The sequence below is a fragment of the Drosophila montana genome, unplaced genomic scaffold (assembly GCF_035044405.1).
Source record: "Drosophila montana isolate Dmon_TW-CO22-7 unplaced genomic scaffold, ASM3504440v1 contig_3543_1, whole genome shotgun sequence".
Lineage (NCBI taxonomy): Eukaryota > Metazoa > Arthropoda > Insecta > Diptera > Drosophilidae > Drosophila > Drosophila montana.
This window is the reverse complement of record NW_026998424.1, coordinates 1-262,253: the sequence shown is the minus strand read 5'-3', so window position 1 is coordinate 262,253 and position 262,253 is coordinate 1. Positions and strand designations below refer to the sequence as shown.

Below are 262,253 nucleotides of genomic sequence, written 5' to 3'. Positions count from 1 at the left end.
CTGTCTCTGGCTTTGGCTTTGGAGTCGGAGGCGAACGCGAACGCGGACTTGTGTATGGGATCTGTCGTATCTTTGGCGCATCTCATTCACATTCATAAATTTGAATTCGCCTGCTTTTCATTGGGTTCGTTAGCGTCTTGTTGAAAATATTTGATGTCGCTTTGGCCTTTGCTTCTGTATATTACCCGACCACCCGAGTTAGTGGAATAGTTTTTGACTGTTTGGTGGGCACGTTTCGGGTATTCGTGGCTGAATTTCTTAAAAACAATAAAATAAAATTAAGCAAAACGGCATTTTAATAATGCTGCTGCTGGCCTGTGCTGCTGCTGCTGCTGCTGCTGTCCACTCTTCCCTTAGATGGCGATGGCCAGCTCAGGTGTAGGCTGTTGGCTGTTGGCTGGTGTTCGTAATGGGCTATAATGGATCTTCCTAACAATTTGATGATTTATGTTGTGTGGCTAGCGGTTGTTGTTGTTGTTGTTTCGTTTTGGCTTCTTTATAGCTGTTTTATAATGTTTATAGCGCTTATAGCGTTTCTGTCTGTGTCTTTATCGCCAAACCCAAACTTGCCTGGCGCTCGTGAATAACGCTAGTCTCGGGGTCCCACTATGAGAGAGACAGAGAGATAGACAGACAAAGCGAGAGAGAGAGTGAAAGAGGGAGTGAGAAAGACGTGCGCCGACGGTGGCTCTTTGTTACCCCGTACGGTTGCGGCTGGCCGGCGCGCATGAGCCGTCCGTTCGCATGTGCGCTCAAATTTGGCCTCGCGTTTGTTTTTGTCATAATAAACCACTAAAAGGGAGCATATAAAAACGTAATTTTCCGCACCTGCCTACCAAACGTGGCCAACGCCAGCGGTACTTCAAGGGATCTCTCTCGCTCTCTCTCTCCGATGATTTACGAGTTGCGTTTATCAAACGAGCCAACAGTGTTGCCATTTCGCCTTTCGACTCGACTCGACTCGACTTAATTGAATACTTGTCAGATGGGGCACATTGTTAGGCGTCCACACACAGTAAAGGATGCAATGGGAAAGTACTTAACGTTCCATTTCCATTTGCATGTCAGCGTTTGGAGACCGGTCAACGTAAATGCCCGTACTTAGCAGGGCACATTAAACACGCCGCTCATCCGATTAAAGTGTTAGACATTATATATAGTAACTCTTTAAATGACTTGTCACAGTTATATTTTATTGCTTGATACCATTTAAGCTCCAATTAAGCACGCATACACTTATATGCATTAGTATATATGGTTAATCTTAAACAACAAACATACAATCATAGCATGAAAGCCTGCAAGTCTTGCTTAAACTCATGAGAATCGCATAGTAAGGCGTTATTTAAAAATACGGTTGGTTGATGTTGGAAAAAGAACATATAAAGACACTTGCTATACATAGATTCATTCTGTTTAAAATCTGAGAAGCCCCAATTCAATATTTTATAAAAGGTTACAGAGTGAGTTTGAGTTTGAGAAAAAATAATTTAGAAACTCTTACAAAACTTTGAGGCACGTCTGCAATTAGTTTTCGATAAGAACTTAGAAAAAGAGCTTGAAACTAACTGGATATTTAACCAAAAATTTCATACAATATCATTTATCCCGAATTCTTCTACTTTTACGACCGGAATTTTCTGTCTTGTCGTGCACTTATAGTTACTACTGTAATAAGCTTCATAGCTTTCTAGCTCTTTCCGCTTGGCTTGCGCCTTGATCCCCAATCAATCAATCAGTGAGGACAAATAGTTTTATATATATAGATATAAGCACAGCTTCTGTTTGGCTATATCCATTTGCATTGCTCCATGCTTTTTGTTTTATAGGTAAATACATATGTAGACCTTTCATTGTTCAGGTTCATGCTTGGCATATTGCATAGATTGATCGAACCACCGAATTTGGTTGTCGTCGCAGCCGGTTGACAATCGCATTACAAACACAGCAAATGTGTCAGAAATATTGTTATTGTGAGTCTCTTTCATTTGTTTCTGGTACAATGGTCGTAATTTGGGACTTTAAGAGCTTTCAATGTGTCGTTTCGGTGCGCGTTGCGGGAATTTTAAATTAATTATTTTTTTGACCCCACACAATGTTCGGGAGCTCTGAAAACTGCTTGGGAGCACACGGCCAATGTCTACAAAGCTGCCGTCGTCGTCGCCAACACTTTGCATACATAACTGAATCGATAGTTTTGGTTTTCAACGCGGACCGGTTAGCAGTTGGTGTTGGAGCCGCAGCTGGGTCTGGTGCGGGGGCTGGGACTGAGGCCGGGGTATTGTACGTGTACATGTACATCAGTCCGTCCCGGGCCGAATTACTGACATAATATTATTGTAATGTGCCTATGAGAGACTCTCTTTTTTCGATTCAATCGGCCCGGCCTGGTAGCCACACATTTTTTTTGTCTACTCACGAAGACATGAGCATATTTTGTTTGTAATTTATTATACGCAGTTGGTGAGCTGCCTACTAAATGAATATTGGGTTAAGCGTCAACTCATGCTTTCTGTGTTCGGATGTCGTTGTCGGTTGTCCGTGGAACACGAGGAGTTATTTGTACCAGCACAGTTTGCCAAAATGTTGGATATATTATTCGTTGGCATGGCCAGGGCAGGGAGGGGGCTGTGGGGGCAGGCAGTCCCACTTAATTCGTAAGAAACAATTTGCATATGTATGTATGCCTCTTGTCGTTCAACAATGGATTGGCAAGGTGTGAATTAATTTGCTCCGCACGCCAAGAGTCAAATGTTGAGAAGAAAAGCCACACACAGCAATCCTGTAGAGCCGTTCTTTTCCCTTGTCGCAGCCACCCTTCTGCCGGCCGACGACATTCTGGACGCAATTCTACGAAAAGTTGCCTGCATTTAGCCTCCCTTTGGGCTCCGGCTCCGGCTGTGACTTGTGCTTGGGCCTGGGCATGGGCTTCGTCGGTTTTGGCACTGTGGCCGACTTATCAATGACAAATCTCCAAAATCGTTTCTGTTTTGCCATTGCCAATGCCTGTCAATTTGGCTTGTTGACACTTCGGCGTCTTGTGCACAACCGGGCTCTAACACCAGACAAAAAGGTTGGGATCGCACACACAAACACACACACATACCGCATTTTTTTGTGTGTGTGTGGCTGGGCTGCTTATTTTCCCGGTGGGATTTGGAGCTTTCATGAATGAAATTGGCTAAAGCCCAGGCGGTACATTCCAAGACGCGACTGACAAGCGGAAGTTGCCCGTTACTGGCGGACGGATTGAACCATTGCGATTGCTTCAATTGAGACAATAACCGGACCAGCTGTAAGGCCGCGTCCGAGTCCGAGTCTGTTTCTTGGGCTTATTGATGCACGGACATTATCAACGAATAGATTAGGATTTGCTTGACGGAGTGAACTGTATATGTATTGGGCATGGTAAGCTCTTGGGCGAATGAAACCAAATGTATTTTAATTAAGCACTGCTGAGACTGAATTTGTCAACGGCTGAACATAAACATATACCAAGCGCAGCCCGTTGATGGTGTTAAATTCGATTAGATCTACGACTCAGGCCTGGTTTGAGGCTTCATTGTGACTGTGGCTCCATCAGCACCGGCAGCAGCAGCAGCAGCAGCATCAGTGCCATCAACAGCAACAGCAACAGCACGAACAACACCAACAACAACAACGAAGAGCTTTAATGCAGTCGCAGTCGCGACACATTTATTTAATCCGCAAGCTGCTCAAATTGCAAGCGCTGATGTTGGCGTTGCCTTTGGTGGTGCTCTCTGGTGGTGCTTGCCGGAGACAAAAGGCACAAAAAGGCAAACAACGACACAGACACGCTGACAATCGAAATCCGAAAATACTGAATGAAGGCGCAAAGTAAAACAATATCTGATTTGAAGCATCCGGTCGCGATTGTCATTGCCACCTATGTCACCTATGCCATCGCCACCGCCACCGCCCGACCGCCCGACAGACAGACCGACCGTCCGACCTGGCGACACGCGAGGATAGTACCATAGCATCGGCATAAAGGGGCTCCATATATATCCAGGCCCCCAAACTCACTTCCTGCGACTGTTTTTGGCTGTCCGCTCTCTGTCCCAATCTCTGTCCTGCGACTGTGGCTCTGGTTGCTGTTGCTATTGTCATTCCTGCTGTTGTTTGGGGTTGCTCCAACACTGCTCCACCCGACCCCGACCCACTCCATATATATATATACGTATATATATATATATAGTGTGAGATCAATCGTATTCGATTGCAGAATGCGCGGTAGGTAAGCGTTAACGACGTTTTTGAAGTTTCTCTGCTCCGCTCCGCTCAGCCACGGCTCGACTCGACTCGACTCGAGTCAACTCTTCTGTTTTTGGTGGCAAGCAGCAAAAAAAATTGCGACACGTTATTTCAATTTAAAATGTTTATAATTCAGAGTGTTCTCTGCTCTTTATTTTTTTTTTTATTTTGCTGTGGCTGCTGCTGCTGCTGCTGCTACCAGCCCGCATGGAACATCCAACTTTAACCAACCAACGACGACAGCGAGCTGTCGTCACTTTGGCCAGAACGAAAACAAAAACCAAATCCGAACGAGCAGAACTCCAAGCCGAACAATACGCGTACGTAACCCATTATTGTAGTGTATACAAGCACTGAGACGCTCGACACGCACTTCGATATACCGCAATTCATAAGTTTAGCTCGTGACTTGAAGCCTGGTTAGTTTTTGTCTTATAGATATAGCCGGCCATATGGGATTATCAGTCAGTTTTATGGTTAATGCCGCCAATAAATGCAAATTAAAATGCATTCTGGGCGCAGGCCCGGCTCGATTTCACTGGCGCATTCCCTCACATTCGTCAGCTTTGGCACTTTGTAGTGGATATGTTGTGTTGTGTGGCAATTGGCGGGGGGGCAGGGAAAAGTGTGTGCGCCCAAGTCGAGAAGCGACCGCCGCCTGGGTGGCCTTGGGGCGCTTCTCCTCCTCGTAGAGGCTGTGTGACCATTAACTGGCAAATACATTTATGGCCTTAATTACGCCCTAAAATTCAAATTATATCAACAAACCAAAACCGCACTGTGTGACCACTGACTGCATGACTCAATCTGAAGAGAGTTGCTGGCGCTTCTTGGCCTTGCGGTTGGCCCTGTCCTTGCCTTGATGTTTTTTGGGGCCCAGACAGTCGGCAGCAGGCCAAGCTATAGACTGGCAACGGCACAGGCACTGGAGCTGGAGCTGGCACACCGGCGAGAGGCCTTAGGTCCGCATTTATTTTTACAAGCTTGTAGCACAATAGTCGTAGGCTTTTGTCGGCACGCCCACGCCCAAGCGCCCCTGCCCCTGCCACTGACTGTGCAGCTCTGCTACTGCCTTGCTATTGTTGTTGTTGGCTTAGAGCGGACCAGGCCGGATTATCCAGCAGTGCTAAAAACTTTTTAGAAGTCATTAAAACCTTGTAGTGGTAAAATTAATTACTTGTAGTTGCAAACAATGTAGCCACGCCGCAAGCAACATTTCCATTCTGCCTTCCCTCTTCATCTGCTGCCCATTTCTTTGCCAGCCCGACTTCAGCCGTCGTCCAACGTCCAACGTCCGACGTCCATCGTCCACCGTCCGACGGGCATGAGCCAAGCTGCCGTTCGGGCGGACTAAGTGCATGTTGGTGAAAACATATTCACTTTGAAATTTATTAACTTTGCGTGTTCTGTTGAATTAAGAATCCAGACGCAAAAGTTTCCACAATGTTTGCCTGAGAGTCGTAGACCTATTCAAAAGTCATACATATTTACAGTTTGGCACTCGAAAGCCAAAACGAAACTTGGCCTGTTTATTCAAATATTTGATTTCAAGCTTTTTTCAGCGATTAGCTATGTAGTTCGTATAGTTGATTTATGTATTGCATTAAAAACACTTCATTTAACAAAACTATTTCGCAACTTTTTGTTTCTTGTCAATTTAAATACATCTATCTCTTTATCTATTTATTTAGTAAGGATATTCCTAAACCGAAATTTAAATTGTTGATTTATCAGAAACTGAACTTTAATCCCAAGTAGTTATTACAAATTGCTATATTTGAAAATATGCTTACCACATTTTCCATTTTTGAAAATAAAAATATTTACAAATATTATAAATTTAATTACTCTATTTAAAAGCTGAAAAGTTGTATGGAAAGCCAAGTTCTCCAAACGCACCTTGAGGAGAGCGATTGGCTCGACGCATCAAAATTTGTTGGACTTGATACAGAGGCTTTGAAAAGTAAACAGCATTTTTATTTGTGGTAAATAAAAGACATTAAATAGAGGAAATTGTTTGTGCTACTAATGGATCATAAATGCTTTGATATGTGTGTGTTTTCGGGCTTGTTTATTTGGTCGACCGAGTCAAATCTTTATGGGAATCGACATAGAGCTCAGTTAAAGTACTCAAAGATTTTGACATATTCCAAAAATGTTATCTATTTAGTGAATATGATGAAACATAAAAGTTAAATACTAATCATTTGTAAATTTAATGGGCGACACTTAAAACGATACGACACGTGGGTTTACTCCATGGACTATCAATTGGTCTTGACTGCAATTGTGGCTGCGTTTCGCTGGCATTGAAATGTTCATTATTTTCAATTAAAAGCCCAATAATTAAACATGACGTATTTATGAGTTTGACAACAACAGCAGCTCCGGACAACGCGTGCGGCTGTTGCTGGTGCTGCGCGGGCATATTTAGCTGTTAATTGCGTGAAAATCTCCTGGATTTTGGGGACACAACGAGGCAAGCGGCAAACATACGTATATCGTAATTGTATATACTAATTATTGTGTGGCAATATAAAGCGTACATACACCAAAAAAAAAGTAAAAAAAAAAGCATTGGCAGCACACGCGATACTGCGGAACTGCGGAATCGGTTACAAAAGTCCATTAGGCGATTGTTCACAAAATCGACAAAAAAAGAAAAGAAAAAAAAGCGCAGTTGCTGCAACTGCAGCGAAAGTGCAAAACGCCATGAATCACATTTTTGCCAATTAAGCATGATCCGTTGTAAACGGCATACTCGTAAGCAAAATCATAATTTTATTCATGCATACGAGTAAGCAAAAGCAAAGGCCGAGCCAGAGCCAGGGGCAGGGGCAAAGGCGGAGGCAGAGGCAGAGGCAGGCGGCAAAGGCAGAGCCATCGCGACATTCTTACACCACACCGGAATCTGAATGTAGGCAGCAGTTGTGACTGGGGCGTCGACAACAGTCCGTCCGTCCGTCTGTCCGTCGGCCAGTCCGTCCGCCTCTTTTGGACCGGATGGGCTATTGAGACCACCAAAGCAGCAACAAAAACTCGACTGCACTGCGGCCCGGACAAGAACTGCAAGCGCTGCACTATGTACGTTCGCGATTACATTTGTGTTTGTAAATGCGATCGCCGATCATATTTCAGTCGCGGTTGCTGCCGTTGGCCAAGGGGGAGCAGCGGCCAAGAGAGGGACGGGGAGGGGGCCCGGCACAGCTTGCTGTGTGGGGTCCGACCGCCCAGCTTGTGTGTGAGAGTGCAAATCACATAATTTTCATTTAATTACGAGCGCAATGTATTTGCATTTGATTTGTAAACAAATGCATTTTGTAATTGCAGCCCACTGTAAAAGAGCAGGCTCCTAAATAGCCGCAAGACCCTACCAAACTAATTACTCAACAGCTCAACTATGCTGTCCAGCTGAATATGTTCGCTGTGAACGTTTGTTGAACTTGCAAATCGACTGATCAACAAGCACATTTTGTAGTACGGAAGTGTAGTCGGAAGTGTTCGACTAGCAGATACCCTAAGGCCAACGCTAAGCTGCTTTTACAAACATTCTAGCTTCCTCCTTTTCATACGCACGATCGCACAAACGGCTCACTTTGCGCAGCGGCTGTTCTTTTTCCTTCCCTTTCTACTACACACATTATTTATAGGAAATGCACTCTTGATTAACTTTGTGTGTATAAACCAATGCACAAGGCTGTACCTTTGAATGGGACGAGGTAACAAAAAAGTGGCATATTTGTAATATGTATATACCATACGAGAACCTTATATATATAGCTCTCACAATATCAAGTTATGCGTAAAAAACCAAGTTCCTTAATCAATATTCATCGATAAATAGAGCATGGGTGGAGGTGATGGTGGAGATAATTGAAAGGCTTTGTCCTCATAAAATAAATTTTGTAGTTTCAAATTTGTCGAACTTGGCTAGATCGACCGAGTCGATTGACCTGTTTAGGAATATATACGCTATGGCATTGGATATGCTTCCTACTACCTGTTACATACATTTGCAACGAAAACCTCATACCCATTTTACCCATTTTCAATGGGTTAAGTGTATAATAAAAGAAATAAGAAAAGTGCAGGTCTTTTCTTTCTGAATGAATTCACAGCTTTGCGCTTTTAATATGGCCACTCCCCTCGCCAGCCCCTCGCCAGCCCTCTTTTTGACAAGCGACAAGCCTCTGGGCGTCATTGTCAGCACAGTTAATTGACCAAGCCAACGGCCATTGAGTACGAACGCACACATATGTACACGTGTGTATGTGCATATCTATATATATATATATATATATATATATATAGGTAGGCATATGTGTGTACACAAGCACAAAATACGTATTGACAGCAAAGTTGTTGCGTTCAGCTGCGGCGCTTTGCTTGGCAAAACACCAAAGGTGATAAACACAGAGCTAAACTTACAATGGCAGGGCCCAAGAATATGCACACAGACACATATATTCGACTTTACAGAGTCAGCAATTATGATATATTGGCCCCTTTCTTCGAGTACTCGTATAGATATTAAGTGCAGAATAAGTATTACAATTTGATTTTATTAACTTTCACTGTTGAGAAGTTTTCTTGGTAGAAAGCCAAAGAAAGCCCATTCGAATACCAGGCTCTTATATATATGTGTAATTTAGTAATAATAATAGAAATAATAATAATAATAAAAGCAATAGGAATAATAATAATTAGTATTATAATAATATTAATCGTAATAACAAAAAAATAATAATAATTACAATAATAATAATAATTATAATAATAATAATAATAATAATAATAATAATAATAATAATAATAATAATAATAATAATAATATAAATAAAAGTAATAATGATAATAATAATAATATTAATAATAATAATAATAATAATCGTAACAATAATAATAGTATTAATAATAATAATAATAATAATAACATTACAAGAAAACTGAAGAATAAATGTTTATCATTTAATTGGGTTTATTTATGAAGATAATTCAGCTTATTATTTAACCTATATTGCCCAATAGATATAAGCACAATAATCTTTTTCCTTGTACTTTAGCATTTCCTGCAAAAAAAACCGTAGTCTTACCTAATCGAGATAAACAATGTTTTATCTAAATATTATCTACATTGAGCGAATTATTTATATTATTTTTTTAACGGAAGCCATTTGAACTTTGTTAGAATCATCATTGAGTTATTCTAATGTATATAAATATTATATAAAGAACCCAACTTCCGAGTGAGCTGTGAGTAAGATACGCTTAAATTATAAGGCCTTGCAATGTTTTGGATATTTCAGAGCGCTAATTGGTAGATGTTGTCTAGCTGTTGGTTATTTTTTATTAAATTAATTAAATTAAAACTATATCAAATCAGTCGGGGTAGAGGAAATTAAATTTATCTGCACATTGTCAACTTTTCAACCCATCAAAAAACATATTGAAGCCAACATAAGATATATATGGGGCGAGTTAATGGTGGCAGGGCGCCAGCTTATCGTTTGTCGGCAAATCAAACGATGTGGCGGTTTGTTGCGGGGTGGTTCAAAGTGCAGAAAGTTTTCACGCAAAGCGGAGGCAGTTGCACAGGAACTGATTCAAATGTGAACAATGTGAACTTGTGCTGATACCAACTGGGCTGTGCGTGTGTGTGTGTGTGTGGCACGGCAATCGAAGTCGTCGTCAGGTGAAAATTAATTGCTAACCATATAGACATGACACGAAAGATCACGAGACGGAATGAAATCGAACTGGAAGCTTTTAATCGGCGCACAAGAGTGACAAACATCTATTAGGCATTTAATTAAAAGTTTCGCATTTGCCGTGGCGGAGTGGGCGACGGGCTGGCCAAGTGACCGGCACGGGCTATTGTTGTCATTGATAACATTTGAATAACCAGCATTCTGGTTGTCCGATACTCGGACAAAGTGTCGAACTCATGCATTTCAAGTTTCCGCCTCCAGATAGCGGCAAAGTGCAAACACAAACACAAACATTTGCCGACAATTACTTACCAGCTTCGACAGATAAGCCAGCGACAGGGACAACTGTGCTCCAGTTCTTCTATCTACAACCAGACCATAACTATATTGATTTCATATTTACATTATTCGGCTATCATCCCAGCTATCATCCATTCGAATGCCGATCGGCTGGCTCAAGTGGTGCTGGCGACAGGCTGACCACTAAACCCGCCATCTCCTAGCTGCTTATCGTGCCACCAGAAGTGGGTGGCACCTTGTTAGGCCAACCGAAAATGTGTTGAAAGCATGTGTTCGCTGACAGCTCCAGCACCAGCTCCTGGTTCAGCGGGTTCAGGTCTCTCATCTCGCTGCACACCTGTCTCTTTGGTGCCGATGCCCGAAAGTCAATGAGTATGTAAAACACTGTGTTTTGGTCAGCCTAACCACGCAGACTACACTCATCCGATTAAACTTTTAAATAGATGTCAAACAAACTACATTCAGCTAACTACAAGGACTCACTCCGCCTTGTCAACGTTGAGCCTGATGTCCTGATGTCCTCGCTGGCTGATGTCCTCGCTGTCTTAGGCCTGCACATTCACACACGTCAGTCAGTCTCTCGGGTCTGGCAGTCGTTGCACACACACACACACACACACACACACACACACACGCACATGCACACATAGACATATATATTTATACATATGTATACCTTTGCCCGTCCATGCTCAGGTCGAGGCATTTAACTTCAACCCTGCCCTGACGCTTCGTCGCCTGCGCATCGTTTAACCGGGCCGTGACGGACAAATGTCCGAAATTTAAAACTTTAGATAGTGTTGCCCGGCTTCAGAACGGGCTTAGGACAGTGTCTGGGTGTTGGATAGGCCAAAAGGTATGTGGGTTCCCTTACGGGACATTCGTACCGTTGCACGGCAGCGGTTGGGCGGAGCTTTGTTGTGCCGGAGCTCAGAAAATAGTTATGATCCAACATTGTTTTCACGCCCAGACATGAAATTAGCAACTGGGGTTTTGGCTCGGTTTGCCTCTTCGGTTATTATCTTGTGGCTTGTGGTCTAAAACCTAATTAGGCTGAAAACTATTTACACACTCAAATTAAACGTTGCAATTATTTTCTGACATCATCCTCGATGTCAAACTTAGTGCTTAGGTCTATATCACATTTGCCAGGGGACTGTCAAGATGTTGGCTGTGTCAGGTAATCTGAAGATTATGTTTTCATCAAAACACTTCCTTCAATAGCATCTGGCACCACCCTGCGAAAGCCAAGAGGCTTTTCCAGCCATGACAAATCAAATAATTGCGTCTGTCAATCAACAAATGCGGATTTGCTTAAATTAAATTATAAATTGTAATAAACCTTGAGAAATATGCAAGTAGAGCATGTTTATATGAAAAGTATTTCAAGCACAAGAATTTTTATCATAGTTTCTCATAGTTTTGCGATATAATAAAATGTAAACCAAAATAGAAAACATTTCCACATTTTCTACATTCCGGATGCGTACACAAAATCATAAAATACGCAATAAAATAAAACCACTTTTTGTGCAGATATACTAAGTATATAGGCTTGGGATGCTTCTAGAATAATTATTAGTTCAAGGCATATAAAAATTAGAATATTATTTAAGCTATGCGATCTAGTTAAAGCTAAGGGCTACCTACTCCAAATGTATTTTTTTAACGTATTTTTATATTTATTTAGTAGAGCTTTGACCCCTAGAAGAGTATTCATATCCAAATTTTATTCCTAAGACGTTTTTCTTTGAGATTTACTGTCATATAAAGTGTATTTATGAAAAACATCAACTTTTCGGTCTGGTGCAGATAAAGTGAGAATAATTTTGCAGTACAAATCTGGTGATACTTAATATAGATACTAAGCCTGTTATAGAGCATTCTGAGCCCTGATTGGCACTTACAAAAAAACAAAAAATAAATAAATAACAATAATAATTTTGTGATATCTCTTAAGCAGGTTTTTTACAGATGATGTTGTCAAGCAAAACTTATCTATTAGCTACAGGTTGTAAATTAGAGATCAACTTTGCTTGCCGTTTATTTAACTAATCGATAGTCAAACATAAAAAGTTGACTAACAAAATGTTCATGAATCTGCATTTTAATTTACTTCATCCTAACTTTAAGTGTTCAATATATATTTATATTGATAAACATAATAAATGCAATCTACTAATTTTATGTATACTAATCGCAGCTGATAAACTTACAAGCCTTCATTTTATAAATGAAAGTAACTCAATACTTAATAAATTATGTCATGATTATCTAATATCTTCTTATTAAGAACATACAACACAAAAAATATATATTGGGACAAATTAAGCTTTATGTACCTCATATATGCAGAAAACATAACTTGCGTTTTCAGTATGATTTCTATAAAATTTAAGCTTTCTTTAAATAAGTATATTAATGAGTATATTCACAGATAAGGGTGAGCAACTTTATTTTAAGAACAAATAATACTCAAGCTAGGTATGAAATATACTTGTTTATACAATGTTTTTGATTTCTGTACGCAATCAAATTCCGATTTAGTTAAGAGGTATATCTATATAGAAATAAAGTAAATACAGACGAAATATAAATGTATTAAATGTACATTTAGGGTGTTTATTTTTTCATCAATTTGTGCGTCAACAAAGGGATTTGTGTGTATTTCTTTGTTATACATTGATTTAAATACTCGTGCGAGGGCTGGGATTATGCACGGCGCACATTAGAATTGTAAAACGTCGATTAAAGTTTTGTATTGCTTATTATTGTGGCCAAAGAAAAAGAAAAGGCAAAAGGAAATCAACACACACGAAGCTGGAGGGGAAATGTGCGACAGAGCGCGCGAGAGAGAGAGATAGCACGTGAGCATGAGGGTTATGTCACAATAGCTGCACGCTTCACACCAATGCCGCGAGTGCTGCAGATAAATGCGCAGCCATTTTTTAACGGGCGGCGCTTGCCGCAGCGACAGAGAGCCAAGCATAGGGGAAATAGTGGGAAATTTACAACAAGTTTTTCTCGCTAATGCATAAGAGGACTTTAAATGGAAAATAGAGTGAGAAAATCTGGTTTTTGCTGTCTGCCAGAAATTTCCCAACAAGCCTGCAACCTTAACATTCGAAGTTCAGCTTTCGTTTTGAGCACTATCTAACGGTGGCTTGTGCACTTGCGAAGAGCTTTCCACACAAAGCTTTGGCTCGGAAAAGCTGTGCTGCAGCCGTAGCTGTTGCACCTACAAAAGCCAGCGGAGACTCGCCGCATCCAATGTCCATAGTGCCAAAATGGCGTCGACGGCACGGTCATCGGAATGTCGATAAATCAAAGCTGCTCCTCTGCTTCCTCTTGTTTGGAGGCAGCGTAGCAAGTGGCTGCGGCATTCATCACAGAGAATTAATCAGAGCAGATGAAGCGACAACCGAAAAATAACGACGCGGCATCTCTTAAAGGCTCCGCGTTATCGCTTTAATCGACATGGCCGGCTCTCAGTTTCAGTCGCAGTCGCAGTGCGTGACCATAGCCACGACCCGGCCACGGGTTCTGGCCACAACACTCAAACACACACACACACACACACGTCAGTATGTAAAAAAAAAGGCAAGTAAAATGTTTGGAAAAAGGCGCTTCGCATCGATATCAAAATGTATTGACATTGACGTAAATTCTCAACCTCTGCTGCTGCTGCTGCTGCTGCTTTTGTCTTCGAGCCCTGCCCAGGCCCTTTCGTCTGCCCCTGCCCGGACTCTGCCCCTGGCATTGACGCTTGCATCCATCAAGTGCGCGCCCAGCGTATGTCAAATTATAAATTCCGAAAAAATTTAAATCTAATTTTCTTGCTCGGCGTTTGGCGATATTCAAAATACGTAATGGATTTTGCATTTGGGTTGACAAGTACAAGCCCATTTAATCAATAATTAAGCATAATCCATCAAGTACAAAGTGTCAAATGCACTCGCGAACACTTTTGTTTTGTCGCCTGGGTGCGCGAGGCGCGTCAAGCTTAAAAAAGGGATTTCCATTACGCCCCAAAAAAGCGCATCGCTCAAACAAAAAATCAAGTTGTCCTTGTCAAAAGCGAACAGCCAAAAAAATAAGAGAAGATACAACACGAAACAAATCCGCGCTCGTCACATCTGCATGTCAAACCAGCAGCCGCCGAACAACCCCCGAACCAACCTCATCCTCAGACTAAACTGAGCTGCCGTCTGTTACAGTCAAGATACGATAGCAGCGACAGAAGCAGCAGCAGCGGCCGCAAGGCCAACAGCCGGCTTATCTAAGCCGAAAAGCCAAAGCCGACCCACCACTTGGCAGTGCGTTCCCCGCGGGGCTGTGACTGGAGCTGGGTCTGTCCAAAAGAATATATATAGAGATACACACGGCGAAGCGGGCACAAATGTTGTTACTGACATTCGTAAATGAGTCAATGGATCTGTAACAACAAATGTCCATTTTTCAATTTACCTGCCAGCCCTTGCCTATGCTTTCCCTGCCCTGCCTTGCCCTGCCTTGCTCTGGCCTGCCCCGCAGCCTGCATAAATTGAATCTCACAGTACTCGTGAATAAATAAACAAACACCCACCGAATCGCTCTATAAATTAGACCCTGACCAGTGGCCGGTGACCAGTTGTTTGGCCAGCGGCCAAATAGCCGTGAAATTTTCCCAATATGCTCTGTTTCATTATTGCGGTACTCGGTTGCCCTTGCACTCGCCCTCGCCCTCGCAGTCGCTCTCAGCCCCTCATTCAGTCGTGTCTCCAACCCTGATAACATTCGTTTAGCATTACGACCATGTCGTTTCGGCTAACATATATGTATATAGATGCCTGCACTTAGCTGGACTCTATCTGGACTCTACGAGGCACACATAAATTATGCCGTGCACCCCGCTCGGTCAACTGCATAAATTTGATCGCTTTGGGATCGCTTCTTCCGCTAGTTAACATATTTTTCAAAAAGAAGCAGCAACTGCTCCAGTTTGTTGCTCACATTTAGCCATGACATTTGGCATGAGTAGTTGACATTTGTCGGGTCCAGCGGGGAATATTAATAGGGCACAATTTGTCAGTTATTTGCAATGCTTAAAGACATCGTCTTTAAAAAGGCGATCGGAGTAGTTTCGGATGAGTTATTAATTATCTTCATATATGCATATACAGTTCTTGGAAGGGATGAACGATTGGTATAGTCACTAGCTGTTATCAAACGGATGTTATTCCACATTTGCTAAGAAGTCTAGTTTAATCTGAAATGAATCCGAATGTGTAATGATGAATATTCATATGTCATACTGCTCGACACTGACAGAGGATAGAACAAGACTTCGCTACTTAAAAGCAAGTAAAAATAAACCTAAATCAATCTTCATTCCAAGACTTAAGAGCATGTTGTCATGCTTTGGACCTGATGCGAATGTCAAATAAATCAGCACAATAAGTAAAATTTTATATTTATGTCTTGCCATTCGTTCGAAGCATAAACTGTAACACGTTCAATGTCAAAATATATGCAATTTGTTAGGGTTAGAAATAAAAATTCTAGTTTCTATTATTTTATGTTACTACAAGGAGGAAAGCCCTGCTCAGGTTTTAACAGCCTTAATATATGTTAAATTATTATTTGTATATGAAAACATGTGTGTACTTACCAAATATTCACTAATACACTCAGGATTAGCAGACTTTATATATATATATACCAAACACATCACTAAAAATACAAAAGAAGCAGAGATAGGATTAGAGTACGCACAGGACAAAGAAAGCGAAGTCAAATAAAAGCGGTAAGAAGGAGAGAGAAAGCGAAATTAATATAATGTTTATCAACTATTCGAAATCTATATCTATAATCGACTGCAATGCTTAATTGGATTAATAAGAAATGCATAGTAATATCAAACAATATGGCTCAGATTCCAGGAGTCAACAATAATATGACAACAATAGACAGCGAATAGAAATTCCCCATAAAGAATTATTATGTATTTTGCTAGAGGAGGTCCTGCAATATCCTGTCGCGACAAAGATTTCCGATATTATTTATTTAGACAACTACTCGCACGTCGTGTGCTGGCTAGAGGAAGTACTTGGGCGTATAAATGTTATTTATATAGTTCGACAACCGTAGAAGATTAGTTAATTTGTTATATGGAATATTCGTCTGGCTGTTCGTCTGTTAAACTGTCTCTTTTCTTGACATTTTTGACAATAAAGACATAAAATTCAATACAAAAGCTCGGGTCGAAGCATAAAATCGTAAGAAATCTATATCCTTGGATTAAAGATAACGTCGTTTAAAATTCAAAAGGAATGTCATATAGTCAAAAGTCTGGTATTAAAGTAAATGACACCATTATAAGGAAACATTTTTTCCATATTTTTTTTAGCCAATATGAAAAGAGTATTGGGTAGTCGGTTTGGCAATCAGTTTAAGTGCAACGTTTTTGCACATCTCTAAATAAAAACAGGGTCTCTTTGGTCTATTTATAATTTCCAGTTTATAAAGTCGCAGAACAAAGTCCAAAGACAATAGTCATAAGTTTTAAGACCGATTATAATAAATGAATACTTTTGAAAAATTTGATTTATCCCTATAAAAAATGTTGCCTACTCAGGCTATCGTCTGATGTCATCACGATCATAAAATGATGTATACATATTAACATTTTATATCAACAATTCATTTCAATGCAGTTCATGTCATTTATTTTCAGACGAAATACTCATTAAGGCTTTTACCAGCTAATGTAAACAGCCTGTCATGTGTGTGTGTGTGTGTGTGAGGTAAAATGAAATACAACACACAGATACACATGCGCACACACACACACACTCTCCTGTGAATGGATTGAAATTTATGAAAGGCCATCGCAGCATCAAAGCCAATTAAGATACTGGCACTGAATACATACAAGCTTTAAAGGAATACACGACTAATTTCTGCGACAAAGCCGACAAAAGATCGCCTCCAAAGGGACTGGGGAGGGGTTGGGGTTGGGGCTGGGGCTGGGTTGGATACCACTTTTGTCGCAGCGGCACTTTTGTCGCAAACACAGGCCGTAAAATTAAGAACTCTGATTGGTAACAAATGTTTTTGTTCATTCGAGTGATAAAAACGTAGCGAACTGAAAAGATATAAAATTCTCTTTAGTGTCTCCTCGGCGCATCAATGATAAAATATTTAAATGAGCGGCCAATGCGAAGGCAATCGGACATTCAGGAAACCAAAAACCAACAACCAGAGACCAGAGAGACCACAAAACCCTAATGGCCCCTGGGCACGCACCGGAGCTATGTAAGTATCTAAACGGCGGGCATAGACATGGAGCAACATGGGCCAAGGGCAGAGTGTGAAACACATCGAAGGAGCATTTCCCCGATATGCAAGTTGTTTCAGCTGGGTTTTTGATAAAATAAAACCAATATGAATACGGTCCCCGGCCAGGATATTAAATTACAGTCCGAACGACTTTGCGATTGACAAGTGGGCAACGATGAAGGCACTCGTGTGCTGATTGAGGCAGCCAAGTGCCACAGAAATGTCGGCAGGACAAAGTCAATCGGCTCACATACATTCAACATTCGCTGGGCTCGAGATTTGAGTCGGGGCCGGGACCGGGGCCGGGTCTTAGCCTGGCCAAGACAATGCAAACGGCCGCGACCGAATCATAAAAGGCATAAACAGTTGTAAAGAGCAAAACCACAAAAGGGCGTAGAGTTAAAAATTGAGCACTAAAATGTTATCGAAAGCGGGACAGATTAACTAGGCCCGCAGTCAGTCAGACGCTGACTCGGGCTGCGGACAGGTAGGCAGCAGGTAGTTTATTTTAATATATCGTATGCATCTTAAAGATACTTGTACAACATTATGATCATTACCCGCTGTAAGCGATACGCAACTACTCACATAGATACACACGCTCACAGACATGGACACTCGGCTGACCTGGCTGACACTGCGTGTGATCGATCTGACGTGCAATTAAAATAAGATCTGCCCAGTTGGCGACGGTGCCATTCCGACCATCCGACCCACAGCGGCGCTATTGTCCTGCACGTTGTCCATTCACAAGTGTCGCGTCTGAAATAGTGAGTCGTAGATAAAAAAGGACTCGCTGCATTGATGGGAATGGGACTGGACCAGTGCCTGGCGCCAGTGTCGCATAGATCCGATTGCGTCGCTCGCCGAGGGGACACTTTTCACAAAACCTTCTTCATTCATCGGTCAGTCAAATTTTTGGGTCACAGTTACGCACTACGCGCTGATCTTATGTTTTTTTTAATGCCTACTCTGTACCTAATAAAATAGATAAAAGAAGAGAGAGAAGAGCAGCGAGAAGAAGAGAGAATGTCCGGCTAAGAAATACCCTGCATGTTTATTAATAACGTACATGCATATAAATATACGCGTGTCCAAATAATTAACAAGAAATATGTGCAGTGGATGGTATCCAAGAAAAAGCAATAAGAGAGCCTAAATGCCGATTAAAATATATGTACATACATATGCTAACATACATACACATGCATGGGTGTAAACAGTAACACCTACATACATACATATGTATGTATGCACATACACATGTAGCTAAAAGAAATATACCTCTTAAAATACGATTTGTTTAATTTTGGCAGAGAGCGGCGGATGGTATCGAAGAAGAAACACTGAGAGAGCCCAAATGGCGATAAAATATACATACATACATTATGCAAACATACATACAAATGCATGGATGCAAAGAGCAATTCAAAGCACAATTAAGCACACTTACATAGTACATATGTATGTATGTATATTTGTACATAAATACGCCACCGACACGTCTTTTTCCCACCTCTTCTCTTTTCTTGCTTCTTACAACAAGAACAAGTGCGCAAAAGAGAATCGAAAATTTGCATAAGGAGCAAAGAAACATTTATTGTCTTGAAAAAACACACGTGAACCAAAGACAAAACAATATTTATGGATCGTCATATATGTACATATGTATGTATGTATATAGTATTTGTATTGTCTTTGCTAGAACTTTCTTTGTGCAATTTTATAGCTGTCACTGCATTGCATCAGACTTGGTACATATGTACATATATGTACATATACATATTTAATTTAATTAGATGAATTCAAAAACTTACCTCACACAAAAACAATTAAGTTTCTTAAAAGCAGCGCACTTAAAACAAAATAAACACAATTGGCTCATAGGACCACACTTTCTTGGCAAGCCAAATAAGTATTATTAAAACAAAACTCACACAAAAAAAAAAGAATAAAAAAAAAAACACCCACACGATCACTTTTCAGCGCGTGGTCAACGTCAAGACGCGTCATTTAGAACTAAAGTGAGTAAATGCGGAATTTTTAAGCTGCTCTCGCGACGACATAAATCGAATAGGCAAAAGGACACTTGGCGATTACAGTTATGCGTGCGCCAGTTTCTTAGTTTTGCATTGCACACTGGTGTAAATATGCATGCAATTGGTTTTACTAGTAGCATGAAATAATATATATATGTATTTACATACATATATGCATACCACTATTATGAGCATATGTAACAAAACAACGAGAATATGCACGTAGCTGTATTGAAACGAGTAATTTAGTAATCATTTTTTCTTTATATTAACAGATAACTAAAATAAAATATGGCTGCATCCACTGTGCGTTGAATTTTGCTAAGCGACAAAGCAAAGCAACGTTGGAGAGAACTGAGTTGATGGCGCAAAACAAAATGCAATTTTTCGGCAAAGTGATGAGAGTGAAGCATGTTGTAGATGTGCAGGGGGGTTGGTGGGGAATGGAGGAAGAGTAAAATGTAGAACATAAAAGAAAATAATTCATAGGCAGTTTACAATAATGGCTGTTTGTTACATACATACATGTACACATGTTCATTATACATACTCTACGCATTTAATGGCCGCAGGGTATAATAACTGTTACTGTAATATATGATATTCTCTTAAATGAACAAATGTGACGAGCATAATCGATGTTTAGGGTTTCTTCAAGTCTTACTTTTAAAAGTATTTCGCTTGTTAATTACTTGATAATTATCAGATACACTTTGTTATGTAAAATTAAATCTCAAACACCTACACGTGTTTGCCTTTTGGCTCTTCAACATTTAACGACAATGGTCGCCACGTTCTGCATTTCTGGAAGGCTTATCTTAACATTTCCCTCTACCCTTAATTGAATTTCGTGAAACATTTCGGGCTTTTGGCATTGATTCTGGAGGGTTGAAAGCAAGTTGCTTGGGGCACATAAATTACATCACGTGTTGCAGATTACATATTTATTTCGTGTACTCAGAAGGCCATATATATTCTTGATCCGAAACGAAGCCATTTAATATATAGCCCCGTTTATACTGATGTTCGCTTATCTATGCGAGCTCAAGGATTCGATAGACTAAACAAAGAAGATTAGGAAATTACATTAGTTCTTTGCCTCAATTACAATAGTCAGCCTATTCAATTAAAAAAATATAGATAGTATTTCTATTGGACTGGGAAGGCTTACGAGGAGTTGCGTTTTAAATGGAGTTTTTAATAAAAATTGCTTAGAATTTGCTTTTAGCAAATATCTTGGCTTAAATGAATGTTCACGTGAAATTATTTCATAACATTTACCTATCATTAATTTAAGTAACAGTGCAATGCGTGATCGTCTAGGAGTTACTTGAGCAGCTCTACTAACTTCTATTAAACACTTATACTAAAACAGTATTTACTTCTAATAGTTCTGATTAAACATAATAGTTCGATTTCAAATCACAAATGGCACACAGAATATAAAATATATTTCAATAATATGAATATTATTTAACTATAGTTATCAGAGTAGTTATTGAAATTGAGTTTTTTTTGAAGATATGATAGAGTTAAACATATTAGGGCGAATTGGAAAGGAAGAGATTCTCAAAATGGGCGGTAGGCGAAATATGTTTGGGATTCTCTCAAATCGTTGTTAATATTGATAAGAAAATTGTTCTTATCATTATACGATTAATAAAAACAATTTCTAAATTTTAATAATATTTATTTAAGATTTTTAGCCGCCTCTAGTTCCCGGATTTAATTGGCTTTATATAAAGTACAATTTATTTTTTCATTAACATGTTCGCTTTTCCGCAATAATCTTCATCAGGGAGGAATTTAGGAGAAACTAGAGCCGAGCAAGATTCAAAAATATTAATTTTAATATTAAATATATTTTTTAAATTTGAAAAGTGTTTTCGAAAGAGAATACCGGACAGGAACTAGAAGATATTGATTTAGAGGATAGGGTAGGGATAATTAGAGCTACTTCCATTGTTTCAATTTAGATAGATGCTATAAGTTAAAAGCAAGGGAGGATAACAATGGACTATTTTTAAAGTTATATAGATATTTTCGTTGTTTAAGACTGTAGATATTGGATTAAAAGATATATTTACTAAGACAGTCATGTTATTAGAGATATTTCCATTGTTTCAATTGAGAAAGAAGAAATTAGATAATTAAACAGGAAGGATTAAAAAAGGTGCGATTTCCATTGTTTCAATTGAGATAGAAGATATGAAATTAAAAGAGGGGGTTAAAAATATTGGTAATAAATTTCATGTTATTGGAGCTATTTACCGTGATTCAATTTAGGTTGAAGATGTTGGTTATGAAGACAGGTACGATTACAATGGAAATAGGGCTCTTTCCCTTGTTTCAATTGAGTTAGTTACATATATTGATGCTGTATATAAAAAATGGTCACATTATTAGAGTTATTTCCATTGTTTCAGCTTCGTTTGAATTAAGTTTTTCACATTTCAACTTTGAGGTGCATTTTTGAACATCCTCAAGATAATCATTCGCTGTACTCATATTTAAATTGGCGCCGGCGCCACCTGTCAGACCGTCGCTGTATTTTTGCACGATCCGGCTGTAACAATCGTGTATTTCCCGGCACACCCGGACACTGCGCTCCCGCTGGAGCCCACCGAGCATGGCGATCGCCAACGACGCAATTGCAGTGTGGCCCAGCCTAAAGACTGCGAGAACAATGTTCTCGTTACACAAAAATCATGTTTTCTGCGCTTGCCCTTTGGAGGTCGGTCGTGGCCAGCATTGGATTCAATTGCGCAGGCGGACCGAGCCGGGCCGGGTCGGGTCGGGCCGGGCTGGGCCACACAGCGGCAGCTGTACCCCAGGCAGACCAGACCAGGGCAACAATGAGCATTGGCAATAGGAGCGCTTGTTGAGAGGAGGGACGCGTTCATTCTACAAAATGCTCAGTTCAAGTTTCATTTGTTGATATTTGTGGCGTCTATTCAGTGACTGCAAATCCGACCCAAACCACAACGACCCCGATCGTCGCAGCAGTATTTTTGTTGTTGCTGTTGTTGTTGTTGTCTGGCTGACCAGTCTAGTGTCCTCCATTGAGCAACTGCTCAAATCAGCAGACGAAGATGTAGAAAAGTGGCTAATGCGCCGACACCCCGCTGCGACGGTGTGCGTGAGGGCAGAATCGTCTTTAATTGAGTTATACGAATGACCCTTGGATGTTGTTAGTACCTGGTCCTGGTCCTGGTCCTGGTTCGAGGGTTGCCAGCGGCTTAATGTAGCATGTTTTGACATAAATAAATGCCTGAATACTTTTAAGTGATCGTATTCTGTTTGACTCTCCTATGCCCAAAACAGTTTGGCATGATTTATGAGATGCTCCATTTGGCAACTGCCATAATATATAGATCTCTGCGCATGGCAGATGAGGATGTGACCGATATTACCCACATCCAGGCAGCAGCGAAATAACAATAGTTTATTAATTCCGTTAGACAATTAACGAACAGGGTGGGTTTGGCTTTATCAGTCTATGCCAATTGCTTGACTCTAGTTCTGCATTCAACATTTCGAATGTCACTTGGTGTCTCTATACAAATATCTTAATTATTAACATCTACTTTTTTTTGAATAGCACATATAATAATGCTTAAAAATATTTATAGATTAACTATAATTAATGAAAAGTTAAAGCTAAACTAAATAACGATTAGTTAGATATAATTGTTAGTTAGAATTATATTATAAGGTATATAATTATTATAAAGATCACTCTACCTATGTTTGTTAATCTTTCAAAAACTTATTTATGCATATATATTTGATAAATAGAATACCCTTTAATCTTTGCAGCAGTCCCTGGTTTTTAGGTATACAGATACTCAAATATATACCGATTCTTTCGATTGGATAAATTGAATAACTTATAGATCATAGTTTCTGAGTTAAGCTTAGATATGTAAGAAACATAAAATTAAACAGGAAATCATACATTTTAGACTCATAGTTCCTATAAGATAATTATGATATATCTTTATACATTTTAAGGATACATTTAAAGGATAAATCTAAAGGATTTATCTAAAGGATAAACTTAGTCTCATTTTTTCCAGCTAGATTTGGATCTTCGTTCAACCCAATTGGACCAATTCAAAAGTATACTACAATTTTGGAATTAATCAAAATGTTGCATACTTTTAGGCTCTTCGAAATATTTGATTTGGGTGCGTTGCCTTAATATTGCTGCTCACACGTATTGTGCTCCGTATTGGGGCACATCAGATGTTTATTTATTTTTGTAGATTAACAACTTTAGATCGATTAGATCTGTTAACATGTTTGGACTCTCGGACAGCCGCCGGCTGGGACATACCCTTTTTACCAGCAAATTTTTATTGCATAAGGGATGCATGTTCTCATTTAGGTTGGCAAGCAAAGGCAATGTGCCATGATATCCAAATCTTAACATGCATGTTTAAGCTAAACTGATTTTGAATCCTAATCGTATAAGATGATGATAATAATTTATACATCACTATCGCTTTTTGCTCTTTTGAAATTATTCCTTTTTACTATTAACTCATTTTTGGTAAATAAGAATCTTGAAATTCAATCCGTAACGATTACCGATTCCTACATCAGGCTTGAGAGTAATTTTAAGCAGACAAGAATGCTCGGGCGGCTTCACTTGGTTTCGCATTATGTTTAATAGTTTTTTGGAGTCACTTTCGTGCACCCTTCCCAAACGAAATAAAGATATAAAATATAGGAATATGCCAAATCACATACCAAATCTACTCTAAAAATGACAATTATAAACTGGAGAGAAACTTCGGCATTTAAGTAAATGTGTACTCTTCATGATATCCTGATATAATAGATTATATATTCAAAGCTTAGCCAGAACAATGAAAAGATAATTATGTAAGGGAAATCCTAATTCCACCCTCTATAAATTAAAATAAACTGGATTTTGGTATAGTATTTGAGAATCTACATTCGAAGCTTCCCTAAAGGCTGAGACAAGAACGGATAAACGTGTTTATATTTCGTATATTGATTACTTAGGATGAAGATTTCAATGTGGATATTACGACTCTTATATACCCTGTTCTTTTTACTCATTTGTACTGGGTATAATTTAAAATATTTAATATATCCATATTAAATGGCCTTTATAATCTTTTAACTTTCATAACTCTTCTAGCTTATTTCAATTGTTTTTCTATTTTGTTTTTCCTCAAAACATGAAAATATCTTATTAAAAGTAGTCACATATTCGATTTTTTTAAATATGCATCAATTTTCATAATCGATTTCAAAAAAGATATCAAGTTTTAAAAAATTATGATCTACGGGCGATAAATCGTTTTGGATTTGTAAGGCTGACTGAATATAGATTCCTTCTTTTATATAGATTCCTTCAATCTATTATCCAATATAATAGTTATATCTTATTAACTGAAGAAAATGTTTTGCTTATTATTTAAGTTATTCTTTCATTTTCATCGAGCACATTGAGTCATACTTAATTTGAAATTAATGTATTACTTAACTTAATTACACTATTTTTTATTCTTATAACCAATTGCTTACAATAATTTTTTATTCTTCATAAAAATAACTTATATTTTCTAATAAACTACAATTGTAAAGACGCCTCTTTGTAATATTTTTAATAATAATAATAAATTTAGCTGGTTTATGATTAGTGGTTGCCAATTTTTGGTAGTTCTGGTTTCTCAAGATCTTTCCAGTAAGATCTGAAAATGGAAAACACAAAAGTTAGTTAAGCTGCGCAATATATGATTAATTAAATATTATATGCAAACCAGCTGAGAACGTCCAAAAGTAGGTCGGGCAAGGTAAGAAGCTGCAAATATAGTAATAAGCAATTTAAATTAGTCTTTTGTAGTAATGTAAAGGCATATAAATAAGTAAATACGATTATACATTTGAGATAAAGCTTAATATTGGCTACAAGCAGACAATCCTAAAGACTATACTGGCGGGATGCGAGCTAGTATATAATAGAGCTAGGCTTTATTTAGTATATAGTACATATAGCATATAGTATAGTCATTTCGGATTGTCTGGCAATTTAAAAAGCAAGGTTTGATAACTATTTTCAATACTTATAATAATAACAATCAAAAGATCAAGAATATAACTCAGTACACCTTATGCTTTTATACCTCATGAGTTGCAGTTCATAATCAAATTATGATACCCTCTGCAAGAGCATAAACGGGGTGTGTTTGGAGTTCAGCCAAGTGTGCAGCATGCGGCAGACTGTTTGTCTGGTATGTTACCTATACGAACACATATCTGGCCTGGCCCAATGGAATGCTGAATGAATGAGTCAAATGTGTGTTCCGTAAATTTACGTTTGTCTTAAGGTCAGAATTAAAAGCACATCGTCATTTGTGCCTCGCCAGATCTGAGACATCAATAAGATTAGCCACAAGATAACAAGTTTCCGGTCAAACCAAAATAAATGAAAGAATATCTTCACTACACTGATGGCAGGCAATAAAAGTTACACCGTTTAGTCAACAAATTAACAATTTCCAAAAGTTTTGAGCGCCTGTGATGCTGAAAGTATAAAGTTTTGTGCAGTGTATGTAACAGGCAATTGAAAGAATCTCCCAACTCTTGTTTACAAATATATTTATTCGTGATCAGGTCAAGAAGCTAAGTATTGTCCGTCTGTCTTATAGATTTTTAAATATATACATATAATTAATATAATTTCTTAGAATTTTGTATCGATAAATGTACCCATTTTCATAATATCGATAATTACAGATTGCGAGGCTTGAAGCATAACTCGAGGACTATAAAAGTTAGATAAACCAAAATTAGTATGCAGGCTCTCGTATAACATACTTATAGAAAGATTGTTTTACTTTTTGAATATCTTTCCCCATTCCCGGGTTCCTCCAACTAGATCACTCTTACTTTTTTCCCTATATTATTTTTTTTTTAGATACCTTCTGCTGTCAACTATATTGGCCATGTCTGTGCATTGCGGCAAGAGACTAAAGGCAAACACTAAAAGAGCTCGTAAATGAGGCTCCCAATACATATGCGATGTTTGACGACGAAGACGGCGACGACGACGACGACGATGATGACAGTAGAAACCAAATAAACACGTCGACTGCCATCCCCGTTACCCACACTTCAAAAAACCGGCTAATTAATGACGTTTCCCTGTTTGGTTCCCGGGCCCCGATCTGTTCAGGCCTTAAGGTCGCAGACTCAGTGAGTCCCCCCAGCCTGTTGGCCGGAGCGGTGCCATTTTTGTATTTTATTTTTATTTTATTTTCATTTTTTTTGTTTTGGACTTTGGTGACGGTGTCGTAAGTGAAGTGCCAATAAACACGTGATTTACTTCGGCTCTGGCCACGGTCAAAGAGCCGAGCGGTACGGCAACGCCGCACTTAGTCGAGTGTGTGTGTGTGTGTGCGTGTGTGTGACAGCCAAAATCATGAGGCTTATCGCTTCCATCGGCCATCAAGATTCCGCTCATTAATTTTGAAATTAGGCGGGTTTTCAAGAAGAGCAAAGAATTGATGTCCAGCTAAAGCCCGAATAAACTGGCCGCCGTCGTTCGCGCTGCATTTCCCTGCGACCAGGCCAGTGAGTGCATAAATTAATTAAGTCGGTCGGAATGTGGACGTGTATGTGCGGTGCCGACCTTTTGTCTGGCACTGTAGCACTATAGCCGAGGCAGCAACCGTCCGACTGTCCGACCGTCCGACTGTCCGCCCAGTTCGCCGTCTGCCGCGCAATGGCGGCTGTTGCGCAGACAGCGACTCGTATGGGCTGGGCGCATATTCAGATTCAGATACAGATTCAGATGCATGTGCTGGTGCTGATGCTGATGCTGGTGCCCAACTGGCTCGTAGGATGTTGTAAATTAAAAGCCGCGGCTGGTCCTTTGTGCCGTGCAGGCTGAGTCATTTGCATTTTGCCTACTGCCTGGCCTGATTATGAAAGATGCTGCGCTGCGTGGGTGATAAATGACCATGCCAGAAGGGGCTGTGGCTGGAGCACAGCTCCGCCTCCCCCACAACACCCTCCTTTGCTCCAGCAGGCGATTGTTGCATTTTGGAAAATGTTAAAATTTTCAACCCCAGCAGAGCTGCCAGCCCGTTAACCCCTTGCTGAGACGTCGCTGGGAGATTAGCTGATGGCCTTCCAAATTTATTTATCTTCAACCCTCTCTAACTGCCTCAACTTCTCTCTTCCACTCCACCTCCCCATTCCCTTTCTCTCTCTCCGTCTGTGTTGCTCTGCGGCAATTGCAACGAGCACTGACAAGGGTTGTGAACTCGGAACCCACAACCCAAACGACGGGCCTCAACGCCAATCTAATAGATTCCGATTGAGATTTAATTATTTCACTTAATTTTCCAGCTGACTTCATGCGGCTGACTTTTAGCTTAACTTTCATGTCCACGTCCTTTAACCAGTTAATGAAGCGAATAAATTTCTTGGCAATTATTTTGCGGATTGTTTTAATTGACCTCAAGATGCCCAGCGCCTCGGGGTCCGCCAGTCCAAGAATGTGCAAGCAGACAAATGGAGGACGTCCAAAGGCGATGGCGATAACTAATTAGCAGTAGATTAAATCATTATGCTGCCAAAGAGGAATTGATTTTGGTTAAAGGATGCCAATCTGTGTGGCCCAAGGGCTAAACACCACACTAAACAGCATCCACTATTTGTGGTAAGTCAATCATTATTTGTGTATTTTTAATAGATCAAAGCTTCTATGCAGACTTCTTTATACACTCGAAAATGGGGTATTATAAATATATGGCGAAATGTGTTACGCTTAAAACGAAACTTCTCCTATTCCAATAAGGATTGGATTGATTTTAAAAAATAAATTTTCCGTCCTGAAAATCAAGAATTCGCATTTTTTGTGTCGTCGAGGCCTTTCTTATTGAAACAACATTTCTAAAAAATAAACATAGTTTTTATTTCTAAAATCCAGCCCACATAAATTTTTTTAAATCCAGAGTTATTATTATTTTTTTTTCATTTTTATTTATTTTTCAAAATAAGAAAATAACCTCTTATTTCCTCTTTCTAATAAGGAGAAAATTCTTATTTGAAATTAAACGAGAACGTAAGGAACGCCGCAGACTTAATGCCCTACTATTAAAGCTCGTAAATGTTCAGTTAGATTAAAATATTTTGGATAACTGAATAATTGCCATATAAGAACGTACTTTCGACCGATCTTTCCTTTTATGTCTATGCTATGTCATATAGCGGGCCGATGATGATAAGATTTTGCACATATATAAGAATCATAGTGGAACTAATATATCCCCAGTGTGGTCAAGGTATCTTTATAAAAAAAAGGTTTCCATCGGAGATGCCTTCTTCTATGCGTTAAATATTTCATAAAAAAATTATTATAACCTCTACAAGCGTATATAAAGTAAGGTTAATTCGAACTACATCAACAGCTGAGTAGATATAATCCATCTGTCAGTTTCTATAGACATGAAATTATGCAAAGATCCGTCCGTCTTTTAATTGCAGATAGTACATATATCAGGTAGTACATATGGCCGGATTATTGTATTGCGAATTATTATAATTTTTCAAGATATATTGACATATTTCCAGGCTCGGGTCAAATCGGACGACTACATTCATTATATGGCTGCTATAGTATTATATTTGTAAGCCGTATCTCTTTGAGTGTATTTTATATTCGGTGTGATGTAAACTATAGCTCACCTATGTATATGCATATGCAGATGTATGTAACAGTCGTGGCACCCTGCAACCGAGCCATGGCATTGTCCTGCCACTGTGTCGAGCTGCCAACTTGAGGCCGGACGCTTTGTTTATGATGAGTGATTGTTATGAGTTGTCAAAAAGGCATGCGGACCCAACGATGTGTGATGCGAGTGTGTGTGTGTGTGTGTGTGTGTGTGTGTGTGTGTGTGTGTGTATCTAGTGTCTGTTGAGCAGGAAATCCAGCAGGATTTGTTAAAATATGCCGCCAACATATGCAAATATGTTTGTCTACACAAACGAAAGCAGAGGCTGCACTCGCACTCGCAACCGACCGAATGGGTAAGTAGACGAGGTAGACGAGCGCCACGTGACGCCAATGTTTCCACCCTCACGTAAGTGGAAACCTATCAAAGTAAGCCGCTGTCGCCGCCGCCCCTTGGTGACAATCAACCCTGGCTGGATGCTTCAGAGTTTGCTTTAATGTTTTGACAGTAAAATAAACATATCCAAGTACGACTCTTACCAAATGAGTGCTGGTGTGCTTATATGTGTGTGTGTAGGGTGTGTGTGTCATAGTTGGACAAGCAGAGGCTCAAGTGTGAGCGAAAAGCACATAGATGTCAAATATAATTCATCATCTATAGAGCATCAAAGTCTGACAGTTTGCTGGGAATGTATGTAATTCCCTGACGTTGACCCTGGTCTCTAGCAAGGCCAAGGCCAATCGAGCCGCTGGCATCAGCCAACAATAAGTCGACATCATTATCAGTCCGACTTGCAACATCGAGTACAAGTGCGAGCGCCCCCAACCTCCGGCAGGGGTTGGATTCCTGCGCTCAATAGCTGTGATTTATCCGGGCGAACGTGGACTTGTTTTTGTTTTGTATTGCTCGACTTTATTGCCAAACACCTGGTAGGTGTCGGTGCATAGTCTTTTATTTAATGGCCCAACAGGTACAACTTTTCCGAGCTCTGTCAATTATTTTTTGCCCGATGACATTTTCTGGTGGTGGACACAAAAACACTTTAGTCGAGCAAGTAGCGCTCGAAATCCTTTTAAATAATTAATGTCAATTAGAGATAAAGTTAATTTTGGCCCATCCGTCTGATGATTGTGGGCAAAGGTTTCGCTACCTTCGCCTGCTGCTATTCCCATGGCCAACGGCAGGTAACTTCAAGGCAGGGGGCGTGGCACGGCTGTTGGCATCTGTCATAAATATTTTATAACATCAATTACAAAGCACTTAACTTTCATGAATTTAATACGAAAGATGCCACTGCCACTGCTGCTGCTGCTGCTGCTGCTGGCACATCCATCTCTCCCGACGCCGATGCCTCATTTATCTCTCATATGCCAAACAATCAGCACTCGACAGGAAGAGCAATCATTTTTTTTTCGCCTGCCTGGGACAAGTGTAAGCCGCTGAAAACACGTATGTGTGTGTGTGTGTAAGCCTCGAGCATAAGTCCATCAGGATCAGCCGGGGGCAATCTAAAGTGACTCTCGATATAAAAGTAGTCGAAACGCGAAGCAACCCCGACAATGTCCGGCAGAGTCCGCAATCCGGTGAATGTCTTTTGCTGCCATTGTCCTTGTTCGATACGGCCGGGTATTGAAAGTGCGGCGGTGATTTACTTCCCTCAGTTTCTGATTCGGATCCGGATTCCGACTCAGTTTCGGCAGCAAAACAAAATCCCCAAAAAAAAAAATAAAATAAAATAAAATTAAAATCTCATCAAGGGGCACAAGTGCCCGGCCCGGACCCGGCTCCACAGCTTTGCACACGTTCATGTTGATAAAAACAATATCAATATAAAAAGGCATTTATATATAGATATTTGTATGTATGTATTCGAGTGCCCAAGGCTAGCCGACTTGGACTTTGCCTGCTGCCTCTGCCTGCTGCCCCTGCCTCTGCCACTGCCTCTGCCAGCTGAGGGCTCACGGAGCACTCAGTTCGCTTTGGACTTGGGCGCGTGCCGTTGCGCCAAGCCGCAATCCCCCCATTGATATTCATAGCCGATTTTCGCGTCGCACAAGGCAAACACGGCGGCACGTTGGGCATGTTCCCATACATAAATAAATCAAATTTATGGCGACTAGATTCGATGTGTCAACATCTTTTCGATTGTAGTCGAACTGCACTACTGGGATTTCGGATTGAAGACGTCAGATAAATGTTGCCTCTGCTTCTATCAGGTCTGACTCTTTTTCTTCTTCTTCTTCAGTCAGCTAAGGTAAACATATCTAATCTGACAGTGTAAATTGTTTGGCTGCAAACGACTGTGCAATATGCTGTTCACAGTGGAATAATAGCGAAGAACAGGTGAGCGTGCTTTTAAGTTGAGAGAACCTTAAGGCTGCAAGCCGGTTCAACCTTGAAACAATTAGGAGGTTCTAGTCGGGAGCGATAGGTATAAAATGAAGGATACTTGATATATATATAATATTCTAGAAGCTATATGTCAAGTTTGGTAACTCTAGCTCATATTATTGGCCGAAATTGCTAAAAAAAAAGCAGGATTTCGATATCGATTTTTAGTGATTACTTGGAAACGGGGAAAGTTATCGAATATCGGAAACAAACTCGATCTGCGCGAGGACTAGGAGGACCTACAGCTAAATTTTCTTTAGCTCTTATAGGTTCTGAGATCCTTACGTTCATACGTACGGACAGACGGACCGACGGACGGACGGACAGACGGACAGACAGACAGACAGACAGTCGAAGATGCCTGCATCTGCCCGTTACATACATTTGCATAAATCCATTAAACCATTTTCAGTGGGTTCAGCTAATAAAAATGGTCTGTGCAAACATGGATTAAATAATTTGTAAAGATAATGTGAAAACTTAGACCGCTTTGCAGGGTATCTATTAGTCAAACATTCTCAAGTAGAGCGTGCTTGAAATTGTAATTAGTTTGCAGAGCTACTCAAAACCTCGATAAAATAGCTTAATGTTGGCTTTTGCCTTGGTACAACATATAAATTCTTCTTTATCTCAAAAAGCAAAAACTTCCTGACCTTCTTAAAGTAGAAGAAATAAATTAAAAATATGTCATATATTATTTAAAGTAGCTTTAAAACTACCTGACAGCCCGAAAAATAAATAATTAGCTTTCGGTCATATAACTCTAAGAGTCGAATCCCTGCCTAGTAAATGAACCTGTGCCAGGCTTCATGTGTTCATTTAAATGCCGCATTGTGTTTCTAAAATGTCCCAAGAGATTTTGTTGAGGCGTTAAAGCGTGCCACCCCTTGTTTTGGACCAACAAAATGCAGTGGTTTCCGGTTCGGCAACGCCCCGGCAAGGCGGGCCCACATTCCGGCTAGTGGGAGTTAATTCGGTAAAGTCAGTAACCTCATCAAAAAGAAGCGCTGGTCGTCTGCAATGCCGGGGCGTAGTGGGGGTTGCCGTCTAGCACTAGCTGGCGCATTAGATTTACGCCAAACGACGTGAGGCGCATATGTTTATGAGTCTCGTTGAGATTGAGCACTCACAGCGTCGGGCAGACAGCAGGGGCATGCCCCATGGTTAACCAAAAACGAAAGCAGGACGCGTTGCGCATAAAAGCCTCATGCCGCTGGCCGTCGCCGATGCCGTTCGCCGTTCGCCCTTCGCCGCACGCTGCCTGCTAATGGATTTCAGAGTTACCGCCACAGTCGTTGGCGCAGCCTCTCTGTCAGTTGAAGGGTTGCCGAACGCTTTGGTCGCCCGTCCGCCCCGGCAGCCTGCCTTTCAATTTACTTCCACTTCCTTCAACAAACGCCCTTCTCTGTGTTATTGTTGTTGCCGCTCCTGCTCCTGCTCCTGCTGCTGCCCCTGCTCCTGTTCCTGCTCCTGCTGCTGTGACTTACGCACCGTGAATGAATGCGTTGTTAGCAAGAGCTGGCCCAAGCCCAAGCCCAAGCCGAGCACTGCCGGAGGGGCGGCCCGCAGTCGGTCGCATTGTTGCTGCTGGCGTATTCTTTTTTTTTTGGCGCACGCGACTTTCACACTAACGTAATAAAGAGCTCAACGACACTCAAATTGAATACGTCTCATGGTGCGAATGGCGTAATGATTTTCTATGTGGAACTCGATGCAGATAATGCGGCGATACCCCGTGGAAGTGCTGCTAATTTAGCTATTTTTGAGGCTACATTTGGCTATTTTCAGAGGTCATCAACAAGCAGCTCTTTGAATTTGCATGTGTCTGCTGTTCTAGCTACTTTTACAACAAGTCAGTTACTTTTCAGCTATTTTAAAGCTACATTTGGCTGTTTTACCGTTCACCGATAGACAGCTCTTATAGTTCGCCATAATTCGGCTATTTTCAGAGGTTACCAGCTGGCAGCTATTACAATTTGTCTGTCCCTGCAATCCTGGCTATTTGTATCTCTGGAATTTAATTTACTTTTAAACTATTATCTAGCTGTTTTCTAGCATAATTTGGCTATATAGATATATATCAGATATAACAACCCTGTTTATCGGCTATCGATTAATTCAAGTGTTTGTCATCTCTAACTTAACGTAGACGTATTTTGCTAAAATGATTTCGTCTGCAGGAATAGTAGAGCCAAATGAGTATAAGCAGAAGATAAGGAAAGTTTTAATGAATGTTCCAGACTCCATTGCATTGAAAAGAGAATTACTGAACCTACAACAGCAAGTCCATTAGTATACACACAAAGTTATTGGACTTACGGTTCCACAAAGAAACTTAATGAAACTCTTGAATGCATTCCATAAAGAGCAAGTGCAGCTTGTCAGCTACTTCAAGGAAAACCGCACAAAAGGTGGCAACTCTTTGCCTTTTAGTGCTGGCACTAACTACTATGGAGCACCTGTTCAAATTAAATTTTAGCTATTTTTAGCTATAAATTACATTGCAGCACTGATACCCAGATCCACAGGCACAGCCACTGCCACAGCCGGAGACCAACACCCATTCCCGCATCCGCAGCCACCCCTCGTGAAGGCTGCTGCTGCTGCTGCTTGGGCGGTTTTGTTTTTGTTTGCGTGGTGATAGAAATTAACCCCTCAATTGAGGTTGAATTTAATTTGGCGCAAAATGGCAAAGAGGGTGTGCGTATGCGTGTGCGTGTGCCCTGCCCTGCCTGGCTCGGCTCGGCCTCGTCCCGGCTCGGTCTGGCTGCTGTTCATTTGGCTGCCGGAGTTTGTACAGTTGAAAATGATATCGCTGTTAACGCTAAAGGGCCATTGTCAAATTGTCTCTTATTAATTATGATGATGCGTGTGCCGGCGCTATCGAATGAAGGGTTTTAGGGGGAGGATGCTTGCAGTGCATGCAAATTTGCCTGAATTTGGCGTCTTTAACGTAATTTATTGCACACACCGCCTGCCGGGCTTAGAGTGAAAAGTTAATACCGTAAGAGACTGGCTATATGAGAAATTTAAATCCTCTACTTAACCCAACCCAACCACACGCACACACACTCACACACACGCAACGGAGTTCAGTCTTGAGGTTCAATTGATTTGCACAGCCAACTATGCAAAGGTACTCATACAAAATTCGCTTAATTAACATCAGACAATAGCGGCAAAACGAACAATAGCACACAGAGCAAAGGATTGAAGGAGTCAAGGCTTGGGTTGGCATCCCGATTTCAACTTTAAACCGAGCAGCTGACCTGCAACCCGCTTAAATCATTTGGTATTAACCTGCAGCCCATTGTCTACTGGAAAATTGAGCATTATTATAAATTAACTTAATCGAGCGGAACTCGTTGAAGGCTGCCTAGTTGATCATAGTAATTCATTATGAAAGGGATAGTCTCTCGTTAACATAATCTGGTTAAATGTACCCAAGCGAATGGCTATAGCATATTACCAGCATATCTTGCAAATTGAAATTGTAAACAATTCGATTTTGAATAGGAAATTAAGTAATGTTTTCTTAAAAGAATAGTGTATAAAATTATTTGAATACTTGTTAAGATATTTAAATGCAATATGTAAATGTGTACTTACCCAAAAGTTTACATGTACACGCAGAACTTTTTTATTGCTCATCAATTAATAGAAATGGGGAAGACCTAAATATATCCATAACACTGAAAAAATAAGTTAAGATTTGGTAAGATGAGTAGGCGGAAAAAGACAGAGATGTAAAATGAGAGAAAGTGAGAGAGAGATAGGGGAAAGATATATCGCATGAGAGTTAATCGGAGTGAGTCTATGAAAGTTAAGTAAACTTGTTAAGTTAGGTAAACCAATCTTAGAATCAATCTTAGCGAATCAATGGTAAGGAGGATTTCTACAGGAAATGAGCCACATACCGTGAAGGATTTGGTTCCTTTAATGGTGACTTTTTCCGGGGCCTCGAGAGGATTCATCGCTTGACGCGCGCCCAACCTCATGAGCTTTATATACATATGGATTTGATGGTGACATCAAATTCAAAAGATACGAAGAATTTGCCATTTCTGGGGAGGAGGACCAATACACCTTGATCACCTTGGGTAAAGCTGAGGGCAGTGCAACACATGATTACTTGTTACCCCACGAAGATAGGAAATTCAGCACATACGATCGTGACAATGACTTATGGGAATTGGGCAACTGCGCAAGCCGAAGCGAATATGGTGGTGGCTGGTGGTACCATATTTGTGCAGCCAGGTATAGATCGCCACAGCTTTGTCAAAATAACTTAAATGCAATTATTTTTTATATATTTCCTTTCTTTTGGTAACTTAAATGGCAAATACTTTAATTATAAGGAGTCCAGCAAAGATGCAATATTTTGGGATGGCTTCCTCTCCTTGAAGACAGTCAAAATGCTTATACGCCCCAAAAGCAATGGAAAATAAAATAAATAGCATTTATTGTGAAAAAGTTTAAATTGTCTTACAATTGATTTATTAATAAATTCAGATGCTGTAATGTCTGTATAGGGTATTTGAGGGTACCATTTTCACATGAATTTTGACCCAGAATAACTTTGCCAGATTAAGATCCAAAATTGATCTAGAGGCCAAACCATGAACGTAGAGCCAAACATCGTGCAAATCGGATAAGATTTGACCAAGTAATGGGAGTAGGGAAATTTTGAGCAATGTCTATATAGGATATTTGAGGTTACCATTTTAGCATGAATTTTGAGTAAAAATAATGTTGCCAGATTTAGATGCCAAATTGATCTAGATGCTGATCCATGAATAAAGAGCCAAACATCGTGAAAATTAGATGAGATTTGACCGAGCTATGGGGGTGGAAAATTCCCAAATATATGTATATATATGCTTCCACATCAAATTAAAAGTTATTGCAGTTAATACATAATACTTATAGTCAAAGACAAAGACATAAAATATATTCTTAGTGCGTAAAACGTCTCTAAGGAGTTTGTAAACTTAAGGAAATTAAAATCTTTCCACAATTAAGGTGATATACTAACTACTGTCAAAAACGCAGCTGCCTTTCAATCAGTCAATCAATCAGTCGTGACAAACTGTTTTATGTATGAAGTCTAATAAATATGTTGATAAAAATGTTGCATTTTAATTTCTTGCGATCTTTCCATTTATTATAATTGGATGGAACTTAAGGTATGGCATTGTTAATTGCATCCGAGTTTCCACTTGAGCAAATGCTGACCGCAACGACAAGATCAATGGGCCGGCCAGTGGATTCCCCTCGAAGGGGGGGGGGGGGGGGGGGTACCCGAGTCGGGCATTGGAGCCGAGAGTGCCACAATTTGCGAAATCGCAGCATGGCAACTAGCGCCAGGCTGCCTTGGAGGCAGCTCCTTGGCGCGTCTGCGAGTGGGTTACCATTCGGTCGCGATATTTCATTTCTTTATTAAGTCAATGTCATATTTTGCGACTGTGGGCGCCGGTGTCCTGCTTGGATGCAGAGCACAGCACAGCAGAGCACAGCACAGCACAGCGCTTGCACTGAATGAGTCTGGGCGGGTATATGGTATATGGTATATGGTACATGGTATATGTGGCCAGCGGTTGCTGTGGTGCACAGCTGGAGCTTGTTACTTTGATGTATTTGAGACGGTTTGTGGCGCGCGCGTTTATTTGTGGACGCGTCTGTTGCAGCAGCGGGACACCATTTGATGTGTGATCCGAGCGGCACATTTGGGCATTCCGGCAACCAGTTGTGTGCGCTCATAAATAAATAACGCCAAGCTGTTTACACATCCCGAGAGTGGAGCACTCTCTAAGCCTAGACAAACTAATAATTGAGTTTCGATTACCTCTATTAACTCACACAGAGCTAAGCACAAACAAAAAGCAAAGCCGAAACATTTGTCAAACGCTTGTCAAAGGCTGAAAAGCTTGTGGCATTTCAATGTGACAATACGCTGGAGGGGGTTCGAACCCCACATTTCAATGTGACAATGCACGGGTTCGAATCCCACATAGTCATAGGCGCGCTGGGAGGGGGAGGGGGCCAGTAACGTAACCGCCCATTAGCCACATGCGCGCCTGCGTGACACATTGGCATCAATCAAAGTTTCACCCGTTTAGTGTGCGAGTGAGTGTGTGTGCGCGAGTGTGTGCTGGGAGTGTGTGAGCTGGGCTTGGGCGCTTTTGTATTTCATTTTTTGTTGTGTTGTGCGCCGCCTGCGTCGCAAGCGCGTAAAAACACATTTTGACAAATTCAAGTAGCGCCATCTACGCTCGGCTTTAATAGCTTTTATACTGCCTGTCACGATATTTCATCAGTCAAACGACCACGACCACGACCCCGACCCGGACTACGACCACGACCAGCGTCAACAGCGCGGGGCACAAATATACTGACACACATGGCAGTCAAGGCCGGAAAATGTTTTGGATAGCGGGAGCGCGCCGGGCAATACAGTAGCGCGAATTTTATTTGATGTTATTTCCATTTGAAAATGAGTTATTGGCGCTGCTAACAACCCCTAAAATCACCCCCTTCCGCACTGAGCCCCTGGCCACACACACACACACACAGGCAGCTCAGACAGCAGCCAGGCTTGCCTATAAACACGCAGACCAGAGTTCGAGCGGGGAGGGAGGGAGGTAGGGAGGAGGAGGAGAGAGTAACAGTGGCGCGTGGGCGCGGCTGTGCACAGAAAGCGCATAAATTTTGGGGTTCCAAGCAGAGCTCCCCTTTGTTCTCGAAGCGCCCCAACCCACCCTATCCCCTTCTGCTATAACACACATGCGTTCCATTCGAATTGCGATTTCCTTTCATTCGTTTCTCCGATTTGATTTATTTTATTTGTTTTGTATGACACCCGCAAGTGTTTCCCCCTGAACGATATATTAATTTTGTAGGCGTAGCTGGCAGCCAGAAGCGTTTAGGCTATATGGAGAACGCCAAGCTTGAGAGATAATATTGATATTCCCACCTCACGGACAACGGGGAGTGGTTAATCAAATGCTCGTAATAACACACAAGTATGGGAAAATTACGGTTTATTTTTTCTTTTTTTTTTTTGCTGGCCACCACAAGTGGCTATTAAGTGTGTGTTAACTGCAGGATTTGATATAATCACTGCGATTAGCAGATAACTTTCATCACACAAAATTGATAAGATATAGATGGAGTTAATCTGCACATTCGGCTGAGCTTGAGACCAGTGTTTTTTGCACCTGAAAAGTCTACTTCTAATCAATCCAGTAAAACTTGCTAATGGGATTGCGACAATTGGGATTTGGAATAGTTTTAATTATCATGTGCTTATCTTTATCATATACAAGTTATACATATGTCTTGTATACATTATATACACTTCTCTTATATGCATATACCTAGAAAGCATGTCGGAAGCATGTGGGCCCGTGGGCGTAAAGTTCCCAATTGGATGACTGATTGATGACGTGAATGGACGCAGAAGGTGTGATGAAGCAAGTGCGTGCGAGTGTGTGCCACATTAGATATTCATGCGAATATTTGAATTGAGCAGCCCCACAATGCAGGTTTGCTGGGTGGTTTGCTGGGTGGTTTGGTTTGGCAATGCCTCGGGGCCGCCCACTCGCTGTTGCTGTCTGATAAATCACATATTTTCGCTGATCAAATCAATCTAATTGACATCACTCAAAATGATGGCAGAAAACTTTTCACATTCGTTTTCGCAGCAACAACAACAACAAAAAATGCGAATAAATGAGTTCAAAATGGGACTACGCCCACGTCCACGCCCCGTGCCACAGGCGCCTTTTTGGCTTAATGGTGGCTACGCTATGTTGCGAGCTGAGGCGGTGCGTTCCCGGCCACCAGCCAACAGCCAACAGCCAACAGTCAGCAGCCACCAGCCGCCATTACGGCAGGACGCCGGGACGGCAGTACGCAACGTGATTTATTTTCATTTGGATGCCACCGCCACCCAAATTCGACGCTCCGTCATCCTGACATTCGAATTGAAATGCAAATTCTGACGAATGTGCGCACATTGTGCGCCTAGGGTCGGTTCGCTGCAGTAGGAGTTGGAGGAGTAGGATGAGGAGTAGGAGGTGGAGCAGGAGAATATCGGCGAAGCGTCACCTCGACCGACTGACGAACGTTGGCGGCGGCGACAATCAACGACTTTCGATGGTAAATGAGCCATCTATCTACCCATACGCTTTACAATCGGAAATACACACATGTGCAGACGCCCCAAATCGCATATATATCCAATCCGTTTACATATCTGTACATACATACATATGTTTATATACACGTGTAAATAAGTGTGTGTACATAAGAGAATATTTACTTTAACCCTTTGATGCTATGACATCACATTTATTTATGCTACCTATTTTTATGCCCTTTCCTTTTATATATGATATGTTTTATGTTAAAGAATTAATTGACAATAAATAGTATGTAATATTATTATTATCATTAACAGCTCAGGCAATCTAGCTAGGCACGTCAAACTACTTTGTATACCCTTGAAAAGGGTTTTATAACTTTATCAGGTAATCTATGTATCCCATATATATGTAGTATATATTCTTAATGAGTCTTAACAGGTCAGGTCATGTCGCCGTGCCTGTCTTTTTGCTTGTCCAGGTCCGTCTAGTCCTCCTCAATGCTATATTATATAGCTCTTAAAGAAACAATTGAGCGGATATAAAGCTTTAGTATAAAATCATTTCCGATTCACATATCTACAAAGGTATTTAATAGGTTGCCGATTTTCTTCTTATCTAAATTTAGCTGTATTCTCAAGATTAAGTGCTGAGGAGTTATATATATCGACAATAATCAAATTAAATATTAATATATAAATATTGTTTCTATATATCGCGATTAAATTCACAATATGACACTTGAAAAAGAACTAGGAGAGAGATAACGACGTAGAAATACCCTATGCATGCTTACATCAAACATACATAAAATATTTAGCATATAGAAAAATCTATTGTGATTAGAGATTGTTAGTTAATTATTTAAGGATATTTAAAGGATTAGTCCAGCAGGCTTAATTTATATAGCCCAGTTCATATTTTAAATTTAAGATGGGTGGAATGATTTCCTTAGAGGTATTAGATAATAAATATTTGGTAAGTGAAATGGAATGCTTATATTTAATTAAGATTTTAAAGATACTTATTAAACTTTTTACTATTTAAAGATACTTACATGACGTTGAATTCGAGTGGAAATTGGGAAGCGTCCGCTTGCTTCATAATGTTAAACAACAGATTTATAGGGTGCTTCCATTGTCTGTGTGTTGATGGGTGTGGGAATAAATACCTATGTACAGGCATAAGTATATGCATGTGTGTACATACACACAGTAATCACATTTGCTGAAGTGTGTCCATTCGAAGCCTTGTGGCTGGCTATTCTCTTAAGAGCAAAAGGCCCGTGAACTGCTTTTTCAGCCAGGACATCGTAGTTACACATTCACATATATAAATATGTATGTATGTATGTACAAACATTTTTATGTGTACATGTGGGGTCAACTTGTATGTAAATGCTGCTTATAGACAGCATTAACAAGTTCACTTCATGCGCACGTCTGTCTGCCTGTCTCTGTTTGTGTGTGTGCCTATGTGTGTGGGTGTGTGCACATTCCTTTATTGTACATAAAATGGTGGACGATAGACGTCTCTCTCCTGGCAGCGCTGCGGCCAGACTGTCGTGTGTCGCGTTCACGACACTCAGCTGCCATGTTCCCGGTTTTCGGTCCTCTCCAATGTGCGGCAAACGCTTCCAGCTATACACGGTAACAACTGTATCCCTTTTGAGCATGTCGTGCCCACCCAACCCCATGCCCCACACCCCACACCCCAACCCCTGGCGCAAAGTGAAGTGGAAGTCGACGACATTCGTTCATTTGGTCCTCTGCATGCCCGTTAGGAAATGTGCGTTGACTCCTGCAGTCAGCCTAAAAGTAGACTAGAATATTTGAAATTTGTTAATTGAATTGAAAATTCAGCTACAAAAAATTTTTGCATGCTTGAAAATTGTAGTTTAGTGCAATAATTTAATAAGAAATGATTTTAATTTGAATAGTTTATATTTAAATAGTTAATTTTAGCTTAAACTTAAAATTTAACGATTTTTTCAGGGCGCATTTCTGTCAACAGGGTTGTTTCGTTGTGAGCTTTTTTGTTGGTCTTTGGTCTGTACTCACACATGCCACACACACACACTCACACACTCACACACACACACATATACATACTCACAGAGTATGGCGTTCCACAGGACAGGCGTTGGTGTTGCCTTCCTTGGTGAATTACTGTCGGTCTCGGCGGTCCAGTCGCTTGGTGCAGGCAAAATAAGTTGTTCAAGTGGCAGCTTAATTCGCATAAAATGAAAACACGCTGTCTACATTGTTCCTACAACTTTTCCGAGTTTTTTATGGCACTTAAAATGGCTGCCTAGACAAAGGGTTACCACCAAGCGCTTGCTGTAAAATCTATTGCAATTGCGCTTTGCCATTTACCACGCATAGACTGAAGTCGTGTTTTGCGGGTTACACAAAATAATTACAAACTATTCATTAACCATATAAGGGCTAAATGTTTTACATATATATTCCTATACTCTGCTATACAAGTGAAAGAGAGTATATTTATTAACTGTATGTCTGTCTAAAAGAACGAACCCATTGCGGAAATAAATTGCAAACTTAATGTTGTGAAAACTAATTTATCCCTTAGTGAAACACACATTTAGCAGGTTTTTTACAGAGTATGTCTTTTACAGATTGAGTCAAAATGATTGCCGTTAAAATTCATATTAAGTACCGTTACAGTTTGAGAGTTACTGCCTTGGGGTTACAGTCTTAGAGTCCCCAATCGCGTAAACAACGAGAGGAATAGCATTTAAAACAAGATAATTTTTACTAGTTAAGATATGCCAAGATATAACTATTTTTTATTCTATCTTTAATTTAGATATCTTAAATTCTCATGTCTTACCTTTAAACACTTTAAATCACATATTTGACCAGTCTTGAGCTGTGAAAGCGTAATTAAAATGAAACATATCCGAGTTTGAAGAGTAAACGCAAATTAAACTATCCATCTGACTGTTCGACTGACTGTATAGGCTCTTTGATCTTTGAGACTTTAAGACCCAGAGACATTAAATTTAGTATGGAATATCACGTGTTGCATATAGGTTATGTTCATATATTTTAGATAATTTAAGGTTAGTTCAATTTAACTCGAAATATTCCAGTCGAACGCTGTAGTTTTCTGAAATGCTTACTCTCTTGCAATAACTGCACTAAGCAATGCATAATGCTCTCCGATCTCAGAGACTATAAAACGATGGAGGAACCATTGAGCAGACCAACTCTTTCTGCTATTTGGGTGTCCACCTCGATCGAAGGCTCATATGGGGGCCTCACATCGCAGCAACGAGAGCAAAATGCCTGAGAAGACTACAAAAGCTCGATTGGCTACTAAAGCCTCAAAGCAAGCTGCACATATCCACGAAGACACTGCTTATCAAAACGATGGTAACGCCTATCTGGACATATGCGATCCAAGTCTGGGGCACGGCATCAGCACACCAGCTCCGTCGCATAAGAGTGGTCCAAGCCAAGGCAGCACGCAAGGTTGCTGGCCTGCCATGGTACGTAACAACAGACGCCATCGAACGCGATCTCCGCCTAACAAAAGGTCGGAGATCAGCTCAACTTCTTCAGCAGCCGATACTCCGACAAATTGGTGCAGCATCCGAACGCGGCCGCAAGGGCCCTGGCTGAGCCCATCAGTGAGAGGCGCCTCCGAAGGCTACACCCCGACGACCTACCAACGAGGCGCATCACTTAAACATCCCTTTCCCATTATTGTTATATATTTTTAAGTCTGTAATTATCATTTAAGTTATTAAATAATAACTATACAATATACCCTTAACTCCGCTTGGTAGAGATCAGAAGGCACTGATCGATTCCAGCGCAAAATAAACCAAAATAAAATAAATAAAAAAAAAAAAAGAGACTATAAGACCTAGAAACACTATACTTTGTATGTATTATCGCTTATAAAATATAGAATAATATTTATTTATGTACCTATGGCAGCTCGCCAAGCTCTTCAGTAAATAGATAAGTCCCATTTATTTTGCAATTTCATTGAGTATAGTATTCTTTAATGTTTACTAAGTGACCAAATAGATCCATTAAAGTCGAAATTCCCTAGATAAACAGCTGTAGAGTAGAGTATTCTTGACTTTACGCTCCTGCAATACCTGCCCTTAGCAATGCATAGCCCTTGATTAAACCTTGGTCCAAGTTCTGCCAACTTACAACGAGCTATATCCTAGCAAGGATAAGTGTCGGCACATAAAATACCCAGCCTGCAGCGTGTTTTCAAGTGTAAATGTATAAATTTATGGTAATTTGTGTAAGGCAATTAAACTTGAAATAATCGTGTATACCCGCAAACAAATGGAGAGCAGAAATTAAGATATTATAAAGGAATTTAATAATAATAACAAAAATAATAAAAAAAACAATTTACTTGCATACTTGCGGTATTTTATAATAATGCTAATTGCGACTGAACTTCTGCAACGGGCGTGCCAAATGACTGACCAACTTAATGGCCTAAACGTAGCGGGTTCAGGGCCTTAAGCACGAAAGCCTGCCACAATGCTGTAGAAATCGACGCCAAGGAGAAGAAGATGCAGCTATTGCAATAATAACAAACAGCATTGAGGCAGGCGGCATTCATGGATTCATTTTTCTAATTGGGGACAGTGACAAGACGTGGGCTTAAATCAAGTCAACATAGTCTCATGAAATAATTAGCAACAAATTGTAATCAGTTGTATTTAAGCACTCACAAATGCCTTTGCTAATTAAACAATATGTTATTCCCAGCACAGAGTACGGCATACAAAAATACTTCTTTTATAAACTCTCTTTGGAATGCGGCTAGGTTAAACACACACAAAATGGACTCTGGTTTTGCTCGCTTTGCTTTAGTTGCTTGAGGCTTGCAATTCTCAACAAGTTAAAGCTTTGACAAGGGGATAAGACGTTTGAGTCAATAGCAAAGCCTGCTGATGATAAAAAACTTTTAATTATGGTTCGGGTTTATCAAAATAGTTGGAATAATGTTTCATTATAATACTCTAACATTTTTGAGAAGTTCTCAGGCAGATAATATAAAAATTATTAATACTTAGATCTTCTCCAAATGTTTGCTGCCTGCTGATATAAATTAACAGCTGTTAAAAAATAAATAATGATATTATATTTAAGCCAAGAAAAGTGGAAGTATGAAAGTGGAATATTTGAATAATACAATATAGGGGCCTGGCAAACAAATGAATGAAATTACAGTAACTCATGTTTTCAAAGAGTAACAAGAGTGGCGAAATAGCAGGAAATATTTCGCCCATTAATAATGCCGCAGATTAAAGAAAGATTGTAATAAAACAATCTATGTATAAATATATATTTCTTTTCATAATTATTTGCACATTTAATAAGTTGGTAGACGAAATGTGCGTGTAGTCTGTAGTCTAGTTGGATGCAAAAATTAATTGAAGAATTTCACAGCAAATAACGCTACCCTGTCCAAAGCAGGCTACAAAGTAACCGAACACAATGTCAGCTAATCACGAAACGGAGTTGCATGTTGCCAATGTGCACTCAGTACTAACATATTCAGATATGCACATGAATATTCAATGAGTGCGTTTTTGCGAGAGAGCATACGAAAATCATTTTCAAATTCACTGGATTGAATAAGTGCAGAAAGTACAAAATATATATATACATATATATGAATAAGCTGAGTGGCGAGGCGTATTTCAAAATAAATGTGAGATCAGAGATACTATATCATAATTAAATCAGCATGATTATCAATCGCCTAGTCTTAGGTGGTCTATTTTAGAAAACTGGGTACGAAATGAGTAATAGAGTTCAGCTTATTTATCTAACAGGAGATGAGACAAGCTTTGAATGAATAGTTCAAAATTTCAAGCTATAAATTCATATAATAAATGCACGTCGCTTTCTGCTGCTCTTTAAACTATTGAATATGTTAAATAAGCTGTATTTTACTTTCAATATCAAATTATAAATAGTAATATATTAAAAACAATTATGCTTAAAGACCCTTCAGTGAGCGTGTATTATAGAAGTAGGGCCATCGTTACGTTTCGTTGATTTCCTAGCATTAAACCCACAAGATGTCGACAATGTACGCTGTAAGAATTTAGCGGTTAAATTATGCATAAATGAATAATTAAATTTGTAATGGTGCAAATTGCGAATTGAATTGTTTCAGCCAACGAACGACCGACCGACAATATTTCATAGCCACAAACACTTTGTAGACTTCTTTATGAGACACCTAAGTTCCAAGCCAATTCCTGGCTTAACTTTGTTTTTATATGTATTTTACTTCTCTTTAACCAAAGCCAAAGTGCAAACAAAAATCGAATTTCTACCCTGTTTGCAGATTGGGCATAAATGTGTCTACTTGATATACCCTCTAGCTATTTTAGTTTTAATGAGAATATGAACAGAAAAGAGACTGAGCGATCGGCATGTGCTTAACACATATTTAGCTTTTAGTTTTATTACCAGCTGAATATAGATATTCATAAAGAGTTATGCAAATAGGGGCAGGACATGGAGCCAACTGGTTTGAGAGGCCTTTCTGTGGCTACCTCCAGTTACCCCCGGGTTCAACACCACAGTCGAGTGTATCAAGATGCAAGCATATTTCCGCTGAGTAGTCGCACGTCTACGGCTAAGTTGGCCTAATTAAAAATTCCTATATAGAGGGGGCAATTGCAAAATTGGTTTCTTATCTTTGTTTTATTATCGGCGCCACGAAACGCCTAAACATGATGCGCTGATGGATAGCTGCCGCTGCCGCTGCCACTGCCGAGGGGCTGAGGGGCGGGTGTTGCAACGTTTGACCGCATGCTCGTGGTGTGGCACAAAGAGAGGATCTTAGTATATGTAAAAAGCTGCATTTATGAATAATATTAAATTTTGTGTGCATGATAATTTTCTGTACTCGGCTTTGAGCTCCTTGCGTTAGCCACTTGCCATACGCTGTGTTAATGCCTGCCAAAGCGACGAAGCCGTTTTGTGAACTATTTTCGTATTTTCTGTTTATGGCCCCAGTCACGCGATATATGTAGTACCCTGCGTGTGCTCTTTCATCGAGTTGAAAAAAATATTACTCTTACACTCGTTCTATACTCGCCTTTAATGCAACACAAAATATTGCGAGGTGACATCTACCTAAATAGCTCATATACATATATATATATACATTTAAGTGGGTTCTATGACTTTACCTAAATCAAGAATTGGCTTTTAATAAAAATACTGCCACGATAAAAAGCTTTGTTTTTTGTAAACAAGAAATATTTATATGTGGACTTGGACTTGGTACGTGATTCAGGAATGAAGAACATATGGAACATCTGATGTTAAGCTACCCCCTTCCTTCTTTGATATAGCAAATAGAGGCGAGAATCTGTTGTATATAAATATGTAGTTTTAAATGTAAAAATATGTAGTTGTTATGTCTACTATATATTTATTAGGTTTTTAGCGGTGTCTTTCTTTAATTATTGTTATTTTGCTACTAGAAATACATAAAAATTGAAAATGTTGTCAATGCAATTTTGTTTGTCACGCCGAAGATTATATACCCTCATAGACATTTAGCATTGGAATGTTTTAATATGAGAGCCTAATTTCTGGCCTTCCTTCCTTCCTATTTCAGCTATATAATATAGTAGTACATAAACTTATAATCGCCGAATTAGTTTAAGTAATATTATCTTGAAAAACAACAAAATGTGCCTAACATAAACACAGCTTTCGACCGATTCCTCCTTTAGAGCTATAGGATATAGTAGTCCGATGTTGTTAAGCTTTTGCTCATATGTACTGCCAGCAACAAAGTCAAATTAATAGCTTAATATTGATTGTCTAGTTTGTCTAAAAACAGACAAAACTGGGCGATATAGACTCGGCTATAAAACCTCTACTTTTATGCGTAACACATTTCGTGACAATAATATACATCAAGGTCATACAAATATAACCAACAACTATATATACCCTCTACAATAAAAAGTGCTTTAGGATGTAGTTGAAGATAGAGATAGCATCAGGCAAGTCTCATTAACTAAATCTATCTATATCTCAGAGATTATAACAGCCAAAGCCATAAAGAATGCAGGATATAATGCAGATACAAAGTATATATATTTGGAAACTGTCTTGAGACTTGTCTATATGCAAAACTTAAGTACGCAAGCATAATTGAGAAATGATATATGTGGTAACATAAATGTATGTATGTGCACTAGCGTCTTGTCAATTTTGACCTGAATACAGGGTATCGCTTGGGCGACTACACGCACATTAAGCTTGAATACATGAATACGTTTTTTTCAATAAATTTTAGAACAAGGGCTTAAACCGTTAGTTTGTGTAATCTTTTAAAACAAAATCTGGTCAAAATTCGCATATATAAGATGTGAAAATATTCAAGTGTATATTCGGCCTTGTGCGCCTTCACTGTGCCGCGAAGTTTAAAATTTGTGTCGCACTTTTGCTGGCACTTGTTTTCTTCAAGGGCGAACACACATTCTGTAGCCCAAAAGTAGCAAACTTTTTGAAAGTCAATCGTTGTTTTGCACATGCCTCAGCGCGTGAGTTGCGACGCACTTTTGTTGATTTACTTACCCGGAGATCACTTTTGTTGCAGCCGACGTTGACGACGTTGACCCTCCAAGCCAACCGGGGCACCGGGCACTCTGCCCTGCCGTGCCGTGCCGTGCCGTGCACTCCGAGCCGTGCCGCGCCGTGGTGAATATGAAAGTAGTTCGTTTTGCGCGCCCACTCTCGCCCATGATGTGCGCAATGCCGTGTTCGAGCGCATACTAGTTGCGTTCCAAGTTGTGCTTAACGTCGCGGCGGTCGGCGCTCCCAGTCGGGCCGGGCGCAGGGGTTGTGCATGCGGCGCATGCGCATTGCGAGGCGCCGGACACTCGCTGGCAATCGAGAACTGGTTTCGCTCACCAAGTGTGAGCGAGACAGCACTCGGCTTGCGATAAAATGATGATGGCTGGTACTGCTCTTTCCAGCTCACTGTTTGCCCCGTCTTGCATGTGGGGGATGTGGGCAGGTGGGGCTGGGGCCCGATTGGAACAGGCGCGTGGAGGGGAAATTGCTCCGCCCATTGAAAAGCTGCCAATTTTCGTAGTTTTCAGTTTTCCACTTTGGCATATGTAGTTGTAGGATTTTAATTAGTACAACCAAATAACGCCAATGAAAAGAATAAGCCCTGAAAGACTCTACACATATCTTAAACTGGGCATATATAGTGCGTGTACTTTTAGTACATATGCAGCTGATAGTGGAGCAGGTGTGCATTACCTGAATGTTGCTAAGGATCAGCTTATTACATTTAAAGATTATTGCAAATATATGTCTACGATTCTTGACAAGGTTTTTAGAGCATACGGAGAGCCCGAAAAAATTTAAAAAATTTTAATAATATAATTAGAGAACAGTCCATTTGCTTTATATTTATTATATTCTTACGATATTTACTATCCTTTTAAATTCAAGATAAGCCCAGAATTTACAATAGAATAAATGCATTATATGAATATAACTTAGAATCAGTTAGTTCAATTTACTATTATGGCAAATATATATTCATGATTTTGCGATATATATTTCTGGAGCTAACATAAAGCCTGACAAATTCATAATAATTATATTAGTTTTATTATAATACGCCAAAAATATTTTTATGATTGCGATCAATTTTTTTGATGATTTAGGCCTGCAAAATCCGATCAATTAATTTATTGTTCTATTATGACAACATATATTTGTTGTTTTATTATTTAGTATAATGGTAAATATATTTTATTAATTTCGATCAATTATTTTTTAACCTAAAATGAAGCCCTAAATATACGAAATTATTAGTATTATAATGTTAAGGGATTAATTGATTTATTTTTCTATTGTAACATATTTATTTGTTATAGATATTATTCTTTTTTTTTGTATCTAACGTCAGCCAAAAATCTATGAATATGAATATAGCATAACATTAGTCGATTTTATTATGGCAAATATATTATGGTACTTTTTCCTATTGCATCTAATATAAATATATTTAAATTTAGAAATATCATGTATGCAACATATGAATATATATTTGATATTCGACTTAACATCCGTCGATTTACTATTTATTTTATGCTATATATTTTCACGATCCTTTTACAAACTCTTTTGGATCAGAAAAATTTCTAAAAAATGGTGTGCATTCTAAAATAAAATACCAGGTTTGTATTATACTTACATAGAAGAAACATAAAAAAAAAATTGTGGAATTCATAGAAATATCAGATAAAACTAATTTTAAAGTGAAGGAAATTTTCGATATGGGTAAATTGTGCACATTATCGCTCCAATGTGCACACACTCGAAATCATGTGCACATGTACATACATATGTACTTGTGTGTGTCTGTATGTGTTTGTGTGTTGTGTGTATGTATAAGCATCTAGCGACCCAGAGGTCTGCACACATGAGCCTATGTCTGTCTACGTCTATAGACTCTGAACATGAGCTAATCAGCAGAACTCAAACTGGCTGCCTGCCTGCCCGTTACCCACCACCCCCTTCTGGCCGCCAGCCCGCCCGCCGGCCTCTCTGGGCTGTCGAAAATTGCGTCCATGTCATGCATTCGCATCCATTCATTACCCACTAGTAGCTGAGTGGCTGGACAACAGCGTTTGGCGTTTTGGATCCCTGCAAATATGCCGTGTTCGCATGTTATCCCAAATGTTCTGAGTGCCCAAATGCACCCGCTGCACATTAGCCAGCCAAAAGAGAGAGAGAGAGAGAGAGAGAGGGAGAGAAAGAGATGGGGGCACTCTGTACTTTATTTTGCCGAACGAGCAAACATCTTGTCCGACTAGGAAACAAATGGCTTTGCTGGTTTAAACATTCAGCTGCTCCTTTTTTTTTTTTGTTTTTTTGGTTTTTTGTTTTGCATGCTCGTGTTTTTTATTTTCTGCGTTGTTACGGACTGACTTTGCTGACAAAATACACACAACTTTACAAATCCTTATATACAGGCATGTTAACACAGCTATCCCTTAAAGTATTTCAAAAATTTACTCGTGTGCTCAAAAGCTGTTTTGCAAAAAAAAAAAACTTCTGCGTGTTAGCAATTTTGAGCTTAAGTAAGTTCCAATGCAAGTAAATTGTTGTTAAAATATATTATTTATAGACAAAAAAAAAAAAATTTTGTAAATGTTATTTATCAAAATTGTAAATTTTACAAATGTTAGATATAAAAATGCAATCAGGGTATAAAGAAGTGCAGGGTATAAAAAAGTGGTAAGAAAATTACATTACATATTCGTATTGTAATAATACAAATAAAAATTTACATGTGGGATGGTTAAGTTGAAAGCTTAGTTTAGTAAGCTAACCCAAAAAAATGAGGCCTTCGGCTATGCACAGGATCTAAGGGCATTTTGGGTGGATATCAATAATAATATAATAATATTATTTATATTTTTAAACACTCTAAAACGACTCTGCCGAAAATGTAGTAGAATTGAATAAAATAAAAAACAATAGAATAAAATTGAGTGCTAAATCTTAGCTCACATAAAGTTGCTCATAAAGTAAACCTAAGTAAAGTACTTAAAGTACAATAGACTGCGACAAAGTATCGCAACATCCATACCACATACAGGATTATCGAATCGATTCCCATTTACTATGAATTGTCGGATTCATTTAGTCATTTAATTGAGCTAATATAATGAAATCTATATAGGCTGAAACAGCTAAGAATCTATAAGGGCTAGAGATGTGAGAGGTGGATCCGCCTTGTGCCCGCGCAGTACGAGTTTGTTTTCGATAGTCGATAACTTGCTCCGTTTCCAAACAATCGATAAAAATCAATATCTAAATCCTGTTTTTGTGTTAATCTCTTAAGTCTTAAGAGCTTAAGTTACCAAATATGACAATTAGCATATAGAATATTATAACTATGCAAATAAAATAGCTTTTATTTTATTCATGGTATTGATAGAAGAAGGTTCAGGGTATCCGCTAGGGCTCTCCAACTTGGTATTATCATTATTGTTATTATTATCATTATTATTATTTGGATGATCAAGTATTTATATACTTTAAAATGTTAAAGTGTCTTCTATAAAAACATAGCTTATAATTTTGAATGGAAAAATTAAAAATCCCTCCGCAAAACAAAGTTTTTTGATCATGGTGGTTTGTTTCCTGTAAATAAATAGATGTGCTCGATATGTTTCTACTCGGTGAAAATGATAAACAACAAATTTGTAGATTAGATTCCTTTTATTCAACTTCAGTGAAATGAATCCCCAACGCTTCCCTAGTCAACTGCGTTCTAACTATTCAGAGAGTTGGAATTCTTCATTCGAGCGTGCTTGGCAGCCAGCAGCGAATATTTAGATATTGTTATTGGTATATTACTCCCCAGTTGCAGTAAGGCGATAACAATTGCATATTTTACAGACATTTCCTGGCACATTGTACATAAATTGCCTATCATAGTCATTCAAGTTACATAATCAGCATTCGGTCGTGAAACGATCGAGAAGAATAAGCCCAAAGAATAAACAAAAATAAATACGAAAAGGCAAGAAACATGAGCCAAATAAAAATCCCATTTGCACACAAATTTACTCTCAAAATGGCCAAGGGGCGCATCATTCAAGTTGAACTGTGGCAGCAAACGAAGCGCTGTTGGTAACTGGACACCGGATGCAGATAAATCTTTGGTTTGCCGCCAACAAAAACAAGCTGAAAGCTTTGGCAACAAGTGCGTTTGCATGCGCACAAGGACTGCGACCGGGCCAAGAAGTTAAAGCTCGATCGGAATCATGCGATAAGCACACATCCAGTCGCCATTCTGGGGCCGGTGACAAACTTAATTGCGCCTATTCCTGCATTAATTGTACACACACGCGCGAGACGACGACTCTGGCGATTGGTGGCACGATTTGCATGGCGTCTGCGCCAGCGGCGTCCATCTGCTGCTCCCGACAACGAGACCGGCGCGAGAGAGATGCGCGTTTCATAACGGCGGGAACGGCGGAATGTGTTAATTAAATATTTAAATTATTCCCTTCATTACTCGAGGATCGCCACTCGACACTCGCCACAAAATAAAGTATAAAGCTCGGCTCTGACTAGTGGCCGCTGCCACATGGACGCTGCTCCTGCTTCCAGTGCGTCTAGACCATTTGCGGCTGTGGCAGCAACCAGAACAACAAGTACGAGCGCTCTTGTTGGGAGTGCTCGACTTGCAGATACCCTTAACCTGGCGTCGAGCTGCCGTTCCAAGCATTCGAACTTCCATCTAGACTGTGCTTCTTATTCTTCCCTTCTTCCCATAATATGTATGGGAAATGCTTACCTAATTAACTTGGGTGTTTATAAACCGATCTTAATGAGATTTTCAAGGCTTAAATGGGGCATACAAAAGTGTGTATATACTAAAGATCAAAACTCTACCTTTACAATAAAAGAAGTATCAAAAAAGTTAAATAGATCTTTAAGTTAGTATACTTAGAACTTTCATACCAAAGTTGACGTACTTAGCTCTTATAATTTAAAAAGTCTCAAAATTGATACTTATAGGTATTATGAAAAATAAATAGGTGATATTGACAGAAACTAATTAATACATTCTGCATATATTATTGCTTACATACGAGATTAAACATTTTAAATTGACAAATGCAGCTTTTGTAGCTTTTGGGCAGACAAACAGGCGGACATGGCTAAATCGATTCAGACTAGGATTTAGCTCGTCTTAGAGAAGAATATATATACAATATATGTTACGTGCATTCTCAGAAAACAAGTATACCCTCTTCTCTCATTTTCAGGGCATACAAATAACAACAACAGCCGCAGCCGCAGCTACAATGCTTTAAGCCCGGCCATGTCAAGACGAGTACGGGCCGCCTTGTTCGATCTGCGTTTGTATATTCGTTGTTTTTTTTTTTTTGGTTTTTTGCAGTTTTTGCATTTGTTGTTGAAAATGAAAAATGGCGACACGCGTCCTTTGGGCAAAAACCACAAAACAATTTTATTTTATTTCCACACACAGCAGCAGCAGCAGCAGCAGCGGCGACAATAATTTAACGGCCTGCGCCGTGTCCTTGCGGCAGGACAATGAATTTAAATAAAATTAATTAAATTTGTTTTTCGATGGGAATTGCTCGCGCGAGTCGCATTGACAGCCACGAGGCATATATATATATATATATATATATATATACACATGGACATATGTATATGCGGGCAAATTGGCAACTGTGCGACCATTGGCCAATTGGCGTTTTATTTATATTTTTTTTTGTGCCCACAGCGAAGGGCTACTGCACCGTGCAAACAACAACAATTCCCACCGCAAGGATAACAACGACAACAGAGCCATAAACTTGTACGCTATCAATGTACATTTCAGCATAGATAAATTAGAAAACGCTTGCGCCTACAGACATTTGAGATACAAATTAGAGCCGCGTACCAATATTGCGGCGCTATCAGCGCGGATGACCAATCACACACACACACACACACACACTCACACACACACACACCCACACACACGCACACACAGATCTAGGCATATTGAAGTGCGGGGCACAACCGCGGATATACGCAAAACATACCCATGCCCGGACCACAATCACTTCCACGTCCACGTCCACGTCGACGTCCCGTCCACCGTGTAACTTGCGCCGGGGGCAGCTTCTGCTGCTGCTGCAGCAGTCGGAGGCATTGCGGGCACCGCTCGTCGAATGAGTTATAGCGCTTGTTGGCGATTTTATTGCCACAGCGCAGCCATAAAATATGGTAAATTATAGCGGTTTGTTGTTTTGGCCATTTTGTAGCCGAATAATGTACCACGTGTGCGTCCGGACCCTGTGGACCTGTTTCGGGGCTCCGGATTGCCAAAGCCAACGCCCGCTACCCGAACTGCGGTTGTGTTATATTTCTATAAAACCCACTACAAATGTTTGAAAACTATTCGTAGTCGTTTTTTAAACTAACTATTTTTAATTATTTCTGCAATCTAGAATTGCGAACGGCTTCGCACTAAAATTAAAGAAATACAAAAACCAACATAATATTTAAACTGTTTGGCCACAAACATCTGAGTTATACATGAAAAATTTAGGACCTCAGCTTATTTTATTTATTTCTAGGCTTCAGACTCTAAATACTCTTCAGAAATTGGAATAGTTTCTAAGCGAACTGTCTTTTTAATAAGGATTTAGTATCTAAATTTGTATTATTTGAGATAGATCAAATGTTTTTAAACCTTTAAAAGGAAAATAAATACAGACATTAAATTGGCACAATTCTCGATTTTGCAGCTTATTTTGCTGCCAGATATACATATCTACTTCCTGTTCCCATTAGCATACTAAATAGAAAGAGAAACCATTCTAATATTTCTTTATATCTATATCCACACTCTGATTATTTATAAATGTATTATTTATGGTAGAAGCTATCCTACCAAACAAAACAATTTCCCTAATAATATACAAAATAAAATATTTAAAAAATAAAAATATTTATAAATATTATTAAATAAAGCACTTAAAGCTAATCATACAAATACGCAGAGGCGGAGTTCTGTCTGCAACAGACTTTTGGCAACATTGCGGCGCATATAGTACGACAAAAGGGGCGTCAGGTGCTGCAAGCATTCGCAGAGCCCATTATGCCACATGGTTACGCCAGCAGCGATGAGGCAATTGTGCGGAAAACCCCTAAACATGTTTTGGGTTAATTTAAAATGTGGCCATGCCCGATTCGCACAAATAAAAGACAAAATTAATGTTGACATTTTCCACTCGTTGGATAAAATTGCAAAAGCCAAAAGCTCCGACAAACAGACAAAAGCCAATGCAAAAGCGTAGCTTTTAGCTACGCGCTTATATGTGGGGTTGATCCGGGGCATGGTCAGTGCATATAGTAATGCATATGCACATGCATGCATACATACATGCAGTTGCACACACATATGCAGTTGCATACACAGACTGCGTGCACTCGGCAAAAGTGTGCAATTGAATGCAGATGCTACCATAATTCAGACAGCTAATTTGAAAATTTCGAAATTTATCTAACGATTCTCGCACGCACCATGGCACAGCTGAACTCCAAATGGCTCTGCTTTACAGCACATGAGTCACCAATAAATTTCATTAATTAAATATAATATAAATTTATTTTATTAACTATAGTTAAAGCTGCTAGCATGTTGTGCACCAAGCTGGCTTAAGCCTGGCACTTCAATTTATATTTGTACACTGATCCGATTCTTAAAGCATATAAATATTTATATATATCTCTATTACTTGTATATTTATTTTTTTTGTATGTAAATAAGAAAGCACCAAAGCATACTATAACTTTGCCCCCAAAGATTGCATCTATCTTAGTTATCAAAATTAGAGATCAATTTTAGCCCGCATTTTGTATATGAAAACAAGTACGACTTGCCATATTTTCAATACAACGGCCAATTACAAACTTTAAATTAAATTGTTTTACTAAAAGCTTAATACAAGTTTAATATATATGTTTAAAATATGACAAACTAAGGCTTGAACCAAATCCTAAGTTCAAAGATGCGGCTAACATGTTTTACGTATCGAACTTAATTTTGGTTAATTTGCAATTCTGACTTTCTCTATATATATATATATACAAAACTGTTTCTCCTGACTTACGGTCTGACTGACTGACTGCCTGACTGACTGACTGACTGGTGATCAACGCACAGCCCAAGTAAGAGCTAAGAAGCTGCAACTTTTACTATAGTTACCCAATGTATTGAAGGAGCAGGCTAAGACGGGGTTCTGGGAAATACGAAACGTAAATGTGAAAAAATCGAGTAAAACGTTTGAATGAAGCCTTTGGGTTACCATCGAATCGGTCTTAAACGTATGTGCAAAGATCTTTGTTCAAATTCATTTGAGAGTTGGCTCGCATTCTCCATTTCCCTTCGTTCCTCCTTGGTGGAAAAGGGGCTTAAATTCATTCGCAAGTATCTTTATGAAAGTTAATGTTTGACGTGTTTCGCTGAAACCAAGACTATGTAAGAAATGCCATTTAATGATGTTTGTAATTAAGGTACTTCATTTATCAATATATTGACCTAACTGTGGCACACATAAATCTAATCTGATGCCTTTACAGTCTTGGAGATCGCCGCGGCTGGCAACATAGTTCAAACATATTTCAAACATTTCAAACATTGCGACAGAAAACCCTTCCTTTTTAGATTTGTTTCTACTTTTCTGTGAGTGCTTCAAATGAATTAAATTTGTTTATGCTTCTTAAGATGGGATCACAATTTCTATCATTGTCGATTCTGGGTTATAGTGTTCAAATTGATTGCTGTACATTTGGGAGTGGCCACATTAAACTCATATCGCATTCCTATTTAGGTACCAAAGTAAATAAAAATAAAACAACACTCTGTCATGAGCATGTGTGACGCGTGTCAAAAAAATTGAGAGAGCCCATAAATCGTTGACGACAAAATGGAATTATCAGCGTTCCACCAAAATTCGTAGTTAGATACCAATCATAACAATACGTATATGTATATAATCCGCTTTGACAGTTTAGCCCCTCGAAAGTATTATAAAGAGTTTCGAAAGAGTAGCCAAACTTTTTATTGCAGGTTAAACAATGTCGATTGTGATCTATAACAGTCATTGATTACTTTTAAATGCTCCAATTGCCCATTGATACTTCGTATGTAGCAGATATTTATATGTTACCGTGTCCCAGTTTGAAAGGGCTTAAATATATATTCTTATTTATATAACTTAACGAACTTACCCAAAAATTCTCTTAGGAAAACAGGATTATTTTACATACCTGTTATTTGCATTAGCGAGTTCGACTTTTATATGCACACATCACTAAAAAAAAACAAAGAAACACACTTTGTTAATAAAATACTTATAATCAAAACTGTAGCCTGTAAAGGCTTATTTGAATTCATAAAAATCTCTCGTATGTAATAACATTTTATTCTATTTTTTTAATTTGCAGTGCAACGAGAAATAAATTTAGCTTACGTTACCTTATACGACATACATTCATACATTCAAGCATACATGCATTCATACATACATGCAAGCATACATACATGTACACCTACACACGTACCTTTATACTTGCACACCTATATTTCTACGCACATATGCACATACATATATACACAAATGCATACTTAAACACATACTGATATATATACAGTCATACATGAATACATACCTTACATACATACTTATTCACACTACTTTTAAGCAACACTTAGGACCACAACAGAAAATGAAATTTGCACAGCCTACTTAAATTCATGAGAATCGCGTAGTAAGGCATTGCATTAATATATATTTTTTTAATTCGCGGCCTAGCTGAGTTCAATATGGGGAGAGTCAAGCAAGCTTGATGTGCATATGGTAATCTGACTACCATTAAAATTCAGTCAGCTTTATAACTCTTTTTGGTTAGCATGTGCTTTGATAAGCCAGTCATATCAGTCAGAGCAAATAGTTGAATATTTCAGACGACTATATCAGACGAGTTTTAATAACATTACTTTAAATATATTTCCGTACCAAATAAATACTACAAGAGAAGGACTATGATTTGCCGGACTTAGTGAGGGGGCCCACATGTATAGTTTTTTCTTCTATGAAAAATCTTTTTTTAGTTCGAATTCTCGAGCAGTGATAAGTCCCGAAAAATCTCTTTAATACGTTACACATTGAGCGACAAAATCCTTACACGCCATTCTCAAGCATGTCTTACCAAATTTGTGCTCCACCCAATAAAACCTAGAAATCAATTAAGAATTTTTTCAAAGGAATGATCTTAATATGATATCTCTTTATTTTATTTTTATTTAAATTTATTTTATTTAATTTTATTTTTATTGTGTATAGTGCAAGTTTACAAACTTAATTTTATTTTAAAAATTGTATTACATTTTCAGACCTACATATATATGTACATACCTAAAATGAAGGTAAATTAAGGAAATTAGCTAGCGATCCGTTAAGAAGTGATATTACACAAATATGAAAGTGGCTCTAGCAGTACATAACTATACATATGTACAATCATATGTGCTTACATCATCATGTACATATAGTATGGATGTACATTTTTACATATATCATTTTTAAAGTCTAAGTTTAACTGCAAATTACGAACAAGTTTTATCGATTTTTTATTATTATTCAATAGGTGCATCGAAGTGTTCAAGTTGTATATGGATATATCACAGAAAACACTGGCTATCAAGTTTTTTTTGTTTGTTGTTTTTGAATTTATAAAAATTACATTTTACAAATAATTCAACTCCATATAATTATACCAAGCACACTTTTATCCATATTACAACTTATTTCGATTTATAGTGTTTTCGTTAGTGTTAATAAATGGGAAACTACGCATTTTCAAAGATGAATGTTAACAGTTAAGGTTCTTCAAGATACAAATGCATGTATGAATGCATGTATGTGTGCACACTTGTCGTAAGGTAATTAAATAACTTTGTACAGAGAGCGAGCGAGAGAGAGAGAGAGCAGCACTCAAAATTTATATGAATGAGCTGAGAAGTGTTGCAAGTTTTTGTTTAGCATGCTTGAAGCTGTATAGTGCCATGTTCGAGTCATTAAACCCAAATGGGGAATGACTCAAATCCCACCGCATGACAAACTGTTGTGTCGTGTGAGTCTGAGATGTCTGGGTCGCTGTTTAAATTGATGGGTGTGAATATGCTAATTAAAGTTATAAAGTGAAATAATTTACGATATGTTATGGGAAATAAAGTTTTATTGCCATGCTTAAGCTACATTTATTGCGAAATAATTAGTGTGGTATCGTTATCGTTATCGCTATCGCTATCGTGGGCATCCCTCAACGATTGCCGGCGATATTTGCACTTGTCCACTTGGGCCTGGCTATTCAAATATTTGGTATCGGCATTAACACTCAACAAAATATGCTTGCCTATATTTTCGAAAATCGCCATTAAATGAAACATTTTCTTCAATTCTGAAAATTCTTTAAATATTATCTCTTTAATATCTTTTCTAGAATATTTTTTCTTTTCTTAGAATATCTTTTCTAGAAATTATTAAATTTTTTTAATAAAAGCAAATTTTTTATTAAAAAAAAAGAAAATTCGTATTTTAGAACGATTATTTTTTTTGACGATTTTACTAAAATTTGGGTAAGAAAATTTTGTTGAGTGTACTATATAGGCCACCCCCATGGGCCTTAGGAGTTGGAGCGACTGCTCGTTAGATAGCTACTGCTACTATTGCTACTGTGATATATGTTGTTGTTACTGTAAAGCATTGAACCCATGGATGTTACCGGCACTGTTCCGGGCCCGGAATGCAGCGTAGAGCTGCTGCTGCTGCTGTTGCTGCTGTTGTTGTTGTTGTTGTTGTTGTTGGTGTTGCTGCTGTTGTTGTTGTGGCTGATCAGCTTCATATTTGGCGGCGTCTGTGGCGGTGTATCGGGCTGGATCTCGGTAAACCCCATCCTCTGCTGATGGGACTGGGGCAGGTAGGGTGCTTGGCTCAAACTGGAATGCACCTGGAGCTGGGATAGATCGCGATGCATATTGATAGGCGTCTTGGTATGCATGCCCATGGCCTCGGTGTACGCCGTAGGTATCCGCGAATATGGCGATGCGGCGGCGTAGCTGCTCATCATACTCAGCGGCGAACCGAGCTCGACTTGCGGCCCCATAGTCGGGTGTGCGCCGTGCGCTGAGTGCTGCTCCGGATGCAGCTGGGTCGTTGTCGGTGTATCGGGCACCAGCGCCACTTGTGCCTGCTGCTGCTGCTGCTGCTGCTGATGTGGATAGAAATTCTGGCCGAGATATGCCGTAGGCGGTGGTGTCTTGCAGGCGACTGTGTCGGCCACACTCCAGATTTTGGGCTTGCTCGCCGGCACCGGTATGCCACAGTCTCTGCTCAGCTGGTTTTTTTGAAGGGCGTATTCACTGCCACCAACATCTTGGCCATGACCCTGCACGTAGCCGGGATTGTAATAAACGGCTGCCGTCTGCTGCTGCTGCTGCTGTTGCTGCTGCTGCTGTTGCTCCTGCTGCTGCTGCTGATGCTGCTGCTGCTGGTGTGCATGGGCGTGGGCGTGGGCGTGGGCATGTGCGTAGGGATTGTAGGAGTGGGCCGGATGCGGATTGAAATTTGGTGTACCATACGGTGGCAGACCACGGATGGCCAGCAAATTCTGCGGCTCACGCTCCAGCTTCTCCTCAATGTCCAGCTCCGTTTTGTCCGTCTTAGCCAGCTCGGACTTGATGCGTTGTTGGCCGGGATCTGGTGATTAAAGTTTTTCGTTTGGCAGAACGGAGACAAAATTAAATTAAATTAATTTCAAGTCGAGTGCGGAAGTAGACAAGTTCTAAGAAGACTGCAAACTTGGCACTTGGCATTTGCCACTTGCCACTTGCCACTTGCCGCTAACAGCTGGCAGCTGGCAACTGGCAACTGGGCGTTTGCCAGGCGCAGGCAAAAACCCTTGAAATTGTTGGTGGGCGTTGATGCGTGCAACCCTCGCGCAGTGCCCTCGCAGAAAGCTTTCAGCAACAAAATGCTCCGGCTTCCGCTCCAACTCCCGTTGTCCATGCCCATGCCCCGGTCGCCCCGGCCGCCTCTCGCAAGCAATATTCAGAGCAAGCCGGTCGCCAAGTCGAGCAAGGCCGCCGCTATGCATATGGAGAGCCAAGTGCGGGCGCAAGGCCACTTTGCCAACAATGTGCTGTCAACTTCCGGGGAGGATGTCGCCTAAGCAGTCAGACAAATAAACGGACGGCAGCGGCGGCGGCGGCGGCGGCGACGGCCGGAGAAGACAAAGATTGCATAACATTCGTTTCGCCACATAAATTGTACTTAAAAGGCCGCTGCCACAAAATCTGCACTAGTTGGGGTCTGGGCGGGGCGGGTCGGGGGCACGAAGGGTCAGCAAGCGACAGCCATTGAAATTGATGGAATGGGAAAAACAATACAAATACGACCTTAAAATGATATAAGCCCCCGCGCATACTATGGATAAAAACATTTCGATTTAGACACTTGCTTGGGTCAATGACATCGGGGGGAGGAGGAGCTGAAGGAGGTTTGGTTTGGAGCACAGCAAATTAAGTGACAGCTTACCAAATGTGTCGCTGGCCTGCAGCTTGGAGCCCTCGTTGGACTCCTTCTCCTTATCCTCATCCGACAAGAGTCCGTCGTCATCGTCTTCCGTCTTGTTTTTTGGTTCCCACGTCATTTTATTCTCCTTTTTCAGACGGCGTCGTGCATTCGCAAACCATGTAGAGACCTGGGTGAGCGTCATCTTTGTGATGATGGCCAGCATAATTTTCTCGCCCTTGGTCGGATATGGATTCTTCTTGTGCTCGCTCAGCCACGCCTTCAGCGTGGCCGTTGACTCGCGCGTGGCATTCTTGCGGCGGGAGGCGAGATCGTAGTTGGGCCCATAGCTGTAATATGGACAACATTGAGAGAGTTTTTCTCATTATGGATTATAGCCAAGCTCAGCTGACATCGAACACAACTGTAAGCAGAAAACGCAGCTCAAACGCGACAACGCCCTGTTATTGTATAAATATCAAGTGCTTGGGTCTTCCGGTCAATCAGACGGGTCCAGACCCTGCGCTTATCAGTGCCCCGGCAATTAACAGTGTTGGTTTGCCACACCTACCAGTCAAACAATTACATTTCAAGTTCCCCTCAACACACACTTAAAAACAAAAGCCAAAGGCCGCACGGCGCACAATGGGACAAAGTTATTAAAAAGTATTTAAAAATAAGAGTGGGGCCAGTTATGCCAGATTTAATAAAAGAAAAACAATTATTACAACAACAAAGCCAAGTACTAACAGCTCAAGCTGTGTGAAGAACCTTCTTGTTTGAGTTTTGGGTCGATTTTTGGAGGAGCTCATGAGAAGATAAATATAGATTGTCGCCTACTTCAAGTAAGATTAATATATAATTATAGATAGCCGGTCCGTGCCGCAAGACAGATATTGTAACAAGCCAATATACCCATTTTTAAAATGTAAGCAGGGTATAAACAGCATAGGCTGAGTTAGACATTTGCTTCTGACATTCAAGCCAAAGTCTTGATGTGAACCTGAGCCTCGTTGGCTAAATTTCTACTATAACTCCCGAGGAACTAATTATTATTCTTTTGGTTGTTATTCATTTATTATTTTAATAGAGTAGCAGTTGCTATAAGCAAGCCCTGGCTAACTTAGACCCTTCGCAACATTAACTCATCTGGGATTTGAACTATGATTTGTTAACTGATAACTTCTCTGAATGACTCACTTAGAAAACTCATTTAACGAGAACAGCTTTTAACTGATTACAATTAGTACAGTAACTAGATTAATATGTCTATACAATAAATCATTAATTTAATTAAATATAATAACAGATACCTGCCTAATTAAACTATTTCCGCGCACCCCTTTACTCTCCTAATCGGTTGCCAGCCCCATAAGATTTTAAAATTCAAACATTCATTATGGCATCAAACTTTAACACAATTTTAATTTGTACGTTACAGTATTTAGCCTTAATTTGCATAACTTTAAGAGTTATTTTAATGGCGGGTTAAACGCAACAATGTGGCTAGCAAAATGGTTTATGATTCAGTTTTCCTCGTTTATTCTCCTCGAATTTTTTTTCGGTTCTAGTACGTGTTGCACTTTCGATTCACAAAATTGCGCTTCATGACGCACAATAAAAACGACGACAGGAGAAACGCCCTGGGAATTTTAATCTGTGCATTTGTAACTTCCTTCCGCCCAGCTCACCATACAACCAACAGAGCGTCCCTTCCAGCCATAAACTTATTGAGTTTAGTATATTTTTTAAAAGCATCGCGGCGCGCCGCCGCTTTGCTTAGGGTTAGGGCAAATTTGACGGGGTACGAGAAGTTCGGGGGCGTTAAGCAGTACAAGCACGATATCCCGGCCGATTGTCTACGCTCGCTGCGACAGTTTAAGCCCGGACCGTGGGCCCGAGCATGCTAACTTGCCTGCTTGGGCCACTTGCCACTTGCCAGTTGGCAGTTGCCACTTGGGCCGCGCTAAACCTTTTGTGGTGATAAAAACTCAGCAGACGCTGCACGGAAACTTTTGGTCGCCGGCCCATGAAAACATTTTAAACTCGCTTAACTTTCTTAGTGGCGCAATTGTTGTTGTTTGTTTTTATACCCTGAACCCATTGAAGACGGGTGCAAATGGTCTAATAGTTTTGTGCATATATAAGCGATAGGCAGCAGGGCACAACTCCGACTCTATACACTAAGTTTTTCCTCAGAATGAGCAGCTAGAGAGTCCGTCAGAGAGTCCGTCTACATATCTGTCCGTCTAAGCACGCGGATCTCGAAAAATACAAGAGCTACAGCCTTGTACTTTAGTATGCACACATATTTAAATGACATATTCCTGCCTTGAAAATTTAATAATTATCGGACAATAAATAACCAAGTTAATAAAGAGTGCAATTTCCAACATAGTGTGTGAAAAAGAGAATAAGAAGCACATTCGATTAGGTATGCATTTACATAAGTAAAAGCAGGCTATGTACGGGTAGTTCGGTCCTGGGTCCAGGGTATCATCTAGTCGGACACTCCCAACTGGAACAGTTTTGACTTGTCATTCGCGTTGATAAACTCACCCATAAGCAGCCAGTGTGGGATCATAGGAATAATACCCACTAGTTGATTGCAGGCCCGATGAGGTCCAAGCGTTCATATCGGAGCTGGAGGTGGTATCCTTCATGCCATAGGGATTGCTCTGAAAGTGAAACCAATTACACATATTAAAATAGTTGTGCATCTGTCGAGGCAGCGCCTCATTGACTCGGCTAAGCCGATAACATGCTTGTAAGCTTTCAGCAATTGGCCTACTGGAGTAGCCAGAACGACAGGTGGACAGATCGACAGATCAAGCGAATCGTGATGGCCTCCAGCAGATCAACAGTTCGAAAACCGGATGGCAAGCCGCGCGTAACCTGTCGGCTTACATTCCGCGTGGACTTATGCCTGCTGCACTAATCCAATTAGCGACATAATATTATCATCAACATCGGAGACAGCATCACTTACCAGCGGCGAATAGAAGGCCGAGTTGTCCACACCGATGCTGGGGTAGGGATTCTGCTCGTTCGAGGGATACGGGCCGCCGTAGACGCCTACGCCAGCTGTGGGTATCGCCATGCGTGAGTATCCGCCGAGCGTCAAACGCGCCGAATCATACTGGCACGAGCAGACTGTCTGCCCCGAGACGGGGTCCGTGATGATGGGTCGTCCGTTTTCGCAGCAGGACATGCTATTCGCAACACGGACATGAGCCTCTAGAGCGCTGCCGCCGCTGCCGACGCCGCTGCCAGCGGCATCTGTTTCTGTAGCGCCGGTCACTTCGCTGCCAACTGCATCTGCATCCGTCGGCGATGTGGCTGCCGCGGCTGTCGGGCCCGCATTGTTAGACGATTGAGAAATTGCACCTGGACTGACGGGGCCAGTGATGCCTGTCGCTGTCGAGCCGCCCGAGGGACTGAGGGAGGCCTCATTTGTGCCGGACAGCGGCGAGGGCACCGAGCCCCCACCATGTCCGCTTTGGCTGTCGCCAGTAGTTGCCGCCGCACCGCCAAGTAACTAAAATTTAAAACAACAAAAAAGAAACAGAGCCGGGCTAAAATTTATTTCACGAAAAGGTTATATATATATATGTATATGTATCTAAAGGCGAAAAAAGGTTTTTGCAATGGTACGATTCTTCCTAAAACAGGTGATGCGATCAAGGACGAGAACGCAACGACATTCTGTCCAGGGGCCAGAGAGAGATAGAGAGAGAGAGAGAGAGAGAGAGAGAGAGAGAGAGTGCCGAACCCGAACCCGGGCCCGAACCTTCTTCTCAGGTCGAAAATCAAGAAAACAGATTAAGACGATAACTCCAAATGTCAAAATATTTTATTGGCTTGGCGCATTTTGCGATCCGTTCCATCTATTTTCACTTCATTAATTTTCAATTTATCACAGTCAGATTTCAGATACTGCTGAGGTTCGTACTCGGGCCTGGGCTCGAACTCGGTTGCCTCCGTCTCCGTCTCCGTCTCGATCTCGGCACGGGCATGTCTTTGAAAAGGGTACAACCCGAAGTATCAGCGGACCGATCGACCGTTCGATTGAGTGTGGGCATTGCGCAGCAAAAAGGGCAAGAAATTGAATGAGGCACTCAGGTATGCGCTTGCACGATAACCGCAACGAATCGCCGATTCCGATTGAAAGACTGTAAGACCTTCCACTCAAAACAAACACCACCAACAACAACAACAACAACAACAACAGCAGCAATAGCATTGGCCTTTAAGGCAAGTGCTAGACCCATATCCAGAGAGTCTGGGCTACCAACAAACCCAATCGAAACAGACTTTAAAGATCAATGAGCGTAAAAATCACATTTCTCAAAAGCGCTTGACGCCTAGGCTATCCGTGTGAGATTATGCGATTCATGTGAATTCCCTCGTCACGACTGTCAATATTCTAATTACCTCAGGAATATGTACAACTCTTTTTTTACAGTTATTCATGGTGGATAATTTAATCTATATTTCAAATATGTTTATACTCCAGATAATCATAGTATGGTTATGCTGATGCATGCAACCTGTTACCAAAATATAAACATCGGCTAACAGTTATTACTCATTCCGCCTGCTGCTGCTACTGTTGGCCCATTCGCGGGCTTCTCAATCGGAGAGCGAGAGAGCTACTGTACAGTCAAAATTATGCTTTAAATAATAATGGTAATTCACGGTTTGAACAAGCTGATTTTCAACACCTCCTGCAGGCTATCTAATCGCAAAGCAATTTCGTGCGGACACCGGGCCGCAGTCCTGGCTCCGGTCCGGGCCCCGGCCACGGGATCTGCCGCACAACTCGAAATTATTGCATAATGAAGGCGTTTTCATGAATGAAATCTAATGAATTCTGAATGAATGACCACTGGCCCGATGGCCGATGGCCAGCAGAGCCGGCTGGGCCTGGCCTGACCAGGCGACCAACTGTAACGACGACAGGCAGCAAATCCAAAAAACCCACAACAAGTGGCTGGCCCCCTCTCGCTCCCTCTCTCCCCATTAGCCACTCTCTCTCTCACTCTCTTACACTGTGCAGCTAATGTACAAAACGCTGCGCGCGCTCATTTCTTATTATTCTTTATTTTTATATGCGATTCGAACATCAATTTCAGTTTTTGTGGTCGTCCATAAAAAACACATATCAGCGACGACAACGACACTGAGGACCCGGACCCGAATGGCCAGCATGCCGGCCGGCCGGCCGACCGACCGACCGGCCCGTCCAGCCGTCCGTCTGTCTGTCCGGCTGTCCGGCTGACTGCGGTCCGGCAAAGCAGCCACCGACCAGCGCTTATTATCGGCACGCAAGTCAGTTTATTTTTAATGATTCTCACTCACCCACTCTGGGATGCATTGTGGACTGAATGGACTGGATGGACTGGAGGAGCGGAACGCAGCGAGCGGGCAGCGGGCAGCGCGGAGTTTATCGTGAGGTGGACACACAGACAGGATTGGATGGTCCCGAGAGGGGTTCTCCTTCGCTGGCTTAAAGACGGCTTTAGTTACCACAATGCGGAAATGTTGCAAATGTTGCCAAGTGTTGGCAACTACTATTAAATATTGCTTTATAGTGCGCTCTTTTATGACTCGAATATTACGATAAACGGTGTGAACTGCATGTCTGCTTTGCAATTTCGCGTGGCATGTCGATGTGAAAGGATATTCACACACCAAAGATATTTCTCTACGACATCAAGCATTTCAAATTTCAAATTTACTAAATACTGCTGTTTAATATAAAGGCTAGAAATATGTACTGTATTAAATACATTTTTGTTTTGTCTTCTTTACTTGGAATCCTTTTTAAAATGGTCATGGTAAAACTAAGAGACGAGAGGTCGTCGGCTCAAATCTAGCAACAATGTTCAATTGTAAATTTAATCAATTTTTTGTAAGCTGATTGTTGTTGAATTTAAGTTTGATATGTCTACTCGAGTTAAAAGGAGTATTACAAATATCTAAAATTGAAGCATGCTTTACATAAATTAAATATATGTTACAAAACTTACCAAATAAAATAAACATGAAATGGTAAATTTGGACAAAAGGAGCATTTTTATATAGTTAAAGTAATATTTACCCAGCTTTTTAGGTAGCACTATCTTCTATTGTTAACATAACATACATAACATATACAACATACATAACATACATATCATACATAACATACATAACATGCACAACATTCATAACATACACAACATACATAGCATACATATCATACACAACATACATAACATATATAACATATATAGCATACATAACATATATAACATACATAACATATATAACATATATAACATATATAACATATATATAACATATATAACATATCTAACATATCTAACATATATAACATATATAACATATATAACATACATAACATATATAACATTTATAGCATACATAACATATATAACATACATAACATGCATACCGTACATGAACAAACTAGCCTGGGAGTCTAACCCAGATATTCCCTGCTCAGTGATAATGATAAATTTGTATTGTTTTTAGTGGAAAACAAGTTGAAAGTAAATTCTTAATTACCCAACTGCATGGTTTGAACTCAAGTATTTTCGAATGGCAAAATGTATTGCATGAATAATAGCTGAATGGTTGCATGAGCCAAGTTCAAAGAATCGATGAATGCCATGCTGGCAGCGAAGCTTGCAACATCCCATTTGTTCGACACGTTGCAAGTAAATGCGAAAACTTTTTAAGTAGGCAAATCGACAACAAACGAAAAGTGAAAAGCAATACTCATTGACCGTAATTGCCACAACTGAACACATTCTACATATTTAGTGCCTTTGAAGTGTGTGCAGACACACACACGCACAGACAATCGAATGTGCCACCCCCCCAACCCCCTCCACTCCTTCCCGGCCACCATGTGGCATCCTCTTCCTGGCCACCCGCTCTGACCAAGATGCTGGCGAAAACAAAAGAAACAAAAAAACTGGTGCCGTCACTTTATGGTTATTAATTTTATGATTTATGTTAAAGCTCACGAAACGCCCGACCGTTCGGTACGCTTCAGTCCAGTCCCCAGTTCCGAGTTCCCAGTGCCGAGTGCCGAGTGCCGAGTCCCACCTTGCCAATTTCAATTCCAATTGCCAATTGCTCAGTGCGTGCAACAAAAGGAGGTTGGGCTGTGAAGTTCTGCTTGTTATGCTCCGGCACCTGTGTGCGTGCGTGTGCGCGTGTGTGTTGTTGTGGGTTGTTGTGGCTGCTGCCGTTTCGCTCTTGTTGCTGCTACTGCTGAAGATGCGTTTATGGATTTTTGTTTTTGCACTCCAAACAACAGCAGCAGCAACATCTAAACAAAGAGTCTGCAGCAAAAAGTGATAGCTGCTCCGCAATAGGTTGCTCCTGACGCCAGTCGACTTGGTATTGCAGCACCAACCGGCAACGGCGCCGACAGCACTAACGGGCAACAGCAGCAACAGCAATGACAAACAATAAGCGAAATTAAAAGGAGCAGGAGCTGAGCTTGTGACTGCCAACATTTGGTTTTGGTTTTGGCTCTGGGCGGCGGCAGACAGAGACTCGAGGCGGCAGCGGCGGCGGCAGTGCGTCGTGGCATTTGGCATATTCTCACATTCATCCGCAGCAGCAACATACAGCCGGGCGTAGCAATACCCATACCCAAACCCAAACCCATTCCCTGCCAATACCAATACCAATCCGAATACCCATAGCTCTGATGCGTGTTTTTGCTAATGCGAATAAGTTGCTGCTGCTGCTGCTGCTGCTGCTGTTGTTGTTGTGCGCTCCTTTTATTGAATTAACTTCAGTTTCAGTAGTTGCTGTTGTCGTTGTCGTCCCAGTTCCTGGGCCGCTGCTCCTCTTTGTTTTGTGGCTTTCAATGTTTGCATTAAAAATTCATAAATCAATTATGGAATGCACACTGCAAAATATTAGTTTTTTCTCGCACGGTTCGGGCCAGGCCAGTGCCAGTGCCAGTGCCAGGGCCAGGCAGGACACTGCCAGCCGCTCTGCAGCCTGGGAATTTCAGTTATTCTGGTATGAAATGCGTGAACTGCTGCTCCACGCATGGCAAGTTGACAATTCTGTTCATGATTAAATTCATACACACATACATATTTATATATATATATATTATATTGAATTCGTCAGCGATTTTGGTGTGTGTCATATTTGGGATGCCGAATTGGCGTTGAAATTAAAATTAAATTAAATTAATGAATACGACTTTTGAGCACATAAATATATAATGTATGCTTGTGTGTGTATATAATTTTTTATGGCCTGAGTTTTCTTGGTGAACCCAAATTCCAGGCTACATATGCATGCTGTAATGCCTGAGCCGAAGGTCAGAGCAGCCTTATAAGGTGCTCTTTGCAATCTGTACCCATTGAAAATTCATCAAAAAGGGTATATTGTTTGACATGTCTATTTGTCTATCTCAGAAACTAAACTTTGCCTATAACACACGCAGAAGTAGCTTAGAATTCGTTAATAGATTTTTGATAATGTCGATAAAAATCTATTTTTAGACATGGTTTTTTATCCATAACTTTAACTTCACAAGATTTAACATTAAAAAGATGTAGACTCCTGTGCTTTGGTATGCACACACTTTTGTATGCTGCATTTAAGCCCGCAAAATCGGACTATAAATACCGAAGTTTATTACGATTACATAGCCCATATCTGGCAATGGGAAGAAGAAGCACAGCCGTTGCATTAGATTCGCGTTTATGTGTATGTTTAGAAAAATAAATTAAGCTAAATAAATAAATATTGAAATAAGATATAAGCTTAGCATCGAGATGATCGTTAAATATTTTGATGGATAGTTATGACGTAAGCCGAAAAATAACAAAGCGAAATCTAACATAATTAAAAAAATGGTTCAGTCATTAAAGATTATCAAAACTATCTAATAAGTGAAATAAAAACATAATGAAATATCATTTATTTGGCGTAGAATAAACGAAAACTTAATAAACTATAAATATTTTCTTGTATTGCAATCAAACCAATTAGTGTACTAAGCTGTTCGCTATTTATTTGAATGTAAAATCATAAAAAAAAACTTTAGCGCGTTCACTAAGGAACTCAGGCACAACAAATGGCATAGCTTGAATAGAATATCGCCTGGAGATGTAGCAACAACAAAATAACGATGGGATGGCATTTGTAGACCGCACTTTGCACATCCGCAGACATAATTACAGACGATAATCTGATTCATTATTTTAATTATTGCCATTTACCGAGCTTTGCATATTATAATAAATGGCGCTCCATTCGATGCGTTTAAACATGAATTTATATATATGGAGAGCAGACATATAGAAGCTCTCTAAACTATAAGAGGGTAACATATTTACGACAGTCAGTGTATGGGCGTTGGTGTCCTATGGCATTGGCTGCCTTCGGTCCCGGCTCACACAGCAAAAACCTCAGCTAACTAATTTGAATTACTGAACTTCACATTACGCCGCCTGTCCAGCTCCTGCCCCTCGTCCCGCAGCCGTGCCCATTCCAGTTGGCCAAGTAATTATGGTCCGAAGTCGAACGATGCAACGCAGCGCCGCTGGCCAGGATGGCGGTTGGAGCAAGCAGGACGCTGGCAACGGCTGCACAATGTCCTAAATTGTGCAACATTTGCTTGGGGCGTCTATTACCTCAACATAGAGTCTGGAGTCCAGAAGCTGGCCACATAGCCTGCATATTCATGCCACATTGCCTGTGCTTAGCATTTTAGGACGGCATAAAATTTAAATTTATGTTTATTTCAAATACATCGCCGTCGTCATTTGCCATTTACATATATATTGGACTAAACATAACTAAACACTGCACGGCACACACGAACGCACACGCACTTATCCCACAGGCGAACTATATAAATTGCATTGAGTAAGACTTGAAGAAACTCTTTAATACTGATAATACGATAGGCTGAATTTCGATTTTGATGTTCGTAATTATAATATTATTTTGAGTTTTAATAGTTCCTTATGTCGTTGTACATATACTAAATAAATAGTTTCATAAATATATAGACTAATATATACACTAGCGAATATTAACCAGATTTAGCACGGGCCAAGGTACACTCATTTTTCGCCCTTGGAAATTAGAAAATTATTCATTACTACCCTGAACAGCCCTTTCGGTGGATATTCCGCAATCGGTGAATTACATTTCAAATAAAAACTTAAGAAAAACTATTTGAATATTAGTTTGAGTTCAGTCGGAAGAGCAACAAAGAAAATATAAATCTGTAAGATGGGCAACCAATCGAATTCGAATTTGAATGTAATCAATGTAACCACATGGCATAATGATAAGATAATATCTCTGAAGTATCGATATCATACCGATATTGTCCCCGATATCGAGCATTCAGCAAAAAAAATCAATTCAATTCTTGGATCGTAGCCGTTCGGAACAGACATGGATTATCAAATAAAGCCAACAGCCGTTGATATTTTACTGACCTAAACATTTTTCGCAAAATTTTCCACAACTGCGGATGAAATTATGCCAAAAATTCCGTCTTGGCGTGCACTTAAATAACAACACAGGATGAATTTTAACTTCAATCAGTCTGTCAATCAGGGAAAATATAATTATATATATACATTAATATATTTATATGTATACAGATATAGGGTCTAAACAACTTGCAAATTTTACATTGATTGCGATGCTGTTTCAAGTAAACTGCATAGAAAAGCTGGCTGGATAGAATTTGGTGATAAAAATATATTGTTATAGATATATAGATTTCAGATGCACCCAAATCGGGAATACTAGATAAACACACTCCTACAGATATTCCATTTGGCGACTAATTTTGCTTACCTGATTTGCCGACGGGTAACCATATCCAAACTGCGCATATGCAGCCATTGTCGCGTTCGTCTTTGTCGCTGAACTGGTGACGGTAACTGGCGACGGCAACGGCTACGGCAAAAGGCAGGTCGCGAGTATGAGAGCTCACTGTGGGGCGCCCGCGCCCTGCAAGGATACTGTTGGGCGGGGGCGTTGAAGGGGTCGGAGGCGAAGGCCGATGCCGATGCTGGCGGGATGCTGTTGAGCACTTGACAAGGGGTTTTGGGTGCTGGGTGTTGGGTGGCTGCAGCTCGTTGGCCAGGAGTGGGTGGAGCTGAAGATGGATGCGGATGTGGATGTGGATATGGAGATGATGGTGTTGTTGTTGTTGTTATTGTTGTTGGTGGCGTGCGTGCTTGGCGCGAGCGCGGCTAAGCACTCTGGGCACTTTTGTTGTTTGTTGGTTTGTTGGCTGCTCCGCTATTGTTGTTGTTGTTGCTGTTGTTGGCCTTGTTGAAAATTGATAAAACAAATTGTCGATGTCGAGCAGTTCTGTTAATGTCGCCGGAGCCGGAAAATGTTTTGTTTGTTCTGTTGTGACTTTGCGTTTTATTCTTGTACTTTGTTTTTTTTCTGCTGTTTGTTTTTTATTGACTTTGGCTGTTTGCCGACAAATCGTCCTCTGATGCTGGACACTATTTATTTACTTATTTGTAGCGAGTCCGAGTTCCGGTTGCGGGTCACTGCGACACGTCTGTCACTCAGCACCGGGGCCAAAGGGTCGTGTTAGTTGCTCGCAAATACATGTGTTTATGCTTTAATTTATTTACTCATTTTGCTATAATATATTTTATGGTATATTTAACATTTAGTTAATACTTTTTCTTATATGTTTTCAATAGGCATATTTATGGTAGATATAACGTTTACGTCTATTGCACATACACACACACACAGACACACACGCGCGCGCACTTTGTTTTTTTTTTTGTTATTTGCACCGATCGACAGATGAAACGAGTTCCACAACCTGTCAGTGGCCTCTCGCTTGGGCTTGAAATCGTCGACAGGCACAGCCAGCAGCTGGGAGATGTGCGCCTATGCCTATTCGCGTTTAAACACAAACTGGTCTGCCGTTTGCCAGCGACTGCCAGCCTGCTGCCAGCCAGCCTGGCCAGGGCACAAGGCCGAGAGCGCGAGAGCGAGAGCGCTAGCTGGCCCATAGCAGGGGTGAGCGAGCAAATGAGATGTTCTGGTTAGCTGCCAGCAATTCCAACCAGAGAGAGCGCAACGCATTTGCCATCTCAATCGACACGGGCCGGTTGTGCGTGTGCGCAAGCGAGACGGAGCACGACTGTTGCTGCTGTCGTCGTCGACAAGGCCCACCTCCGACTGGAACGCAAAGCAGCTGCTGCTGCTGCTGCTGCCAGCGCAGCCCAACGAATTCCAGTTCCAGTATTCCCCTTCTTTGTAATGTTGGAAACATTTTTATGGCGGACTACGATCGAAAGGCTTCGCACACTTTTGAGTTTCTTCCGCAGCTCCTGGATGATTTTGTGGTTGTTGTTGTTGGTACCTTGAGCATACATACACTTATATATGCATGCATACTGTTTGCATGAGTGTGTGTAGACACTTATGGCTCAGTCTATTGCATTTATTAATTAAGAATCAAAATATTGGGCATGTTGTGTGTTATATAAATACATACATATGTTATTATCTATGGGCTTGCAGTTGAAAAAATAATTGCATTTAATTTCAAAATAAATTTAATCAAATCACGAATATTGCTGAAGAACAAACCAAATAATTTGATTCCATTTCGATTATATGCAAAAACTATAGCCATTTTATACCCTAGCAGAGGTAATGTATATATTTTTTTGATCAATATATATAGGCAGTCGATATTACCATGTCCGTCTGTCTGTTTCTATGTGAGCCAGTCTCTAGCTTCAGGAAATATCGATGAAATAGTAGTTTTTTATATTGCAAAATATTCTATTTTCAAAGATATTTCAACAAACTCAGCATTTTCGAGCGGCACTTTTCTCACTTATCTGCAAAAGGGCAATGTCTGCAAGAGTATTATATTACAATTATCATATTCCCCCGATATAATAAATACTTATATTTATTCCGCCGGTTTCGGTTCCGGTTCACATACGGCAAACGTTGCAAAAATATATACAATTAAGTAAATGCATCCAGTTTTCATACTTCCAAAACCAGTTTGTATAAAATTTATAATTAGCTGCGGCTTAAATTCTACATTCAAACAAAATCATTTTTTGTTTAAAAATAACGTATAAAACGTTTATAGTTAATATTTAACCAACTGTCATCAGATTTTAAATTATTTTCTTTAAAATGCAAATTAAAAATTCTGAATGCATCAAATATATAAATTAGTCTTGATAATCTATTAATTTAACTGAATTAATTAAGCAAATAAAAAATTCTGAATAAATCAAATTTATAAATTTGGCATGAAGATCTTTGAAATTAACAGAATTTATTGATATATATTTTGATTTACTTCAATGTCTAATTCAGCATATTTGCATATGCAATTGAGTTGCAAAATTCCAGTTTGAATTTGTTATCAAAACTCGTTTGTTTTTCTAAAATTGGTTTTGAGTTAAGATGTTTGCCATTGCAACATCTAAATAAAGTGAAACTCTGAAAAGGTTAGCTCTTTGGAAGTGATCCTTTCTTCAAATACGACAAACCTTTCGTAGAACCAGGCCAGATCCAAGTTAATTGGGCTCTTTCTGATCGTTATACGAAACCCGATGTGTGCTTGGAGTTTTACAAAAAAAAAACAAACAATTCAATTTGAACTGAAATCGAATGCCAAGACACTTGAAATTCCACAACCACTCGATTGCATTCTAATTTATGAAAAATCGGCGCTCGACAGCACAAAAAAAAAATTTGTGTTTTGTTGGAATTCTTGTAAGACGACGCCTCACAGTTTTTTTTGGGGGGTGTTAACGCGCTGTCATTTATAATGTATGTCCAGTAAGTGCATATGGGCTCAGGCAAAGGCACATGTTTTGGCGAAGCATTCTCCTTGGCTCGAGCAAGGGACATACGAGTCAGAGCTCTTGAGTCTGAGTGAGCAGATCGCTGGTAATAATAGTTCTGAATGGACATTGGCTGCACTTGGTGGCGCCACAAAATTGTGATGGAAATTCAAGGCAGAGTTCGAATCGTCAACGACTCAGCTGCGACTTTAACTTTGCTCAGAAGTTGCTAATGTGTTAGCTTCGGATTTGTTGATGGGAACTTTTGCAGATGTTGCATTTCATTTGAGAAACACACAGGAGCATGACTACACACACACACACACGCGCACACACACGCACATAAGAAACATCAGCTTGGGAGTCGAAGTCTGTTTTCATTTTGTGTCAAACAATAACTCGTCCATTTTTGTGCCACTGGACATAACATGCAGATTATATTGAAAACAATTTAAATGTAGATTGTAGAGTTACCAGATAATAGTGCTCAGGTAGGACCACACACACACGTCCGTCTATACATATATATGTGTGTGGGTAGCTGAATTCGGTGGGTTGTGAACGCATGACATTGGCACCAGCTGCACGAACGGGAGTTTAAACCATGCTCATCCTCCCATTTTGCTGCTGCGGCAGCTCCTGCTGCCGCCTCCCACTCCGCTGGCTGTGCCATGCTTCCTCTTACTTAAGTGTTGTTTCATGTCACCTGGAAAGCAATTGGACATGAAATTGTCGCTTTTCAGTATGTGGCACACACACACAAACACACACAAACACACACACACACAGACACAGACAGACACTGGCTTTGTGTATGCGTAAATTTGATGTGCTTCACAAAATCTTCTTAAATTGAAGTCTCCGCATTTTGTGCATCAATGCATACATGAAAGTAATAAAATAAAATCCTATCCCAAACCAACGAGCACTGTAACACGCACAAAAAGGACGACTCTATGCAAATTGCATACAATAAATTTGTTTACGCTTGAGCCATGGACTCCGGGCAGAGATTTTGTGGCAAATTGCAGCAATCCTTTTGTGCACACAGAACTTCGGAGCTCGGGCAGCTCTTAGCACTTATGGCCATTTTAATTGTTTGCTGTGCCAGCCCCGACCAACTCCTCCGCATTGGCGTGCAAGGCAGACACCTTGGAGTCTTCGCAGCTTGAGGCCAGCAGAGACCGCCGCCAATCAACGGTGTGCCTGGTGTTATCAGGCCGCACTCTGATATCGTATCAGCAACAGCAACTGGCATCTTATCGGGCACTTGAAAATGGGATTGCTGCTTAAACAAAACGAAGCGCACACACAACATTTTCCAAACATTCATAAATGGAAACATATTTACTCACTTTTCAAAACAAATCAACAAATCGGTGCTCTTTGTGGTTCAAGTGCCGTTGACGGGCCGTTCAAACCCGAACCCCAAACCCGGAGCTGACTCTGGCAACGGCACTGTCCCGGTTGGGTCTAGGAACCATCCATAGCCGGTGTCAAAGTCAGAATTGTGGCCCATACCCTTACCAATAGTTACTTATACCCCGCGCGTGCGTTTCACCTTTGTCGGCATTTCGACAACAACTGTCACGATTGATTGCCGCACCGATTGACGCTGATTTCTAATTTCCAATTGGTTTTTCTATTTTTTTTTTTTATTTGAAACACACAAACATTCATATTATCGCGCGGCGCGTGATAAGTGGCCCACGTTTCGACCGGGAGTAAGGCAATTATATGACTAAGTAGCTGTAGATGCTTAATATGGACAGCTGCCCCTGGCATGCCCCACGACAAACGCAACTGCATGCATTCACATCAACGAAAATCAGTTCAATTTCGCACGACAATCGAAGTATATTCGAACATTCCCTTCTATTTGAAGTTTGACCACGTATGCCCGACTATCCAGAAATTAGAAAGAAATAAAAAACGTGGCGGTTCACTTTCGAACATTTTAGCTACCCATCTTTAATTATATGCTGTCTAATTAAATTCATTGAATTTATTATCATAACCCATTAAAATTTGAACACGAAATGTGTAACAAATAGAAGGAAGCATTTCCGACTCCGTAAACTATATATTCCTGATCACAGGCCGAATCGACACATATTCAAGTCCGTTTTTCTGTTTCTACTATCATAAAACTGTGCTCTGGGTTCGATATTTTGTTGCAAGCAGTATCTATGTCGTGATCGTCCAGATCGGAGCACTATATCATGTCGCACCGGTCGAAAATTAAGTTCTTATATGAATAACGTTCTTCTACTTTAAGATTTTACATGAGCAAAATCTCATCAACATCAGACTACAATATTATATATAGAAAAATGTTCTGATTTCATTATTTCTTCTTACCTAACTGAAAACCCGTAAGCCTTATAGATAAAGTAGATATTAGGGTATTTAATCTTCGGCGTGCTGAAGACAGCTGTTCTTTTCGGTCTTACTCCAAGTTATATACATATGTATATTCAGATTTACCTATTTACACGCACATTCACAAATATAAAATTTCACAATTTAACAACAGCAAAGTTAGGGCTCTCTAGAGAGTGAATGCTCTCCTTTATTGGGATTAATTGGGAGTAACTACGCACGAGACACACATATTTCGAATGCCATTTGCCTTTCCATGACCATAATCTAACCATTCCGCTTGATCCATACAAACTCCAACAAAGTTTAAGGCATATTCCTTAGTGTAAAAGTTTTACATTTAGCATAAATTGAGCTTTGCTTACTTTAACTTCAACTGTTCCATAAATGTACATTTTACAAATCAAACTTTAATTAAATATTTGTCTAAACTTGCAGCAGCTACTCTTCGAAATAAAACAAGTTTTTCATATTAAGAACAATGAAACCACATAAAAGGAACTTGACTTATGTCGATGGAAAAAAAATTAAAAAAAAGTTTTTATACAAAACTCACTGTTCAGCTTTATGACCTAATGTTCTAAGCCAGCGGCTGCTTTCGTCATTTAAGTTTTTAAGAACTTTCTAGGAATTTGAGCAAGCTGCAAAAATTAATTAATTTTTGAATAAATAATCAATTAGCTCTCAAATTGTTTAAATTGTGGCTCGAATTGTCCGTGAATGAATGATGACTGCGGTTATCAGACGCGAGATCTTTCCTTTAGCAGATTCATAGCTAGATACTTTAATACTTACACAATGTGCATATAGAGATATACTCAGCATTGAATAGAATCACAAAACACCAAGCAATTTCTGTGGGAAATCGGTGAAGGTATCCAAAAAGCAGTCGATAAATAATATAAATGCTTCTTAGGGTCTGTTTTCCTGCAGAAAACTCCTCTTAGAAATCTACCCATTTTGAATCTGTTCAGGCTATATAAATAAGACCCTAAATGGAGACTATGATGATCTAATTACAAGTACAGCTTCTTTGGCCCCCAAGAAATCAAAATAAAATTGTAGACGTTGTCACATTGCGAGCTCGTGGTGTACGGAAGGCGAGATTCATGTTTGCCACCCAGCTAGTTTAGCAATTGCGAATTTCAAAATTAAATTCCATGTCATTCCGTGTAAATCATTTGCAAAATTAAGCGAAACCCCAACGCGGAGACCGTGGCAATTTATCAAAAATAAATCATTTTAAAAAGTACCCTCCGGCTGATCTGGCAGCCAAATGCAAGTGCAAGTGCGAATCCGTATCCGCAAGTCCGTAGCCCCCGCCATGTCGAGTCGAGCGTCATTCAAGTACATACCTGTCGCCAGGGCCGCGGCTGGCAGGCCCGTGATAAATGGCAGATTAGTTTGCAAATTTTAGAGCGCGAAGTGCGACACCAAAATGTCCATGTCAAGCACCCCAGAGCAGCGCGGAAAGTGGGCATATATTTATTTATGCGTAACACAGTAATTAGTGATTAAGTTGATGTAATGCGCGCGTGAGTTGTACAACTTAAAATGAACAAAAAAGAATAGATGTACACAAATACACAAATATAGAAATATGCCTCGCATTTCAATCTCTGTCTTTATTTAGCTCTCGCTCCCCAAATGTCTTCCAGGTGATTAGTCTCCACTCTTCCACGAAGCTGTCTCAATATATTATAATCTAAGAATATATTACAATTTATAAACATCCCATCAAGCGGACATTTTACATTGGAATAATAGTTGTAATCATAATAATATAATATAATAATATATTACTTGAATTCATGAGAATCGCATAGCAGGGCGTGTTACGACATAAATTCTTTATAGAAGCTGAAGGAGTTATCTAAAGTAAACTAGGTACATATTCATATATACACACATGCAATCATACATATGTGCATACTACTTTAATTTATCTCATGAGAATCGCATAGTAGGGCGATATAGAACATAAATTCTTTTAGATTTGCAGAACAGTTGGAGGAGTTATCCAAAAAAGGAAGCAAACTTGGTACATACGTACATCCATACATATACACACAGCATACATATACGCATAGCAGATCTTCCCAAAATAAAACGTCCGCCCATACAGTTTTGGTCCTTATCTTTGAGAAGGAACTTTCAACTGATTTAATTGTAGACCAAAAAGTTGTATACAACCAATTTTCCACAATTTATCGTCCAAATTGTCCTAGGAGCCCTGCGTATTGATCAACAATCAGTCAATCAGTCAGTCAGTCAATCAATCAGCTTGGACATTATATATAAAAATCTAACCCTATCCCTAACTAGCCCATTAAAAGTCACGATTTGCGTATTTTCAATTTAGCGCAAATAAAATATAAGCAAAACAAGTTAAAATTAATTCAAATCGATTAAAACAAATTGATGCCATTCACAGAGGAGCTGACATCGTTAACTAATTACGAGCAAGTGCAAATGTTTATAAAGTAAAAAATCATTTTTCTCCGCTGACAACAGACGTCTGTTGCCTCAATTTAAAAGCAATCATTAATTATGTAGACCTGCATTTTAGGCAACCGACTGTGCGCAACGGTCTTGTCGACAATGACGACATTGACACAAGGCACTCATGTCATTTGCTCAATATACACACACACACACACACACATATAACTATAAACATACATACTACATGTTTGAACTAATGTCGAATTCATAGTATTTGTTTTCCTAATGTCCTAATAGCTGACATTATGCTTACAAATCTATGAACACTTACGAGGCTTCTATTTTTAAATAAACACCTGAATATAGGATTGCTAGTTTTGATAGGACCTATAGGACCAAGTTTTTGCTGTTGATTTGACAACAGTAAATTTCCATCTGTTCCCCGACCATTAAAAATTTAATATAATTTGCAAGTGAGTTTAAAACCGATCGGTTGGTAAACAAAAACATTTTATACAAATGTTTTCCACGAATTTTCCACACTTGAACGTGAAATTTGTAGAAAATAATCTCCATCTTTTCGTGAATCAAATCAAAAAGAGAGATTTTGATATATCAGATAAACTTTCATAATTTGAAATTGAAAACAAGAGATAAACATTTAATAAATGGAATTTATTTATGCAGATTCAGCTTTAAGCAATACTTTGTTGCACGCCTATCTTTGGTAGATATCAGATGTTTGTTCAGGCCCTCATTTGGCAAATTTCAAATGCCAGATAAACGGCAATTACAAGGCAACATCATTTCAGCTCGGGCCCATAATTCACGGCGCGGCTATCGCACGGCGAACACGGATCCATTACGGTATCTGGTGTTGGACAACGCTTAAGTCCGCGTTATAAAATGAAGCGAACGTTTCATAAATTCAATAAATAATTATTGCTGCGCCTGGGCCTGGACCTGGACCTGAACCAGGACTTGGCCCATGACAGTGCACGGCGATGGTATCTGTAAGTGGGTGCATGTACCGTTACCGCATCTGGGTCTGGCCAGCCGCAAAGTGTGGGTGTGTGTGTGTAGGTATGTGGGTGTGTCCACACGGATATACCTCGCATACGCTGGCCTGCAGTTAATGTTCCTATTTATACCCTGAACCTACTGAAAATGGGTAAATTGGGTATAATATGTATGTGCATATAAAAAAGGCAGATGGAAGCATCTCCGATAACAATAAGTATATATATTCTTTATGAGGACGACGAGCTGAGTCAATCTAATCATTCCCATCTGTCTGTCCGTCTGTTGATATCAAAAATGTATTCTTCTATGCTTCTAAGTTTTTCGATATTCCCCCTTTTTCATCTTATCGATAAATATCGATTTTAAGACATAGTTTTAGGGCATAGCTCGAAGATTATAAGAGACACCAACCTGGGTATGTAGACTCTCGGATAGTATGTACAGATTAAGAATGTTTGACTGTCTGGATAAAACCCCTCATTCCCTTCAAAATTGTGGGAATGCCCATGCATAATGGTAGAGCCCTGAGTTTTGGTATGTACAAATTTTTACGTGCCTTATTAAGACTCTGAAAGATCGAAGCATAAAGACAAAATTATTCAAGAACAACATCAAGAATTCATTGCACATACAAAGTGTAAGGAAAGAGGAAGCACAGCCACAGCATAGCTTGCGACGTGCGTGTATCTGTCGAGTAGGAAGCTAGAATGTTTCTAATGGGTATCTCCTAGTCGGGCACTCCTGACTAGAACAGCCTTGTTTCAGTATTGCCGCATTGCATGCCAACAAAGTGAACGGCCCACCGGGCGTATGCGCATTTATTAAATGAAAATCGGTGGATGCCATTGCCTTTCTTGGCCTGGCCGTCCGTCCGTCCGTTCGGCCGGTACAGTTCCAATTTGCAGCTGAATGCAAATTGTATTGTAGTCGAGTTATTGTATAATTGGTGCAATGTCGACTGGACCGGCATCGCAGGCCGTGCAAGGGCGACTGTGTGTTTGTGTCAATAAATTAAAATGAGAATTGATTCGCTTACGCCCGATTTAAGCAACAACAGGCCATTTTATGGGCAGATATGCACTGGGCCCGCCATGTAAACAGTCGCAACCAGACACGGATAGGGGATACGGTCGATATTGCCGGCAAAATAGCCCAGCATGTGCAGACGCGTGTCGAGCCTCGCTCGCATTTCGAAACTATTAACAAACAAATTATATGTTGAATCCGCACTTTAAAATCCAATTTCAGCACGCATTACAAGAAAATTCCATTAAACAATGGAGTCCACTGTTTCGATTACCCAAACATATATATGTATTTATATATATAATACAATTCCAGCGACCTGCTCGGCCCAGACACAGTGTCTCCACAACAGACACAAGCGAGCGCATTAAGATAAGAGAAATCGTCTAACAAAACGCATAATCTACAGCTGAATTACAAAAAATAAATCGGTAACACAATTTAAATTTATATCAAAGACAGTGCCTACAAACATATGTGTACGAACACTAAAACAAACGATGGGATAGCCTAACGGACTCGGAACAAGATAAGCGACTTGCGATGCGGCGACTGCGGGTCCAAGCCGTCTGGTTATTGGCCCGGCTTGGTTGTTGGCCCCGTCCTGATCCAAGTGGAGAAACCTGTGGATGCTAAATGTCAGCGGAATAATAAAATTAGCTGTTTTAACGACAATGAAATTGTCCTAGCGCTGTCATTTGGGATCTCTTGGGTTGTTGTTGCTGTTGCATCTTCTTGGACCGCCTGAAATATGTATCGATTGGAAGACCAATCAAACGGCATCGTAAATATTATCTTTGGCCATCTGCAACTTTGCAGCCTGGCACCAAACCAAACCAAGCCAACAAACCAATGTGCCGTACCATAAATTTAACAAAGTGACATTTCTTTGTCATGTTAATTAGACCGCCAAGTGGATAACGAAATTTGATAGGGCATCTAAGATACCTGCTCTCAGAATCGAAAACACACTCACTCACTCACGCTCATAAAATGCTGGCCACAAAGGGTCATTCCAATGAAAACTATCTTTCCACGCAGTTGCATACTACGGCCCAGTCAATACCATCATCTTCGTAGACTTTGTGGCGACGACAACATGAGCATGGATATTTCACTCATTAATATTTATTAGCCCTGCGTTTATTAACATAATACAAAAGACATAAAAAAAAATCTCAAAAACATCAACACTGCTTAAAAATGTTTCTATCTAACGTTCTTTTAATTGAAAAACTCCACTAACAGCCAAGAAAATCTGTACAGAATCCAAACAAGGCTTGGTCTATATCAATTCTATGCAGTTTCCTCTTCAATAATAATAATTTTCAAGCTTCCTTTATTACCAAAATCAAAATATTCAATTCTGTTTAAATTGAAGGCATTTCCTTAGTGTAAGCAGGAGAACAACTTACTAATCAAATCAAGGCAAGTTGAATTCGTGAGAATTGCGTAGTAAGGCGATGTTTGCAGCGCAGAAGGGGAAGTTTTCAAAGAAGAAGAGGTCTACTAGGTCTACACTTTGGATAAGAGACTATTCAAACGTAAATCCGAGTATCGAGTATTATATATTATTATCAGTAAGAATGATACTATAATCATTTAATTGTCTACCCATACAAAATCTCTCTATTCTACAATATGTAGCAAAATTCGAACTTCAAAACCCATAGTAATATCCGAATCTTAATAACCCTCCCATGAGTATATCAAGCAATCCAATAATGTCGTATTTACTTGCTAGTTGTAAACGGATAAAAATATAAACTGGCTATTGTGAGGCTGGGGAAATCAATCGATGTTAATGGCGCTTCACTGGAATTGCTGGCACAACGATCTCGGAGGGCAGACGTCAAGACAACCTCCATTGCCTGGTCGCCTAATGGCCATAATTATTTTTACTCATCTTATCAACCCGAGTTGTCTGAATTGTGTGCATGTATTTGTGTGTGTGTGTGTGTCCGTGTCGATGTCAAAAAGCGCACCACCCGGTTCCGCAAAGGTGGCCATCGGTCCCACATTTTGTAGGCGTCTGACATCGTTGTAAATGAGTATTTTTAGTCGCTCGCTTGGCGTTTAATTCCGTATTTCTTCAATTTCTCTAAGGTAGACACCGCACAGTGCACGTGTGGTCATGATTTATGGCCAACAATGTACGTCCATTAGAGAAGGCTTTAAGCCGAGGCGTCCGCAAGCAAATACGGTCAAGAAGAAATATCCATGTTCAGATTTAATTAATGAATCGCTTCAAACAACGATCCACAACTTAGGCACATGACGCCAAGTACTGTTATATGATTATTTAATGTGACAGTAATTTCTATTATTATTATTGTTATATAATAAAAGTTGAAATATTTGATTATATTTATACATCAATATAAACTCATAAAAAATGTTATTCACTTTTTATTACCTAAAATAAAAAATAATTAAAATGAAATAAAAATGTAACCTTGAAGATTGAATCTCTGTGCCAAATATCCTTGAATAAATGTGGAAATTCTTAAAATTATGTAATACATAATTTTTTAATAACTAATGAATGTCAAGAATGTAAGTAGTACTTAAATTATTTTATCGTTTAAATTTCCACCACGCATTAGCATAAAAACATGTGCAATGTAAAAAGAAATAAATATACATATATAAAAGTAAAAGTTGCCAAGTCAATGCATTGGCTTAACATACATACATATGCATGTAGATATGTTTATATTCTTACTTATAAGTACATACATGTAAATGTGCACTTACCCAAAAATTCACATACACACGCATGATTATTTGATTTTCCATCAATTAAAAGGAGGATGATCGAATCTTACACATCACTAAAAAAAATGTAAATTGCTTAGTAAGATCAGAAGAACGAAATGAGAAAAAAATAATATGTACATACATACATACAAACATGCATACATACGTGTACGTGTATACATACATATGCACATGTATACTTACATACATGCATGTATACTTACATAAATGTGAACATGTAAATATACATACACACTTACGTTTACAACTAGCTTTGCTGCCATGGACGCGTCTTTGTTCAACCTGTACTATTCTTCTTTCAATGCACAAAAATAACAATATGCATTTGTATGCACGGAAGCGAGCAAAAGAGAATGACGAATTTGCATAAGAAGCAATGCAATATTTTTTTTGCGCGCCATTAGAAACAAACGAAAACGGGAACACAAAACTCAAAAACACACTAGAACTTTCTAAGCAAGCGATGTACTTATATATGTGTGTATATATTTAATGTACTATATTAATTTAATAGCTTATGTGTGTATTTATGTGTGTACATACATAAATACTTTAAATGTAATAGATCAATTTAATAACTTACCTTATACAAAAAAATTTATTTTTATTACATACACACATATGTATGTATGTATGTACATATGTAAGCACTTTAGACACAAAACACAAATGGAGCATAAGACAAGGGGGCCTTTGCAAGCTATAACATAAAAAAACACAAAAAATACACTAATACACTATATACATATAACACACAAAAAAACAAAAATTAAAAAAAATCACTATTAGCTCACAAATAATTAACTTTTTCACTTGTAACCAACGCGTGGTCAACGTCAAGACGCGTCACTTTGAACTAAAGAGAAAACAAAAGACGAAAGCAAAGGACTAAAACGCGCCGCAAAGAGAGCATGATCGCTTTGTAGTTGTCCGTATGTCTTTTTATACCCCTCCCCGCAACCAACTAGCGACTCCACTCTCTACCCTTTGGCGCAGACAAAATTGAATTTTGCTTTGCGCCATGGGCTCAATTCTCTCCAACTTTGTTTTGTCATTCTCGCTTGACACAATTGAAAGCACTGTGGATCGAAACATTTACTTTCATCAACACATAAATAAAGAAAATATTAATTTAACAATATTACTAAACACATACATTATGAGATGAGTGTTACATGTTTATATATCTGTGTATATATATATATCTGCTGAATTTAAAAGTTGGTGCGTGCATACTTATACCACTGTGCAATGCAAAATTAAGAAATTGCCGCACACATAACTGTAATCTGCGGGTGTCCTTTTGCCATTCCTTTTATGTCGTCGTGAGAGCAGCTTAAAAATGCCGCGATTTTTTCAATTTAGTTCTAATTGAGGCGTCTTGACGTTGACCACGCGTTGGATACGTATAAATTAATAGTTTATGAAACAAAAAGTGATTTACATACATATGTTTTTTTCATTTTTTTTTTTTGTTTATTGGCTTGTAAGGACACTTTTGTCTTATGCGCCATTAGTGTTTTTTTTTGTTTATGTTAATAGTGCAGTGCAGTGTTAAACAACTTAAATGATTTTGTGCGAGGTAAGTTTTTGGAATTTTCTAATTAATGTTATAAATTGTACATATGTATGTATGTATGTACATATGTAGATCCATACATGCACATGTAGATTTGTATGTATGTATGTACATACATATGTGGCTTATTACGACTGATGCAATGAAGTGCCAGTTTTAAAACGGACAAGCATTAAGAAAGTTCTAGTGACTTTTTGATTTTCGCTTGTTCATTTTTTTTTTTGTTCCTAACGGCACGCAGCCTAAAAACGTTTCATTGCTCCTTATTCGTTCGTCATTCTCTTTTGCGCGCTTCCGTGTGCACAAATGCATGTTGTTGTTTATATGCAGTGAAAGACGCTGAACAAATACATATGTATGTATGTACGTGTCTGTGGCGTTAAATTTAGTCTCATATGTATGTATATGTATGTATACATACATATGTATATATGATTGAATATAAATATGTACGTATGTATGTATATATCTCTTTTAATTCCGCTTTCTTTTCTCTGATCGTTCTCTACTATTTTACTTTTTTCAGTGATGTGATAAAAAGAGTTTCTTCCTCCCACTAATTGACGGATAATATAATGATCGTGCGCGTGTTTGTCCATTTTTTAGTGAGTACGTTTTTATTGTTATTATGATGTTTAATACTATTATTATTTCTACTTTGATATTTATTTGCATACACATTATTTTTATTTATAATAATCACTTTTTCTTTTTGCTCAGAACATGTCTTATATTTGTGAAAAATTTCTAAACGTCAAATGAAGTGGAAGCAATTAAAACGGTTTTCACACATCCATATTTTGCACAAGCGAATATTAATGTATATGTCCACAAAACATAAGTTCATGAATGTGGATAAAAAGTAACATTCGGTCGCAATGGGCAATGAATCGTGTTTGGCATGATTCTTAATCAGCTTAAGTTCTTCCCCCCTTATTGTAAATGTATTTCGAGCTCGAAATGAGAAGTTTATTTATTTAATTAGCGCTTATTTGGTTATATTGAGGAAGGATTGTGATATACTCGGATTGCTTGTAAGCATAGTTAGCTAATAACTCAAACACAGTCGTGTCTATTGCAGTGCCGGGGGGATGGGGGAATGGGTGAATTAGCATACAGCATCACGCATACGCCCCGATGTGCGCAAACGCAGGCCAAAGACGACACGAGCTGCATGCCCATGCCTTGCGCCAGTTGCCAGTTACCAGGATATTAATTGTTATAGTTGCGAGATGTGTCTGCTTGAATTGTTTCTGGGGCTTTGTGCGTTGCAACCAAATTCTAATCTTGTTGAAAACGTATCGCCGTGCCCGACTCTGTCAAAGCCAGAGCCCGGCATTTCGGCTACACTGACACAAGGATTTCCGTACATGACAAGCAGCAGCAATAATTTATAGAGCCTGCGTAAGCAAGCTGCGTGGCTAAGGATGCTGCTGCTGCAGCTAAAGACATGAGCACACCACACACACACGCACACACACACACACATACGCACACCCGAACACACTTGAATACTTGCTCTTCGGTAAGGGTTGGGATAGGCCTCTTTGGAACCCAACCCGAGCATCGGGTTGTCTCCAAATCTGCCAGTGTCTGCTCGACGGCTGTATATTTGTTCTCGTCTTGTTTCACTTAAATGACACTTTGCATTCTTGTAGCATCTTGAATCTTATAGGCAAGTGGGTTAGCTCGACGTCTCCTTATTTTGGGGGGTTCCTGACAGCATCGACGCCCACGCGCTGGGGTTTGAGTGCGTTACGGTGGCAATTCCTGCAAACAGACAGGACGGACTTACGCAAACGCATCTTCTTGGAATTCTCCCTTTAATTATTTTCGAGCAAATTTGTGTTCTTTGGTATGTTATAATTGAGTGTGAATAGTCTCGATGAATATGAAAATTTGTGAAAATTAAATAAAACTTCTTGTGGACTTACTCGAAGCAGCTGTGACTAATTGTTTTAATAGGCACAAGTATTTAAGCAATTTGCTGTCAAAATAGCTGCCCAGCAAGACATTTTTGGGCATGCACAAGATTGTTTGTGTTTGGGCTGAATTTGCATTCGAAAGGTTCTTCATATTAAAATAAATATTTTTCAGCAAAGTTAAGGCATTGCAAATTAAATTTTGAAAACTGTTTTTGCAGCCGCTCAATCCTATTTGCGAGCACAATTCCAGATGGGCTCCTCCTTTTTGCTTAGCTTTACTTAACTATGATTATATTCTACACGCGTTTCAGACTAATCAGAATCAGATTTTCTAGCCCTTATCATATTATATACACAATTAAAAGTCAATTAATTAATATAATTTGCCTTGACTGACTAAGAATAATAGTTTATTTATATAACAATTCAACAGTATTTTCTTGATCAATATAAATTTAACTCTATCAATTTGTTGCTGGCTTTGCATTGATTAACTAATTCTGCGATACTAGTTACTTGATCTAGGCTTCTTATTTTATATAACTGATAACCCAGGCAGATCCACGCTTGGGCAGAAAACACTTTTAACCCTTTTAATAGAGAGTCGAATACCACAAATAGTGCCTAAAACTGTCAATCATAAATTACCTGAGTTTTCACATGATGTTGAAGGATTGCCCACACACGTTTTTGATCGCGAACTGGTTTTATACATATTTAGAAACGGGTTGCATGCAGCTGGGAAGTTAATGCGACAAGTTTCCAAATGGGTAACAATTTTCAAAGTGATTAATTCGCCTTCTGGCTGCCAACGTGATTTTGACCATAGGATTGATTTATTGCCACGAGACGTTAAGTGGATGCAAGATAAGTTAACTGTCGTATATCCTCACCGCTGGTGACCGATCACAAACAATACTCAAATCCGATTGCCGACTGTCGACTGCCAGCGCGCGCTCAGCGGTTGCAACAGCATCTCCAGCAACAACTACAACAACAGCAGCAGCAGCAAGTCGCGATGGCTCTGGAGAGGCAGCCACTATGGTTTATGGCCCATAAATGAGATCGCTTTACAAACGCAGCAAAGGATCTGGACTGGCCGCCACTTGGTCGTTGGCGACGACGACTCTGGCGCTGGCGATGGCATGTGATGCGATTAATTTACCCGGCTTACTGATTGGCCGCATTTGTAATGGGAAATTTTATGCCCACTGCAAGTCGTTTAGCATTGTAAAACAACTCGTAAAGCGCATAAGGCTGCATTATGGGAACTATGGGAACGGAACTAATACCCCGCTGATAGGGAGCGAGGATTACAGATACAAGTCGTTTCAAGAAATTTGTTACTAAATATGTATTGTATTTATGCATTTAGCCAAGTGGACTGCACGTCGCTTTTCTACCCAGATGCATCTAAAGTGTGTCAAACTAAAACCAAATTAATCACAGGCACTTACAAGCATCGTCATCATCATCGTCGTCGTCGTCATCGTCATCGACCAATTCGACCAAATTTATCGTAACTTATTGCCTTTAGCGGCTGTCAATTTCAATTCAAATGACAATTTGTTGCATAATCGAGAAACTGCTGAATGTTAATTTATCAAACGCCGATAGTCGTTACAAATTGTTTTACCCACGAACACCAACCTCCCCGCACACACACACACACACACATACACACACTCGCACATAGAGTTTGTCTCGTTTGCTGGCTCCAAGTTGGAGACTTTGACAGAAACGTTTTCTCTGTCGCGTAATTTATCGTGGATGTGGGCCAAACCTGGGTCGTACTTTTATTGGGCTTGTAGGTCTTGCCAACTCATTCCGTTTAAAGCCTAAAAAATATGTTTTCACGCTCAACAGCTGTTATGATATTGATGATGCTGCAGAGTTTTTGCAGAGTCAATTCCGTAACTATACGGAATGTGCACTCAAAGAAAAACCTTGAATGCATCCTTTTATTATGTTTATTTATTTTTTATTATTTAAATGATTATTTGATCGAATCATATAAGGCGCAAGTGTCATTATATGTCCACTTCAGTGCAAACTGATTTAATACAATTTCTTTTTGTCTCCGAGAGGGTTTGAACTCTTAATTTCGCGCTCCTTGTCCGAGGCCAAGGAAAAACGCTTTTGATCCATGAATTATTATAAATTAAATGGGGTGTAGCTTCTATGATAGAAAGCAGAACTGTAAGAAATATGTCTGCAAGGACATTAAATCCTACCTCCTAAACTAGTTGCTTATTATTAATATTGTGTTATCTGTTATTATAAAATACGTTACTATTTAAAAGCTGTTACCCTGCTAAAGAGAAATTGGTATATCCAGACAAAAAGCAACGCAACATTGCATATTAAATTGCATTTAAGAAGATTTTTTGCCAGCTTTTTTATTTGCAATCAGTTGACCCCTCTCGTTTGCATTAATTCGATTTTTTATGTACATGTATCTGCTTTTAGTTCAGCTACAAATGACAACTGGGTACATGTGTGGCTGTAATGAATTATAATATGTAATTTATGTTAATTTCACTTTGTACTCAGAAAAAAATGTTATGTTAAAAGGGTAATTAGCGTTGGTTTAAATCGAAAAACTTTCGAAAGGCACGACTCTGCTCTACGGTAAGAACATCTGGCTTTATTTGTACCTATTTAAGGTACAAATTGGCAAATATTTGATATGTGTCTATATCTGCAAATCAGCACAGTATTTATGCAGATATGTATCTTGAGTTTTTACTTGTATTCTGTGCATTTTTATCATCATAAGTAAGTTCTTATTTCCAGTTCGGGAGCGCTCCAGCAGAAAAGTAAAGCAAAGGTACTTTGCAAGAAACGGCAACTAAGCGCTATCCGCAGACTAATTTTACAGAAAAGTTTCTTGAGTTCCGTGCTCATCAGCGAACTATTAAAATTAGCAAATTTTAGTGCAGCTTTATTTATATTGTACCTAAAGTTAGCAGGTGCATGGCATATTAACCCGTACCCTTCATATTGTAAACGCAATATGACCCCAAAGAAAATGTACCCAAATATAAAAAGATAATATTTGTTTGGATTACAAAGATTTATTTGTATTGAACGAATTTAAATTATTTATTATTATGAATTTATAGAGACGATGTGTTGTTTTATTTGAAGTCTGTTAAACAATGTAAAATTTATCACAGTTTATAATCTTAAGTTCTAAGTTTAAATGTGCCTGTTTATAAAAGAAGCTGTCCCTAATAATGCTTACTTCAGATATAGTTTAAGACAATGCACGGCTTTTATTAAGTTGTAATTGTAGTTTGTATGGTACATCTGTACCAATGTGGTATATATTATCATTAATTAATTGTTAAATATTACACAATCCATTACGTTGTTGTTGCACGAGCCCAGAAAAATGATAATCTGCGTATGTACATAGATTCAATGGATATCAGTTTTTATAGATATTGCAAATGGGAAAGGGTCTTACCTAAATTATAATATGTACATATGTTTACACATACATATGTATATTGCAAATACATAAGGTCTTTGTCCAGCTCTCTCTCTAGACAGGCGTCAGGCTAAACGAAATTTGTTTACATGTATCTTTGTTGTACTTGTGCATAGATTATTTTGAGTAAGTGTACCTCTTGAATAGCGGCTTGAACATGTTCTCTGCCCGCTGCAAATGTGGCGAGGAGGAGCTGCTGCTGCTGCTGCCGCTGCTGCTGAACTCATCTCTGTTGTGGTTCGACGGGTAGTCGTATTCGTTGAGGCGAGTGGAAAAGTTCATGGGGTAATTGCAGCCGGGATTGTAGCTATTACTGCTGCGACAGGTAGCGGTCATAGGGATTTGCGAAGCGGTAGGCAGCAGACTCAAAGCTCCGCTCAAGACCTTCATATTCGGCGGAGTTTGGGGTGGAGTATCGGGTTGGGCTTCGGGAAACCCCATCGCCATCGCCCGCTGACTCGCTGTGGATTGAGACAGCTGCTGCTGTGGATGTGACTGACGAATTACTGGGAATTGCGGCTGGGCCGACGACTCGGCCAGACCCAGGCCCAGGCCCAAGCCCAATCTCATTGCCTCGCTCGGATTTGGGTTTACCGTAGTAGGGATGGTAGGCGTATGCGTGCCGTTGGAGCTGCTGCTGCTGCTGTGCAGCAGCGGATTGGACTGGCCACTGTTGTATTGGGCACTGTTCGTGCTCGTAGTATGGAGCTGCTGCGTCGTAGCCCCTAGAAAACCCCCGTAGGCCGTGGTATGCGCCCTTACATAGGGCGCTCCGTTGAACAGGTGGCTGCCCATCGCCAGCGGTTGTTGCTCTTGCTGCTGCTGCTGCTGCTGCTGCTGCTGGTGCACCTGGGACGTGCCCATCCCCAAGCCTGTCTCCTGTTGGGACTGCGGATGCAGATGACGCTGCGCCTGCAGCTGCTGTTGCTGCATTAATTGCCCTTGGCCCATGCATGCTGGGGGTGGGGTCTTGCAGGCAACTGTGTCGGCCAAGCTCCAGATTTTGGGCTTCGTAGCTGGAATCGGCACACCACAGTCCCGGCCTAGCTGGTTTTTTGAATCGCTGTGTTCACCATGCTTGCTGCTGGCCATGGCCAGGCCGCTGTCGCCCGCATGAAAGGCTGCCGGCAGCACCGTCTGTTGCGGTTGGTAATAGGCGGGATGCTGATGATGGTGATGATGGTACGGATTGTAGGCAGCCGGATGGCCACTGCCGCTGCCGCCGTGGTATCCGCCCGAAGGATAGCCAAAGCCGGCACGCAGTATATTCGCCTGGCCCAGGCTCTTCTGATCCTCGTCGATCAGCTCCTCATCGTCTTTGGCAACATCTGCGAATGAAATGGAAGAGCAAAGCTCAGCTATTAGAACTGCCTTGAATACCTGCGCCTCGGTTTGGTGAGGGACTACCTTTTGCCAAGCTGCCGCCATGCGAGTCCTTGCTGGACTCCACATCATCCTTGTCCTTATCATCGTCCGATACCAACGCATCGTCATCGTCATCGGTGCGATTCTTTGGCTCCCAGGTCATCTTGTTCTCTTTCTTAAGGCGCCGACGCGCGTTCGCAAACCAAGTCGAGACCTGGGTGAGCGTCATCTTTGTGATAATCGCCAGCATGATCTTCTCACCTTTGGTGGGATACGGATTCTTCTTGTGCTCATTCAGCCACGCCTTCAGCGTGGCCGTGGATTCGCGCGTGGCGTTCTTTCGACGCGCCGCCAAATCGTAGCTGGCCCCATAACTGTGAATGCGAGACAAACTGGTTAGACTAATGGTCAAGGCATGTCATTTTTTTATTAGAAATACAACTACACTGCGCTACAAGGAAACATGAAAATTCATTAAAAATGCGAACAATTTAAATTGATGCTTTCATATTGCCACCCACAACGGCCACACCTCCAGTGTAGTACAACGTCAAAATATTGTAAAACATAGTTGTGAAACAGCGCACAGCAACAACAGCAACAACAACAACAACAACAACAACAAAAACAAAACTCAACAATAACGAGGACGAGGACGACAACGCCATAAGCGTATAGTCAGCTGTGGGTTTGGGCTTGCAACTGAGAGCCAGAGCAGGAGTCGGAGCAGGAGCAGGAGCAGGAGCAGGAGTCGGAGCCCTAGTCCGAGCCCAGGCGGCGTTATTGCGTTTGCATTTTTATCCTGCTGTCCGGCGCAAACCCCTTCGCACTAAAGCTCTACTAGCTAAATTAAGCCCTCCCCGTCCATGCGTATATCCTGTTGCAACTCATCTCTGTGCAGCAGCTCGTCGCACATTTCACTTTCGTGCTGCTGCTAGACCCATCTTCAACGTTCCCTTTTTGTTACCCCCGCTCAACAGCAATTTCTTTTTTTTATTTTTTTAAGTTTTTCATGGGATTTTTATGGTGCCGCAGAATCAACAGTTTGTGCGGTGAATTTTACAACAAGATAAAGAACGAAACGAAACTGTGCGCTGCGCCCGGCTCGGAAGTTGCGGACTCGTTGGTGTCGTTGCTCCTGCCCCATTTGCTATTCCTTTTCTGTTTGTTTTTTTTTTATGGAGCTTTCGCAATGTTGCTTCGACTCTAAAAAGCGCCTGATTTTTATGCAGCGTTGAAGTTGATGTTTGAGTTTTTGCTATTATTGTCTGGCACAAGGACGTTGGGCATTCACAAAATTTGTTCTCTCTTCCAAACCATTGTACTTATAAGTAGCCTGCAAGGATAGCACAAGCTGAAGACTGAATAAAGTTCTAAAGAAAAAAAAACAATGTTGCGCTTAAAGCTATCGATTTGTTGCACTTGGTTGAGATACAAATGCAATCCAATTAAATTCCTATTCAAAGTTTCCAACTCACAAACTTTGTGAAAACGTAAAGAATATTTACGGCGAATGTTTATTGATTTTGCTATAGTTTTTCGTGTCTTATGCCTAAAGCTCACTTAGACCTTTTTGCCTTGCTTTTCCTCGAGCGATTAAAATCCATATCCTGATTTTACAAAATCATGACAAGTTCCTAACTCCTTAGTAAATGGTTATCAAAAGACTTAAAGCTCACAAAACTTGGTCGAAATCGATTTTTAACAAAAATATGATTTTTTCTGATAAAGTTTAAGTTGCCTCTATGAATTTTACAATTATTACACGTTTAAGGTGTTGCATTAATTCAGTTTCTTAAAGCAAGAAAGAAGCATTTGAGTTTAAGGATATATGACAATATTCAGCAAATATGTATATTGGCAGCATATAAAAATTATGGAAGCACAGCGAAGCTTCAAATGTGAAGTTTGGGTGCATTGAAAAATAGTTTTTCTTGTAGAAAACCGATTCCTTACTGATTGTTCCAAAACAAGCTATACATATGCTACATAGGCTTGATGTTGATAATGTTTCGACTATAAACATGAAAATTATTGACGACTCGAACCTTGATACAGATCAGTAATATATGTATACATACATACATAGGCAAGTGCAAAAACTTCAAAAGCAAGCTATTTAACATTCGGTTTTTGTTGTTGCTCATGTTGTTGTTTTATTGCCTTTACAATTTGCTTAAGCATCTTATGAACGTTAAAACAAATGTTACGATTTCAGTAATTTGGTGCACGAAACATCAGAGCGCACATCAGAGCCGGCGATTAAATCCCGCCGTATTATTATCGCGTAGGCTGACCGCTATTGTTGCCAATGCGGCGGATGCAGCCACAACTACATATGTACAGGTGTGTACATGTGTGCATGCATGCATGCGCATGTATGGATGTATGCGTTTGTTTAGTGCGCTTTTGTTCTCTAATGTTTTACAATTTGGCGAGCACAACCGTTCATTTGTTGCTAATTGCCACGCATTCTATTTTTACAGTGTACAAACGTTCTATACATGTAAGCGTATGTGTGTTAGTGTGTGTGCCTTTAAGCCTGACTGTGAGTCTGCGAACTGCGGCTGGCCATATAATCTTGTTAACAAATCGAATTCTTGTTCACACAAAAACAATAACTGCCTGAACTGAGGCGCCCGTGTCCGAGTCCCGGCCACGTCGGCGACGATTATAAATTTTTATATACAGATATGTGCGCACATATGTGCATATATATAGTATATGTTAAGTCAGCATATGACTGAACATGCAATTTAGTTTTAGTTCGCAATTATAATTACATACTCATGTTTGTTGTTGCTGTTGTCGTTGTTGTTGTTATTATCTGTTAGTAGCAATTTACAGCAGTGAACACACATTTTAAACAAATAATGCCTAGCACGACAAGTGACATTGGCTCCAGTTGAGCGAGAAGCAGGCATGAACATGCCAACGTCACGTTGACAAACCCAACAATTGTGCCGGCCATCAGCAACCACTTTATGCCAACCTCGAAACCAACCCCCTCCATCCAGCCACCCACATACCGTCTGCCCACTTTCGTGGCTCGAACTCCCGGTCTGGCACTCTCTCACACTCTCTGGCCAATCTGTGACAAAGCGCAACGGTCCGTTCTTCTTTTAAATGTCTCTGTCAACGTGTGTACTCTCGCTCAATATGGCGGCCAACATGGCGTTCATTTACTCACACCTTTATACTCTTGCCACTACCTAGCTGTTGCACTCCCAGTCTCAGTCTCAGTCCCAGTCTCGGTCCCAGTCAAAGTGCCAGTGCCAGTGCCAGTGCCAGTTCCAGTCTCAGTTCCACTGCCCAGTCCCGCAGCTAGCTCGATTTCATGGGCTTTCTGCACGCAATGCACACTCAACTGGGGCTCCCCCCTCACACACTTAGACCATGCACGTCCAGCGCCCGTCCTCCAACGTCCGTCGTCCAACGGGGAAGCCGCAGCCGTCGCGACGGCAGTTGCAGTTGCATGTCCGACGACTGTCCGCTTCTCGTATCCGTGTCAATTCTGCTGCTGGTGCGTGTGCATTATGTGTATGTGTGTATCCAACGATACATATATAAGAATATAATGCATGCATACAAACACCTACACACACACACACACACACACATAATTATATGTACGCATGTGTGTGTAGAGCTCACTGTGGCGTGCAATTAACTGCGATTATTTTCGCCGCAATCATAAATAAATAATTTCGCGCGCTCCAGCAAATTTTCACAATTCAAATTTTATTATCGCCTCTGTCTGGATGCCTGTCCCTGTCCCTGTCCTCGTCCCAGAGGGCAGCGCAATTAAATTCAAATCAATTTTAAGTACTCACAAATATTCTACAATTAATTATGGGCGCACAATTGCTTTTGATTGGCCCCCCCCCAATTTCTTCTTTCTTTTTTTATTAAAAATCACGAAAATGAATGGCTGAACATTAAATACTTAGAAATGCTTTTAAACAAAATCTCCTTATTCAAACGATTGTTTTTTATGATTTGATACAGTTTTGGGGATAAGTAAGGAAAATTGAGAGGCTTGGCCAAGATATCTTGAAACAAAACATATTTTACACACCTTTCTTTCTTTCTGTACAGCTTTATAGTTGTCTGATCTGGCCCATTTCGATATATTAGCAGACCTATGCATGGTTTCATAACAATAGCTTTAAAAACGATTTGGCTTTATCAACTTGGCTGTCCATAAAAATCAGGAATTCATAAATATATATATTTCATGGGGTCGGAGACATCTCCTTCTGAGCCTTACACAAATCGTGACAAAATTAGAATATCCTCTACAAGGAAAAAGCGACATATACCCTGTCAGGGTATACTACCACGGTACACTCTATATACATAAGCGACAAAATGAATATGGTACAAAGTTGAGCAGTGTGTTGCCACGAAGTTTAAGGATCGAATCCTTAAGAGTATACAATAGAACTTACCCATAAGCAGACATTGGATCATAGGAGTAATAGCCAGTTGTGGGCTGAAGTCCTGCTGAGGTCCAGGCGCCCATTTCAGTGCCAGTCGCCGAGTCCTTCAAGCCGTACGGATTACTCTGAAATGATTAAAAACAAAAACAAAACTATGTAAAATCAAAGCTTGACTAAAACTTATTTATAGAAAAGCAGCTAAAACTATAATAATTTACAAAATCAATTCTGTTTTTGTTTTTTGTTGGTTTTTTTTCTGGTCGACCTTAATGTGATGCCAGATTCATAAGCGCTAAGCAAAATGATTTTCCCACAGTATCCAAAAGTTGACGATTTTGTTAACATGGAATTTATAATTTGGCAACATATTTTGCCATGAAACAAGCGAACGCTGACGTTGACCATATTTTATAGTCAGACAGAATGATGTGTATCCAAAAACATAATTTAGACCAACAACTCAAACAACTGTTCACAAAACAAACAAACAAGCAAATATACAAAAAAAAATATACAAAAATCAAAAATTAAATAAGCAGGAACGCCGATTATTGTCGTTATGAATGCGACACTCTTAATTTTAATATCGGATGGCCGCCGCATGACCTTAGCTGGATTTTGGGCGACTGCGATTTATGCCCTCCCCAAAAAAAGAAGAGAGAAAAAAAAAAGAAACGACAGCCGGATTTATGAGCGACAACTATTGGCCAGGTTGCCGGCGGCTTGGGCAGTCTAGCGGCCAATCTGGTTGGCCGACTCGAGTCGCGAGTTTAGCTTTTGTGTGCGGCTCTTGATTTATGAAACGGCATTAACATTTTTAATTGCTTAACATCATGTATGCCATTGTTTATTAATTTTTTAACTCGCCTTTGCCGCCGCCGCCGATCGCGAGTGACAAATATATTTATCAAAATGCCATTTGATCGACGGAAAAGAAGGAAAACAGGGAAACAGGTATCGGACATGATATCGCCGAACTCCATCTCAACATGTTTCATATCAAACGAAGGCCGACCCAAACATGAACTCTGATTTACGTGATTGTGCCGGGTGCAGCAATTGAACAAAAGTCAGCATAGATCTTCAGCTATTTAACTAGAAGACCTCAATATTTAGCACCCCCAGCAGCTGACTATCTCACTCTCTCTTCCTATAGCCGTCTCCCTCTCACTATCTCCCGCTCACCCACCTGGGCATGGAGCGTACAAAATGACGAGCAGCGACTTCTTATCGCACCGAATGTGCGAACGCGAGCGAACAGCCCATGATATTTTCTTAATTAAAAGCAGACTCGGATAAGAGCGAACCGCGCTCAGGTGCATGCGACAACAACGCCAGCGAGTAGATCGGGAGCATGAGCATGAGGAACGTGAACGATTCACTTTGAATTTCCTGTTCTTGTAAATAACAATTTAACATGACACATTGCTGGCTGCTGTCGCCGTTCCATGCTATTAATTCCCTGCCCCTTTTTTGGACTTTCTCAGTTTCTCTCGTCGCTTGCGATACCCAAACTTTCCGAACCTCAAAGTTAGGTATTATTTACTTATCAATTATGGCAAGGAATTACGTTTGTCTTAAGTATAAACACAAAACTAAGAGAGAGAATTTTCTGCTTTAATACTTTTTCTTGATATTTTTTCTCAGTGCGCGGCATTGAAATAAATTTAAAGAAATAAAGAATTAAACCCTTGAGACAAATTCATAAGGAATTTATTATGCACGTGAATATATACAGATGCACATATATGCATGTACTTTTAGACCATTAATTTCATTTGGAATTAAAACAGATTTTTTATACTTATTTATGAAAATAACACCTAAGAAAAATATGGACTTTCTCCTAAAATATATATTTATATATACATACATTCATAAAATACATATACATATTTGCTAAAGCCAATTAAATTCTCCTCACTTATCTATGCGCTTTCACGCTGCGCCGACCTGCCCCCTTATGCGCATATTACTTTCCTTCATATACATATATTGTCTCGCCTCTATTGCACAAAAGAATAACTCATGTTTTTAGTTGTCTTTTTATATATATATATATATATAGTCTTCACGGGCTTCGATTCCTAACCTTAGCGCTCAGCGTCTGACGCCTCGCCTGCCAAAAAAAATACATATGACAACATTCTAGTTGACAAACGAAAAGAAAAAGCGAACCTGAACATGTCCAAAAAACCGACTACTGCTCTGAACATATTACTTCCTGTGTTAAATGAAAAGCGCTTTTCAATTTTCGTACATTTTGTGAATAGATTTCTAATAAAATAGCTTATATTAAAATGTAGTGTTTTATGCAAAAACTATTTAGAGACATGAACTAACTGATTGGCCTATTAATTGGCAGCATGTAGTTCGCTTCAAAGGGCAAATATTTATGTTGTTTGTTTGTGCTACCTTCAACTAAACGTGTATGCCTCGTATTGCCTGTCACCCCATGCCCATGCCCGTCCAGCTCAAGCTCCTATATGTCATCTAGTATGTCATTTAAAACTGTGTGCATGTTGGCCGTGTACATTTCTGTGGTCACTTAGAAAATACAAAGGGCACAGCCACACAAATGAGTGTGTGTTGCTGTGTTCGTGTGTGTTCGTGTGAATGAGATGCATACAAAAGCATAAGCTCGATTAGCCCACACATACAAATACACGGCAAGCTTCATCTGGGAGTGTAATTGAGGCCATGGGGCAATATGTTTTGTTTCCAATGATTTTGCCTTTCGTTGTGCAAAGTATCGAATATCACAATGGTAGTCAGCACCAGAGAGAGAGATGGACAGGGTGTGTGAGAAAGAGAGAGAGCGGCAGAGAAAAAGAGAGAGAGGGAGATAGAGAGAGAGGAATAAACTCTGATACAACTACAAGCTTGAGCTGGAGCTGGAGCTGGAGCTGGAGAGCTGCTTTGGCAACGACTAAATGAGGTTTGACTGAGCTTCAGTCAGCCATAATGATAATTCGATTTAGTCGACTACATTGACAAGCCGTTGTTGTCCACGTTCCCTGCTCCTGCCCTCCAGACCCTGATCCCTGCCCGAGCCCGTGCTGTCCAACTTGTTGTCTATGTCTTTGGCCATGTCTGCGCTGGGACAAAATGCCGCTGACTACACAATTAAAGTCATATGTGGAGATAATCCATTTAGCCGTCTTGGCTTTCACTTACCAGCGGCGAGTAGAAGGCGGAGCTGTCTACGCCGATGCTCTGGTAGGGGTTCTGATCCGTCGATGGATATGGGGAGCCGTAGACACCAACACTGGCCGCCGGCAGGCGCGAGTAGCTGGATAGCGCCAGACGTGCCGAGTCATATTGACAGGAGCAGACCGTCTGGCCAGAGACTGGATCGGTCATAATAGGACGACCGTTCTCGCAGCATGAGCTGCCCGTTGTAGGCGTCGTGCCCACGGCGCTGCTGTCCAGGGAGCCACCGGGCATCGCATCAGGGCCAGAGACAGCGCCAGCCGCCACAGTTGACCCCGTGGCCGCGTTTGAGTTCTGTGAAAGCGCGTCTGGACTAAGAGCGCCCGTTGAGGCATCACCGGCAACGCCGGCCCCGGCGCCCGCCACCACCGAAACGCCAACTCCGCCAGGCTGTTGACTCGCCTGACAGTCGGCACCACCCGTGGGGCTCAGTGCCGGCGCGTTTGTCATCACCAATGAAGACGCGTTCACGTTCGCGGCTGCGTCTTCAGGTGTCTGCGTCACATTCGGTGGTAAGAGCTGCAAAATACCAAAAAGATTGAGAAGCTTGAGATTGAGCAGACGAGCATATTAAAACCCAGGCACAACATGCGCATACGCAATATACTAAATATGTGTGTCCCATTCCCATTATCTTTGCACCACTTCATTTCGTAGCGAGCCGCACCACGGAAGCAGTCCTAAAGACTTGATTTAAAGTGGAAAAATTGTCACCCTCTTCAGATTCAGATTCAGATTCGGATTTCTCAGCTGAATGAATGGCTGACTGGCCCGATAATATAATCAACAGATTCAAATGAATATACCTTTTTATCAATTACTTATGGCTTGTATTCGAATATAAGTCCAGCTATCGCCACTGGTTTACATAATTAATGAATGTTGTATCTAAATCGAATCGCATCGAATCGATTCGAATTTAATTTTCAATTTCCAAACACAAACACAAAAAAATGCATCGTGATAAGCAGCCGAGTCTACTAAATGACAGTCGAATGACCGCTTATTCTGTGCACTTCAAATGATTTCTGAGAGGCTTGATAACTTTTTATTACTTGCCAGATATCAATTATCATAATTAAAAATATTAATTTGAAAAATATACTTTTACGCATATACAACATGTTTAACAAGCTGATAAGCGGGAAGAGCTTGTTAAATAAATATTGAAAAATTAAAAAATATTTATGTATTCAACTTGCATTGACAGCCAAAAATGTTATATATTTACTTAGCTTTAGTTTTAAGCAAGGGAACATTTTTAACTTGAACTGAACTCGAATAAAAATTTTTAAAATATTTTAAATTTCTAATTTCGCAGATAGATAGACGAAGGTATTTTAAGTATTATTTAAGCAATAGGAACATATTTATTTTTAACTTGGATCAGGTTCATTCAGTTCAAAAACTAACTAACTAATAACCCGTACTAAAAGCCAAATCCTTTCTTTAAAATTCTTTTTCTATATAATTTTCATATAATATATACGAGAGCAAAACAAGATTCGGTTTTAACATGTGTTCTTAGAACGCTCGATGAATACGCATGATATGTGTGTTTTCCAGCGGATTTCTTGTACTATTTTGCAATTGGCGCTAGGTTCCAGTTCATCGAACGACCGTCAGAGAGTTCATAAATATTGATGCACGTGTAATGGACCGGTCGTAGCTATGTATATTCAGTCAGAGAGAGACGTGGTTGTCATAGCTTCTTGAGTGCAATGGAGGAACTGGTCGTCGTAGGCTTAATTTGAAAAATCGACAGACAGGGCCCATTACACGATGGCAACGATAACATGTAAGCGAATATGGTGTTAACACACACAATCAGCGCCAGAGGCAATTGGAGTACAGAAGCTGTGCGCGGCTTCGTAATCCTGCAACCGATTAATCGCGGTACGCCATATTTGCAACATCGCTGGCAACCCATTGACGAACTGCTGTAATGTCGGCTACATCAATTACCCGGCAAATCGATTTAAAGTGCAGCAGCAGCCGCAGCAGCTAAATTTAAGAGTTGATGTTCTCCATCTTGAAGCGTTTCGCCAATGGCATGCGCCAGCCGCTTGGCCGTTTGGCGGCCACGGCAATTAATATGCAAAATGCGCCAAGCCCAGGACCAGACCCAGTATCAGTCCCAGAGCCAGAGCCAGACCCAAGCCCGGACCCATGCTCTGTGCAGACAGCCCAAGATGCCAGAAATCAATGAGGGTGTGGCAGGCAACGCTTACAGGCTAAAGAAGAAGAGCAGCTTCGCCTCTACATGCAATCCGAATGCTTCTGAAAATTGCCGCGGGACAATCTGCGAAACGAGCCCGAAACGTTGGTCTGCTTCAATTTTTCAAGAGTGTTTCTCTCTGTCCGGCTGCCTTTTTGCGAAAAATAATTCGATAAACCTATAATTAAGTTGAATACTTTGCTGATGGACAGCTACAAATTGATCGAATGCCGTCCATCGTCGTTGTTGTTGTTGTTGTTGTTGTTGTTGCTGTTGTTGACTTCAACTTGGCTATCAGACTGCAGACTGCAGACACTAGCCCAAAGGTCATATATACGCCTCTTGGTTACAGCTCCCGTTGAAGGCTACCCTCGGTCTGTGCCCAGCTCAAACTCATAATTATCTGGGAATCATTAACATAATCTGTCGATTGTTGCTGCACCCCAAAATGTCTGACTGCATGTTTCTTAATTTGCACACATATCAAAGTTTTTAAATACCCATTCAGCACCAGAAATAACTTTAAGATATATATGCTAAACTTTAAAAATTCACCATAAAATAAACATATTTTCATAAATTCAGAAAAGTTTCTTGTTTGACACAAGTAGAGTGCTCTAGCCGGGAGTAACAGACTTGAAGATACCCTTAGCCTAGCTCCATGCTGCATACGTTCACGCATAAATACACGCATGCTGTATTTATTTGCTTCTTCTTTCCTCTACCCCACACCTTATATGGGAAATGCATTCCCTGCTAACTTCGGAGCCTATAGTCCGATCTTTTTGAAGTTTTTGTGACTTAAATAAAGCATTGAAAAGTGCGTATATACCAAATCCCAAGGTTCTGTTTTTTTATTATTTTTTTTTTGGGGTGATTTTCAAATTTGGGGTGATTGGTTGTGCATACCTTAAATTGTTTTATTCTCTATATACATATTTATCTATATATCCAGGAGAAATTGTTTCCTACCTGTTCAAAGAATTACGAATAATTTGTATAGGTATTAAGACGAATTAACTTGGACCCCTTTTAAATGCGAATTTTCTAATTTTAAGTCAATTTGAGGTAGTATTTTTCCGATTATGATATAAACTCTTGTGACACAAGCTGTACAACAAAGAAGAACACACACTCAAAGCTGATAATAATCCAAAATCAAGCAATATTTTTTTTTTTATACATTAGAAATTTCGATGGAAGCTATGAGAAATATATAAAAATATGACTCATGCCCCGCCGCGCAGCAATCATAACTGAATTTCGAGGTCGACATCGTCTGACTGTATATCAAAGAACAACCATTAATCAAATTTCAACAAATGATTGATTCAACTTTTTTTGTCGCGCTTTTTAATTAGTGAAAAATAAATATATGTGTACACGAGTAAAAAAAAAAACAAAAAAGAAAAAACATAAAAAAATGTGAATTAAAAAAGGTGGAAACCCATAAAGGACCTCAACCAGCCAGCCAATCTGCACTCTGCGTTCCCATGAAGCGTCAGAGGGCTCTCTCACACAAACAGAATATGAGAATTATGACAACTGATCTGATAGGCGACACCATATAGGGAGTTCTATGCGAATGGCAGATTCCGCCGCACCGTGCCCGAATGCATTATTCATGATGAGCGCATCCAATGGTCAAGAGTGCTGCGTAAAAAGGAAGCTGAAGCTGAGAAGGAAGCGCCAGCCTGGCCATGTGAACAGCACGCTCATGGACAACGTCGACTCGGTCAGGACAGGCAGCCACGCAGCCAGGCAGTCAGCCAGTCAGGCAGGCAGTCGGGCATATACAAGGCAGACCCTGGCTCTGATAAGATCGCAGCGGCGGCCTTGCTGGCCATGTGTGCACTACTACCAATTTCTTTGAATCGCAAAAGCGCAGAGAGCTCAATGATCTAATCTCCGACTTGCATCTGCGTCTACGGCGAGGCTCCAGTGCAAAACGGGAATGGCCCAGCTCCTCCGCCTCCTGCTCCACTTCCGCTGCTGCGGCAGATAACCAGGCTGATAGTGGGAACTGCAAGCGCCACATGAGCGTTGCTCACCGGGACCAGTAGCAGACCAGTGGAATGGGAATGCAGTCCCAATGTAAAGTAGATCACATCGTGGGGCCGCCTTGTCGCCGAGTTCTACATTTTTGCTCAGCCTTTAAGTCATCGCTGCGATCTGTCTGTTGGATCTGTGCACCGATCGTTTGGCTTGAACGTCTGATGTTGGACCTCCGGTAGCCGCTGCCACTGCCGCCACTGATTCCGCTATCGGTGTGGCAGCATCTGGGCCCGGCGAGCTGCTGGGCCTGCGCAGGCTTTCATTGACTGCCTGCTCACGTACGTCGTGAGCGCATGCGCAGGCGCATTCCCAGAGCCTGCTCTGAGCTGTCACTTTACGGTTATAAATTTTATGATTTACGATCGTAGCAATTGAATTTTATTGACTTTTCAACAGTTTCACATGCTCAACTGCTTGTCCAGCCAGAGTGTGTGTGTGCGTGAGTGTGTGCGTGTGTGTGCGCGTGTACGTGTGCTTGCCACCTCCCACTCTCACCTGGCCCCCTTCTTTCCAGTTAATTCTGCAGCATCTTCAGCTTGCCACTTGTCTTGTGAGCTTTGGTTAAGCCAATTGGTCGGGGAAGGGTAAGGCATGGGAATGAAAAAGCCTTTCAATTCGAAAACTTAACTAATAGCTAATCATTTATCTGCTCATTTTCAGGGAATGTGTAAAACTAGTGAGAGAGAAAGAATTTATCCTAAGAATAATAATTTAAGCTAGATCTAGGAATTTCTTGTACTTATTTTCAGAACAATATTTCCCAAACTCTTTACTATACGCTGAAAACTTATCATTATAATATTTTATTTATCTTATTTGTCTGCAGTTTATAAGGATTTATATATGTTTTTTGTTTTGGTTTTCGGAAATTTAATGACCCACCTGTGATGCCGACGGAAAACCGCCATATCCAAATTGTGTATAGGCGGCCATTGCCAATTAAACTTCGGCTTAATTGAGCTGTATTTCTTGTTTTTTTTTTAGTTTCAATTAACAGTTATTATGTACTATAATTGTATGTATTGGAGCACCAGAGTTGTTGCTCGAATCAAATGTGATTCGACAAGGGAGTTCAGTTCGATTCGATGGGCGATCTCTTTAAGTTTCTGCCCAATAGCTTTTAGTACGTTGCACGGTGACAATTTTACCGTTGGGGAATCACGCATAAACAAAATTGAAAACACGAGCTCAGTTCACAATCACCGACCGAGCGACAGACCAGAATCAACATTGGGATTATTGAGCGTAGCGGCGACTGACGACAACAATACCGACATAAACATAACCATAACAATTGCAACGCTTATCCGCACACAGACAGACGCACAAATACAGATACAGATACAGATACACAACTACAGCAACAGCTACAGATACAGATACAAATTTTAGATGCACGCAAACGCAAAAGCATACGCAAAACGAAACGTAGACCGGAGTCAGCGACGGCGACGACGACGGCGACGGTTGCGCGCTCCAGATGTTCACCAATGTACGTTCGAACACGAACTGGTTGCGGATGGTTACTCACAACCGGCACGAGAGCTGCTAATACGAATGCCGTTGCTCAGCGCACTCGCATTCCGTTGCAATCGGGCCCGTGCAGTGCGAGAGCGAGACAACGCTATGCGCTCTCTCTCGGACGCACTCCAACTAGAATGGAAATGGACTTGTTTAGAGGCAGGCTGGAAGTGTGCGACGGCGACGGGCGACGGTCGACGCTCGACAGTCCACGTTCGACGTTCGACGGCAACGCCCTCCGAGCCGTGCTACTGGCGGTGGTGGTGTCGACTATATCGTTCCAATGCACACACACGCACACGCACCAACACACAGGCACACACACACGAGCGCTCGCCCGCTTCTCCGCCCAAGCCAGGAGAGAAAACAAACACGGCAACGGCTGCCTGGAAGTGCGACACCTCACCACCAATCAGAGCGTTCCATGACGTCAGGCAGTTCTCTGTTGTTCAATCGCTTCCTCCATTGACAGGTGCGACTTTTATTAGCAGCAGCTACTATTTGAGCCAAACAAAAGAAAGCAAAAACGAAATGGAAATACGACCATTAATTACTTCTTATTTGGACGTTTTCCCGTGGGCTGGGGTAGTGTTTCCATATTGGGCACGCCCATTTGTTTTGTTTGGCTAGTCGCTGATGTTTGTTTACCTTTCGGCCGAGCGACTTTCTGCCGAATCTCATTCAACATGAATGATCGTGACGTAGCAACAACAAAATAATATAAAAAAAAAAGACAACAAAACAAAAAAAAATAGGTTGGCCTATATTTTTAGATAAGTGCTGTTAAAAGAGATAAGCAGCAGTTGTACAGTGCACTACCTTTTGCTTTATTGCTAAACTAAGTGAAAAGTTAATATATCAAACAGAAATTGACTTTTATAAAAGTTTTTTAATATGATGAGTTATTTGCCCATAAATTATTTATGTGTAGTTAGTATTTAATAAAAAACTTACAATTTAGGTATACGTTAGTCTAAATTAGTTAAGAATATCGAATAAAATACTACAAAATTCCATTTAAAATTTGATGTTCTGCTAAAATTATTAATATGTTCAAATATTTAGAAAATGTTCCTACGTATTTCGCATGGCCTACATTACCCTTTGCTCCCAAAGATAATCTGTTTAACTTTCCGCTTTATATAAATTCCAGCTAAATTAATCCTCTTAAATACTTAACCTGAATCGCATAATATCGGATTTATACATATATTTATATATATATATATATGTATATAATTGCATAACTAACATATAATACATTTCAATTCACGTTTTTGTTTATTTTATCTAAGCTCACGCGCAGTTAACCATGGTGAAATACATTAAATTAAATTATATTTTAGTCTCTAATCTAAAAATATTTTCAAAAATATTGAAAGCCATTGTGCCATATTTTTATTCAAATTCGCCATTAATTTTCTTTTGACATATTTAAACGAAATAATAAATTTTCGTTTTAATTGCATTGAGGAAACAGAAATGTATTTTTTACCTTGGCTCATACAGACTGTTTTTCATGAAAATATATATATTTATATCATATATATATCATATATCGAAGAATGGCAGCTTTTTCTGCTCTTATTTAATAAGATATTTACAAATAGTAGAAAAGTAAGTACAATTAATAAAACAGTGTTTTCAACGCAAATATATGTTTAACACCGTTTCTTAATATAAGATTCAAGTTAGGCTTTAATATTATTATTTCGGTATATTATTGCATAAATATTAGTGTACTTTATTAACACATTAACATTGTATTATTACATATTTTAATCTACATACTTTTTGCTAAATGGATCAGTTTATATGCTCTCGAAAATCATGGTATTTAAGCTGCATTCGAAGTACCTAATTAGACATAATATCTAATCTATTAACATAGTTTAAATAGTGTTTATCTTATCTACGAGAATGTAACATACATACAATTCTCCTACACGTTATTTTGGGTCTCGTTTCGTCGCAGACTTTAAACCAGAGCCAATTAGCTAATAGGAACCACTTTTACCTTGCAAATGTACTTTAAAGTTTCATGCCAAAGTGCCAAAAGTTTTTGATCTCTTGCTATATTGAATTCTCTAAGGAACTTAGTGAGTTTTATATTCGAAATCAGATGCATCTGAGATTTAATGAAATTTTGAAAAATGTTGCACTTAAACGAACTTACCGCAGAGCAGCATATAGCATATTCGAAATATATATTTTTACGAGCTGCTTTTTATAGGGCGACAGCAAGAAAGCGAACTAAAACACATACACAGCGGACGCATGAAGAGCGTATTCACTGTATTTGTGTGATGTGGTGTGGTCGAGTCCACTGCGAGGTGAGGTGAAGCTCGTGTTGTTTTGTTTACTTTTTATGATAATGTAATAAAAGCGAATTAACCTATAAAACCAAAAAGTGTGCCTGACATGATGGAATTGCGCCATAAGGTATGGGCGTGTCCTTGCCAAGCGCAAGATATATGGTTGTAACAAATACATACAAGGCGCAAGCACCACCCAAAGCCAACGAGACACAAAGCAAGAAGTACAACTGACTACGACACGCCGAACGTTAAATACGCTTAGAAATGCTTTTACACCGAGGCTGATGATAAAGTAGTTTGATTTGATGTGGGGTTTGCAGTTATGTGAGAGGATAAGTCGGGCAATTGGAGAGTCTACACTAGATATCATAAAAAAGTGAATGTTTGCCATATTACTATTCTTGATAAGATTTTCCTCATATTGAAGAAACGTAGTAAACCTCTTAAGTGTCAAGTTTAGTCCAGATATCTTGAGAAACATAAAAGTTTGTCATACAAAAACTGAATTTTCGATCGATCATGTCCATGGCAGATATATGATAAAGAGGTCTGTTGAAAGACGGATCTATGCACAGTTTTACTGTGAACCAAGTTTGTATAGAAACAGACACGTATATATATGTATATATCTTGTGTGATTCGGTAAATTATAATACCTTTTTTAAGGGCATAAAAAGCGCGCAACAGTATGTTGGCTTAAAGCAGCAAATGACCAAAAACAATTCGCGTAAACAAATTTAAAGGGATGCGAAGGAAAAATCGCGAAGTGGAACGAGATGGAGGTGAGCGCCAGCAAAAGCCACTTCAAAGTGTCCCTCTGGGTGTTAAGTACAATATTTGCTCTGTTGCGCGTTTTACGAGCTGCACTTTTTGCCAACAACGGGCAGCGGGCGGCGGACGGACGGGCGCTGAGTCAAATGCAATCAATCAATGGGTCAGCATGACGGTACGACGACGAGTGCCAGCCACATGGGGCGTTTCCATTTGCGGCCGCCACATTGACCACCCTTGGTGCGCCATGGGTAAAGGGATGGTGGGGAGGGGGGGGGGGGGTGGGGGAGGCAGGGCACAAAACTCCTGACTACCAGGCTGGCTCAATCAAGAGGCATCTCGGTAACGCCAAGAGTTGTTGCCGTTTGTAGTTCCACTTTACAAATCAGTTTGCCGCCACTTAAACCTATTTTGACAATTGAGCTGTCCGACCGACTGTCACGCTGACAGCGTTCACTTTTCGCGCCACTCGAGTTGCATAAATGTCATCCAGATGCACGCGGTGGTGGCCTGCCACGCCACTCTCTCCCCTAGCCGCACCCCTCTCAGCCATTAGCCGGCTGAGGGACGCGCATTTTATGCCGTTTTAATTGCAACATCTGTCACTGCGGTTTATGCATATATCAATTTCAAAATAGCTGCCAAATGGTTACGGCAATGATTCGAGAGCCCGTAGCCAAAAACCCAAACCCAAACCCAAATCCAGATTCAAACTCGAACCCGAACCCAAGCCCTAAAAATTGTAGCAAAAAGTACCACCATGCAAAATGAATTATTTTTATTTTCATTTTTATTATTCTCGCTTGCAAACTCAGGCGACAAAACTGTCACAACACTCGCTGCTGACACGACTGCCAGATGAAGACGAGGGCAGTGGCAGTAGCTGTGGCAGTGGCAGTAGCTGTGGCAGTAACAGTCGCAGTAGCTGTGGATGGGGCACGCACTATGCGACCATTGTTTTTGGCATTGTTGCAGTTGATGTTGCTGTTGTTGTTGCTTTTGTTTTTGTTGTCATTGTCAGCAGGCCCGACTTTAATGGATGTCAGAATACATAAAAATTGTCAAAGGGAAATATCGCAATGTTACATAATTGATTTCCATTACACAATGCCAAATGTTTATATTGAAGTACTTAACTGGTATCCATAAAATTGCACACTATTAAATAAACATTCAAATCGATCATGTTGCCCTAAAAACACTTTTTAGATCAACCAACGATTTTTGGAGCTTAAAATGAATCCTCAAAAGCAATTTGGTAATTGCTTGGCCCTTTAGAACTTTATCTCAATTAGGGTAAGGGTTTATTTACATTAGAGTCCTGAAATATGTTACTTTCTTTGAGTACGACTTGTGTCCTTCGCTTCTGAAGCTGACTTCACAAGATACTTTAAAAATTGTAAACACTTTTTTTCGGGACACTGAAAATTCCATTCAATTAACACATTTGTTATATATGTTTTCGTTGACACACACAGAGTCACTTTAAAAGACCTGTGTAAAAATTAATAAGAGACATGATTCACACATTTAGTAAAATCCACCACCTTAGGTGAAATTTAATTTAATTCATAAGATATTAAAGCTTATTGTGAATAGAAAATCCACATTGAGATCGGAAAGTGCACAGAAAGGTGTTATATGCAGGTTTTTGCGTCTTAGCCCTTTTTGAAGATATTTATGAGAATGCATTTGAAAAGTTTTTCACGCCTTTCGCAATACCCGCTGATTTAAAACGCAAATTCATGCTAGAGCGGGAAAAGTGCCATTTTCAAAATTTCACGGTCGGAATATGCTGTAAAGTTCTTAGTACAATTTTATAGAATATTATAACTTGGCCCGTGCCAAGCCAGGATATGTACATACATACAATAAATCAAAGTTTAAATCTGTTGCGCCTAATATAAAACATATTTAACATTTGGGAATAAATAAAAACGATGCTAAAGGCAAAACACATCAGAGTCATGAATGTTTGGGTAGAAGGTGGTTTTATTATCCATTTTAAAATTCTATATAAGATATACATATAACTAACCCCACATCATTTTCATACAAACATACCTTTCCGATTAAAAGTTGACCTGCTAAAATAGATATTTTTAATTGACAATCTAATAGCCGCATCATAAGGCCCATTTTCGCATTCGACTGCAATTCAAAACACGAAATGATAATCGGCTGCAAGTGCAAAGGACATACAAACATTTAATGTATTTGCCGGGCTCGTGTTTAGATGTAATTGGGAAATTCTTTTAAGCGCTTTGCCAAACAATGCCTTCTGCCGGGTTCGGGGTGGGGGCAGGACGAGACCGAATAATGCTGAGCCGCTTCGGCTGTGGATTGCTAAATGAGTTTGTCAATCAAAATGCAAATGTCAGTAGGAAAGTGACATAATCCCACTTGGGAGCTGAGCTAAGCCGAGCGAAACGAGCCGAAATCCCGGTGCGAGTTAAACCGTTTGACCGCAGCCGCCGAAGGCAGCCGTTCCACAGGCATCTGAGTGAGTTCCCGGTCTCGATTTTGGATGTGGGCCGCTACGGAAATAACAGCATATGACGAGGCCGGCGACGACACTTTGACGTGTGAGTGCCGCCAAAGCGAGAGAGTGAGAGAGGTAGATAGAGTGAGTGCGACGGGGATGACAGCGACTACTGCAAGTGCGACAGTGCGGAGCGGCGGGGGTGTTAAATTGCAATAATCGGCTCTTGAGCTCAGCGGACGCAGCGACAACGTTTATGTTTTATGTGCTCATTTATAATGCGCACTGCTCATTTGGTAATGGTTCGATAATGAGATGGCAGGAGAGTACTTAAAAGGCTGCCAAGGACTGGCACAATCCCAGGCCCTGGATGGAAAACCGGACATCTGTTTGATGCTTGTGTGTGCAAACACACACAGGCCGCGGCATACTCAGTCCAACTCCCAACACTTGTCCAGGTTGAGCCACAATAAATCTCAAACACTTTTCAAAAACCTTGTGACAGCTGTGGCCGATCTTAACGTACGATCCGTTTGGCTGGGAGGGCGGTGGCTGAGGAAAGACTTGGCCAGCAACTTCGATAAGCTCGCATGTAACTTTAGGCGCCACTCGCCGGGGGTCAACAGGGACCCATTGGAGACAGGCAACAAAATCAAAAAAAAAAAAAACAATTAAGAGTACTCCAGACAAAAATGCCCGACAAGGAGATACCCTCGAATCGAGAGCTAAACTGCTGTACCCCTAAAAGTGGAAGTGGGAGGTATCTTAAAGGAAAATATTCTGGATCTGTGCATGCTTTATAATTTGTGTCTCTTATAAGTTCCGAGATATGATAACAATCGTATCGTATCGATATCGTAGAAGCGGGACGAGATATCGATTATTGAAAAGGAACTCAACATTTGTATGTACTAGGAAGACGAACGTTCCACATTTTAAAGCCGTAGCTTATATAAACTCTGAGTCAGATAGACAGACTTGACTAGATCGAGTCAAGCTGTTGTTCCTGATCAAGAATATATACACTTTATGGACACAAAAAGGCCTCCTTCTCTCTGTTATATTGATCTGCACACAACCATTATACCCTTTTTGCCCAATGTGTTCAGGGTATGAAAATAAGAAGCTCAAGTGGGAAAGAAAAGAGGAAACATCTAAACAACTAGCCAGCCACGACTTCGATGTGACTGAAATAGATAGACCTAGTCGTAGACCCGCAACAGACGCAGTCAGTGTCAGTCGCCAGTTGGCAAAAAAAAAAAAAACCAAATACAAAAAGAGGAAAAAAAAGAGTCATAAAAGTGAATAAGCCCATTCCCAATTGCCAATTATACTGCAGCAGCCCCACCATGACAAGACAAACGTTCCAGCTATCGACGATCGGAGCTGTTGTCAGGCATTCGGCATAGACGCCATAGACCGGACCAGAGCTAAGGTTGGGGCAGCGGTTAGCAGGGGGGTTTTTCACTCACAGGAGCTTCACGACGGATTCCATTGCTCGCCTTCCAACCAGCTTGTCTTCGCATACAAAGATTTCCCTCGAGCTGGCAACGGCTTCAGTCGTTCAAATTCTCTGAGAGTCGTGGCACAAAACGCCTCTAGCTATTTTATATAATATATTTCATTTAATTTGCGGCGCTTATCAGGCGCCAGCTCCAGAGACAATCGGTGACAATGGCTCAATCGTACTACAAATGAATGCCAACGTTCGTGCGATTGGTAACAAACACAAAGCCAGACAGACACACATAGATATTTACACACACATTCGACTCCGTGTCAAAACGATTGTTTGCTTTACAGATACAGCCTTGATTATATGTATTTATATATTTTAAAATGCAATGGTCCTGAATATATCACGTATATATAATTATATATATACATATATCATGTATATATAATTTGAAGAACATAGTTTAGGTTTAAGGAATAGATCGTATAGGGTTGAATCGTGGTGTTATATGCACCAGTATTTATACAAATTATATTTTAAGAGATTAAAAATTTTCGTTGAAAAAATTTTTTTTTAGCAATAGAACTTCTGAACTTATACAAAGATGTTATTGTAGTGGGATATGTACTCAAAGCTTAGGTTTATTCTTTGTGTGGACTATAGATAATAGGAAAACGATATAATAATGGCAAAAAGCAGCTTAGTCTCTGAGACACATCACTTGAAAGCAAGTATGAAGTTATAATCCGTATTAAAAAGATTCAAAAGTGAATAATAAATTTAGCAGAAACTCTGCTGTCCGTCAAGACCTTTGTATTGCAATGAGTAGTTTTCCTGTTCTTTTTATAAGTGAATCTTCCTTCTAAGTAATTTTAATTATCTCAAATAACAAAATATATTTATTATTTAGAGAGACTTAAAACGAACTTATTCGAATTCTCTTTTGACCATTCCTGAAAGGGGCAGCAAATTGCTTCAACCTTAATCTTTTAAGAGTTAGTATCACGAAATTGAACCTCCGTTCACACTTACTTCCATTCTCAATTGCTCCCTTCACGTCCTACAAATCGCCTTTCTCTGCGATTTTCAAGACCTCAAAGAGCCCTGAGTTAAATATCAATTTGGTAATGCTTCAAAAGTGATTATTTAAAAGACTACGCTGTAAAATCAGTTAGTATGTAACATTTTAGTAAGTCTTAGTACAACCCAGGCAAAAATAGAGTGTCTCCTGGTCATAAATACTCGACCCGTCTCTGTTTGGCTTAAATTTATATACTTTTAGCCATTAAAAAAGCCAAATTAACTTTATGTCTTGAAATGTTGTAGGAGACGTATGTGGTTTCGAACGAAATTATACAGTTTGTAATTGCAATATGCAAATGAATATTCGTTTGTCGACTTCAAGGCATATTGGGCCACTGGGTGGGCGCAGTCAGACGACAACAACAACAACTACAACAACAACCACACACAGCTTGACATTTGAAACTTGAAATGTAAGTGAAAGATACAATCCCAATCTGTGTATCCAGATACGCCATTGTCGTTCTCATCGACGTCGAAGCCACAGAGACATGGTGCACAGACATTGCCAACATCAGCCGGCCTAGACTTGAACAAACTAAGCTCCTAACTGTGATGATTCCCCTGCCAAGCCGGAGACTACTCGCATGTGCACATGATAAATGACGGCCTTTCGACAATTCCCTTCGCAATCGCATTTGGCAAATCGAAAATGAAATTAACACTTTTCTCTCATATAGCCCGCAAGTACGTAACATTACCATTCACAGATTTCCACTTGCCACCCACAAAACAAACTGTTCGGGTGCTTAATCTCATTCTGCGATGCTACTGACAGTATCTTTGTCGACATCGGTTGCGGTCAAATTGAAATTTAAACAATTTGTACGTCTTTGTCTGATAAAACTGGCATCTTTCTAAATGCCGCACAACAAGAGAAATTGCTATTGTATTTAACATTGCGTGGTATAGCTAAATGTAGAGAATAAATCAATGTAAAGTCGAAATGTACAGGGTATACGAGTTACGAAGGAAGTTACAAAATGTTATCGCATTGGGCAGATTCGGTTTTTGAATTCGTCACGATTATATTCTTATAGCCTTTCGAGGGACCTGAATTTGTCCGATTTGTGTAGTATTAATCTTAATTTTTAATATATTTTCTTAGTAAGCATTTTAAAATAATTTGTATATTTATAGACACACATAGCTATTGGCACAGTAAACGTTTTCTATTTTTCACCCATATTTGGTCCATTTTTGGTAACAAACGTCTATCTGAAATAATTATACTACACAAAGCAGTTAATTTCCTACAAAAATTTTGCAACTGTAACTCAAAAGTAATTTTATTAAATTATTTACATAAAAAATGGCACATTTTTCTGACTCAAAAGTATTGCACACATAATTATAAAACTTAAAAAGATGATTTATTTAACTTAACTAATATTTTGTGGGCAAGCCTTTCTATTTTTTTTACAAGTTGGAGGCTTTTTGGAGGAGGCGTTTTGGAAAACCAATTTTCTGGTCGTTTTTATCCAATAAAACCGCTTTTAGGTAAGTTTTGTTGGAAATGGATCGTGTATCTATAGTTTACCCTGAGATATCTTAATATAAGGAACTATGCAAACATATATAGATAAAATATTTATTTAAATGATACGTTGTTTGATTAAATAATCATCAATATTGTAATAATTACAATTAAGAAAAGGTAAATAATAAAAACTTTATGCGACGTCCCGTCCCACATACCAATTCCTATTCGTTCGAATTGGGCAGGTTACATAGCAGTCAGCTTTTTTCCGCGAAGCAGCAGGGCTGACACTCGCTTTGCTCTTCGCTCGCGCTCCAGCAGCAGCCAGCTGACGTTTGTTACTGTGCAGCCCTGGCGACTGCGTATTTGTTTAGTTTTGGTGCGAATAATATTTGGTTTAATATTTAATTGTGTGCAATAAGCTGTTAATTGTGTAAATATGAGTGCAAACGACACAACAAAGCAGCTGTCGATTGTGGATATACGAAATTATATGCTGCAAAACGATGGCAAGGTGACAAACCATGCGCTTGTCAAGCACTTTAAGAAATATCTAACGCACACCCAAAGTGAGTCAGAGTCCATTCCATGCGAAATGCGTATCTGTGTATATACTGAACTACCTGTTGACATCATAAGTCAAGCCCTAACAACTAAACGCAACTGAAATCTAATTTCAGATGAGGCGGAGGCACGCAAACGCTTCAAAACATACGTGACGCTTCTGTCGACAATCAAAAACGAAAACAACCAAAAGTATCTAATACTGCGTAAAAAGTATATCAATGAGTGCCCCTCCGAAGAGGTTGTGGAGCGCGCCGTCGAGGCCGCTGGCAATGCCTCGACGCCGTCCAGCCCAGGAGCTGGATCGCTGGCCTCTGTTACCGATAGCGGCTTCTCGCCCCTCAGACAGCCGCCGCCCTACAAAGCTCCGCCCGAAGTGCAGCAGTCGCCAGTGGCAGCGCCTGCGCCCGTGCCGGCTCCAATCGTCAGCACCGGCGTTGTTGTACACCCGGGTCAAGTGGACAGCTATCGGGATTGCGTTAACGAATTCACAGCCGCCATGCAACGCATTGACCCTGCGCGTCTAGAGCTGCAATCATCTGCCAAGGCAGATGTTGACACGAACAACGAGCTCGACACCGTTGCCATTGCCGTTGCCGATGCTGCGGCCAAGTCAGTATCCCGTGCCAATTCTGTGGACGAGACCGGCAACAAGGAGAATATTCCGCGTTTCTCTTTCTCGTCGGGCGCATCAACCGACAGCTCGGCCACAGACAAAGTGTCCGGCACAGAGGCGGGCGACGCTGCTGAGAATCCCATCAGCGTTAAGGAAGCGACACGTAAATTCAACCGGATGGCATCCGAAGAAGAGGCTAAAATAATATCACCGCCGCCCAAGAAAAAACCAGAGAAGGTATGTTTTTTATACCCTTAGCCCATGTCAAATGGGTATATTGTTGATGGTGAAATGTATGTAACAGGCAGAAGGAAGGTACTCCGATCCTATTAAGTGAATATTTTCTTGTTCAGAACGACACGCTAAGCTACAAAAAGAAAGCTTTAATTCAGGGTATCTTCTAGTCGAGCACTCGCGGTTAGAGCCCTCTTGCGTGTTTTTATATGTTTAACAAAACCGGTTAACATTGAGCCCAGCATAAGATGCGGGTGCGGGTGCGATGGCTTGCCAATGCCTGTCGCGCATCGTTGCTGCTGCTCGGCCAGCAGTTCCAACTGGGCCGCTTGTAGCTATTCCCCACTTCCTGTGGGAAGCATTTAGAGTGAGATTCTGTTCGTCGCGTTTGTTTCTGTGTCAAACAAAACAAAACAAAACAAAAAACGCACAGTTTTTGCATTTTGAGAATTTGACTTGCCTTATTGTCATGATTAATTTTTCAAATTGCAAGCCAAGAACTCTCCGAATTCCATTTCCTATGGTCGCAGAGCAATTTGAAGGCAGATTAGATCTGGCCTACACTGATTCTGTGTGATTCTTGAATCTAATTCGCAACAAATGCGCAGATGAGGGTCTTGCCTCTCACACCAACGCGGGCACTTAGGCACCAAACTTAAATATAGCTCGAGTGGAACTGCTGGCTTGGTCGCAACTGTCAGCAGAGCCGTGTCACGAACTGCCACCAGCACATTCGAATTGTACAAATCCATTAATTTTATTCGTGGACAATAAAATGTAAGATTCATAACATTACATGCGCCCGCTGCAACGTCTGCCAGTCTGCCAGTCCGCCCGTCTGGCCATTCGGCCCATTGTCATCACCGTCACTCATTCTTTCAGATATCTATATAAATATATATGTGCTTGACATGCGTACATGCATTCACTGACGCATGTACTTTGTTAATATATAACTTTTTCCATTTTGCGCCGCCCACTCGCCTTGCCGACATTTAATGGAAACTGTTGCAGCAAGTTAAGCATAATTTGAATGCTCTTCTGTTGCATTAATAGTGGGTTAAGCTAATCAGTGGTGTAATATAAACCAAACAGAAAAATCAATGATTCCTAAAGAACTTTTGGGTGAGTTCGTGTGGAGTGAGTTTGGACTCAGAACAAAGAGTAACAAAATTCTGCTACAAAACTAACTTTTTCAACCCACATTTTTTGTATACCTTTATAGAGGGTATTATACGTAGTATTGTCATGAAATGTGTAACGCATAGAAGGAGGCATTTCCGACACCATAAAGTGTATATATTCTAGATCAACGTCAACAGCCGAGTTGATACAGCCATGTCCGTCTCAGTTTCAAAGCTATCGTCTTGAAACTTAGTCAGATCCGTCTTTCCTTTGCGGGAAGTAAATATGTCGGAACTCTCCAGATCCTACTACTATATCATATAGTTGCCATAGGACCGATATCCCCAGATATATGTATATAAAATCCTCGCATCATCAGACTACTATATCATTTAGCTAACATAGGTACGATCAGTCGAAAATTAATTTCTTGTATGAACAACTTTGTTGTTAATAAAGATGTTTTGACTAAGCCCAGCATTTACTCGTTAAAATATGCTACTTATATGAGAGCTGAATCTTGTGAAGATAGGACTCCTATATAGCTGTATAGGCAGAATCGGAAAATGAGTATTCGTCTGGCAGAATATTCTTTTTTTCCAATATATTCTCACTACTATTCTCACATTTCTGCAACATCGTAAGGCAAATGTATAAAATCTTCAGCGTGCCGAAGATATCTTTACTTTCTCGATACTAAATCAAATTACCTAAGCTGTTTCCAAGTCTTAAAAAGCTTTTATTTCGAACCAAGTTATGTATTATGATGGCATTATTGAAGTTTCGATTGCAAAACTCGAAATATTTTCGTGCCATTCTTACAGCAATCAACTGAGTTTCGAACTATTCATTGAGTACTTTTAAGTGTGTGCATGGATATATGTGTGGATATATCGGCCGACAATAAAAGGCGACAACATGTTAAGAATTTGTCAAGCGTTACGAGAAAATCGTTTCGTAGCAAATGTTTTTCGAGTTAAAGACGCCGGCAATTACCAATGGGCTGAATTGACAAACAACTGTCATCCACTCAGGGCTGTCAATCAAAGTATTCGGGTTTAGGCATAAAGCAAAAGCAACTGCATAAATCATCCCAGAACGAACGCTAGATGAATGTGTGCATGCTCCGCACAAACACGTCCAGGCGGGGCGACAGGCTGCAGCAGTAGATGGATGTCAAACTCGGAACTCGAATTGTCAACTGCATGTCAAGCGCTATAAAAACTCAACACTCGACTAAAACACTAAGGAAAAGACTTAAGTGTCTATTTGTGCACACACACACACACACAGGCACACTCTTGTCCACTTATGTGTGTTAAATTAATGTTTACATGTATCGAAACGTTTTCCAGCAACTAAAAATCACAGAATTTATGTTAGTTTTCTCACGTTTTCCATGTTTCCGGATTAATGTTGCCCAATTACATGCAACAAATATTTCCTCCATTAGCGTTTCTGTCTAGTCCTGAGCACAGGGTATTGACAGTCAAGCAGTCGCGAGCTAGACGTCTGTAATCCCATAATGTATATATATTCTTGATCAGTATCCATAATCGAGTCGATATGACCATGTCCCTCTTTTTCTTTCTATGCAAATTAATTCCTTAGTGAAACTTTGCTTAATTCCATCTTTCCACTGCAGTCGATACTTAGTCGAAATTGGCCGCATTGGACTACTATATGATATAGCTGTCATATAAACGATCGGTCAAGAATGAAGTTCTTGTATGAACATTATCTTTTTTTTTGCTTTTCAAGATATCTTGGCTCAACATTTACGAGCTACTTAGAAAGGATGTCTATATCAAGTATTTCTACAGGAAAAATCGGTCGTAAAATGAGTTGATAAACTTTCTGTTGTTTCAACAATTTTTGACCAGACTCGATTATGTGCTTCACTATTCCCCTTACATATATTTCGGGTTAAGCATAGTCAAACCTAATTACAAACTTTTGAAATTATTCGAGTAGCATATTCTCATTTTCAGATAGTTTACAAACGTGCCCATCATTATCCAAGCTGTAAACCTGTAAAAATTGTTAACAAATCTGTGCGCTAACAAGACAAATCAACAAAAAAAAAAAAAAACTTTAGACGGCGCCAGCAATCTTTACTTATTACCATCCCAGTGAATTCCTCGACGGATTCTGTTTAAAAAAAAATTATTAATCATCGAAAAACGATAGAAAAAGTGCCAAATCATGCACGAAAGAGTTTTCAAATGAGTTGCTGGCCCTTCTTCATATTGCCTATATATTTTTCCCGCGATCCACTGACGCACATAGATCCATCAATATAGACCGTGAAATCTTGGCGCCGCAACTGTAATCGCTTCGGGCTTGTTCTGCCTTGCAAGCTGATCAATTAAATTCGTTTCGAGTGTTTTTAATTAGCTTCATGAGTTGGCAATTTGTGCATTTAGGCAGCACCCACTGTACGATATAAGCATTTTATCTAAATATATATCTAACGATGAGTTGAAATTGATCTGCCAATAATGTTTCTTAAACTTGTCTGTGTAAGGAAATCAGTTTGACAACTGGTTTGAATGTAGCGCTTATCCCTAGGTGTTAACAACAGTATCAGATATATTCGAATTACCTTCTACGACGTTTCAGCTAGATTGAATTGATATAATTTTTTAAATATTGCAACCAAAGATAGACTTTTTAATGAAGAATCTGTATAATAGTTCCAAGTATAAATTTGTAAACTTTAGATTTAAATTTTTACAAATTGGACTAAAAGTCTAACGAATCTTCAGACCTTGGTAGATAAGGAGGATGAGGGTTCAAACCGAAGAACTTTGCCGAGACCTTCGCTATTTCAAAAGTTAAATTAGTAGATTACAACTGCCCATAATGTAAATAATGCTAACAAGTTGGCAGCTGTATAAACGGGAGTTAAAACCAACGAAAATAATGTGAATTATATAATATGATAGAGAAGGATGTGAAACTATGTTTCAAAATGTGACTTACATTGTGTAAGTTGTTTTGCTTAGGCTGTGTTACGCCTGAGTCATTGTCGCTTTAACAATATGAAGAGCTCTAACACAGTTCTGTACATCTAAACCTAGATTATTTGACTGTATATCCATGAATATACATGGAATAGTGTTTGTCCGAAAATCACTAAATTTACAATTTTAAAGGACTGTTACCCATTTGTAGTTCTGCTTAAAGGGTAACGAAATGAAGCCCGACTGCAGCATCAAACAGACCACATATATTTTTATTAACCCACAAGGTACTTTGGTGGCCAGTGCCCGTGTCCCAATATGCATATTAAGTCCAACGAGGGGGGGATGGGAGTGTGAATGGGGGCGGGTTAAGAGAAAAACCCTTTTGGATAAAAACAAGTTGGTGAAACATGTTAACATAGCCAATAAGCAGCAATAGAAATTAGTTAGGCAAAGCTATACTCATCACGGCCAGGCGACCACAAAGGACCCAATTAAAAATGTAAGGAAACAAACCAAAAGTTGTTATTGCTGTTAAACAACAACGCAGTATGTCCCGAAGCGGTTAAATTTACAACAACAGCAACAATGTCGACCCATCGAGGACGTGGAGCATCAACCGGTGCCGCCTCTTCGCCGCCCGGCATTGGCAACTTGTGTTGTGTGATCAGAGCGGACAATGGCAACGACTACAGTATACGGCATACGGCAATGGCAAACATGACCATTTTGTGGCTTCATCCGTTTTTAAGGGAGCCAAAGGTAACTTTCGGGTGGTGGCAAACGCAAACACACACAGAGCGAGAGGACACAGCGCAGCGCCGCACAGGACATGGTACGGTCTGGTCGGGTCGGGTCTGGTCTGTTGTGGCCCGGCCCGAACCGGCCCGGCATGGCCTGGCATGGCGGAGGACAACGGCTAGCAGTGTGATATAATATCTTGCATAAAGGGACACACAGGACATAAGAAAGCCAGCCAACAAACAAGCGATTGGGGAGAAATGGCCACCAACTAGACAAGGGCAGCCAACGAGCAGCAGTCGGTTCTTGTTTTTTTTTTTTTTTTTTCATTGTTCTGCAACCATTGAAAATGAGTAAAAAAAAAAATGGGTGTTATGGTTATGTGCAAGTGTAAATGTAACAGGCAGAAGGTGGCATCGCCGAACCCATAAAGTTCATATACATATATATTCCTGATCAGCATCAATAGTCGATCTAGACTGTTATCTCTGTACGTCTGTACGAATGCGTCGATATCTGAGATTTATTTAGACACACAACAAAACATTCAAATTCCCCATGCTTCTCCAGAATTAAGCTAAAAACATATTGGTAAAGATAAGTCCTTGTGCTTAGGAATATCAAAACTTTTGCATGTCAAATTTAAACCCTGAATCTTGCATCATGATCGGACTATAAACACCGAAGTTATTTAAAAACGCTGTTTCCATAGCGTAGGGCTGATGGAAGAAAATACACAGCAGCTGCATGTGTGAATGTTTGTAGTATAGCTATAAGGTTTGTAAGGACAGCTCTGCTCTAGATACAGATACAGACCTGCACTTCCGATTAAGGCACTCTTGAATATATTCTTAAACCCCGCATAACTGTAGAGGGATAACATACTTGTAACAGGGTATCTTTCAGTCGCGCACTTCTTATCAGAGAACTCTTGTTTATTGTGTTTTACATTCTAGCTATAGGGTATCTCCCAGTCGTACACTTTTGATTAGAGCACTGTTGTTTATTTTGTTTTACCCCCGCATAACCGTAAAAGGTAACATACCCATTGCAATGGCCAATTTTTGGGTGGAGACTTGGGGCGGTTCGGTTCTTTTGTTTAGCATTGACATGGCCACTTTTCCCGGGGCCTTACTTTCGCAATGTTTGTCCTGTTATGTTTTTCTGTTCTGCTGCTGTTTCAGTTTTTGTGTGTAACGCTCTCGCTCACCTTGTCGGCTATTCGGCAAACGACAAACGGCAATCGGCCTTCGCTATGCGGCAGGCGGCAGGAGGCATATGGCATGAGGTGTATGGCATGCGGCATGCGGCATTCGGCATTTGCAAATGGCGCCATCGTCATCTACCTGAGCGGGTGGCTAACAGGGATTAGCCCCGGTGCGTTCGAGCACAGCGAGTAATTGGAAAAACGTGAGCACTCCCAAAGTCAAGTGGCGTGTAAATATGAAAGGAGTCTCGAGGGCAGAAGAGCTGTTGCATCCTGCGGCTAAATGCCGTACAACCATGTGTACTCGCATTTATTAGCTATTGTTACATTATGAAAAGCGGGGAGTTTTTTCGTTGTTGTTGTCGTTGGGGGTGGTGCTCGGCAGATACAGATACAGGTAAATAAAAGCTGACGCTTTTGCAGCTTGTTAGCAGCGCGAACATTATGCGAATGGATAATTAGTTGCCGAAAATGTTTTCCGCGCTCGTAAATATGAGGCACACATGTTTCCAGCTATTGTTGTTGTTGCTGTTGTTGTTGTCGCTGGCACATGTGTGCCTGCGCCCCTCGCTCATTAGAGTGCTCATTATCAGTGGGAATGCGTGCGTATGTGGTGGTTAAACCCCTCCCCATCCCCAGTCGAAATGTGTAAATCACCAAAAAAGAAAAGAAAAAACAAAAAGAATAAACCGAAAGGAAGGAAACAACTTTCGCCGGCGTTCTGGAGCTCTATTTCATTTAGCGCGTCGCTAAAGAAAATCCGGCGCACAATCTGCCTAAAGCACGCGCCTAATAAATAAAAATTATTACCTTCATAATTATGGGAAAGAACATGGCGACGGCACCGTTGTCGAATGCGTGCGCATAATTATGCCAGCTTTTACACACACGCCCCCAGCCCCAATCTCCAGCTGCCCCCGCTCTAAGCGGCATCCATTGGATGCCACAAAGATTGCTGGAGCATACACACTCGCACACGTCGACATATGTGTGTGTGTTCTAAGATTCAAATGTGTGTTGGCGTTAATGCTTTCAATGGGCTTTCTATGTTTTATACCCGTTTCATGTCGTTCTTTTCTATATGCTTATATATATATATGTTTTTTTTTTACCACTTCGCACCGCCCCCGCGCCTTTTGTAAATGAAGTGGCAGAAACATGTATAATTAATTTATGCGCTTTGGTACCCTCTTTTTATGTCTTTTTAGCAATTAATTGAGGAAAAGGATTCACCCGATGTTACACTTGCGCATCCCAAGGCAAAGGAATGGATTGTCTCAATGGCAAAAGCTAATTACCAGGAGCTCGCTAAGCTGGCTAACGATTATCCGGAGCTGGTTAAACTGCAGGTTAGTTACAATTTAACTACACCTTTCCATTAATTGAAAGCATTTAAATAAGACGAACTAGGAAAGTAGAAGTATTAAACTAAAACTAAACCAAACTTTAATATTGCAAAACGAAATTAACAAATTTCGAGCAATAAATATAGTTTTTTAGTCAAATATATAAAAGCAGTTTGTTTGCTTTAAATTTAAAGCATAACTTTTACAACCAATTTGCCCCAATAAATCTGCCTGAATTACCTTAAACTATATATTATATGGTTCAGTTACAATGAGTTATAAGTCGATCGGATAAAATAGACTTTTAATTATCCTTTTCACTTGAGCTTAAACTGTCAAAAAAAAATAGGAGAACCAAATTTCGAAGCAAAACCTTAAGGCAAGGAGTTGATACGAACCGTAAGCCAAAAGACTAATAGATGTTTAAGACCAGGACTACGAACTATTGCAATTGTTTTAAAAACTTAAACGAACCGTCGCACATTCCTGTTTCGTTTGGCCAACTTGATAAGTATAGAGCGCATTCATTGGCTCGAATTAAGTAGCTCGAACAAATAAAGACAAGTACAAACTATTCATAAGCATTAATTACGACAAATTAAGCAGCAACGCGTTGTTTTTGCCATGTCGAACAACATTTAAAAATGCGAGAAAAATATAATGACAGCCGCCGCGGCGGTACACGCGGCACAATCGCGATGCCCGGCCCAGTTGCTCTGACAATTAATTGTGAAATATGTTTTCAGAATTTTTAGCACTTGTAGTGCATGATGTTTGGGAAGTGGGCGTTAGTTAGGACCGGGCCACTTCTCGCGCGTGGGCCTTAACACGCTGCAATTGCCATTAGGCAAAGGCGGCAGTCGGCCGGGAATACAACGACAACCAAAACTAGACCATAGCGTTAAATCGAGCGCAACAGAACTTGACCAGCAAGGATGGTCCAAAATATATATGTATACCATTATATATATATATATAAATATATGTTCTGGTACATGTAATTTCCATTTTGGACAGACAACTGAAAACAAGCGTTTGACAGAACACGTGTTTATATTTGTACTCTCATCAAAATGATTTTAGGCAATGCTTTTTACACTCCGCCCACGAACTGCGCCCAGTTGGCAATTGTCGCCGGCAAAACACATGTTTAATCAAATTACAAATGTTAGACATATATATAGTGTACTAGAAGAAATTAACCGGCGTCGCACGGGTCAAACAAATAATGTTGTTAATGCAAGTGGTACGAAATTGCTTGTGTAATTCGTGTCAACTTTAGACAACAAATTCGCTAAAATTGCAGCCCACGCTCGATGCATACATCCACACAAATGTAGGAATGGGAAATTGCTGCCAGATTTGAACCAGCGTCCTCCCGGTTGTCAGTCCGTATTCTTCCAATTTGGAACTTTAAGGTGGAGATTTTTAACCTTAACCTTTTTTTGAACCCAATGAGGAAATTTCCTATGGCTAGGGACTGTGAATTGATCTTCAGTCAATCAGTGGGTCAAAAAAAAACTCTTCTATATTTATATAGAATATACCAAAAGTTCCGATTGCCTACGTAAATGTCAGAAATAATTAAAAAATTGAGTTAAGAAATAGAATTATTTTGACAGAGCCACGAAACAATTTTGCGGTAACTTATTGTTGTAGATAAATGTCAAATTAAATGGCCATAAATTAGGTTACCCAAGAATTATAAACAAGTTTTGTTGTTTCTTTTCCTTTTTCTCGTTTTTAATATATGACAGCACTTCAAATCGAAGGGTCGACATAGAGAAATGACTACGACTACGTGCGGGTGGGCGCCCTGTGAGAAACTCTTCGAATTTTCCCCAAAAATATTTGCTAAAAGACGGCAACGTCCAAATCTATTGGGACTCATGCCGTTGCGGTGTCTCTCAATTAGAGTAAATTTTCGGTTACACCATGCCCCAGCATGCATATATGTATATATACATACATATTTTTATGTCCCAGTTCCCCTACCAAAAAATTTCCATGCCCTGGCGTCGGCACAGTCGGAAGATGATTTATGCCAGCCGCAAGCAAACATGGGTCCGACTACGACTCCGACTCCGACACTGACTCTGAATCCGATGGAGTCGCATGGTGAACGCGTATAAGCGAGCATTATGCCTCAACTTATATGAACTAATTGCCGTACAAATGCAATGTTCCCGGAAATAATGGATTCCGTGCGTTATATGCAAATCTTGAATGCCATAAGTGTAATCAATTAATATATGTGCGCATCACGCCCAGCCTTCCCGCTCGCTCACTGGGCGGCAAGTGTGAACGAATGGCAGGCAGCTCATTAGCGGCGCTTGCAATTCCCCGAATCACTGAAATCGCAACGAGACGGAAATAGCAATAAATCAGACCCCGATTGTCACTTAACCTAATGTCTCAACTCGATGCGGTGGCTCTCGACCAATCTTTGCCAATTTTATAGCCCTGTGCATGGTGGTATCTTTGTATCTCTTGCATTTATGATTTAAAGTTTCTCAAAGTTTACTTAATCAATTGAAACATATGAGTAGTTCTAGATAATGGCAAATTATAGGGACATATATAAGGATATAATTGATTAAGAAAGAAGGAAAACCAAAAAAAAAATGTGCTCTATTCGGGGACTAGGGTGAATCTAGATCTTAAGACCTCAGAGATTTGCTCAATAACAAGATTTCGTTATCGATTTTAATCGATTGCTTGAAAACGGCATAAGTTATCGATTATCAAAAACAACCTCGTCTCTAGGTCTTATAGGCTCTGAGATCGACGAGTTCATACATACGGACAGACAGACGGACATGGCTAGATCGATTCGACTAATGATGCTGATTAAGGATATATATACTTTATAGGCTGGGAGATGCTTCCTTCTGCCTGCACAAAATAATTATACACTTTTTACCCATTTCCAATGGATTCAGGGTATACACATTAATGATTTTATGGGTTCTTTTCGTCATCCCAGACCTGACTGCACCAATCTCCACTTTCAGCGGTTACTATTGTTTGTTGTTCTTTCATTTTTAAAATGTTTTGTTATTATTAATATACATGCATTTTAGTTAGATGTTAGTTTAAATGTCTATTGCCCGCAGTAAGAAGTTGTTTGCATACCAAGTTTAATTAAATTTGTAGCCTGCAATACTCAATCAGCGGTGCGAGTCGCATTCAGACTCGTTTCCAATGGATATTAGAATTCAGTTACACTCTAGGCCTGGCCAATCGAATATGCTGAACATTTTCAAGTACCTCAATACCTCCTATGTCTATATATGCACCCCTCTATCTGAACATCTAGTATATGTGGATTTTCAAAAAGTAGGCGCTTATAAAATGTAGCAAGTTTTGTATTAATTAAAAACATACCTTCCTTTAGCAATTTATATTTATGTTTTCTGTTATTTTTCAATTCACATATGTAAATATAGTGAATAGAACTATGCATACTCACTTGCACTCAAACGAATACTCGAAACATACACGTGGAATGAAGCGCGAGTTTGACCATTGTTTGCCGTCGGTTGGATTGGGTTTGCTTGTGCCTGTGCCTGTGCCTGGTCTGGCCTGGTCAGCTGGGTGGGGCACACGGACCGCCCAATAGCCGAGCATGCAACGTTTTGCCATTTCAGCTTGTAGTTGTAGCTGTTGTTGTTGTTGTTGTGCGTCCCTTTCATTCAGGCGGCCATGCATCCATCCATCCATCAACGTGTTTGACCTAGCCGGCAATTCGGCTTGACATGCGAGTAAATTGAATTTTCCTTGTTTCACATTTGTTTTGACTTGTTTTTCAGTTGTGTGTGTGTTGTTTTTTTCCTATTTGATTTTGGCTGTTGTTCGAATTACTTATTCAAATTAAAAATATTTTTTTATTTTTTTTGCTGCATATGGACAATGACTGGGCACAAATGTAGCTGATGTTTCAACCTTCAACTCTTTCCTCTATTTACATAGTACACACAAACACACACACTCACACCTGTGTATGTATGTTATTTAAGTAAATGTTTCAGCATTTTAAAGTGTGTATTAAGACGAACATGCTGGCCAATGCTCGTGTTAATTATAAACTTGTATACATCAGTTATTTACAGCTTATGTTTAGACAAGAGAAATACGTCCTTTTCTTAGCCTCAAACTGATATTGTTCAATCTCACATATATTAATATTTGTTATCTAAATTTTGATTGTATCTTTAACGATTTGTTTAAGGCGTAAAGGTTATGCAAAGGTATTTTGTAATTACAAAAAAATAACCAAGCTATAATTTTCAAATGTGATTAGGCTCCGATTTAGGTTCGACTGTTTTTTATCAAACCAATATGGGTTGAAATCCGATCTATGGTAACAAAAAATTTTTAATGCACAGCTCAAAATGGTTTGTTTTCATGCAAAAATATTAATATTAAAGACTAATGAACATGGCTTAGAGATCATCATCTCCTTATAAGATTATTCACGTAAAAATCCTTGACTTCCTATCTCTTAAAGTATCTACTTCATATTTTGCAATACTTAAAACCTCTTCAAAAAAGATGTAGCAAGCTTTTCCTCAATGGTTTTCAGCAGATATTTCACTTAGAACAGAGTATTGCGCAGTCACCACTAAATATCTCATACAAATATGTAGATATTTGTATGTGAAAAGTTTTTTATCTCCATCTGGTATTTAGTCCGCGATACTCGTATCTAACGTTTATCTGCATCTGTGCTGGTATTTAATCTGCCATACTCGAATCTTGCTACTCAATTCCTTCTACCTTTTTTCACATACATATATTCGCCTTTTCCGCTTTTAAGAAAGGCAGGGCAAGGGTGAAAGTAATTTTGCGGCGTGCGTCTTTTGATGAATGATATGGGCCCTTTCCTTGCCCTCGGATTCCCACTGGGCCAGCGCTAAAATCTCAAAGGTAAAATTGTAGAAGTGACCATGAACTTTTCAACAGGTCGTCAAGAACAGCAATAAAACGTCTGACACCTTTGGCAAAGACACAGAGCCGCCGTATTATAATAAAACTTAACCCAAAGCAAATGTCATCGCCGGCAGTGGCGCCCGTTTCACCAAGTGTCTTCTAATTCTGTCCCTATGAAGAAACATCAAAACGAATAGAACTTGTTGGAATACCGCCTGGCACTGCTCTGCCCAGCCCTGCGCTTGCTGTTGCCATTAAATGGAGGTGACAATTCAATCAACAGCAGCCGCAGCAGCGATAACGACGGCTTGACTGTGAAATGACTGAATCCTTTCCAGAAATCAAATCAAATGTGTTTACGACCCCAAACTTGACGTCTTCACGTCGCGTCGGACCTCGCCTCGTTGGTGGCTTGGCTCAATTTTATGCCGTTGCGTAGCTATTAAATTTAATTAGAGCTCTGTGTGCTCGCTACCGCCATTGGCCGTCAGCGGCACATAAATGTCACCAAAATATTCTCTTGAAATACATATGTACATATATATACACATTTATATATATATATATATATATATCAAAAAGTGCCGCCTGCTGCGCACACTCTTCCAGAAGTACGACCGCATGTCTCTTTATTTAGCTCCCTGCGGATATGTGACTTACTTAGTCTGTAGTTCAACAGGCCTCACTCGGAATTGCCGTCGCCACGTCATGAGTTGTTAAGAATATGGTTAGTTGGCATGCGAAAGGATTGTTCCTCTGGCAGAGAGCATAGAATTTATGAAGATGTGATATTTTGTAGGGTATGAGCGAACATTCTATCCAAGGGATAGAGAGACTGATTCCAATATTGTAGCTCTATTTGGGAAAAATTGGTAAATGTGGGATAGAGATTGAAACACTTGTTGGAAAACTCGAGCGAATATAAAATATTTTAGTATTTATAAAGGTGTTTTAGGTTAAATCTTCAAGCTTAGTTTCATTCGAAACAAAGCTCTTAAAAGCCTTGAATACCACTCGAATAGAGCGAACAGACAGTTGCCCTGACTCAATATCAAAGTGAACTTGGTGATTTGATTAATGAATCTCTATCACGATCAAGACCTTAGATACGTGCTCTTCGATTGGAATAACATTGGGGCCACCAAGCTGAGAGCAAGGCAAACTCTATCCACCTCTAACCATTTATTATGGCACCACCTCAAACGTGGTCGACGGCGGTAGCTGCAGTCGACTAGCCACAAATTCAATTTCAAAGACGCCGGAGATGCGCCTCCTCCTACAAGTTTGCACAGTTTCCCAATTCAGTTTTAATTATGAAAAATCGATGCACTGACAGCCAACATGAATTAGGGCGAAAGTTATTAAATACGGGGCGTGCCACCAACGAGTACTGCCCACTGCCAATAAGCGCAGTTTTTGTGTTTGTTTTTTTTTCTTATTTTTTTTTTGCCATACTGGGAATGCGCTTTGAGCTCTCGGACTTGGCCAAGTTCTGTCTTCAAATTGACAAAAATTCGTCTGTGCTTTTTTGTCGCGTTTCCGTGCTGGCCAGCATATATTGGGTGGCGCTGTTGGCGCCATCGTTTTGCACGTTCCAGCGAATGGTTGGTCAGTGGGACGTCCACAAAATCCCTCCGTCCAGGCCAACTGAATGTCTTCACAATTATTGTCATTCACAATTACCTGCGCATGCTTTAAGTCCAACACGAAAGCAGCCCCAGACGCTGTTCGACTCGCCGAATTGTCGTATACCCTTTAAAAAATATATTCTCTTCAATGTGACCAAATTGCGATAGTAGAAAATATTTGTTGAATGTTGTACATATTAATCCCAGACTAAGTTCGATTTAATTAATAAAAAGTTGGCAGGATATTGCAAATTTAATAATAACTATAGTAAATCCGGGTTCGAATTGACGTTATATTGTCTTCGCCGAAGAACACATTAGATAGAACAATCACAACAAAAATTTTAGTGGACAGTTTGTACTCATTTTCTATGCAGATTATAATAATTATAATCCGTCAGTGGGGTTACAAGCTGCCTGACTTAGTTGTTATGGGAATAAAACTCGTTCGTATCTGAAGAAATACGAATGAAAGAAACTTAACTCCGTGACTTTGGCTTGGAATTTTCATTTCGATGCGGCCAGCGAAAAACGTGCAACAACAGTAGACACCCCCGCTCCGCACGGCTGCGATCCGCCGTTCCTAAGCGCTCCGATCCGATGAGGTTCTGTGTGCCAGTGTCTGTGGCCCGCCGCTTAAGTGTCAGCAAAAACGAAATTGAGCTTATCTGTAAATGCATCGACGGGAGCCTCGGCCAAGGACCAGTTCACCTCCACATCCACCTCCTGTGCTGCAAGGCGACTCGATGCAATCGTGCAGTCGTCAAATTAGCGACGTTCGAAATACTTCCCAGATAACTACGAAAATCGTAAACAAAATAAAATGCTCAACTGGCCGCAGCCATTTCCTGTGCTTTAGCTACCAACGAAACCCACCAACGATCTGTCAAGTCAAAGCAATATCGGCTTGAAAGAACTCGCTCTCCAAACACGCTGTATCCTGACTACTCGAAAAGTACTCAAAGCTGATTATATTATGAGGATTTTCCGCTTAAAATTTTTCTATATAATTAATTATTTGATAGACGATGTTTTTGAAATATAAAGTCATATATCAAATAATTCGAGGATGGGTTGAGAAACTCGCCCGAGCAGCAAATACTCGAAAAGTACAATATATTGATTCTGTTCTGAATATTCTATTTTCTCTGCTAAATACTATACTTTACAATAATTGTTTGCTGAGCATCAATAAAAGTTTAGTTTTATAAAACCCATATGTAAATTAACAGAAAGACTAACTTGAAAAAAACTCTAGGCACCAAGTACTTGAAAAGTATTTTAATCGATTCAAACAAATGGAATCCAATCAATTTCCCAATTGTTCGCTTGGCATTGTCTAGACGAAGGTTTTATGAATTCTACACTAAGTTTGTTTTCTATATTCAACATATAACACGCCTTGGCCTTATTCACCCGCTGCAGGCATTGACTACAGGGCATTTAAGAAAATGCAGAGACGGCTAAGCCGACGCGACGGTTCACGATCCGATCCAGGAGCCATCGTAGTCGCCGTTCTGTGTGATTTATTCGCTACTCCAATTGAATTGTTTGGCGGACTGCGCAGGCGACCGGTGAGATCTGGATGGATGGCTGCTGAACTTCACTTGAGTGACATTTCATGTGGCATGGAATGACGTGCATTTGCAGACGCCGCCAACCAAAAAAAAAAATAACAAAAAAAAACCGAGAGACAATGGCATCAGCATCAGCGTCAGCGTCAAACTCATTGATGATGATCATCTTGCTGATCTGATCTGATGCCAATTCCCAAAACGACAAACTCAGGCGCCATGTTAACCACCAAGAAGTCACTGACTGACTAACTTACTGCCGCAGCCAACAGCCACACAATCCGCAGTATTCACACAATCGCCAATGACGATGATGGATTCATGATTGACTGGCGACTGGCCTCGCTTTTCTGGCCATTGTTAGTGGACAAAATTGATTACAATCAGTTTGCGAGACGGCGACGGCGTTTGCATTTTATTGAACACGATCCTTTTGATACCCCCATTCGATCTGGATCTGGTCTGGAATTGATCTGGGCTCGATCTGGCTTTATTTGGACAAGCAACTTGTCACATTTAATGGAATGCATTCTGATTGGATATGCAAGTGGTGTGTTTGAGATTTACACACACACACACACACGTTGTGAATGAACTCCACTCCCCAAATGCTCTCAATCAGATATTGTTGTTATTAATGCGTCTTCTTATTGGGTGTGTGTGTGTGTCTGTGTGTGTGTAGCTATGCATGCAAAGCAATCAACACCGCACAGCAACATATCGACCCCACTCAACGACTCGACGTTGCCTTTTGGACTTTAATTCGAGTGTATATTGATTAGGTTTCGCTTTTGGCGAATCCATGTTCCTGTCGGCCGCACTGCCACCGTTCTGTGTACCTAGCGCCAGCTACTGAAAACACAATGTCCTGCATTCAGAGAGGGAAAGAGACCCACTGCAGCAGCACGGCGGAAATTTGTCAATATATGTGAATATATATGTGTGTGGGGATCCAGTGGCTCAGCGTCCCACCGTCGGGTCATAAATTCTGCAATACAAATATAAATAATATTTCTCATCCGACTCAATTGCCAGCGGCTGAGTTGGACTCGGTACCGGCTACGGCTACGGCGACGGCAACGGCACCGACTACCCCACACATGGCTTTGGACACCTCGGCGTGCGGACAGCAAATACAAAAGGAGGTGTTGCCACGTTGTTATGAGTTTTTAAATCTGCCTAACCCCCCAGCCCTCAACATTTATTCGAATTTAATCGATTTTTCAAATTGACTGCCCCTGCGATCGCCCCTCGTTTGTCTTGGTCACAATACGTGCCATCAACATTTGCTAAACGCCCACTGGCACGCCCATATTTGTTTTGCACAGTTTGCTTAAAATACAACGCATTTAGTAATTGTGTTTTGTGCTTATGACTTATCCTTTAAAAAAATGCGTTGGTAATTCTCTTTTATGCGGATTAAGAAAGCTAAGTTAAAGTATAGAAATATATTGATAATGTAAAATACTCTTTAAGCTGACATGGGAAAAAGTATGTAAATAACAAAGCTGATATTTAGATTCTTTTTATATAGACTGACTGTTCTGCTTTCAAAAGCAACATAGACATTTAAAGACATACATTTTTGTCTGGTTTGACTTTTGACAGGAAAGTGCTAAATACTTTTACTTTTGGGATATAAGTGCTCGAATTTGTAAGAGATTTTTAAAATCTCTATATATCTATCTAGAATATTTTCTGTGTTGCAAGTTTCATTATATGTCAAAAGTACATATTTTAAAAGAATCATAAGCGTAAGAAATAATCTTAAAAAAAAAATATTGATAAAATATCGAAAGCTTTCAATTATTGTATAAAGATGTGTTTGAAGAAAGTAAATCACGAATTGTTAACAGATTAAATTATTTCAATTACAATTTTAGGTACAAATATTTTGAATTAAAAGAAGAGATTTAGATAAAAGCAATGTTATTGGGTACTAAAAAATCCTTGGATTAAATTACATTACATTTAGTGCAAAGACTTATGGGATACAATTTAAAAATAAAAGTCTGGTGAAAGGTGGAAAAAATAATCAGTGCTTATAACTGAAGTATTAACTATCGATACTGCACCTAATAGTTCTTTTACAGAGATACTGTATACATTTTTTAATTGTTTTGTCAAAGCAATTTTTGCTATACAATGACAGGTAGTGTGTATATAGAAGCCACGCTTTATCGAAGTGATACTGTATACCACTTGGGTTAAATGCAGTACATCCCACAGAGGTTCTTTTAACTTCATAACATAGGCTCTATCATTTAGCTTAGTCAACTTGAAGCACAAACAACTTCTAATTGGGCTGGCATTAAAGATTGTTTTCAAACTTAACTAAAATTTGACGAGAATTTATGCATAATTAATGAGGGAATCTGAACAGGTGCGCGTTGGGCGACAACCGTTTCTGTCAAACACGATGACAAAAGATTACATTTTGCAAGTTGCGGCTGCTGCCACCGCCAATCGACCCCAAGGATGTTAGGCAGACATGCAGGCAGGCTGGCAACATGCTTAAAAATTAACATAAAACTTCTGATAATAGTTTTCCATACGATTTGTGTGATTGCCAGATGGAACCCAAGCAGCGTCCCACGCACTTTGGGCTACACTGCCTAAAAATCTGTGTAGCGATGCGGCTGGGACAGCGACATCATAAATTACGAAAATAAACTTTTGTGCAAAAGGGACGAATGTTGTGCCCTGGTGGCTGATGGTGCCTGACCGGGTCGGGCCGGGCCGGGCCGGGACGACCAAATGCTACAAGTTGTGCCGTCTAAAAATGTATGTAAGATTCGCGCAAAGCCAAGGCATGGCCGGTACATATGCAGCCTGAGTGCATTTGCTTGTCAATAAAAAGGTTCCGGTCAAAAACAGCATAAACAAGAAAGAACGGCTATACTCGGCACGCCGAAAATCAAATACCCTTTGTAGACATAGGGCTTACGATCCAGCAGCTATGCGAGGAGAATTGCGAAGCTCTCAGTTTCTGAGTTGGGTTAAGATATCTTTCTGTGGAACTTGTGCTTATAAGTTGGGCGAAGGGTCGTAAATGCAAAATTTGATCAATATATCATGAGAAAGCTTCTATGATAGCTTTTTAATCGATTTGGACATATGTAGACCATGGCAAAAATTCAGGACTATAAAACTGAGGGACAACTTTGTATAGTGAGAGACAGACGGATGTGGCTATGGCAACTTAACTCTTGATACTGATCAGGAATACGTATACAGTCGGAGCTGTCTTCTTCCATGCGTTACACATTCCATGGCAAAATTCTAATAGCCTCAGAGAGGGTATCAGAACAAACACCAAAAATGAGTGAGAAAAGTAAAAGACACAAAAAAAATCCAAGTATCAAAAAGGCAAATCCATCTGAAACTATGCGAAAGACCTTGTTGCAACGCGCACTGCAAGTATCAAAATTATTTGTGCAGGCAAACTTTTTAAATCGTATATGCATTTCGTTTGCTTTTGTAATTACTTGGGCCGTGGCTTATCGAGAATTTTAATAATTAATTAGCAAAATTAAGAAACGATTATCCCAGCGCGAGTTAAACGCACGACTTGGTATACAAGAGCCAGGCAGCCACTGGCCAACCGAGAATGAGAATAACAAAATTCTGTTAGTCACGCATGCTAATCTTCGTGTTGTCGCAAAACTTGCAACCGTTGCAAACAGCAGCAGCAGCCAAAACAACAACAGCAACAGCAACAACAACAATAACAACAACAAACTCGACGACAGTCCGCAACGGTGGTGGCCGCGCAACTTGGCCCTGAGAGCTGAGCAGAGCAGAGCAGGGCTGAGCTGAGCTGTGTTGGCCCGCGATTTGGATACGAAACTGCATTGTTTGGGGCGGGTGAGCGGGCGGGCGCGAGCGGTTAGGCAGCCAAAACAAATGATTATTGTGGGGGCCTATTTAAGGCTAATCGTGTTCGTCTGAGCGAATCTTGAGCCCAGGCACACTCGTGTTGGTCTATGGCTTCGTGATGTTGTGTAATATGCTGAGCCAGCCACAGATTTATGGCTTATATGATCTTCGTTTGGCGTATAGCCCAGTTTTTGTTTTTGGTTCAATTAGATTTGAGTCGGGCTCTAACCTCTGAACCAGCGCGCTGTCCAGTTGCCAAAATTAAGTGTACCATTAAATAAATATGGTGGCCATTATCGGATAAGCTTCTGGATCATTTACTTAAACATGTCACTTCACATTAATCTGGAGTCGGGGCAACAACAGGCAAACAGGTAGGCGACCAAGCCATTCAGCCAGCCAGCCGGCCGGCCGACCGACCAACCATTCCACAGGCCACACACAGCGCTCCGTGCGGCTTCGTGTGGCTCCAGCTTCGCATGCGCAGCGGCTGGCTAGCTGGCTGGCTGGCTGGCTGGTTGGATGGTTGGGTTTTTGCTGAGTTGCTGGACTGCTACCACACAAAATCGAGATTATCATAAATAATATGGAGTAACAGTTCCACGCGCTTAGCGGCCTAGGATGCCCATTTGTTGCACGTACCGCGCCGTTGTGTTTCCCAGAAAGGATGAGGTCACACACAGTTAGCCAGTGGCACTCTGAGTGGTGCCATCATCTTGACTTAACTGGGCAGGAAAGAGGGCCCAGTCAGTCTTAATGACGTCTAATTTGTCATCGTTGAGGAACTAATTTTTTAGCCTGCTGATATGGACCCAATAGAGCGCTACCTGTCTTGAACACGACCACTATAAGATTTCTGCGTAAGTTACAAAACCTGCGACGACGACGACGACGAAGACGACGACTACGACGACGACGACGACGATACTATCGTGGAAGATGGAGAGCTTGAGCTTGGGGACTCATGTGAGAAGTGGAATTTACATATAATTCCTGGAATAATATGTATTTAATGTATTCGTTAAAGGGAAACCTCAAACTCGAAACTAAACTGGCGATAAGATAAAGCTGTCTACGCTTTAAAAAAAAAAAAAACAAACAAAATAAAATAAAAATAATAAAAAATTCGCTGTAAAATTTAAATAACTCTTTTTTGTTGCAAAAGACCTTTTTGGGTGTGGATAAACCTTTTGGGCAGCTCCAACTTGATTTAGCAGCCACTCTTGATGATCTCAGATCTTTCAACGAAATGAAATTAACCATTCATATGCCACTTGCACGAGACTAGTTCATAAACTATAGAGGCCTCTTAATGCTGTACACAAAACAAGCCTCATTTGTCAAAGAATGAATTGGGAAATACTTGAAACATATTAAGGGCTATCTTTGACTACTAAATAAACAAATCTAACTGGGCCATGTCACAGATACAAATACAAATCGTGTTGTTTAAGCATTTATAAAGTTGTCAGAGCGTTTCTTAGTTGTCATTCTCAGCTTAGTTACAATTGACTAGGATGACATTTTTACTAAAAACAAGACAGTATTCAGCTTGCCGAAGATTCGAGCTCTGAGTTTTATAGTTATGACAACTCCTTTTAGTTAAAATATAAATAATAACATAAATAAAATATAAAAATGGAAATCTTATCCTACTCCCTACCTACTGCGCCTCTCTCATAGACATACTCAGCGACACGTCTTGTAGGGCGTCATGCTTAGAGAACTTTAAGGCGCAGTTTGCCATGCAGAATTTGCTGCAAGGCGTCTGACATGACAGGTCATTAAAACTGTCATGTAACTAGCTTAATTTGTGCAAAAATAACGTGGAAATGGTTAACGACTATGTTAGCAAGGTGTCAAGGAGTATTAGGACATGCTTTTCATTATCGTAATGGGGAAATATATAAAGAATAGATAGGTAGATCCCTGACTAGCATGCCAACAGCAATATCAGCAATTTAGCCTTGCCCGCCAGACTGTATTATGTTTAAAAATAAAATTCCTTAAAACGAACAGAAATGATGGTCACATAAATTCAGTTTTCGGCCAATCGTCCTGATCTTTAGCTACGTCGGGGCCGGCATCAATGAAGAGTGAAGAAGAACGCATTGAAAAGGAAAACAAAAATTGAAGGTGGAAATATCATGGAGTTAAGGAGATCGCAAGTTGTGGCTTTAATGTTGCAAGACGCATGTCTTGCAACTTAACATATCCGGCGCCTAAGCCTATCATGTGCCTGGCTAGCGCCCGGTGCTGCCATTGATTGGCAGAAGGAGAGGGAGGCCTGCATGTCTGGCGGCCGTATTAATAATTTTTCGCGAACGTTGCTTGATTTAGGGTGCATTTAAAGCGTGAACGACTGCATTAATAATTTCTTTTGCAATTTTATTGTGCATAAATTTCATTAATTTATAATTTTGTTTGATTTTTACTGCGACCAACAAGCAGGCAAACCAACCCGCTGCTTCGCTCCAAAGGAGCATGTTGCGCCAATGTGTTTTGCTGCGCTTCTCGCATCGCTGACTGGGGGCATAAATTATTTGCCGTAGTTTTGGCAGGCGCCCGTTGACCGCGCGCTGCGTAGATTTTGCGATTGCGCACGAACTGAGGGCTTATCCACACACTGTGAGCCGGCGTCGTCCTCTCGAACGAATCTCTGACCGCGCAGGCACAGCTCTCGTTGATGCTGCTCCGGCTGCAACTGCTGCTGTTGCCGCATGTTGCAGCTGTTGTTGTTGTTGTTGTTGCTGTTGCTGGATTTGTATTTGTTGCTTTTGATGTTTAGGCTCCATGCTTCATTGAGAAACTTATGCGGTTGTCGCTGTTGGTTGTTGTTGTTGTTGTTGTTTGTTGTTGCTGTTGGTTGTTGCTGGATGCTGGTTGTGGCCAATGCAGAGAGGTCCTGCAGCTGTGCCCGGCATGTCGCCTGCCAATGTCTTCAGTTTGTGCCCGCGCAGTTAATTATAAAAGCTTGGACATTTTCAGCTTCGGTTTGTTTTCATTTCCAGATGCAGATTACATTATGATTTATGCAAAATAGTAAATGCGTCTGATGGCAACATGCGCCAGCCGACAGCCGCCAACTTGTGCTCCCTACCCCACACCCTCCCCCTCCCCCACCCCCACCATTCTTCTTCTTCACGCCTCCCCGTTTGTACTTGCAATGGCAATACACCGCCGAGTTAGAAGACATCTCTAGCTGACCGACTGCAATGCAACGCCTACAAGCGTTATGCCAGCAAGTGCCGGCTGCCAAGACTGCACCCCCTACCGCGGAGCCTGTTATTCTAAGCCCCTAATTCCATTTATCGCCCCTTAAACCCAATCATAAACCCTGCGCATGGCTAACCGAGGGACCTCTTGCGGCGCTTTCCCTGACGCAAATTCGTCGCACGGCCCCGGCAATAAATCAGCAGCGCCATGAAGAGACCTCGTAAAAGTGCTTAAATTAATCATCCCATACGTGTATTTGTTATTCAGCTCGTAAGATTTTACGATGCCCCTGACCGCGGGGCATCTATAGGCGCAACAGGTTGCCACCGCCACCGCCAACGCCAACGCCGTGTTATGTTTTCTAAGCGCCAGTCGCAGTCAACGTGGCAGTTAGCAATATAACAATGCCATAAGAAGCCAGTAAGATAGTACAAATCAAGAGTAATCGACTGCTAGATACCCTGCATTACAAACTGATAGCTAACAACTTGCAAATATATATAAATATTTTCGTATACCATACACAAAACGACCTTATCCCTTTTTCCTTATCTCTTCTCATTTTCATAATACCAATATATATTGAGGCACAGCTCGAAAATTAATAAATATAAATACACCCAACTTGGTGTATAGGTTTTCGGATGGTATACAAAGACTAGGAACATTACAATATTTTGAGACCTCGCCCATTCCCTCTAACAGTGAGAAGTAGAGAGAGTATATAAACAGTCTTGAATTCTATATACAAGCTTTGAAAACTGTAAACAGAGAAGTTAATCAAGCATACATTTCCCATAGTGTGGGGCTGAGGGAAGAGGATTTATAGCCGCAGCGTAGAGCTTATGCAGGCAGACAAGCACATACACCCGATTTTAAATGCACACAGGGTATAGTAGCAACAACAAATTCCAGCGCAAGAGCTATATATCAAATCGTAAACTTAACTGTGCAATATTCGCAGGTATTTTGCATAACGAGAAATTCTTTGTCATCGCAACCATTTGCTGTGCGGCACAGCCTCCAGAGCCCAAACCGTTGCATTATCAAGTGTGGAACATGTCGAGATAGTGCACATGCACTACTGGCATTCTGTGGCATGCCACAGCGATGTTGCAGCACAGTGGTCAACTGTTTGGTTCTAAAACGTTCGTTGCTAAATTGCAAATGAAATTGCATCGTTATTACATGTTTCAGGGGCAGCGCAAATTAAATTCCATATGGAAAAGCAATCTTGCCCAGAGCCACACATATGTATTTATGTATTTATTTTACACACAGAGATCTCCACTGATGGCCACATTCTACGCAGTACGTGACAATGGGTACGGCACACTGTTTTTTCACTGGACAGGACAAGATGTTTAACAGCCAGGCCCAGAAATTCTATCGCCCAGAGAGCCGGAGAGTGAGAGAGAGAGAGAGAGCTTTTACAATCGCTTTTAAATTAGTTTAGTGGCATTTAAGTTAATCGCCTACAAGGGAGCTAAAATTGTCGAAGCCAAAGAGCTACCCTGGACTGAACGTCCACTCAAAATTGGGCGAACGTGATTCGATTTTCAAGAAGCTGAAGCCTTTGTGCTCTCCCTTAATGGGAGGCTACCCCGTACTGCCGCCTGCACAGATAGTATTCATTCGCACACATACCCATTCAATTACTTATGAGTGGGTTAAATGCAGCAGCAGCAGCAGCAAATTGAGTTGTGCATCATACTAAGAAGGAATAAAAGCAAGAAAAAACGGCTATACTCGGCACACCGAAGATCAAACACTCTCGTAGACACAGAGCTTACGGTTTTAAAGATATGCGTGGAGAAATGAGAAGCTTGCTATGGCTGAGTTTGATGAAGATAGGTTGAAAACCCAAAAAGTTTTCCTGATAATAACTTATATTTTTATATTATATGACTATATGACTTAGTGGTCCGATCCGGCAGATTCCAACATACATATTCTGCATGCAATAGAAAGAGATAGATGGACATCGGCATATCAATCTGGCTTTTAATATCAATCACGACTATATATGTACATGCTTTATAGGACCAGAGTTCCCTCTTTTATGCGTTACACACTAAATGACAAACTTATAAGACCCTCTAAAAAGATAAAACAACAAGAGAGCCAAATAAAGCGGCGACTCGCAACGATGACAGGCAAGTCAAGGGCCATCGTGATATCATTTGAAGGAGCCGTGCATCTGTCCACCAGTTGGAGGAGAACGTCTATGCATGTTGTATACTGTTTGCATAAATCTTACTGCCGCCTCCTCTGATAGCGATGCTTGTAATTAAATCGCGACACGGGCCAGCCAATGGCAGCTAATGGCGCCACAACATAGATCCCCAAGACAAACAACGAGCCCCCGCCACACACACACACACACACACATTCCCCCTCCGTGCATGTGCAATTCATGACAGAGCGTTGGGGACACGACCTGCGCCGCTGTCTCGGCAAGTACAGGGCACGTTTCTCAATGAAATTCCAGAGCGATCCCGAACGCTTCTGTGTGTTCCCGCGTTGTCTGGCCAGCCATCAAATATCAGCGTCTGAAAAACCGATACCCGGGCACAAGGGCGCCCGCAACTTGGGCGGCTTTGGGCAGCTACCGCGGCGGCGACAACACGAACAGGGCGCACTGGCCGCAGTCGCAGTCGCTGTCGCTGTTGCAGTCGCAGTCGCTTCTGCCACCACAGCAGTTAATTAATTCTGCATGAAATTTAAGGTTTTTGTGACCAGCCGCCCAGCTAGTGCATATATGGCAAGTCATTGTCGTCGCTCAGCCGCAGCTCTGGCGGTTCTGCACGTACAGAGCTTCTTCTCTCTGACCGTATCTGTGCCGGTGGCTCTGGCTTTGGCTGTGACTGCCTTCCAATGTGAACTAATCAACGGACAACAATCTACCAACTGGACCCGCACCTCATCAGCCTCCCAAATCAAGTCATTAAGCTCGCCGAGTGCCAAATGGAGCAAATAACGCTGCAACTAGGCCGAATGTGCGTCATGGGAGTTCACAGATGGCAGTGCAAAAAAATCTCTCAATTAGTCAGACAATTAAATCAGCAATCGATTCCAAATGAATCCCGATTTCATTCATTTATTTCATACGTCAAATATTTTCTCGATTCTCCTTCTCATACGATCGTAGCATTACTAAACTGTTAACAAAAACGATTCAAGAGATGCTGAAAGCTATTCTTATTTATCCTGGCCTTGTCGACAATTTTAAGCTGAATCGCCTCCTTCCAATTAAAACTGGGATCGCCCTTCTATGCGATTTTCATAATCTTAAGTAGGGCTTACAGATGTTTTTTGATTAAGTGGAGTGTATATACAATGGGAATATTTTATCCAAGACAATACATAGAACAATCGGTAGCTCGTCCTTATACATATTTAAAATTTATTTCATATATGTAGCTAGTAAGAACTTATCTATCTCTGATTTTATATTTTATTAACCATATTTTTTTATTTTATTTTTTTCAGTGCCCAGCAACGGTAGGCTATAAACTTTACGATTTCACTACCTAAAATATTATTTTTTTTTACCTAAATAGATTATAGTTTTTGCACATAAATCCATTAACTAAGAGGTATAATAAAGTTGTGCAAATATCTGTGGGCCAAATCAAACTAGGCTCAAGATTTAGAAAGGTTTGGCACACTTCGATTGGCAAATTGTTTTAGTTTCATAAATTGTTTTTAAGCTAAGGATTATCGTTCTGTGAATTATGTATGAATGAATGTATGTATGTATGTTGTTATATATGTGTGTGTGTGCTTATCTATGTGTGTGTGTGTGTGTGTGTGTGTGGGCGTGTGTGTGTCAGTGCATGCATGTATGTATGCAATTATGTATCTATGTATGCATGCATGTTTTTTTTCTAATACCAAAGATCAAGCATATATGTCGCTGTGCTGCAAATTGAAATACAACAAATTTCTACCAAGTGCTCTATTCGTCGATTCTCAAGAATTCAAGTAGGCTCTGCAGTATTTGATGCTTAGCTAGTAGTGTTAACATTAGGAAACACTTTCTTTTTAAATTTATTTGTATTACTGCAGAAGCAAACGAGTGCGCAGCGCGAGCTGCATTTGGTGTTGGTTGAAGAGAGTTCAGGGTATTCCCTAGTCGGGAGCTCCCGAATACAACCTCTTACTTTTATAACATTTGAATTTGTTTGATATGCGTGGATTCTAATATTTTTGTACCCGTCTGTTGTGGATTTTTATTGGGATAACAGCATCTGAATGTATTAATAAAAAAAATGTAAAACAATGTAAACATTTTTACAATAATTGCTATACATATATGTTTTTTATTTTATTTTCAGTATATTGTTCCTATGAAACCTATAGTATATATATAGCTATATAGTTATCCGATGTTGATAAGATTTTGCATATATACAAGAATCATGGTGGAACCAACATATCCTGAGTTTGGTCAAGTTATATTAATAAAATTAAGTTTTCCATAATAGAACCCACTTTTCGACCGATCGTTTTTATTTTAGCTATTTGATATAGTGATCCGATCCGGCCGGTTCCGACCTAAGAAAAGTTTCAAGACGATAGCTTCAAAACTGAGCAGGGAGTACGCATAGAAACAGACAGACGATCAGGCGGACATCAACTCGTCTGTTGTTAAACATTTCATGATAAAAATTATAAAACCCTCTGCAAGGGTATAAAATCCAAGGCACCAAAATCTAGCTTTTAAGGTAGCTTCATTGAACAGCTGAAAGATTGCAAATAACAAAGTTAACGAGTTGTAGCTATTTCTCGTGAAAAGATCATCTCTATATCTAAAACTGTTTGTCTTGACTGACTGACCGATTGGTGACCAATGCATATATATCTATATCTATATATATATCTAATAATACAGGAAACCTAATATGGGGCATATGCATTTTTGGGTATATTTTTTACATGATGTTTATCTTCAATCTGACCTTGTTAATTAAACTTTTTTAGAAAAATCCATGAAAAACTTAATGCAATATATGTATACAGTTTTAATGGTCATAATAAGTTTTGCGACAGCTCATATAAATGCATGAACTGTTAAATGTCGCCGACGGCTTGCAAAGAAAGAGAAGAAAAAAACAAAAATAAGTAAAATACAATAATTTAGCTTAACAACTTAATAACAAAACAAAAACACGTCACCTCGATCAGCGATCACCTGTTGCTAAACTACGGATCGGCGTTCGTCAGCCCCGAAGGCGACACCGCTATGACAGAAAACAACCCTCATCAGCGGCAGGAGCCGAGGCGACGTGGGTTGCAAAAAGTGCAGCCACTGTTAAAGGATTCCACCTGTCCGCGAGTTTATCGATTGCCCCATTGACAAATGAGCCACTGTGAGCCGTTGTGAAACCAATTAAAGAATGGATCGCATAATGCAGATCAGCAGGAAGCATGCGGCCAGCAGCAGCATTTATCACAACATATAGCCGGCTACAAGTTGCCCAACTTACGGGTGAGAACTAATTGGACCACGGGCTGATTAACGCGTAAAAGAAAGTGAAGAATTCTATAAATCATGATTGCAGTTGGATTATATCAGAGCAATGATCATCCGATACAGACTGCGAAGAGCGACTGCGACTGCGACTAATTAGAGGCCACTCCCCATGAAGCACGAGCACCTGCCTAAACTCTGGCCATCATTAATAATTCAGAGCCAGAGCTGTGGCGAGCTGTGGTCGGGAGCGGTCGGCAGACTTATTCGGGCGAACGCATAATAACCACGATTAAAGCAAACAAGGCTCATTGTCGGTTAAATGACAAGTTTTGACAACTTGTGAAACGACAAGTGGTCGCTGCCAGTGGACGGGCAGCAACAACAACAACAATATCGAAAGACATGCGAGCAAGCGCACACTTGGCCAGAAATAAATGGAGGAAGGGAGGGACTCTAACCAGCGACCCAGTTAAATTAATAATCCGCATAATTGGAGAACTTAACTCGCAAGGGAAATGGGCAAGGAGCATGGTGGCGACAAAAAGAGCGTTATTTGCTTTGCGCTTAATATATCATTTAGATTGTTTGCCAAAGATAGCCACGTAGCGAGGACTTTTGCTGTCATTATTATTGTTTTTACTCTTGTTCTTGTTTTTTTTTTTCGTTTTATCAAGCTGTCCGATTATTATTGTTGTTCGGTTTCGATTCCATGTAGCATGGGGTGCGTACGCATTGCCAAGTTAACATGCTGCTCTGGAAATTAGCCGGTGTTTTTTTCCCATTTATTTCTTTTTTTTTTTTTGATTAGGTCTGCGGAAGCATAATTTCTAATCAATTTAGTTAATCTGCACTTTAGATACTTGAACTTAGGCATAAAGAGAAAATAATTGCATCGGTTTCACATTCGTGTTTGGTGCGCTTGTTTTCATTACCCTGAGAACTAGCACACCTTTCGTCTACTACAGGTATTCAAATGTTGTGGGCAATATTCTTGATTTACTCGATATTGATATTGCGTGCGTACACTTAACTCTTGAGAAATTACTTTTTTTTTGGGTAATTTGGGAAAAAATATAATTAATAAATAGGTAAACTTTCTTTATAAAAAAAATGCTCACAAATGTTTGAAAACAAAGCATCCAGAATATTTTACTTTTTGGCTATCTGGATCGGACTCTAAACACCGAAGTTAACCAAGCAAACATTTTATATAGCGTGGTAGTAAGGAAAGAAAAAGCACAGCTGCTGGATAAAGTGAAGATTTAAGAATATTTGCCAAACAAAAATGTCACAGAAACGTTGGAATTTCTATATTGAAGAATCCAGCATCCACTATTTGGTTAGCTGTAAACAAAAGGCTTTGGCTTTGGTATTTACGCACATTTGGATACTTTCTTTATGTCCTGAAATTCTCATTAATATCGGACTATTCACGCTGAAGTTAATCAGCAAAACTTTTAGCATGAATTAAGTGCAGATTTTAGGACAGTTTCCAATTGAAGAAACCTGAATTGGCAAATTCAGGAAGTTCCGATTTGAAAAGATTTATGTTTGCACAACTTTATTATACCTCATATTATATCGCCATTATAGATAGCTTTTAGATACTTATCTAACTGCCAGCTAGCTAATATTATAAACCAAACATTGTATTTCTGTTTTGTTATTTTATCTGGTAAATGTTATGTTTTTCTGAATAAGCGATAATAATCTCTTACAATTAAGATTAAATTAATCATGTACTTTTTTCTTTTTATGAACCACCCGTTTGATGTATGGCAACATAAATTGCTCAACTGTAATATCAGGGTGTAAGTATTGTAAATTTTTGAATGCTGGCATTTTGGGTAAAACAAACAAACAAACAAACACAATTAAATTCTCATTACCGCAAGTACATGTTTGTTTTTTGGCTAGCTGCTGTCCTTGAAACCTTAATGAATAGTTAGAAAAGCGAACCGGGGCATGAAATTGTCGAGTGGACTCGTGCAAGCGTGTTGTGATAAATGAATTTCTCAAACAATTGACACCCACTTAAATGTCTTTAAAAGTTCACTTCGCTCACTTTGACGATCTGCAGCTCGGATCTGAAATGTAAGCGACCCGGGCCGACAGCCTTAATTACAACCAGCAAAATACATGTTAAACATGACATTTTTTATGTGCCGGCGATCGATCAAAACGACAGCTTCTGGATAGCAACGCTCAATGTGCCAAAAGATTCCAGTTCCAAGTCCGCCAGGAGGCCAACTACAGGTCGACCACGTCTACAGGTCTACAGGTCTGCGTGGCAGCTCGTGTCTTATCAACGTAATATCGAATTTCGATCAAAACGCCTTCGAGCGACTTCTTCTTGTCGAAGCAAACGGCACTCGCAGGCGCGCTCGACTTTTTGGCGCAAAACCGAACGTAACGATATGAACGGCAGCCACTGTTGCCAGCCCACATTCCAGCTCACATGACCCTCATTATCATAGTTGGCACCATTAGGGGAACATAATTTTTGCGCACTGACCAGTATCCTACGAGGACACTCACTGAACAGGACTGAACTTGGACTGAACGGGCATCAGGTTTGGGCTCATGTGCATCTGCCAGTAATTGCCGTTGAGACTTGACAATGTGTTATTAAATTGTTAAGGCGAAATGGCAGCTCAACTTGAGAGCTATATTTAGCAGTTAATAACAGCTAAAGCTCAACTAGTTGCATAATCTTGTTAACTATTTGCTGTTTGTCAGTTTGTGTTTGCGCGAGAAATTAATTTTACAATTTATATCTAGTTAATTTTGATAAATTCATTTATATTTTTTCTTTTCCTTTTTCATGTACCTATTCCGGAAAACTTCACACGTGCTCTTCGCAGTATGTAAGTATGCCAAAAATCAATTTCAAAACAAAAATATTATTGTAATTATTGTAATACACAATTACCTCGGCCAGGGTTTAAAAATGGCTGTAGGGATTTTTCTCAATACTTTCCAAGCCGCATGTCTGTAAAATACTAAGCTATTAGTTGTGGATAATTTAATTCTTCTTATATTTATAGCTCTATTAACAATATATTTTTATATGAGAGTAAGAGAGTTGTCCGAATATTCAACCAATATGATCCGATGATTGCAATGAGGATTAATGCTTATCACTTGTATTTTCCTTTGTACTTACAAACTTTCTGGCTTATAATATCTGTTTTATTTTGCGCTGGAATCGATCAGTGCCTTCAGATCTCTATCAAGCGAATGACTAAGGGAAGGGTGTATAGTTACTATTATGTAACTTAATAGATACAAAATTCAAGCTGCGTAAATTTCCAATTTATAGAGCATTACTGAAATTTGGTCACATTTTGTACAAACTTGTATACGGCGATATTTTTAGGTTAGAAAACTTCCGCTTTTAAAACATATAAATCAAAAATTGTTTTCCCAAATATTAAACAAAAAATATACAGTGCTTACTATAAGGATCAAAGCGAGCATATCACCTGTGGGCTTTTCTTATAAATTGTATTTATAAAGTAGCTATTATACATTTAGTTATTATTAGTTACAAAACTTTTAAAATAGAGTATGAAAATAGTGTTGAAATTTGTTCACAGTTTGTATAGAATGGAAGTTGGGGCAAGTGTTTTTTGGCTGCTTTGTGAGTTGCAGATAATCATCGCAAATTGTTATCTTGGTTTTCAATCATCTATTGTCATGATCCAGATGAGCACATACCATCGCATTTTTACCATATCGGATTCCAGCTGTGACACCTTCACTACTGCTTTGCACTTTGGGACGAAACGAGTGACAAATATTTTGACCATCCTTTTATGATCGTGAGGCAGTATAAGAAGGACCATGGGCGCTGCAACTGGTTGTCTCACGACCTGGACATGGTAGTTGGTACACCATACTCCATACTCCTGGCATTCCTTCACAATGCGTTTGCAGCAGCAGCAGCAGCAGCAGCAGCTGGATTCCCTTCAGCGATCGCCAACACTGTCGGATGCCTCCACGACTTGGTAGCCTGCCCTAGAGAGCAAATCGCTCTGTTTGTTTCTCGAAGGCAAATACAATGCCACAAACTGAACGAGACGCAAGAATTTATGGCATTTCACTGTCAGAGACGCAGAATTTCTGTCCCTTGCCACCATTAATGGAATGGACAATAAATTTAAACGTGCAGACGGACAACATGCCATATGTAAAGAGGCTGTAGCCAACCTGAGCCGAGAGCCGAGAGCCGGGCCTGTGTGGAAGCGACATTCACGAAATGGCCAAAATCGCTTCTCTTCTTGCTTTGCGCGTGAGACGATTTGTAAATCCGAAGCCGATGTTTGCATTCTGTCATATGACAAAGCGATAATCAGCCTCATGACTTCACACCTCATTTGAATAATTATCGGCTGCCTATTAATCACAGCATCGATTGTAGGTTCTTTGAGATTCTTCCTCTCCTAAACATCTGAATCAAAAGCCTGCGCTTAGAGCCACAAACTCCTTGTCGAATAGCTTTAATCTTAACGTCTCTTAGCCACTTAACCATTGATCTAATGACAGTAGGACATGTGTATTGATGAAACAAACAAGCATCATTAATTAAATTTACCCAACAATGAATACTCTGATTTCAGGTTTACTTTCAAGGCCTCTCGCTCGGTAACATATACCCATTGAAATAGGAAATGTATGATATGCAGAAGCTTTGCAATTGTAGCTAGTTTAAATTTAGCTAATTACTTGCTGAAAACTAAAAGCAGATATCTTAAATGACTCAAAGTAAACGCAATCATGTTGAGATCAACAGAGAACTCGATCTACTCCGTAGTCCGTACCAAAGATGGGCTCATAGGCCACAGACTTGGAATAATCAGACCTTAAGGTTGAGATTCTTGCGGACCAACTCCCAAGTCAGAATAATAGCTATCTATAGGAAATTTGGGAATTTTACAGCTATTCTCAGCATTTTTCGAACTATCGATAAAATAATTGCTTATATCTTTTAACAAAACCCCAAATTAAACAATAACAAATTTAAATAAAGGTTGTTTTATGTTTTCGGGCTTTGTGCCAAGGAAAATTTTTTAAAAAATTTCTTTGGCAGGATTAGTTTGATTTTAAGTCCACATTTCAAGCTCATGCTGGGACTGGACTCAAAAATGAGGCCTGATTCTATTATGGATTATCATTTGTTTAAATACTATTAAAAGTATTTGGTCTTCAAGCCAAGTTTATCTCGACTAACACAAAATCATATATAATAATATAGGGTTAACATGTGCAAGCCAAATTTACTAGAGCCTTAAACTATTAGTAAATAAAGAGGCCAACCAAAAAGTGTATCAGCGACACTTTAACTAAATAATACATATCGTAAATCGGCACACACATTGTTGATAAGATAGTCGAAGCTGTTGTTGTATGTGGCTTCTGTTCGTGAACATTTCTCCACGAAATGCTAAGACAATGGTTGAGATTAAATGCCAAACAGTGCAGATTAAGATGCATCGACAGCAATAGTAGCTACATATGTATCTCAGCATTCGCTGGGCAGTCCGTTTGGCCTGGTACCGGGGCTGACTGCGTCTTTAACTGGGAGACACAAAACAAATTTCCCTTGAAAAGAATTACATACCGATCGGCAGCGGGAATTGGCTGAAACTCTATTTGTATCTGCCCCCGATTTCGTTGTTGCCCGCTGCTGCTGCCCCATGTGCCCCATGTGCCCCAGCCTCTGTCTCTGTCTCAACTTGTTTGTCGCTGTTGCTGTTCAAAAAGTGACCGTCTTCATTGTCAACACATGGCTGTGGTACGTAGCATTGCTGTGGCAAACAATTCTATAGAAAATCATCGTGCACTCGCGGCGATCTTACAGTTCAGAGCCTTCAGAGCCTTATCTGAGCGGCCCGAATCGTTGCGCCTTACTAAATTATTATGTTAACATGAAAATAATTGAGGCAAGAGGCATTCGGCAGTGGCTGGCCAATTTATTTATATCGGTATAATCTTCAGCCTGGAATCCTTGTTTTTCTCCAGCTTCATTTTTTTTTTTTTGCATTTTTTTTTTTTGTTTTTTTGGTGGCCAGCGACAGCAATTGATGATCGAACAAATAGTTCCAGAAGTGCTGCAGATTGCAACAGCGACGCCCTGCTGCTTGTTAGTCTTGTCTCTGGGCCAAAAGCTTATGAATAAATGTATATACATATATATACGTATAAAATAAACCATTGTATAGCTATCGATTAGTCAGTTAACTAATTAAAGGCTTTTGTGCTTTCCAGACCGCCTTACACTGGGCTGCCAAGCATGGTAATGAGGATGTGGTCAAGTTAATTGCCGGCACCTATAAGGCGGATGTCAATGCGAAGACGGTAACGATTTGCACAAATCATCTAGAATTTGTAAATATTTAAATTTTTCTTTTCCATTTCATGTCCATATCCATTTGCCAACTGTCGACATATTGGGCTTTAGCATGGGGTAAGTGTATTTTCTGTTTCTTGCATATATTGAAATACATTTAATAATATACGAAATCGGACTGATTGCCTTGTCACAATCACGCGAAAATCGGCGTCACATGTCACACGGCAAACACTTTTTTAACCCTTCCCTTCCCATGGGTTGGGGCACAGCCAAGCTGTGACAAATCGTGACGAGCAAATCCAATTGTGGCAACAACATGCCCAGGCCTCAAGTCCTTTCCTACGGTTTTATGCTTGCGAGTTTACACAATTTTAAATTGAACCGTGCCTTGTTTCAAACAAATTAAATTCTCTCAAATGTTTTTCAACTGTCATTCTCCAAAACAGAGACAAAGTGAATTGTCAATCACGGCGGCGAATGTGTTACATTCAATTTGATATGAATTTCCAACCGATTTGATACGCATTTTTGCAAAAGGTTCAAAGTCTTGCAGCCCAAATTTAAACCATATTTTATTCTTTATTCATCGATTATTTTGTACGGTTTTAAAGAGCAGACAAAAAATAATGTTAAAGCTAAATTTAAAAAATACGATCAATAAATTGAAATATTTGCATTAACAATTTCAAAACTTACCCAAATTAAAGGTATTAATTACGATCCACATTCTTTTTATAGGGATATACACCGCTTCATTTGGCTACTCAATTCGGGAGGCAAAATATATACGAACTACTATGGAATGTTTACAGTACGTATTCTAATTATGTTGATTCATGAATGACAAACAAAATATGTTGAATATATTGGATATATCATCAGAATGGTTAAGATATATATGAAAATACTTATCAGGTTTATAGCTTAATGTGCAAATTGGTTAATTATGTTTGACAATCCCAAATTAAGAAATCAACTCTTTCAGAGGCCAACCGGGACATTATGGATTGGAGTGGAAATAAGCCATTGGACTACAGTCGCCAGCGGCCCAGTGTTTCGGCCTCAACGTGCAGTAGTGAGTATCAAAAGTATTTCCTCGGCACGGAGCTAAACAACAACTACCATCTGGGATACCAAAACATTGAGAGCCCGCTCTCAAGCGGTGGCAATGGGATCATGGGCGGCACACTAGGCAGCGCACTGACACGCGGCAAAAAGCGCTCTCAAATGCGCTACGCCACCGTTAGCAGTGGCTCAGGTGGGGGCACTGTGACTCGCACTCAATCTCTAATGGCAACAGGCTCATATCGACGCTACAAAAAGCCATCTGTGCAGTCTCTGTTATTCAAAGAGTCAAACGAGGACAGTGACTCGGATCCAACACCGAGAAGCAAACGGGACGCTAATGTGGCTACGGATCAGCCCGAAGAGGACAAATTGGAAATGTTAGAGAGCGAATCCAACGAGCGCAAGTTGCGCAGTGCCCCCACTCGGCGCAAGGAGAGCTTTTTGCGTAAAACATTTCGGTCCGCTGCCGGTGCAAGCCGACCCCCAAAAGATATTGTTACTAACCAATCTACCTAAACAATCCAAGCATGTGCCAAATAACCAGCTTATGTATTTACTATCTAACTAAACAAAGGGTAGCAAAAAACAACTGTATACGAGTTTGAATTCTTTCTGGCATTGTTGAAATTTTTGAACTATTAACAACAATTCTTTCATAATGAATATTATACACAACACTTGTTAAGCACATAATATTAACAAATTATATTATCATTGCTGTACACTTAGCCAGTTATTTTTTGTACACCCTTTTTATACGAAAAAAATGTATCATAACCCCTCCAACCTATTAACCGAATTGCACCTAAAAACCTTTTTAAAAAAATATTATTTTAAGCTAACATAAAATATGTTTATTGGTTATCTGAAATTTATATTAAATATCAATTAAATATTTAGTTATATACATTTATTAATGTTTTAACTATACAAACTGTTATTAGCATCAATGAAACTTTTATTAAAATAACAACAACAAAAATATAGAGAAAACATTAAAACACTTGGCAAATGCTTTTAGTAGATGTTATATTAGTCTGATCTTAAATGAAATCTGTCAAAAAGTTAAACATCGTGTTAAATACATTGTAATCAAATTTATTGTAGCTATTTAAACAAACATACGAAAAAAATGTATTTAGGGTTGTTGAAGCCATCGTACACAAACTAGAAGGTAGCTGCTGATATATGTATATAAAAATATCATATATATATGTACCTGTATAGAACTGATTTCGTTATGCTGTACAACTAGATAAACTAGAGCATAACTGCTTATATGTGCTTCGACATTTTTACTAATCTAGGTTCAGTTCCTACTAAGCTACAAATTTCTTAACAAATTTTAATTCGCTTCACCGAAGTTTATTAATTGATTAACACTTTTGCTAGTTCTAGCAATAAACAAAGTTTAAAATATACATGTCCAGTGCTTAATGTTTTATAATACATCAATTTAATATTTATTTAAACGGTATTAACCCAGCATGTCAGCAAGTTAACAAAAAAAAAAAAAACATGAGAAGCAATTGATTTAATTGACATTAAATTCCGCAAGACATTCCTTTTAATTGCATGTTTATCTGATTTTTCTTAACTGAATCACGTCCATATCAGTTGAACTAATGGCAAGACTGCCGCTGCATTAAGTATTTCGTATTTAAGTTCTCAACTATCTTAACTGGGGAACTCCCCTATTTATTTTCATCATTGCTACGTGTAGAAATTCAAGCGATGCGGCACAGCGGCGGACTCAACGGCACCTGGAGGCAGGTTGACTTAACTAAAGAATTTGAATGTTTGCAATCAATTAATGTTCAATAAAATCTTTCTTTGTTTTATCAATTCCGCTCGTTATTATGTATATATATTATAATTTTTTCAATTATTTTAAAGCATTGTACAAGAAAAAAAAACACGCTAACGCTTTTTGTAGTATCCTTGAATTTTTTTATTTAAAAGCATTTGATTTTGATGCCTGTTATTCTTATTTATTTATTTGGTAAGTTTTTCTTTTAACGAATTCCTTAATCGCACAGTCATTTGTCCTTCTGAAAAAAACTACTAACTAATATTTAGTTGACATATTTCCATTTTAATTTTAACAGCATGTGCATGTGAAGTCTTTATTTAACACAAATAACTAAATATCTCTTTTTTTATCCAATCTTTGCAGAAATCAAAGCGCGAAAAAAGCATACAAGTAAGTGCCTCTTTAATTACTGAAGGAAATTTACTCAAATTTGTTGTTTGTACTTTTTGTTGCAGTCGAAAAAGATTTGGGATTCCTGCGGATTGGTTCACTGAATGTCCGAGTAAAGAAAACAACCGAAGCGTTCAGCAACTTCTTGGGAGTGGGCAATGGCAGTGTCCCGATGCCGTATGGACCTGGCGGAGCCATAGAAGTAGGTCGCCATCACCAGCGAACTCACCGTCACCCTCATCAGCATCATCATCATCATGCCAATGGTACGACACGGGATCGACCTCCGAATCAGAGAGCATCGGTGACAATACCATACGGGTCGAGTAATATAGTGGGCTCCAGATCAAGTGTTCCAACCAACAGGAATATATATGACGCTGTTCACAAGTCGTGGGGCTCAGCGGACAACATAACACAACGTTCCGAGAATTTGATGCCACCACCAAAATCGGTTGATTACGTCTCAAAGCGCTACAGAACATCGAAACGCTCGTCGTATGCCTCCAATGCCACAGACTCACCGCGGGATTCCATCTGCTCATCCAATTCCAGCTCAAATCTTAACACCGGTTACAGCAGCATGCCCACAACCCCAAATCAAATACGGGCTCCAAAGAGCATTGGTTCAGCACTCAACGTTGATTCGGACTCTGATTCCGCTTGTGGCTTCGACTCAAACTGGTCTGTCAATGACGGAAATTCAATCAACAATAATGTGTTAAAATCCTAATCATTGAGTATCATTTTTAAAGCATACCAATAATTCTTTGTGAGGCACTATTAGACCTAAGAACATTTGTATTCCAAGCGATACTCAGATTTAAATTGATTTGTTTTTGCGCAGACTATAGAAATAGAAATTCAGTTGGCACATATGCGAAATAAAAACCAGTTCTTATCGAGAGGCCTTAACAAAATATAAATATTTTCATATGGTCGTTGCATATTGAAACATATATATTGATTAATTTTTTACAGAATATACATCATAAAATGAAATGTTTTGATTTGGAATTAAATAAATGCATTAGTCATCAAATGTTTAGCAGCTCGCTTAGTATTCGCATGGTATCGTTTGGTGTATTGACCTTATGTCCTTGAAGGCGAGGATCCGTATAGATCTCGTAATCATTACCACCTGGTTCTGTTTTGTCGCCAAAGAAATGGATCTCTTTGAATTTATGGTGGGCTTCGATATGGCGCAGACAGAAGGTTTTGTCCCAACCGTGCGGGAACACATCGAAGCTTATTTGACCACCAATACTGTAAGTAAGATCGATGTCTGCGAACTCTTCTTTAAGCTTTGAAATCATTTTCTTTCTAATTTGGTGTTCGTCATCGTAGGCCGCAAACATGTTACGCTCCTCCCGGGTGCATTGACGACCGATCGGGCAGACGTTCAGCATTCCATTTCGGAACTCAATAAACGTTCCTCGTTTGATGGGCAGTTCCAGTTCAGATAAATACCGAAGCACATAGTTGATAAATCTCTGTAAAGTTGATTCTCCCAAATGCTGTATAATATTTTGTTTGCCCACTTCATTGCCACCTTCTATTTGTACCAGGCCATTTTCAGGGAATATAAAGTCGAATTCCTTTAGTATCTTCTTGCCATTTAGCTGCTCGAACATTTTCTCCAGATCAGATCCACCGACGATTCCAATTGTCGCCCTTGGCTTCACCTTTGTGTAAAAGAACTCCTCGAATTCCGGCTGCACCACCGAACGTGGTAATGTCAAAGTTCCATCCACATCGAAGAGAAGCAAAATATCCTCCCGTTTTTTAGTGGCTGTCGACATTCTAAAAACCTGTGACTGTTATCAAACACAGAGGAAAAGTCACTTGTGTCGCACAAATTTGACCACGTATGTATGTGCGTGAAAAGTTCGCTGGAATCAGCTGTTTGCTGGAACTGATAACAATTAATTGCCGGCAATAATGTCAACGCTTCGTGTGTTCCCTATTTGAGCGCAATAAAAACATTAAATAAAAAAACGAATTTCAAACAATATTTTATATTTAATTACAAAAATCGAGGGACGCACCTTTCATTGTGGCCAAATAACAAATGAGTATGTAAAATATGCTCCGCGTTTAGCAACAGCTGTTCGTGTTTATTGCATGCCCAGCACGTATGGATTAATTAACATATGCATGAAAGTATAAGGTAATTTAATACAAATCGGTTTTAACAATATTAAGTTATGTTGACCGTCTGGCGTGTTCTTGCAGCGATTTATATTTTTGAGTATTTATCATGGGGTCCACAATAACCGGATATAAAGTTATTCCAATTGCTCCAACTATGCATGATACAAAGCCAACAAATCTCCACCCGCGTAAGGCAGCCATTATTCTGCAAGACAGAATTTGTTTAATTCTTAAATGTTTTTACAATTTACTATTACAAAACAAAAACACCTGCTCTTTATATAAATTGCCTAAAAAATGCCAAACGCCGCCAAAAATATCGTAGCCACCCAACAAAACATCGTGTATGCTTTCGATAACACAGCACGAGCACTATCGATAATAGTGCATTGCGGGCGTGTCGTAGTTAGGTTTATTTCGCTTGTGTTTATTTTTATTTAATATATATTTAAACTAAATGTGGACTGCTCTATGTGTGTAAAAATGAATACAATTTATTTGTTTTTATGTTTAATAAGCGCATTGTGTTTAATTGTAATTCATGGTAAGTACAATATCACCTGCTCATCTCGCTGACTAAACATAGGGCGTTGCTGCTCTAGGCATGTAATGCATAGTTGTGTATGTATGTGTGTACATTTGTAAGGGCAAATGAATTGGCTATTATTTCATTTAAATTTCATCGATAAATGTTTATAATATGTTCTCCACAATAAAGCCTATAAATAAAGCTGCAAGAATTGTGTGGCCTTTCATCTTAGTATATTAATCAAGTGCTATAAGCAATTCTAATGTTTCCCATACATGTATGTATGTATATGTATTTGGATATATTAATTAATTTGAAGCTATGCTTATTAGAAATTCATTGGATTGCTCTACTTGTATGTGTATTTTATTAATTATTATTAATTTTAGCGCAACATCACTACGATGAACATAAAACCAGTAACATGATTTGGTGCACAAAGGGTCAGGAGGAACAGTACAAATGTGAAAACTTGACTGCGGCCATCGTCCGGGACAAAGCGCTCTTTGACGATGTACTCATGAATCTCACCTGCTTAATGGCATACAGCGCAGATGAATGCATCCATCATCTGGACCGCGAGAAGGCGCATATCACATCGTTGGACGCCGGAGATGTTTTTACCGCTGGTCGTTACAACTCCCTGATCCCAATAATGCAGGAGAAATTGGAAGGCGGATTCTTGAACTATCATTCAGTGGCAGTTATCAAGAAGAATACACTTCCCGATGTGACCGAGCTGCGACACCTGCGTCAAAAGAAAGTCTGCTTCCCCTGGGTAGGAAGTCTTGCAGGTTGGATCGTACCAATATATACGGTAATGGAACATATTATCTGTTCAGAAACTAACATATTAATATGGTTTAATTCGTTTTGCTTTCAGCTGCAACACTTTGGCGATATGGAGGTTGTGGATTGTAATAACCAGGTGAAGACGGCTGCCAACTTTTTCAACAGCTCCTGCGCTGTGCACTCGCTGATTGACAAGTACAATCCCATTGGAGACAATTCTGACAAGTTGGTTTATTCAAATATTTAAATACCGATTATCTTATAGCACTTACGCATATCTTTTTCAGACTTTGTGCTTTATGTACTGGCAAAATACCTGGACGCTGCTCGGCATCTGATCCATATTTTGGATACGATGGTGCATTTAGGTGCCTTCTTGAAGCGGGAGAGGTTGCCTTCTTGCGGCATTCGACTGTTTCTGAAATGCTGCAAACTACAGAGTTTAGTGAGTAGCTTGGCTTTTATTAGTAAATATTTTCTAAACTTAAATTATGTTTGCACTCTAGAAAAATTGTCACCGGATACCTTTGAACTGCTTTGCCGGGATGGTAGCCGTGTGCCCATCTCTGACTATCGCCAATGTAGCTGGGGCCAAGTGCCTTCGGATGCAATTGTTACTTCTTCAGCTCGTAGTTTTCGGGATCGCTTCCGATACCAACAGTTTTTAAAACGCATTGCTGAGTTGTATTCAGACGCTCTCCGTGAGGAATCAAAAGGCAATCAGCCACAGACTGCCGGAGGATTCAACACGTACGATCGCAACAACTACAATGACCAAGGTCGTAACAACCCTTACGACAATCTTAACAGTCAATACGACAATATCAACACCTACAATAGAAACCAGAACCAAAATCAAAATCCCTTTGATCGCTTTGATGGCACAAATTATCGCAATGACCGACTGGACAGCAGTTTTACCACTGAACGCAATTCGTTTGATGGCAACACATCTGTACCTTACGAAAAATTCCGTATTTTTGAATCGAGCAGATATGGAAAATCAAATCTGCTTTTCCAGGATGCAGCCAGAGATCTCATTTCCATATCGGAAGACGATCAGTCCTTTACTAAATATTTGCAAAAATCGATTGCATATATATACGGCATCCGCGAATGTCCCGTTCCAGCAATGACGATGTGTGTGACCTCTGAGCCAGAGCTGGAAAAATGCATCAAAATGAGAGTTAGTTCTTTTTGCTTTATTTAATTTCCTCAGTAATTTCACTTACATTCCTTTTGCAGACGGCACTCAAGGCACAAATTTTAAAACCAGAGCTTATTTGCAAAAAACTGCACTCGCATATAAATTGTATGCAACTTATACAGTCAGGAAAGGCTGATGTGGCTGTCTTTGATGCCGGCGATGTATACACGGGTGGATTGAATTATGATTTGATTCCATTCATGTCTGAGGTCTATAATTTGGGTGAGCCGGAATACTATGTAGTAGCTGTTGCCAAGGAAGAAGATCCCGACACCGAGCTAACGTATCTGAAGGGGAAGAACACATGTCACACTGGCATTAATACTGCAGCAGGCTGGACATATCCAATGGCATTCCTGCTATCGAATGGTTGGATACGACCTTATGGATGTGACTCGATACGTGCCGCAGCAGAATACTTTACCAAATCATGCGTGCCCGGCGCAATCAGCAGCGAATATAATACTGGCGTACCGTACGACAGCATGTGTGATCTTTGCCATGGAACCAGCTTCAGATACTGCCGCCGTGATGCTTCGGAGGACTACTATGGTCACACGGGTGCGTTCCGCTGCCTCGTTGAGGGCGGCGGCCATGTGGCTTTTATGAAACACACCACTGTAATGGAAAGCACGGGTGGCAAGCGCAAGGAGTGGTGGGCACGGAATGCTTTAAACGATGACTTTGAATTGTTATGCACGGACGGCACACGCGCCGAGCTACAAGATTACAAACGCTGCAATTTGGGCAAAGTGAGAGCTAATGCTGTCGTCACCCGTGGCGGTGTCAACTACAATGAGACACAATTGCACGCATACATCAACCTGCTAACCTATGCTCAACAGCTGTACGGCCGGAAGGATGTGGATGCCTTCAGTTTTAGCATGTTCTCATCGCCATTCGGGCACTATGATTTAATCTTCCAAGACGCCACGCGCCAATTGCAAGTAATTCCGGAGAACGAACGCCGCTACGATACATATTTGGGTAGCAATTTTATGCGTGCGCGTCGCATTACGGACTGTTATGCCTCCGCCCCTCATATTACGTTTTCCATATTCTTGCTCCTGGCAAACGCATTTGCTCTGAGAATATTACTCTGATTACATGAGCCTGAAATCTCAATTTCTTTTCACATTCCAAATAGGGTAAAACATTGCCCAGAATGACTAGTAACATTTCGTACGCCCAATACGAATCTCACACAAATGACAAACATACATATCTATGCGTATATATATATAGTTCGCAGTATAATTTGTTTATCTGATCCATCAATTAAATTTTTTTTTACAAATTCTATTCTGTTCGCAGCTTTTGAGCTGACTCAAGTGCCTTAATGTTTTCTTAATCATTTGATATTTCGAAAGAATTATCCATTGTTTATTACAATTTAATCGCCTTTAAAGTGTCTAATGCGAATTATACTATACACGAAATGTACAATAATTTAATTTTAAGTCATAAAGATCAACATTACGAATAAGAGTGTTCTCCGTCCAATACCGTCCACAAAATTTATATTATACTGAATTTTACAAGCCATCCAGATTATTATACACAAACGTCTGAAGGAAGTATATATTTATTGTATTGTTTTTATATACTATCAGAATTATACACAGACATAGAAATATAAAAATAAACACTTTTAGAACAAAACTTATTTTTAAAAAATGTCATAAATCTAAACCTTAAATCCATATAGCAACTACAGAATCTTTATTTAAGCACAAGGCTTAAAAGCATAGCAGTTATGCATATAAGATTGTTGCATAGTGCATGTGGATGATCATCAGTAGAAATATACTATTGCGGGTAATTTTTAAAATGAAATTCACCAATTGGTCAATGTTGACGTCACTAATGTGGTAAAATTGGGTGTGCAATCGATTCGTTGGTATTGGCAATTTCTTCTTCTTCGCTTTCATTCAGCTGGCACTGACACGCGTTGGTTTTATTTGGGCTACATTTAGTGCAACAACAACGTGAAAACGGAAAGTAGTTTAGCGACTGGTTAGACTTTCAACAAGGATCTTGAGTGCCTCATAAATCGAGCCAGCAATTCAATTACAACATGTCTATTAATTTGCGCACCGTTTACGCATTTGCGAGAGAAATGTACCCAAAAATTTCAAAGGAACCCATACAGTACGGAACAGCTGGGTTTCGCGGCAAGTGAGTTTACAAGTGGGAATATACTTAAGCTTATCTACATACATAAATTACTTCATATATACAAATATTTATGTATGTATGCCCACCCACACCCATCTAAATCAACACACACACATGCGTATATTCATATGTATGTGTCTGTTTTAGGGAGTGGTGAAGATGAGTAAGGCGAGTGCACTATTCTGGCATTCCAATTTATTTATAGAATTTCTTTCTTTATCAATGGACATGCACCTTTAAAGGTACCTAAGTACTGCATATACATGAGATATTTAGTTTTGTATAATTAAACTCGATTGTAGAATAGCGAAACATTTTTATATTAGGCAGCCGTTTAACTTTACCTGCAATCACGAAAGATCGTTCTTGGCGGCGGCTTTTTTATTTAAACATACATACATATGTGCACACATATATATTTACGTACATATGTATGTATATGCATACGTGCATGCTAGAGTCTTGCACGTATGCGCGAATTTGAAATGATAATCAAGACATCCGATGGAATCAGAATTCAAATAATCGCATGTCCATCCATAATACAAATAAATCAAAGTCTGTATTTATCTTTATTTACTCATTGAACTACTCATGTGGTGCACTTTCTCTTATTAATATACTATATTACTACAGCAATCGGATCTGCTTAAGATCAATTTGAATGTAAACTTTATAAAAACTGTTGTTTTTCTTGAACAGAGCCGAGTTCTTGGACAGCGTAATGTTCCGCATGGGCGTTCTCGCAACGCTACGTTCCCGCTTTCGGGAGGGTGCTGTCATCGGTGTTATGATCACAGCCTCACATAATCCGGAGCCCGACAATGGCGTTAAACTGATCGACCCAAAGGGTGAAATGTTGGAGGCCAGCTGGGAGACGATAGCCACAGATTTGGTGAACGTTAGCGATCAGGATCTGGAGCAGCATGTCGCAAAAATAATTAAGGATAATCAAATCGATGTTACCTCAAGCTCCTATGTCTACGTTGGCATGGACAATCGCTATCATAGCCCCCGCCTGCTGAAAGCTGTCGCGGATGGTGTTATTGCGCTGAAGGGAAATGTACGAGAATTTGGAATAGTCACAACGCCCATGATGCACTTCTTCGTGGTGGCAGCCAACACAAAGGAGGTGTATGGCAAGCCCACTGAGGAGAGCTATTACGAGAAACTCATTTCCGCCTTTGAGAAACTGCGCAATGGTCAGCTAGAAAATGGCAACTATCGAAACCATCTGATCTTCGATGGCGCAAACGGCGTTGGTGCCAGAAAAATGCTGCAGTTTATCAAACGCATGAATAAGTCGCTAGACGTGACAGTCATCAACCAGGGCATAGGCAACGGCAAAATTAACGAGCAGTGTGGAGCTGATCACGTCAAGGTGCAACAACGACCCCCGGTATCCATGCCCATAGTGGAACCCTATACACGTTGCGTGAGTGTCGATGGCGATGCTGATCGCGTGGTCTACTTCTTCAGTGATGAAACGGGGACGTTCAAGCTCCTGGACGGGGACCGGATTGCCACTCTAGTAGCTGGCTACTTAATGGACTTAATCAAAAGCTGCGAGCTGGATCTGCGATTGGGCCTGGTGCAGACTGCCTATGCCAATGGGGCGTCCACAGATTACATTGTCAACGAATTGAAGGTGCCCGTTTCTTGTGTTCCAACGGGCGTAAAGCATTTGCACCACAAAGCCTTGGAATATGATATTGGCATTTATTTTGAGGCCAATGGCCACGGCACCATTGTGTTCAGTGATAATGCTAAGCAAACTATTGGCGAAGCGGCCAAGACCAAGCCAAGTGCGGAGACTTTACTGCTCGTAATAGATCTCATTAATGAAACTGTCGGTGATGCAATCTCCGATATGCTATTGGTAGAGACGATCCTAAACCACAAGGGCTGGGACGTTAAGGACTGGATCTCAAGCTACACTGACCTGCCAAATCAACAGCTCAAGATACAGGTTCAGGATAGAAACGTCATCGAAACCGCGGATGCGGAACGTGTGTGTATCAAGCCGGAGGGACTACAGGATGAAATCAACAAAGTCGTCTCAAATTATAAGCGCGGACGTGCTTTTGTGCGTCCGTCCGGCACAGAGGATGTAGTACGTGTATACGCCGAGGCTTCAACGAAAGAGGTCAGTATAGTTTACACTCAATTTTATAGAATCATTTTAATTGGATTGTCTCTCAATTATAGAATACTCAGCAGTTGGCGTACGAGGTGGGACGATTAGTTCAAAAACTTGCCGGCGGACTTGGACCGGAATTAGTTAACCCGGGCAATGCTCACTTGTAGTCAATGTTAATAGGAAAGGCTTGTGAAGCTAGATATGTGCTTGCGCATAATCTCTCACAGTTTCGCATTTAACCAGCGTGCTTAATTGGTAGACTTTACAAATGCAATAAACTTACACACAGCCTTAAAGTAAACACTAGCAATCACTTACAAATGCATTTATAATATAGTAATATACGCATAAATGATTCATTTGTTGTGTTAGAGCTCTTTATTAGATTTTTTTAATATAATTTAAAAAACTGTCCAAATTGTCAGCCTGTAAAAATGGTCGGGCTTACTAAACTATTAGATTCCGTTTTTTATAGACAATTCGAGAGATTTTTAATTCTTGCCAGAATAAACGTAACCGCAGACTGTTATCACATTATGGTGACTGCCGCGACAATATTGAACCGTGGTTAACTCATATTTATAAGACCGCGGTTTGTGTATCCTGTCTACAGAGCATATTAATTTAAATTTGTTTATGTCTTAATCGTAAATGTTTTTTGTATTATTTTTTCGTGTGAAATATACATACACACATGTATAACAAAAATGTTGAAAATATGCGTATTACCATTTTAGTAATGGACTAGTGGACTTTGGATGGACTTTCTCGCCAAGATGAGCCCACTAACTGCCTTGAATAATACTTATTATTAGGAAAATATAAAAATATTCATAGACACATATAAAAGGATTCACTCAACATATTTATTAGCTTAAGAAAAACTGCTTTATTGAGAACTGCATGCCAAGTTTGAATCACCTTTGTGTATGAATGCATATCTGTATATTTATAAATAGGGTCAATTAACAATGAATGGTAACAAAAAATGTAATATTTTTGAATACCTGTTACAAGAATAGCTCGTTGCATTTCTTTAATACGCACGTTTTTTTAAACAGCTGCGGCATTTAAAACAAATTGCTTTGTGCGTATGCTATATAAAAGCGAACTTTACTAGTGACTAAATCAGTTCAACAGGAGTTTGCGAATCCCACTGAAATGAAGTTCTTCTTGTTATTGGCTTGTCTGGCACTTTACGTGGCCCACATCCAGGCCCAGCGCTTTTGCGTTGGCCGTCCAGGTAAGCATTTGACACAAGTTGATATATCCTCAATATAACCTCTGACTTTCCGACTTACAGTTAACCAGGTCTGCACAGGCGGCAGAGATATTGGCCACAACCGTAATAGCGCCTGTCGCAATTTCGCCATGAGAGAAATGTGGTACTACGATGCGCGCCGGCGTAGCTGTGTCAAGATGAACTATCTTGGCTGCGGTGGCAACGGGAATCGTTACTGCTCAAATGCTGATTGCTTAGCCAAGTGCAGGCGTTAAAATTACCAGATGAAAAGTACACGAATAATACAATAAAATGCTTGCAATATTTGAATTTACCATTTTACATGAATTTTGACCAAGAATATTAGTCACAGATTTGCATTTCAAATTAATGCATTTTTTAATGCTGGATTTCGTCAATATATCAATTATTATTTAAAAATAGGTAAAAATGTGTTGAGCTGGGCAATAGCGTGAAAATATGCCTAATTGTGGAGTATGTATGCATGTATGTATGTATGTGTATGTATGAATGTATGTATGTGAGTATGTATGTATGTTTGTTTGTGTATGTATGTGTGTGTACGTACGTATAAATGCATTTTTTCTTGAACTTAACACAGTCTAAGTTTCATACCACTGCGCTGCGACTTTAAATTAAACGTATTTTTAAGTGCTCTCCTCCTCGATTCTCAAAAATTTAAGTAGGCCCTGCTGAAATTTAACAAGGCAACGGCCGGTGGAGGAGTAACTGGAGGCGGTGGAGCAGAGGGAGCTGGAGCGGGTAAGTAGATATGTATGTAGATGTATGTATGTAGATGTATGTATGTAGATGTATGTATGTAGATGTATGTATGTAGATGTATGTATGTAGATGTATGTATGTAGATGTATGTATGTAGATGTATGTATGTAGATGTATGTATGTAGATGTATGTATGAAGATGTATGTATGTAGATGTATGTATGTAGATGAATGTATGTAGATGTATGTATGTAGATGTATGTATGTATATGTATGTATGTATATGTATGTATGTAGATGTATGTATGTAGATGTATGTATGTAGATGTATGTATGTATGTAGATGAATGTATGTAGGTATGTATGTATGTATGTATGTATGTATGTATGTATGTATGTATGTATGTATGTATGTATGTATGTATGTATGTATGTATGTATGTACGTATGTAGGTATATATGTATGTACGTATGGATGTTTGTACGTATGTATGTATGTATATTTAGATGTAGGTATGTATATATGTTTGTATGTATGTATGTATGTATGTATGTATGTATGTATGTATGTATGTATGTATGTATGTATGTATGTTTCCTCACTAAGCTGCTCCCAAATTTATTGAATTGTCATGTTCGTATGGATGTAAGCATACATGTAGGTTTTTATATGTCTGCTTGCATAGGTGCGCAGCGGTAGTTCAAACTGGTCTATGCTCAAGTTTTTTATTATTTGCTTTTGAAAAAAGCTTACTCACAAATGAGTGTGACCTATTAATAAAAAAATACTAGCAACGAATTATTTGAGAGTCGCACCGTGTGCTCCTATCGATTTTTAATGGTTATATATCGATAATACATCAACATCCCCTCAGCAAAGCCGTCAAACTGCCCTGCTGTCACAAAAGTATAAATTTTCTGATGCAATTTGCTCCATAAAAACGCGTAAATTTTAAATTGTTCTCTCATTCTTTGGGCAAAAATAATCCAAAATGGAAGGTGAAGACGTAAGTTTGACAGAAAATAGTGAAATGCGAGTGTTGGTCATAATGATAATGATGTGTATGAGGAGATCGTACATTGTGTTTCGTGTGTGTGAGGTTATGTGGCGCATATGGAGCTCAATTTACATTTGCATACATTTCACCAACTCTCCTTAACAATTTGTGTGTACAAATTTGCTTACTCGTTCATTTGAACACTTGGGAAACATATTTTAGGGTTTCGATCCCACTTTATTAAAAAAGAAGAAGAAGAAGAAGACCACTTTTGACCTGGATGCCGCATTGGGACTGGACGATGCAGGAAAAAAAGAGGATCCTAAAGATGAAGCAATCATTGATGCAACAGCAGCTGAAATGGACGATAATCTTGACTTAGAGAGCTTCGGTAAAAAGAAGAAGAAAAAGAAGAAGCCTTTTAATTTAGATGAACTGGAGGGGGCGTTGCCCGATGGAGCGGACGACGTCACTGCCGCTGCAACAGCTGAAGACCCTGAGGAGGAAGAGATCAATTTGGACATGGACTTTACAATGGCCAAAAAGAAGAAGAAGAGCAAAAAGAAAGACTTGGATGAGTTGTTTGCTGACAAAGGGGAGGATGATAAAAGCGAAGACAAAGAGAACTGTAAGTTTGTCATTTCATAAATGAAAAGTGTGCATTTGTATAAATTTGCTTTGCTGACTTTGCAGTTGAGGATAACAGCAGCACCTGGGCTGGTTCTGACCGCGATTATACCTACGACGAGTTACTGAAACGCGTCTTCGAAATTATTATGGACAAGAACCCGGACATGGCTGCAGGCCGCAAACCGAAGTTCGTTATGAGACCACCTCAGGTTCTGCGTGTGGGCACTAAGAAAACGTCGTTTGCCAATTTCATGGACATTGCGAAAACTCTGCATCGCTTACCAAAACATCTGCTAGACTTTTTGCTGGCCGAGTTGGGCACAAGCGGATCCATGGATGGCAATCAGCAATTAATTATCAAGGGTCGCTTCCAGCCCAAACAGATTGAAAACGTGCTGCGTCGCTATATTAAGGAATACGTCACCTGCCACACCTGCCGCTCGCCGGAGACAATATTGCAAAAAGATACGCGTTTATTCTTTCTTCAGTGCGAATCCTGCGGTTCTCGTTGCTCAGTTGCTAGCATTAAGTCTGGTTTCCAAGCTGTCACAGGCAAGCGTGCTGCCATTCGAGCAAAAACCACATAAATTATGTGTATATTTTCAATTTGATTTTTTATTGAGTAAAATTTCAACATATAAATATAAAAATTTGCAATTATGAATATTATGTACCCTAATGGGACTGGTAGTAATCTATCAAATTATCATTGAATGCTATCTCCAGCTTTCGGGACTTCTCGTTGTCCATAGTAAATGAGATAACATCTAAGACATTTTTGTCCCTAAACCTGTTTGGACGCCCATATAGTAAGACATTATGTCCGGGTAATATTACAGAACCATCAATGTATTCGAACGCTTTGCCTAAAAGTCGCACCATGCTAGCCGATATCCTTTTGTATTGAGGTCCCGCGATAGCTACCAGGGAATTGGCTTCGTTGTTAAGACGTTTAATTATTTCGGACTCCCTTGGCTTAACATAAATACTGAACTCCATTGTGCCAGTTCCATCGTCGATTATGTACTTGTAAAACGATCTGTTATGGACGCCCCGACCTGCGACAAACCCGTAAACCAGGCAGGTACGATACTTCAGTGTGGTCGGATTGAGAACCGTGAACACTCCATTATCGTCTGGGTCTGGGGACGATCCTAATATATCATTTACAAGCAATGGTATATGCTCGTGAATCTGCTGGCCATACTTTGTTTCCTTTCGTGCAGCCGCATAAGTGTTTACTTGCTCTCTTGGTTTTCGTATGATAAAATTATCAAGCTGATCCTCAATATCGTCGGATGTCGGGCTTGTCATATCGAAATCAAACACATTTTTATTGTACGAGTCTTTTCTTAAGTCTTTTATATTTTTTTTAAATTTATGCTTCCACTGACATTCGTTTGCCCAGTTATCGACTATATGTTCTCTATACAATCGATATATGCATATGCCATTCACACTAGTTCCGGTTCATTTAATAATACGTAGATTGATTCCAAGCTGTTATATGCGAAAGCAAGTGTGTGTGTGTAGTTAAATGGAACACGGGATTCAATTCAATTTAATTATTTTATTATATTTAACCAATTCGAAACCCATGTCAACAGATGTATATACATTTTAGCCATGATTCAGTGATATTCGCCATCCCTTGAAACGCAGTATTAGTTCACCATCCCTCGTCAGCATTTTCGCATATTGTGAAATTGTAGTAAATATTAATTTTTTGGAAACCCAGAAAACTTAAAGCCATGTCTGGCGGTCCGGCAATAACGCTGAAAAGCCAACCAATTGATGGAAGCAATAGCAATAGTGGAAATGCTGCTGGCCAACAACAGCAATCTGGGAATAATGCAGCGGCAGCGTCGTCCTCGTCTTCACAGGGCTCGGCTGGAAATGTGCCACCAGCCCAGGAGGGCACACGGCAAAACAGCTTGCAGCGTATACAGCAGCGAAAGCAGAAGGTATTCAATCTGCCAGAGGCACAGAAGCTGGCCAAATTATCAATGTATTCTGCGTGCCAAGCCGAGGGCTGCCGTTGCACTGGATGGAAGACGCCACAGGAGAACAGGCATCGAGATGTCGAATCTTCCTACTGTCCAGAGCTGAGCGAAGAGTGTCGCAACGCTAGTTGCCGCCATCCACTGCGGTCTCACATCTCTCATCTGACTGAGATTTCAAGGACAAGCATGGACGACCTCTTGGGCGCAATCATTGATATGGAAAACCTGTTTATGTCAATGCAGCGCGTAGAGGACGAGGACACTAAAAAAGTGTATTTGTATTTGTTCAGGCTGCTCCGTCAATGCGTCCTAACACGTCAGCAGGCTGTTATTCGCGGTCCCTTGGGAGATCCTCCATTCGAGTCGCCGTGCATTACAAAGGCTGTATTGTCCCTGGTTTTCTACAAGTACAACCACTTGAACCCGACTGAGCTGCAGACCATGACGGAGGTGGCCAAGACATTCCTAAACTTCCTTAACCATTACAACTTTGAGTCGCCTTCGGTACGCCGTAGCGATGCCACTTTGACTCACGAGGACGCATCAACCTATAAGATCAATTATACGCGCTGGCTTGTATTTTGCCATGTGCCCGCCTTTTGTAACTCCCTGCGGCAGTTCGAAACATCTTTGGTATTTGGACGAACTCTTCTGCGAACTGTTTTTCAATATATGTCGCAGCAGCTGAAAAAGAAGTGTATTTCCGAGCGTGATCGCTTCCCCGAAGACAAAAGATCGATCATCACGCAAATGCCAAAGTTCTTGGAAGCATTGAGAGCCGAACTGCTGAAAGATGATTCGCCCATATGGGATTCCAGCTACAGGCCACCAAATTCATTCGTCATGCAACAAAGGAAGCGTCATCAGGAAGTGGCACCCCCAGCAACCATTTCGGCTGCTGCTGCCGCATCTGCTCCGAGCAGTAGTAAACGCTCCAGCGTTGGAGAACCAGTCCATAAGAGGGCCAAAAAAGAGCCTGTCGAACGGGCTCCCAGGTAAGGGTCAAAATAAAATAGGAAAAACATTTCGTATGAAATCCTTTATTTTCGATTTGATCGTATCTCTATATTACTAATATTTTATTTCTAATTTTGTGCAGCGAGAATTTGGATGACCTTCCAACCGATGTAGTTTTGCGAGCCATGAAATCCGTTTCGGAGTCGAAAACCACAAACAAAGCTGAAATCTTGTTTCCCGTCAATGTTTCGCGCGATGAAAATGTCAAGGCCGAAGAGCAGAAGCGCGCCATCGAGTTTCATGTTGTGGGCAACTCGCTAACAAAGCCCGTGGACAAACAGACAATCCTTTGGCTCCTGGGACTGCAGCTTGTGTTTGCGCATCAGCTGCCCGAGATGCCACGTGAATACATAAGCCAGCTGGTCTTTGACACCAAGCACAAGACCTTGGCACTTATCAAGGAGAACCAGCCAATTGGAGGAATATGTTTCAGACCATTTCCCACCCAGGGCTTCACTGAAATTGTATTCTGTGCGGTTACAATGGCGGAGCAAGTGAAGGGATATGGCACACATCTGATGAATCACTTAAAGGATTACAGCATACAGCGTGGCATTAAGCATCTACTTACGTTTGCCGATTGTGATGCCATAGGGTATTTTAAAAAACAAGGTTTTTCCAAGGACATCAAATTGGCACGACCCGTCTATGCGGGATATATCAAGGAATATGACAGCGCTACGCTTATGCACTGTGAGCTGCATCCAAGTATTGTGAATACTCAATTTATTGCTGGTCAGTTGGCTTGACAGAATTTTTATGGGATTACCAATTAACAGATTTATTTTGTGCTGGTTTTCAGTTATTCGGAATCAAAGCGAGATCCTTAAGGAGCTAATTGCTCAGCGACACAATGAGGTCCAAAAAGTTAGGCCTGGCTTAACATGCTTCAAAGAGGGATTGCCATCTATTCCAGTTGAATCTATTCCGGGTCTAAGAGAAATCGGTTGGAAGCCACAAATGCGTCCAGTGCGTGCCTCCCGCCCCTTGGAAGAATCTACTGATCCGGAAAAACTGGCCAATTCTTTCCAATCTGTATTACAATCTGTGCGCCAACATGCCACAGCATGGCCGTTCCTACGACCAGTCACTGCAGCCGAGGTTCCCGACTATTACGATCACATCAAGTACCCCATGGACTTGAAGACAATGGGCGAACGTCTAAAAAAAGGTTATTATCAAACACGTCGCTTGTTTATGGCAGATATGGCACGTATTTTCTCAAATTGTCGCTTCTACAATTCTCCCGACACTGAGTATTATCGCTGCGCTAATTCGCTCGAACGTTATTTCCAAACCAAAATGCGAGAGCTGGGCTTATGGGACAAATGATTCGACGACCCTATTTATATTGCTTGAACTGAGTAAATTAGTTACATCTTATATATATATATATGAATATAACCATCTAGGTATTTCTGTCTCTGCGAAACTGATCGATGTGCACTGTTGTTTTCATTTTACATAGTTATCAACATCAAGTTACAAAACATCTTCCGACAGAAGTACCTAATGTGAAACTTTTAATTATTATTTATTCTTAGAATAGTTAATCTGAAAAATTTACTGCTTCAACATATAAATTATATTTAATGTTTATGTTCATATGTATAATTTCGAAAATTATGTTCTAGACCGGAACGGTTTTTGTATCGCAAGCAGACGCAAGTTTGTTTCAACAAATGATATACACTCTATCAAAACGATTGCGATAAACTACAAACTGCAAAATAGACTTTTGAAAATATGTTACTATTATGTTGGTTAAATTCACATAAAACTGTAAAACGGAAAGCTCAATGGATTTACTAAAATAAATATTGGAAAACTATTACAAGTAAACTTAAAAATTGTTTGCAGAGGGAAATATTTTTCTAAAAATTAAATAGAAAACTATACCACTAACTTCATTATGGTGCTTAAGGCTTAGGTGATATGATATCAAATCAGTTCAAGCTCGTTTGCTTTATGAATATTCCTATGCTAGTTGTCATAGAAAATTATTCTCTATCCAATTATAACTACATATGTTATCAAAAGCACCAACAATCATACGAGTATTATATCCATTTACGCAATTGAACACATTCTGCGAAATCCTTGCATACAGTTTATCTATAGAAAAATATTACTCTTTCTTTACACATATATAAACATATACCTAGATTCATACATGATTTGTGCTCAACATAGAATTAACGTGTCCGTCTTAGCATTGATCAACATATAAAAAAAAAACCCCATATTGATCTTTAAGGGAAAGTTTAACGTAGGTAAGTTATTTTGCTCTGAATTTAATATGAATTATATGGCTTATTTATATGAAACATTTACAAAAACATTTTTGATGTACAATCCGTGGAGTATTCTCGTAATATCTCCATTCAATTCCAGCTACTTGACACAAGTTTAAAGTATAATGTTAAATGGTTTTAAAATAAGATCATATAAATCGGAATCTTACGCGAATATCCACAATGCGTGGCTAACAACTATTAATTGTGGTATAATGAGATATTGTGCATTCCTGGATAACAGAATATTTTCTCTTGCTGCGATTATTGAAGGCTGTAGCTAAATACATAATTGGTGTTCACATGTTTAAGTAACATAATTAATAATATATATTTAAGCTCCCCACAGGAAACACATACTACACACTATATTTGACAGTTTTTGGTTAGACACTGCAAATGATCGAAAATTTAACTAATTTCTGAAAGACACGCTTTAATTGTTCTGGGTTTTGCTTTTTATGTAAACAATCAGTATTAAGTAAATTTATTTGATGCCCACACTACTTCTGATAGGTGATTTATTTTTTACAATTTTTGTATTTTGTTTGTTTTTGTGTTCAATATATGTACGTGTTGCTGCTCATTTAAATATATATGCATGTATTTCCATTTTCTCCATCATTAAAATTTGTTCTTAAAAAAGTTTAAATGCTAGTAACGCTTTGAATTAATTTATTTATGTTATGTTGTATGTCCCACATTAAGTATAGTTGTAGGCCTTTTTTCTTGTTTTAAAATATAAACATGCGAGTTGCGTTTGCTTTTATTAATGTTGGGAATTCCATGGATTTAATTGTTTCTTTCTTTAATTTCATAATTTGCGACTCCTAGAGTTTTTCTTTAACTTTTCATAGACTTATGCTTAATGTTTTCTTCACATTTATTACTAAATATATGTAGAGGTGTGTATGTTCTCACTATAATCATGTGCTGCATCACTATTGACGTTCAGCGTGCCATTTACACAAAAACCTATCTTATGGCTGCTGAACGCTTCTGATTGATCTTATGAATAGCAAAGCAACACGGTGGGCGGGCAAAGTGCGCGCAGGACGTCATGAGCGTTACAACACTAAGTAAAATTTTACAATTATTCTGTTTATGCCATTATTAGTTCCATAATCGATTCTTCATGATGATAAGAGCCTTGTTTGTCGTCGATCGGTCGGTCGCTTGATTAGGTTGCATTCGGGTAAACTAGCTTTGCAATGAGTAGGACTGTTTTTAGATTTTGTAAAGTTAGGCAAGGGAACTCCACGCATGCGACATTATTGAGCTGCAATATTAATGATGAGGATTAAGGTCAAGTAGTTGATTGAACATATATGTGATTGGGTACTTACAAACTGCCGCCACCTGTTGCGTCTGCTCTGTAATTGTAGACGTGGCCGTCTTCGTTGTTGCGGCATTGGGTGCCGTGGTGTCTGTGTTGTTGCCCGTACCGGCACCTCCTGTATTGTTGGCAGCTTTCAGAGCTGCGGCTGCGCTGCCATTTCCATTGGTTATGTTGTTCTGGCGGTTTCCGCCATTATTGTTACGATTGTTGCTGCGGTTGCGAAAATTGCCGCCGCCGCCCATGCGATAATTGTTGCGATTATAGCCAGGTGCACCGCCGTAGCCAGAATTCATTCCACCATTGCCGGCACCTCCGCCCATCGTGTTGCCATTGTTGTAGTAATGGTTGCGCCCCCGGTAGCTATTAAAACTGACACATTAAACCTGTTAGGCGATAGTCGAGGGGCAATCCGGCAACTTACCTGCCACGTCGGGTGGACGAGACTCCGAATGTCTCGGTATTCAATTTGCGCTCCTGACGCCAGTCATTCTTCTTGTTCTTGCTGCGATCTTGAGCCGCCTCGCACGAAATATTGTCAAAGAAGGATTTGGTCTTATCATAGCCCACATGAACGTCCTCATCCTCAGGCTCATGCTCGCCAGCGCCGGTCTCATTGCCAGAGTCATCCTTCTTGTCGGTCTCCCCATTCAACTGTGCAAAATTAAAGAGTGGGTATAATTATGTCCGGGTCCAACAAATACATTTCGTGTGTTGTGTGCATTGTTTTAAATGTTTGACATGTTTTTTTTAACGGTTGAATTATTAAACTAAAACTTAAATGAACAGAAAATAATAAACAAAACAAAATAAACGTATACCTGATCAGTTGTGGTAGAAGTTGTTGTTGTTGTGGCTGTTGTTGTGGCTGTTGTTGTAGCTGTGGTTTTGTTGGGTTCGTCGCCCACCTTGAGTTTCGCCAGCTGTGAACGCAGCTCTTCAAACTTATTGTTAGCCTGTTCGAAATCAAAGTCGCCCTCAAATTTGATCTTGTTGCGAGGTTTATTCTGATTAGCCGATTGTGGACGATAACCCTGCTAAAAGTAAAAATAATAAAAGATTTAAACATTAATATTAATGACAACTGCTGAACTATGCTGCATTATAAATGTTCTAAATGAATCAAATCGAATTGGTCGCATAACTAAAAGAGTTAGACTATGGCCAAGTCGACAGTATTTGAACATCCAACATTATTATACAAATATTTTCTGTTTTCAGATCCAAGAAAGGACAGAATTATGTACATCTATATATATTTATAACTATTAACCTAATTAGAAATTTTAATTTTTTAACTGATTCAGCGGTTGCTTAAGTTTTAACTTGTGCAAAATATATGAGTTAATAAGATTTTTATTTGCCGCTCTCAAAAATTAATACGCTGGAGCTGAAAACAACCAGAAGGTTGTCAAATATAGAAATTACAATATAATATATTCTCTCATACATTCTCTTTGCATTGCATGTACTGAACGGAACGTGGAACGGTTGAAATATGCATTTACCTGATTGGGGCGCATTGGGCCACGAGCACCCATGCCGCGATTGCCGCGCATCATCATATTGTTCGAATTCTGTGGACCACCACGATGCATGTTCCATGCGCCATTTCCTCCACTGCCACGTTGTTGGATGGCACCACCGACGCCACCACGATTACGTTGATTATTATAATTGTTGTAATTGTTATCCATTTGACGGCCAGAATCACGGCGATCGCGCTGCTGCTGCTGCTGGGGGTGGGGATGATTGTAATAGTCGTTATTGTGATTGTGGTTATTCCTCTGCTGTTGCTGCATATTGGGTCCCCCTCTCTGCTGCTGCTGCTGTTGTTGCTGCTGCTGCTGATGGTTTTGGCGCTTATGACCGGCATCGCGCGCATTGCCACCGCCGAGAGCTTGCACAGAATTCTGCTGCTGATGTAACTGCTGCTGCTGTTGCTGGGAGTGCTGCTGGGTCAGGTCGGCCGTTGGACTGATAATGAGGCTAATAGGCGTTGTCGAACGCGAAGCGCTCGCAAGCATATCTAAAACGGAAACTTTACATATAGACGGGAACGTGCATATATGTTTATATATTAACGGTGTGTTTATGTGTGTGTAGGTGTAAGTGTGGCGCAAAGAAATAACTTCAAGTAACATGTAATGCCCAAGTGGCAAATTTGTCTGTTTGAAATTATTTAATAGCTTTTCGTGTTTTGCTTGCAACAAATGATTGCTGAACCTTACTTTGTTTTGGCTGCTGCTGAGGCTTTTGTTGCTGCTGCTGTTGCTGATTACCACCTATGTTCATAAATGGCCCTCCACTGCCAGGTGCTCCGGCACCAGGAGCTAAAGAGCCCGGGCCAAGACTGGGTGCTCCCAAGGCGCCAAATGGATTACCATTTCCAAAGCCACCGCCGCCTGGTGCTCCGGGTGCACCTCCACTGCCTCCAGCCATCGATGGACCACTGTGCTGTGGTTGCTGCTGCTGCTGTTGTTGTTGTGGCGCATTCATTGGGAAATGCTGTGGCATTACCTGGGGACCGTTCTGCAATTGTGCCTGCATTATGGCCGGATCATTATGGTGCGGCAGCGTATGGTTGTTCACAACGCGAATGTCTTTGATGTCTGAGCCGCGAAATAGGATATAATCGTAGATCTGCGACTGCGGTGCTATTTGAAACTGGGTGTCACGGTCCTCCGTTCCAAAGGAGCGCACTGTTTACAAAAATAACATAAGCTTAGTTTGGGCGCAATTTTTCGTATAACCTCAATATGTGTTTAGATATATAAATATGTATGTATGTATATGTAAGCAAACGTTTGTATATATGTATTCTCACTACTGTACATAAGTACAGACATACATTTGTAGTGTGCAAAAATGCGGCAAGGCATGGTTATACAATTTATTGTTGAAGGTACAGTGCTAGCTTTATCCTATATTCATATATCTTTAAAAAAATATGATTAATGTGATACTTTAAAATAAACATAGTAATATAGAACCGTAGTAACTTTGATTCTAAGATGTATGTAATTTAAAGTAATTTGGCCACATGCTCACGTGTGCATATTTAGTTGCAAATTGTTTTCCTTAGTCCATTTTTATCACTGCCTTTACTAACGGTAGTTGCTGAAGGAAGCAATACCACATAATCCGTTAATTGGCCCTGGCGCCAAAAATGGGGTTTGCCAGCAAATTGCAAACGAACACACATGTACAAATTGCTATCTGTCTACACGTTTATTTTGATGTAAATGTATACATTTGTGCATATACATATGTACATGCACTATATGCATATATATGTACATGCACACAGGCATACATATGTATGAAATTTTGCGCGTGCATGGGGATGCAAAAGCAACACTGTACAAACCGAAGCTCTATCTGTGCCGACAGCATCTGAGCTTCGACAACATGACAAACAAAAAGCACAAGAGAGAGTGGAAGAGAGAGAAAGAGCTAAAGCGAGAGAGTGGGAGAGCGAGTTGGCTATTGCCGTGTGTCTGCCCGCTCTTTGCGCGATGAGCAGCATATTACTGTAAAAACTAACTGAAGCAACCAAAAACGTGAACAAAAAATTTTAAAGAAACCATTTTCTTTTTAGCACCCGCCTTTGCATTTTACCGTTTTAGTTTTACAGCATAGATATACATGCATACATATATGTGTATACGAATGTTTGCAAGTATTTCCACATGGATAAAGGAAAATAACACGAATGTGTAGGCATACACACATATGTATATAGACATACATATATATATATAATTGGGATATTACTTACCACTCGACAGGGCAATTGTACACTCCTGTGGATCCACCGTATACAAGCGGCCTTCATATCTAATGTCAGCTTTCGAAATTAGGCTGATCTTCGAGCCCAACTCCGGTAATCCGCCACTCATGTTGGATTCTAACTGTATCACTGTATGACTCGCGTGTCAAATCAAATAATTTTTTCACCAATTTTTACGAAAAATTGTTTCTGCTTATGGCCGACAATTGTCGACGAATAGAATAATCAAGTAAAGCAAACAATTATAGCGAGCGCGACGTTGCCCCGTTTCCGAGCGAGTGTTGCCTGCTGCGCTGCAGTTTCAACCTTTCGACGTTGACAAGCACGCAATAACTTTCTATTTCCAGAGCAAATTTTCAACTTTCTATAGGCAGATTTTTAATACAATAGAAATAGAGCACAATTTGAAAATTATATCAAATCAAATGGATAAATTAGTAAAAAAGTTGATTTTTTTGCAATTCGTAATGTGGAAAATTTTTTCACCTTCCGTCTGCAAAAACCTACCCGTCGAAAGTGGAAGATGATCGAACGAGCAAGAATACTCGCTACCCAAAGCAGTGTTGTAAAATATTGAGAGCTGGGGCTGCATCATTTTAAATGATTCTTCATTCTTAAAACACATGATAATAAAATAAAATAAATATATAAAATATATATACATACAAAATTGTTAATTTATTTATTACATTCATAAGCAAAGTAATTTTAATTGAATGATTTGTTAAATATTTTTTTTAGAGGTGACAACACTGGCGCATTCCTTGCAGCCCTGCGTTTGTCACCGCGTCTAACATTCAAAACGTTCGATTCCTAACAAAGCGTCGCTTTTATTTTGTCAATGGCATCAGCCAAATAAACACTTTGCATGTAGTGGCTCAAATACTGTTTAATTGCACAGAATCAATATGCCTCCACAACGCGAGCCAATTAGTGTGCGTACAACGCGACTCAATAATCTAATACTGGGTAAAGGAGTTGGCGCCGTACAAAAACCCTCTTCAAGCGCTTCAAGACGCAGCATTGTGCCCGTAAATACCGCAAGTGCAGCTGTCGCTGAAGCCATCTGTCGGGAGGGATTGCTGGACGCATTCTGTCTGTTATACAATGAGTGCGACAAGGAGACGCTGAAGAAGCGCGACCGTAATATAGCGGAATTTGTAAATAAATGTAAGTGTTCCCATTTAAGAAATGTGGTATGTCATTTATATGACTCCGTCGCCTCTTTAGTTCGTCCTATTATTGAGGAAACCCGTCAGCTGCGTGTAAATGCCGATGATTTTGTCATCAAGGCCCTCATTGGCAAGGGCTTTTTTGGCAATGTCCACTTGGTGGTCGAACGTCAAACGTCCGATGTTTATGCAATGAAAAAGATTAAGAAGTCGATTGTGACCACCTCGCAGGTGGAGCGCGATATAATGTCCCAAAGGAACTCTGAGTGGATAACCAATTTACAGTACGCCTTTCAGGTACGTTTAAACCCCAAACAGCCCCAAAGTGTCTTTGTTTGAAATCCATTATGTTTTTTCAACGCTTCATCCACAGGACAATGACCACTTGTACTTGATCATGGAATATCTACCTGGAGGCGATCTTCTGAGCTTAATGTCGCGTCACGGACCTTTTGACGAAGATCTAGCGCGTTTCTATTTAGCCGAGCTAACGTTGGCTTTGCACACGCTGCACCTTATGGGCTACGTTCATCGCGACATTAAGCCGGAAAACATTCTGATCGATCGCTTCGGTCACATTAAATTGGCAGACTTTGGAAATGCCGCTGCCTTGGATCGTGACGGTCATGTATTGAGTCTCTCGCCAGTTGGTACGCCAGACTACATCGCGCCGGAGCTGTTGCAAACCATATCAACCTATAAGCTGTCAAAATCAATGCATGACGTGAGTGTTATTGTACGATTCTCCATTGAATATGCAACTCGAAAATGGAATATTACGCTAAAAAACATGAAAATAACTATATTTTCATGAATATCCAGAATATCCAGTTAATAAGTCAGTTATAAAGCTTTCTTAATGAAACTTTAGATAGCTGCCTATTGCTTAAAATTCTTGTTTCATTTGCGTGTATTTTGTATACATACTTTTGCCTGTAAGCTATATTAATAACTTATTAATTTTCCTAAACAGGTTAGCTGCGATTACTGGTCCATGGGAATCATTGGCTATGAGCTTATATGTGAGATTACGCCGTTCCATGAGGACAACGTGCATGAAACGTACTCAAAAATACTTTCCCACTGCGATGATAGCCTTCTGAAAAAGTTAATTAGCTTTCCGAGTGATTTGAAAATTTCTAGCAATATGAAACATCTCATCGGATCGTTGGTAACGAACCCAACGAATCGGCTTTCCTACGATAAAATTATTAAACATCCGTTTTTCGAGAGCATCCAGTGGAGCACAGTTCGTTCGCAGATGCCTCCCATTATACCCACTATCAAGTCGGATGATGATATCTCAAACTTTGAAGATGGAATACGGCACAAAGCCCGCCGAGAACAGCAAGCCAAAAAGTCATTGACCTCGAACATGAAGTCGAACGATTTTAGTGGCAAGGACTTGCCCTTTATTGGATACAGTTTCGTTCACCTGGAAAATGATTACAGTACATCCGATGTGTCGGACACAGCACGCACGTCTAAGCTGCAGGAAAAGCTGCGCAGTCTGCAGCAGAAGCTGAAGTCGCGTGAAACTGAAATTGTAATGCTGAAGCAGGATCTGGTAAGGGCTCAGCAAACTCTTAAACAGACTGATGGTAAATCGCAAGTGGTGCTTGAGGCCAAAGTGGAAATTAAGAAGCTACAGGACATTATTAAGGAAAAGACAATGGAGCTGGCCAGCTGCAAGACCCAAATCAAAACTTTGCAGAGCTCAGCAAAAATTGATGAAGAAATGTGGTCAAAAAAAGAAGCCACAATCACAGACTTGTTGCGCCTGAATCGACAAAAGTACGAGGAAGCAAAAATCGCATCCGAGCAGAAATACGAGAAACAACTGGCGGAGAAAAAACAAGAGCTGGCCTGCACAGTACAAAAGTTGGATGCGCGTGAGCTGGAGTTTAATGCGAAAGTTGATGAATGTAAGCATCTGAGCGACAAGCTGGAGAACTACAAAGAAATGCTGAAGCAATTAAAGGAACAAAGTGTCAAGGCCGAGTCCAACAATGAGAAACAAAGGACTCAGCTAACAGAAAACTATGAGCAAAAGCTGTCGGAGCTGCGCCAAAAGCTACGCGAGTCGCAGGATACTCACCGCCGCATGACTTTCGAGCTGCAGAGCATACGCAGCGAACTGGACGAGTCAATAAGTTCAGGGAAATCAAGCCAAGAGGCTAAACATGCCACGGAGCGTAGCATCGAAGACATACTACAGCGTCTCAACTGCGAGATAAGCGCAAACAACGAGCTGCGTGCGGCCAAAGCTTCCCTAGAGACCCAGCTGAGTCTTGCGAAAAAGGAGTCCCTGGAAGCACAAGCAGAGTGCCAGCGTTTGGACCGCGAGCTGCAGGTATGGAAAATTGTATTCTTTGTTTGTCCAATTATCAATATGTGTTATATATGTATAAAGCCGTATAAAGCTTATATTTAGTAGTAGTGTAGTCATATTTTATACATCAATTTATAAAATTGAAATCAGGTCTGTCCGCTGTCATTTTGGCGTTTAATTAATGATAACCTAAATTTGTTACGTCAAAATTATTGACATGTCATTAGAAAAAAATCAAAAGAGAGTCTCTAATTAGTGTACGGCATTTATATTTAGTATATACTTTAAATTCTTTGATTTTAAACACAGCTCGCTGAGTGTCGGTGCAACATTGCGGAATCATCTCTTGCATCTCATGCCTCCCCGTATGAAACGGCACCTGGTTCACTGACTGAGCTGCGTGCTATTGAGGATCAATTGCGTGCTGACCTGGTGGCCGCCAAGGATGCCGAATCTGTGCAAAAGGGTCGTGCTGATCAACTGCAGGAACTGGTTACAAAGCTGGAGAGGATGCTGGAACGTTTCAACGAGCAAAGCCTGTCGCCAATGAAAGGACATCCGGGCGCAGCGAACAGCGCCGTGGGCGACATGCTGGAGCGTCAAAATGAGAAACTGGAGGATAAATTAGCCGCGGTGCGAGAGCAAATGATTGTGGAGCGGCAGGCAGCACGTACGGCCAACTTATCGCTCTGGAAGGTAGAAAAGCAATTGGAGGAGGCGCTCTCAGAAAAGAAGCAGCTAGCGCGGCGCATGGAATTGACAGAGGAGCGTGTCAAGAAAGCGCAGAATGAACGCGAAGAGGCTCAACGTGCGCTGAAATCTGCGCAGGATGAGTATCGTCAGCGTGACGCACGGATTGATGAGCTAAAGGCTGAATTAGCAGCCAGCAAGCGCGATGTCTTAAAGGAACACCGCATGTGGGAGAAAGCCGAGGAGGAGCGCATGAAGTGCAAGTCTGAAGTTATTGAGCACCTGGCAAACGTTCATAGACTGGAGCAGCAGGTCAGAGAGGTGCGCCAAAAGCTGCATCAATCTCAGCTACGTTGCGATGGCCTAGGACTAGAACAGAAGCGGCTGCAGCGGGAGTTGCAAGAGGAGCGGGATCGCAATGCTGCAGCTGGAGAAGGCACTCAGGCCTTGCAGGCAGAACTAAAGCAGCTCAGTGACAATTTCCAGCGCCTAAAATACGCGTGCAGCATAACTGATAATCAGCTAACAGAGGTGGAGTCCATGCTGGAGGCAGAGCAGCAGCGAAACAAAACACAGCAATCCCAGCTGGATGCATGCCATGTGAAACTTCGCGAACGTAATGATCAGGTAACCGAGCTGCGCAAAGAATTGAATGTGCAGGAGTCCGGCAAGCGTCAAGCCGAGCAACATGCGAAAATTCTTTCAGTCGAATTGGAGGAGCTAAAGGAGAATCTTAAGCAGTTGCAGATGAAACTAATCACACAGCAGAGTCAGCTGGTCGAGCAGACGAACGCGCTGTTTGGCGCCCAAGAGCGTGCGGATCAGTTAGATGTGCAGAGCGCCAGCTGCCAAGCGCAGAACGCAGACTACGAGCGAGAGCTGCTCAGTCTGAAGGAGGAAAATGCTCGCATACTGAGTGAGCTGTTCCACAGTAAGGAGGAGGTTCTACATTTGCATGCCGAAGTAAAGAACCTGCAAGCCGTTCAGACGGGACTCCACACAGAGATTGATGAACTGCAGAATGCGCTCACGGAAAAAGAACAGTTTTACGTGCAGCGGGATATCAAAGCTATGGCAACGCTGGCTCAGCACAAGAAACTTATCGACTATTTACAGGTAATATATATTTGTATAATTTTATTGTGTTTGTTTGGCAACCAAGACATATTACTTTCAGCTTAAAGTCGAGGATTTGTCGGCCAAGAAAAAGAAAACTCTGGCCGACAAAATCTTTGGATCCAACAGCAATACTAAGGAGAACATATCGCCCAACGATGTGGAATCATCTATACTATATCGTGCTCTAAAAGAAGAACTGCGCCGAGAACAAAAGCTATCCAAGATGCTGCAGGAACAATTGGATCAGTTAAATGGTGAGTAATACAGGAACAAGTGTTTATTATAACGCACTCACATACTAATACACATTTATCTATCAGGAACTGCAACTCTGCGCTCGCCACGGAAGTCCAGCGCTGTTAATGGCGACAGAGACGAGCCCAAGCTGCGACCCGCTAGCATCGCCGCAGTACCACGATCTCCACGTAAACCGCCGACCACAGTGAAGCGCTCAGCTAGCCAAGCGGATGCTAAAAACAAATTGAAATCGCCGCAAAAGCAGATCGCAGACGATGTGGCACATCACCGATTTGAATTGGCTTTGCAGGAATCTAAAGTGGACGCAGCCACGTGCGTGAGTTGTGAGCAGCCAATTGTAGCCGGTTCGCCCTATTGGCGATGCAAGGAATGCAAAGATGTGGTGCATCGCAAATGCCGAGCCAATGTAACTGGCAACTGTGGTAGCAAAACTGAATCGACCTGCGATGAGCTCAGCGAGGGGCGGCCAGAGTCTAGTCGCAGCAGCCTGGAAACAGTAGACAGCGAGCTTAACCACACGGAAGAGTATATAGGCACACTAGCTTACAAGGGCGTACAGGACTCCGTTGATGGCGAGCTCATTGAAATCAATTGTGCATTCGAGGTGGTCGAGCAGAAAATATTGCTATTTGGCTGCAACAGCGGTCTGTTTGCCTACAATGTGGACACACAACGCCTGTTGCATATTGCTGGCATCGAGTCGGTTAGCTCTGTGTCCATATCGACGCGCTTGGCAAAGGCCATGATGGTGGGCGCAAATGGCGAGAAGCTTTACCAATGCGACTACCGGCAGCTAGAGTCGCGCTGCCAAAGCGCAATTCCCTGTCAAAAGCCTGTCCTAGAGACGACTGTAATTGAGCTGCCGTTAGCCAATCGATCGAACAGCGAAAAGTGGAAACTTGTGCAGATATCAAACGAATCTGAAAATGCCCTCGACTCGGTTGCCATTGCAGCCACCTCGACGCGCATTGTCATTCTCAGGTACGATCATAAACTGCATAAATTTAAGCCAGTGCGCGCATTGGATACGGCCACGGCCGTAACATCGATTTTCTACACACGCCACTCGGCAATCGTCAGCTCGGACAAGTTCTACGAAATCGATCTGGATAACTATGCGGCCGAGGAGTTTGTCGATCTAGCGGATAAGACGCTGCAGCATACGGCCAATTGTCAGCCCTTTGTAGCCGTGCGCATCTCGCGGCAGGAGTTTCTGCTTTGCTTTGCCGAGTGCGGAGTGTTTGTCGATGAGTTTGGCTGTCGTTCGCGTCCCTACGATTTAAATTGGGTCTACGCGCCAACAGGTTTCATATATCGTGAACCATTCCTCTACGTATCGCACTACCAGTACGTGCAGATAATGCGATTGCATCGCTCCTACAGCAAAGAAGTAGCCAGCGGCGATAACTCGGAAAGCAGCGATGCCTCAGAAACGCAGCGTCTTTATTTGCCCCATTATATGCCCACGCTGCTGAGTTCCAGTGGCGAACGAAACATATATACTTTGTCCATAGAGAAGCAAGCTGGCTTTCAGCAGATATATCACCTGGATGCATTGCGAGCATTCAAAAAGAAGTTAAACGTATCCATGGAAACAATATCATCGGTGGCAACGTCCGTAACGGTCGGTTCGACAATGACAACGGATAGTGTATAAGGTTTACCTATTTATAAGTCTGGCTCTAAATAAATACATGTGTTTGTATGTAGCATTTAGCACAGATTTACCTAAACCTATAAGCCCAAATCATTATATTTTATTTTAATATTTTTATTATGTGTTTGTGCGATTCCAGCACGACTAAATACATTTTAATACATATGGCGCCAAGTTTGAATACCTGCTGTTGTAGCGCCCTGTGGAAGCCAAAGCTTTACTGGGCCACCCTGTGAAGCATAACAGTTTTTTTGTTTTCGTCGGCCGGTAGAAACAACGCCAGCATCTAATACACGAAGCTTTTATTATCCAGCACAGTAAAAGGCCGCGAGGCGCAGGGCACGGGTGCCACATTTTGGGAGCTCCAGACCACACATACACACAAACATACCAATGTATTGTTATTGTGGCAATTGATGTCAATTTATGGCAAGCCGGTTGAGCGTATGTAACTCAACGCGATGTTTAAATCAGAACGAAAACAAAGCGCGCGTCGCGCACTTGCTAGCACCACAAACGCGACGAGGGCTACGACTGGTAGAATGTCCCTGTGTCGGGCATGCTTGGTCCTGCTGAGTGCAGAGGATTCAACATACGATTTGTACGAGGAAAAGGATTTGGCGGCCAAGTTTATTGGTTGCATGCGAGCTGGGGACGGACTGCGATTTTTGGAAGCGCCACTCGAAGATGGCAGGAGTCCTCAGATTGTGCTTAGATGCATCTGCGATAGCTGCTACCAATTGGTGCAGAAATTCTATGATTTTCAACGTATGTGCGAGGAGTCCTTCAGTAATTTCGAAAAACTCCTGTCGGAAGTCAACGTTAAGGTTAACGGACACCGGTGCAATCAGGAGGATATACCATCCGAGACGATTAAAGCTCCACTGGAAGAGTATTTGCATGCACAGTCCGAAAAATTAATTGTTCAAGTTCAATCCACTGAGGTTTCTGTCGTCATGCCGGAGTCAATTGAAGACATTGTGAGTGTTTATTAAAGAGAACACATTTAAATACATACATATGTATGTATATATTTTTTTGTTTTGTGTTTATGCATGTATGTATGTCCTCAAGTTCGTAATAATCTAATCACATGTGGTTGATTGTGCATCGAGCACGTTTGAATGTATAACTGTTAATATGAGCGTATGTATGTACAACTGTCTATTGGATACGGAAGGCAGCACACATATACACATACATATGTATATGTATTGATGTATACACTTGTGTTTATGGCACGCTTATTTTATTAGCGTGAGAACGTGGCAACATAATACGAGTATGCATACATATACGATAACACACAAATTTAAAAATTTATCTAGATACATATATGTTTATATGTACTAATGTATATGGAAACATATGGAAGAGGTTGTCATGGTTACGGTTTGCATATTAAAGAACATTAAAAAGGATTCCTTGTACGACCAGTGTTGTTAAATACTCATTTTGTAAGGAATTCCGGAAATGAGGTTTTTAGTATTTCTATTTTTCTCTACACATATACATATGTATGTACACACATATGGGGATGAGCTTTGAAAATGTGTACTAGGTATATGTTAGTCGATCACACTTAACAAGAACACATTTGTTTATTTATTAGTTGAATATATATGAAATCAAAAAAACTTGTTTGGAACCAGCATATATACATAGATATTGGTATGTTTTTATGCATACAAATTTGAGTATGCATATAAATTGGTTTAATGATCTAAATTGGTAAAAGTTTATGGAATTTACATTTCATTCTCTTTTATAACTACAGGAAGAAGTATATATAATCGAGGATAATGCTGCACAACAATCTCTTGGGAAGGAAAAAGTTGCGATCTCTTCAAATCCAGCCGTTTCGAAGCGTCCTTTGGGACTCAGGCAAAAAATAGACTGCAACATTTGTGGCCGCGGGTTCTACAAAATGTCTCTTTATGAGGCCCACATGCAAAAGCATCAAGGGAAGCAGCCCTACAAATGTCCAGTCGATGAATGTGGCAGAACGTATTCGCGAGAAAATTTGCTGACCGCGCACTTACAGGAGGTTCACCAGAACCAGAGGTCCACATATTCCTGCACACAACCGGACTGCAATAAAGTCTATAGCGCGCTTCGCAGTCTCAACTATCATTTACGGCGTCAACACTTTAAAGATATTGAATCCGACAGTTCCAAGTATATGTGCGAAAAGTGTGGCAAATCCTACTGTCGCAAGGCTCTGCTCACGCGCCATCAATGGGTGCACAAGAGCAAGGGCGAATACATGTTTGCTTGCAAATGCTGCGAACAACGCTTCTATACAGATCAAAATCTAAAAGATCACTTCATGAGACGTCATAGCCAGAAACCACTGTGGCGCTGCAAGCGATGTGTACGTATTTTTGGATCCCGAGCTGCCTTAGCCGCTCACACAAAAAGTCATTTAAAATCGAGTCGATCCTTTGGCAGTATAAACAATTAAAAATGAATAGTTATCAATTGGCAGAAACGTCAATTCGGATCCATTGACATAACTAATCAGTTATCCGCTTTTATTTTCATATATATATGTATACATATATGATTTCAATAACTCTTGAAGCTAACTCAACTTATGACAATTTAAAAATTTAAATCTTTTGAAATACTAAAATTTTTATATATATATATTTATCGAGTCGAAAAAACTGCTGCATTAAAAGTAAATACATATATGTAGTGAGTGGGTATCTGGGAGGTTACTATAAAATTAGCTAACATTCACATGATGGCCGGGCCTGCACAATTGCTTGAAATCAGTACACAAATTGATGACAGTAGCCCGCTTACATACTTCAAAAATCATTTATAAAAAAACAATTAACTAAATTTCATGCTTAAGCTTAAAGAAACAGACGGTCTGAAAATTACATACATATACCATTACATTACATATAATTAATTTGCTGCAAAAATTAAAAAATCCAATAGTACCTATCAATGAAATTCAGTAGAAATGCAAATGTACCAAAACAGCATGAACTAATATAAAGGGTGAGATGTGGGGCGGGGTGTAGGTGTTGCTTGCACCACGCATACAAATGGTAATAAATACGCCGCAATATGAGCATAGAATGAGTTTTGGAGCCGCCGCCAGTTTTTTGGTGTTTAGGTATCCTTGTGCTTCTCATAGAAGGCATCTAGGTATTTTTTGTACTCATTTTGATCATTCCACATCATCGCGGCCTGCGCATTTAGTGGACTCTCATTGTTTGGTTCGCCGAGGAGCGATTGTATGGACAACAATATGGTGCGCACATCGTACAGCGCTGACCACTTGTCTTTGAGTATATCTAGACAGATGGCACCCTGCAGATCGACGTTGGGATGAAAGCATGGTGTCAAGAATTTGACCACAGGCGCGGCATACGGATAGGAATTTGGAAAGTCGAGCGACAACCGATATGTCTGGCTCGAGTACACAGTGTTTATTGGGCCAGCAATGGTGCCGACCCATTTAAAGATGTTTTCGCCGTCTGGAAACGCCGAAATTCCCTTCTCGTTGGCCATCATTAGGTTCATGAGTTCTTTGTGCAGTCTGTGTTCAATAAAGAAATTATTGCAAATCATTTAGCAGCCGAACAAGCATATATATAGACATATGTATGTATCAAAATTTGGCGCCTTACCTTTTGCTCACAGCATGATTGTCTTTGATAGGCAGCGAGTCATCGTTGTGTTTGCTACTGCCACCAGCACCACTCTGTTCAGGGCTGATGTTTTGTGCCATTGCGTTGCACTCTGGGAATTTAGTTAAGTTGTGGAATATGCTAAAAGTGTCACTATTTATACTGCAATGTCAATTTTGTTAATGCGCGTCTGTTACTTTTGAGAATCTTTTTTCACTAAAACAAAATGGATGGAGGCAACACAGTGTTGATTTGAGCGTGCGCAGAGTTGTATTTTGTGTCAGCTGAATAATAACTAATAGCTTACTCTATAAGTGAATAACAAATGAAAATAAAACAAAATTATAAATATTGTTACCTATAAACTATATATTTTTTATATATATACAAATATTATAAATATACAAATGTCCTAGATGGCTTATGATGTTTATTCTCCGTTTGGCTTTGATAGTAAGGTTTTAGCTACATACATTAATTTTTATGCTCCGTCTTTCGATATTTCTGAATTATGCGCTCATCTCTAATAAGAAATATATAGAAATATTGTAATATAATAGAACAGGAGTTGCTTGATTGTTAAGTGTTATTTGGGTAAGAAGCCTTTTATGAATGGAAAAGTTAAAATTTTCGTAAATTTTATAAAATTATATGCTACCTAGTTGCTTTGACTTATAGGTAATAAATTTGCTTCTCCTAAATCTAGCACATGCAATAATATATTCTTGTATCTAACGGATACAAATGATTCTAGCTCACATCTGTAGAATCGAATTAGCTTAAATTTTACTATTATGATGCGACGAATATTTATTTATTTTGTTGCTTTCAGTAGTTCCAATAAGAATCGCTTTGCTAGAAGCGTTTTAAATGGAGGAGAACAGCTTGATTTATGGATTAGAGCTACAGGCGCGCGCTCTTACGCCGCAATACGGCGAGGGCAACGATGTGTGCTTTTTTATAGCCACAAACTCTTTGAAGCCTACCAATCAGTTGCACCTGCTGCAATATGACGAGGAGCAGGGCACCATACAGTCAAAAGTGAGCGTACATTTTGTGTTAGCAGCTTATACATTTTCTTATATATTTAGTCTATCCTGTTAGATTTTTGAACATGCACTAGGCGAGGTTTGGAAGCTCAACAGTTGTCCTTACGATGCGCGTTTGCTGGTAACCGTGTATAATGTTCAAAAGGGGGCGCAGGTGCTGTCCCAGGCGGCACTCTTAACGTTACCGGCTGAGGGGTCAAAGGATGCCGCTGATGAACCAATTAAAAGTGAATATATACCTTGGGCAAAAATTGAGGTGTTGGATACGGCCGAATTGGGCGAACGCGTAAAGACTGTTGAATTTCATCCCAGTCAAGAGCAGACTCTAGCCTGCGTCGTTGGCAATAAATTGGCTGTCATGCAACGCGCGGAGGCATCCACTCGCGTGGTGGCCGAAGTCAGTAGCAGCACCAGCGGAGCAAAGCACATGTCACCATTTACCAGTGGCAAATGGTCGCATCATCATCAGGGACATCAATTTTTGGCCTTGCACGATACTAGCGTCCGGGCATACGATGTACGCGACACTCAACACTGCGCTTGGAGCATAGAGGATGCACATGGGCAGTTTGTTCGCGACTTGGACTGCAATCCAAATAAACAGTGTCATCTGGTGACCGGTGGCGACGATGGGTGCCTTAAAGTGTGGGACTGTCGCATGGTGAAGGCTCCAGTTTTTGAGCGCAGCGATCATTCGCATTGGGTCTGGTCTGTGCGGTTTAACACTTTTCATGATCAATTAATACTATCCAGTTCAAGTGATTGTAAGGTGCTTCTGACCTGTGCCGGCTCGGTTAGCTCAGAAGCTCCGGGTACTGAATCTGGCGAGGGGACTACAGCCGGCTCACAGGAACGGCACAAAGTCCTGTCCGATGGCTTACTGCAGACCTTCGATCAGCATGAAGACTCTGTGTACTGTGCAGAATGGAGTAACGTTGATCCTTGGATTTTTGCATCGTTGAGCTATGATGGACGCGTTATAATCTCAAAAGTTCCGAAACAATATAAGTACCAAATAATTTTCTAACCTATTCCTTAGACAGAATATTCCACTAGTTTTTATAAATATTGTATACATAAATACATTACTAGGCTTTATGTTAAATAAATCTAATTATGAACTAATGATTAACCAGTGTCCTCTGACGTACAATCGGATGAGTCATTAGGATTCGCAGTCTCCACGGAACACACACGTTTTATGAGCTCATTTTCGATCTCAACTGTTCCATTTTCGATGGCCTCCTGCATTTGCACATACTCGATCGTGGCTCCGCTTTTCTTGGGTGTTTGCTCGGTGGCCGGCTTCACCTCAGCTGTTTCCACAATCTGCGCAGGCTTCGCCCTTTCCGTTTCATCTTCCGCCTCTTCGGCCAAGCTGCTTCGCTGAGGCTGGACTTCCGCATATATCGCGGGATACTGCTGTTGTAGTTTCTGCTTAATAATACGTACTTTACGAAATATGTAATCCAGATCTTTTTTCATTTCACTCAGCAGTTTAACGTGTCGTTTAAATTCCTCATTTGCGTTTTTTAAACGACTTTGTGACAAGGCATTGCAGTTCAGCAGCATTTCATTCGTCTTCTCAAACCGTTGTAGCCTGAAAGTTTTAAACGGTATTCATTCATTGTGCCATCATTTTGATTTCCAGCATAATTGCAGTTACTTGCATGTTTATCAACTATTTTCTTTGTTGTCTACTCACATTTGTTTTTGTGCTCGTATCATGGTCTCAACATCACTCTGATTTACCATTCCAGAGAGGCCTTGAATAAATGCTTCGGCAGGTGTGCAATTATTAAAACCATAGCCATTGAAGGACTCTAAATCTGGTGTAGTATCCGCATTGTCGTCCATGATGTCTGTAATTTCAATCTCGGACATCAAGCTCGTAAACTTTGGGATACTAATAAAACATATCGTAAACATGCATATATTCCTGCATTGTAATATTTTGCTAAGCAATCGATAACTAACTAACTAAAGATTTAATCGATACATCGCGACTACCATGTGAAATCACGATTTAATGTGATTTCGAATTTACTGTGGCATCGGCGGTACAATTCTTAAGATACTTTAAATTCACAGAGTAAAACAGTAAATATTACATATATTTTGTTTAATTATATTATTATTCCTTTCTATTGTGCAGTAAATTATTTTTATCGCCCTTATTAATTTACTGCTGCATTAAATAGTTACCAATAGATATAAAAAAAATACTCATTTAATCTTCAAGCACAGCTGTCACTTGTTAGTCTTGCCAAAATTAAAACAAAGAAAAGGTTATTTTTTACAAAATGCGACTATTTTTTAAATGCGCTAAACCACTCAGATTAATTGTTAACAGATGCATTACTTTGCCGGTTAATGTAAAAAGTTAGTGCCCTCTATTAATAACATTTTAACAAATGTTACATGTTTTGGGTGGCCACACTTTAAGTATATTTGCTTGTCAAACAATTAACCGACAGTTTTTGTCTCATTCGTCTCAAAACCATTAATTAGCTATGAAGCCGGCACCGACTGTTAAATTGAACAATGGCTACGAAATGCCCATCTTGGGTTTGGGTACATATAATGTAAGTTCTTATTGAAGCTTCATATATCTAATATAACAGAGCTAGACTAAGTTTAATCAACTGAAATAAAATAGTATTAATTCATTATGTTTAAATTAAGATTGGTTAAACTTGAAAACTGCACTATATTTATATTCACTTGCAGTCGAAGAACAATGAGGGTGAACTAGCTGTAAAGCACGCCATTGACATCGGATACCGGCATATAGACACCGCCTATTTCTACCAAAACGAGGCGGAGGTGGGCAAGGCCATACGCGATAAGATTGCTGAGGGTGTGGTCAAGCGTGAAGATATTTTCCTAGTGACAAAAGTGAGATCTTGAATCGGAATCAGAGACATTTTCTACATATCTATCGTTGGTACCTTTGTAGCTCTGGAACATACATCATGATCCCAAGCACGTAGAGGTTGCATGCCGCAAGCAGCTATGCAACTTTGGCTTGGACTATATAGATCTGTATTTGATGCACATGCCGGTGGGCTACAAGTATATCGATGAGGAAACTCTGATGCCGAAAGACGAGAACGGAGTGCTTCAGCTGAGCGACGTTGACTACTTGGACACATACAAGGCCATGGAGCAGCTAGTTAAAATTGGCCTAGTGCGCAGCATTGGGGTTTCGAACTTCAACAGCGAACAGTTGTTGCGTGTGATAAACAATTGTGAGATCAAGCCGGTCACCAATCAGGTAGAGTGCTCACCAGCGATTAACCAGAAGAAACTGGCCGCATTCTGCAAACAGCACGGAGTCACTTTAACTGCGTACACGCCACTTGGAAAACCCAATCCGGATGAACAGAAGCCAGAGTTTCTGTATGCTCCCAAAGTGAAGGCTATAGCTGAAAAATATAACAAGACGCCTCCACAGATTGTACTGCGCTATTTGGTGAGTTTGGACGTTACGTCGAAATTGATGGGTAGCTAGTGTACTCTTACCTAAGGAAAGGGTATAGTTATAGACTTCCAAAGTCACTTAAGTAGCTTTGGCTATGGGTACTATGGCTTTCGGCCTAGACAATAGCACATTTGTGTAGAGCACAAGATTCGAACCCGTATTCTCGTTGAACTGGGGAACTTAACCCCTAACCACATTCCTAACAGCTTGAATGTCTTGTTGCAGGTGGAGCTGGGTGTTTTACCCATACCGAAGTCATCCAATGCCGGTCGCATAACTGAGAACTTTAACATCTTTGACTTTGAGCTGACCGAGGAGGAGAAGTCTGTGCTGGATGGCTATAACACTGGCGAACGAATGGTGCCTTTGAATTTGATCAAGGGTCAAAATCACAAGTACTATCCATTTGCCATTGAGTTTTAAAGCAAAAGCTTGGCTAGCGCACATGTAAATAATTATTGATGTATTAAATAGATTGCAATTAGCATCTGCTTTCCAATGGTAAAAATTTTCTTGTTTGATTTGGTTGAAGCTGTTTGAAATCACGTTATTCATTCGTTTTGGGATCAAAATTGGTAATCAAATAAATTTAAATTATTGTATATAAAAGTTCGTTTGTTTTTATTCGAGAACATTTTCGTAATGATACCGGCACGCTGTTTGACCACATGTGACGACGATGAAGAAGACAACTCGAGGGTGGCCCTGATACTGGGCGACAAGCCTGTTTGCGGTGTTAAGGCCCTGCTGATGGCACCAAAGATCAAGCTGAGCAGCGGCTACGAAATGCCCGTACTTGGATATGGAACCTATAAGGCAAGTAATGCGGCTACAAACCAGTCAGTCCCCTAAAGCTTTTTCCATTACATTGCAGATGAAAGGCTATCAATGCTTGACTGCAATCCACTGCGCTGTGGAGACAGGCTTTAGACACTTCGACACGGCGTTTTGCTATGAAAACGAAAGGGAGGTGGGCGAGGCGATACGAACGCAAATACAAATGGGGAATGTCTCTAGGGAGAACATCTTTCTCACTACCAAGGTAAGTCGTTCTCTTTCTCTGAGAATCACCTTAAATTTCCTTTATCCTTCTCCATGGACAGCTTTGGAATACCCACCATGACCCGCGAGACGTGCGCCGCATATGCGAAAAGCAGCTGGAAGCCCTCGGCTTCGATTATATCGACCTGTATCTAATGCACTTTCCAGTGGGCTATAAGCACATGTGTGATGAGATTCTTCAGCCAATGGATGGCAATAAGGTTCAAACGAGGTAGGTCGCCTGTAATGTTGGTTGCGGACTGAAATGTTGTAAATTTCCAATGTGTTCCAAAGCGACGTCGATTACATTGATACCTGGCATGCCATGGAGGAGCTTGTAAAGCTAGGAATGGTGCGCAGCATTGGTGTCTCAAACTTTAATATGGAGCAGGTGCAACGCATCATACAGTGCAGCTCATCAAAGCCGGTTGTGAATCAGGTGGAGATTTGGCCGGGCTTCATGCAAAAGGATCTCGTCGACTACTGCCGCTATAATGGCATCGTTGTAACTGCCTATGCGCCGCTTGGTCAGCCGGACCGTGAAATGCACTCTCCAATTTACTTCTTCTCCGAGGGAATGAGACGTCTCGTAAAGAAGTACAAGCGTACTGCGGCACAAATAGTGCTCCGCTACTTGGTATGCGCCAAATTTAAGCCCGTATCCATACAGAGTATAATTTTGAATTTCTTATTAGATTGACTATGGTGTTGTTCCCATACCCAAAGCTGGCAATCCTCTACACATTAAGCAGAATCTAAACATATTTGATTTCCAGCTAAACGAAGCAGATACTCGCGCCTTGCGAGGCATTAAGCCTAAGGACCGATTAGTAAAATTTGATGAAATCAAGGAGCATACTTTCTATCCGTTCGAGCGAGAGGAGGAGCGAGAGCAACAACCTGAAGAGTTTGAGCAGGAGGAAATACCCCCAAAGAAGATAACGCTACCGCCAACCGAGCCCGCTGAGGCTGAAGAAGCTGAACCCCCGGTTGAGTAGATACACTAATGGGACAAGCAACCAACTGTAATCTCATGTTCATCTGAAATTTATTGTGGAAGACATAAGCGAATGAATGAAAATTTTTTGTGGTGTATGCATTTACATTTGTATTTGTATATACTTAAGATAATCAGAGGGTAGTACCACAATAATGTGAATTAACCCTCGAAACCGCCAACTATTAAGCTTTTAGTTTCATATCTAACTAATTTTTTCTTGCACATTAGTTGGTTGAATCATTTAAAACATTTTGAAAGGTCAAACGGCAACCGGGTATGCTCGGAATGCAGACGATCTATAAAAACAGCTATACAAAATACAGGATTCAGGATGACAAGCGTTCAAAACTAGACTTGCAGGGAAGGAGTTATCCTGAATTAAGGTCTGATATATCCTATCCAATATTCAAACTTAATTACAAATTAAAAACAATCTGAATTGACCTTCTTCACTTTATTATATTTTAATACTTTGTCAGTAAAGATAATAAAGAGATGGTTGTAGATAAAGATAAGCCAAAAATATCTGAAACTTGGGTGTCAATTGCATCTCAACTTTTATAACTTGTCGTTCTTATGCTTGGCAGAAAATAATGCTTCGATAGTGCTTTAGGTCCCATCTGACGAGTCAACAATCATTATAATTACAATGACGGCTCATAAACCGAACCACAGGGCATATATAAGCAGCTAAGCGAGAGACTTCAAATCAGTTCGCAATATTCAGGCGTAAAATGATCAGATTGACGGCAATTGTAGCTATTCTAGCCTTGGGTTGTGCTTTGGCGCAAGGAGCGGATGAACCCAAGTGCGGAGTTTGTCAGAGCGCAAACGATGCCCTCTGCGTTACGGAGACCTCATATTACAATTGCTTTGGTAAGTGGAAAAGGATATTGAAAAGCACATTTGCTGATAATCCGATTTAATTCAGATGGTAACAAATACGGAAATGAGATTCAATGCGATGCGGACTACGTTTGCACCAATGCAGATTCAATATGCGTGAAGGAAACTGATCTCGTTGAGCTTACTGACATAGTAAATGTGTGTGGCAGCGGCTCCAGCGGCTGCGGGGTTTGCTCTGATAATCAAATGTACACCTGTGTTAGCAAGAATCAAGCTGGACGCTGTATTAATAATGCAATATCCGCCGTAGTTGATTGCAAAGAGGATGAGATATGTGTGTCTGACATTGGATTAGCAGACGTTTCCGTCTGTGTGCCACAGTGTGCGGCGGACTTTGTGAGTACCCATTAAAAGATTTCATTGCTTACGGTATTTAATAGAGATTTTCCGTAGTTGAAAAAGTCAGCCACCTGCAGTGGGGATGATGGATACACCACAACAACTGCGGCGCCAGCATCAACGATGAGTCCTTCTGAGCGAGTAGCCATCTGCACGCAGGAATCAAGTGGAGTTTCCACATTATTTTTCTATGCTTATGCCGATACGACATGCAAGTCCGCAATATACTGCCAGAGGAACAGTCTTACCAGCGATGATTGGGTAACCGTGCCAAGAACGTGCCCATCCTCCACGCCGTATTTCGATACGCGCACCAAAGCTTGCGTGGCTACCAAGCCGGCTAGTTGTCCCGCATAGTCTCAGTTGTCCAACAAGGCAAATAAGAAATTCCGGTCCCAAAAACTAGCCTCAGTGTCTGCATTTAAAGCAAGCCATAAAAATTTGCTATTAAAATTATGATGCTTTAATTCGATGTCTATAACAAAAGTTCTTAACACACAGGTCACATATTCTTTAAAATATACAATATTAAATACTTATTCAAAATCTATTGTTTAAATTTGAAATGAATTAGGTATCTGATCGATTTGTTGATACCTAATTCAATACCGAAAGAAAGGCTAAGTTCGGCACGTGGAAGATTAAATACCTTTGCCTGATCAGGCCAGGTCAGGTCTTTAAGACGCACGGGAAAAATTGACCTATCAATACAGAAGTCTCGGGCACTATTTTAATTTGCACAATATCTATATTATTTATATTATAACTCAATATCTATATTACTCCAACTCTCTGAATTCAACTTTTTTTCGACTGCTTTTCGAGACATTTATTGTTGTGTTGCTTTATAAGTTATAACTGAGAATATTACGACCCATGATATTAGTAAATTCAGAGTTTGGTCAAGCTATCTTGAAAAAATAAAAATAATGGCAGCTATATTGCGATTCGATCCGGCCTGATACAGAAAGTCGGGCCAATGATACATTTTACGACAATAGCTTTAAATCTGAGAAACTAGTTTGCATTAAAGCTGTTAGACGGACATGCCTATATCGACTGATCAAGGATATATATATATATATATATATTATATTATGGGCTCGGAGATGCCTTCTTGTATACGTTACATTAGAATTGAATTACTTACGATTTGCTTGGCTCAAAAAGGTTTCCTGTATTAATCTGTATCTTTATAAACTTTAATCCTCACTTTGTACTGAAGACAACTGCTGAACTCTAAAGATCTATCCAAATATTTTGCCGGCGCCCTCTACAGAGGCGTGACGAATCGGGAAACTTAACTTAACTTAACTTTAATTTTTTAATACCTAATATTTCGCCAGTAAAGATAAGAAAGAGATGGCTATTGATAAAGATAAGCCAGTTCTGTGTTCTTGGGAAAAAGACAAGGAACTTTGGTCATATAATTTTAACAACCTGTCGTTGTTATGCTTTATGGTCCATTTGTCGAGTCAACAATCATTAAAATGGCAGGACCCATAAACCAAACCGTAGCAATACATTTGCGTATGCTAAATTGAAGGCTATCATTCGGGTATATAAGATAACTCAGTGGGATGCCTCGAAACAGTTCGTGATATGCAACCGAATTGAAAAGTCGAAAAATGATCAGATTGACGGCAATTGTAGCTATTCTAGCCTTGGGCTGTGCTGTGGCCCAAGGAGCGGATGAACCCAAGTGCGGAGTTTGTCAGAGCGCAAACGATGCCCTCTGCGTTACGGAGACCTCATATTACAATTGCTTTGGTAAGTGGAAAAGGATATTGAAAAGCACATTTGCTGATAATCCGATTTAATTCAGATGGTAACAAATACGGAAATGAGATTCAATGCGATGCGGACTACGTTTGCACCAATGCAGATTCAATATGCGTGAAGGAAACTGATCTCGTTGAGCTTACTGACATAGTAAATGTGTGTGGCAGCGGCTCCAGCGGCTGCGGGGTTTGCTCTGATAATCAAAAGTACACCTGTGTTAGCAAGAATCAAGCTGGACGCTGTATTAATGGCGAAATATCCGCCGTAGTTGATTGCAAAGAGGATGAGATATGTGTGTCTGACATTGGAATAACAGACGTTTCCGTCTGTGTGCCACAGTGTGCGGCGGACTATGTAATTAGTCCTTAAGAAAGTTCTTTGCTTACGAAATCTTATAACAAATTTTTGTAGATGAAAATATCGTCCACCTGCAGTGAGGATGTTGGATACACGACAACAACTGCGGCGCCAGCAACAACGATCAGTCCTGCTGACCGAGTAGCCATCTGCACGCGGGAATCAATTGGAGTTACCACATTATTTTTCTATGCTTATGCGGATACGACATGCAAGTCCGCAGTATACTGCCAGAGGAACAGTCTTACCAGCGATACTTGGGTAACCTTGCCAAGAACGTGCCCATCCTCCACGCCGTATTTCGACACTCTCATAAGAAATTGCGTGGCCACTAAGCCAGCTAGTTGTCCTATCGCTTCAACTGTTCCACCCGTGACTACTGCTATACCTGACACAACAACAGACACTACGGCTGTTCCAACTGACACTACGGCTGTTCCAACTGACACTACGGCTGTTCCAACTGACACTACGGCTGGTGAAACCGACACAACGGCTGTTCCAACTGACACTACGGCTGGTGAAACCGGCACAACGGCTGTTCCAACTGACACTACGGCTGTTCCAACTGACACTACTGCTGTTCCAACTGACACTACGGCTGGTGAAACCGGCACAACGGAGGTTCCAACTGACACTACGGCTGGTGAAACCGGCACAACCGATGCTCCAACTGACACTACGGCTGGTGAAACCGGCACAACGGCTGTTCCAACTGACACAACGGCTGTTCCAACTGACACTACGGCTGTTCCAACTGACACTACGGCTGTTCCAACTGACACTACGGCTGGTGAAACCGGCACAACGGCTGTTCCAACTGACACTACGGCTGTTCCAACTGACACTACGGCTGTTCCAACTGACACTACGGCTGGTGAAACCGGCACAACGGATGTTCCAACTGACACTACGGCTGGTGCAACCGGCACAACGGATGTTCCAACTGACACTACGGCTGGTGAAACCGACACAACGGCTGTTCCAACTGACACAACGGCTGTTCCAACTGACACTACGGCTTTTCCAACTGACACTACGGCTGTTCCAACTGACACTACGGCTGTTCCAACTGACACTACGGCTGGTGAAACCGACACAACGGCTGTTCCAACTGACACTACGGCTGGTGAAACCGGCACAACGGCTGTTCCAACTGACACTACGGCTGTTCCAACTGACACTACTGCTGTTCCAACTGACACTACGGCTGGTGAAACCGGCACAACGGAGGTTCCAACTGACACTACGGCTGGTGAAACCGGCACAACCGATGCTCCAACTGACACTACGGCTGGTGAAACCGGCACAACGGCTGTTCCAACTGACACAACGGCTGTTCCAACTGACACTACGGCTGTTCCAACTGACACTACGGCTGTTCCAACTGACACTACGGCTGGTGAAACCGGCACAACGGCTGTTCCAACTGACACTACGGCTGTTCCAACTGACACTACGGCTGTTCCAACTGACACTACGGCTGGTGAAACCGGCACAACGGATGTTCCAACTGACACTACGGCTGGTGCAACCGGCACAACGGATGTTCCAACTGACACTACGGCTGTTCCAACTGACAGTACGGCTGGTGAAACCGTCACTACGGCTGATTCAACTGACACTACGGCTGGTGAAACCGGCACTACGCCTGATTCAACTGGCTAGACCAACACTACGACCTAGTTATTTAACTTGCAGTTAAAGAAAGTTTTTAACATTTCTTATAGCTAAAATCATTCACATTTTATTCGATTTTTGTAACAATAATAAATACTGCACAAAATATTCTGATTAAAATTTAAATCTCTTACATATATGATCGATTTGATGTAACAATAAGAATTCTTAGTTTATTGGTAAGTTCCATGGTAATACATGTGTCAGCAAGAATGGGTTAAGTTCTGAATTCTCTCGGCCTTAAACGCCAATAGAAAACGTTTCTAGATATATGTATGCATGCATATATTTACGTACGTCATAATTTCTAAATATGTGATTAGAATACGATATTCACGTTTTCGACCACTGTTGGCTGATTTATGGCTCGGGCAGATGCGTTGCGCCTCAGTTTAAGTTCTTACATACATAGAAAATAATCTTATTTTATTGCTAGTTGTGCGGCATGGCCACACACATAAACATAGACATATGTACATACATGAGCGCTATACAATGAAAAGTTCTTATTTAATGATTCTTAATATTTCATCGAGACGAAAGCAATATGAAATGTTGTCGTTGTTGTTGTTGCTGTTGGTAATGCTGCAACCTGGCTGGTTTTGTCGGTTGGGCGGCGCGCCTTCGCTGGCAGCGATTGTCGCGGCAATTAAATATTAAATCAAATGAATTGCAGAAAACTGCAAAGCTGACACTGAATGACGACGAGCAGGAGGCTGTAGCTGTGGCTGTGGTCTGTGGCAGAGGCCGTTAAGGTGGCTGTGACTGAGTCTATTTGGCTGGCCACAACTAAATGCGCAAATGGAAATTATGGCCATTGACGACGCACGATCTGCCTGGCACACTATACGTGGGCAGCGGAGAGTGTACAAACTGCAAATAGAAAAAACAACATTATTGAATGTACATATAGGATTATTTAGAGAAGTAAAATGATGGATAGCTGATGCCAAGTGATGGCAAGTAGCAGCTGGTACAGACCTTTGGCACTTTCTGCGTTGTGGCCATGTAGCCGACACAGAACGATTGCGTTGTATGACTCCACATCACCTCGCCGCAGCTCTGTTTTGGATAGTAGAGCAATGTCAGTGCACCGGCATAGAGATCCTGCTGTTGCGGCAGCAGCGGAGAATCCAAGAACTTTTGCTTAAATGTTTTGTGCAGACTTGTTACAGCACAATCGCTGCCAAAGGCGCCATTGCATATCTCTCGGGCGAGCAGCGTTTTCATCAGATACTCACCATTGCCCGTCGTGCACGTAGCAATGGCCAGTTCATCGGTATCCGTGGCCCAACAGCCGGCGCCGTAGGTCGCAGCCTGGCCCACGCGACCTGGTACTTTGAGTAGAATGCCACCGGAACTGCAGCCGGCTGCAGTGTTTCCGGAGCCATCAACGCACACAGCGCCGACGGTGTCCAGTGCGGCTGTTAGCTCCACTTCGTTGCCTGGCTCGGGCACAGCCTCTTCGACGGCCTTGCTGTTGCCGACAACTATATCGTATTTGCTCTTATAATGATTATAATGGAATTTCGCTTTTGATGAGATCAGCACGTTGGGATCGACCATTGCACAGCCCACTTGTTCAGCAAACTGCTCTGCACCACTGGCTGCTAGAACCATCGGTGGTATGCGTTCTAGTGGCTGTTGATCCGACTGTCCGTCACAAATGCGGCGCGCCAGCTGAATGGGATTCTTAACGCGGCTTACATTGGTGCATGCCCCAAAATTGAGCGTGGTGCCGCTCATAATGGCTGCATCGCACTGCACCGAGCCGTCCAAGCATAGATTGGAACCAAAGCCGGCGTTTGTATGGCCACAATTCTCCAATCGCATTATAGCTGCCTCGCAGGCATCGATGGCGCTGCCGCCGTTTCGTAGGATTTCTGTAGCCCGTATGCATGCCTCTTTGATGACGCGCTGGTATTTCGTTTCGTCGATGCAATTTCCAGCTCCTGAGAGGAATATGCGTGTTAAACTCATATATAAACACACATCATCAATCAAAACGAACCTGTATGCACCGCTACGAAACCAGCCATGTTGTAGTTGTGTTGTTGCTGCTAACGCCAAATGCACTTGCGTTTTGCGGCCTTTGTTTACGACGGACGAATGCTATTTTAGTATTTGTTTGTTTAAACAATTCTGGAAGCTGAGACTGCAACGACCGTTTGCTAAATGCGCTAAAATACTGATTCTATTATAAACGTACTAAAAATACTGAGGAATGTGCTTAACAATACTGGTCTAAAAGCACATTAGGGGTACCCAAAACTTGTTATGTGTCGTTGATTAAATAGACGAATAACTGTTGATTGCAAGTTTTTATATGTATTTATATGCATTAGTGTATGTATGTATGTATGCATTAATTTTATCTTACTCTAAACGCAGCTTATGGTTTTGGTACTTCCTCCCGTTGAGCTTTAACTTTTACAAAACGTATTTGCATATGTTGCCCTCCTCTGCGATTCTCATGAATTTAAGTACGACTTGCAAGTCTTCATGCCTTGCTAGGACGTCAAGTGATAATGTAGTGTGTGTGTGTGTGTATGTACATACGTATTTATAATTGTTAATATGTTTGTATGTATATAATTTTCTACGTTTTTATCTATTTAAATAGTCATATTTCTTAAATTAAATAACGTTTACAACTCGTTGGGTTGCGCAAAGACATCGTTTGTTACGATTTTTTGGTATTTTTTAGTTAAATAAAATGTGGTATTTTTGTGTTTGCCGTTCCTGGTCACATACATATGTGACCGTGATTTTTGCAATAAAACTAAGTACTTGCAAATAAAAAGAGTAAGATTTATTAATTTAAAAATGTAATTAACCCCTGTAGTATGAAATAGTACTTGAGAGATGTGCCCAAGTCTCTAACCAAATTCAATTCAAATCAATTATACATAGCAAGTGCAAGTGAAATGTGAAGAAAGTGTTTGTTTGTCCAATTCGAACAACTGTTTGTGTATTTGTGTTTATTGTGTGTGACGTCTGGCTGCACTTGTTATACACTAATACCAACTAAAATATGTAAAAGAAAGGAAAAACAACTGCAATATTGCAACGCAAAAAGTCAACCGATTTTTCAGCAAGTTATCCCTCATCACTCTACTGCGCGAGTCTTTAAAACACGCATTTAATAAGTACCTACATATTAACTAAAATGGACACACTCCCATTAAAAGGTAGCCGAGAGGCTGCAGCGGAAGGCAACAACTACATAACCGCATATCAAACAGTCATGAAAAAGGTACGTAATACTAGAGTATCAACCTACATATATGATATTTGATACGAATTCGAGCAAACTGCATACGAAATATGTGCTCATACATAAATTATTTGGCGCATTTGAGGGGCGGAAATGGCTTTGTAAAAGTGTCTACGTGGGTGTCTCATCTAAACAGCTGAGCAGCCGCCTTTACGCTTCACCCTGCCCTTTGCCCATGCATGCAGTCAAAAATGCCATTTAATCTTATCAATATCAGTGCGTAAACAAAGATCTATTATATTTCCCAAGCTTTGTTCATGGCTAGAATAATGTTCACGCAAAACGCGAGCCAATTACAATATCCTAATAGCCTGATATATCGCTGTACTCTACGATTTCACAGTCAAATGGCCATAGCATAGGAGGCGGAGAGGGAGGAGATCATCCGCTTGCGCCACATTCCAAACAATCCTATTCGGCAGCAACCACATCACTGACTGCAGCCACAGACGATGAGGATATGATAGACATCACGCCACGCTCCAGTCCAGGCGAACTGATCGTTGGGGCTGGCGGCTATCATCGTGAGACTGCCACCGAATCGGACACGGAACGCGACTTTGCTCCAAATCAGCGAACAATACACCATCATCAGCATCAACATGTGCCAACTCACAGCGCCTTCGGAGATCCCATGGACGGTGAGTGGCCAAGCGGAGCAATTTCAACATATGTAAAATATCTATACGAGTGTGTGCCTTGATTTGTTAATCTTACTCACGAGCTCGTGGCCGGCGACGTCACATCAATTGTGACTGTGTAGCTGTACTTACTTTTATTGCTTTTATTAAACATATACATGTATGTATGTGTATGCGGGCTACTACTCGTTTTCATTTAATTCATATGCATAAACGTTAAATGGTCTACAGACATGTGCACAATTCCTGTGAAACCCGACGCGTCTGTGCTCCAATATAATAAAAATAACATACTATTGCAATCCGCTGTGGGTTCGCATGTCGATAAGTAATACTTTTCATGAGACAGCCTTTCGATGAAGTCTGATTTGTCTGATTTGGTTTGTATTTTGTTTTTCGTTTACTTGTGGCATAAAATATGTATTATTAATTATTTACAGCCACTGTTCAAGATCCAAATATGTTTTAACGGCCAAATTCGTCAAATTTAAAATGTACCTGAATAATAAACAATCTAAATGAAAGTATTATTTTTTTTGCGCTCATGTACACCGCTTTAGGAGCACTTTCGTTCTATGGCTCCTCGGATGTACAGGATGACATACCTGGCATTGGGCAGTACGAGGATTTTCACACCATCGACTGGCAACGTGATATCGCTCGCGATCGTATGCGGCATCGTTACATAGTCAAAAAGCGACAGGATTCGTTTTGGGATTTGATCAAGGCAAGTCACGTGGAAATATTTCTTTGCAATCTAAACTAATGCTTGCTTTTATTGACAGGGAGCCGTCGATGCTGGCTCCGGCTGGCTATGCGTTCTGCTTGTGGGCATAGCAGCGGGCTGTGTGGCGGGCATGGTTGATATCGGTGCCAGCTGGATGTCTGATCTGAAGCACGGCATATGTCCGACCGCTTTTTGGTTTAATCGAGAGCAATGCTGCTATCCGGCTAAGCAATCTGTCTTCGAGGAGGGTAACTGTTCCACGGTGAGTTTTCATTTAAAATTTAATAATTATATCACCTGATAACTTTGATTTCAGTGGAAAACATGGCCCGAGATCCTTGGGCTCAGTCGCACTGGCACGGGACCGTACATCATCTCGTATATTTGGTACATTTTATGGGCATTGCTGTTTGCTTCACTGAGTGCGTCGCTTGTGCGCATGTTTGCCCCGTACGCCTGCGGATCTGGCATACCGGAGATCAAGACCATATTGTCGGGCTTTATTATACGTGGTTATTTGGGCAAATGGACATTGCTGATTAAATCGGTGGGCTTGATGCTCTCTGTGTCGGCAGGTTTGACGCTGGGCAAGGAGGGACCCATGGTGCATATTGCTAGCTGCATTGGCAATATTTTTTCGCATCTGTTTCCCAAATATGGACGAAACGAGGCCAAAAAGCGTGAAATTCTATCAGCAGCATCTGCTGCTGGCGTCTCGGTGGCTTTTGGCGCGCCCATTGGCGGAGTGCTTTTTTCATTGGAAGAGGTGTCCTATTATTTCCCACTCAAGACCCTGTGGCGTTCGTTCTTCTGTGCGCTCATTGCAGCTTTTGTTCTACGCTCCCTGACACCATTTGGCAATGAGCATTCCGTGCTATTCTTTGTGGAATACAACAAGCCTTGGATATTCTTTGAGCTGATTCCGTTTGTCTTTCTTGGCATCATGGGCGTAAGTATCAGACTAGAGTATTATCTGTATATTATTGTTATTGTTAACTTCTGTTATCCTTTTAGGGTGTCATTGGAACGTTTTTTATAAAGGCAAATTTGTGGTGGTGCCGCTACAGAAAGTTTAGCAAGCTGGGTCAATATCCTGTAAGTGAAGTTCTCGTTGTCACACTGGTCACTGGCATAATCTGCTATCCGAATCCCTTCACGCGCATGAACATGAACGAACTGATCTTTCTATTGGTTAGCAAGTGCTCGTCTGGGGATCTCACCAATCCCTTGTGGTGCGTATTATAGTTATTCAGATTAACTTAAGGTAACTTATCGTGTAAATTATGCTATAGTGACTACAAGCGAATGAACATCAGCACAGGCACCAGCTTCATTGAGGTGACTGAACCAGGTCCCGGCGTCTATCGTTCTATTTGGCTGCTCGTTTTGACATTTATACTTAAACTGGCCCTGACAATTTTTACATTTGGCATTAAGGTGCCTTCGGGTCTGTTTATACCATCCCTGTTGTTGGGCGCTATTATGGGACGCATTGTTGGCATCGGCGTGGAGCAGTTTGCGTATAGTTATCCCAACATTTGGTTCTTTACCGGAGAGTGTGCTGACAGCAATCTGATTACGCCCGGCTTGTATGCAGTTGTTGGCGCTGCTGCTGTACTCGGTGGCGTAACGCGCATGACTGTCTCCCTGGTGGTCATCATGTTCGAGCTGACTGGTGGCGTGCGCTATATTGTGCCACTGATGGCGGCTGCCATGGCCTCCAAGTGGGTGGGCGATGCTCTGGGCCGACAGGGAATATATGATGCACATATTGCGTTAAATGGCTACCCATTCCTCGACAGCAAAGAGGAGTTTGCACATACAACGCTCGCGGCAGATGTTATGCAACCTAAACGCAATGAAACATTAAATGTCATCACACAGGATTCCATGACGGTGGACGACGTTGAAAATCTACTTAAGGAGACCGAGCATAACGGCTATCCTGTTGTGGTGTCAAGAGAAAATCAATATCTAGTTGGCTTTGTGCTGCGCAGGGATCTTAATTTGGCGATTGGTGAGTACATGGCTTTTCCATTAAAATCGTATGTACTTAAAGCTACTTTTATGGGCAGGTAACGCAAAGCGTCTAATCGAGGGCATTAACAGTAATTCTATAGTATTATTTACGTCCACGACACCCACTCAAAATCTGGGCCCGTCGCCACTTAAACTAAAGAAGATACTCGACATGGCGCCTATCACGGTGACAGATCAAACGCCCATGGAAACTGTCGTCGACATGTTCCGCAAATTGGGTCTGCGTCAAACGCTTGTCACACATAATGGGTAAAATAATAATAGTATATTTGCAAATATTTTCTCTAAACATATAAACTGTTTGCAGTCGCTTGTTGGGCGTTATAACGAAAAAGGATGTACTACGCCATGTTAAACAAATGGATAATGAAGATCCCAATACTGTGCTCTTCAATTAAGTTGAATTTATTAGCCAATCAGCAGCTAGGCAGATGCTTAGCTCTTATTATTATTATTATTATTATTACCTGTATTACCGGAAAATCAACAAAATTTGATATGATTAAGCCAAAAGTTGAGCACGAGAATAGTGATTAGTAAATGTACGATCGGAACGTCGAGCGTAAGGGATTTAGCAGAATTGTGTGCAGTACTACTACATATACATATGTATATGTATAGTATATATTAATAGGCATATAATAATACACATACATGTTTGTCTCGTTAATGTTAATTGTATAATTTATTGAAAGCTAGTGCAAATGATTGCAATATATTCATTAATTTCCACTTTGTAATTATGTCATTGTAAACGTATTCAAAATAATATTTTCTATTTTCTACATATATTTTAATTATAAATGCCCATGTTATTTTTATATACCTATGTACATCACGCGCATGTTGAATGAGTGTTTGGACTAAAAAAAAGTTTTTTATGTAAAATTATGTACGGAAATCGAGCAATTTTTAAGCTGGCGGCAAAGGCAATGGAATGAATGGAACGTTTTTACTTGAAAGAAAGTTAAGATGGAAGGTCTTTATGTTTTGCATTTTATTTAAAATTCATATTTACATATATATTATATAAATACATATATCAAAATATTGTATTTTGTTAGAGATCTGTGAAATTTTAATCTAAACTCGTGTAAATAGCAGCATTAAAAGATGATGAAACCATGAATAAACGTAAGCGCAGCTATGTATAAAAAGAAAAAAAGTATATTTAATCAAAGCTATAGCTACTTATTTGTAAATCTCTCAGCAGATAATATTTTTCTCCTGCTGTGTAGGCCTTGCGTTTAACTATAGGTTCACTTAGAGTAGGAAAATATGGAAGGTGTCATTCAAAATTCATTTTAAAATTTGGAAATTACCAACATGTTGACTGCTTTCGGGAGATTGGCATCGGGTAAGAGCCGGACGTACGCGCATATGTAATATCAAAGCGACTTAATTTGATTTTTTAAAGCATGTCCCAAAATTGGCTTCAAAAGTATCAGACAAGCAGGACGCCATCCGTACGGACAACCGTCAATGGTAAGGAGCCCCCCGCAGCAACAAGGTCTCCTACACACTGGATCGGTATTCTACAAGAAAAAATCGAAAGACGCAGGCAAACCAGAAGATGCGGCCAAGACCCCATTCAAGTGCGATGATCTCAGTAAGTTGTGTCCAGATCCCTGTATCGAAGACGAAGAAATGGATGCAATTGCTGAACACGTCGGCGGTAGATGCGAGAGGGATCCCTGTTCCAGGGTCAGAGAACCTTGTGAGTCATATGTCAAGAAGCATATAGGTGGAACGAAAAAATCCAGCAAGAAAACAGTCGCCAAAAAACCGACTGACTCCAATAAAGCAGAGACTAAACCCAATCCAGCACCAACTGCCTCGAAGAATAAAGCAGAGACTAAACCCAATCCAGCACCAACTGCCTCGAAGAATAAAGCAGAGACTAAACCCAATCCAGCACCAACTGACTCGAAGAATAAACCAGAGACTAAAGACAGTAAACCGACTACCTGTGAGAAAGATCAGGCCAAAACTATCCCCATTAAGAAACCGATTGCCTCTGATAAGAAACCTGCTTCCTCCAGTAAAGTACCGATTGACACAAATAAACAGGCTAGCAAGAAACCGACTGGCGCCGGTAAAGTAGAAACTGCTTTCAGTAGAAACCTAATTGCCGCCAGTCAAATAAAGGCTACCCCCAATGACAAACCGACTACCGATGCGAAGACCCCCGCCAAAAAGAAGTAAACATGTAAAGCATAAAAATTTACAATTAAATAGTAAAAAGACATTCTTCCAAGCAATTTGAAAATATTCTTTCTCTTTGTATATGGAGATTATTCGCTAAAATTGTTTTCGATATAGAATATCTGAAATTCATTGCCATAAAGACCCGTGATTAACCAGCAGCCATTGTCGCTGATGCGAATGAAGTGGCCACGACCGCGCAGTACGCCCTTGACGTGGCCAAGAGCTCCATCGCTGATCCTGTAATACTCCAAGGCACCGTCGCTGCTGGGACAGTAGATGATGTTGGCATCCCGGCTGCAGGCGATTGCGTTCTTAAAGGGCAGCGGAATTTGGACAATTAATTGGGCGGTGTCCTATTAATCAATGATATACATTAGCATAATAATAATTCTTCAGTTTCCTATATCGTACCTCCTCCTCGTGTCGCATATCGTGATAGTAGGTCTGTCCGCTCAGATCGCAGCTGACCACAATTTGGTGGCCATCCATTTCGGTTTTCTGCAGGGTCGAAACCATGAACCGATGCCTGCGCAGGGCAAGCAGCTGCAACTGCTTGTTGGATCTTTCGGCAGCTGGCTGGCGGCTTGTGCTCCAGCAGCGATAGACGCCGCCATTGTTGGTGCCCAAAACGAAGTCGTCCAGGGCCAGCGACACCATAGTCGTCAATTCCGTGGCCACTGAAGCTGGCAACGAATATCTAAATAGCACATTTGGTCAGGTAAAACTTTTCCATGTCCTTTATTGACAACTTACTCCCAATCCAAGGTCATTTGCTTGGCCACCTGCCACTGGAGCACCGTGCCATTGGCATAGCAGGCGAGCAGACGCTGCTCCGTGACCCAATCCAGTGCCACGGCAGCACCTTGTGTGGAGGAGACGCTGTGCAGCTGTTTTACTTCCACGCTCGAGTCACCGCCAGCACGTGCCTGCTCGTAAAGCCAGACAAAGATTTCGCCATCCATGGTGGCGCCGGCAAACATTTGCTTATTAAATCGATTAGTACATAGGCTGCGCAGGCAGGATTTGAGGGGCAGAGCTTTGGCCTCCGAGTATACCACAAAATTGCCATGGGACATACGCTGCGGCACAAAGAGCTTCAACTGCTGCTCCACATGCTCGCACCAGTCGTCGTGGGGTGCCACCGTTGTAGCCACCAGAACGGGCGCATTGTTTGTGTGCACGCACAGCCAAATAGCCAATCCCTGCGAGTTCTCGACGCTGCCCATGGTCAATTTCTGGTAGGTGTGCACCTGCAACTGCTCCTGCAGCGTACACTGACTGGACTGCTGATCCTCCATGAGTGGCGTGGGCTGGCTTAATTCCTGCTCCACCAGTGGACATATCTGCCGCAGCCATTTGGCCAGGGCACGCTCATCGTAGTCAACGCTTTTACTGCTGCAGCACTGCTCCGTTTGTGTGGCCACATGCTGCTTCTCCTGCGTCTCGGTGGCAGCGTCCAAGCTAGGAGGCGGCGGGTCCGTGCCTGTGCAGTTGTCCACCAGAGCATTTTGCTTCTCTATCGGCTGAGTAGCCGGAAATTCGATCACCGGAGAACTATAATGGGAAAGCACGTCCATACTGCAAATGATTCAATATTCTACGGACACAATAGGGGTAATTTGTTGGCATGGCAACCGTCAACTGGGAAAGGAACCACCCCTGATGGACAATATGCAATACGGATCTTGGCACTTGTATTAATTTGATTGTACAATCATAAGAAAAAGTGTCCTTATAGTATAGTCGATGGCTCAGTTTACGAACCAAATTTCTGCCTCAGTCCGTGAGCCGAGTTTTCCGCAGCCTTATATCCAGATTTTGTTGCAAGCCTTGGCTTTTGATATATTTACTAAATCTTAATGAAACAATTCCTTTTTAAAGATTACTTTGCCCGCTCTACTGAAAATATCACAAGTCGTAGATATTTTCAAATAGAAGTTGCGGGCTACAATTAATCTCTACTCGTTAAAAGTTTCGTTTTAAGCTGAACTGGTTAAAAGTTATCGATAAATATATATTTATCGTATTTTCAATACTTAATTCGATTTAGTTCTATTTCATCGATAACAAATTAAAATAGATCGATTAATGTTCTTATCGTATTTTCAATACTTAATTCGATTTAGTTACATTTTTTTTAACGGCAAAAGGAATAGAAGGCCTTGACTGAGCATAAGATTGAAAAATTCTCATAAAAAACAAACTTTCATTTGCAAACGTGGTTGACTCAAGTGCAATTAAAAAGTAAATGCGAAATTAAACACAAATTAATTGAAAATACATTAAGAAAGAATAATTAGATTCGTAAAAGACTTTGGTAAAAGTTTACTTTTTTTTTTCAAGTATAAAGGCAAAAGATATTCAATATGTTGATTTGGGCAAGATTGGCCACGGGTAAGCGTAGGAATTTGGCACTTGTGAGCTGTAAAGTTTACTGAGCTGGGTTAATTATTTAAAGCATGTGCCAGAATTGGATTTAAGACAAGTCAGCAAGGAGGTTTGAGCCCGCAAGGGCAGCCGGCAAACGTGAAACTCTCATTACAGACGCGCACACTTCATACCGGGCTCAGGCTCGCCAAGGATGACGACGAGAAATGCAAGACCGATGAGTCCTTCTTTAAGCCCTTGTGCCCCGACGATGATAAGGAGAAGGAAGCAGTTGCTGAAAAAGTAAGCGGTAAGTGCCAAAAATATCTGTAATAGGCGCTTTGTAAGTAATTTGTCAACGAACTTTTAGGCGGTGGAGGAAAAGACGATTCTTGTGAAGAGGAGGGCGGTGGTAAAGGCAAGCCGGGCGCAGAAGGGTCTGGAACAGCTGTGGGCCAGTTGCTTGGAAAACGCCGCGAGGGCACTATCCATGCCGTGATTGGACCTGTCATTGATGTTTACTTTCCGGACGATGTCCCCGAAGTGCTGAATGCCATGGAGGTACAAGATGCGCCAATCGGTCGTCTGGTATTAGAGGTAACCTGTTCATTCAATACACTCGTTATTTTTTCACTTACAAAGCAATTTAGGTCTTTCATCATCTGGGCAATAATGTGGTCCGCTGCGTCGCTATGGATGCCACAGAAGGGCTTAGGCGTGGCCAGAAAGTTATCGATACCGGATTCCCCATTCGAGTGCCCGTCGGAAAAATGGTATTGGGTCGCATTGTGAACGTGGTGGGTGATCCGATAGACGAGCGCGGCGAGATCAAGAGCGAGTTTTACTCGTTCATACATAATGATGCTCCGGAATTGGTTGAATTGAATGTTAAACCGGAGATATTGTCGACAGGCATCAAGGTAATCGATCTCTTGGCACCGTATGTAAAGGGCGGAAAAATTGGTCTCTTCGGTGGCGCTGGCGTTGGCAAAACTGTGCTAATTATGGAGCTAATCAGTAATATTGCCCAATCGCACGGCGGCTACTCGGTGTTTGTTGGCGCCGGGGAGCGCACACGCGAGGGTAACGATCTGTATCACGAAATGATCGAGACCAAGGTGATTTCTCTTGAGGATGATACGTCAAAAGTGTCTCTCGTCTATGGTCAGATGAACGAGCCGCCGGGAGCGCGCAGTCGTGTGGTTTTGACTGGTCTGACCATTGCCGAGTACTTTCGGGACATCGATGGACAGGACGTATTGCTTTTTATAGACAATATCTTTCGGTTCACCCAGGCCGGCTCCGAGGTGTCTGCGCTACTGGGTCGAATACCCTCCGCCGTTGGGTACCAGCCAACGCTCGCCACCGACATGGGCATGATGCAGGAGCGTATTACCAGCACCAAAAACGGCTCGATTACATCCGTTCAGGCGGTCTATGTGCCTGCCGATGATTTAAGTGATCCGGCGCCGGCCGCTACGTTCTCTCACTTGGATGCAACTACTGTATTATCGCGTCCAATTGCTGAATTGGGCATTTATCCGGCTGTGGATCCGCTTGATTCTTCGTCTCGAGTTCTCGATCCCGATATTGTGGGTGAAGAGCACTATAATGTCGCCCGAGCCGTGCAGAAGACATTGCAGGGCTACAAGTCCCTGCAGGATATCATCGCTATTCTGGGCATGGACGAACTCTCTGAGGAGGACAAACTAACTGTGGCACGGGCACGTAAAATGCAACGTTTTCTCTCTCAGCCGTTCCAAGTGGCCGAGGTATTTACTGGTACTCCGGGCAAGTCGGTGCCCGTAGAGAAATCGGTGGATGGTTTTAAGCGTTTGCTAAACGGGGAATACGATGACATACCGGAAATTGCATTCTATATGGTCGGCGATATAGACGAGGTGTTGGCCAAGGCAAATCAATTGGCAGCTACCATGGGTCCCGATGGATCTGCCAAGCCGCAAGGCAAAGATGACAAAGGAAAGAAGGGTGAGGAAAAAGGTAAGCCTGACGACAAGCAACCTAAAGCCGATGCTAAGGCAGACGCTAAAGGAGAAGCTAAAGGAGAAGCTAAGGGAGAAGCTAAGGGAGAAGCTAAAGATTCCAAGGAAAAGAAGCCGGAAAAGGGAAAAGCTGACAAGGACAAGCCCAAAAATGAGCAACCAAAATCAGAAGCTAAGGTCAAAAAGGATGAATCAAAAGACAAGAAGGATAAGTCAAAAGACAGGAAGGATGAACCAAAAGACAAGAAGGATGAACCAAAAGACAAGAAAAAGTAAATTTTGTGTTAGCCTTTATTATTATGAATTTACAAATATAATAGAAATACCCATCACATATAACAAGTATACAGAAGAGTTATTTGTATAATGTTTAAAAACTTGAGACATTTATTATTTTGCAATTAACAATAAATATATTAAATATAAAAACACCAAAAATAACATAAATAATACTATTAATTAATTCCACATGCTTATTGATTCAAATTTTAAATTTCATGTTGCGCGCTATCTTTTATTGTTAGTACAGACCGAATTATTCGGACGTTCGAACAGCTGATTTTATTCGGACTGAGCTGTTCGAACAGCTGATTTTATTCGGACTAAGCTGTTCGAACAGCTGACTTAGTTTCGTACCGGCTAAATTGTTTGGGTTACGTGCAAAATGTTGCGTGCCTTTCATTTTCGTCTTGGCACACGCCTATATTCTGTGAAACCAGCCAAAAAAGATGCAAATAAATATACAGACACAATAAACCTGCCCAGAACGCGTTTTCCGAATCGCTTGAGTGCGGCCAAACGTGAGGAGCAGGAACGACAAATTCTCGACGTGAGTTTTTATATCACGAAATCTTCACACACATGTTCAAACTGATCTTTTGCAGCATAAGATTGCCCCCGCCTACAAGTACCAGGAGCAGCATAAGCGTAAGCCAATCTTTGTGCTGCACGATGGGCCGCCCTATGCCAATGGGCAGCTGCACATGGGCCACGCCGTCAACAAGATACTCAAGGATATTACGTTGCGTCAACGTGTGGCTTACGGCCAGCAGGTTAACTACATACCCGGCTGGGATTGCCACGGATTGCCCATTGAGCTAAAGGCAACAAGCTCAGCTGCTGGCGACCAGAATGCGTTGCACATACGTCAGAAATGTGAGTGGATCTGTTAACAGGTTGAAAACTTGTGTAACTTCTTGTCATTGCAGCTCGCGCCTTTGCCTTGGAGGCAATCGAGTCGCAAAAGGCGGAATTTCGCAGCTGGGGCATACTGGCCAACTGGCAGCCAGCAGACATCTATTTGACCTTTAGGCCCGAGTTCATTTCAAACCAGCTGCACATGTTTTATAATCTCTACGAGCGCGGTTATGTATATCGAGATCTGAAGCCCGTCTATTGGTCACCCTCCTCAAAGTAAGCTACACTGCCACCACTCAAAAAGGGTTGGTTCTTATGTTCTCTGTTCTTTTTAATAGAACAGCGCTGGCGGAGGCGGAACTAGAGTATGATGCTAACTTCATTAGCCCCTCGGTTTACTTGCGCTGTGCGTTGAACGGTTTGTCGGCGCTTGAAGCGGCGCAGGGCAAACGAATCTATGCGCTAGTCTGGACCACAACGCCTTGGACCCTGCCCAGTAATCAGGCAATTTGTTACAATAGCGCGTTGGATTATGTGCTGGTCAGGCTGTCGGACCGCGGGCCAAATGAGCTTTATTTAATGGCCACAGCACTAATTGCAGACTTTGAGGCCAGCACGCAGCTTCAGTGTGCGATTGTGGAACGTTTGGCTGGCAGCGCCTTAAGTGATTGCAGCTATCAACATCCCATTGACAAGACCCAAACGAAGCTGCCATTTTTTGACGCTACTCATGTGCAAGACAACAAGGGCACGGGCCTGGTGCACACGGCACCTGCGCACGGGCCCGACGACTTTCTGATTAGCTTGGCCCAGAAGTTGCCTGTCAAGTGCTACGTCAACGAGTCGGGCATTTATACTGAAGAGGCGCCTGCATTTCTGCGCGGTCAGTCGGTGCTGGCGCAGGGCAATCCCCTGGTGCTGCAACACATAGCCGAGGACGTTGTGCATGCCTCGCAGTTTGAGCATTCCTATCCGATTGACTGGCGTACCAAGCAACCGGTTATAATTCGGGCCAGCGAGCAGTGGTTCATAAATACGGATAAACTAAAGGCGCCGGCAGCTGCTGCCTTGGAACAGGTGGATATCTATCCGCGCGCTAATGCCGAGTCTAGTAAAAAAGCGCTGTTGACTCAGCTGCACAAGCGGCCCTATTGGTGCATATCCAGACAGCGTGCTTGGGGCGTGCCCATACCCGTGCTGTACAAACGAGACAGCAATCAGGTGGTGCTAAATGCTGCTTTAATTGAGCATCTGTGCGGTTTGTTGCGCACCGAGGGCTCCATGGACTTTTGGTGGTCCACACCGCTAGAAGAGCTGCTGCCCGCTGATCTCTTAAAGCAACTGGGCTGTGAGGCGAATCAGCTGATCAAGGGCAACGATATATTTGACATATGGTTCGATTCAGGCAGTACTTGGTCCGCGGTGCTAAAGGAGCAATCCCAACAAGTGGCTGATCTTTATCTAGAAGGCTACGATCAGTTCACCGGCTGGTTTCAGTCCTCGCTCTTGATGAGCATAGCGGCACGCAACTGTGCGCCCTATAAGTGAGTTTTATTTTTAATCGCAAACTATCTTAGATATGCAACTAACTCTTTCTTTTGCAGGGCGCTCTTTGTGCATGGCTTTACGGTGGACGAAAAGGGCCATAAAATGTCCAAGTCACTGGGCAATGTCATCTCGCCCAAGCAGATAACCAAGAAATATGGCACAGATGTGCTGCGTTGGTGGGTAGCCTTCCACGGCACCCAACACATGTCCATCACGGTCAGCGATAAGCTGCTGCAGCAGTCGGCCGAGAATCTTAGCAAAGTGCGCGGTACACTGCGCTACCTGAACGGAGTCATCAATCAGAAGGAGCACAAGCTGCCTGGTCCCACGCTGAATGATAGCTATTTGAACAAGTATCTGTTACACAACTTGTTGGGCTTTGAGCAGGAGGTAAGTCAGCAATGGAGCAGACACAAGAGCAAATATTTATTTATTAGTTTAAATGCCACAGATCCAGAAGCTTTATGATGCCTATGAGTATAATCGAGTTGTGGCCAGTATTCAGAATTTTATTGCCAACCAGGTGTCAGGCATTTATGTGCATTTGATCAAGGATCGACTATACTGTGGCAACAACCAGGAGCTGCAAGCCATTCGCTACACACTGAGCCACTGTTATAGACAGCTTTGCAAGGCACTGTGGCCCATAACGCCGTATCTTATCGAGGAAAGCTGGAGCTACTACGAGCCAACTGGCAGCGCCTTTTACGAGGAAACAGTGCAAGCTGACAGGGATTGGGAAAATGTGCAGGCCAGCCAGATAGTAAATGCAGCATTGGATATTAAGCGCCTTGTGAACCAACAGGCAGGCGATGTCAACAGCTGGCATCTCGCAGTGCACATCAAATGTGGTTCACCGCAACAACTGGAAATGCTTTCTGCATTACATGGCCAGTTGAATGTGCCCATTGCGAACTCGGAGCTCTGTGAGATTCTGCAAGTAGGCAGTGCCACGGTGCAGACTCCGTTGGACGCTGCAACGGATACAGCTATGGTTACGCTACAGACGCTCAGCGCGCCGCTTTGTCCACGCTGTCGGCGCTTTAGCGTCGTCGAGCCCGAGCAGGAGATCTGCAAGCGATGTTCGGGTATTCTGTCTGACAAGAAATAGGCTTATAATGTTGTTGTTTATATAGGTCGGTTGCGTAAAAGGTAATACATTTTATAGATTAAGATTTTTAGAAACTCTGTAAGCACTTGAGCACCGTATCGCGTAGTTTGAGGCGCGTCGTTGGCTTGCCGCCACATATAATGTGAGTTTCATTATCCTCGAACTTGATCGTGGTGTCTTCATTGATCAGCTGCAGCGTCAGGTTGCCGCCGCTGCGATCCATTTTGATGTTGGAGAAACCATCCTGAGCCAAACGCTTCATCAGCGCATCCACATCGATGCTGCCATACTCATATTTGACATTCTTAAGCACATCCTCTTTGGAGGGCGCAGCGCTCAGGACGCCGCTGCTTGTGCTGGGCTCATCTTTAATGCTGTCTGCACACGGCTGGATGCAGTGCACCTTGTCTTTCACCTGCAACACACCCGTGAGTGTGGATAGCGAGACACCAGCCACTACTTCACGTGCCATTATCTTTTGTGCGAGTTCGGAGGCGATGTAAATGCGATCCAGCTTGCGTTTTAGTGGCAACCTGATGATCTCTCCGCATTTGAAGGTAATGATTTTCTTGTCCGGCTGTTCAATAAACAGATTGGCCGCCGCGGGATGGGGCTTAGTGTATGCTTCCGGTATAACCAGCACATTGGGCTTTAGCTCCTTGATTAGCTTGTTGGCCTGCTGGTAGTTCAGTGAGGTATCGATGGGACAGTAAAAGGCCTTCATAGCCAGCGGCTGGAATGGCGCCAATACTTGCAGGTATGGAAAATCTGGTTCCGTAAATATAATCGAGTTGTTTGGATTATTACCCCACATTTCAATGAAATGCACAGCATCGCCGAAACGCAGGCTAGGATGACCGCAAAACACAACACAGGGCTGACCCAAGAAAATAGGAAAAGATACTTTAAGCAGTCAAATTTGGATTTGCGGTAATCTCACCTGTCTGAAGTCCTTGCTAAAGCCCTCGGAGAACACATGGTTATAGTGCTTCAGCTTGGAATTTCGCAGGTAGAAGGCGTGCGGAAAGGGGTCATCGGGCAGATAGACTTTGTTCTGCTTGGCCGAGCTCAGCCATTCGGCCAAAATGTTGGAGTATGCCAGCGAACTGTCCGCCACTGGCGATATGAAGAACATGGGCACATTGTTGAGACCGGCATTTTCTAGATTTTGCGTTAGGCACTCAAACAAGTCGTAGACCACGCCCGATGGGTAACATGGTATTAGAGCTGAGCCGTTGTTACGTATCGTCAGTGCCACGTTCATGCACAGTTCGCCCAGCTTTGTGTCTGGATTAACTGTTGGCGCCTGCGTCAAACCGGTCATAATTAGCACATCGGCATGCTTGAGTGCCGACTGATTGATGGGACGCGGGTGCGTCGTTAGTGTTGAGGAGCCGCTCACGTAGCAAATCTTCTCATGCGCAGTGCTCAGCACCCAATTACTGGAGCCCAGACAGTAGCCAGAACTGACGGGAGTTGCTATAAAGGCGCCCAGTATATCCAATTTCTCGTCATAGCCCATGATGGTCACTTTGGACAGACTTCCCTGGACATCCTTTAGACTGAAAATGGTGCGCCACTTCTTAGCACGAAAGGCTTCGTTCAATGGGCTGGGCAGCAAATGCAGCTTCTCCTTCCACAGACGTGCCGTACACGCCTTGGGCGACACTTCAATGTAATCCACCAGCTCCTCGAGAAAAAATCGCCCAATTTGTAGCGTTGGCTCCGTTGCATAGACCTTGCCTTTAAAGCCTGTGTTCTCCGTAATGTACGGCAGGGCCAACATATTAAGATAATTTGAGATAAGTATAACATCTAGTTCACTAAAATCGAGCATTTTATCCATTGGCAAATTGAACTCCGGCACCGAGTCCACAAACACCCGGCCGCAGCACTCCTTGAGTTCACCATCCATTTGAGGATCATGGTCGCTGCTGGGCACAAAGTTCGGCAGATTAGAAAGCTTCAGGCTTTGGACGAAGGGTAATGGCAGGAAGTTTAAAACCGTTTGCTCCGTCAAGCCGCAGTCCAGCATTATGCGGAGTCCCTTGAATGTGATGATGTAGCATGGTTTTGCCAAGTCACCGCTAAGACAGTACTACAAAGGTATAATTAAGATTAATTAACATTGTCATTTCCGTTGATAAACACTTGTTATTTTAGGTTCTTACCAATCTCATCCCGATAAAGCACTAGCCGCCGTGACGACGCAATGCAGTACGATGACTGTTAGAATAGCAGATGGCTTTCAATAACTTAACATTTGACAGATATGCTAATAACAGCGAGGGCTAGTACAGCGCGCTAATTGTGCAAAAACTGCCATAGTTTGCTTATCAGCTTACTACAATGAAATATTTGTAGTAGTTAATTAAATTACTCTAAAAGGGCGTTAATAACTGTTATTTTAATCGGTCACTAGTTTATAAAGAAACCGGTGAAAAATGATCTCTACAGCTGTTAATCCATTGTAAGACATATAACAGAGCGACCGCTAAAACAGCTGCTTTACCAAAAATAAATAATGTAATATGGCAACGCTGACCCTGCTCATATGGCGGCGTTCATTTAAAATACAACACAAGCCATAAAGTTTCGGATACTAAAGTATGTCTCAACAAATACGCGTTTTACAATGTGTGGAGTGCAGTTTATATCAGGTTCGATTCGAAAAAAATTTTAATACTATTAAATATTCCTAATGCACGAATACGTAGGTGGACATTGTCAAGAAGACAAACAAATGGGAGTGTAAAGTTTGCCGCTTAAAACAGATGGTACACAAGGAATTCTTTCGCGGTTCCGGTGCTGAATGCCGTGCAAAGGTGCAACACCTTAACCTGGAGCATGGTCAAAAGCAACAAGCACAGGAAGAGCGTAAAATATTGGAGGCGCTTCAAAATGTGGAGTGCGACAGTTCTTCGGCTGCGCAGCTGCCGCCATCTCATTGCATTAAGGGTCCAAGCAAATGGTCAGATTATGTTGATGAACCCATTGCCCAGAATCGGATTGGATCGGATCGGATACATGCCCAAGAAAAAGACTTTGATGAGCCAGGTAATAGTTCATTACCCAAAAAGCAATGTAATTCCAGAAAGCGCACGGCTCAAAATGAATTCGTAGCTAATCAAAAGGCATCCTCAAAATGGCAAAACTTTCTGTAGTTGGCTTAAATAAAAAGGAACGTTCGTTTAAATTGTATAGGTATTTTTATTAAAATTTGTTTTTGCTTTTTTAATATCTGAAACGCGTGGTGGAGGCAGTTGAGTATATATAGTTTATGTTTATAGAGGATCAACGCCTCCACGGCTAATCGAATACATTTTGCATTAATTTCTACATAGTATAGAAAAATGCCTTTAATTATTTTGTTAAATATTGTTAGTTGAGGGATCCTATTTAATGCTGTTGCTTTCAAATTGGGCAATATGTTGGACACAACAATTAATGAGTGCCCAAATTTAATAAGTGTGAATGGAAAGTGTTATAGTTATTGATCGTATTTTGTAACGCAATTAGATTGAGAAAAAAACTGTTATTCATATTTGTTGCGGCTACATATTCCTATTGATGAATTTGCTTAGCACTTATGCCGTAGCGGGAGCAGTTGGGGTTACATCCTTCTTGGCCACCTTCTCGTCGGAACCGGTCTCTTCGATGTCGGCGTGATCCGCGTCGGCGCCGTGCGCTCCAGCCTTGCCTGATGAGCGACGTCGTTTGCGATTGATGCGCCACGGGCGCAGCGGAAACTTCATGGCCGGCAGCTGATCCATGCCAAGAACTTTAAACATTTGACGGAAAGCAATGAAACGCAGGAATAACTGTGACGAGACAGTGAGATCTTCGCGCTCCTGCTTGGTGAGTTGCTGCAGAGCATCGGTTGGATCCTTCTCACACGGATCCAGCAGGCCAGGCCCATTGATCAAAAAGCCCGAAGACAAAGCCTCCATAATGCGACGCAAACAGTCGCCGGGTGAGATGGGGAAGCCAGCCGATGAAAGAACTTTCTCCACGAGCAACTCCAACGACCACTGTGGCAGCGACTGCCACGAAGATACGCGCTGGCAAAGATCACGTAATATGCGAATAACCATCACGCACGATTGCAATCCGGTTGCACGTGCCTGGAACCATTTGGCGTGACGCAGATCGGCGAGTGCCTGCAAAAGAAGCAATATATATATAAATGCTGGTGACATAAGGTTATTATGATTAAAATGCTTTTGATTGTTATTAAGCATTACGATCATTGTATAGGAATGGATTACGTACCCGCAGACACGGTTCGCGCGGTAAAAAGTCTGTTTCGGCAGCTGTCGAAGCCGATGCAGCATCATCGGTCTTCACGACACCATCGCAGGATTCGCGAAGCAACGGTGATGTGAGTGTTATCTTAACTGCGACCACTTCATCGAGAACTATAACAGCAGCCTCATCGGCATTCACCTCAACGCGATAGTTGACCTGTAAGTCACCTGGAACGGAAAGTGTTTAGCCATGTGTTAGTTTCGATCGGTACTGGACAACAAAACAAAGAAGCATTAACAAGTTGTAACTACGCGAAAAGATCGGCTTAGAAAAGAGACAAACATTGTTGAGTAGATGATAGATAGATAATTCCATGTGTGGGCCCACAAACTATAAATATATATATAAGACATGAAGGTGCACATCTGATAATCTCAAAAGCAAAATGTAAATGTTTGTTTCTTCCTACGTTCCACGGATAACAAACTCCGCTCTGTTCCCAGCAAACATACATATCACCAATATATATTTATATATATATATATATATTACAAGTATTTAACGTGTTCTATGACTTGCGTGCTGGGATCGGACCGGGCAGCCAACGGGGCAGCCACCTCCACATCTCGGCCTCGTAAACGGAATTGCAAAAAGAGTCGAAAATTGAAATGGAATTGCAATTCCACTTAGAGCGCGTGGCTGGCTGTTTGGTTAGTTTTATTGCCAAAAAAAAAAAAAAACAAACAAAAAAAAATGTAAAAACATTGACCGAAATTTTTCGTTTATTTGCGGATTGATTGAATGACTAGCCACGCTCAGGTCACTAATAAGTCATCGGTCAGGTCAGCATTCACCGTTCGCAACACAAATTTCGGTCGCAATTTTTCGTTAGCTTATTTTTCACATAGTTATACACAATCAAGTTTGATACACACAAAACGGATGCTTGAATAGGCATCGATCGATATACTCTATTGAGGTAAGTGGAGATGCCCATTTTACAGGGGCGCAACAATTTTGGCTGATAAATATTATATAGATATATGTATATAGGATAACACACACATATACTATATATTCCATGTGTCTGTACCATCATCAAAGCGCCTTCTATGCGTCTGTCTGTGTGGATCAATCGCATTGCTTCAGCAGATCGGCTGTATATACATATATATTTATATTTAAAGCTGCTTTGAGCTTAAAATAATATATCAAAGGACTTTATTTACACAAAGTTTCTTCGCATTGGAAGTGGAAACGGGGAAAAAGAGTGGATTTCTGTGCTGTTGATGATTGACTCTATAATGTGTGTTTGTGTGTGTGTGTGCGTGTGTATGGCTAGTACAGTAGAACAACAACAGAGCACAACAGAGCGAGCACCCAAACTTTGTATAAATATATTCCTTTGGTTCAATTGTTTGTATCAAGTTGGTTAAAGTTTCATTGTTCCACACATATGAACTCTGCCGCAGCCGCTTAGCTTTAGCTTCCGCCAGCGTGTAGAGAGTCCAGCAGAGTACTGCTTGTGTTACCATTACGATTTACGAGATATCCGTTGATTCGATTTCCACCACCAGCAGTAGCAGTAGCAGTAGGAGTAGCAGCAGCAGCAGCTTGGAAAGCTATAGACGGCTAACAGACACCTGAGTGTGAGTAGTGTGAGTGGATAGCATCTCAAGGCTAAGGGCTCAAATCTTATCCTGCAGAGAGAGAAGCTGAAAACGGCAAATACGTTTTTATTTTGTATGGCTTGCTAGTTTGGCTTTTATTAGGCTGCTGTTGTTCGTTGTTTCTGTTCGTTGTTGGTTTCGGTCGTCAACAAAATTTCAAATCCACCACGGCAACAACAACAACAGGGCTCAACAGTAGTACTAGTAGCAGTAGAGTATGTATATACATTAATAATTTCACTTTTTCCACACAAATTGCGCATCGCAAACGGACTGAATTTTATATTAGATATCACATTATGTGCATTCGCAATTATAATTTGTATATTTGGATTGCTTTTCTAGCATCATTGCGCTCCGAAAATGTATTTACTCTCTCGGCGAAATTCACATTCTGTGAAATTGGCCAGGCAAAATGAAAGTTTTGGATTTGCTGCTTTTGATTTTTGCAATTTGTCGCGTTGCTTTATTCGACATGGATATGTCTTGGAATCACATCAAGAAATTCTATTGATTATCGAATAATAATATTTGATACCATTATGTACACAATTTTTTCTTTCAAAAAAGTCTTATATATTCAAATGTTTAAGGCAAAAAATATATTTGTGTTGCAGTGTAATTTCATTACTTATGTGAGCTGCAAAATGTATTTAGCCTACACGAAGCTGCGAAAAACAGTATATGGAAATAGGATATACGAAATATAAAAGAAATATTTTAAATTATTAATTGCTCTAATATTTACTCTACTTTCATATATCATATTTCATGGTGTCGTCTCTTCCTAATCCCCCACACACTTTTTTAAGGGAATAAATAAATTTAGTTTCCCTCATCTAAAATAAAGACATAATTCATTGTCTGAACTTTCATAAATTTGGAGATAAAAAGCTTAAGGTTTTTCCCTAATGCACATATATTTCTACTAAATGTCCAATAAAGATTTTCATCTTCCCTAGAACAACTCGAACTACTTTATCGATTCTTTGAAGACATTAGGTAAGTAGAGATATATACTATATTCCACAGCTGCAATAAGTCGATTTGTATATGGATTCTTCCAAACCGAAGAATAACCATGTTTTATTGTTGTATATTTCTATCCATCGATCGGACCTATTTGGTTTGTGAAACACATCTAATAGTCAATCAGTTATGTACAGTGTGAGCGTGTGTGCAGAGCCTAAGACATATCCATGGTAAATTTAGTTTCCCGACTAGAGGAATTCAGATAGCTGCTTCTTCTGTTTATAGCCATTTCTCTGGAAAAAGTTATTGCCTCTTGTTTACAGGCAGTGCAATCAATATTCACAATGGACACCAAAATATATATAGATGTGTATATATATCAAGGGATATATTTATGCATGTATATGTATGTGGTATAATGTCGCCGAATGCTCTGCAACTTACCTGCCACCTCCTTGAGCTTGTCGGGCAGTACATTGGCCACACGCTGCAGCAGACTTGTCGTTGGCTTTTCCGCACAGAGGACGACTAGCTCGACAGCTGTGTCGCCGTGGAGCAAGAGACCCTTGGCCAGGTAGCCAACACGCATGACGCCCTTCAAGCTGCGTACCACATTGCCGCCATTGTCGGCGTCCTTGTGGAATGAGAATATCTGGTTATCGCGCCCATCCTTTTCCGAGGGCTTATCAGCCTTCTCCTTCTTGGCGGCGGGTCCACTCTCACTGACTGCAGCAGCAGGAGTTGGCATCTCAGCCAATGTATCCGAGACGAGTTTAAGTGCACGCTCCGTATGAGACACAATGCGCTGTATAGTCTGGAGTTCTTCCTCCTTGGGATAGATTTCGGCATGACGCGCTATGGCGTGGCGATCGTCGGTGCTTTCCGGACGACGCACGTTTACGCCGCCAGGCATCGCGCCAAATTGTGGCGGCGGTCCATTGCCAATGCGTCCAAAGCGCTGGACGCCTGTGATAAAGATGATTCGTTATATATGCGGAATTTATGTTATGTTAGTTAGACCTTACCTCCAAAGCTGCGTGACATCCAATTATTGTAGTCATACTCTTCATTGTATTGACGATTGCGCTGTTCGTCCCAGTAGTTGGCCGCCTCGTGATCATCGCCACGGTGCGAGGACATGAGTGCACGCTGCGCACGAGCCTCGGCCAGGCGACGCTGACGCGGTGTGGGCTTAAAGTCAACAACCAAATCTGGCTGCACCTTGCGTTTGTATTGCAAGCGATGGCGACGTCCTTTCATGTGCATCTCTTTGGCATTCGGATCGTTAAACTTGCAGTCGCATAGCTTACAATTAAAGCTAAGTATTTTGCCCTCATCGTCCTTGACCTCCTCGATATACTCGCCACCGACGGGCTTAATGTGGTCCGTATTCTCGCCCATCGAATCGTCTTGATTGTCATCCATGTTATCAGCTGCTGCTGCAGCATCATCGCCGGCGGTTGCCGCAGTTTCGGCTTGATCAGACTTGGCTGCTGCGGCTGCAGCAGACGCATTTGGCCCGGCAGCGGGTACAAAGTTTATCTTGCCCATTTTTTTCGGCTCCTCGGATGGTATAGGCTTGCCAAGCTTCTGATGCAGCTTGACCACTTTTTGGTGCTTGGCGCCACGTACATGAGCCGCATAGGCATCGGTGCCAGTGCAGGTGACATCGCAAAGTTCACAGTGGTAGTTGTTGCCACGGTTCTGGGAGCTGTTGGTGGCGCTCGCCTGCATTTTAAGCGATGCCTCACGCTTCTTGTGCTTCTGACCTTCCAAGTGTTCGCGGTACGTTTGGGGGCCGGCACAAGAGATTTTGCACACCTCGCAATAGTGCAGCTGCTGTGGACGCGGGGGGGCCTTTGGACGCAAGCCCCGTAAAGCAACAGCGCCGGGAATCGTGGGACCCATCTTGCGCTGATACCAGCTATTATTGCCGCCGCCGTTTGGCTTCTGCCCTGGGTGCTGCTGAGCCACATACATGCTGGCCGCATTGTAGAGCGCCGTGTCATAGCCACTATAATTATTGCCACCCGCCGCATTTGGTGGCTTGTTACCATTCGATTTGTCCATTTTGCCCATGCCTTTTTGTGACGAGTTGGGATTCTTGACGGGCGGCGCCGAGTAATGTGTCTTGCTTACTGCTGCAGCTGCTGCCGCCGATGAGGCCGTGTTGTAGCTGGCCGGCGCTTGCTGATAGAATGTTTTGGTGGCGTCGTACGATTGCATGGCACTCCGGTAGTCACCGTAGCCGCCATAGCCCGCAGCACCAGCGCCGGCGCCGGCCGCTGCATACCCGCCCCCACCCTGGCCAGCAGCCGCAGCAGCACTTTGATATGCGGCCGCATTTGCATATGTTGCATTAGTTACGGCCGGGTAGGTGACCTGTCCCGTATTGTACTGGGTGCCGCCGTAGTTGAACCCGGCATAGTTGTTGTTCGCCATTGCCACGCAATTGCTGTAAAACGAAAGGAACATACACAAATTACCAATCAATGCAAATCAGTTAACGATCCAATCGTCCCTCTCGACTTTATGACAAATCAGTTCTTACATTTACATTTACTTCCTATTACTTTCTTATTGCTGTGCCAAATATTTACTTCGGCTGTATAGTTATTTATTTGTGCCTGTCGAATAATAGCCTGTTTATATCTGTTAATAGAATGCATGAAAAAGTACTTTTAGTCACGTCATGTTTTTCAGTCTGCCAGAAACGAAACCCCCACCATTTTTTCTCTATCGATTTTTCTGGCACAGAATTTAATGCATTTTTCCTAAATGCAAGCAACACGCACGCACACCCATCAACGTTTCCCATATAATACAATTAAAACCACAAAATATTCAATGTCAAAAGAACAATTTGCGCACTTAAATTACCTTAAATTTGCTGAGCTGCTGAAAATTTTCCGTCTATCAACCGGCGACAGTAGCGATGTGTATATGAATATCGCACAACGTCGATAACTAATTTCGGTCACGCCGCTGACAGCGAGTTGCCAGGAGTTGTTGTGTGTAGTGCTGCCAATCGCAGCTTTTGCAAAGTAGCTAAATATAATGGAAGAAGTACCTCAATAAGCGTTCTGAGTACAAATTGGCAATAAGCAGAATTGCTAGTACCTGCCATCGAGTTAGCTAAATACGTTTAAAAGTACAATTGTTACCAGTGATGATTCTTTGAAAGTTGCCACATTAAGCTAGAAAACAGCTAAATTGGCAACACTGTTGTGTGCAAAAAATGCATAATGCTATCGATAAGAGTTGCGAAGGGCAACCATTAAAAAACAATGTGGCAGCGCCTTAGATTCGCGCCGAAAACAAAACGATAGCTGCAAAAATATTTGTTTAGTTTGTGAAATTTGTGTTTGCGTGTGTGAATTGTATGTTTAAATGGATGAGAAGCGATATATAAAGCGCAAAGAGAAGGCGCGCATTGATGGAAATCGTGAACAACTGGCTGTAAGCTGCAACCAGCTGGGCGACTTCTATAATCAACTGGGCAAGTACAATGAGGCGGCCAGAGAATATAAACAAGAAGCAAGCATATACGCCAGCATGGGCAAGGAGCTGGAGACGGCGAAGGCAAAACGCATGCTAGGCGAAATGTTCACGCTGCTGTGCGAATACGATGCGGCCAAGGATCACATAAATGACTATTTAAGTGAGTAGCTGATGCAGTTTATTTTTTTATAATCTGATTAAAATTTTGTTTTCTGACAGAAATTGCCAAAAGACTGCAGAACAAAGTAGAGCAGCAACGTGCCTATGCAACGCTAGGGCGGGTCCATCTACTGCACGGGCAAAGCCTGTCCGACAGCACAGCCTTAGGTGCCATGGAACAATTGAAGCTGGCGGAAAAGAGTTTTTTGCGCAGTCTGTTGCTCGTGAAAGAGTAAGTGCTGACCCTCCATAGTGCTACTATATCATAATCTATTTTGTAGGCTTTCAGGTCAGATTTCGAAATTAGAACAGTTGGACATGCAAGCGCGCTGTTACCTTAATATCGGCGTTGTGAAAGAGCACATGGAGGAATTCGAGGCGTCAATCGAGTACATTGATAAAGCCATTAAAATCAGCAAAACTCACGACCTGTTCGAGTTGACCCACTTGTGCTACATTTCGATGAGTCTGCTTTACAATTGCAAGAAGAACGACGCAACGTCGGCGCTGCGCTACTGCAATATGGCACTGCAAGTCGCCAAACGTCTGCCGAATAAGGTGAAGAAAATCTGTGAGACACTTATAACGAAATCGGAAATTCTGATCCATGCCGGTGACTTTGCAAGCGTTAAGCAAATACTGACCAAGGCCTACAAGAAGCATACGCCCGATGAGAACGATCGCGCCAGCATCGAGCGCTCGTTGCGCGTGGTGGTAAAAATATGTCAATCCCTTGATGAGTTGGTGCTGACCAGTTCCGTCGACTATGGCAAGCTAAAGGATTTGTATGAGAAACTGGGCGACGGCTGTTGCCATCTCTTAAACTATGAAAAGGCGATCGTCTATTATCAGAAAATGCTGGAGTGCGCCGAGCTGAACGAGGAGCGCGGTAAAAGCCTGGTGCCCATCTATGTTAGCCTCTACCAGACTTACAAGGATAACAAGCAGTACGATAAGGCGTTGGAGTATTTGTGGAAGGAGTTTGAGCTAAATCAGGATGTGCCCGCAGAGGCATTCACAACACTCTGCAGCATTGCTGAGATCTGTGAGCAGCAGGCGCAACCCTTCTGGACCGTTCATGATGTGTATCAAAAAGCGCTACGACAGGCAGCCAAGGCAGATGAATCGTTGTCTGCAAAGCTAGAGAAGATTGCTCTAGTGCGTTTACACAAGCTGCAGCTAAAGCATAAAATGCATGTGTTAGCTGAAAACTTGGAGGCAGAGGCCAGCGCCAAGGGCATTAATCTGGCCGAGGAGACTGCCAAGCTGGATGAGGAGGATGATGCCGATACTGACGCGCCTGCAGCGCTGCAACAAAACACACCCGACTGGGGTGACGATGTTGATTTGGATGCACTCACCGATTCCGATGCCAGCGATCTTGATGAGACTGACAAACCACGCCCACAGCGCGTCACACGTGGCAATCGTACGCTCACCATCAAGCGAAACAACAAGGGCGAAACGCAGCTGCATCAGGCCTGCATAGCCGGCAACCTGGAGCTGGCACGCCGACTCATTGAACAGGGCCACACAGTAAATGTGCGCGATCATGCTGGCTGGCTGCCACTGCACGAGGCCTGCAATCACGGCTATCGTGATATTGTCGAGCTGCTGCTGGACAAGGGAGCCACAGTCGCAATTAACGACAAGGGCGGAACGAGCTGTGATGGCATTACACCGCTCTACGATGCCTGTGCCAATGGTTACCTGGATGTGGCCGAGTTGCTGTTGGAGCGTGGAGCAGATGCGACTGTGCGCACTGACTACAATGAGACCTGCATTGAGGGCTTGGATAAATGGCGGCAGTCCAAGCAGTTGATTGAGGGCGAACAGGCGCAATATGCACAGCTACGCGAAACCCTGCTACGTACTCTTTCCAAAGTTGGCATTTGCAGCATGCGGCATGCGCGTCCCTTGACCAATGCCAATGCTCGGCCAGCTTCCAGTGCATCGGCCTCATCAGAAGCTGAAGAGGAAGATGTTGAGCTGGCGCCACGCCACAGACGCTCCATGCCCATGCTCAATCGTTCCGCCAGTTCGGCCAGCAGCCCGCGTGCGCCATCGAGCGCTAGCAAGGAATACCGCAACGTGATGGCACAGCTGAAGCGTCCAAATCGCACATCTGCCAATTACGATGAGCCGAGCAGCAGCAGCAGCACGAGCGCCAACGTCAAGCAGAAGCGTGCAGCACTATTAAATGCCGACGAAGTGGATGCGGACACTTGGCTGGTCGATGATGTGGGACCAGAGCGTAAACGCAAGCGCTACAATTCCGGTAGCATGGGCAGTCGCGCAGTTGGCGCAAAAGAGAATCTGCACGACTCGGCGCTGGCATGGGAAACGGAATTTCAGGCCACGCCGCCTGAACAGGATGCGCATCAAGTTCTAATCGAGGCAGCCAATTCCAAGCAGCGCCAGAAGCAAATGCGTAAGCTAACGCTCTCGCGCTCCTCCAGCATGAACAGCAATCACAGTGGCAGCAACTCCAGACAGTCCAAACAGCAGACATCGCTGCTGGACAGCGGCTTCTGTCGCTTTCGCAGTGAAAGCCCTTTGGGCAGTGGCGAGGATTCTCTGGATGGCGCATCAGTGATTAGCTTGCGCACGCACGCGGAACCGGATTCCACAACCAGTAGCGCGCAGAGCGGCGGCATACAGCTGCTCATCTCGCCCTCCAAATTGTCATCGCCTATTAAAGTGCAGGCAACGCCTGTGCTGGCCACCACAGTGTCCTTCAAAGTCAAAGTGCAGGACGAGCTGCTGCTTGTGCCCATTGAGCGTAAGAAGCTGCAAGACGTCAACATGCGCTGGCTAGCCGAAGAGACAGGACGGCGTTACAATAAGTAAGCAAATCCAAATGTAGAAAACCAAATCTCCATCTAACTATCTTTCGATCTATTCCAGATTAACTGGTCTAACGCCTTTGCTGCGGCTTAAAACATCTGACGGCTTTGCATACGAGGATTCGGATGCTGTAAGCGTTGCTCTTGAGCAGAACATGCTGTTGTCCACCATTCTAGATTGGAAAATATCACCGCTCTCGCAACGCTATGAGGAGATGTGCCATCAACTGCAGAAAGGTAGCTGCATATATTAAACATTTTAATAGCTAATTAACTATTTATCTTGAACAGGCGTCGATGATAAAATAAAGCTGCTGCTGGAGCGGTCACAAAACACACAAACACTGGAGCTGGCTGGTCTTTGGTTACGTGAAGCGCAAACGGAGCCGGTGTTCAAGGCATTGTTGCATCAGGCGCGGCTCACGGTGCTGGATTTGTCCTGTAACTTTATTGGCAACGAGGGCTGTCACCAATTGGCTAAGGCACTGCCGACATTGCTGCAACTGAAGACGCTGCGCTTGAAGTGCAATGCCATAAGCAATACTGGTCTGGAGGCGCTGCTCTGCGGGCATGACATGGACAAGCTGGATAATCTGGAGGAGCTGCAACTTAGCCAAAATCCGCTGGGTAATGCCAGTCTAAGAACACTGCATCGATTTTGTGCGAGTGGTGCTGGGCGAGCTCTGAACACCTTGCATCTGTCGCAGTGTGAGCTAACGGAGCTGCAGGACTTTGATTTGGCCTACACGCAACTGACCAGCTTTGACATTAGCTTCAATCAGCTAACGCAGCAGAGTGTGCGCAGGTTGTCGGAGCAGTTAAATAGCAGTCGTTTGGAGCACTTGAATCTGAGTTACGTGCGCTGGCCACTTGATGAGCAGAGCGGCTTTGCGCTCGGTGAGCGTTTGGTGGCGCTGCTCGAGAGCGGCACAAGTGAGAGATTTGTGCGTTTGGAACTCGCCGGCTGTGGGTTGATCGATGCGCATATTTATAAGCTAACGCAGCAGCTGAACAAGGCAAAACAGCTGGACTGGTTGGACATAAGCGATAATGAGCGTTTGAGTGGCGCTGCCCTGGGCTACGTACTGGACGAGCTGCCGCAGCTGCGTGTGTTTTTAGCCACGAATTGTATACGAATGGTGGACGATCTGCGCCTACAGAAGTTGGAGCAGCAGAAGCAGCTGCCCAAACGCATGGATCTCAGCATAGATGAGCAGACATTCAGCTTGCCAGGCGCCTTGGCCACATTGACAACCATTTGGCAGCTGAAGTGGGGCGACAATGCCAAGGTGCTGACGCCCAAGCGCAAGAAGGGTCTGCTCAAGCTGTACGTGGACGAAAGTGATCTGCTTTGGTGCGTTTGATTAAGTTTTGTTATTGTGTTTAAAGTCCCAATTGTTTATACCTGTTGACATATAATAATATAGCTATAATTCGCGCAAACCGAGGGGACGAGCTCTTGATAGTATTCTTATCTAATCTGAAAGTGCTTTTGCATGCTCCAGTTAAAGTTGCTGATTTGATGTCTTCTAGCTAAAATTATAACGTCTTATCTGGAACTATATATATTATGGAACCTCTATCATATTGTTTCGAATCCTCGAAATAATTTTCAATAATTTTCTATTTGTAAGTACTTATATATATTGTTTATTAATCGTTTTTGTGAATGAGGACTACAGCGAGGATGATTGTGGACATGACCTTGCATTTAGTTGTCTTATCTGGTAGCACCGCCCTTGGCCGCCTCGTACATGTTCCTCGAGATGATGAGGCGCTGGATCTGAGAGGTGCCCTCGTAGATCTGATAGATCTTAGCATCACGCATTAGCTTCTCTACGGGATAGTCGCTGTTGAAGCCATTGCCGCCAAAGATTTGCACAGCATCGGAGGCAATTTTGTTGGCCATATCGGCGGCATGGCACTTGGCAATGGATGCATAGTAGCTGTTGCGGCGGCCCTGGTCAATTTCCCAAGCGGATAAGCGCCACGCCAATCGTGACGTTTCCACGCCAATAGCCATATCGGCCAGCATAAACTGCACGGCCTGGTGATGGGCAATGGGCACACCGAAGGCTTTGCGTTCTAGGGCATACTTCAGGGCCTCGTCCATGCAGCGCTGGGCCAAACCAACGGCACCGGCTGCGACTGGTGGGCGGGTCTTGTCAAAGGTGCCCATGGCAATTTTGAAGCCAGCACCCTCGCCAATCAGAACATTCTCCTTGGGCACACGCACATCTTCGAAGGTGATGCCACGCGTGTCAGATGCACGCTGGCCCATGTTGATCTCCTTGCGGCCAGGCGTCAGACCGGGCGTGTCGCGTTCAACAATGAAGCCGGTGAAGGCCTTGCTGGGCGGGCACTTGGGATCGGGATTGGTGCGGGCAAGCACAAAGTACCAGTTCGCCACGCCACCGTTGGTGATCCACATTTTCTGACCATTGATAACATACTCGTCGCCCTTCTTCTCAGCGCGCGTCTTAATGCCGGCCACATCGGAGCCAGCACCGGGCTCGGTGACACAGTAGGCAGCCACCAAGGGCTCCGCTAATAGACGGCCCAGATACTTCTTCTTCTGCTCCTCGTTGCCCGACAGTATCACAGGTGTTTGCTAGCGGACAAACCAAACCATTGGACTTAAGTTTATATGTACGGAAGAGTGCAAATATTTGTTTACTTACGCCTAAGCCGCTGGCCTCCAGTGCAGTCATAATGCCGGTGCAGCCATATGCCAGCTCTTCCGCCGTCAGGCAGGTGGTGAACACATCCAGATCTAGGCCTCCTAGCTCGGCAGGCACGTGATTGTTCATCAGACCCAGCTCCCAGGCCTTCTTTATGATTGGCCACGGGTACTCGCCTGTCTTGTCGTATTGAGCAGCCACCGGGATGATCTCCTCACGCGTAAACTTGCGCGCAAGCTCCTGGAACTGTTGCTGTTCCTCGGTCAAGGCAAAAGATGGACCCGTAGGCGACACATGTGAGACGGCGGCATATGTGCGGCTGGCCACCAGCTGTCGCAGTGCAGGAGCTGCGAGCTACAAAAAAAATACAACACAATTAAATGCGGAATTCCGTGGGTCCATAAGTCCAATCGGGGGCAAAGTACAATCGCATCAGATAAGAAGCATAATCTTTGCACCGTTTTTCAAAATGTCTGCCAGATGATCTGGCACTCGATGGAGTTGCAAGATATCTTGGCCCACTTCATACATACCTTATTGAGAAAAGCCATGACGCAGATAATATATTATTTAGTTATTGCAAAATTTCTATATACAATTTGCCGTTTATTTGTGTTCGCTTTTAATTGAGTCGCGCTGCTCACTCGCTGACGTCTCGTGGCGAATTGAATCAAACGGGTATTCTGTTGCTCGTAAAACAACGCAGCGCAGCCGGCAGCGAATGTGAACATTAGACCCTCTTGCTTACGGCGAAAAAAACAACAGCAACAGCAATGACGAATTCGCTTTCTCGAAGCTTGCGTTGGTGGAGTGAAGTCAACAAACTTTCGTTTAGCTGCAGCTGTAACTCTGACTAAATATTAATAAAAGCATGTCGAATATCATTCGCCTTGGCACACTAGCCGAGACACACCCCCCTTAAAGAGATCCCAAGGCCAACACGACGCACAGCAACAAAAGCTTTGCGTAGGAATAAAGCTCTGCAACAAGCGCGCTCAATTTGAAAATATCCACAAATTTAAAAGCATACTTTCAGGTGCTGTTAAAATTAGATCAGAGAGATTATGTTAAAAATAACCAAAGTTTATATATACATATTTAAAGCACGGAAGGGCGCCCTTTTACTGTTTATGTTCAGCTGTGACATACGTGGAAAAACAAACAGAAGCAACAAGAAAAACAAAAATAAATCAATTGTTTATTGTGCTTCGTTGCCAGCAGCTCTTATCAGGCACGGCAGCAGCATCACGTAAAACTTCGGTCCGGTTAAAGCTTCCGCTAAACCACCAAACACCACCCATAAAAAGCGCGCACGATTCACAAACGAAGCCGACCACGACGCAACGAAGCTGCGTGGTGTGGGGACGAGGACGAGGACGAAGACGAGGTGAAAGTCCCGCCACATCTAAGGCAAAACTGGGATAGCTGCTGCCTTGGCTAGGCCAGTCATTTGACATTGCTCCTGCGTAAAGGTTGTCCACGCGCAAAGCAAAACTAATCCGTCGTCGAGCAATTCGCCTCCATCCTGTTTTAGTGTGTGTGTGTGCGTATGCGTACGTGTGTGTGTGTAAGTGAGTTGTTTTTAACACACACTCCCACTTATGGGTATACATATATGTACCTAAAAAAGTTACAGTGAAATTTTCTCGAGCCCGTAATCAAACAAGTGCAAATCGTTAAGTGCTTTTGGCCAAGCTAAAATGGCTCAATTTGTGACTCACATACAGCCAACGCTGATGGAGGCATCGCAAGGTCATATGCCGCACCATCATGGCCATCAGGTAGGCGTGCAGCATTCGTCGCATTTGCCACACAGTGGCCATAACATGCCATCGCTACCCACGGCCCACAATCATCACCAGCACCAGCACCAGCACCATCATGGAGGACATGGAAACGCGTCCTCGCATCAGCAAACCCAATCGCAATCGCAATCGCAATCCCATCAACATCATCATCATCCTCCAGAGCAGCAGCAGCAGCAGCACAAGAAATCACATCATCCGACGGGTCATGGCAATGCCAAGGCGCAAACCCATCAAAGTCCGCCAAAGCAGGTGTCCCCGCCGCCTGCGGACCATGTGGGCCACTACGAATACTTTCAGCATCAGCATGAGTTGGCCTTTCAACATGTTGGTGCCACGCCCGGCAGCAACAGCAAGCAACACCATCACGATAAGCATGAACACTGCCCCACAGGACACCAGAGTGCGGTGAGTGCCAGGCTTACATCATCTCAGCCCACAGCAAGGGCATGGTCGCAACATGTGATCGCGTTCAGATTGCGAACTCTTAAGCTAGTCTTATTCTAGATTGTTCTGGTCTATTCTCTGCTCCTGCTTTATGCATGCATACATGCATATATGTATATATATATGTATCTGTGTGGATGACGCAATCGCAATCCTTGAGCTGGAATAACTGAATGCCAAATGAGTCATCGACCATCTTTTGCCGTCCTTGTTGGCCATTAAACGCTCCATGACGACTCTCTGGCGTCGTGGCGTCTCCCAGGCATCATTTACTGTTCATTAAAAAGCTTCAAAATTAGACAGACCGCCCTCTGCACCTTCAGTACCAACCCCCCCGCCCTTCCCCGCGCCAACACCACATACAACCGCAAAAGCCGTTTAATAGCAGCAGCGCCCCCACCCCTCCCTCACCCCCTCATCATCCTGTACTCTCGAGAGCTTTTTTTTCTTCTGTTTTTCTCTAAATTCAGTGTTTTCGTATTGTTTAAAAATAAAACCAACTGGCGAATTTCTCTTTCTACTCTCTTCGCATTGGTCTCTTGCCGCTGGCAGAGAGCTTCCGGGCGCGAATCGAAAAAAATAATTTAGAAAACGACTCAAATCGCTCGCTGTCTGTTGTTCTTGGTGCGTGGCCTGCGTGTATAAATATTCCATATAAATTTAACAAAAAATTTGATTAGCGTATGTGTTTTTTTATAATCGAAACGCCAACGAAATGGAGACATTGAAGAAACGCTTCCCATCGCTGCAGAGTTTGGGCGTAAGTCGCTGCCAACTTGGACCCGTTTTTATGTAATATAAACCCTCTGCTAGATGTTGCAGTACCCCCCAAAATCTATGCAGTTGACCCAAAAATATCACACACAGCTCTTTGTGCGAAAAATATTTCAATATCTTTTTATTTTTGGTGCGTATGACGTGTACGTTGGCGTCGCGTCTGTCTGGCACCCGGTGCACTGAACTATCTATAAGCTTGTGGGATGGTGTGACAGGGGGAGGGGGTGGGGGAGGCCGCCCCAGGGAGCTTTTCACTAAATTGGCGTCTCACTTATTTGTGGTGCGTTTTTAAAGGTCGTCAAAGTTGTGGACAATTAGCTAGGGCCATTGGCGTCTCGGGGCAATGGCGTCGCCTCTGCCTCTGCTGCTGCCTCTGCCTCTGCTTCTGCTGGCAGCCCAACAGGCGATAGCCTCAGCGACGCCAACAGCATTTTTGAAGAACATGAAAACATGTTCCAAACTTCGTCGAAGCTTAAACACTCTTTAATGCGTTTTAAATATTTGTACAATTTCATAAATAAATTAAAAACCAGCTCAATTTAAAATCCGAGGAAATGAAGAAATTGAGAAAAGTCCCTAATTAACACACAGTTATATATTTGAATAAAAGTCGGATAGTTTTCTTATAGAAAACAAATGTAAATATAAAAAAAACATTTTCTTATATGGAAAACCTTTAAAAGGTAAAAATTAAGAAGATAAGAAAATAAATAAGAAGTTAACAATTACACCCATAAGGAATATATTTTTAGACAGATCTTGGACTTAGATAGAAAATCAAACAATAGGAAAAAAAACTAGATCATAATCTGTTTAAGAAGAAATTGACAAGTACATTGTAATGTGTTGTGTATAACACTCTTTTATAGAAGTATAGAGTATATATATATTTTGGAGTACCAGCTGACATGCAAACATGCAATTTAGTTCAGTTTCACGAGCCTGTGTCGAGAGTTCAACCCCCCCAAAGTCCGAGGACTCTGAATTGTAACCGAAAACCCTTTGCTGGCCAAAACGAATAAGTCAATGTTTGGCCAAGCGATAAAGGCTGAACTGCAGCTTAAAGACACCCTTAAACCGGGGGAAGGCCATTAATTAAATTCCAAAATGTGCGTCACACCTTGCTGCCACATGCCACATTAGTTACCCCGCCCCCGCACATAAAGCAGAGCAAGCACTTTACAATTTGCCCTGGTCACGATGCAATTCGAAATGCAATTTTATGCAATCGCTAGGGGTAAGTTATAACCGCTGCTCCAGTGCCACCCGAGGGTGGCTTCCTTTCTATCGGCTAATTTGTAACCCAAGCAACGACAACAACAACAGCAATAGGAAATTTGATGGCAATAGCAGAAAATTGTGTCGTTCCTTTTCTTGGCAAAACGTGACTGGGACTGCATACGCATCTGATTGGGCTCGTAAGGGTGTCGGGTGCTATGGGGTTGTTATTTGGTTTCTCATTGGATTTGGCCAGTTCGAATCTGGAAGTAAACAAAATCCAGTCAGATACCTTGGAAGGTGACCCACCCCGAACATAGCCACCCAGCAACCAACTGTGGATTGTTTCTAGTTTCTGTTTGTTCTCAATCAACAAAGGGAGGGGGGGGGGGGGCGAAAGGGCCTGCATGTGTGTTTAGCTTAGTAATGATTCTATATGCTCGGCTAATTAGTTGGAATTTACTCAAATTACGTGCGCAGTTGGGAGCGCCAGAAAATAATTGAAAAGCTAATTAGCTGCTGAGGGAATACATTTCATTTGAGACAAGCAACTATTAAATAAATCCTTGAGGACTTTACACTTCATCTCCCTAAGCAATTATCAAATATCCCTGAGAACGTCAGTTATTCAAATTGCATTTTCATTTATATTCCATAACGCAATTTTTATCAAGGATCTCAAGTATTTAAAGAGCTTGGCAATCTTTTGGGATTATAATGAATTCTTTGTTTGCTGTTGCACCCGCTGCACGTGTCCGCGCTGCACCACTTCCAATAGCAAATGTCAACAAAGCGAGACGCACGTGTCAAATGGGCGGCTTTCGCTTCCGCTTCCAGTAAACCACCCTTGGGTGGTGGCGCAGACGCAGACTGCGTGCGTGCGTTTCCGAATGGAATGTGCAAGTGCGCAGGTCCTTCGAAAATCCTGGCGATGCCGAAAATTTCAACCACGACTGGTAGGACACTTCGTGGCCAGTTAGCACGCATCCAGTCTGGAGTTGAACATTGAAGAAAACGGCAGCAAAAATCAAACGCTCCTCAGCGTGTTTTTTTAGAAGCGACTGTGTTGAACAGAAAGGAATCCAATCAGACACACCAACACAGTCACACTCACAGTTACAGTTACAGTCACAGTCACACATAAACGTACACTGACACACACACACACACACATAGACACACCCTCGCACACACATGCACTCGCGTACATAAGGCTTACATAAAATCTAAGGAAAAATCGATGCGAGTGCATTTAAAATTCAACAAGGAAAGTCTCAGCTAGTGAAATTTCTTCGCGTTAAACTCGAATTAAAAGTAAAAAAAATTCATTAGTTAGCCGAGTGAAAAAAAAACTATGACTAATCAGTGACGACATACGCGAGCTTCGCTTACACAATATCTCTATACTAGATATACGACATACCACATAAGATTGAAAATCGGTTGAAAAAATTTCCAATTGGAAATCGGTGTACGCAAAATGGTCACTGAAAATGGAGCTCAGGTAATGATAAACCAGTTTATTTCATTTCATTTGCAGCGTGAATTTACTTTTCGCCCAGACTGTCTGGGACGGCCATGTTGGCGTCCATTTTGCACATTATCGATTTTTCATTGTCTGGACTGAAAATTTGCTGAAAAAAAAACACATACAAGAGCAAATATATCTAATTTCCCAATCGGCTTGAGCAAAGTTTCTATTAATAATTACTTTTGGGTACCAACCATTTTAATGACATCAAAATTTAATTGGTTTTGCTAAATCAGCAACTCGCATTGAAGTCAAATCAAATTGCGTACTATTATAATTGTAATAAGTGGAAAACAATATGCTATAAATAAGCAGGCAAGCATTGTTAAGAGCTTGGGCACAAAAGCGCATAAGGACAGCCCTCCCTCCCCTCAATCCGAACTGGGCGTGGTGCTAAGCTGTGCGTGTATCCGTGTCCGTGCCCGTGCCCGTGCCAGAGCCCATGCCCGTGGTGCAAGGTAATGGAGATTTAGGTTAAATTTAATGATGACATGCGACATTTGCGCCACGCCGAAAAGATGAAGAGAAAATCCATAATATGTATGAGTCATATTTCTTGTCACTTTTCCTGCTCCTAAGTGCAATAATGGAAATCAAAATCCATTTGTTGCTCCGTCTCGTTATTTGCACTTAAGTTTCGAGTATTACCAAACATGTTGCCACTTGGGCGACATTTTGCTGCACAAGTTCAAAGGAAATCCACTTCAAGGCTTCGGCCCTCGAGCAGCCCAACTTACATTATATCAAGCATTCAATTTACACAACTTGAGCCTGGTTATACAATGCCTGACAAGCACCTTTGAACTTTGGAGTCCATGTGTGTGTGTGTGTGTGTGCTGGCCCCTCATCAAGTTGGGCAAACAAGGAAGCAGCCAGCGCCGAAAGACATCCTTTAGAGTTGGCTTTCATATATGTACATATATACGAAATGAGTTTTGTGTTGGCCCAGCCATGAAAGGGAGCCGCTCGCTTCCGTATTGACAGAGCGGCGCACCGTGTCGAGCCGGCTGTGTGTCCGGGTGGGGGGTGGGCAGGCGAGCCTTCGTCTCTGCATTGCAGCGGCAGCTTGGGCTGGAGGCTCCGACAGGAAATGGCGGCGGCTCGGGACAGTGGCTGCCTGCGGTCACTTTGACGGTGTCGTTTTTGCTTTCGAAGCTTGTGCGTTTCCAGTGCGAAAATGTCCAAGTCGAAGCCGCCTTCCAATTGCACTTTCCAATGCGACGGCATGACGTCATATTCGATATCGAATTCCAGGCTGCGCACCCCCTCCCCCCTCCACTACTGCTGCTCGTTCGAGCGCTTAGCAAAAGGAAAACATAAACAAATTGTGGGTGGCTATGAAAAGGGGGCGGCTGTTGGCGCAAAGCCGAATTACACCTGCGCATTGTTAAAGCCGACGTTGACCCCTCGCCTTGACCGTTGTTTAACTGAACTTGGCCTGCCCATTCCCCCTAACAAGCCCCCTCATGACAATAGCAGGTGCACAGTTCACAGTGCGAGCTTCAATTGCGCAACGACTGTAACGGGTATTTACCTATATGCAGCATTGCGATCGATAACACCCCTAACAAAGCTCATTTCATGAATACGCAGCTGTCACGCAAGTCTCAGTTGGCCCAGGGCAACTCGAAGCTCTCCAAGCCACAATCAAATACTTGGCATTAGTCTAGGTGTACAATTTCCTATATTTAGCTACATACTAACTGTCTACACTGTCGACTAATTAAAAATGAGCGTTTTGTGCAATCCCCGTTTGGCCGACTCCAAGCTTGGCATATATGCATACTTCCTATCGATTGTTCGCTATATTATATCGATATATCTACGATATATTTATTCATTTGCGATTATGTCAGCAACCTTTACCTTGTTTCCATGCCTTCATAGAGTTTCCATATTTAAGTTTGTACTCATATTAGATATTCATTTATAATTTAAAGGGCGATGGCAACACTTCCTTTCTGCGTGCCGCACGCGCTGGCAATTTGGAGCGCGTGCTGGAACATCTGAAGAACAACATTGACATCAACACCAGCAATGCAGTAAGTGAAATCCTGGAGAAATTTTAAGCCCCTGTCTTTAATCTCTTTGCGGATTCGTCGTAGAACGGCTTGAATGCACTGCATTTGGCTTCCAAGGATGGACACATACACGTTGTCTCGGAGCTGCTGCGACGCGGCGCCCTTGTCGACAGCGCTACCAAGAAGGGCAACACGGCTCTGCACATTGCCTCTCTGGCGGGACAGGAAGAGGTGGTGAAGCTGTTGCTGGAGCACAACGCCTCCGTCAATGTGCAGTCGCAGAATGGCTTCACACCGCTCTACATGGCCGCCCAGGAGAATCACGATGCGGTTGTGCGCCTATTGCTGTCCAATGGCGCCAACCAAAGTCTGGCCACGGAGGATGGGTTCACGCCACTGGCGGTGGCCATGCAGCAGGGACATGATAAGGTTGTAGCCGTGCTCCTCGAGAGCGATACACGTGGCAAGGTCCGCCTACCAGCGCTCCACATAGCTGCCAAAAAGGATGACGTCAAAGCAGCTACGCTTCTACTGGACGTAAGTAAATACTGGTATTAGATTACACCTGGATACTTATGTTCGCATTGGTTCCACAGAATGACCACAATCCGGATGTGACTTCCAAGTCGGGCTTTACGCCGCTGCACATTGCCTCGCACTATGGCAACCAGAACATTGCCAATCTGCTGATCCAGAAGGGTGCCGATGTCAACTACTCGGCCAAGCACAACATCAGTCCACTCCACGTGGCTGCCAAGTGGGGCAAGACCAACATGGTCTCGCTGCTGCTCGAGAAGGGCGGCAACATTGAGGCTAAGACCCGGGATGGCCTCACACCGCTCCACTGCGCTGCCCGCTCCGGCCACGAGCAGGTTGTGGACATGCTGCTGGAGCGCGGCGCACCCATTAGCGCCAAAACCAAGAACGGTCTCGCACCATTGCATATGGCTGCCCAGGGCGAGCATGTGGATGCCGCACGTATTCTGCTCTACCATCGCGCACCCGTTGACGAGGTAACCGTTGATTATTTGACTGCTCTGCATGTGGCCGCCCACTGTGGACATGTGCGTGTGGCAAAGCTCCTGCTGGACCGCAATGCCGATGCCAATGCACGTGCCCTCAACGGGTTCACGCCCCTGCACATTGCTTGCAAGAAGAACCGATTGAAGGTCGTCGAACTGTTGCTGCGTCACGGCGCCAGCATAAGCGCCACCACAGAGAGTGGGCTGACACCGCTGCATGTGGCCGCCTTCATGGGTTGCATGAATATTGTCATTTACTTGCTGCAGCATGACGCCAGCCCGGATGTGCCCACTGTGCGTGGCGAGACTCCATTGCATTTGGCTGCACGCGCCAACCAGGTGAGTCATTCGAATAAAGTATTTGGTTGAAATGACTGTTACAAACTATTGATGTCATTTAACAGCTTGTATCGATAACCCAATAATCGATAGCTTACAGAGCTTCAGTGTATCATATTTGAAATAATAATACCGATAGCTTACTGAGCTTATTTAATTTAAATATCAAAACGTTTATTTGAATCTGTTTGTTCATTTATTTCAGACGGACATCATCCGCATACTTTTGCGCAATGGCGCCCAGGTTGATGCACGAGCTCGGGAACAGCAAACACCGCTGCATATCGCCTCGCGACTCGGCAATGTTGACATTGTCATGCTATTGCTGCAACATGGCGCTCAGGTGGACGCCACCACGAAGGATATGTACACGGCACTGCATATTGCTGCCAAGGAGGGTCAGGATGAGGTAAAAGATTTGATTGCCAAAAAGATAACGGATCACATCGACACCGTCTACCTGATGCAATTATTTTGGATACGTCATCAGGAGTTTTTCATTTGAAATTGGCTTTTAAGTTTTCTTATGTATACTTGCTTTTGTTTCTGTTACGTTCATCGATTATTACGAGTATTGTTGTGTCTTTTGTTATTGTCTCTTATGTTGGCCATAAAAATAAATGTGTCCACTTTAGTATTATCTGGGTACTTATTATTTCAATTTTATATTTTATAATTTATGATTTTTAGATCATCTACCGTATTTAGTTTAAGCTCATTATCTGAACAGGTAGCTACACATATGCACCGTTTCGACTAGTAGCGTTTCAAAAATGCATCGAATCAATCGATAAGCGATTCTTATCGATAGAGCCAATCGCACTTTGAACCACTAGAAATGGCGCACTAAGAAGTCCTCTCGCTGTTAATTTATATATTTTTACTTATGTATGTAGGTGGCCGCTGTGCTGATTGAGAATGGCGCCGCTTTGGATGCGGCCACCAAGAAGGGATTCACGCCACTGCATCTGACGGCTAAGTATGGGCATATTAAGGTCGCCCAGCTGCTGCTCCAGAAGGAGGCGGATGTGGATGCGCAGGGCAAGAATGGCGTCACGCCTCTGCATGTGGCCTGCCACTACAACAACCAACAAGTGGCACTGTTGCTGCTAGAGAAGGGCGCCAGTCCACACGCGACCGCCAAAAATGGACACACGCCGCTTCACATTGCGGCGCGCAAGAACCAGATGGACATTGCCACCACTCTGCTGGAGTATGGCGCTCAGGCCAATGCCGAAAGCAAGGCCGGATTTACGCCACTGCATCTAAGCAGCCAGGAGGGACATGCCGAGATATCCAATCTATTGATCGAGCACAAGGCTGCCGTCAATCATCCAGCCAAAAATGGTCTGACCCCTATGCATCTGTGCGCTCAGGAGGACAATGTAAACGTGGCAGAGATTTTGCAGCGCAACGGCGCCAATATCGACATGGCTACTAAGGCTGGCTATACACCGCTGCATGTTGCCTCGCACTTCGGCCAGGCTAATATGGTGCGTTTCCTGCTGCAGAACGGCGCCAACATTGACATGGCCACCAAGGCTGGCTATACGCCACTGCATCAGACCGCCCAGCAGGGCCATTGCCACATTGTCAACTTGCTGTTGGAGCACAAGGCGAATGCCAATGCACAGACCGTCAACGGACAGACGCCACTGCATATTGCACGCAAACTGGGCTACATCAGTGTGCTTGATTCTCTGAAGTCGATTACCAAGGAGGATGAGGCAGCCACTGCATCCGCTCAGACCGAGGAAAAGTATCGCGTTGTGGCGCCTGAGGCCATGCACGAATCCTTCATGTCTGACTCGGAGGAAGAAGGCGGTATGTATAGACTTGCTTTCATATTATACTTGATTTTTCGCACACATCCATCCACTTGTCTGCCAGCACTCAGACTAACAGCAACACTCTAAGTTATGATTAGTTTTAAGTAAAATTAAAAAACCCCAAAAAAATACCCGCTTTTATGTGTGCCGTCAGGTGACACAGATTGGGAATTGGATGCTTGCTACGAGTTTGGCATTGGCGGTGATTGTGACCCCAACCGCCACAGGCCAAACCCTCATGCCTTTCAGCCGTATTACCAGGGCGACTATCTGTATGTGTCCAGTAAGTGTCAATGAACGTTGCAAGGCCAATTGTAAAATTCGTATTCCTACATATTTTGAGAGAGTCGACTGCTATCAAGTGCACCCAATTGGCAATGATTGGCATCTAAATGAAATTCAAATGATACAGCACTTTATATGGTTGCTCGCATAATTGTATAAATTATATCTTGACGTTGTTGTTAACACAAGAAACACCAGATTTGGCGTGTTTTCACCTGGGCTGCAAACCCCAAATTTAAAGGTCGCTGGTTCGAACCAATTTCCTGCTTTATGGTTAGGTTTTTCAACCTGCTTTCCACATCTTCAAACCAAGGTTTTAATTCAAATATTGAAATTCATATGAAACAAATTAATTTTTTTATTTATAATTGCCCGTTCTACTGAAAATATTGCATGTCGTACATATTTTCATATAGAAATTGCGGGCTAAATTTGATCTCTACCTAATATAATTAGATAAATCTAATGGTTTTTTATGCTTTGGGGCTGACTCTCCCTCAAAAGCTTTATATTTTAAGCCAAACCATTTTTTGCAGTCGGTTTGCAGCCTCGGTTTTTTCATCCCTTCAATTTGTTTGCTTTATTTTGTGTACTTTACAGAATGAAATCGTAATGTATTGTAAATCGAGTTTAATTGTTAGATAAATATCGTTCGCTACAATGACCAATTTGTATGTATTTTAACTGGCCATGTAAATATATCTACAACAGTTAGGTTTCTGGGTGTTCAGAAGAAAGATGTGCAGAAAAACTGCTTGACTTAACAATAATATATCCATTAAGATCAATGTGGCATGAAAAAATATATATATATGATAATAGTAATAAGATATATAATCTATAAACTAAGTTATATAATGCTCCTATTTATTATTCATGCTAGCTTTACATATCATCCTACTATATTTATATTGTTGATATACGTATATATTAAAAAAAAAAAGATATGCATGTAGATTGTACAAAATTTGTCAACTAAAAAAACTCATTTGCATTCTTCTATTTTCAATGCACCGCGCTCTCATCAACTGCAAAACAAACAACAACAACAACTGAAACTAAATCACAATACAACACAATACAACAACAACAACAACAACAACAACAACAACGCTATATGGCCAATTGACTGTCTTGTGCTTAATTGAAATGCGCTGGAATGTAACCGAAATGCTACGCAAATAATCGAAAACCAAAATCTAGGCGAAGACAATATGCTATCCGATCAACCTTATCGCTATTTGACCGTTGATGAAATGAAATCCCTAGGCGACGACTCGCTACCCATTGATGTGACCCGCGATGAGCGTATGGACTCCAACCGAATGACCCAAAGTGCCGAATATGCCGGTGGTGTACCGCCTACAATTGGCGAGGAGATGATCAGTCCGCACAAGGCTCAGGTATATGGCTCCTCGCCCAAGGCAACTGTTGATGGTGTCTACATTGCCAATGGCGTTGGAAACGAAGAGCCACCGCATGTGGGGTAAGTGACGAACTATAGTGTTTAAATTCTATTTCTAATTTTATGTTCCTTAGTCGCAAGCTGAGCTGGAAGAGCTTCCTGGTCTCATTCCTGGTAGATGCACGCGGCGGTGCTATGCGTGGCTGTCGCCACAGCGGCGTGCGTATGATAATTCCGTCGCGCTCCACCTGCCAGCCGACGCGGGTGACCTGCCGCTACGTAAAGCCACAGCGCACCATGCATCCGCCGCAGTTGATGGAGGGTGAGGCCTTGGCCAGTCGCGTCCTGGAGCTCGGACCCTGCTCGACCAAGTTCATTGGGCCCGTGATAATGGAGGTGCCACATTTTGCTTCGCTACGTGGCAAAGAGCGCGAGATCATCATACTTCGTTCCGATAACGGCGAAACCTGGCGCGAACACACCATTGACAACTCTGAGGAGATCATACACGATGTCATGCAGCAGTGTTTCGAGCCAGAGGGTGAGTGTACTTAATTTTAACAATCCGTATCGCTGTGCAAATAAGGTGTTTGTGTTCCCACAGAAATCGCTCAGCTGGAGGAGCAGGCCGGCAATCATGTCTGCCGCTTTGTCACATATGATTTCCCTCAGTACTTTGCTGTTGTATCGCGCATACGCCAGGAGGTGCACGCCATCGGACCCGAGGGTGGCATGGTCTCGAGCACTGTGGTACCGCAGGTTCAGGCCGTTTTCCCTCAGGGCGCTCTAACCAAGAAAATCAAAGTTGGCTTACAGGTAAACCTCTTTAAACCACGCAAAGGCGTTGCGCCCGAGAAACTACGCAAGATAAGCGTCAATCATGTGCCCAAAAAGAAGCGCTTCTCGCTCATTTGGTAAACACCACTTAATGGGTGCAAGATCTACAAAAAGTAATCGGTCTACATAGTATATACTAATAATCGTGCATTTAACATACATATACAGCTTCCCTAACGTATAGCAATAACGAAAAGTTTTCCATATATATTAAAAATACGCATTTAAAAACGAATTAATCAAATATATAGAAGATGTAATACCGCTCCATAAAATCTGTAATTCGCGTAATAGTCGGTGAAGCCAAACCAAATAGATGATATACACTTAAATATATTTATATATCTATATATTTAGCAAGGCCAGAAAGTAATTTCTAAGGCGTATTCGCAATGAAACCTATTATCAAATCAAAATATTAACATATATTTCAATAGATTTAGATTTGTCTAGAAATATTCCTACTTTGAATGCCTCTCGTTAAATTCTTTTGTTGGGGGGGGCCAAATGTTATTTATGAAATATGTGCACTTTGTTTGAATATACTAAATCACGACAGAACTAGTTGAGAATTTTTTTTGGCACTGAGAAGATATTTAAATTATCCACGCTAACTTTATCACATATGCTAAAGAAATAACTACTTTATAGTGACTTGCAATAATACTTATATAAACTAATACATTTATGATGATTGATCATGGATCAAGCGACTTATAGCAGATCGCGTATTTTCTTAAAGCTTAATACTTAAACAATAATACGATTGTCCATTTGATCGAGACAAATTAATTATATACACAACAATTTAATACTATATATATATATATATATATATATATTTATGCCTATTATTATTAATTTATCATACTTGGAAAAATTACATATGCATAAGATTATAAAAGTTTCTGAAATGAAGTACTACCCAATAAATTTAGTTCAACAAAAACTTTATACCAATGAAAATCTTTTCATTAATTTTCATTTTATTAATTCATTTTTCATTAAATTGCTTTTTTGAGATTAATAATAATAATGAAAACATTTAAAAAAATATACAAATTAGATGTATATATGTATTGTTAAAGTGCTTAGACCGTTACAATTGGGTTCGGTTTTGAAGTGCCTAACGAAGTTGTAACATTTTAGCCATGCTGTAAGCAAAAAACGATTTTATGATGGCCCCACTCATGAGTTCAAATTTTTAGCACATATTATTTGCATTTTGTATATTTCAATAATATAGATATACATATAAAAAATGTATATTTTCTTATTTTTATTGGAAAAAGTCGAATTATTGTTTTCTAGAGTATTAAGTTGTAGTAAAAGTTTTTTTGATGACTAAATTTATTGGGACATAAATGGGCTTGAACATTGTTATTGTTTGTAGTTAACATATGCTGTATTTAACTAAAACATGCGATTGCTCAATATAACCATAAAAATAATAGTATGAATGAAAAATCCAAAACTAAATAAGCATTGTAAAATAATATACAAGAAGGAGAAAAAATGTTCACCATTTAGCCCAAAACTCATTTCATTTGTCTGTCGTTTTTTTATTTAAAAGTTTTTTTTTGTTTGTATTTTATCATTCGAATTATATGCATAATTATATGTACATATAATATGTATGTATGCGTGTGTATATAAACAAACAAATGGCGCATAATTCGTATATATATATATATATATATACTTTTCATTAAACATTTGATTTTATTTAGTTGATTTGTCTCATGTCTCATATTGTAAGAGTGGCCGAAAAATCGATTTTTTGTCTACAGTGTCGAAAATTCGTTACATTTCTAGGCCCAACCGGTTGATCCTGATCTAACTGCTAAGCTACTGGGTCGCGGCGTTGCCGTATCGCCGATTGTAACGGTCGAGCCGCGCCGTCGCAAATTCCACAAGGCAATCACACTGAGCATGCCCGCCCCGAAGGCGCACAGCCAGGGCATGATCAATCAATATTCGGGCAATACGCCAACTCTGCGTCTGCTGTGTTCAATAACAGGTATGTTATAATTGTTACCGTCTCACCGATATGTTTTTGTGTTGTTGTAAATTGTGCTCATAGCAATTACATAAATAATGAGTATTTACTTAACATTACGTTTTGTTAGTTGATGTTTTATGAGTAACTTCCCGAAGCCTCTCTCTGTACCCTCAGCTTTCATTTAATTAATTCCTATTTGAGTGTTTGTTCGTATGAGTTTTGATTAGTTTCTATTCGCCTTGGTTTCGGTCCTAATAAAACTCTTGTCTGTATTTTGTATGATTTCGTTAAGTATTACTTTATTTAACTTGTCTATCAAATGTACTATAATGTACTTCTACATACAATTATCATGTACTATATATATACTACATGCCATATATCTATATACATAATGTTGTACAGTGAAAATTGCCAAATTATATAAAAAACATATTGAAATTATATCAAGTTCGTGAATTGCCAAAATCCAGGTCGCATTTGATAGAAACAATGTGCTTGTGTCTGTGTAGTTGATGCGTATAAGTTCTTCGGGTTAACCTATCTAGTCGAATTAACATGAAATTAAATATACATTAGCCTCGTTTTAATTAAATTACCTACTACATTAAGCGAGTTGTTACAGTAACAGTAACAGTAAAAGCAACCATTTTAGTAGCCGTAACCGTAACCGTAACAATAACAGTAACAGTAACAGTAACAGTAACAGCAACCGTAACAGCAACAGCAACAGCATAGTAAATTTCATTCACCCTCGCATACAGACATAGATACGCTCATACTCCAAACTACACCCACACAAATACAGATACAAATACGAAACCTCTCACACATATTCGTACCTAATTAAATGTTATGCTCAGTGTCATCATTGTGCCAACAGTGTTTGCTCCAGTATATACTATAATTGTCATTGTTTCTTATTTTTATGTACATAATTGCTAATTATTTTCTATGATTTCCGTTGAATTACTTTGATATGATTATGATTTTTTAACAAAGCAAAACTAAAAAAAAAACAAAAACAAAAACTACAAACAAAAAAATAGTTTAATTCAAGTCATAATTGAAATCGTATTTAATTGTTCTATAATTTTGTACTAATGCGTCAATGCATATGTGCACGCATTCCATTCTGTTTTCTCAATCCATTGAAGGTGTGTTTCGGAAAAGGTCTCTAAAAGGTAACTAAAAAATGAAAAATGTCCAAAATAAAATAAAATAAATTCAGAAATTCACAAACATGTATGAAGTTTTCAATTGAAACTGTTTACAAAATAAACAAAATATTTGTTCATATTTAGTTGTTTCGTTCTATGCCAAAATAATTAACAATAACAACATAGTTACTTATATTGAAAATGAATCGATTATCAAAATACAAATGAAAAATTAAGCAATTTTCAATCAAAAAACAAAAAACAAAAAACATAAAAATAATAATGTTATTACAAACAAAATATTTGAAAATTCTGCATATTTTATTTAAAAAAGAAACCAAAAACTATTGCAAATATTTATAAAAATATTTTTTTATCTATGCTTTAAAATTATATTTGTTCGTTTTGTTATTTTTTTGCATTTGTTTATTTTACCTCATTTTTCAATCTCTTTTAAATTAAAACTTTTTGCCTTAATTCGGGTTGCGCTGCGTCTTTTGGGGTTTTTGTAATATAAAATATGAAAACAACAGATAAAGAAGCTCAGGACCATTTTCTATTTGGGCCTCACTGACCCTTTCCACACAGCATAGTTCTCTATGCCGAGGCCATTTTAATGTTGTGCTTCTCTAGCTCAAAGCAGCTTCGTTTTTTGAAGTAAGCTTACTTTCCAATTCACTTTTAAGAACCTTAAGCTTGTCATACAAACATCTTTGCTGCGTTCTCTCTAAACAATTTACAATAACTACAAACTAATTAAAGAATTTCTGACAGCACGCGGTTTTACTACTCATATATAAATTGCACATTTCCATTAAAACGTTAATAGGTCTCGAATAAGAAGATTTATAAGAAAATGCTAAACGCTAAAGTTGCTCTTTGGGCCAAAGGAACCGAATTGAAATCAAGGCCAGACTTAATCAATTTTATTCAATCTTATTTTCAATTCCTAATCTGTCATATTCTTATTTGTATCTGTTAATTTTTATCGAACTCTTGATTTGGAATGTCATGCACCTAAGGTAATTCGTAGATTCGTTAGTTATATTAGAGTGTTCAGATTTTAGTTTTTTGTCGTTTTTTTTATTTTGTCTTTCTTATAAGTTCAACATAAAGCAGAATATATTCATATATTATGTATAAATTGTTTTCCAAAAACTAAATCAATTTCGAATTTCAACTGTTTGTGGCCCCAAAGAGAACTTTTCTGAAACCGAAATAAAAAACCAAAACGATAAATATTCACACACAACAAAAAAAAAGAAAAAAAACTGCAAGAGTTATTGAAGAACTTTAAAAGAAACTCAATTTAATGCTATGGCAAAGCCCTATTATATACAAACAAACAATATATTTTGTTTAATGTATATAAAAAAGTTGACAGTCTTTTAGTTATTTATAAACATATTTTCTTATAATTATATAATTTATTGTTGTTCTATTTTGTTTTTTTATTGTATGTATTGTTTTGTTATCATTTTCTACACGTTTACAAGAAACACGTGACACGCTCACTTAATTATCATTAAAAACCTAATAATTTTATTATTCCAAAATATTTAGCATGTTGTTTCAAAATGGCTTCAAAGTCCGCGTAACAAGTACATTTGTACCTGTATCCCTGTAAATGCTACAGCCCTATAAAACTATCTAATAAATACATAATATGCTTGAATCCCAAGTGCGACATTTTCATATACACACTATATACACATACACACACACACACACACACACACATATGTACATCTACCCATAATATATACTACAAGGCTTAGACCTAAAGTCCAGTCACTGCATCACATTAATCTGTATGCCACAGACACAGACCACAAGAAACAATTTACTAATTTTTCTATAACTTTTGCGCTAAATACATAATGATACTTTTTAGAAATAATGAAACTTAATACTTTTCAATAATAATAATCTTACCATACAATTGCTTTGTAATTAACACACGATCGTATTTCTCTCTCTTTCAAAACTTTTGAGTTGAGTTTTCGTTTTCGAATTAGTTGACCAATTTTCTATAAATTCTATCTGCTAAATCTGCTAATAAGACATAAGTAGAGTTTTCAAAGAGTTTTTAATATCTAGTATATGCGTATCCTCTTTGCCTTGATGTATGCTTGAAAATTGAACATCTTATTACCTCCATCAACCACCAGGCGGACCATCCCGAGCACAATGGGAGGACGTTACCGGTTCCACACCGTTGACATTTGTCAACGATTGTGTTTCATTTACGACCACAGTTTCTGCCCGTTTCTGGCTAATGGATTGTCGCAACATTTCTGATGCAACCAAAATGGCAACAGAGCTGTACAAGTAAGTGTCAATCAGGGAATAATGAGTTTGCCCTAGTCTTAGATCTACTGACCATATCGTTTATAGGGAAGTCATTCACGTGCCCTTCATAGCCAGATTTGTGGTATTTGCCAAAAAAATAGAACCCTTCGAGGCACGTCTACGTGTCTTCTGCATGACTGACGATCGCGAGGATAAGACGCTGGAGAAGCACGAGCTTTATACGGAGGTCGCCAAGAGCCGCGATGTTGAGGTGCTCGAGGGCAAGCCCCAGTATATCGAAATGGCTGGTAATCTGGTGCCCGTAACCAAGTCGGGTGATCAGTTGCAGCTGCAGTTCAAAGCCTTCCGCGAGAATCGTTTACCATTCACGGTGCGCGTAAAGGATCAGCACGCAGATATTGTTGGTCGCACGCTGTTCATGAAGGAACCCAAAGTGGCTAAGGGCGAACAACCACAGCAACCCATCTGCATACTAAATATTGTTTTGCCGGAAGCCGTCATACCCGATTCGACGACAGCGTTCTCGGAACGGGTCTCTTCTGCCTATCGCACCTCGATGTTCAGCTTGAGCAAGCATCAAAACGACCATTACATTGGTGATATACGCATTGTTGATCTTTCCAATTTATTGGGCAAAGATTGGATACAACTGGCACCAGAGATAGGCATAACCGCTGATGAGATCGATGAAATCATCAACCAAAATACCGACAGTATTGCGCGACAGGCGCAGAGCATGATTCGTTTGTATAAAGATAAGCCAAACTATGATATCTTGGCGCTGGAAACGGCGCTTAAGAACATTGGACGCGACGATATCATGAAGAAGTGCAAAAGTGGAAGACTATCGCATTCACGCGAATTTGACGAGGCAGATCTCATGAAGAACTCCGAATCCGTAGAGGAGCTAGTTCGCAGAGAAAGTAAGTACTCAGATGCTTTGTGGTATACAAAAGTAAATAGCTAATTGTTTATTTTTAGGCAAGCGAATCCAGCAAATCAATGAGCGCGAAGAAGTTAAATACTCCGCCGAGGAGAAGGAAGTCGAAGAGTCAGAGTCCGATGAGGAGCTAGCGAAACGAACCGTTGCCGAACGTCGAGAGAAAATTGTGAAACGTCTTTCAGTGGAACGCTCCATACCAGCCTCAACCCAAAAGAAGGAAATTACACGAGAGATAACCGAAATCAAACGCAAGAGTTTGATTGAGGATAAAAAGGCACATCACGAATCGGAGATTCTGATGCAATTACCCGCCGACAATGTCATAATAAAAACGGCAACTGTGCCCGAGCAGGTCATTAAAATGAAGATGGGTAAAATGGATTCGACCGAAGTGAGCAAAACCGAATTTGACAGGGAGTTGACGCACAAGTTTAAAACTTCCGGGCGCAGCTCTGAGGAAGAAGAGGTACCTTCTCCAGACAAGATTGATAAGATTGTCCAGGACATTAGCACCGCTGAGAAGACAGCCAAGAAGGACACGGCTACCACAAGTCGAGTGGCTACAATTACCCGCCAGGAAGCACGTGATATGACCGAGGATTTCTTGGAATTCGAAAAGCGCAGCCAACTACCAGCTGCCACGACAACGGCCACGGTACACGAGAAGTTCGTAGAGGAGATCAAAGAAAAGACAAGTCCAGTGGCAGCAATGACACAGGATACGCTTAGAGAGGTTGAACAGGTCATTAGCGAGGTTACTGAAACTGCCAGTAAGAAGGTGGAGAATATAATAAGTTCTTTCGAGAGTGGCAAACAGGAGATCAAGGAGAAGAGCACAGTGCTGGCCGGAGAGGTCGCCAAAGAAACAACGAAGGTCAGCGAGACCATAAAACATCTACAAGATGCACAGTCCTTATCTATTGAAGAGTCCGTTAAAACAGTCCAAGTTGTCGAGAGTACAAAGATTGACGAAAAAATTGCTGATTTCGAGGCCAAAAAGGTTAGATACGATTTCCATGGCGGAGAACCAAAGACACATATACCGAAACCTGTTAAAAAATCCAGCGAGGACACGCCTAAACCTACAGCGGCTCCTCGCGCCGCAGCTGAATCTGACTTTGAGAAACCATCTGAAGCAAAGGTGGAGAAGCCGCTTTCCAAAATACCAGTCAAAACTGGCGAGGCTGTCAAGATTGCCGAAGTGGATGCACGAAAGTTGACACAGGATTTTCTCCAAACTGAGCAAAAGACACAACTGCCGGCCCAAGCTGCTGCTGAGCATAAAGCAGCTCCGGCTGCAAGTAAGATACCTAAAGTGGAGCCCAGAAAGTCGGTGGAGAAGCCGGTCGAAAAAGAGACGAAAATCTTTGATGATATTGTTCTATCTACTGCCACCATAATGACATCTGGAATGGCAAGCGAGCCTCCCAAAGAACAACCGGAAATTGCTGCCAAGGCCGAAACTGTGACTGAAAAGTTAACCGATCTGATTCACACTTTCCACAAACTCGAAGATAGACTAAGCAAAACTGAAAAGCCTCTAGAAATAGCTAGCAAGGTGGAAGGGCTCGCAGGCACAAAGGAGGAGCCTTTACTTACAGCTCAACAAGAACTACCAAAATTGTCTAAAACGGAAGACAAAGTCGCAGAAAAGGTTGCCGAAGTTGTCGAGACATTCCACAAAATCGAGGAGCAGATCGTCTTTGATACTCACAAGCAAACTCATGATTTCCTACGCATGGAACAGCAAAGCCAATTGCCCAGCATGCCTAGTGTAACTGAGAAAATGCTCGAGTCCAGCCAGACATCAACAGCTTCTGAGCCCGATTCAGTGGTAACTGTGAAGGCAGCGCCTCCCGCTAGCAAAATACCAGTAGTTGAACCCAGAAAAGCATTGGTTGAGGAAGCACTGAAGCCAGCTGAAGTATCAGAACAACTTAAGGAACGTCAGCTTACGGCGGACTTCCTTCACATGGAGCAGCAAACCCAGCTGGAGTCTCAGCCTCAAAAGACCATAACGGCTAGCGCTGAAGCGACAATCTTGCCTGAAATCATTCAGCCAAAACTTGCTGCCAAGGAACCTACTGCTATCGCTGATATTAGTACAGCCATATATAAGGAACCAACAGCCCCTACACCTGAGTCCGACACAAAGATCGTTTCGGAAGATGGCATTGAGTCGGCGGCGCCAATTGGTGAAGTATCACCATTTGCCACACGCAAGTTAACCGCCGATTTCCTAACTATGGAGCAACAAACTCAGTTGCCCAGTGCTGTTAAAGACATTGGCTCATACGATAGTGATACATACGACAAAAGAGCCACTGTTCCATTGAGCGACATCATAAAGGAAGAGGGACTCTATGTACCGCTGCCCATTGAACCGCGCAAGTCGCTTACCGATGCGGAGTTTTGCAAATATGTGGGTGACACGATAACAAAAAAGATGAGCGAGGGTTTAATCGAAATGCCAGATGAGCTCAAACAGATAGGTGGGCTAAGTGGCAATGAGTACCGTATATAATGATTATACTTATTCCTTTATTATATGGAATTTTCAGCGAGCGACATTCCAGACTCCCAAACTCCGCCACCCACACCGAGTGATGCCAAAACTGAAAAGCAGGAGGAGCAGACCGATCTGGGCGAGCTAGAGCGTGGTAAATTGAGGGAAAATGCATTTAATTAATTAAATGACTGATTGAAATAATTAACTATATAGATTATCTAGCCGACACTGTGACTACGCTGCACACGACCACAGAGTCGACCTTTGAGCGTGTTGCTGCCATTTCCACCGTTGGTAAGTGCACGTTAAAATTGCTGCCTCTTAAATGCAATAAACGTATTTGTTATGTAAATTGACTTACCAACGTTTTATGTTCGCCTTTTTGGTAAAAGAAAATGAACTCGTAACACCCCTTTCTTGTTTTCTCATATGATTTTTGAGCCATATGTAGTGTATTCTTTATTTGTTTATCGACCAACATTTGTGTTAGTACAAGTAATTGTTTTTTGTTCCTCTTATTGTTATGTTGAACTCATTTCGTTTGAACTAAAATCCAAAGGCTTTTTGTATGCAAACAACCATTCATTAAAAACCGGTTCAATGGAAACGACAAAATAGTTCATTGTTAACAAGTAATTGTAATTGTAAAGCATAACCAACGAACTGCTAGTGTGTATATCTTAATCAAAAAAGTCTGTAAGTGAAAAAACCATAATTCGCAACTTAAGATTGAAGCTCAGGGCGTGAATGGCCAGCAGGTGGTGACAAATAGCACACAAAGAAAATGTCGTGATACCGTTAAAACGCAGTACTGTACAAACATTTGGTTAGTTAATCCAATTACCTGCGGCCGCTTACGGCCAAAGGTCGGGGAAATGAGAAAAAACAATAGCCAAGAAAATCCCTAATATTTTACGTTGTGTCTGGCGCCTTTGTTATTGTGACCAACTAACATTCAAAAGTGACAATGTCAACAATAAATATCCGTCTGCGGGTCAGTCCGAATCGATAAAACGATTGCATTGGGCCAATTTCATCACGAATAGTTTCAAAGGTTTTACAACATATCAATTAAATAAATTTCTTACGATTATCAAAAAAATGTAATTTAATATAGTTAGATCTAGACAGATATAGCCAGTATATGTGTTATTTAAAATAATAATTTGCCTCACCTAAACGTAGTTTGGGGTGCGAAATGTTGCGCACTTATGTCATTGCGCAGGCCACAAGGCAATCGCACAAGAGGTACGCTCTGGCGTATACTTAATTTAATTTGTTTCGTTCATTTGTGTAGTATGGCAGCTAGCGAAACTTTGTTGCAGATTTAGTTACACATTTGTATTTCCCAAGTACGCGTGACGGTAATACGTTGAGAATTTTCTTGTGAATACGCCGTCTTCTGGCCAGAAAGCCATAATTGTGTCCTAATTTGTTTGTGTTTCTTGTGCATTTGTTGAATTAAATACAATTTAGTAACCGAGCATTGTAGCGTTGAGTTGTTGTTTGTGGTTTATTCAATGCATTAATAAATCAATTAAAATACAAAACAAGACATTTCTAAATCTAGATTAAATAAACTACACTAAACGTAAAAATCCAACACTAAAGTAACTTTAAGTATTGTAATTTATGGTAAGTTCACAAAAGCAAGTTTTGTGCAATCAATTTGAAAAGTTGCCTTTGTAATGGTTAAAAGTCAGAAAAGTCCCTAGCAAATATGATGGGTATCGCTAATAGGTCTCTCTACATCTAATTCTCTATCTTTTTAGTGATATAACTATAAAATAATTGTTTTATTTACCATGAAACGGCAATTACGTTTGCAATTTTTAACAATTATTTAAGCAATTCAGTTTATGTTTTTGTCAAATACTGCAAGCTACAATAATTGATTCAATTTGTATAACTTAAAAATACAATAAGTACAATTACAAGTTAAGCCAATAATTTTTGTACATACATATTATAATGTACAGAGAACTTGTAGTATACGATTTTTTTCATTAAGATAAACACTTTTGGCATACCGATTTTCGAAATTTAAATTCGAGTTACATAAAAACATATGTGAAACGTAATGTGATTGTGATCTTAAATGAGTTGAGTGACACAAAATTGTCCAATTCCATTGTGATCTCATGCATTTCGATCCCAATATGCCGCATTCAGCACTCCAATACCAGTTTCAATATCTGTAAACCACCATGGCTTTAAGTTTCCAATATTTTTTTTAATTTATTTGATTTGTGCAAATAATTATCTTCTGTTGCTTTTCGTAATTTTTTGTGAGTCCTTAACGAAAAAGCATTGTACTCTCATCTAAACCACGAATATCGTAACTAAATGTTTAGTATAAAAAAAATTAAATAAAATCAATATAACATTAAAACTCACAGTAGCGGTTACGTAAACATGCATAGAATAAATCGTACTCGTTTAGTTTATAGATTATTTGAATTTTGCATTTCCGGCTTATAACAACAACAACAACAACAAAAACCACACTCTAAGTTGATTTGTTTGCACCCTTAACGCGCTTCCTTATCCAATTGGCTACATACTATGTATAATGTATATGTATATGTAAATGTAATAGTTAGATTGAAAAAATAATTACAATACATGGCACTTGCGTCGTATTGGGTATTTTTGTGAGCATATCGCATTACCGTATGTGACATATGATGTCGTGGTATAATTAAACTTGCAGTACTTGCTAATTTTGTCTTTTAAGTTTGTTTCAAACAATTAATGCAAAATCTAAACATACATACATATTGCTTAAATATTCTTGTGAAAAATATGCAAACGTAATGAAAAAAGTTCAAGTTCAGTTTTGTTGAATGTATTTGAATTGAGATGACGCTACAGCTACAGAAAAGGGCAAGGAATCCACGACTTCATATAAAGCATACTAGAGTAAATTATATGAGAGAACATCAAATGCTCTCTGCCATCTGTCTATCCAGACATTTTGTTCTGCTTTTCAAACTAACTATGTTCACTTATATCGTACCACCACAAATTGCATGTTTGTGCCTGCTGCTGGGTTTTTTTGGCATACAGCTTGTAGTTATGCGTCGAATTCTGAACGTTGATCAATTGCACTGTGTATATAAACTAACCCATCATATAAGTCTGGTTTGTTTGTAATAGGTGTTAACTGTCTTAATATTGCCTTGTTTCTACTTCTTAAAATTGCGCTATCCTGGAACGCCTCAAACAGAGCACTTCAGTGTTCATAATGTAAAATCCGAAACATTTACAAGTACAGATGAAACTGATAAGCTGCTTCATAGAATGGCAGCTGCCCCTACTATCCAGAAACCATACTTACAAGACACTACCTCATTTACAGAAATGAGTACAAGTAGTCCAACTCCGAAGACAACGACCACAACAACGACCCTGACTACGAATGTAGAACGCACCAAAATAGATTTAACTGCGACACCAAACAAGCAGCAGCAACAAAAAGATCATTCTAAGACGGAGCTGGATGATGTCCAGCGGGATGCTGGTGATAGGGAGTATTTAGAGCAGATAATGGGCTGTGGTGATGTGAGACGCAAGATATTGCGTTTGGAGAGCAGTGGCAGTACGGAGTCCTTGGAATCCAGTGCCACACAACAGAGTTTGCCACCCAAGTACATAGGCGATAAGGTGCCAGTTGTTAAGGATGTCGTACAGAGGATTGAGAATAAAATCAGCGGCACAGTGGTTGAGGCTATTCCCTTTTCCGTACAAAAGCGAACAATAGATCATAAAGAGCCGAACATCCTTGAGGTAGAGAAGCAAATTCTTACAGCTGCAGATATCGCATTGGATAAGTTAACCAAATGCGAACCACCTGCTGAAGTTGTAAAATTATCACCCGTCGAGGCAATGGAGCGTGGAGCATTTGGTATGGCGCACATTGAAGAGGCGGTCTGCGAGAGAGTTTGTGAGAAGCGAAAGGCCTTTGAGGTCGCAGAAGACTTAAATGAAACGCAAAAGACTTTGGAAGAACAGGTAGTAGGTTTAAATAGGCAAGTAAAACAGGTACCTGGCAACATTTTAACAGCAAGTATTGATGAACACAACAAATTAGTAAGTAAGGAAAAAGAACTAGAGACATTGCCAAAAGTAAAAGAAGCTATCCAAGATATTGAACGTAGGTATCCCTCAACGAACTTAGAAGTCACACCGTTTAGTCCACGCAAACGTGAAACAGTAGACCGCAAGGCTGATATATCCTCCATAGAACAACAGATTTTAAATGAAGCTGACATGGTATTAGAAAACCTAGGTAAAATGCATGTTGCAGAACAGAAGATAGTTTCACCTGTTTTAGAAATGGGTAAAATAGGCACAAGTATTGAAGACCTGGAAGCTGTGTGCGAAAAGAAGTGCTCTAAGCGTAAAGTTTTTGATATGGCAACAGCGTTTAATAAAGATAGTGATGCTATAAAATCGGCAACAGCTAAATTCCTGTCAGGCGAAAAAACAAAATATGACGATAATATTTTAGAAGAAAGTGGTAAGCAGGAATTCCCAATAGAATTAACTAAGGTCGCCAAAGAAGTAGTTTTTCCGAAACATGCACATACATTTGAGCGATTGCATTCAATTTCAAAAGCCGATATTGAAGACACAAAAGAATATATAAACGTTACAACTGAGTACGAAAGGAGACTTAGTAAACTATTAACAGACGAAATCCGCCCTATGTCTCAGTCTGATGATACAAATGTAGATAAAGAAGTATTAGAAAAGTTTCCAAGCTATGACAAAAATGAAATGACAACTAACACATCATTTGATGAGGCTAAAACCAAAGAAGCAAGTGCAATTAAGACAATATTTCCAGCTGAAGTACAAAAAAAAGAAAATGAAAGCGAGAGCGACGAGGAGATTGATAGTCGTGAAAAACTACAACAAATCAAACTATCCAAAATTGAGAAGGATCCAAAAATACCCGTAGGTCAGATC

At 41.0% G+C, this 262,253-nt stretch overlaps 34 protein-coding genes across 58 annotated transcripts; 21 read left to right on the top strand and 13 right to left on the bottom strand.

Moving 5' to 3' along the window:
- Positions 1 to 60,118: 60,118 nt before the first annotated feature.
- caup (caupolican) lies at positions 60,119 to 74,051 on the bottom strand. The gene is made up of 5 exons (XM_064692315.1): positions 72,952 to 74,051; positions 65,072 to 65,620; positions 64,642 to 64,760; positions 62,107 to 62,432; positions 60,119 to 61,269 (listed from the first exon to the last, which is right to left on the bottom strand). Exons 1-5 carry the CDS (start codon positions 72,997 to 72,999, stop codon positions 60,197 to 60,199), a joined length of 2,115 nt encoding a protein of 704 aa, XP_064548385.1. The 5' UTR covers positions 73,000 to 74,051; the 3' UTR covers positions 60,119 to 60,196.
- An 18,316-nt stretch (positions 74,052 to 92,367) lies between these two features.
- Positions 92,368 to 129,659, bottom strand: ara (araucan). Of its 3 annotated transcripts, none has more exons than XM_064692321.1 (7): positions 129,286 to 129,659; positions 101,595 to 102,149; positions 98,427 to 98,542; positions 94,018 to 94,349; positions 92,747 to 93,938; positions 92,587 to 92,680; positions 92,368 to 92,519 (listed from the first exon to the last, which is right to left on the bottom strand). In XM_064692321.1, exons 2-6 carry the CDS (start codon positions 102,078 to 102,080, stop codon positions 92,665 to 92,667), a joined length of 2,142 nt encoding a protein of 713 aa, XP_064548391.1. In that variant the 5' UTR covers positions 102,081 to 102,149; positions 129,286 to 129,659; the 3' UTR covers positions 92,368 to 92,519; positions 92,587 to 92,664. The 3 variants fall into 3 exon arrangements, with proteins under 3 accessions (XP_064548391.1, XP_064548390.1, XP_064548392.1); XM_064692320.1 differs by lacking the exon at positions 129,286 to 129,659 and adding an exon at positions 106,786 to 107,423; XM_064692322.1 differs by lacking the exon at positions 101,595 to 102,149 and having other exon boundaries at positions 129,286 to 129,658.
- LOC135435330 (uncharacterized) lies at positions 117,351 to 144,592 on the top strand. 3 transcript variants are annotated; one of them, XM_064692336.1, is made up of 4 exons: positions 117,351 to 117,583; positions 117,695 to 118,431; positions 125,676 to 125,816; positions 142,326 to 142,376. In XM_064692336.1, the coding sequence occupies exons 1-4, from the start codon at positions 117,454 to 117,456 to the stop codon at positions 142,359 to 142,361; spliced, it is 1,044 nt and encodes a 347-aa protein (XP_064548406.1). In that variant the 5' UTR covers positions 117,351 to 117,453; the 3' UTR covers positions 142,362 to 142,376. The 3 variants fall into 3 exon arrangements, with proteins under 3 accessions (XP_064548406.1, XP_064548405.1, XP_064548404.1); XM_064692335.1 differs by lacking the exon at positions 142,326 to 142,376 and adding an exon at positions 138,624 to 138,677; XM_064692334.1 differs by lacking the exon at positions 142,326 to 142,376 and adding an exon at positions 144,535 to 144,592 and having other exon boundaries at positions 117,352 to 117,583.
- Positions 144,593 to 153,545: 8,953 nt separating this feature from the next.
- LOC135435332 (protein CLEC16A homolog) lies at positions 153,546 to 157,038 on the top strand. Of its 2 annotated transcripts, XM_064692339.1 has the most exons (5): positions 153,632 to 153,687; positions 153,862 to 153,951; positions 155,668 to 155,713; positions 156,121 to 156,147; positions 156,213 to 157,038. In XM_064692339.1, exons 1-5 carry the CDS (start codon positions 153,679 to 153,681, stop codon positions 156,878 to 156,880), a joined length of 840 nt encoding a protein of 279 aa, XP_064548409.1. In that variant the 5' UTR covers positions 153,632 to 153,678; the 3' UTR covers positions 156,881 to 157,038. The 2 variants fall into 2 exon arrangements, with proteins under 2 accessions (XP_064548408.1, XP_064548409.1); XM_064692338.1 differs by lacking the exon at positions 155,668 to 155,713 and having other exon boundaries at positions 153,546 to 153,687.
- Positions 157,039 to 157,089: 51 nt separating this feature from the next.
- On the bottom strand, positions 157,090 to 158,334 carry Pmm2 (phosphomannomutase). Its single transcript, XM_064692340.1, has 2 exons — positions 158,196 to 158,334; positions 157,090 to 158,110 (listed from the first exon to the last, which is right to left on the bottom strand). The coding sequence occupies exon 2, from the start codon at positions 157,947 to 157,949 to the stop codon at positions 157,185 to 157,187; it is 765 nt and encodes a 254-aa protein (XP_064548410.1). The 5' UTR covers positions 157,950 to 158,110; positions 158,196 to 158,334; the 3' UTR covers positions 157,090 to 157,184.
- LOC135435338 (uncharacterized) lies at positions 158,228 to 158,699 on the bottom strand. Its single transcript, XM_064692347.1, has 2 exons — positions 158,572 to 158,699; positions 158,228 to 158,506 (listed from the first exon to the last, which is right to left on the bottom strand). The coding sequence occupies exon 2, from the start codon at positions 158,500 to 158,502 to the stop codon at positions 158,353 to 158,355; it is 150 nt and encodes a 49-aa protein (XP_064548417.1). The 5' UTR covers positions 158,503 to 158,506; positions 158,572 to 158,699; the 3' UTR covers positions 158,228 to 158,352.
- Tsf2 (transferrin 2) lies at positions 158,688 to 162,491 on the top strand. Its single transcript, XM_064692317.1, has 6 exons — positions 158,688 to 158,845; positions 159,220 to 159,647; positions 159,714 to 159,847; positions 159,910 to 160,067; positions 160,129 to 160,808; positions 160,868 to 162,491. The coding sequence occupies exons 1-6, from the start codon at positions 158,773 to 158,775 to the stop codon at positions 161,930 to 161,932; spliced, it is 2,538 nt and encodes an 845-aa protein (XP_064548387.1). The 5' UTR covers positions 158,688 to 158,772; the 3' UTR covers positions 161,933 to 162,491.
- A 40-nt stretch (positions 162,492 to 162,531) lies between these two features.
- nst (phosphoglucomutase 3-like protein nst) lies at positions 162,532 to 165,448 on the top strand. The gene is made up of 4 exons (XM_064692332.1): positions 162,532 to 162,647; positions 162,765 to 163,007; positions 163,710 to 165,153; positions 165,216 to 165,448. Exons 2-4 carry the CDS (start codon positions 162,907 to 162,909, stop codon positions 165,312 to 165,314), a joined length of 1,644 nt encoding a protein of 547 aa, XP_064548402.1. The 5' UTR covers positions 162,532 to 162,647; positions 162,765 to 162,906; the 3' UTR covers positions 165,315 to 165,448.
- Positions 165,449 to 165,568: 120 nt separating this feature from the next.
- On the top strand, positions 165,569 to 166,676 carry LOC135435337 (male accessory gland serine protease inhibitor-like). Of its 3 annotated transcripts, none has more exons than XM_064692346.1 (3): positions 165,569 to 166,125; positions 166,209 to 166,390; positions 166,451 to 166,676. In XM_064692346.1, the coding sequence occupies exons 2-3, from the start codon at positions 166,309 to 166,311 to the stop codon at positions 166,642 to 166,644; spliced, it is 276 nt and encodes a 91-aa protein (XP_064548416.1). In that variant the 5' UTR covers positions 165,569 to 166,125; positions 166,209 to 166,308; the 3' UTR covers positions 166,645 to 166,676. The 3 variants fall into 3 exon arrangements, with proteins under 3 accessions (XP_064548416.1, XP_064548415.1, XP_064548414.1); XM_064692345.1 differs by having other exon boundaries at positions 165,569 to 166,137; XM_064692344.1 differs by having other exon boundaries at positions 165,569 to 166,390.
- Positions 166,677 to 167,961: 1,285 nt separating this feature from the next.
- eIF2beta (eukaryotic translation initiation factor 2 subunit beta) lies at positions 167,962 to 169,405 on the top strand. Its single transcript, XM_064692337.1, has 3 exons — positions 167,962 to 168,120; positions 168,334 to 168,739; positions 168,805 to 169,405. Exons 1-3 carry the CDS (start codon positions 168,106 to 168,108, stop codon positions 169,326 to 169,328), a joined length of 945 nt encoding a protein of 314 aa, XP_064548407.1. The 5' UTR covers positions 167,962 to 168,105; the 3' UTR covers positions 169,329 to 169,405.
- Positions 169,330 to 170,167, bottom strand: ver (verrocchio). The gene has a single exon (XM_064692341.1). The coding sequence runs from the start codon at positions 170,053 to 170,055 to the stop codon at positions 169,417 to 169,419; it is 639 nt and encodes a 212-aa protein (XP_064548411.1). The 5' UTR covers positions 170,056 to 170,167; the 3' UTR covers positions 169,330 to 169,416.
- A 139-nt stretch (positions 170,168 to 170,306) lies between these two features.
- Positions 170,307 to 173,588, top strand: Gcn5 (Gcn5 acetyltransferase). Its single transcript, XM_064692318.1, has 3 exons — positions 170,307 to 171,739; positions 171,844 to 172,496; positions 172,564 to 173,588. Exons 1-3 carry the CDS (start codon positions 170,493 to 170,495, stop codon positions 173,091 to 173,093), a joined length of 2,430 nt encoding a protein of 809 aa, XP_064548388.1. The 5' UTR covers positions 170,307 to 170,492; the 3' UTR covers positions 173,094 to 173,588.
- A 1,119-nt stretch (positions 173,589 to 174,707) lies between these two features.
- On the bottom strand, positions 174,708 to 179,696 carry tral (trailer hitch). Of its 7 annotated transcripts, none has more exons than XM_064692328.1 (7): positions 179,173 to 179,696; positions 177,623 to 178,093; positions 176,900 to 177,420; positions 176,213 to 176,425; positions 175,816 to 176,045; positions 175,402 to 175,763; positions 174,708 to 175,334 (listed from the first exon to the last, which is right to left on the bottom strand). In XM_064692328.1, exons 1-7 carry the CDS (start codon positions 179,291 to 179,293, stop codon positions 175,327 to 175,329), a joined length of 1,926 nt encoding a protein of 641 aa, XP_064548398.1. In that variant the 5' UTR covers positions 179,294 to 179,696; the 3' UTR covers positions 174,708 to 175,326. The 7 variants fall into 7 exon arrangements, with proteins under 7 accessions (XP_064548398.1, XP_064548394.1, XP_064548397.1 ...); XM_064692324.1 differs by having other exon boundaries at positions 176,900 to 177,432; positions 179,173 to 179,694; XM_064692327.1 differs by having other exon boundaries at positions 176,213 to 176,428; positions 179,173 to 179,694.
- Positions 179,697 to 180,001: 305 nt separating this feature from the next.
- On the top strand, positions 180,002 to 186,495 carry sti (sticky). Its single transcript, XM_064692316.1, has 7 exons — positions 180,002 to 180,354; positions 180,415 to 180,653; positions 180,730 to 181,080; positions 181,330 to 182,709; positions 182,998 to 184,494; positions 184,556 to 184,751; positions 184,818 to 186,495. Exons 1-7 carry the CDS (start codon positions 180,093 to 180,095, stop codon positions 186,410 to 186,412), a joined length of 5,520 nt encoding a protein of 1,839 aa, XP_064548386.1. The 5' UTR covers positions 180,002 to 180,092; the 3' UTR covers positions 186,413 to 186,495.
- A 199-nt stretch (positions 186,496 to 186,694) lies between these two features.
- Positions 186,695 to 189,379, top strand: LOC135435329 (RB-associated KRAB zinc finger protein). Its single transcript, XM_064692333.1, has 2 exons — positions 186,695 to 187,392; positions 188,190 to 189,379. The coding sequence occupies exons 1-2, from the start codon at positions 186,874 to 186,876 to the stop codon at positions 188,874 to 188,876; spliced, it is 1,206 nt and encodes a 401-aa protein (XP_064548403.1). The 5' UTR covers positions 186,695 to 186,873; the 3' UTR covers positions 188,877 to 189,379.
- vih (ubiquitin conjugating enzyme vih) lies at positions 189,032 to 190,307 on the bottom strand. The gene is made up of 2 exons (XM_064692343.1): positions 190,063 to 190,307; positions 189,032 to 189,971 (listed from the first exon to the last, which is right to left on the bottom strand). The coding sequence occupies exons 1-2, from the start codon at positions 190,161 to 190,163 to the stop codon at positions 189,542 to 189,544; spliced, it is 531 nt and encodes a 176-aa protein (XP_064548413.1). The 5' UTR covers positions 190,164 to 190,307; the 3' UTR covers positions 189,032 to 189,541.
- Positions 190,308 to 190,635: 328 nt separating this feature from the next.
- On the top strand, positions 190,636 to 192,239 carry LOC135435318 (EARP-interacting protein homolog). 4 transcript variants are annotated; one of them, XM_064692312.1, is made up of 3 exons: positions 190,636 to 190,656; positions 190,898 to 191,103; positions 191,167 to 192,239. In XM_064692312.1, exons 2-3 carry the CDS (start codon positions 190,933 to 190,935, stop codon positions 192,136 to 192,138), a joined length of 1,143 nt encoding a protein of 380 aa, XP_064548382.1. In that variant the 5' UTR covers positions 190,636 to 190,656; positions 190,898 to 190,932; the 3' UTR covers positions 192,139 to 192,239. The 4 variants fall into 4 exon arrangements, with proteins under 4 accessions (XP_064548382.1, XP_064548381.1, XP_064548379.1 ...); XM_064692311.1 differs by having other exon boundaries at positions 190,639 to 190,656; positions 190,895 to 191,103; XM_064692309.1 differs by lacking the exon at positions 190,636 to 190,656 and adding an exon at positions 190,664 to 190,740 and having other exon boundaries at positions 190,895 to 191,103.
- On the bottom strand, positions 192,131 to 193,074 carry LOC135435319 (kxDL motif-containing protein CG10681). Its single transcript, XM_064692313.1, has 2 exons — positions 192,817 to 193,074; positions 192,131 to 192,711 (listed from the first exon to the last, which is right to left on the bottom strand). Exons 1-2 carry the CDS (start codon positions 193,038 to 193,040, stop codon positions 192,240 to 192,242), a joined length of 696 nt encoding a protein of 231 aa, XP_064548383.1. The 5' UTR covers positions 193,041 to 193,074; the 3' UTR covers positions 192,131 to 192,239.
- Positions 193,075 to 193,450: 376 nt separating this feature from the next.
- Positions 193,451 to 195,103, top strand: LOC135435304 (1,5-anhydro-D-fructose reductase). The gene is made up of 5 exons (XM_064692292.1): positions 193,451 to 193,493; positions 193,623 to 193,696; positions 193,842 to 194,009; positions 194,071 to 194,586; positions 194,821 to 195,103. Exons 2-5 carry the CDS (start codon positions 193,625 to 193,627, stop codon positions 195,016 to 195,018), a joined length of 954 nt encoding a protein of 317 aa, XP_064548362.1. The 5' UTR covers positions 193,451 to 193,493; positions 193,623 to 193,624; the 3' UTR covers positions 195,019 to 195,103.
- ARY (Aldo-keto reductase on Y) lies at positions 195,097 to 196,815 on the top strand. Its single transcript, XM_064692291.1, has 5 exons — positions 195,097 to 195,411; positions 195,470 to 195,637; positions 195,699 to 195,868; positions 195,931 to 196,273; positions 196,332 to 196,815. Exons 1-5 carry the CDS (start codon positions 195,238 to 195,240, stop codon positions 196,632 to 196,634), a joined length of 1,158 nt encoding a protein of 385 aa, XP_064548361.1. The 5' UTR covers positions 195,097 to 195,237; the 3' UTR covers positions 196,635 to 196,815.
- Positions 196,816 to 197,256: 441 nt separating this feature from the next.
- Positions 197,257 to 198,405, top strand: LOC135435305 (uncharacterized). Its single transcript, XM_064692293.1, has 3 exons — positions 197,257 to 197,512; positions 197,568 to 197,878; positions 197,936 to 198,405. Exons 1-3 carry the CDS (start codon positions 197,371 to 197,373, stop codon positions 198,236 to 198,238), a joined length of 756 nt encoding a protein of 251 aa, XP_064548363.1. The 5' UTR covers positions 197,257 to 197,370; the 3' UTR covers positions 198,239 to 198,405.
- A 1,081-nt stretch (positions 198,406 to 199,486) lies between these two features.
- LOC135435308 (mucin-5AC-like) lies at positions 199,487 to 201,835 on the top strand. Of its 2 annotated transcripts, XM_064692299.1 has the most exons (4): positions 199,487 to 199,651; positions 199,707 to 200,017; positions 200,075 to 200,455; positions 200,645 to 201,835. In XM_064692299.1, the coding sequence occupies exons 1-4, from the start codon at positions 199,510 to 199,512 to the stop codon at positions 201,686 to 201,688; spliced, it is 1,878 nt and encodes a 625-aa protein (XP_064548369.1). In that variant the 5' UTR covers positions 199,487 to 199,509; the 3' UTR covers positions 201,689 to 201,835. The 2 variants fall into 2 exon arrangements, with proteins under 2 accessions (XP_064548369.1, XP_064548368.1); XM_064692298.1 differs by having other exon boundaries at positions 200,075 to 201,835.
- A 270-nt stretch (positions 201,836 to 202,105) lies between these two features.
- On the bottom strand, positions 202,106 to 203,920 carry Tasp1 (Taspase 1). The gene is made up of 3 exons (XM_064692300.1): positions 203,712 to 203,920; positions 202,682 to 203,652; positions 202,106 to 202,573 (listed from the first exon to the last, which is right to left on the bottom strand). The coding sequence occupies exons 1-3, from the start codon at positions 203,737 to 203,739 to the stop codon at positions 202,490 to 202,492; spliced, it is 1,083 nt and encodes a 360-aa protein (XP_064548370.1). The 5' UTR covers positions 203,740 to 203,920; the 3' UTR covers positions 202,106 to 202,489.
- Positions 203,921 to 204,472: 552 nt separating this feature from the next.
- ClC-c (chloride channel protein 3) lies at positions 204,473 to 210,335 on the top strand. Of its 4 annotated transcripts, XM_064692289.1 has the most exons (12): positions 204,488 to 204,505; positions 204,892 to 204,956; positions 205,321 to 205,618; positions 206,179 to 206,349; positions 206,408 to 206,607; positions 206,662 to 207,294; positions 207,360 to 207,577; positions 207,638 to 208,362; positions 208,421 to 208,634; positions 208,693 to 209,519; positions 209,599 to 209,742; positions 209,803 to 210,335. In XM_064692289.1, exons 2-10 carry the CDS (start codon positions 204,948 to 204,950, stop codon positions 208,781 to 208,783), a joined length of 2,559 nt encoding a protein of 852 aa, XP_064548359.1. In that variant the 5' UTR covers positions 204,488 to 204,505; positions 204,892 to 204,947; the 3' UTR covers positions 208,784 to 209,519; positions 209,599 to 209,742; positions 209,803 to 210,335. The 4 variants fall into 4 exon arrangements, with proteins under 4 accessions (XP_064548358.1, XP_064548356.1, XP_064548357.1 ...); XM_064692288.1 differs by having other exon boundaries at positions 204,473 to 204,956; positions 206,179 to 206,345; positions 206,404 to 206,607; XM_064692286.1 differs by having other exon boundaries at positions 204,474 to 204,956.
- Positions 210,336 to 210,671: 336 nt separating this feature from the next.
- On the bottom strand, positions 210,672 to 212,550 carry LOC135435301 (uncharacterized). The gene is made up of 3 exons (XM_064692290.1): positions 211,347 to 212,550; positions 211,005 to 211,290; positions 210,672 to 210,946 (listed from the first exon to the last, which is right to left on the bottom strand). Exons 1-3 carry the CDS (start codon positions 212,168 to 212,170, stop codon positions 210,680 to 210,682), a joined length of 1,377 nt encoding a protein of 458 aa, XP_064548360.1. The 5' UTR covers positions 212,171 to 212,550; the 3' UTR covers positions 210,672 to 210,679.
- Positions 212,551 to 212,766: 216 nt separating this feature from the next.
- Positions 212,767 to 215,367, top strand: ATPsynbetaL (ATP synthase, beta subunit-like). The gene is made up of 4 exons (XM_064692281.1): positions 212,767 to 212,987; positions 213,052 to 213,270; positions 213,331 to 213,557; positions 213,611 to 215,367. Exons 1-4 carry the CDS (start codon positions 212,960 to 212,962, stop codon positions 215,237 to 215,239), a joined length of 2,103 nt encoding a protein of 700 aa, XP_064548351.1. The 5' UTR covers positions 212,767 to 212,959; the 3' UTR covers positions 215,240 to 215,367.
- A 218-nt stretch (positions 215,368 to 215,585) lies between these two features.
- Positions 215,586 to 218,823, top strand: IleRS-m (Isoleucyl-tRNA synthetase, mitochondrial). The gene is made up of 6 exons (XM_064692278.1): positions 215,586 to 215,792; positions 215,848 to 216,118; positions 216,172 to 216,376; positions 216,439 to 217,644; positions 217,705 to 218,038; positions 218,100 to 218,823. The coding sequence occupies exons 1-6, from the start codon at positions 215,628 to 215,630 to the stop codon at positions 218,757 to 218,759; spliced, it is 2,841 nt and encodes a 946-aa protein (XP_064548348.1). The 5' UTR covers positions 215,586 to 215,627; the 3' UTR covers positions 218,760 to 218,823.
- Positions 218,757 to 221,089, bottom strand: IntS9 (integrator complex subunit 9). Its single transcript, XM_064692282.1, has 3 exons — positions 220,931 to 221,089; positions 219,700 to 220,857; positions 218,757 to 219,636 (listed from the first exon to the last, which is right to left on the bottom strand). Exons 1-3 carry the CDS (start codon positions 220,937 to 220,939, stop codon positions 218,827 to 218,829), a joined length of 1,977 nt encoding a protein of 658 aa, XP_064548352.1. The 5' UTR covers positions 220,940 to 221,089; the 3' UTR covers positions 218,757 to 218,826.
- Positions 221,090 to 221,272: 183 nt separating this feature from the next.
- Positions 221,273 to 221,955, top strand: LOC135435298 (MRN complex-interacting protein). The gene is made up of 2 exons (XM_064692285.1): positions 221,273 to 221,419; positions 221,477 to 221,955. The coding sequence occupies exons 1-2, from the start codon at positions 221,369 to 221,371 to the stop codon at positions 221,921 to 221,923; spliced, it is 498 nt and encodes a 165-aa protein (XP_064548355.1). The 5' UTR covers positions 221,273 to 221,368; the 3' UTR covers positions 221,924 to 221,955.
- Positions 221,950 to 228,662, bottom strand: Zn72D (Zinc-finger protein 72D). Of its 3 annotated transcripts, none has more exons than XM_064692279.1 (5): positions 228,530 to 228,661; positions 226,675 to 228,104; positions 226,094 to 226,615; positions 223,032 to 223,234; positions 221,950 to 222,919 (listed from the first exon to the last, which is right to left on the bottom strand). In XM_064692279.1, exons 2-5 carry the CDS (start codon positions 228,089 to 228,091, stop codon positions 222,347 to 222,349), a joined length of 2,715 nt encoding a protein of 904 aa, XP_064548349.1. In that variant the 5' UTR covers positions 228,092 to 228,104; positions 228,530 to 228,661; the 3' UTR covers positions 221,950 to 222,346. The 3 variants fall into 3 exon arrangements, 2 of the variants coding, with proteins under 2 accessions (XP_064548349.1, XP_064548350.1); XM_064692280.1 differs by lacking the exon at positions 228,530 to 228,661 and adding an exon at positions 228,201 to 228,284; XR_010437363.1 differs by lacking the exon at positions 221,950 to 222,919 and adding an exon at positions 224,540 to 224,722 and having other exon boundaries at positions 223,112 to 223,234; positions 228,530 to 228,662.
- Positions 228,663 to 228,948: 286 nt separating this feature from the next.
- On the top strand, positions 228,949 to 233,598 carry LOC135435290 (tonsoku-like protein). Its single transcript, XM_064692274.1, has 5 exons — positions 228,949 to 229,310; positions 229,370 to 229,541; positions 229,591 to 232,155; positions 232,217 to 232,392; positions 232,447 to 233,598. The coding sequence occupies exons 1-5, from the start codon at positions 229,040 to 229,042 to the stop codon at positions 233,517 to 233,519; spliced, it is 4,257 nt and encodes a 1,418-aa protein (XP_064548344.1). The 5' UTR covers positions 228,949 to 229,039; the 3' UTR covers positions 233,520 to 233,598.
- A 176-nt stretch (positions 233,599 to 233,774) lies between these two features.
- Mcad (Medium-chain acyl-CoA dehydrogenase) lies at positions 233,775 to 235,527 on the bottom strand. Its single transcript, XM_064692284.1, has 3 exons — positions 235,370 to 235,527; positions 234,837 to 235,190; positions 233,775 to 234,766 (listed from the first exon to the last, which is right to left on the bottom strand). Exons 1-3 carry the CDS (start codon positions 235,385 to 235,387, stop codon positions 233,876 to 233,878), a joined length of 1,263 nt encoding a protein of 420 aa, XP_064548354.1. The 5' UTR covers positions 235,388 to 235,527; the 3' UTR covers positions 233,775 to 233,875.
- Positions 235,528 to 236,488: 961 nt separating this feature from the next.
- On the top strand, positions 236,489 to 249,181 carry LOC135435291 (ankyrin-3-like). Of its 3 annotated transcripts, XM_064692275.1 has the most exons (10): positions 236,489 to 236,617; positions 242,555 to 242,656; positions 242,720 to 243,172; positions 243,232 to 243,996; positions 244,202 to 244,405; positions 244,893 to 245,820; positions 245,980 to 246,108; positions 247,314 to 247,596; positions 247,650 to 248,056; positions 248,120 to 249,181. In XM_064692275.1, exons 1-10 carry the CDS (start codon positions 236,537 to 236,539, stop codon positions 248,431 to 248,433), a joined length of 3,666 nt encoding a protein of 1,221 aa, XP_064548345.1. In that variant the 5' UTR covers positions 236,489 to 236,536; the 3' UTR covers positions 248,434 to 249,181. The 3 variants fall into 3 exon arrangements, with proteins under 3 accessions (XP_064548345.1, XP_064548346.1, XP_064548347.1); XM_064692276.1 differs by lacking the exon at positions 245,980 to 246,108 and having other exon boundaries at positions 236,497 to 236,617; positions 248,120 to 249,178; XM_064692277.1 differs by lacking the exons at positions 236,489 to 236,617; positions 245,980 to 246,108 and adding an exon at positions 240,076 to 240,587 and having other exon boundaries at positions 248,120 to 249,178.
- A 913-nt stretch (positions 249,182 to 250,094) lies between these two features.
- LOC135435320 (ankyrin-2-like) lies at positions 250,095 to 257,459 on the top strand. Its single transcript, XM_064692314.1, has 6 exons — positions 250,095 to 250,106; positions 250,168 to 250,372; positions 253,686 to 253,845; positions 253,912 to 254,750; positions 254,809 to 257,262; positions 257,332 to 257,459. The coding sequence occupies exons 1-6, from the start codon at positions 250,095 to 250,097 to the stop codon at positions 257,457 to 257,459; spliced, it is 3,798 nt and encodes a 1,265-aa protein (XP_064548384.1).
- Positions 257,460 to 262,253: the final 4,794 nt, after the last annotated feature.

Excerpts from the sequence above, each read along its gene's own strand:
- Tasp1 (XM_064692300.1), bottom strand. The coding sequence starts at position 203,739 with ATGGCTGGTTTCGTAGCGGTGCATACAG. Across the intron at positions 203,653-203,711 it reads TTTCGTAGCGGTGCATACAG|GAGCTGGAAATTGCATCGAC; the intron begins GTTCGTTTTGAT and ends TATTCCTCTCAG. Across the intron at positions 202,574-202,681 it reads CAACGCAGAAAGTGCCAAAG|TTTGTACACTCTCCGCTGCC; the intron begins GTCTGTACCAGC and ends TTCTATTTGCAG.
- LOC135435298 (XM_064692285.1), top strand. The coding sequence starts at position 221,369 with ATGTCTCAACAAATACGCGTTTTACAATGTGTGGAGTGCAGTTTATAT. Across the intron at positions 221,420-221,476 it reads TGGAGTGCAGTTTATATCAG|GTGGACATTGTCAAGAAGAC; the intron begins GTTCGATTCGAA and ends ACGAATACGTAG.
- LOC135435330 (XM_064692334.1), top strand. The coding sequence starts at position 117,454 with ATGAGTGCAAACGACACAACAAAGCAGCTGTCGATTGTGGATATACGA. Across the intron at positions 118,432-125,675 it reads CCAAGAAAAAACCAGAGAAG|CAATTAATTGAGGAAAAGGA; the intron begins GTATGTTTTTTA and ends ATGTCTTTTTAG. Across the intron at positions 125,817-144,534 it reads CGGAGCTGGTTAAACTGCAG|TGCCCAGCAACGGTAGGCTA; the intron begins GTTAGTTACAAT and ends TATTTTTTTCAG.
- LOC135435301 (XM_064692290.1), bottom strand. The coding sequence starts at position 212,170 with ATGGACGTGCTTTCCCATTATAGTTCTCCGGTGATCGAATTTCCGGCT. Across the intron at positions 211,291-211,346 it reads CAAATGACCTTGGATTGGGA|ATATTCGTTGCCAGCTTCAG; the intron begins GTAAGTTGTCAA and ends TGTGCTATTTAG. Across the intron at positions 210,947-211,004 it reads ATATGCGACACGAGGAGGAG|GACACCGCCCAATTAATTGT; the intron begins GTACGATATAGG and ends ATTGATTAATAG.
- ATPsynbetaL (XM_064692281.1), top strand. The coding sequence starts at position 212,960 with ATGTTGATTTGGGCAAGATTGGCCACGG. Across the intron at positions 212,988-213,051 it reads TTGGGCAAGATTGGCCACGG|CATGTGCCAGAATTGGATTT; the intron begins GTAAGCGTAGGA and ends AATTATTTAAAG. Across the intron at positions 213,271-213,330 it reads AGTTGCTGAAAAAGTAAGCG|GCGGTGGAGGAAAAGACGAT; the intron begins GTAAGTGCCAAA and ends ACGAACTTTTAG.
- sti (XM_064692316.1), top strand. The coding sequence starts at position 180,093 with ATGCCTCCACAACGCGAGCCAATTAGTGTGCGTACAACGCGACTCAAT. Across the intron at positions 182,710-182,997 it reads GTTTGGACCGCGAGCTGCAG|CTCGCTGAGTGTCGGTGCAA; the intron begins GTATGGAAAATT and ends TTTTAAACACAG. Across the intron at positions 184,495-184,555 it reads AACTTATCGACTATTTACAG|CTTAAAGTCGAGGATTTGTC; the intron begins GTAATATATATT and ends TATTACTTTCAG.
- Pmm2 (XM_064692340.1), bottom strand. The coding sequence starts at position 157,949 with ATGTCGACAGCCACTAAAAAACGGGAGGATATTTTGCTTCTCTTCGAT.
- Zn72D (XM_064692279.1), bottom strand. The coding sequence starts at position 228,091 with ATGGCGAACAACAACTATGCCGGGTTCAACTACGGCGGCACCCAGTAC. Across the intron at positions 223,235-226,093 it reads CAAGCTCAAGGAGGTGGCAG|GTGACTTACAGGTCAACTAT; the intron begins GTAAGTTGCAGA and ends TTTCCGTTCCAG. Across the intron at positions 222,920-223,031 it reads CGCGCGAACCGTGTCTGCGG|GCACTCGCCGATCTGCGTCA; the intron begins GTACGTAATCCA and ends CTTCTTTTGCAG.
- tral (XM_064692323.1), bottom strand. The coding sequence starts at position 179,293 with ATGAGTGGCGGATTACCGGAGTTGGGCTCGAAGATCAGCCTAATTTCG. Across the intron at positions 176,429-176,899 it reads GCCCAATGCGCCCCAATCAG|CAGGGTTATCGTCCACAATC; the intron begins GTAAATGCATAT and ends TTTTACTTTTAG. Across the intron at positions 176,046-176,212 it reads CTTCTACCACAACTGATCAG|TTGAATGGGGAGACCGACAA; the intron begins GTATACGTTTAT and ends AATTTTGCACAG.
- LOC135435305 (XM_064692293.1), top strand. The coding sequence starts at position 197,371 with ATGATCAGATTGACGGCAATTGTAGCTATTCTAGCCTTGGGTTGTGCT. Across the intron at positions 197,513-197,567 it reads CTCATATTACAATTGCTTTG|ATGGTAACAAATACGGAAAT; the intron begins GTAAGTGGAAAA and ends GATTTAATTCAG. Across the intron at positions 197,879-197,935 it reads CACAGTGTGCGGCGGACTTT|TTGAAAAAGTCAGCCACCTG; the intron begins GTGAGTACCCAT and ends GATTTTCCGTAG.
- LOC135435332 (XM_064692339.1), top strand. Across the intron at positions 153,952-155,667 it reads TTCGGCCTCAACGTGCAGTA|AAATTCAAGCGATGCGGCAC; the intron begins GTGAGTATCAAA and ends TGCTACGTGTAG. Across the intron at positions 156,148-156,212 it reads AGCGCGAAAAAAGCATACAA|TCGAAAAAGATTTGGGATTC; the intron begins GTAAGTGCCTCT and ends TTTTTGTTGCAG.
- LOC135435337 (XM_064692346.1), top strand. The coding sequence starts at position 166,309 with ATGAAGTTCTTCTTGTTATTGGCTTGTCTGGCACTTTACGTGGCCCAC. Across the intron at positions 166,391-166,450 it reads CTTTTGCGTTGGCCGTCCAG|TTAACCAGGTCTGCACAGGC; the intron begins GTAAGCATTTGA and ends TCCGACTTACAG.
- LOC135435290 (XM_064692274.1), top strand. The coding sequence starts at position 229,040 with ATGGATGAGAAGCGATATATAAAGCGCAAAGAGAAGGCGCGCATTGAT. Across the intron at positions 229,311-229,369 it reads TCACATAAATGACTATTTAA|AAATTGCCAAAAGACTGCAG; the intron begins GTGAGTAGCTGA and ends GTTTTCTGACAG. Across the intron at positions 232,393-232,446 it reads GTGCCATCAACTGCAGAAAG|GCGTCGATGATAAAATAAAG; the intron begins GTAGCTGCATAT and ends TATCTTGAACAG.
- LOC135435320 (XM_064692314.1), top strand. Across the intron at positions 250,373-253,685 it reads TCTGCTGTGTTCAATAACAG|GCGGACCATCCCGAGCACAA; the intron begins GTATGTTATAAT and ends ATCAACCACCAG. Across the intron at positions 253,846-253,911 it reads ATGGCAACAGAGCTGTACAA|GGAAGTCATTCACGTGCCCT; the intron begins GTAAGTGTCAAT and ends TATCGTTTATAG.
- Tsf2 (XM_064692317.1), top strand. The coding sequence starts at position 158,773 with ATGTGTGTAAAAATGAATACAATTTATTTGTTTTTATGTTTAATAAGC. Across the intron at positions 160,068-160,128 it reads GCTGCAAACTACAGAGTTTA|AAAAATTGTCACCGGATACC; the intron begins GTGAGTAGCTTG and ends TTTGCACTCTAG. Across the intron at positions 160,809-160,867 it reads AAAAATGCATCAAAATGAGA|ACGGCACTCAAGGCACAAAT; the intron begins GTTAGTTCTTTT and ends TTCCTTTTGCAG.
- IleRS-m (XM_064692278.1), top strand. The coding sequence starts at position 215,628 with ATGTTGCGTGCCTTTCATTTTCGTCTTGGCACACGCCTATATTCTGTG. Across the intron at positions 216,119-216,171 it reads GTTGCACATACGTCAGAAAT|CTCGCGCCTTTGCCTTGGAG; the intron begins GTGAGTGGATCT and ends TTGTCATTGCAG. Across the intron at positions 218,039-218,099 it reads TGTTGGGCTTTGAGCAGGAG|ATCCAGAAGCTTTATGATGC; the intron begins GTAAGTCAGCAA and ends TAAATGCCACAG.
- IntS9 (XM_064692282.1), bottom strand. Across the intron at positions 219,637-219,699 it reads TTAGCAAGGACTTCAGACAG|CCCTGTGTTGTGTTTTGCGG; the intron begins GTGAGATTACCG and ends TTCTTGGGTCAG.
- ver (XM_064692341.1), bottom strand. The coding sequence starts at position 170,055 with ATGACAAGCCCGACATCCGACGATATTGAGGATCAGCTTGATAATTTT.
- LOC135435318 (XM_064692312.1), top strand. The coding sequence starts at position 190,933 with ATGGAGGAGAACAGCTTGATTTATGGATTAGAGCTACAGGCGCGCGCT. Across the intron at positions 191,104-191,166 it reads AGGGCACCATACAGTCAAAA|ATTTTTGAACATGCACTAGG; the intron begins GTGAGCGTACAT and ends CTATCCTGTTAG.
- ClC-c (XM_064692288.1), top strand. The coding sequence starts at position 204,870 with ATGGACACACTCCCATTAAAAGGTAGCCGAGAGGCTGCAGCGGAAGGC. Across the intron at positions 206,346-206,403 it reads CGTTTTGGGATTTGATCAAG|GGAGCCGTCGATGCTGGCTC; the intron begins GCAAGTCACGTG and ends TTTTATTGACAG. Across the intron at positions 208,363-208,420 it reads GGATCTTAATTTGGCGATTG|GTAACGCAAAGCGTCTAATC; the intron begins GTGAGTACATGG and ends TTTTATGGGCAG.
- Gcn5 (XM_064692318.1), top strand. The coding sequence starts at position 170,493 with ATGTCTGGCGGTCCGGCAATAACGCTGAAAAGCCAACCAATTGATGGA. Across the intron at positions 171,740-171,843 it reads CCTGTCGAACGGGCTCCCAG|CGAGAATTTGGATGACCTTC; the intron begins GTAAGGGTCAAA and ends AATTTTGTGCAG. Across the intron at positions 172,497-172,563 it reads GAATACTCAATTTATTGCTG|TTATTCGGAATCAAAGCGAG; the intron begins GTCAGTTGGCTT and ends GCTGGTTTTCAG.
- LOC135435304 (XM_064692292.1), top strand. The coding sequence starts at position 193,625 with ATGAAGCCGGCACCGACTGTTAAATTGAACAATGGCTACGAAATGCCC. Across the intron at positions 193,697-193,841 it reads TGGGTTTGGGTACATATAAT|TCGAAGAACAATGAGGGTGA; the intron begins GTAAGTTCTTAT and ends ATTCACTTGCAG. Across the intron at positions 194,587-194,820 it reads AGATTGTACTGCGCTATTTG|GTGGAGCTGGGTGTTTTACC; the intron begins GTGAGTTTGGAC and ends GTCTTGTTGCAG.
- LOC135435308 (XM_064692298.1), top strand. The coding sequence starts at position 199,510 with ATGATCAGATTGACGGCAATTGTAGCTATTCTAGCCTTGGGCTGTGCT. Across the intron at positions 199,652-199,706 it reads CTCATATTACAATTGCTTTG|ATGGTAACAAATACGGAAAT; the intron begins GTAAGTGGAAAA and ends GATTTAATTCAG. Across the intron at positions 200,018-200,074 it reads CACAGTGTGCGGCGGACTAT|ATGAAAATATCGTCCACCTG; the intron begins GTAATTAGTCCT and ends AAATTTTTGTAG.
- LOC135435329 (XM_064692333.1), top strand. The coding sequence starts at position 186,874 with ATGTTTAAATCAGAACGAAAACAAAGCGCGCGTCGCGCACTTGCTAGC. Across the intron at positions 187,393-188,189 it reads CGGAGTCAATTGAAGACATT|GAAGAAGTATATATAATCGA; the intron begins GTGAGTGTTTAT and ends TTATAACTACAG.
- LOC135435338 (XM_064692347.1), bottom strand. The coding sequence starts at position 158,502 with ATGGCTGCCTTACGCGGGTGGAGATTTGTTGGCTTTGTATCATGCATA.
- vih (XM_064692343.1), bottom strand. The coding sequence starts at position 190,163 with ATGGCACAAAACATCAGCCCTGAACAGAGTGGTGCTGGTGGCAGTAGC. Across the intron at positions 189,972-190,062 it reads AATCATGCTGTGAGCAAAAG|ACTGCACAAAGAACTCATGA; the intron begins GTAAGGCGCCAA and ends TATTGAACACAG.
- ara (XM_064692320.1), bottom strand. The coding sequence starts at position 106,836 with ATGGCCGCCTATACACAATTTGGATATGGCGGTTTTCCGTCGGCATCA. Across the intron at positions 102,150-106,785 it reads GTTTTCCGTCGGCATCACAG|CTCTTACCACCGAATGTGAC; the intron begins GTGGGTCATTAA and ends GGTATTTTGCAG. Across the intron at positions 93,939-94,017 it reads TGGCGGCAGCTTGGCAAAAG|ATGTTGCCAAAGACGATGAG; the intron begins GTAGTCCCTCAC and ends TTTCATTCGCAG.
- caup (XM_064692315.1), bottom strand. The coding sequence starts at position 72,999 with ATGGCTGCATATGCGCAGTTTGGATATGGTTACCCGTCGGCAAATCAG. Across the intron at positions 65,621-72,951 it reads GTTACCCGTCGGCAAATCAG|TTACTTGGCGGTGCGGCGGC; the intron begins GTAAGCAAAATT and ends TTTAAATTTTAG. Across the intron at positions 61,270-62,106 it reads GCAGGCCAGCGACACATTTG|ATCCCGGCCAACAACGCATC; the intron begins GTAAGCTGTCAC and ends TTTAATCACCAG.
- LOC135435291 (XM_064692275.1), top strand. The coding sequence starts at position 236,537 with ATGGCTCAATTTGTGACTCACATACAGCCAACGCTGATGGAGGCATCG. Across the intron at positions 236,618-242,554 it reads CGCACCATCATGGCCATCAG|GGCGATGGCAACACTTCCTT; the intron begins GTAGGCGTGCAG and ends TATAATTTAAAG. Across the intron at positions 248,057-248,119 it reads GCAGTGTTTCGAGCCAGAGG|AAATCGCTCAGCTGGAGGAG; the intron begins GTGAGTGTACTT and ends GTGTTCCCACAG.
- LOC135435319 (XM_064692313.1), bottom strand. The coding sequence starts at position 193,040 with ATGTTTACGATATGTTTTATTAGTATCCCAAAGTTTACGAGCTTGATG. Across the intron at positions 192,712-192,816 it reads ATACGAGCACAAAAACAAAT|GCTACAACGGTTTGAGAAGA; the intron begins GTGAGTAGACAA and ends TAAAACTTTCAG.
- nst (XM_064692332.1), top strand. The coding sequence starts at position 162,907 with ATGTCTATTAATTTGCGCACCGTTTACGCATTTGCGAGAGAAATGTAC. Across the intron at positions 163,008-163,709 it reads ACAGCTGGGTTTCGCGGCAA|AGCCGAGTTCTTGGACAGCG; the intron begins GTGAGTTTACAA and ends TTTCTTGAACAG. Across the intron at positions 165,154-165,215 it reads CCGAGGCTTCAACGAAAGAG|AATACTCAGCAGTTGGCGTA; the intron begins GTCAGTATAGTT and ends TCTCAATTATAG.
- Mcad (XM_064692284.1), bottom strand. Across the intron at positions 234,767-234,836 it reads TGGAGGCCAGCGGCTTAGGC|CAAACACCTGTGATACTGTC; the intron begins GTAAGTAAACAA and ends TTTGTCCGCTAG.
- ARY (XM_064692291.1), top strand. The coding sequence starts at position 195,238 with ATGATACCGGCACGCTGTTTGACCACATGTGACGACGATGAAGAAGAC. Across the intron at positions 195,638-195,698 it reads ACATCTTTCTCACTACCAAG|CTTTGGAATACCCACCATGA; the intron begins GTAAGTCGTTCT and ends CTCCATGGACAG. Across the intron at positions 195,869-195,930 it reads GGCAATAAGGTTCAAACGAG|CGACGTCGATTACATTGATA; the intron begins GTAGGTCGCCTG and ends TGTGTTCCAAAG.
- eIF2beta (XM_064692337.1), top strand. Across the intron at positions 168,740-168,804 it reads AAGCGAAGACAAAGAGAACT|TTGAGGATAACAGCAGCACC; the intron begins GTAAGTTTGTCA and ends CTGACTTTGCAG.